Source organism: Fusarium musae, chromosome 7, assembly GCF_019915245.1.
Source record: "Fusarium musae strain F31 chromosome 7, whole genome shotgun sequence".
NCBI lineage: Eukaryota > Fungi > Ascomycota > Sordariomycetes > Hypocreales > Nectriaceae > Fusarium > Fusarium musae.
Window position 1 is genome coordinate 930,962 of NC_058393.1, and position 216,407 is coordinate 1,147,368.

At 49.5% G+C, this 216,407-nt stretch overlaps 64 protein-coding genes across 64 annotated transcripts; 30 read left to right on the top strand and 34 right to left on the bottom strand.

The window, feature by feature from the left end:
• Positions 1-2,994: 2,994 nt before the first annotated feature.
• On the bottom strand, positions 2,995-4,640 carry J7337_009489 (uncharacterized protein; the record flags this gene model as incomplete). Its single annotated transcript, XM_044827084.1, has 3 exons — positions 2,995-4,021; positions 4,099-4,472; positions 4,617-4,640. The coding sequence occupies 3 exons, from the start codon at positions 4,638-4,640 to the stop codon at positions 2,995-2,997; spliced, it is 1,425 nt and encodes a 474-aa protein (XP_044677678.1).
• Positions 4,641-6,050: 1,410 nt separating this feature from the next.
• Positions 6,051-13,437, top strand: J7337_009490 (uncharacterized protein; the record flags this gene model as incomplete). Its single annotated transcript, XM_044827085.1, has 3 exons — positions 6,051-10,754; positions 10,802-10,881; positions 10,929-13,437. The coding sequence occupies 3 exons, from the start codon at positions 6,051-6,053 to the stop codon at positions 13,435-13,437; spliced, it is 7,293 nt and encodes a 2,430-aa protein (XP_044677679.1).
• A 1,703-nt stretch (positions 13,438-15,140) lies between these two features.
• Positions 15,141-16,100, bottom strand: J7337_009491 (uncharacterized protein; the record flags this gene model as incomplete). Its single annotated transcript, XM_044827086.1, has 2 exons — positions 15,141-16,017; positions 16,057-16,100. The coding sequence occupies 2 exons, from the start codon at positions 16,098-16,100 to the stop codon at positions 15,141-15,143; spliced, it is 921 nt and encodes a 306-aa protein (XP_044677680.1).
• Positions 16,101-22,747: 6,647 nt separating this feature from the next.
• Positions 22,748-24,158, top strand: J7337_009492 (uncharacterized protein; the record flags this gene model as incomplete). Its single annotated transcript, XM_044827087.1, has 3 exons — positions 22,748-22,877; positions 22,930-23,189; positions 23,574-24,158. 3 exons carry the CDS (start codon positions 22,748-22,750, stop codon positions 24,156-24,158), a joined length of 975 nt encoding a protein of 324 aa, XP_044677681.1.
• Positions 24,159-25,845: 1,687 nt separating this feature from the next.
• J7337_009493 (uncharacterized protein) lies at positions 25,846-29,364 on the bottom strand (the record flags this gene model as incomplete). Its single annotated transcript, XM_044827088.1, has 1 exon — positions 25,846-29,364. The coding sequence occupies one exon, from the start codon at positions 29,362-29,364 to the stop codon at positions 25,846-25,848; it is 3,519 nt and encodes a 1,172-aa protein (XP_044677682.1).
• Positions 29,365-31,296: 1,932 nt separating this feature from the next.
• J7337_009494 (uncharacterized protein) lies at positions 31,297-34,130 on the bottom strand (the record flags this gene model as incomplete). The annotated part of the gene is made up of 4 exons (XM_044827089.1): positions 31,297-32,114; positions 32,163-33,799; positions 33,853-33,979; positions 34,034-34,130. 4 exons carry the CDS (start codon positions 34,128-34,130, stop codon positions 31,297-31,299), a joined length of 2,679 nt encoding a protein of 892 aa, XP_044677683.1.
• A 4,271-nt stretch (positions 34,131-38,401) lies between these two features.
• Positions 38,402-39,805, top strand: J7337_009495 (uncharacterized protein; the record flags this gene model as incomplete). Its single annotated transcript, XM_044827090.1, has 1 exon — positions 38,402-39,805. The coding sequence occupies one exon, from the start codon at positions 38,402-38,404 to the stop codon at positions 39,803-39,805; it is 1,404 nt and encodes a 467-aa protein (XP_044677684.1).
• A 467-nt stretch (positions 39,806-40,272) lies between these two features.
• On the bottom strand, positions 40,273-41,734 carry J7337_009496 (uncharacterized protein; the record flags this gene model as incomplete). The annotated part of the gene is made up of 6 exons (XM_044827091.1): positions 40,273-40,706; positions 40,986-41,072; positions 41,117-41,234; positions 41,307-41,330; positions 41,381-41,644; positions 41,687-41,734. The coding sequence occupies 6 exons, from the start codon at positions 41,732-41,734 to the stop codon at positions 40,273-40,275; spliced, it is 975 nt and encodes a 324-aa protein (XP_044677685.1).
• Positions 41,735-43,655: 1,921 nt separating this feature from the next.
• On the top strand, positions 43,656-44,635 carry J7337_009497 (uncharacterized protein; the record flags this gene model as incomplete). The annotated part of the gene is made up of 2 exons (XM_044827092.1): positions 43,656-43,713; positions 43,848-44,635. 2 exons carry the CDS (start codon positions 43,656-43,658, stop codon positions 44,633-44,635), a joined length of 846 nt encoding a protein of 281 aa, XP_044677686.1.
• A 624-nt stretch (positions 44,636-45,259) lies between these two features.
• J7337_009498 (uncharacterized protein) lies at positions 45,260-46,207 on the top strand (the record flags this gene model as incomplete). The annotated part of the gene is made up of 1 exon (XM_044827093.1): positions 45,260-46,207. The coding sequence occupies one exon, from the start codon at positions 45,260-45,262 to the stop codon at positions 46,205-46,207; it is 948 nt and encodes a 315-aa protein (XP_044677687.1).
• Positions 46,208-46,439: 232 nt separating this feature from the next.
• On the bottom strand, positions 46,440-47,207 carry J7337_009499 (uncharacterized protein; the record flags this gene model as incomplete). Its single annotated transcript, XM_044827094.1, has 1 exon — positions 46,440-47,207. The coding sequence occupies one exon, from the start codon at positions 47,205-47,207 to the stop codon at positions 46,440-46,442; it is 768 nt and encodes a 255-aa protein (XP_044677688.1).
• Positions 47,208-47,796: 589 nt separating this feature from the next.
• On the top strand, positions 47,797-48,947 carry J7337_009500 (uncharacterized protein; the record flags this gene model as incomplete). Its single annotated transcript, XM_044827095.1, has 4 exons — positions 47,797-47,818; positions 47,873-47,921; positions 47,970-48,792; positions 48,846-48,947. 4 exons carry the CDS (start codon positions 47,797-47,799, stop codon positions 48,945-48,947), a joined length of 996 nt encoding a protein of 331 aa, XP_044677689.1.
• A 496-nt stretch (positions 48,948-49,443) lies between these two features.
• EGT1 (Ergothioneine biosynthesis protein 1) lies at positions 49,444-52,717 on the bottom strand (the record flags this gene model as incomplete). The annotated part of the gene is made up of 11 exons (XM_044827096.1): positions 49,444-49,849; positions 49,897-50,288; positions 50,340-50,415; positions 50,469-51,162; positions 51,404-51,690; positions 51,739-51,760; positions 51,823-51,836; positions 51,885-51,999; positions 52,052-52,290; positions 52,343-52,461; positions 52,514-52,717. 11 exons carry the CDS (start codon positions 52,715-52,717, stop codon positions 49,444-49,446), a joined length of 2,568 nt encoding a protein of 855 aa, XP_044677690.1.
• Positions 52,718-54,643: 1,926 nt separating this feature from the next.
• J7337_009502 (uncharacterized protein) lies at positions 54,644-57,431 on the bottom strand (the record flags this gene model as incomplete). The annotated part of the gene is made up of 2 exons (XM_044827097.1): positions 54,644-57,124; positions 57,411-57,431. The coding sequence occupies 2 exons, from the start codon at positions 57,429-57,431 to the stop codon at positions 54,644-54,646; spliced, it is 2,502 nt and encodes an 833-aa protein (XP_044677691.1).
• Positions 57,432-59,686: 2,255 nt separating this feature from the next.
• On the top strand, positions 59,687-61,348 carry J7337_009503 (uncharacterized protein; the record flags this gene model as incomplete). Its single annotated transcript, XM_044827098.1, has 3 exons — positions 59,687-59,704; positions 59,797-60,445; positions 60,498-61,348. The coding sequence occupies 3 exons, from the start codon at positions 59,687-59,689 to the stop codon at positions 61,346-61,348; spliced, it is 1,518 nt and encodes a 505-aa protein (XP_044677692.1).
• Positions 61,349-62,016: 668 nt separating this feature from the next.
• J7337_009504 (uncharacterized protein) lies at positions 62,017-64,420 on the top strand (the record flags this gene model as incomplete). The annotated part of the gene is made up of 2 exons (XM_044827099.1): positions 62,017-62,652; positions 62,690-64,420. The coding sequence occupies 2 exons, from the start codon at positions 62,017-62,019 to the stop codon at positions 64,418-64,420; spliced, it is 2,367 nt and encodes a 788-aa protein (XP_044677693.1).
• A 960-nt stretch (positions 64,421-65,380) lies between these two features.
• J7337_009505 (uncharacterized protein) lies at positions 65,381-66,993 on the bottom strand (the record flags this gene model as incomplete). The annotated part of the gene is made up of 2 exons (XM_044827100.1): positions 65,381-65,606; positions 65,657-66,993. The coding sequence occupies 2 exons, from the start codon at positions 66,991-66,993 to the stop codon at positions 65,381-65,383; spliced, it is 1,563 nt and encodes a 520-aa protein (XP_044677694.1).
• A 5,841-nt stretch (positions 66,994-72,834) lies between these two features.
• Positions 72,835-76,615, bottom strand: J7337_009506 (uncharacterized protein; the record flags this gene model as incomplete). The annotated part of the gene is made up of 3 exons (XM_044827101.1): positions 72,835-74,645; positions 74,693-74,767; positions 74,824-76,615. The coding sequence occupies 3 exons, from the start codon at positions 76,613-76,615 to the stop codon at positions 72,835-72,837; spliced, it is 3,678 nt and encodes a 1,225-aa protein (XP_044677695.1).
• A 1,332-nt stretch (positions 76,616-77,947) lies between these two features.
• J7337_009507 (uncharacterized protein) lies at positions 77,948-78,751 on the top strand (the record flags this gene model as incomplete). Its single annotated transcript, XM_044827102.1, has 1 exon — positions 77,948-78,751. The coding sequence occupies one exon, from the start codon at positions 77,948-77,950 to the stop codon at positions 78,749-78,751; it is 804 nt and encodes a 267-aa protein (XP_044677696.1).
• A 390-nt stretch (positions 78,752-79,141) lies between these two features.
• Positions 79,142-79,703, bottom strand: RPS17 (40S ribosomal protein S17; the record flags this gene model as incomplete). Its single annotated transcript, XM_044827103.1, has 3 exons — positions 79,142-79,237; positions 79,294-79,494; positions 79,557-79,703. The coding sequence occupies 3 exons, from the start codon at positions 79,701-79,703 to the stop codon at positions 79,142-79,144; spliced, it is 444 nt and encodes a 147-aa protein (XP_044677697.1).
• A 408-nt stretch (positions 79,704-80,111) lies between these two features.
• Positions 80,112-81,419, bottom strand: J7337_009509 (uncharacterized protein; the record flags this gene model as incomplete). Its single annotated transcript, XM_044827104.1, has 1 exon — positions 80,112-81,419. The coding sequence occupies one exon, from the start codon at positions 81,417-81,419 to the stop codon at positions 80,112-80,114; it is 1,308 nt and encodes a 435-aa protein (XP_044677698.1).
• Positions 81,420-82,361: 942 nt separating this feature from the next.
• J7337_009510 (uncharacterized protein) lies at positions 82,362-83,270 on the top strand (the record flags this gene model as incomplete). The annotated part of the gene is made up of 1 exon (XM_044827105.1): positions 82,362-83,270. The coding sequence occupies one exon, from the start codon at positions 82,362-82,364 to the stop codon at positions 83,268-83,270; it is 909 nt and encodes a 302-aa protein (XP_044677699.1).
• Positions 83,271-83,522: 252 nt separating this feature from the next.
• J7337_009511 (uncharacterized protein) lies at positions 83,523-84,673 on the bottom strand (the record flags this gene model as incomplete). The annotated part of the gene is made up of 4 exons (XM_044827106.1): positions 83,523-83,824; positions 83,873-83,979; positions 84,027-84,288; positions 84,343-84,673. 4 exons carry the CDS (start codon positions 84,671-84,673, stop codon positions 83,523-83,525), a joined length of 1,002 nt encoding a protein of 333 aa, XP_044677700.1.
• A 2,959-nt stretch (positions 84,674-87,632) lies between these two features.
• J7337_009512 (uncharacterized protein) lies at positions 87,633-91,193 on the top strand (the record flags this gene model as incomplete). The annotated part of the gene is given in 2 exon segments (XM_044827107.1): positions 87,633-89,087; positions 89,106-91,193. 2 exon segments carry the CDS (start codon positions 87,633-87,635, stop codon positions 91,191-91,193), a joined length of 3,543 nt encoding a protein of 1,180 aa, XP_044677701.1.
• A 317-nt stretch (positions 91,194-91,510) lies between these two features.
• J7337_009513 (uncharacterized protein) lies at positions 91,511-92,555 on the bottom strand (the record flags this gene model as incomplete). The annotated part of the gene is made up of 3 exons (XM_044827108.1): positions 91,511-91,735; positions 91,800-92,342; positions 92,394-92,555. The coding sequence occupies 3 exons, from the start codon at positions 92,553-92,555 to the stop codon at positions 91,511-91,513; spliced, it is 930 nt and encodes a 309-aa protein (XP_044677702.1).
• A 528-nt stretch (positions 92,556-93,083) lies between these two features.
• On the bottom strand, positions 93,084-96,248 carry J7337_009514 (uncharacterized protein; the record flags this gene model as incomplete). Its single annotated transcript, XM_044827109.1, has 2 exons — positions 93,084-95,470; positions 95,543-96,248. The coding sequence occupies 2 exons, from the start codon at positions 96,246-96,248 to the stop codon at positions 93,084-93,086; spliced, it is 3,093 nt and encodes a 1,030-aa protein (XP_044677703.1).
• A 2,800-nt stretch (positions 96,249-99,048) lies between these two features.
• On the bottom strand, positions 99,049-102,252 carry J7337_009515 (uncharacterized protein; the record flags this gene model as incomplete). The annotated part of the gene is made up of 1 exon (XM_044827110.1): positions 99,049-102,252. The coding sequence occupies one exon, from the start codon at positions 102,250-102,252 to the stop codon at positions 99,049-99,051; it is 3,204 nt and encodes a 1,067-aa protein (XP_044677704.1).
• Positions 102,253-109,970: 7,718 nt separating this feature from the next.
• J7337_009516 (uncharacterized protein) lies at positions 109,971-110,650 on the top strand (the record flags this gene model as incomplete). Its single annotated transcript, XM_044827111.1, has 2 exons — positions 109,971-110,206; positions 110,263-110,650. 2 exons carry the CDS (start codon positions 109,971-109,973, stop codon positions 110,648-110,650), a joined length of 624 nt encoding a protein of 207 aa, XP_044677705.1.
• Positions 110,651-111,107: 457 nt separating this feature from the next.
• Positions 111,108-112,075, top strand: PRE3 (Proteasome subunit beta type-1; the record flags this gene model as incomplete). Its single annotated transcript, XM_044827112.1, has 5 exons — positions 111,108-111,141; positions 111,206-111,251; positions 111,371-111,405; positions 111,457-111,697; positions 111,757-112,075. 5 exons carry the CDS (start codon positions 111,108-111,110, stop codon positions 112,073-112,075), a joined length of 675 nt encoding a protein of 224 aa, XP_044677706.1.
• A 4,598-nt stretch (positions 112,076-116,673) lies between these two features.
• On the top strand, positions 116,674-118,249 carry J7337_009518 (uncharacterized protein; the record flags this gene model as incomplete). Its single annotated transcript, XM_044827113.1, has 2 exons — positions 116,674-118,017; positions 118,076-118,249. The coding sequence occupies 2 exons, from the start codon at positions 116,674-116,676 to the stop codon at positions 118,247-118,249; spliced, it is 1,518 nt and encodes a 505-aa protein (XP_044677707.1).
• A 699-nt stretch (positions 118,250-118,948) lies between these two features.
• On the bottom strand, positions 118,949-119,870 carry J7337_009519 (uncharacterized protein; the record flags this gene model as incomplete). Its single annotated transcript, XM_044827114.1, has 2 exons — positions 118,949-119,454; positions 119,510-119,870. 2 exons carry the CDS (start codon positions 119,868-119,870, stop codon positions 118,949-118,951), a joined length of 867 nt encoding a protein of 288 aa, XP_044677708.1.
• A 477-nt stretch (positions 119,871-120,347) lies between these two features.
• Positions 120,348-122,269, bottom strand: J7337_009520 (uncharacterized protein; the record flags this gene model as incomplete). Its single annotated transcript, XM_044827115.1, has 4 exons — positions 120,348-121,433; positions 121,482-121,757; positions 121,799-121,929; positions 121,993-122,269. 4 exons carry the CDS (start codon positions 122,267-122,269, stop codon positions 120,348-120,350), a joined length of 1,770 nt encoding a protein of 589 aa, XP_044677709.1.
• Positions 122,270-123,396: 1,127 nt separating this feature from the next.
• Positions 123,397-127,145, bottom strand: ACR2 (DNA-directed RNA polymerase I subunit RPA2; the record flags this gene model as incomplete). The annotated part of the gene is made up of 2 exons (XM_044827116.1): positions 123,397-126,624; positions 126,675-127,145. The coding sequence occupies 2 exons, from the start codon at positions 127,143-127,145 to the stop codon at positions 123,397-123,399; spliced, it is 3,699 nt and encodes a 1,232-aa protein (XP_044677710.1).
• A 3,320-nt stretch (positions 127,146-130,465) lies between these two features.
• On the top strand, positions 130,466-131,316 carry J7337_009522 (uncharacterized protein; the record flags this gene model as incomplete). Its single annotated transcript, XM_044827117.1, has 4 exons — positions 130,466-130,515; positions 130,641-130,665; positions 130,775-130,794; positions 130,905-131,316. 4 exons carry the CDS (start codon positions 130,466-130,468, stop codon positions 131,314-131,316), a joined length of 507 nt encoding a protein of 168 aa, XP_044677711.1.
• Positions 131,317-134,381: 3,065 nt separating this feature from the next.
• On the bottom strand, positions 134,382-135,512 carry J7337_009523 (uncharacterized protein; the record flags this gene model as incomplete). Its single annotated transcript, XM_044827118.1, has 1 exon — positions 134,382-135,512. One exon carries the CDS (start codon positions 135,510-135,512, stop codon positions 134,382-134,384), a length of 1,131 nt encoding a protein of 376 aa, XP_044677712.1.
• Positions 135,513-136,624: 1,112 nt separating this feature from the next.
• J7337_009524 (uncharacterized protein) lies at positions 136,625-137,886 on the top strand (the record flags this gene model as incomplete). Its single annotated transcript, XM_044827119.1, has 3 exons — positions 136,625-136,700; positions 136,755-137,013; positions 137,064-137,886. The coding sequence occupies 3 exons, from the start codon at positions 136,625-136,627 to the stop codon at positions 137,884-137,886; spliced, it is 1,158 nt and encodes a 385-aa protein (XP_044677713.1).
• A 1,368-nt stretch (positions 137,887-139,254) lies between these two features.
• J7337_009525 (uncharacterized protein) lies at positions 139,255-141,477 on the top strand (the record flags this gene model as incomplete). Its single annotated transcript, XM_044827120.1, has 4 exons — positions 139,255-139,433; positions 139,492-140,151; positions 140,201-140,388; positions 140,441-141,477. The coding sequence occupies 4 exons, from the start codon at positions 139,255-139,257 to the stop codon at positions 141,475-141,477; spliced, it is 2,064 nt and encodes a 687-aa protein (XP_044677714.1).
• Positions 141,478-142,285: 808 nt separating this feature from the next.
• J7337_009526 (uncharacterized protein) lies at positions 142,286-142,853 on the top strand (the record flags this gene model as incomplete). The annotated part of the gene is made up of 3 exons (XM_044827121.1): positions 142,286-142,372; positions 142,429-142,459; positions 142,513-142,853. The coding sequence occupies 3 exons, from the start codon at positions 142,286-142,288 to the stop codon at positions 142,851-142,853; spliced, it is 459 nt and encodes a 152-aa protein (XP_044677715.1).
• Positions 142,854-143,645: 792 nt separating this feature from the next.
• J7337_009527 (uncharacterized protein) lies at positions 143,646-146,430 on the top strand (the record flags this gene model as incomplete). The annotated part of the gene is made up of 2 exons (XM_044827122.1): positions 143,646-146,256; positions 146,309-146,430. 2 exons carry the CDS (start codon positions 143,646-143,648, stop codon positions 146,428-146,430), a joined length of 2,733 nt encoding a protein of 910 aa, XP_044677716.1.
• Positions 146,431-146,888: 458 nt separating this feature from the next.
• J7337_009528 (uncharacterized protein) lies at positions 146,889-152,113 on the bottom strand (the record flags this gene model as incomplete). Its single annotated transcript, XM_044827123.1, has 4 exons — positions 146,889-147,248; positions 147,298-151,530; positions 151,586-151,957; positions 152,027-152,113. 4 exons carry the CDS (start codon positions 152,111-152,113, stop codon positions 146,889-146,891), a joined length of 5,052 nt encoding a protein of 1,683 aa, XP_044677717.1.
• Positions 152,114-154,340: 2,227 nt separating this feature from the next.
• J7337_009529 (uncharacterized protein) lies at positions 154,341-157,817 on the bottom strand (the record flags this gene model as incomplete). The annotated part of the gene is made up of 7 exons (XM_044827124.1): positions 154,341-154,885; positions 154,936-155,436; positions 155,492-155,762; positions 156,049-156,290; positions 156,808-157,284; positions 157,333-157,607; positions 157,654-157,817. The coding sequence occupies 7 exons, from the start codon at positions 157,815-157,817 to the stop codon at positions 154,341-154,343; spliced, it is 2,475 nt and encodes an 824-aa protein (XP_044677718.1).
• Positions 157,818-159,643: 1,826 nt separating this feature from the next.
• Positions 159,644-160,475, top strand: J7337_009530 (uncharacterized protein; the record flags this gene model as incomplete). The annotated part of the gene is made up of 2 exons (XM_044827125.1): positions 159,644-159,993; positions 160,046-160,475. 2 exons carry the CDS (start codon positions 159,644-159,646, stop codon positions 160,473-160,475), a joined length of 780 nt encoding a protein of 259 aa, XP_044677719.1.
• A 502-nt stretch (positions 160,476-160,977) lies between these two features.
• Positions 160,978-162,147, top strand: J7337_009531 (uncharacterized protein; the record flags this gene model as incomplete). Its single annotated transcript, XM_044827126.1, has 4 exons — positions 160,978-161,021; positions 161,080-161,294; positions 161,348-161,751; positions 161,806-162,147. The coding sequence occupies 4 exons, from the start codon at positions 160,978-160,980 to the stop codon at positions 162,145-162,147; spliced, it is 1,005 nt and encodes a 334-aa protein (XP_044677720.1).
• Positions 162,148-163,044: 897 nt separating this feature from the next.
• SAH1 (S-adenosyl-L-homocysteine hydrolase) lies at positions 163,045-164,450 on the bottom strand (the record flags this gene model as incomplete). Its single annotated transcript, XM_044827127.1, has 2 exons — positions 163,045-163,493; positions 163,550-164,450. 2 exons carry the CDS (start codon positions 164,448-164,450, stop codon positions 163,045-163,047), a joined length of 1,350 nt encoding a protein of 449 aa, XP_044677721.1.
• A 1,399-nt stretch (positions 164,451-165,849) lies between these two features.
• EIF3H (Eukaryotic translation initiation factor 3 subunit H) lies at positions 165,850-167,088 on the bottom strand (the record flags this gene model as incomplete). The annotated part of the gene is made up of 3 exons (XM_044827128.1): positions 165,850-166,411; positions 166,464-166,930; positions 167,023-167,088. 3 exons carry the CDS (start codon positions 167,086-167,088, stop codon positions 165,850-165,852), a joined length of 1,095 nt encoding a protein of 364 aa, XP_044677722.1.
• Positions 167,089-167,716: 628 nt separating this feature from the next.
• Positions 167,717-168,427, bottom strand: J7337_009534 (uncharacterized protein; the record flags this gene model as incomplete). Its single annotated transcript, XM_044827129.1, has 2 exons — positions 167,717-167,930; positions 167,982-168,427. 2 exons carry the CDS (start codon positions 168,425-168,427, stop codon positions 167,717-167,719), a joined length of 660 nt encoding a protein of 219 aa, XP_044677723.1.
• Positions 168,428-169,790: 1,363 nt separating this feature from the next.
• J7337_009535 (uncharacterized protein) lies at positions 169,791-170,843 on the bottom strand (the record flags this gene model as incomplete). The annotated part of the gene is made up of 3 exons (XM_044827130.1): positions 169,791-170,539; positions 170,591-170,771; positions 170,826-170,843. The coding sequence occupies 3 exons, from the start codon at positions 170,841-170,843 to the stop codon at positions 169,791-169,793; spliced, it is 948 nt and encodes a 315-aa protein (XP_044677724.1).
• A 580-nt stretch (positions 170,844-171,423) lies between these two features.
• J7337_009536 (uncharacterized protein) lies at positions 171,424-172,506 on the bottom strand (the record flags this gene model as incomplete). Its single annotated transcript, XM_044827131.1, has 1 exon — positions 171,424-172,506. One exon carries the CDS (start codon positions 172,504-172,506, stop codon positions 171,424-171,426), a length of 1,083 nt encoding a protein of 360 aa, XP_044677725.1.
• A 1,155-nt stretch (positions 172,507-173,661) lies between these two features.
• SDH2 (succinate dehydrogenase complex, subunit B) lies at positions 173,662-174,620 on the top strand (the record flags this gene model as incomplete). The annotated part of the gene is made up of 3 exons (XM_044827132.1): positions 173,662-174,019; positions 174,089-174,240; positions 174,294-174,620. 3 exons carry the CDS (start codon positions 173,662-173,664, stop codon positions 174,618-174,620), a joined length of 837 nt encoding a protein of 278 aa, XP_044677726.1.
• Positions 174,621-176,627: 2,007 nt separating this feature from the next.
• On the bottom strand, positions 176,628-178,116 carry J7337_009538 (uncharacterized protein; the record flags this gene model as incomplete). The annotated part of the gene is made up of 2 exons (XM_044827133.1): positions 176,628-176,903; positions 176,953-178,116. 2 exons carry the CDS (start codon positions 178,114-178,116, stop codon positions 176,628-176,630), a joined length of 1,440 nt encoding a protein of 479 aa, XP_044677727.1.
• Positions 178,117-178,520: 404 nt separating this feature from the next.
• Positions 178,521-180,378, top strand: J7337_009539 (uncharacterized protein; the record flags this gene model as incomplete). The annotated part of the gene is made up of 2 exons (XM_044827134.1): positions 178,521-178,764; positions 178,832-180,378. 2 exons carry the CDS (start codon positions 178,521-178,523, stop codon positions 180,376-180,378), a joined length of 1,791 nt encoding a protein of 596 aa, XP_044677728.1.
• Positions 180,379-183,785: 3,407 nt separating this feature from the next.
• Positions 183,786-185,147, top strand: J7337_009540 (uncharacterized protein; the record flags this gene model as incomplete). Its single annotated transcript, XM_044827135.1, has 5 exons — positions 183,786-183,935; positions 183,989-184,180; positions 184,239-184,343; positions 184,400-184,905; positions 184,955-185,147. The coding sequence occupies 5 exons, from the start codon at positions 183,786-183,788 to the stop codon at positions 185,145-185,147; spliced, it is 1,146 nt and encodes a 381-aa protein (XP_044677729.1).
• Positions 185,148-186,392: 1,245 nt separating this feature from the next.
• 60S_1 (60s acidic ribosomal protein P2) lies at positions 186,393-186,779 on the bottom strand (the record flags this gene model as incomplete). The annotated part of the gene is made up of 2 exons (XM_044827136.1): positions 186,393-186,566; positions 186,621-186,779. 2 exons carry the CDS (start codon positions 186,777-186,779, stop codon positions 186,393-186,395), a joined length of 333 nt encoding a protein of 110 aa, XP_044677730.1.
• Positions 186,780-187,599: 820 nt separating this feature from the next.
• On the top strand, positions 187,600-188,847 carry J7337_009542 (uncharacterized protein; the record flags this gene model as incomplete). Its single annotated transcript, XM_044827137.1, has 2 exons — positions 187,600-187,605; positions 187,651-188,847. The coding sequence occupies 2 exons, from the start codon at positions 187,600-187,602 to the stop codon at positions 188,845-188,847; spliced, it is 1,203 nt and encodes a 400-aa protein (XP_044677731.1).
• Positions 188,848-190,076: 1,229 nt separating this feature from the next.
• J7337_009543 (uncharacterized protein) lies at positions 190,077-191,922 on the bottom strand (the record flags this gene model as incomplete). The annotated part of the gene is made up of 2 exons (XM_044827138.1): positions 190,077-190,890; positions 190,937-191,922. The coding sequence occupies 2 exons, from the start codon at positions 191,920-191,922 to the stop codon at positions 190,077-190,079; spliced, it is 1,800 nt and encodes a 599-aa protein (XP_044677732.1).
• Positions 191,923-193,071: 1,149 nt separating this feature from the next.
• J7337_009544 (uncharacterized protein) lies at positions 193,072-193,449 on the top strand (the record flags this gene model as incomplete). Its single annotated transcript, XM_044827139.1, has 2 exons — positions 193,072-193,178; positions 193,227-193,449. 2 exons carry the CDS (start codon positions 193,072-193,074, stop codon positions 193,447-193,449), a joined length of 330 nt encoding a protein of 109 aa, XP_044677733.1.
• Positions 193,450-193,549: 100 nt separating this feature from the next.
• J7337_009545 (uncharacterized protein) lies at positions 193,550-194,484 on the bottom strand (the record flags this gene model as incomplete). Its single annotated transcript, XM_044827140.1, has 4 exons — positions 193,550-193,728; positions 193,779-193,940; positions 193,986-194,380; positions 194,438-194,484. The coding sequence occupies 4 exons, from the start codon at positions 194,482-194,484 to the stop codon at positions 193,550-193,552; spliced, it is 783 nt and encodes a 260-aa protein (XP_044677734.1).
• Positions 194,485-194,861: 377 nt separating this feature from the next.
• Positions 194,862-195,656, top strand: J7337_009546 (uncharacterized protein; the record flags this gene model as incomplete). The annotated part of the gene is made up of 3 exons (XM_044827141.1): positions 194,862-194,904; positions 194,976-195,259; positions 195,312-195,656. The coding sequence occupies 3 exons, from the start codon at positions 194,862-194,864 to the stop codon at positions 195,654-195,656; spliced, it is 672 nt and encodes a 223-aa protein (XP_044677735.1).
• Positions 195,657-195,925: 269 nt separating this feature from the next.
• Positions 195,926-199,676, bottom strand: J7337_009547 (uncharacterized protein; the record flags this gene model as incomplete). Its single annotated transcript, XM_044827142.1, has 6 exons — positions 195,926-196,873; positions 196,926-198,608; positions 198,667-199,253; positions 199,304-199,366; positions 199,415-199,540; positions 199,589-199,676. The coding sequence occupies 6 exons, from the start codon at positions 199,674-199,676 to the stop codon at positions 195,926-195,928; spliced, it is 3,495 nt and encodes a 1,164-aa protein (XP_044677736.1).
• A 558-nt stretch (positions 199,677-200,234) lies between these two features.
• On the top strand, positions 200,235-201,242 carry J7337_009548 (uncharacterized protein; the record flags this gene model as incomplete). The annotated part of the gene is made up of 1 exon (XM_044827143.1): positions 200,235-201,242. One exon carries the CDS (start codon positions 200,235-200,237, stop codon positions 201,240-201,242), a length of 1,008 nt encoding a protein of 335 aa, XP_044677737.1.
• Positions 201,243-201,777: 535 nt separating this feature from the next.
• On the bottom strand, positions 201,778-203,949 carry J7337_009549 (uncharacterized protein; the record flags this gene model as incomplete). Its single annotated transcript, XM_044827144.1, has 1 exon — positions 201,778-203,949. The coding sequence occupies one exon, from the start codon at positions 203,947-203,949 to the stop codon at positions 201,778-201,780; it is 2,172 nt and encodes a 723-aa protein (XP_044677738.1).
• Positions 203,950-205,738: 1,789 nt separating this feature from the next.
• On the top strand, positions 205,739-210,012 carry PEX6 (peroxisomal assembly protein; the record flags this gene model as incomplete). The annotated part of the gene is made up of 3 exons (XM_044827145.1): positions 205,739-205,910; positions 205,962-209,355; positions 209,409-210,012. 3 exons carry the CDS (start codon positions 205,739-205,741, stop codon positions 210,010-210,012), a joined length of 4,170 nt encoding a protein of 1,389 aa, XP_044677739.1.
• A 198-nt stretch (positions 210,013-210,210) lies between these two features.
• J7337_009551 (uncharacterized protein) lies at positions 210,211-211,709 on the bottom strand (the record flags this gene model as incomplete). The annotated part of the gene is made up of 2 exons (XM_044827146.1): positions 210,211-211,398; positions 211,464-211,709. 2 exons carry the CDS (start codon positions 211,707-211,709, stop codon positions 210,211-210,213), a joined length of 1,434 nt encoding a protein of 477 aa, XP_044677740.1.
• A 2,736-nt stretch (positions 211,710-214,445) lies between these two features.
• Positions 214,446-215,033, top strand: J7337_009552 (uncharacterized protein; the record flags this gene model as incomplete). Its single annotated transcript, XM_044827147.1, has 1 exon — positions 214,446-215,033. One exon carries the CDS (start codon positions 214,446-214,448, stop codon positions 215,031-215,033), a length of 588 nt encoding a protein of 195 aa, XP_044677741.1.
• Between the last annotated feature and the right edge of the window lie 1,374 nt (positions 215,034-216,407).

Below are 216,407 nucleotides of genomic sequence, written 5' to 3' on the forward strand. Positions count from 1 at the left end.
GAAGGTATCATCACATCAATGACGATGGATTGAAAAAGATCGGCAATGTTATCTGTATCACACTCACACAAAAAACATCTTTATCGAGCTTCCCCTCATCTCGTGTCGAGGCCTATCAACACGTGCGGTCCTTCAACAACACTGATGACAGGAAAAAGCACCGAAACGGCGTGTTCTCTGCGTGCTTGTACGTAAATGCTACACATTGTGCAATCCGCCCAGACAAATACTGTGGGTTTATTCCCCTACACAATCGTAAAAGAACCTACGGACGGCTTCCGGCATACGACAAGATCACTCCCGACTGGGTCGTGCACGGCTGTTGTCGTCGCATGAAGAAACACGGATAGCAGTGTAACACGATAAACGTGACTCTGACTCTGACTTATCCATTACTCAACCATGTGAAACGAGACCGGGTTTCCTCTTTCTGATTCTCCAAGAGAAAACAATGACAAGGGCCCCATCTTTTTGCACGTTTACTTTTTGTCAGTCGCTCGGAAGAAACTCCACCATATCAGCTTCGAAAATGCTTCTAGCCGCATTCTCAAGTTTGCCACGGTATGCATGGATCTCAGAAAGAACAATGGCTCTCGCCTGATATTAACGAAAAGAGTAACGCATTACGGGTCTCGTTGCTCTGTGCCTGGATTTGCTTTGCTAATTCTATCAATCCGCGACGCTTGCCGCTTGAAACCGTTACCTAAAGAATACCTCTAGGCAATTTGCTACAAGATTTTTTCTGTAGCTATACACGATTTCTTGACTCGAGGCCAAGCAAGCCACTCCCTTCAACCCCATCGTTTTCAATTTCATCTCGGTCGAGAATGAATTCCGACCGAATCGGACCAACAAAGGTACAACGCCCGACGCTTATGGATTCTGACCTCGTCTCACCACGTCCAGATTCTCGCCTCGTTTGCCTTTTTAACTTCTCAGCTCTTGTTTCGCTTAGAATTTGACAGGGGCCAAGGTTTGGTTCCTCTATCTAACTCAACCAATCGGTGCTCCACGTGTGTTTACTTTCCACAAGGCCCTCCACTGCCTAGGTTGTCACGACTTTTGTATTCAGCAGTGCCTCACTTTAAATGTTTTACGAATCCTTTACCTCATAGGATTGTTGTAGACGATACCGTAGCGCTGAGTAATTCCTCTATCAGTGGGCCGGTGGGCTATCAGAGTGTTACACGTCGAGAAACATCTGCGCTGCAGGCCCAAGTAGCCTAAGCGCATGTCTCGGTATGTAATTGGAAGAGCAGAGACAGAGTGCATCATCATAAGACATTGGTGCTTCTACGATGTTCTCTTGTAGTTGCTACATGTGATATGGAGCTAGGACGTGTGCCAGAGATGCTTCAACATGATTCACATTCCAATCTCTCAGAATTGCCTGACAAGAGATGCCTGGCCAGCGTCTGGGCCTCATGTGAAGGGTTGAAAACCATTGCACCATGTTCGCATGTGCAGTGGCTCTAATGGTGTGTTAACGATGTCGTGTCGTCCTCTCAACCAACATCCAGTTCTTAAGGGTTCACAACAACACCCTACGCCGTCTGCCAAGACAAACAAGGTTCCCGTAAGCCCGGAGTAACATCTAAATCTTCAAGCCCGTGTTTATTGAAATGTATATCAAAGTTAATTGCGGCACCCGACAGAAATAGATCCCTCAACGGCCATGACCTTCGAATCTTGTAATCATAAACCTTCAACAGCCAGTAACACAGCTCCCGGGGAGAAATGTATTGAGCGCCAATAAGCGAAGTGACGATGTTATTGGTGTACCTGCTCGACTTTGTCCTGTTTTCATCAATCTGCATTCCAGGAATGTCACTCGGGACGGCCTCATGTTTTAGTCTAGCCGCCACCACGATCGTTTATCGTGGAACATAGAGCGCCATGTACTCGGTGGCTTCACGTCGTGAATGTGACAAGATCAAATATCGACAATTGTGAATACCATTGTTGAGAACATGGTGGTATCAGGGGGGAGAAGGTTGGCTAGTATGGCTAGCTAACAGACGGCACCACGAACAACGAGTCCAGTTATCAACGGACATTGACTATTGATTTCAGGCTTCGAAGCTTGAACGCTTCTCAGACCCTTCTAGATTCTTTCATGTAGGGTCTTGAGACAGTTGACCTCTCTCCCTCAATGTCTCGCACACATCCGTGGACTCGCGTATTCCTGTATCGCCTGGCAGTGGATGCCGTTAATAAGTGGTCGGGTAACATCGTGATGATCGACTCGGCACTTGTCATCGACTGCATCGTATGGTTCCATTGTCACCCTAGAACAACATGTGTGCGCGTTCTAGAATGCTCTGATGGATATACCCACATGTCTAAGTGCCGATACAGAGCTCATCTTTAGTGCCGAAGCCTAGTATTGTCTTAACTAGAACGTGAACTGGTAGAAGATGATCTTTTATGGCTTCTAGAACTTTGATTTTGTGGGTTAACTGCAATGAGGTCAAGTTTGCAACATCTTGCGATATTCATTGTGCACTTCAAACATCCCAGTTGCTGGCGTCAGTATGAGTCAGTGCTTCTCTCTCTCGTCCAGGGATATTGAGAACCTCAATCTCGATCCCACAGTAACAATAATATTAGACAAGCTTAGGACGTACTCGAGGTGAGCTTGGGAGACTTCCGATTAGTTATCTTGGACTCTCTGAGGTAACTGAAGGTCTCGATTGTTTTGCTTCTCAGTGCTCCTGAAGCTCTACAGTTTGAAATCAGGCCCCAATGTGAATTTCTGCTAGACTTGCGCTGCCTGCCTAATATAATCGGCGATGTTGCATGCCATTTGTGCCTAGAAATCGTCACAAGACAGCTTGATCTGACATAAGATTCGAAGAAACAACTACTCAGTTAGAAGACAACGCATTAACAACCCAAGCGTGCATATTCGGACTCGTCATCCTGATTTCCATTCTTGTCTAACCTTTTCTGCAGCACGACACCAGGCGCCATCCTAACATTACTCCAAGCAATCTACCACGCAGTAATATCCTCAACTTCAGCTTCTCCAAATGTGCTCGACTTTGTGATTTGCCCAACACTGGCCTCCTCGGGTGCTCCGCCATCCTTGGACATGATATCAGGCAAGACCTCCTTGAAAAATGAGAGAACGTAGTTGTTGACCTGCTCAAACTGCAACAAAAATGCATCGTGACCTTCAGGACTCTCGATTCGCTCGAGACGCGCATTAGGTACGTGCTGTGCAATCTCCTCCTGCTCAGCAAAAGTGAAGAGGCCATCGCTCTCAATGCCCAAAACAAGTGTGGGTTGTTGGATCATAGCTAGTGCATCTGCGATGGTGTCTGCTCGGTTGCGTGACACGTCATGCGTGTCCAATTTACGAGTCATGGCAATGTAGCAGTTGCTGTCGAATCGCGTAACAAACTTACGTCCCTGGTATCGTAAATACGACTGGGCGGAGAAATAGTGCGACTGAGGCAGCTCTCCTCCAGTGAGGCTACCATTGGTAGGTCCATGGAATTGAGGATCCGCTACATCGGGCACAGCAGGTGACTCAGCAGTTGAGGCTGCATCAGTTGTGCTGTTCTGGCGAGATATGGATGTACGCTTTACGACATGGCCATCGTTGTGAATATGGAAGTGTGCCTCTGAGGGAGTCGAGGGGCGAGGTCGACCTCCAATGGTTTGGACCTTGGATGGGTCGGGGATGTTGCGTCCGAATCTCGACTCGAAGGAGTTACGGCTTCGATATGTGAGCAAAGCAGACATACGAGCCGCACCTAGACCAGTTGAAGGGGGGTCGTCAAAGGCATAATATCCATCGTCGTACTTGGGGTCGGCGTAGATGCTCTGTCGTTGAGCCTCACCCCAGCTGATACCCCAAGCGCTATGTCTGCTTGAGGTCGCGATAGGGACGATGCATCGGATATAGTCCTTGCCAAAGTATGCCCACTCAAGCACAAACATACCACCCAGAGAACCTCCAACAACAGCAGCAAGTTGCTTCACGCCTAGATCATCAAGGATGAGCTTGTGGAGGCTGTCAATAGTTAGCCGCTGTTTCTTGTTCAAGCGAACATGAACGCAGGTGTCGAGATTCTACGAATCTGAACTTACTTGACGTCATCTCGAATTGTAGTGAGAGGGAACTCGGGTCCGTATCGACCCTTGCTTGGATCATTGTCCTTGGCAGTTACTGGGCTTGCGGTACCATAAGGGCTGCCAAGACTGTTCATACAAACAATGAAGAACCTCGAAGTGTCAAAAGCTCGGCCAGGACCTCCAAGTAGAGGACCCCACCAGTCGCTCACATCGGCACTTCCGGTGAGAGCATGGCAGATTACCATGGCATTGTTGCCCTCTTCATTGAGTTTGCCGCGAGTTGTATAAGCAACTGGTAGGTTGTAGAGTGTGACTCCGGACTCGAGAGTGAATTCTGGAACAATCGCTATCTGCTGCTCAGGAATGAGGGCAGAGAACGGGTTCTCAGGCTGTGATTGCGTTCTTTCTTACAGGTATTCAGTCACTTGTCTTCTATAATGATGAGGGTAGAAGGGCATGAAAGGGATGAAGGACGAGGGAAGAGAAGAAAGAGATGCTGAAGGAAGCATACAATGATAAAGGTAAATACTGACCATAATGTTGACGAGAACCGCCATTTGTGTTAGTGTTTTCAGCCATAGTCGCAGCTGGCATGATCGTCTGAGGTTGTCAAAGTTTCTCTCCACGATATCTGCACTGATGTACTTTGTGAGAGGTTATACAAAAAGATCGGACCGGGGTCGCTCCAGGGTCTTAAAGTTTAATATCGAGGTCGCTCAATCTCAGAGTGACTCAACCCGATTAAAATTGGGACTTTTCAGGTATAGATATGTTAGTCAATAGTGCTTTAGAACTCAATTGACCCAAAAGGAGTGATTCTATGAGTGTTTAGGTGAAAAAACCTGGGCCTTGCTATGGCGTAATTCTGGCTGGTCTCCATGGATGCTATGACTCAGCCAATTGAGATGCTCTCTTTGATGCAGGAATTGGCCGGCAACGGAGGATGTGGCAATCACGTGCCGACGTGAGTCTGGGGAACGGTTCGGTAATATCAAATTGATTGTTTCCGGATTCAAATCAGGTACAATATGAATGAATCTATTACATAACTCAATATAAATGTCTACAGTCGTCATTTCTATTGTCAACCCAAACCAACTGTTATTCAATAAGTATCAAGCTCTAAACTGAAGTGGCATTCAACCCTGAAACCGATGAGATAAATAAGGTACAGCCCCCAGGGGGATCAAATGTAAAATCAGTACTTCTAACTAAGGATTTTTTATAGCTAATCTTAACTGATCTGCTTGTAGATCAGTCTAGTATTATCTCTATAGATATACTGAATATATAATATCTTATTGGTGTTATTAATTCCGTTGTGGCAAGAAATACCTAAAAAATCGCGGAAATGCACATTTGATACCCCTGCGGACTGTACCTACCTAGAATCCCAATAGAGCGGTACGTACTGTCAAGTCCGCTGAAGGTGGTCCGTGCGGGCGCTTTGCCTGCCACTGGCCGAAGGGCCTCCAGTGGTTGGCAGCCTCGTTTCCCCAGTAAAAGGATAAGGCTGCCAAAACGTCGTGACATGTAATTCCATCCGTGCTTTTGCTTTGTTGGAGCTTCTTTGCTTTATTCCTTTCTTCTCAAACCCATCGCGACTGGGCTCACCCAACGCAAACAACCAATCGCACACGTATCTTGCTTCTTTCTGTCAGATCAGAAGATAATTGCGCACTCTTGTACTACTACCAACTTCTTTTCTTCCAGTCGTTCCCTTGTCAGCTTTGTCGCGACTATAACCTTCCCCACCCGGACTCCTTGTCGTCAAAAGTCAGTCTTTCCTCATCCGCGCCGCAGCCTTGATAGCAACAAATGCTGCTTCCTCCGCTATTTTCGGAACTCTCAACTCATATTTTCTCTTCCAGACCTTGACATCCATAATATTCGACATCGCACATCATCATCACGATCATCTAATGAGATAATCATCGCTTTCGGTTACGACTTCATTATCGCGAGTTATGCCTCCGGGTAAACGAAAGAGAAGTGATCGCCATTCCGTTGAAGGCGGCCGATCTTCTCCTCATCGACCCGGTGATACCGCGCTTGGACAACACGACCGCGACGATAACATGGCTCGTGGTCGTGGCAGAGGGCCTAGAGGTCCCAGCCGACGCGATTCATCTCAAGGTCAAAACCGAGGACCCCCAAATCATCAACAGAACCCTTCATCAACGCAACGACGGCCCAGCTCTTCTCATACACCACAGCCACCGGCACCTCCTCCTCCTCCTCCTTCTGCGCCAGTGATCAAGAGACCTGCTTATGCACCACCGCCGTTGTTGCGACCGCCCTCTCCGGTCCGTTCTAACTATCGCTATAATCATCTTACGAACGAGAAGATTAGCACTTGGGCTGAGAGTGGTCGGAATGCAATCATCCAGCATGGAAAGCAGTCGCGGGAAGATGTTGACATTACGGAGCTGTCAAGCTTGTTCCAAGAGTTCGTGCACGCAGTTGTCGAAGCTCGATTACCACCAGCCGATGCAGGTGCCTGCGTCAAGGAAATTCTTGGTGACGAAACGACGGAGATTATTAAGGATTCATACGCGTTCGCTCCCCACACCTTATTTCTTGACTCCTTGTCCATAGTCATGGATAACGAGCCCGCCATTTACAGGCCGACTCTTCGTGAATTCGTCCTGTCATCTGGCGTGTCGTCCAACCTAATGCGACAAGTGCTCGAAGCTGAAGTTTTGCAGCGGATAGGACTCATTCGAGATAACTTTGTCAAACTAGGTATCAAGCAAGCAACAAACCTTCTATACCGACAAGCCAACTATAACCTGCTCCGCGAGGAGACGGAAGGATATTCAAAGCTCATAACGGAACTTTTCACAACTAGCAGTGTGACTCCCCCTCCTCCCGAAATGGCAGAGCAGACCTTCGAACGAATCAAGGCTCTTATTGGCACATTCGATCTTGACGTCGGCAGAGTATTGGACGTAACCCTCGACGTTGCGGCTGCTGTTCTCATCAAGCAGTTCAAATTCTTTGTCAAATTTTTACGAGTTAGCTCCTGGTGGCCTCGATCTCATCTCAAATTCAGTGCCGCAGTCTATGTTGGTGGCTTACCCTTGTGGGCAACCCCAGACTACTCGCAGTGGACAACGACGGAAGATGATGAGAAGCTCCTGGAGGAGAAGAAGCGAGTTCGAGATATTGCTTTCTGGGATCGAGCTCGGGAAGTTCACATGGAGGCTTTCTTTGAGCTTGGTGGTCGACAAGTCGCCGATTCTGACTCGCAACAACTTACAATCACCAACGGCGCCGAGTGCGATGATGCTGCCGCTGATATTGAAAGGCAGTGGGTACAAGAAACCAAAACCCTCCCACCCCCTGGCAACAGAACGGCCGCACAACTACTCGGCTTCAAGTTGCGTTTCTACAACTCCAATGCTCGCGACCAGACAGATGTCCTCCCCGCCAATCTGCTATACTTAGCTGCTCTTCTTGTCAAGATTGGGTTTATTTCCTTGACCGATCTATACCCGCATCTTTCGCCAGCTGATGAAGACATGGAGGCAATCAAAGAAAAGGAGATGAAGAGGATCGAGGAGGAAGAACGATCTTCTCGTGGCGGTCCGATGAACGCCCTTCTCATGGCTGGTGTCCTGCCCCAAGGCGACGATGATAATCCCAATAGCTCGAATATGCCTAGGCGCGAACTTCCCAAGAAGGTTGAAGCAGAAACGAAGGAGGCTGCCACAGAAGCTGCAGACAACAAGCCAAAACTGCCAGAACCGTTGGAACAAAAAGTGGCATTGCTCACTCAATTATTGACCATCGGAGCTATCCCCGAATCACTATTCATTCTTGGTCGCTTCCCATGGATCCCAGATGTCTTCCCCGAGGTCCTCGAAAGGATTCATCGCATTCTTCATCATTGCGTTGACAAGGTCTTCCGCGACAGCCGACCTGTCGTTGTTGGTGAAACTGGATGCCCAACCAAATTTGTTCCGGATTTCGATCAGTCCGGACTTCCTAAAGGCAGTGTTCGATTGAGCAGATTAACAACCCGCAAGTCTTTGAGGTGGCCATTCCCTGATAAAGTCGACACCAACGAATCCCAAAATTATCGATACTACTGGGACGAGTGGGCCGACAACATCCCTGTTTGCCAGTCCGTGGATGATATCTTCACTCTCTGTGGGACACTTCTCAACATTTCCGGTGTCAATATTGGCAAGGATGAGGCTCTGTTGACCAAGTTGGCCAGAATCGGAGCGAAGAGTCTTGCTGAGGACAAATCAGAGCACAATCTTACCCGATGGCACGATCTACTTCGACGACTACTGATGCCAGCTTTGAGTCATACCAAGGCTAATGCTTCAGCTGTCAACGCTATCTGGGAGCTCTTAAGGCATTACCCCATGACCACTCGCTACTCCATGTACGCCGAATGGTTTGAGGGACAGATTTCTCGATTGCCCGCTATGAAGGCAGCTTTCGCAAAGGCCACATCGGAAACAAGGGGCACCATGAAGCGAGTTTCTCTCACGAACTTGAGCGAAATGGCTAAGCAACTCGCCAAAACCAGTTACTCATCTCCTGGTATCGTTTTCAGGGTTGCTTTCGAGCAATTGGAGTCCTATCCAAATCTGATCGATGCTTTTGTAGAGTGCGCCAAGTACTTTACAGATCTCTCCTACGATGTGCTTGTATGGTCCTTGATGAGCTCTCTTGGCAAATCAAGGAGTCGTACTCAAGCTGAACACGCTCTCACTACCAGCAAATGGTTACAGGCCTTGTCAAGATTCTCTGGCAGAGTCTTTCGACGATACACAGTTCTTAACGCCACACCCGTCCTACAATATGTTAATCATCAGCTCATTCAGGGCAACTCCACCGACCTTATCATTCTAAAGGAGCTCATCACCTCGATGGGCGGTATTGTTGACTCAGTTGATTTCACTGACCTTCAAATTTTATCCATGGCTGGAGGTGAATACCTGCGACGCCATACTCTAATTCGCGGCCAGGACAAGCGATTCGAGAACATCAAGAGTTCGAAACGTCTCATCCAAGCTTTGACGGAGTCCAAACTTGCCGCGCAGTTACTCATTAACCTGGCACAGTACCGACAAGCAGCTCTCTTTCAGGTGCCGGACGATGAAGCCCACATCAAATATCTATCCTCGATGATTGACGATTCGCATCGCATCTTGGTTCAATACCTCGACTTGCTCTGGAGTAACATGGACCCATCGACCTTCGACGACCTTGTTCCCTCGATTCCTGAACTCATCCATTCGTACGGCCTCGACCCTAGTCTGGCTTTTCTGATCGGCAGGGCCAGCCTTTCTCATCGCATGCATCCCTGGAAGCCAAAGAAGGTCGACGAGGCGAAGGAAAAGGCTCAGGTCACGCAACCTACAGACAAAGAAGGCGATGTTTCAATGTCTGATACGCCTGCTGCTTCCGGCGGCAACGAAACACCCAGCCAAGAAGCAGTACAGGCTGAAGAACAGGCTGGTGCCCAAAACTCACCAGCACCGAACACAGCAACTAATTCACAACCATCACAGAAGTCGGAAGATTCCTCTCTTATCAAGATAACATTACAGCCGATTGTGGATGCCATCCAAAATATTATCCGTCCTGAGATCTGGCAGACGATCACCCCAGAGCTTTATGCGAACTTTTGGGCTCTTCAGCTAGGTGACCTCTATTGTCCAGACAAAATCTACAGACAGGAGAAAGATCGCCTCAGAGCCGAAGAGGTCGCTATCTCACGAGATCGAAGCGACATGTCAAGGCGTGGACAAGAGCGCAAAGTGGAAAAACGAAAGGAGCTTATGCAGCTCCAGATCGGGCTTTCAGAAGAAAACAGTGAACATCTGATGCGCCAGGCGAAATGGAAAATTTACCTGAACAAGCAGTTCCAATCCTCTTTCCCAGAACCTCGAGCCAAGCCAGACACCATATCCGATATTCTACTCGAGCAATGTTTCATCCCTCGCATGCTTCTCTCCAAGGCCGATGCCGAGTATACATACAAGTTTATCAAGGCACTGCACGAAGGTAATGCCCCGGGCTTCCAGTTGATGTCACTCTACGACCGTCTATTCAACGCCAACCGCCTGAGGGCTCTTATTTTCACATCCACAGTCATGGAGGCTGAGTATCTTGGTCGCTTCTTGAAGCTCATTCTTGAGGATCTATCGCGTTGGCACAAGAACGCGACGGTTCCCAATAATGAAAAGGACAAGTCAAGAGATCAGCCAAGATTGGGTGTGTATGAGAAAGAGGCCAAGGGAACCCCCGATCAGCCCCGCCTTGGGTTCGCTCTGGCTTTTGACGACAATGACAAGCCACTGACCTTTGTTGAACACGAACAATTCCGTGACTTGCTCTTCCGCTGGCATAAGAACCTCAATAGCGCTCTGCGTTCTTGTTTGGAGGGTACGGAATGGATGCATATTCGAAATGCCATCACAGTTCTGAAGGCGGTCCTCGATTTCTTCCCGGCTATCGACTTTATGGCTACGAAATTTTCAAGCCTTCTCCAAACTATCACCAAGCAAGAGAGTGCTGCCAAACCTTCTCCTGATAGCGAGGTTGGCGGACGTGTCGATCTGTCAGTCGCTGCTCAGGGTGCCATGTCAGAACTTCAGAGGAGGAAATCCAAATGGGTTATGGTCCAGGCTTTCCGCCCTGGTGGTGTAAGTGCTACGATATCGGTTTCCCGGACATTACTGACCCTCAATAGGCTGGCGCTGCTCAGAACGAAGCAGACAAGACGACCAATTTGCGTGCAACTGCGCCAGAATTCAAGCCTGGTCCCAACAAGTACGTAGATATCTCTGACAAAGATGCATTAAGTCTAACAAAACCAGGCAATCAAGGGGGAAGCAAACGACTGCTGAGGAAGAAGATGGAGAGGTCAAGGATGGCAAAGACTCCAAGAATTCCGCGACAGATCTGACGAAATCCACAAGCCCGGCGAAGGATTTGCTGCCAGCCAAGCCAGGATCGTCTCGGGATTCAAAACGCGACCATACACCATCTGGTCCCCGCAACTCCAATAACAATTCTGGTGCTGGTGCTGGCGCTGGTGCGAAGCACGACTCTCGGCCTAACACGCTTCCGGAACGGCCACCTCATACCCTGCCTAGTCGCCCTGATGTGCCTATTCCTGCGCACTACGCTCCCGAAAGATTTAACCAGTCCCGCGGGCATGAGCGTCGTGATGGTAAAGAGCCCAGAGACGCACGCTCTAGGGATTCTCGTGAGCCTAGGGAACCTCGCGATGCTCGAGATCAACGTGAGCCTAGAGAACCTCGTGAGTCCCGGGATCAGCGCGATTCTCGAAATTTTGATCCTGCTCGTCCTGATCGTTCGCGCGACTTCTCTGAGCGACGAACACAAGATCACGGCCGGGAATCAACTCGAACTGACGGGTCAAGTCGTCGTGGCGAACATGAGCGAGACCGAACTAGAGATTCTAAGAGCAGCAGGGGTCACGACCATGGTCGCTTGAACGAAACACCTACCCCAGCCCCTACGGCTCCCGCTGCAGCTGTCGAGGCACCTGAGCCACATATCAACCCTGAGCGCGCTGCCCTGTTTGCTCAAGACAACGAACGGGCTCGTGCACCGGACTCCGATCGGTCTAGTAGAGGTCGTAAGAACGCTCCCGTAGAGCCAATGGATACAATCAATCCGGAGAGGGCAGCCCTGATGGGTAACAGAGACAACACACCTTCACGCGCCCCTCGGAACGAGCCACGAGATCACAACGCTCGCGGTCAATCTCCTCGACGAGGAGGTCGGTATGGGCATGAGAGTGGCCAGCCTGAAGGTGGACGTGAAGACCGACATGATCGCAACTATCCTGTGGAACACAGGCCTTCTTCCGGAAGAGACCCCCGGGAGCGATCACCGTACCGCGGTGATAGACCAATGGACCGTGAGGCTGAGCGAAGTTCTGGACCCAAGGGTCGCGATGCTTCTAGTTTCCATGGAACTCCTTCTCGAGTTCCCGAGCCTGAGCACAAGCCACCTCATCAAGATGATTCTTATGGACGTCTCAACTCGATACAGAATGTCACTGAGGTCCCTTACGGACCAAGCGGACCAAGAGCCCGTGGACGAGGCTCAAATAGAGGTCATGGTGTGCCTCAAGGCCTGCCAGGTCGACTTGATGGCAGGTTTGTTGGTGCGGAAGCAGAACGCCCTCCTACTCCAGATCGACCACCACCTACTGGTCCGGCGGCGTCAGGCAGAGGAAGACGTGGGTTCGATCAGAACAATGGCCCTGTCACGCCCTCAGGCACGCCAAGCGGCCCCCAAAACCGGATTAGAAACGCAAACCCCAGCCAGGGTCTGCCTTCTCCTGCATCCAGTAATGCTACACCTGCAGGGGTCCATCCAGAGCGTCTAGCACAAATCGGTGCTCAAGTTGGTGCCGTCCCTCCCCCTCCTCCTGGACCGCCGCCGTCTCATCCTCATGGCCATAACCATGGTCACAATCGTCAGTCAATGCCTGGAACCAACACTCCCGACCGAGGTCCTGGGCCTGGACAACGACAAACACCTAGCAGCTACGCAGGATCACCAGCTGGTGAGCCTAATGTGCCTACCGGTCCAGCTTCCTCGAACGAACGTGTTCGCAACGGTGGTGGGCGGAGGCAGCTTGCGGGCATCAACAGCACCCTGCAACAAGCCCAAGCCAATATGCCGGATGGAAGCCGGAGCAACAGCGGAAGAAGGGGCCATTCACGCCAAACCCTTGGCGGTTCTGATGCTCAGGTCTTGACTGGAGGTTCCCCCACCGCTACACCGGCTCAAGAACGACAAGATCCTATCAGGAACGAATCGTCAAGCCGGGTGCCCGCCAATGGAGATGAAAGCTCAGGTCGTAGCGAGCATGACCGAAGTCGCCGAGGTGACCGTGAGAGTCGGCCCAGCCGCCCTTCGCGTCGAGGAGCTAGTCGTGAACGAGAGCGAGATCGTAGTCCAGGTCGAGAACGCGAGGGCAAGGAACATCGCGAATATCGGGACCGTCGATCAGGAGCTGGCGAAGGTGGCAGAGAAGAGAGGGAATCTAGGAGATCTAACAGAGATCAAAGCGGTGCCCCACGAGAGCCTATGGGCCCTCCTCCAACAGGTAGTAGAGACCTGGTTCAAGGTCGGGAAGGACGACATAGAGGTGATGGTCAAAGCGGCCGAAGTGGTGAGGATTGGGGGGGCAGCGGTAGAGGAGGCGGTCGTGGAGGACAGCGTGATGGAGGGCTGCGACCGGAGGATCGCCGTGATGGACGAGAGGATCGTGGACGCAAGAGAAGAAGCGAAGAAGGAGTCGGAAACTTATCGAGTGAACGTGAGAAGCGGCCTCGGCGATGAAAGACATAAATTGAATGAAGCAAGGAAGTCGGCATGTTTTGAGTATGAGAGAAGGAGAAGAGACAGAAAGAGAAGAGACAAGAAAAGGGGAGAGAGAATACGAGTTTGATCATGGATATACAATAACGATACGACCCGCAGAAGAGGACTTCTGACACGACCAAGCAAGCAGTCTGATCAGGAACGAACGGATGGACAACAGACGAGTCGCATTTCCAGGGCGTTTATCAGGACTTTTGTCACATTATGCTCCTTTCCGACCTTTGCATTATCAATCAGTACACATCTCCTTTTACTACTACTACAATTATTACTGCTTTTCCACACATGCACACATGCTCGCTCCTTGGAGACTGCACTTGGTCTCAACAACATTATCATATTGAATCAGTCGGTCTCAGCAATGCCTCGAAACAAAAGAGTTGCATCAGACTCTTGTGTCTATTAGAATCGGCTTTTGGGGGGTTCAGGTGCTTTAGTTGCAAGGCGTTCAGGAAGTGCATTATACCCATTGGGCGGCGAATTTGCTTGCCTGTTTCTGTGATACAAATTAGAGTAAAAAAGACTTTGGGGTCAGGTTTCTAGAGAGAGGCCTTGTAAAGTATTGTAGGATTCTTGCATTAGGGGGGATGAGACGGTTCAGGCAGTTAAGCATACCGAATAGTATCAGGCTATAAGATCTTCAGATTTACGTACTCTTCCTACTCAGTGCCGTATACTTTACTGTAGATGACAAGTTGGGTGAAGATATAAACTCTACGTTCGAATGTCATCACTCAACATTGACAGTTCTAGGGCTGTGAGATTCAGTTACTTACTTGTCCTACAGTCACACGTATTGGCTAAGAACTTCAGCTTCTATCTCAGTCTGGCCTTGAAGACAGAGAGTAATAGCCCATAGTTCTCACCTCGTTTAGTTGATCCTTCAATACCGGGTAACCAACGTGTGTAATTTCAGATGCATTCAGATCATTTGTTCACTCGACCTATGACCATGAGAGCAATCTCATCTTGACCATGTTACTCCATCAACGTCCCAACTTCACAATCACATTATGTCGATCTCGGTCTCAACGTCGTAGCCAAATACGCACAGAACAATATATTCACACATCTCAAGGTGTGCCAGAAACGCGCACCGGGTTCGGAACAGTCAGCGATTGATTGACAGAAATCGAGACAGGGTGGACGCAGACCGAAAGCGTGTGCGTGTGCGTGTGCGTGTGCTTTACGTACTTTATGTACTGTACTTTTGTTTCGTTATACAGTCTCTGCCTTGATTTCTGGTGTTTCTGTCCCTGACGATCTTTTCTCTTTGACTCAGTCAACTCGCCCTGGTGAAACGCATCCGGACGCCACAGTATCCACGTTAGACGCAGGGGCATGATGAGGAATTGATCTACGGGGAGTAAAATTGGATAATCCTCATTTGAATATGCTTATTTTTTCATCTGGCATAATTTTTATTTGCCGTCAAGTGATATTTGTTCAGCCACGCTGACGATTGTAATTTAGAGAGCTAGCTAGGGTACACAATGCTGTGGGGTATCGATTCCATGAGTGAGAGAGAGGTGAGACGTCAGAGTCTCAGATGAGAAAGCTTGACAATAACCGACGACCGGGCTTTGGTGTGTCCAGTGTATCAAGACATGAGGCCTTAGTCCCAGGCGAGGGCTTGAGCACAACCAATGATCGGCCTGGGCCTATGCCTGCTTCTTTGTATATGACTTGTTCCATCGAAGAATGGCATCAATGAACTTCTTGCCGGGGAAATCGATGATGACGATTCCAGTTCGGGTAGTGTCTTCGTTATCTTCAAAATCCTTAATCCACTGGCCAGTCATGTCGTTCATACCAGTGACAGTTCGGTTCATGGGCCCAGCCGCAGCCTCGATAGGCAAGACACCAACAGAGGCTGAAATGTGAGCCAAATAGAGGACCTTGTTGTCGAGAGGTGCTGTTGCAGCGAGTTCGAGAGCATCACGGATCGCAGTCCACTTCTCCGACAGATGGTAGATATCAGGAATGATCCATATATCTTCTAAGATCATTTGATGGCCTTCCCACTTCAAGCCATATGGTCCTCCTCGCCAAGCTGGGAAGTTTTGAAGAACAAAGATCTTGGAGCGAAGACTACCAAGAGTTGGCAGAGGGTCAGAAGCGCTGTAGTTGTACAGTCGGTCCCCGAGTGGGTATTTGTTGAAGGCGGCTTCGAATGACAGAGTGTTGTTGTCTCCTATGCCGTTACCCTCCTGCTTGAGGCGCATGATGATCGTCTCAGAAGGGTTCCTGTCCAGGAAGTCGTTCATATAGCCAACCACATCTTCAAAGCTGAAGCCCGTGTAGCCATTGGCATGGTAAATATGCAACTCGTCATCACGTACACGAGCGCGGATGTCGAAGTAGCGAATACCTGCTTCCAGTTGGGTAGTCAGGTTCCAATTCTGACACTGCAGAACCTCGCTTCCTATCTCGTAGGTCATTGTGTCATGTGTACCCGGTATACTCAGGCTCGAGAGGAATACATCGTCGGGGATATCGGCCATCCAGGTCGGGTTGTGAGCCAAGTCAGCATCGAAGCTGTAAGCACTTGAATAACCACGGTAGCAATTCCCATACACCATACAAGGTGCAATGGAGAGAAGGAGGTATATGATGCACATGATGAAGAATGCACCGCCTCCGAGTATCATGGGAAGACGTCGAGTTCGATTCACAGGAGTCGAGAGACTCCGAAAGCCTGATACCGCGACCATATCGACAGGCTGAGTACGGTCGAAGCCGGAGGCGCCGGAAGGGACCTTTCGGTCAACTAGTCACATCGGCAGGTAAAATGAAGATATTATAGAGAGCACCAGGCTCATTTATTGAGTCGCGGGTATTGAAACAGCGTTGTGAGGCTCAGTGTGCATATATCGATGTTTGTTGTGAATGTTGATATTGTATTTGACAAGGCTGATGATGCGTATCTCTAGGATCAGAGACGCATCCGACTTAGGCGATGACATAGGAGCTAGGGAGCTTGGGCCATCCTGCGGTGCCACCTGCGACAGCTGAAGACCATGAGTGGTCAGCTCTGAAGCGCTATACCGATTTGCCTACCCTAGATCACCATCTCATCTGAAGATTGTACCCAGAATTTCATCTGTTTGCAAGAACCGCATCTCATCAAGTAATCAAAACAGAGATTTCGTGGCCAGTCGGACCTATGTAGTCAAAAGCCTCGATCGGGTTCGTCCGTAAAAGGTTCGTTTTGCGGCTCTGCCCCATTATCTCGACTAAGATCGCGACCGAGTGTTTCACGTCGATTAGCTCTGCATTCGCGAAAAACTCAAAGCCATAGTAGGAAGGCCGCTTAAATAGATGACGAACACGCATGTCAAAAGCAGAAGAAGGCCCAACAAGTAAGTTAGACTACTCAACCGAGCATATATGTTTAAAAACTGCTCCATTGTCGTCGTGGAAAGTTGAAGCATTTCTCCCACATGCCGTAGTTTTAGCTCTGAGATGTACGAATCAATGATATCTAGATAGTCATAGACCACAGAACGGTTACGTGTACTGCACAATGGAAGAAACTGGGAGTAGAGATACAACAGCAACATAGAATTGATTATCACATCAGTCAAAGCTCCACGATATTGCAGTTTGCAAAATGCTCCGGAACCTTCGAGAGCGGAAAACCTAAAAAAAAAAATTGAGCCTCTACACCCTCACGACGCAACTAACATCGACCGACTGCAGCTGGTGGCGGGCGGCTTGCAGCAGAGTGGGATTCTCCTGGCGAAGCGGCGCAGCCAAACACGCAATAGCGACAGTGGTTGAGCTTGTGATTTGCCTGTGACAGTCTTTTCCCTCAACATAGAGGAATCATATTCTCACTCGAGCATCATAGAGGGGAAAAGAACTACATGCAGAGGTGGTTGTACAGTACCTCAAGGCTCGTCGGCTAAAGTAAAAGACATACAGACAGACAGTGGTGCATCGTGGCACAGCGTAGAGCCGAGAAGTCACTGCGTTTGTTGACAGAAGAACCTGGCCATTGGCATGTGCGAATATGTCAGAGCTTAGTCAAGTTACCTTGGACAACGGAGCCTCAACTACACAAGACAACGTGACACAGCGACAGAGCAGTCAGAGGAACATGGCGGATGTGGCGGCCAAGATATTTATGGTGACAGCCTCGGTTTACGGCTCGATGATGCCGATATTTGGTATTCACGAGATATCACACAGGCAGAGAATCGTGACAACCCCCCCACGCATATCATTGCTTGCGTGACTCTCCCAAGCACACAGCCGAGAATTTGGTTGGGAATAGCGTCGCAGATTGAGACATTACAAAGCATCCTTGCCACGCCCGTGTTCAGTCGGTTCTGACAAGGACAAGCAAAAAGGGTTCTCGAGAAAATACGATACAGCATGTAAGAAATCGGAAGAGCTAGCTACGCCATTGGACAATTGGAACACAAGCGCGTCAAAGAGGGTGTACTCGTCTGCAGAGATGGGGTAGCAGTCACTGCACTTGGCGGCAGTTGGAGTTCGTGTTGGGCTTGATGGAGGGTGTTGAAGTCGGATACTGAGAAATGTGAGTGAGATTCACAGGTGGTGTAGGTACAAGACATCCATAGTATGGAGTACAGTACATACTTAATCATAAGCCTCTTGAGATAAAAGTGTGACGAGGTTATTGGACCGCCAGTGACATACAAAATTAAAGGCGATGGTTCCTGGATAATAACTGATCGAAATATTACCCAAGTGCCAAGTTTTTGATCATCATCATCATCATCATCGATAATAAGAGGCTGCTACTATAGATACAGTACAAATACTAAAGAAAAAGTCCCGGATTTTAGATCAAGAGGCTCACAAACTCCAGCCATTTCTAAGCTTCACCACCACTATCGTGCATATCGTGCCATTTTCCACACAGAAATAGACCGAACCGCCGTAGCAACGTCGACTCAAGATGGACTAGACAGACCTCTTGGGCTCTTAGCGTGTCAGCATACCAAGGCAATCTATCAATTGACTTTTGTTCCAACTTAAAAGATACGTATTCCCGAGCTGGTTTACGTGTTCAGCTGGACAAGGCAATGGATAGATTCTTTGTAAGTTTAACCCTCAAGCTAAATAACTTTGAATCAGCTAGACTAGACACATGGAGAGAGAGAAACTGGGGCTACTGAGTAGATTGTTGCCCAGTCAGAAAATTAAAGGTGAGTTTTAGATCTCCAGTCACACGACAGCGGCTGAGTCTCTCTCAGTGACGTTGAATTGTGAAAGGGAGGCTCATTCCCGCGTATTGCTGTATTGTCCAGTGACTCCAGTAAAATGGCAAAATATTTAAAATTGTCAAGGGTTATGATCTGATGGATTGATTATACAAGAGCGGGGAGGACGGGTCAATGCTCGTGTTATTGCAAGGGCAAGTTTCTGCATCAAAGATAAACGGCCATTCCTGACACACGATTGACTTGTATCCAACATGGAAACGACTCAGATAAGGATCAGAGAAGAAAGGGCTTGTTCTGTCTGCTTCTCTATGGAGTAAGTAAACCGATCGCGATCGCTCGCTCGCTCTCGCTATCATGCGGGAATCTCCAAGAACATGGCCGAACGGTTTCGCGCATGTTATTTCATGTTTCTCTCCAACCTTATCCCACTTACAACCTTGTCAAGTCCATCATAATCCATGCTCCCTCTCTCCCTTCCGCGGGCGGGCTCCAAAATGACTGAAACCACAAGTCCCACGGAGCAGGGATACTGAGATCTTGGCCATGGTCTGTGGACTGTGGAGCAAACCAAAGATATTGCGAGATATTCACTGTTTTTTGATGCCGATCAAACATCTTTAGGCCTTGAGGTCCTACAATTCTCACCCACAACCATCATCTTGGCCTCTACTTTGTCCGGCGACGGGATCGTCTGGTCAGAAAGGCAAAACTTACAGAAAGGGGCCGGAAATGGCCCGTTACGGTAGGTCACCGTTCCCTAAACTGGGCGATGCCATGTCTAACGGCGCGGCGCTGAACTCAGGCACTAGTTCATGTGAGTTGAGTTCTATGTTGGGGATAGTGAGAGACCATAAGGTCTAGTAGTGCTTGGAAGCGGGAGGAGAGTCAAGCTGAAATACAGAGCGGGATGCACGGCAACTTTGTTTGTTTGTGCCCGCAATTGCTTCATCCTGTCGTCTTCGATTGATGAGAATGGGATGTTTTTTGCACAATGAGGAATGGTTCGTTCCATAGCCAAGAAGCAACGAGAGCCGCTAGACTCATGATATCTATCGCGCGTTTAGAGGGTGGGAACAGTGGAGTCAAAACAAGATGATGGGCATGGGGGTTGACCAAAAACATGCACCAATTACCAGTCCATTAGGTGCTGTTATAATTCTGTCGAGCTATCTTGAACTGAGATCTTGGGCTGGAGCGCGAATTACCGTTCAACAGCTAAAAGCAAACGCCGAGATCTTAAGAGGAGTTTGTGTTTCAATAATCTCGTTCTAGCGTTGTACGTTGTAAGATTTGAAGAACCATCTGCGCGTCATAACAAGAGGAGACGGAAAAAAGAGTCCATAACTTTGTGCTTCCTTCAGTCCATCATCAATAGAGAAAGTATCGGAGGAGACCTGAGAACAGTGCCAAGGGCTGAGGTCAATCCGGATAAAGGGTTGCCGAGAAGAGAGTGAAGTGGTTGTCACTAATATCCAATTTCGATTTCTCAAGCCCATAAAGGTAGCGGCAAGCCAAAGCCAAAAGATAGAAGCCAGCTAGGCCAGCTGATTATATATTAGCATACTAGACTAGAGGAGAAAAGGAATTGTTTAATATTTAAAGAATAAAGAGCATTCAGCGAAAGATATAGACAGGATAGAATGATGGTTTACAAGGATCACCTTTCCCATACCACATCACCATACAATTCACATTTCAGACCACGAATTGCGATTGTCGGACGGGCTCTTGCAACACTCCGCAACAGTGTTAGTACTCCTCGCTTCTATCAAGATCGCCGCTCACACCCTTGTCCAGGGCCCATGCAGATCCCACTCCCTCTTCTCTGACTGCCCCTGCAACTTCCACACGATATGACACGACACGCCCCCCCCTCCACTCTCGACCTCCCGTAATAAAAGCCCAACCAACCCACAAAAGCACTGTCACTCCCCTAAAACAACAACAGCGCCCACTGAGTTCTCAGCGGTGACGACATCTGCTACAGGCATCATATGAGGCCCCGGGCGCCTCGTGTTTTAGTGTCTCGTTGGTAGGTGAGGGATAGCGGATAGGGGAGCTTGCGGAAACGAGGGTCCATCTTTTATCTTGTTTGATTTACTGAATTTTTCTTTATTTGTTTGTCGAGTTGTGATTGTGATTGTGACTGTAGAGGATCATATCAGATCTTGAGCCTGTGTGTATCTCGTAGTGTGAAAATCGTTTCGTCACTGTGATTCTGTGGACAGCTTCATACTGGACCTGCTGTTGACCAGCAACAACGCGAGGATTGCTTACCTCAGGTAATTTCAAGTCGATCAGTTCTACCTTTTCTGGCTCAACAATTTTACCAAGTTCCTTTCCTGCAATATCATGTTATCTTACTCTTCTTATCTTTCTACGCACAATTGACTTGTCCTTCATTCCTTTCAATTCGTTCCTTAATATTCTTTCATCCTAAGCTCAATCCTTTTGGCTACCACCTCATTTCACACTCACTCGAACCAAGAAAGAAAAAAAAATAAAATAACGGCCATTTTACGCCGAGATAATAGCACTACTACACCACCACCATCACACCTCTTTTCATCAATCATCAATCACGCTCAAAGGGAACTACTCTGCTAGGCCATCGGATCGGACTCTTCCCGCTTCATCATAAGTCCTCTCTCGGGCTCTCCTTGGTTCTTTTTCAGAGCGTGGAGCCTCCTTTGTCCGCCCAGCCTTGGCTTTGCAGCTGAGTATAGGGACCTTTCCATTTTTGGTCTCACGACCCCTGCGATACTTTGGACGGTACGTACTGCAACCTGCTGCACTGCTTGGGCTTTGTTGCCAGGTCGTATCGTGACCTCCAGTGCAACTCTATTCAAGAAGCTTTCCGTTCTTCGAGAGGGAGAGGGAGGAGTCGTTGACAAACTATCGACTGAGGACCACTCCAAGGAACAACAGAGATCCTTCTACAGGAATCGACAATCCAATTTATCGATTTATTACCTAGGTTACTCCCTAGAAGTTTCGTCGTCCGTCGCTATTCCCAGGCCCTCTTCTCTTTCTCAAGTCGGGCCAGATTTGGTTAGAGAGTTCATCGCTCGTCTTCGTTCTTCCTTCCTTGTTTCCCATCCCGGTCGCTGCTGCCGCCGCTCCTCCACTAGGGCCCGGGACTACCGTGCTAGGCACAGATACCTACCTAGCTCTTACCTGATTTGACCACTCTAGTCGCTACTTCCCTCACACCTTTTCCCTTCCAAATCTCCCCTTCTTGACCTCGACCTCTTCAGTTGTCACGTATTCCTACCTCTACTCTTAACCTCTACCTACCTATTATCTCTCAATCACACCCCAACCTCCCCCCTCCTAATCATCTCCACGATATCTATTTCGTTGGCTGGGAATCGTTCTCTTTCTCTTTTTTCTTTTACCCTCGTGGTGATTTTTGGATCTGGGTTTCTTTCGTCTTGGGATAATTGGCATTGTTCACGTTTTGGGATCGCATTGTATCGTACCGACCATTCGCTTGTGTTGGGCAGCTGGAAATCTACGAGGATTGCCAGAATTATTCATCGACAACCATTTGAGCCGCAGGAAGCTCTCGACTCATCACTGTTACCCACTGGTTATCAATAATCACCCCATCGACAATTCTTTCATCTCGAACCAAACACGATACCCGATCATCGCGATCTAAATCCCCATCTTCGACGAGCCACAGATCTCCCAGTGATTCACATACAGCCTGCTTGGTCACTTCATTGTGCTACCTTGCTCAACTCGGATCACGACTGACGATACCGGCTGTCTTGCTCCGCCGTCGGGACATCTACCCACGCGAAATCACACCTGCCGGTCGTACTACGCCTCTCGACGTCAGACGTGGTATGGCTTCGACCATTTGAGAGTTCTCCCGCAACCGTGTCATGTTATGAAAAGCCTGCTTCATCTCTGTTGCACCCGACCTCACATGCTCTCTTGCTCAGTCTCTTTGGTAAAGGTGTGTAACATCCTCCTTTGCCTGGGCTCTCCTCGCTTCTATTCAACTCGACACATTCTAACCTTAAACCCAACCTAGTTTTCTTGACCAAGTCATAATCATCATGTCCCCTCTTTCCAGACGTGCCAAACAGGCAGGCTTGCTCTTCTTAATAGCATCATCATGGGCGCCTCTAGCTGCTACTCTAAACATCGAATATTGTGCTAGCTACAATACTGGCGAGACCCCCAGGAGTATGTAACCCCTTCTCATGCAACAGCTTGCAGCCTCTGACCACATGAATAGATACGAGCATCTATCAGACAAATGGCCTCTGCCATGATTTCTGTATCGATGACTGGGCGTACGCTATCACTCAAGACAAGCTATGTTGGTGTTCGAATTACGCACCGGTCAAGTCAACCCAAGTGGACGACTCCAAGTGCGATATTCCTTGCCCAGCATGGCCTGACGAAGTCTGCGGTGGTGACGGAGTATACGGATATGTGTCTCTAGGCAACGTCGAGCCTTCCGGCTCAAGGGGCCCTTCCCCCTCATCAACCAAAGTAAGTCAAATCCTGTGACATGATCATGTTTCGCGTTGTGATCGCCGCATATGCCGTGATCGGACGAGTGTCTGCCTACCCAACTCTCCACCTGTACATCTCAGTCTATTTAAACCCTTTTGCGGTTGGTAAGATACCACGGCTTAACAGGCACCAATCAGGCAAAACCAACCACCGTGGCCGTATCCAGAGTGACTGAGACAATACAGAATACGGTGACTCTAAAGCCATCATCCACATCCATATCGACCTCCACGTCCACGTCCAGCTCAGAGCCTGAAACAACTTCAACTGTATGACTTGTCTCAACACGCATGTTATCTCGCCTCGGGAATCCGGTGATGTAATAAAGAGGTTTAGGACAGACACTGACTACATATTTAGACCGAGGACGAAACCTCAGCTACGAGCACAGCTGAGGATGAGTCAACTACATCTAGTTCGCGCACCTCTGTCGTCCAGACTGTCACTGCTGGGGGTACTATCAGGACCGTCACTGTGGCAGCCCCGACGGAGACTGGTGGAACGACCGCAAGCGAAAACACCAATGACTCAACTACCGAGAAGAGTGGACTAGGCACCGGCCAAGTTGTCGGTATCGTGGTAGGCGTGATTGCGGCCGTTATAGGTGCCGCTGCCCTTGTCCTCTTCCTGTGGTTCCGACGAAAGAAGCAACAGAACGAACAAGAAGCCTATCAGGACGATCCCAGTGTTCGAGATAGCTCCTCGGGCATTGCACGACCTGATATGAGCATGGCTGGATCACCTATTGCATCAGCCGCGGCAGGAAGCCGTAACAGCACCTTGCAAGTCGATCCTCGAATGGATCCATTTAAGCAAGGATTGTACGTTCGAAGCGCAAGTCATGAGAGCATCAACACATTGCGAGATGACCACGACTATTCGAGGAGGATTCAAGCACCCAAGGTCCTCCGTGCAACAAACCCCGATCCAACGCCCGAACCTTGACCGGCAGGAAATTCGGCAACTCTGGAAATTACGCCGGGCTCCAAAGGCCACCTTTTATAAGATGAGACTACGATAAGAGGCACTTGTCTATGATCAAGGGCACGGCATCATGCTGCCTTGAGGGTACTTTCTCAACATAAATCCCTCGGGTCTAGCGGAATTTTCTGGGATGGATAATGAAGGATGTTCCAGACGAGCAGATAAAAATGGTCGCAACGACCCATGAAGCACACGAATCTCACTTTCTCCCGGCTCACTTTTAAAACCCAAAGGGGTTTTGTTGCATTTCGAGATACCAGGAAGGCGTTGGCATTTTACAGGGGGGATTACATACACAACGGAACATGGGACGAACGCCCCCAGCAACTGGCGGGATCATGGTATGGTACATATACGAGCGAGCCAAGTGACTGCTGCTTTGCACAGCAAAGCACTATTGGAAAGGTCATGCATGACGGCAGAAACCAACGCTTAATTTTCGATTCGGATTTTATACTTCATGGCATCACGGCAACGGCGACCTCCACCAAGCAATTATGGCACCATGGATGAGGGACAGCGACCTGTGAAGGGCGTGGCAGAGTCGCCGAGTTTGAATGACTTGGGTGGGCGCTCAGTGTTGGCTTCAAAGTCTGGATATAATATGCAGGTCGTCGTTGTCAGTTTGGGGTCACTTTTACGTACATAGAGCCAGCATAACATGGCGACGAGGTTGAGATAGCAGCCAAAAGTATTCTCTTCATTTCTTGGGTCTGCAACTACAGCTTGTACTTTTCATCTCTGTGACACGAATATGATTGCTTTCATGAGTTTATGATGCTTCCTATGGCTTGACGGCGAAGTCATCCACCTCCTTCTCCATGTCTACATCCAACTCGTCCCCTGTTCATCATCTACATCCAGTCTTCGTCTCACGCGATCTATGGCTGGACTTGAAACGTGAAGCAACATGAATCGCACGTGGTGTCAAACTGTCCACGCCACAGATAGCAAGGCAACATGAGACTTTAGAAGAGGATACTAAAATGAACGCAGTAAAGGCTCATCTAAACTGAGACTAAATTGCCCAAGCCTTTTCATCACTTAGGATAAAGGTCCTAAGTTTTCTTGCCTCCCCCTGGCACGGCTTGAATAGAGCAGAACCGATCCTCTTGAGGCATAGAACGCCACCTTTGACGTGGCCCATGACTTTACAACTTAGTCATGAAGACGCACTATGGAGATATGTCGCGGAAAGTGGGAGTAGCGTCGAAACAAACTAGTTAGTCGACGACTGGAGACGATGGTAGTCTAACAAGTTTGGACATCGTCGTGGCTTCTAGTGATGAGCCTAGAAGGTCAACGTTGTGGAACACTTTGCAGACAGGAACATTACTCAAGGAGGTTAGAGACGGTGAAGCACTAGATCAGGACTTGGCATCAAGTGAAAAGCGAATTCCTGTCTTTTTAATCGTATCCCACTTGTAGGGTAGAATCTTGAGCACATAGATACATGATGATATATATACAGATCCAAGACTCATGGCAATCCAAATAAAATATGCCCTGAAGCTTCCAAAATGCTGAAGCGAATTCCAAATCAAGCAAGCAATCCCTATGTTCCGGTTATCCTGCACCCAAACACCCTGCAAACCAATATAACAAATCCACGCTCTGTGCAAAACCTTATGCATCTTTTCTCCTCCACTTACTGGAACCGTGTGGGACTCGGGCTGTTCTCGCGACTTAGACTCTCGAAACTATCGACCATAGCCAAGACGCGTGTTCGAGCTCGTTCTCGTGTGAGGGGAACTGCTTGAGCTTCGAGAAGTACACCCGAGGAACGATCTGTTTCGTGTGAGAAGCGTGGCTCTAGCGGAGCCAGATCTGGGTAGAGGAAGCCGCCGACTGAGTTATTTGAGTTGCCTCGTATGTGTCGTCTTGAGTGAGAGGGATGGCCAGGAGATGGTAGGGGAGAAGGAGAACGTGATGACGACGGTGAAGAATCCCGAGAGCTGCGCTGGAAGAGAGGTTGAGGTGGCTGAAGATGAGGGGGTTTCGATTGTTGTAGTGTTTCTGGAGGAGGTTGCTGTTGTTCTTGCGACGGAGGTTGTGGTTGCTCTCTCTTCGTAGACTCCTCGTTCTTCTGTTGTGCTTGTCGAGATTTCTCTTCAGCGAGACGTTGTTCCTCAGCACGCTTCTCATCCATCAGCCGTTGTCTCTCTTCCTCGACTTGTCGCTTCTCATTCAGCTGTTCTTGGTCATCCTGAACAAGCGGTTGCTTTTCATTGATCTCGTCGTGCCTCTTTGGTTCAGTCACTTTTCGAATGCCAGCATGCCCAAATCCACGTTCATCCCGCTTCTCACGAAGACTGACGCCTCCCGATGTCTGGCTCTCGTTATCTGGATCAATAAACTCAGCCTTATGGGGCTCCATCGGCACATCGTCCTCTCGGTCGCTTCCCTCCTCGTTGCCATTAACAACTCTTAAACGTTCTCGAGGGACAGTGAACATGACCTGTACCAATCGCTGCTCAACAGCCTTCTCAATATCCCAATCAGACTCAGCTCCAGGCTCAAGTCCGGATCCACCAGACATCATAGCGCCATGCGAATCACCTTCTACACCTTCCCAGTCTTGTCGACCCTTCTTCCTTCTAAGAAGATCGCCGCGTAGACCAACCAGACCGGGCTCGTAATCACCAGTCACGGGCTCTTGATCAAACGAACGGCGTATGCCAGACATATCTTCACGGGATGATGTTGGAGTACTAGCCCCTGAAAACACTCGCCGAAGAGAGCCCAGCCATCCCCTACGTGGCTTGGATTTGGACGGCGACGAGGGCTCATCATCATCGTAGCGAGGACCTCGGTCTCCCATGAGTAACGAAGGACCCTCTGCTTGAAGAACACCAAATGACGAGCGGGCTGTGTTGTAGCTACTAGACGACGAACTGCCTGGCTTAGGGTGCTCGGCACCAGCGGCTAGGAACGCTGGAGCGAGAGGGTTGAGTTGGCGTGCTTTAGCCTTGATACTTTCTGCTGCGCTCCGTGCTGACTCGGACAAGTTAGATCCGCTTCGTGATTCATCATCTCGCAGAGCAGCTGAGCGGGTCGAGTTATGCCGTGTAGGTGAAGAACGACCCTGGCTGTGACCCGCGCTTCCTTGGTTCTGGCTCCGTCGACTATTCATGCGCGCAAGTAAGCCTTCCGCAGCATCAACTTCAGTGACCCAATCTTGAACCTCAGGATCATGTCGCGGGGTCTCAGGGCTAGGCGTTGCCGATGCTCTGTTACCACCTCCAGGGGTCAGGCAAATGGGATGAGGAATATTATTCGGACCCATGCCTGCGACTGGAGTCTGGAAAGGATCGGCAGGAATCTCTGATGTAGGAGTCTGGACGTGATCATAAAGGCCTCGGTTGTGATAGGGTTCCTCTTCATCGTCCTCATAAATCGGATGAATTGGACCCGAGAAACTTGTAGGCCGTGGTCCCGTAGGTATATATCCTCCTCGTGACGGTCTTGCCACAGATTTGTGTGGGATGTGAAGTCCAGGATGACCACTTCGAGAGCCCCTCATAGACTCATAACCTAGAGATCGCTCGCCAGAAACATAAGGGCTTTCCCCATTACCATACCAAGGGGCACTATCGAGCCCCCAAGGATCATTTTCCACCATCTCGGGGTATTCGCTGTTATAGTAGTTGGGATCTTGAGACAGCGCCCGGACAGCCTCTTCTCGTTTGCTGATATGTCGCTTGCGTCTCTTGTACCAGCACAGGGCACCAATGATAAGACCGATCAAAGCAGCGATACCAAAGCCTAGACCCAGACCGAGGCCAAGGCGCTTCGAATTTGATCCTTTGTCATCATCCTTGGGTGCGTCGTTATCATCATCCGATGAGCTAGAGGCAGGATTAGTGTATTGGGATCCCCATGAACCTGACGTGATATTGTAGAAGCGAAGTGTTCCAGATGAGGCTTGACGCTTGACTTTCCGTGAGGAAGAGCCCGAAGACTCCCACCCACCGTAGATCATGAGCATATTTCCTGGCAACACTGCAGCGCCATGGCCGTAGATTCCATTGAAATCGGGTTGTTCGTCAGGGATCTTCCACTGCCACCCGCTGTAGATCTCGCTCATCTCGAGGATAGCAAGCTGTGGTTCAGCAGGAGTATTAACATCGCCAACCCATCCTCCTATAACAATGATAGAGCTTCCATCCTCGCTGAGCGTCGCAGTATGCCCAGAACGACTGTAGACATTATCAGCAGTGTTTGTGCTCCTGCGACGATTCTGAGAGCTTGTATCCTTCACAGCAAGATCCGACTTTGGCATATCAACGTTTGGAGCTTGAATGTTGACATAACTCCACGACTCTGCCGGAAGATTCCATACAGCGACTGTGCTCATGTTGATAAAGGCTGTCTTGGTATGTCCGCCAAGAAGTACATAACTCATCTGCTGCGTCACAATGCCAGACTTATTGGCCATCGAGGGTGTGAGACCAGTTAGCGTAAAGCCTGCAATGGGTGTTTTTGGTCCTCCACTGGAAGCGACGCTCATCTCATACGAGGTAAAAGCATCGCTATCATGAGGTGCGAGTCTCAGCATCGATTTGGTGTAGTTGGCAGTACTCTGCCAGTTCGTCGCATCACTTCCAGACTCGGGTGTCTCGCACATTCCTCCATAAGTATAAAGAGTTGGCTGATCCATATTAGGAGCGAGGCTGGAGGAAAAGGCAACAGTGCCTCCGAGGAAATACGGTGCACGACGGGTGTCGCCGCCGTTCTTGAGGCCTCGACGGGACCACTCGCCTTGGTCGTTGCTATAGTCGAAGCTCCAGACATCGCCGCTGCCAGATTCGCAGTCACCTGCATAAACGAGGACAGAACCATTCGCTGTTCTCGAAGCACCGAAGGCAGTGCTCTTGGAACTACCGTCGAGAAAAGGTAAGACAGTATCATTGCTTGCGCGCTCAAGGCTGTTCTCGTCCGCATTGATGGTCTTGGAAAAGTCGAGAGATCGAAATTCGACATTGCCTGAAGCTGTTTGTCGGAAGATGTATGCTAGATTCGAAGCACTGCATGGAACGCTACCGTCGACGCAAGTTGGATCAGGCATGAGAATCTCTGTGGGAACGTATGGGAAAGTTTGCGCGGCAGCGGGAGAGGCGAGAAGAAGTGTGCTCGCGCAGAGGAGGAGAGTAGTAGAGATTGTCATTTTGGGCATTGTTTGCGCAGGCCGACAGCTGCGGGTGATCGTTGGAGTCATTGCGGTTTCTGCGAAGTTGAGATGACTCGTTAATTCGAAGGGTGCAGGCGAAGCAATCGCAGTAGCTTTTCCAAGCGTAGATCTGTCGCCGACGATGATACTGAGCGCTCAGAGCATGGCCATCACCGTGTAGCTCGAAAGCTGGATGGTATCTCGGTTGCAGTTGATCACTTACCCCAACTTTGCCTATTCTGAGTATTTGTAGAGTCTGAGAATCTGTAGTGCAAAAGAGTCATACGTGTTCTGCTGATCGACACGAAGGAATGTCCAAGGGTCTCTGCGCAATGTCTCGGTCTATGCGCACCTTGTTCAAGACTCTCAATATTGACCAAACCTGCTAATAATGCTAATGCAAAGGCCTCGAGAACAGGCCACGAATGGGGTCGATGTCCAGGTTTAGATTGGATTGTAGGAGATCAGAGAGTCAAGAGAGAAACTGAGCGGGAAGAAAGAGAGCACAGGCACAGACAGAGAAGGGAAAGAGAAGGAGCAGGGATGAGGGGATCTCAGCAGCAAGGTAGGGAAGGTAAGGTAAGGTAAGGTAAGGTAAGGTAAGGGTAAGCGCATCCGGTATCTGCAGCCGTATCGCCCAATGTCAATAGCGTACTATCAATTAATCACACAAGGAAGGTTTGCGATTAGACCTATCTTGTCAAGAGTCGGGCTAAAAACCAAGATCCTATTCGCGAGAATGTGAATGACTTGCCGCTTTCTGCTTGAGTAGGTGATTGTTGACGGTCGTTGGCACGACAACAATGGGCTTGTGGGACCATCACTCACATCGAAAGCTGATGGAGGGGGAGCTCTTTAGATCCTTGTTGGCTATGGACGGGAACAAGGGCATGGATTTAGTCGAGGGAGACAATCACATGTGGAAGCGCCACAGCTAGAGACTGCAGTGCATACAGAATTCAACCGCTGAGCTACAATTGTTTATATCTGCAGTCATTGTTGGTTGCGGCACAATAGCGATAACAACATACTGCCTAGTCAGTGTCTCCAATGCACTCGATATCCACGGCTTTAACGACAATGGCGGTTGTGGCTTCAATTGTGGCTGCCGCTATCCACTTCCCAGTAAAGTTTGGTAGGTGCTCTAGGCCTACCTAATGCTAAGCCCATTCGATCAAGGAAATCCCTGTTTCGTCTATCAACTCACCCCAACAACCAAACCATCTGCACTCATAAGCCTCCCTCCCTCTCTCTCTCTCTGTATGTCAATATCAGTCCCTTTGTTCTCCATCTATCACATGTCTGGGCTTTCAGGCTTACATTGTACTCTTTGTTCTCATGTTTCAGTTGTAACCAATAGTTCAGTCGTAAAAGCCTTGTCCATCCTTTGGCGAGTTGTAACCCTACTGCGGGTTACAAGGTAAATACTAAAAGCCATCCGGTGTGGAGAGTTCTAGTTGCCCAATCAACTATCAAGGAACCTTAAATCAAAGATAGAGGATATGCCGGACTAGACATGCATACATATTTGGTCTGCACAGGGTCCGAGTGACCAATGTAGTCAACCTTGGGACTTGAATCATGAGGTCATATATTATACCCAGTGCTCTTCGCTAGAGATGAGTCGCAAGATATCTTCCTAGTCTCTCTTGTTCCTACTCACTGCTACCAATCACTGACTTGCAAGCAATTCTCATTAGCATTAGAATTCCTTGACTATATGACTATTTGATCCAACAACTGTGCAGGATACTGACAGTGACACAATCGATGAGATATCCATCTTGACTAAATCCAATACTGTCGTGTTTTTTCCGTTCCCCAATCCTCCAATATCTCATTCAACCACTCCCACGTCTTCAAAGCAACACAGCCTGATAGCTGGCATGTGTTTGGGTATCAATCACACTAACGAAATCATGTCCACCTTTAGTAGTAAATCTTCTCGGTCCAGATAGGAGGTCGCGCTCCCTCAGTGTCCCACTCGATGTGGTTCTTGTCGTTGAGAGTGCAGCCCTCGTCTGAGATGGGGATCACCTTGCTTGTGTTGAGCACCTCCTGCTTGGAAATACCAGCGGGGTCGGCAGGAATCCAGAGGATAGGTGTCTCGCTTGTGACTGAAGGTGGGAAGTAAGCGTCACGCTCGACCTCCTCAGGATACTCGAGTCCCATGCTGCTCTCATGAGGCACCAACTGGCGCATGGTGGCATAATCGGCGTAGACCCAGGGCTTGAGCCACTTGGAGAAGAAATTGCCCTTCTTCTGAACGCTGTCAGTACCGCCAGGCACGAACTTGCCAACACCGTGACTCTTGCCAGTGCCGTTGGAAGCAACGTTGGAAGCGGCACCCTCTCCATTCTGCACATGCCCATCCTCCAACTCTGAGCCTTGCAGACTTCGCTGAATTCGCTCCTCCTCAACCTCAAGTGAGCGAGGCAGACTGTAAAGGAGGGGGTTAAGAGCCTTGGCGAGGGAGATATGGAACAGAATGGTGAAGACAAGGAAAGCAGCCATCAAGACAGCAGGACCAGCAGCCTTGGAAATAATGAACATGCCGACAAGGCAGATCTCGGCGAGGTAAACACCGACGAAGAGCTGCTTGAGAGCACGAGGGTAGATGAGACCTCTAGTATCGATCTTTGTCTCGGTAACAAACAGAATGTTGTAGCGGTAGGCAAGGTAGAACAAGCCCATACCGATTGTAGACCAGAAGAGCATGACAGGTGCAATGACAGCGTAGACGATGCCTGAGAAAGGTTAGCGGTATTCAATACATGAGCTTAGGAATTACCTACTAATGACAGCGATGTTAGTGTAGACGGGCATCAGACTTCCCCAAGTGAGAGCGCTGAGAGTAGTCCACTTGTTGTACATGGATCGTGGAGTGCTGGTCAGGAACTTGTACAAAAGGTTGAAAATGATGCACCCAACAACTTGAGTCAGGACGCCGACGGCGATGGTCAGACCCTGAACAATGAAGTAAGAAATGTAGAAGTTGGAGGCGGTAGGGATGGAAGATGACAGCATGCTGAACACCTGACTAGGCTCCTTGACGATTGTCGCAATTGACGAAACGAAACTGTTTGCCAGAGTCTGAACCAGGAAAACCTGGATAACTTGGAAAACGAAGTATGCGTTCTGGGTGAAGAGCTCGGCTTGAGAGATGGAAACACAACCAGCCTGCCTGGCACAGAGTCGCATGAAAACAGGAACCAAGGACATGAGAATAGAGAGAGCAACGGAAGGCAGAAGGCCAGAGACAACACCAAGAATGACCGAAGGAATGTCCTGAATCCAAGTAAGACCAGGAAGAGTCTTGATAGTGTTGACCTGAGCAATAACACCAACGATGGCGACGGGAACAGCCCAGAAGATGATGAGAACAGCAATGATGGCGTAGACGACATATCGGCGAATGACAACCTGCCACCAGGGGAAGTTTAAGCTCTTCCAGACAATCTCATCAGGCTTGACACCGATGAAACGAGGAGCCATGTGGAGGGCATGATGGTGAGTGGTAGTCTGGAAAGCAGCCTGGGCATCAGATTGGGTGTAAAACTCGACAAACACTGCAGAGTGCTTCTCGTAGTTGCCAGCGAGCCAGTCAGCCTGGGCATTGTCGGCCTTGGGGATGAGGGTCTTGAGTTCCTCACGGCCCCATTCGATGGTATCAACCTTCTTGCCGATGAGTCCCAGAGGGCCAGTACGGTGAGTAGGTCGCTTCTTAGGGGGGATGAAGCGGGCAGCCATGTCTCCGGACTCGGGGTCAGATGGGCCAGAGGCAACCTTCTCAGCTTCGGTACCCGACTTCTTCATGGACTTGATGCGCTCCTTGTTGCAAAGCTTGAGGAGCTTGACCTCTCCCTTCTCGAGCTTCATGGCGGCATCGTCGCGCTCCTCAATGATCTTGTCGAGGTCCTTAGTGTCACCGGGGATCCAAACATTCTTGACCGAGTCGTTGAAAAGGGAGCGAATGCGGGCCTCATCGAGATACTCCTTGGGAACAGAAGTGAAGAGAACAGTGCGGGATGAGATGCGCTTGGCATACTGGGGAGTAAGAAGGAAAGCCTGTCGCACGCTGATGTAGAAGATGCACTCGCGCATGATGGTGTAGATGACAAAGCCATAAACGAGCCAGGCAATAAAGCAGTGGGCGTAGAGCCTGTTCCTTTGAGTCGAATTATCAATGTTGACATTGGCGTATGAGAGAATCTCAAGCTGCTTCTTTCCGTTTCCACCAGTGGCGTTGACTGGGAAGAGAACAGGCCATGTGAGGCAAAGACTCACGAAGCAGATGGTGCAGCAAATGCGAAGGAATCGAATGAAGAGGTATGCATCGAGACTCTGGTGCTGAAGAGCGTACGCATCGGGGAGCTTCCAAAAAGCTCCAACCCAGTTGAATAAACCACTAGGTAGCGCGGGACTCCGTTCACTGCGAAGACGTTAGAACTAGTATTCTGAGTTCAGTGGTGCATTGCAACTTACTGCTCGCGCAAGGAGCCCAGATACGTCCTAGGCGCATAGAAACGCCGGTTGGATTTACGAAAGACAAGGAAAACGGCGAGGTAGACCCCCGATACTACAAGGACGGGAACGAGAGTCGAAACCATGCCTGGGAATTGTCAGTTCGGCGTCGCATTGTGAAGTATTCGTTTATTTAACGTACCCGAAAGGGATTGAGGCTGCGTTCCTCTGGCACCACCCGAGTTGCTCGTGTCGGGGGCGGGGAGGTTGTCCTCCAACCAACTGATGAAGTTTCCCATGATTGCAGTCCAGTTGCAGTTATCTTGGACTACCTTACGTCAAGGGTGGATGTTGTAGTATGAGCCCTCGATTTCGGCGATTAGAATCGGTTTCTGGTTCTCGACTCGATTAATTCGACGCGCAACGTCGACAAGGTCGTGAAGTGAAGTTATTAGGAAGAAATTGAAGAAATTAAGTTGGCACTTGGGGCCGCGTCGTCAAGGGAGGACGGGAACCTCACTCAAGCTGCAAGGTAGTACTACAGTACCTTGACCCTTCCGTTGGCGGGGGGCGGGTGGCAGTTAGATTAGGTTGAGACGGGAGGCAGGCGCGTTCCAAAGGAATCTACGCTCTTGCAACCAAAATTAGGAACGAAGAACGAAAACTCGAAAAAGATAAAACAAAAGGTGGATGGTGATGGCGGGCTATATGTAATTAACGTATCCAGCCCAGTCAATAGATAGATACTTTAGTTAGATTGGACAGGGAAAAAAGTTGGTTTCCTCAGATGTTGGCTAAGGTACGGTAGCTCAGCTCAGGTTGTCAGGGGTGGGTTGGGTGTGTGCAAAACTGCAGAATGCGACCACAGGCGAAAAAGCTTAGCACTAAGAGGACCCCCTTAATCAAGGTGAAGTCATGTCTCAGCCCAGCAAAATACAGCAGAGAATCGCGAAAAAGAAGTAAAAAAAATAATATAAAAAAACGCGGCTGCTTGCAAATTTATGCTTCCCCTGGACTTGGAGGGATTGTGGCTGCTTTATACCGTCTCTCGAATTCCTCCATCTTGGCTTCTCCTATGGCTGCTGAGAATATTATCATAAGATATCCCGCGTACAGTAGAGGTGTGATGCCATGCATCAACGTCAGGGTGACTTGACAAGCTGGCATGGCACAAGGTGCTGATGTCGACGTCACAGTGTAGCGCCCAGCCTGCAGGCTCATCGCCAAGTGCCTGAAGGTCTGCTGGGAAACAAAGGCCAAATCCTGGTTTCGGGCTAGATCGACACTGGCCAATCGCTCTCTGGTGCACTCCATCATCAGCAAGCGGTAATTGAAGATGGCTGATGGATGGGTGGATGTAGTGGAGTGGATGGCCCCGGCACTCTCCCTCTCTATCTCTATCTGGAACCTGGGACAGCTGGCCTTGGAAGGCATTGCAAATCACTGCCCTTCTCTGAATGCAGACTGATAGTCTGCAGGTTATAGACGCTTTGATCCCGGATGATAGCACAGTGACAGTAAAACGAGAAACCGGTAAAACCTGTGCAATACGCATGCGATTTGTGGGATTGATATGAAACGAATGGCAATTAATGTCTGGGCAAATACGAAAAATGATACTCTAAAACAAGACCCTGTTTCTGAAGAGTAATTCATGATCCCATTGTCAACCCCCAAAACTTTGTTTCTGGAAATCTCCAAAAGGGTCAGGTCAGGGCCTGTCCTGTCCTGTGCTGTCCGCGTACGAAATCAATCCTCCTCCTCAATTTCGGCTGTTGAAGCTTGGCTACGGGACAAAAACCCACTATCCGCTGCGACGTGGACACCTCATCCCGCTGCCCTTGCGCTACTGTAAATAGTCACGCTCACTAATGTTCATTTTGGTGCTGCGTGATGTGATGCCTCAGTTCATGATGCACGGGCATACGGACGGACAAGGGCTGCTAGGGAGACAAGATAAAATGAAAAAAGAATTTGGGCTGTAACAGTTGTTGCCGATGTTTTACGGCATCTCAAGTCTAGACTTGGCTATTCTGTGCCTCATGAGGATCACGGCCTCGATCTAGATCATGCATCAACGTCTTTTTAACTGTCGGGTTCAGCTACTGTCGTCGATTCTACACTCGATCAAACAGAGGCACAGCCACGACGCTCTCCCGTATTGCCATGCATGCAGAGACGAGGCAGCTTGACAGGGATTGATTTTCTATCTGGATGTTGTGATGTCAGATGCATCCATCAACACCACATCCACAACCATAATCATTGAACCCGTCTAGCCCGTCCACCATCGAGTTAGTTAGTGGGAATGAGCACAAACACTCTTTCGCTGTCTCTGTCAAAAGTCAATGAATCAACCCCGGTGACGATCCGGATCGGAATGTTAATCGTCTCCTCTTTTAGGACTTGGGAGTGTCTGCCAAGCCTGGAAATCTCCGCTACCTTTTGAGATTCAGAGACTCAGAGGCTCTTTCATTCTCATTCTCATTCTCATTCTCATTCCCGTGGCGCTACCATTTCAATTCATCACAGCCCAACTGACTCCCTCACTTCGGAACATTCAGTCCCGTCCTCGACGACGCCAATGACATCAACTACATTAGCTTCCTTTTCTTCTTCCCCCGATCTCCAAGTGAAATCACGTCTCCCCATAACGGTAGCTTCATGACGATCTGACTTACAGTGCCGTCACTGTATCTGCGATCATAATTACCTGGTGAGCTCCATTGGTTTGTTTACTTGGCTATCACTCATGATCATTGCGCTACTGTTCATCTAACAAGAGTCGCTCCATTCAGTGCCCCTGTCTTGATCATTAGACCATCCTTTGTTCTTTTAGTCTGTCAAGGTTTGAAGCCCATCAGTGTCTTTGGATCCCTTCAACGACATCATGACTTTCTCTCTCTCACCGCTTGGCGATAGAGATACAACAGTCATTTCTTCAGAACTGGCCTCAAGATCTGAGAACGAAAATACTATGATCACGGCTTCATCTACGTACCCCAGTCAATCATACATTCCAAAGGGCTAGACTCTCCACAAATGCATGCGCCATTCTTCATCTGGCCCTAGCGCAATCAGGATGATGCTGGTTCAGCTGAAATGGTCTACTGTGGCGTCAAGCTCTCACTCTCAAACTGGCACTGACTGGGCCGAGGTACGTGCCTGTAATTTTATCTTGACGCATCAACCTTCAAGATGTCGCGTCTCGACCAATGACATCTCCTCTGACGTGAATTTATTGAATTCCCACATGTCTCCCTCAATTTTTGGCTTTGCTTTGCTTGCAGCGTGGCCGTGACCGTGACCGTTACCGCAAACGTCGCCTAACAAAGCATATTGCGGCTTCACAAACTGGGCCTCCCATGGATGGCTGCGTCACTATTACGGACTGCTCTAGAACGTTGTTCCCGTCTGTAACTTGTCGTGAGAGTCAAGACGAGGCCTCTTGATTGTACAGCCCTTTGTTCAACACAAGCACAGTCACGTGTGCATTGCCGTACAACCATCGGCTACAATCCCTTGGTTGTCTTTGGATCTGAGTGTCGGCATTTGTGTTTCACCCTTGTGGTTGTTTGCTTAAACATTCCTAATCTACTCGGCGTAATAGTTGCCTCAATTGTTGTCGTGTATACAGAGCATGTCAAGTCTCATCGTAGAGAACCTTGGGTAACGAACCGTTGTTGATTGAGGCTTGGAATCTGGGCTTGGAACACAAAGAATGGCTTCAATACAAGTTGCCCTTGATGAAGCCTACATTCCCTGGGCTATGCATTAGAAATGCAACACTCGACCCTGCATAAAGAGGCGAGCTCCTAGTGCACGCAAAGCTGTGATGCCTTGTTTGTACAACGGCGAACAGATGTTTGTATGAGAGGAGCAAACCCTTTCCTGTTGTACCAGCGTGGAACGTAAGCCGAGATGCTAGCTTGCTCTTTGGAGGAAACGAAATGGTAGATTCGTAAATCGATACCACTGGCTGGATATGGGAGCATGAGTTCGCACTTCATTCACATCGACTGTGGCTCGCCAACAAGAGCAGCGCGACAAGACAAACTTTTGTGCTAAGAGATATATCCTATCGATCTCTGTGATACTTGGATAGACGTTTAGTGCTCAACAAATGACCAAGGTTTGTGAACGATATGGTCGTTATATTTTCATGATACTAAAAGATTGAACCTCAGAGTACCTTGATTGTTAATGGCTCGATGCATCTGACACTCGGGGTTTCCGACAACTTTTAACCAAAAAGACAAAGAAACGAACAATTTGACTGTTTTCGAGTCTTTTGATTGCTCAAACAATGTCTATGCGCCCACCATAACCATAGAGAATGGCACTCTCAACAAAGAACTGGTTTCTTTGTTCTTTGAATAGCATCAAATCAGTCACCCGGCCTTGCAGGCACCAACATTGAGACAGAATACTAGAAAAAAATTCTTTATGTCTGTTTAAGAATAGATATACTTAGCATCCTCTCAAAGACAAGTCTTCCTGTTCAGCCCTCTGTGCCATCAATCTGTGACTCTCTTGCGACTCTGTGCCAACACCTGTATTCTAGTTCACGATGGTCTCTTTGCGAGCAGCGGGAAAGCAGAAGGAGGGCACTCAACCTCTCTGCGTTCCTTCTAACGATTACGCAACCTCCTACAGATCCAACTGGTTCACTCCAGACAATGGCATCTTAGACCTAGAGGATCTCGAACTTCTACAGCACATCAACTGCTCCTACTTCTCGTCCGGCCGTCCTCCCACCCTTCTTGCCCTCAAGCAGCATGCACAATCTCTCACCAACATCATCCGCAAGCTTGCTCCGTCTACTACCACTCGTCCTGTAGGCTTAGGGGATGTCGATTCTGGAAGACGGATCTTCCACAAGAACGAGGCTTTTGACTGGCTGAACGACCTCAATACTCCTTATGAGAACGATGACCCGTCTCACCATGATCCTCTTTTTGCTCTTCACAATGTTGTCAAGTCTGAGTCTGAAGTGCACGGTATCGAACATCGTTGTCCTTTGACACAAGTCGAGGATTTTGGTCCTTCGGCCAAGGAGGGGGATGTCCGTCGTCCTTATATGACACACCACGATCTGATCATGCATGCCAACGAGTGTCTTGAAATCATTGATCATGAGTACTCTTCTACTGGCGGTTTGATGTCGATTCTTCCAACTGGTTTCGAAGACCCTGATGACATGAAAAAAAACCATCCTTTGAGAATATCGCAACTCGAAGCTGCTCGTAACTGTCTTCTTGGTCAATGGATTCTTCATCATCAGCATCTCGTCGGTCGTATACACGAACTCGAAATCAACTACGCCAACGCTACCGATGTCCTCAAAGGAGAGGCCCTCGTCCCGCATCAGATGCTGAGCCGTACCGGTGCCGATGGCGTCTCAGGGGGTCGCGAGATTGTCTATCCACAGGATAAGTACATCCTCGTGAACTGCGGCGAAGATATCAGAAGCTACATCCACCGTCTTTTGGATGTCGCCGAAGCTCAGATAGAGCAGAAAGAGAAGATCTGGAAGGCAAGCGGTGTGATTGGCGAAAGAATCTGGAACGAAGAACGAGGCGGCAAGGTCTACGCCAAAGGTATTGTCCCTATAGATCTCCTTACTCGCTTCTATCGCATCAAGGGCAAGGGCCATCAGTCTCCCCTCTTTGTCATACCAGCAGCCGAGCAACATCCTGGCGTGGAGAGCACACGACTCATGGAGGAGAGACCAACCGTAGTGTCCATCGTGACTCCAACATGGCCTGAGCGGGTGTCTGCCATTGAGGCAAAGTACAAAGAGCGTCTGGAGAGGGCGGATAAGTTGGTATCCGAGAATCAGTTCCTGGTTCGTGAGATGGCTGAGTTGAAAGATAAAATGGCTGTTCAGAATTCAGAGATCAAGCGCATGACTGATCAGTTGGCTTGGTATGAAAAGCACACGGAAACTGTTGACAATGAACCACAGGATTAAGGATGGTTTTCGTTATTGTCAATTGACGTGCTGGATTTGTGTTGAAGTTTGACGGATGAGAAACTCGCCAGATGGAAAACTACAGTCCTATCTTAGTTAAGCACGTTTTATCAGTATGATATTATAGCCATACGTTTATTTTCAGTTGTTGGTTGGTTTGCTCTATCGAACGTACCGGGAATGGGCAGAATTGCTGTATTATCATTACCTGGTCTAATTCGCAATCTATGGCCATTTCACCCAGAAAACGTCAATACTAATGTTAATAATGCATCCCTGGTAACCAGAATACCAACCCTTTCTTTTGTTTGATCTATGTGCTATTCAAGGATGAGGATATTATCAGATGGTTGCTCGCTATCTGGGGGGGGGAAAGGAAGTCATTCTATAATACGACAATCCGGTTTGGCTGATTTTATCATGTCTTCTGCCTGTTTCAGTTGTCAATATTAGTTCGTCTCCATTAACTATTGGAATCCTACCTTCTCAGCAATGGTATAGACACTAGCTTGTAGGTTGGCTGATGGAATCAGGGGCATGATGCTGGCATCAGCAATACGCAAGTTACATGTGCCACACACCTTGAGCTCGGGGTCAACAACTCCTCCCAACTCAAGAGGCATCATGGCAGCTGTCCCTGAAGGATGTCTCTCTGTCGTAATCTTTTCCATGACATGCTTCATCAGCGTCTCATGATCTGTAGCATCAAACGCCGATTCCGCTTCAGGCATGAGTTCCTTCATTGCGTCGGTTTGGATCAGCTTTGCATTCATTTGGAGACCAAGAACGATAATCTCGCAATCGATGGGGTCGGAGCAGTATCGCGGGTCCAGCTTTGGCAGATCGAAGATTGAGGATGACGAGGGACGGACAGTGCCACGGGAGAAGGTCTTTTGAGCAGCTACAGTCAACTGCCCCTATGAGTTGGCCATGGTCTCAAAGATTCCGGTATCATTGCTAAGTATCTGGTCTTGGAAATCTTTTTCTGGACTTCGTAGCCCTTTTTCACAGAGTTGGAGGTATTTGAGGGAACGCCATCTCCCGAGCTCTTGTTCATGAATTGTTTCCAGTCATCTGTTGCACACCGAACACTCGGGGATGCAACTGTGTTTATGAGAGGTGCCGTCCAAGGACCCAAATCTGTCAGAAACGGGTACCTCTCTCGGCAATATGTGCTCACCTGTTCTGTTCCGTATGTACTCCTCGGCAACTTCATCATACACATCGTCAGTTATCTCACCACTCGTGAAATATGATTCATTGCGGTCTAGACCATCGATATCCGGTATCTAATAGAAGTAAGGTACTTACAGTAGTAGTTGGCATAAACCATGGGATGGTCCTGAAGATCACACCCAACGCCAGGAAGGTCAATCTTGACAGGAATGTCGAGCGACTTGAGAACATCCGATGGCCCAATCCCCGATACCTGAAGTAAAGTGGGAGTGAAGATCGCACCAACCTAAACAATTACCTCTCGGGTACAAAAAACTGATCTCACCTTAGACTTGTCATCTAAAGCAAACTAACATACGGATTAGTAACCTCCTCATCGTTTGTATCACCTAATCGTACCTCGACTCCCATGACTCTCTGACTCAAGCTGTATGCACTGTCACTATCCAAAACAAGTTGTGTGACAGTCTGGTTGGTTGCAATATGAAGATTGTACCTCGAAGATACCGAGTTAAAGTGAGCTTCTCTGGCATCAAATCTGGTCTGGTTATCAGGGTACATGCTCGAGGGGAGTATCATGGCCCCTGCGGCTGTCCCATTGTTCACATCACCAATGATGGGCAGGCCCAGCTCCGCAAAGCCGTCCAGAATGTTAGCTGTTCTCTAGTCAGAACACGCAAAGCTTTGACAGTTTGCATGACTCACAAGATTGGTCATAGAAGTACTGAGGGTAGGAGACGTGTACTGAGCCATTGTATCCATGCTCAGCTGATTGAGGACGTATGTGAAGTTTCTCAGTGTCATGAGGCTCAACATTAAAGGTAAACTTTTCAGACTACCACAAATCAGCCTCATTCTGAAAGGCCTGTTACACACCTACCTTTTTGAAGTAGGGAAGTAGGTCATTCCAAGACCAACCCTTGTTACCCAACTTTTGCCAATCATCATAATCAGATACTGAGCCTCGGGACCAACAGAGGCCATTGAGGATGGAACTGCCGCCAACAGCCTTTCCTTGAGGGACTTCCACATTCTGATTGTTGAGATAGGTCTGGGGCTCAGTGGTCAACTCCCATTGGTATTTTTGCCATCCACCTGGCCCGATTGTGCCCGGGACAGGAAGAAGGCCTCCAGGAATCGAAAGATTTCTCGCGTCATCCCTGAGATGCGATTTGTCAGTTGAGGTCTGGTGGATTGCGAGAGACGTACAGAGGACCAGATTCGAGAACTAGGACCGAAACTACAACACCATTAGCGAGGCTCGTCGAGTCTATCGGCATCAAGTACCTGCTGGGTTTTCGGAAAGGCGATTGGCGATGATCAGACCTGCGGTGCCACCTCCAACGATGATGTAGTCGTAGACATCGCGTAGCTGTTCATCTGCAATTTCTGGGGTTACATGAAGGCTTTCAGCCAAGGGAAGAAAGAACAGGGCCAGAAAGGCCAACCCGAAGTTTCCAAAAAGCATCTCAGGCGACCTGATGAAGAGAGGATGTTGAGTGATCCAAGACAATGCCCAAGATGATGTGAAGAGAGTTCTCTTCGGTAAACTCGCCACCTCGTCTAAATTATAGAGTAAATCAACAAGCCCAGCTTGTGAATGCAGGCATTTCCAGCACTCAATCATTATGGGGATATGCCACTGCCAGACAACCACCAGATAGAACTCATTCAGATCTTATCTCCAAGAACTACCTAGATGGAAGTTCTAACAGGGAAGAAGTCCTAAATTAGTCCAGGATTCTTCTGTCATCCCTCATATATACCTACAATAAAGTAGGATCGTAGTATCACGATCTCTGTATTTGGGTATAGAGCTAGTGTACCCATACTCTTGCTAAACTCGCCAGTATACCAAGGCATTCACATCACATTCCTCAATTTTCTTTGGCCTTAGGAATCCTAATCTCCGGTTGCACAACCTGTCATTTGGGTTTGGTGTTCTCAGGAATTATCATCTGATGACATCTCCATGCTCACATATCTGGCAAAGTCGAGACTCTAGCGTTTGAACAACGACAGACTTAGAGTCCTCGCCCAAATAGAAACTCGGTCATTTTTCATTTACAACCCCTGAGAGTGTTTCGCACTCCTTTGGGGTAGGTATCCTAGCGTTCCAGGTTTCTCGTGCCTATGTGCATTTGATTCTTTTCTCGTCTCTCGTTATAGGGTAGTCACGGGACTCAAGCTGCTTTATACAAATGGAGCATAACAAGTGCGAAACACTCTCTGATCTTGCCTAACTTACTTACTTAGGTTGGATAGAAGTGTTTAGAAGCACCTTCTCTTGGAACCGGTTCGGGAGATAACTGAAAGATTGCCCATTCGTGACTGCCCTCCATCATCTGTAGAAGCGATGACTAAGCTACCTATAAATACAACCTCCCTCAACACCAATCAAGATAAACCAATTGTCACCGCGGTATCAGCCATGATGTTGTCACTATCAAGACGATGCGTTGTCAATGTTTCCAAAACCACTTTCGTAGCTCCCAAGATACTCAGTCGCTCTCTTCATCTTGCTCCCCCGTTCCTCCTTGACGACTATGTTCCGCGATATATGACACTCAGTTCCCGCGACGCAGCCAAGAAGCGTTCATTGGCGTATGCTCACCTTCGCAATTGTAATCTATGTCCGAGAGAATGTGGCGTAAACAGGTACGAGAAGACAGGCATGTGCCTCATCGGAGAGAAGGCGAAAGTCAATACAATCGCTCCCCACTTTGGTGAAGGTCAGTCCATCTGCTGCCCATTGCGCTTTGCTCTCGGCTTGCTGTACCTGATACTCCCTTGCATCTCAGCTCATAAGCTCTTCGTTAGCTGTGTATCATGTTCTCCTATTCAACCTCTGACTAAACTCTTACAGAACCGTGCATTCAGGGGCACAATGGTAGTGGTTCCGTCTTCATGAGCGGGTGCAACATGCGTTGCATCTTTTGCCAGAATTACGATATCGCACATCAACGAAACGGGATGGACTTGACCCCTGAGGAATTAGGTGACTGGTACCTCAAGCTGCAAGAGGTTGGCAAAGTACACAATATCAACATTGTTACGCCTGAGCATGTTGTCCCGCAGGTGGCGTTGAGTATCCTCCATGCCAAGGACCATGGCCTGACAGTTCCCATCGTTTACAACACCTCAAGCTTTGACTCTCTTGCATCCCTGCAACTGATGGATGGATTGGTCGATATCTACCTTGCTGACTTTAAGGTGTGGAAGCCAAGCACCTCTAAAAGGCTACTGAAGGCCGATGATTACGCTGCAACAGCCAGAGAGAGCATTAAGGTGATGCACGCTCAGGTCGGTGACCTGTGCTTCACCGGAGACGGGATAGCAAAAAAGGGCTTGCTGATTCGCCATCTTGTTATGCCAGGCAGACAGGACGAAGGAGCCGAAATCATGAAGTTCCTCGCAGATGAAGTCTCTACAGATTGCTTCATCAATATCATGGAGCAGTATCATCCAGACGCTCATGTCGGCAAGCCAAAGCGAGCAAAGTCAGATGGTAAAGAAGAAAAGCAAGAGGTCCGATACGCAGACATCAACCGAGCTGTCGATGCCCAGGAAGTCTCCTTAGTCAGGAAAGCCGCAGAAGAGGCTGGGCTATGGCGGTTCAACGACCCACCAGGCCACGATGGGTTTGCAATCTGATGAGAAGCAAGTCGCCTCTCATTTGACTGTTGGGTTGCACTGGAAATGAATCAAACCTTGCTATGAGGCTGTCAATCCAAGCCAACAGCGGGGGCTAACAACGCCACCTCCTGGTTCGAACAAGCAATTGGCTTGACCACCTTATTCAACTACATGGAGCGAAGGCAAACCAGATGACCTGCTGTTCTAGACCCTACGACCTCTCTTTCATGTTCCTGACTGCCAACTGAACAGCCTCCAAAAGCCAAGACTGACCAGTCTTATTGACGGCTGAAGTTGGTGACTGTTTAAAGTGTGGCCACCAGGCACGGATCCATGAGAATAACCAACGACTCTCACTAGAAGAACCTTCTTCCAAAGAATCACTAGGTAAAGCGCCGGAACTCGCTGTTTCGCTTTGTCGAAGCGAACACAGCGACAAAGCGAACAGCCCCCTCATGTACAGTGTCGCCCTCTTCGCAGTGGTCTTTGTCCACGGTGGAGAGGCAATGGAGGATGAGAGATATGAATATCTAGTGATGATGGATACTATTTCTCTCAGAGAGAATGTTCCTTCTTTACTACTATCATTAACAAAAACTCAAAACTATCTAGATGAATAACACTTTTACAACAACTCATAGCATGGTGCAGCTACCACCAATGCATGCAAGAATCACTCCGCCTCCCGAGGAGCTAAACATTGCTATCCCCAAGCTACAAACATGCCCTATCCTCCCACCTTCACTTCAATCCCTTCCGGATACACCACACCCAGACACACCGTCAGTTTGCAGTCCTTCCTCACGAAGAAGACGCCGCCGATCTTCCAGCTCCAAAAGCCGCCCTACACCAGAGAGTGTTAAGCAACAGCCATATGCCAACTCTCATCTTATCTTTTCGCCCAGGCCTTTTGAAAATCTCTATATAGATCGAGCATATCTTATGTCTTGCCTCCAGCAGCAAGCTGCCAGAGCTGCAGATCTCATGGCACAGTATTGCGCCGTGGACGCCCAGCTTCACAACCTCGTTGGCGACAATGGTCGGCGAAAGCTGAGAAAACAGCTGGCTCTGCTGAAGTCTAAGGCCAACCAGGCCGCTGAACAGGAAAAGGCTATCTTCTCCCGTCTTGGCGAACTGTTTGTTGAAATCAGGAGCCGAGAGACCTGGGCAAAGACCCAGACTGTCGAAAGCCCTAGTGTCGCATCATCCGTCAGCTTCAGTCCCATTTCCTACGGCGTTACCACTCCTTTGACACCTCTGAGCGGCAATTCCGAGCACTTTGCCCCGATGGGGTACTTTGGCGACATGCACCAGGCCTATGAACCACCATATATTCAACAGGAGCCGACGCCATACGGTCTAGAAACCGTCGACGAGGCCGTAGAGGATATCTTTGGTCCTGAATCTAGCTGCGATAGCGCAGAGTCTGAGACCACGCCAGTAACTCCAACTGACGCTGTGACACCCTTCGTTCAGGAGAAGGACTATGGTTCTGAACTTGGAGAAGAGTTGAGTGAGGAGCGATTCGTTGCGCTTACGGAGAGGCGGCTCAGTCTTCCCTGTCTTCATAATGCTTGGCCTGAGGTTTAGGCTCATCGTTGCACATTTGAAAGGCGTTGCCGGATAGGGCGTTAATTTTTCAAGCATCATACAAAACCACGTAACGATTATACATGCTGGTCTATAATATCAAGTTATTATCATGTCACTTACCATTAGGAGCATCATTTTGGCGTTCAATATTTAGCATGTCTTAGTGTATATACTGTGTGTTTTCTTTTTCAAATCATATCGCTGATGCACCAATTTATCCGTGAAGTTCTTAAGCGAACTCTCCAAACTGTCCGTCGTCGAATCCAAGATCTTTAGCTGATTGCTTCTGCTGCTTCACAGCATTTGCACTTGGTGGAGGTGGTAATGAGAACCCGCCTGACGAGCTTGGCCCAGCAGGTGGTGGCGGTAGCGCAAATGACTGAAGATCACCTCCAGCTCCCGAACCAGATGAGCTATCTTGTTGTTTGCGTCTACCGAACTTTGATCCGCCAAAGCTCACAGTGATGGTCTCGCCATCTTTGAGACTGTAATCTCTATGCTCCTCCTTCTCCTTCGTCGCAGCCGGTTTGCTCTGTTCGCCCTCCCAGCCTAGCGCCTTTCGCGCCTCCTGAAGCGCAATGCTCAGATCAAACGCCTCGCTTCTCTCCTCGAAACCAATCCCCAGGATAGCCTTTCGACCCTGCGGATCGCGCACTGTCACTGCAAAGAAGCGACTGCTATCGAGGACCGGCTCTACAACACCTGGAGAGGTATAAGGGGCTGCGGCGAAGAGTTGACCTGACGAAGCATCCTCCAGCACGGCGTCGACTTTGAGCTTGTTGGTTGACGACTCGGATTCGTAGGCTGTTTCGACGACGCGCAGGCGAGCAGTGAAGATATGGCGCTGGGGTTCGGCGGTCCATGTGCTGGCAGAGTAGCCCTTTGTAGAAGTGAGAGGAGGGATGTTATAGACGTGGACGGCGTTGGCGACGAAGAGGATGCGCTGGATGGCGTCGTTGGGGAGGGCAGCGCCTGTCGCGGGATCGAGGAGCTCCATTCTAAGCTATGTTTTATCGTTTGTGACTTGTAGATGCTTTCAGTGAAGTGAATTGAGTTGTTGCAGTCGAAGTGTATAAGTGTCAAAGATCAAAAGCTATAGAGAGGTCTGGAGTGAAGACGGAGAGAGAGGGGTGTAGAGATCGGAAGCGGTGGAGGGGCAGCGCGGGGCACTTTTGCTCGGGGGTTCTGCTGCAGGGTAGTCAACTCAGTGGCGACCTCGCGATATCAACAGGTTGAAGCACGTTATTGAACGATGCAACGCAACTGGTTGACTTTATTTCCAGACGAAATTAGCACTGTACTTCGATCTGAGCCGCATGTGTTTGATCTGTTTCCATCGAGAAGGCTGCTTGTTACTGCACATCAGAGCTACTTGCGCTTCTCGATCACCTGGCGCAATTACAGGGGACCTCAACTGTAAACGGTCTGTAGTTAAGCAGTGCCGTCACTTTCGGCCCCGCTCCCCACTTCACCCCGCCAAACCAGCTCCGACAGATTGATTGACTCACCAAGCCCTTCAAAAATTCCAGAATAGTATCATCTCAACTCCAGATACCTGCCCCCCGATATCTCACACATCCTCTATTATGGCCACGGTCGATACAACAGGTCAGCTAGGTACTCTCTACTGCCAACACCTGTCTCTCTGCTAACTTACCCAAGCCGCTACTCCGGCTGAGCAACCTCAGGCTTCTTCAACCTCAGATTTCGAGTCCGTCTCTAAACCCATCCGCTTCTCACTCCTCTAACAACTTACCAGTATCGTCGAAACTTACCGCGGCCTTCTTGCATCAGACCCATACCTCACCAAGCCCGTCGCCGCCATCGAGTCCCTAATCGCTCTTCTCAACGCCCACCCTTCCACCACCGTTTTCGAGATCCTCGACACCGTCAAAGCGCACTCCGATCGCCTCAAAGCCTCCGTTGCGAATCCCGTACCCCTTTCCGCCGGAACCGATCTCTTTCTTCAGTACCTCGTCTCGTCGCTGCGTCAACAGGATGGCAGCTTCGAGGCCGTGAGGCAACATCTTCTCCGAAACGGACGCCTGTTTGCCCAGCGTGCTAATGCCGCGCGAGAAGGCATTGCAGACGCAGGATGGAGGCTGATTCACGAGGGTCAATGTATTCTCACACACGGTGCTTCGCGATCAGTTGTTGGAATTCTGGAGCGTGCGGTGCAGAACCTCGGTGCCGCCAAGTTCAAGGTTATTTATGTGCGAGAGGAAACCCGCGTTGAGGAGAGTGATCGCATAGTGCGCGAGCTCCGCTCAAAGGGTATTCCTGTCGCTGAGATCGCAGAGGCTTCAGTGGCTTATGTCATGGGCCTCCTGCGCCAGGTCGATATGGTGATTGTGGGTGCTGAAGCTGTCACTTCCAATGGCGGTATCATCTCCCGAATGGGTACCCTTCAGCTTTCTAAGCTGGCTGCTCAAGCTGGTCTACCGTTCTACGTTGCTGCCGAGACACACAAGTTTGCACGCAAGTTTGTCATGGATCAACGGGATATTGGCTTTAAGCAGGAAATCCTGGATTTCAGTGTTGATAACAAGAGTAAGGATATAGTCGATGCTGTCGATTTTACTGTACGTGGGCCCCAAATTATAACTCTCGATCAAGTTGCTAACAAGTTAAATAGCCCCCCGACCTCATTTCCAAGCTCATCACTGAGAATGGGATTAAGCTTCCTGGCTATGTGTTTGAGCAACTTCTCGATATCTATGGTAGTCTCAACGGTTGAGAGAAACGTACAAAGCACTGGCAGCGCCGCGCCTATTCTATTGTTAGAGCCAGAATGCTGTGTTTTCAGCCATACCTTATTCTTTGGAACGATTGTGCTATTCTCAAGAGCCATAACAAAATATGAGCCCATGACGGTTCTGGGACAGGATGAAAGACCCTTAACATGGCTGATTTCACGAGTGTCGCCCTGAAATTTGGAACGGATACACATAGCGGTTGGTATCCGAAAGTCATGACGTTGCAAGAGACAACATTTGCTATCATCACAGAGTAGCTGGTTTCGGTATGGAGTTCAAAAACACAGGAGTAAATAGAGATGGTCATGATAATACATTTGCTTTCTCAGGGAGTGACTGCCCTCCTTCAGATTCCTCTCGTGGCAATCTGGGCTCATATAAATGATCAAACTCCGGCAGTTCATAATCCATCCCAACGGCTCGTTTATAATATGAAACCAATCGTATATATAGGAACAACTGCTTTGGTCTAGATGTTTAAACATCTCGAACCAATCTGGCTCCCACCCATGCGTAGGGATAGTTCCTCTGGTACCAGTTGACGAAACTAGCTCGCCCTGCAATGCGTGGGTGTGTGGCCCACGAACCACCCAAGACGACGTTATGCTTGCCGTCAAAGAAGTCGGTCGTGTAGAGAGGATAGAGAGACATGGGCTCAAAACCCTCATGTCGCTCAAGTGGCGAGCTCGTCCATTCCCAGACGCCGCCCATCTCAGACTGGCCCGCAAGCTTATTGCCCCGGGAGGTGACTGGCATAGGATGCCAGTGACGGAAACCAACATTGGCTCCTGTAAGGTCAAAGAATAGCTCGGAAGAGCCATCCCCGACCAAAGCGGAGGAGCTGGATGGCGGGGTCTCTTCAACGCCGTCGTTGACAAGGTGACTGTCACGTATTAGTCTCGAAAGAGTATATGATTTCGATGGACTTACCCATTAACTGCAGGGACCGTCTTTGATAAGGTGCGCTCGGCCTCGGCTCTCTTCTGCTTGTTAACATGCGCATAGATGCTCTTAGCTTCTTCAAATGTTGGAATTCGGCCACCCATCCATGCTGCACAACCAGCGAGCTCGTCGTAAGAAGCAAAAACAGGCCAATCAAGAGCGTACTTGAGAGGAACTAGACCATACACCGTCCGGACAAACTTATCCTGGATGAATGAATCCGGGACCTGGCTTGCGTGGTGGCCATTTCCATTAGAGTAACCATTCGAATTTCCATTGGCATGACTGCCGTTAGTGGCGCCATTTGTGTGAGTGTTCGCAATGGAAGACCATGAGGCTGGGGTATGCTCGATCTTGGAGTTGTACAAATATTGGGCATACTGTGACTTTAATTAGGACCAGAAGACACCTCGACGAGGAAATATACATACCTCTTCATTTGTGATAGCTCTGCCCTGAGCTTGGAAGGCATGGACTTTTGTCTGTCGCGCGGGCTTCTCATTGTCCCTGTTCGATAAAGTTAGTCACGATTTACCCCTAAGCTTACTATTCAGACTTACCAGCCAAAATGGCGCGAATTATCAGTACCATCCTCGGGGTCGTCCATTCCCAGAGTGATGGCCTGCTCAGGTACATCAAACCATTGGTTAGGAACCCTGGCTTCATATGCTTGCTGAGCCAGTTTTGCAAAATCAGGCTGTACCGTATGTGGAGGTGGAAGCGTTCTGTCACTCTGGAGCATCATATAGAGCAGGGTCTCAATATGCATCAGCTCATGCTCAAAACCAACCCATATAGCTCGACCAATGTCCCGAGGAATCTTTTCTTGGCCATTTTTGTACAGTTTCTGAAGACGAGATCTGACCCTGTCTTGGTAGGTCATGATCTCCCGAACTGATGGCCATTCATCGGGGATTTCAGAGTGAGTATGGCAGTGCTCAGGATTGTCCACATCAGGGTCAATACCTCGCTCAAAGATTGAGTAATAGGCTGCAGGTTCAGTGGGGCCACTGCCGGTGGTTTTGGTCAACTGGATATCGAGGAAGGTCGGGATATGGCCAAGGTAGAAAATGCATGCATTTCGCAGCTTGATTGGCTTCTCCTGGAGCTCCTCATCCGGCATCATATCCTTGGTTACTACATCCCAGGCTTCCCAGAGTGCTTTCCAGTCCTGGACCGTTGGCAGTGGCTCTGCGACGTAGAGGGAAGGGATCAGGCTGAACGGCATACTGGACTTTTGCAGGAAATGGAGGCCTAAACAATTGTTAGTCTCGTGTCACCAGATTCCCTGTATTCTCGATATAACTTCAGCTCGGAGCATGTACCCCCACGTCATATGGGTCCGCTCCCGAGTTTGGACTCATGTTGCCGGCTCAGCTGGAAAGGGAAACCCTCCTTTGGTACGATTCGCGGGGTAATCCGGGGATGCATGACCCAAAGGACCTCTGATCGCGTGTTTTGGGTGGGACATGTATCATAAGAGAATGTGACCTACCATACTCATCTCCCCGGCTCCATTGACCCATCTCGGTCAAGCCTGCAAGTTTCCAAAGCCTGTCCTTCTCTGCCTCGGAATATTTGAGGCTTTGTTCGATTTCTATGCGCTCGTGAGGCAAAACTCTCGATCCCAGAGCATCCGTTGGCCGAGTGGGAGAAAGGAAGGCCTGGTGTCGTCCACCTTCAACGTCATAGACATACTCACCGATGACCCTCCACTCATCCGTGTCGAAGGCCTCTTCACCAAGGATCTCATTGGCGTTTTGAAGACCATTCAGAATGAATCTACATGATGTCAGTTTCCGGTCAACCAGACAGAGCCAATCAGCTTACTGATGGGTTACCCCCTTGGAGTCTGTATTAGAGAACTGCGGCATTAATATCGAATTGTGTGTTCAGCGTTGAATTGCAACGTACCGTTGTATGCGTGACTATACATATGTTAGTATTGCTTACAACAAGCAACATCGTTGACTTACTAGACCTGCGCCGGGTTGCTGCAAGAGTCTACAGCAACGATCATGGAATCAGATGGTGTGAGTACTTCTGCAAATCCTCCCAAGAAATCAGCTGCGCCGTCTCGGGTGAAGTTGCCTGTAATTCTCACGTTAGCACCTTGAAACTTGATCGACCGGTGTAAACGCACCAATACTGGAGCCGAGGTGGATAATGCACTTTGAACGGCTCATGAGAGAAGGATGCTTGAGCCATTCCCTCCCATCATCGTATGTACCATGAAGGCCGTGGCATGAGACATATTTGAAGTCAGGAACCTGAGCCAGAGTACGTTCAAGCTCTTTGAGAGATAAGTCGAGAGCAAAATACTGAATGGACTTTTTAAGCTCCTCGAATGCCTGTAGAAGGAGACAGACCTTGCGGAGGTTTCTTTCTCATAATCAGTGAATGATGTCTAAAATCATGGGGAAAATTGACAAACCCGCTTCCCAGCTCAATCACCATGGAACCCTCTGGGATCTGACTGGCGATCTCCGTAGAGGACTTCTTCAGGATCTCAATCTCATAGTTTGTCAAGTAATACTCATCCAGATACGTGATCTGGAGTAGTATGAGTAACAGCAAAGGGGATCTCTCAACAGAATCAACATACGTCCTCGAATATCTGTAGCCCCTTCTCGTTGTACAGAAGAAGGGTTGGAAGCTTCCTTGGGCCCTCGTCAGGGTTGAACATTGAAGCAATTTCTTCTTTCAGGTTGATTTCGACATGTTCACCACGGATATCAATAATACTGGGCAAAGCTGACGATGGCTTGGCTGGCGTCGGCTTCACCCTTTGAGGGGTAGCTGAAGCCATTGTGATGGAAGGCATTGCAAAGCAAACACAGATTTAACAAACAAAATATGGCTTCAGGTGGGAATATGATGCTTGATAGAAGCGGACGGTCGGGGTATATATGGTTTATAAGCTGCAACAAGAATCGTCTCAAAGGGCGTGGCTCTTGTTAATAGTCCTCCCACCATCTCAATAGCTCCAAGGTACCTGAGCACTTTGGCCTCCTCAGTGGAGAATAGCTCGGAAGACTCCTCATGGCTTGATCGAACCGCCCGGTCAGGATATCCAAGCAACGCGGGGGATGGTACACTATTCTTAGTTCAGCGAATCGTCATAACATCGAACGGTCTAACGATGAGACTTTGCGCCAGGAACCACGGTCCACTTGGATCGCAAGGGGAAGCCGGCTGTGCCTCAAAGAGAGCAAATGGCCGTCCTAATACAAGCTTCGGCGCGGCGGATGTAAGCTACGTATGTACTGACGACCTGCTGCCTTCTCCATATGAACGATTCTGAAATAAGTTTGTCATGGCATGCATTCTCAAACTGGGAGACATCAGCACTTGTGGAGCGAGAGTGGGAGAGAGATGAGGAACTGGCAAATCAATCACGAGAGTCAAGCCCCACGCCCCACGCGCGTGGGAGCGTGATGTCGATGTGGAAGCTCACCAGGGCAAATCTGAGCTTGAGCTTTGATGGGCCGAGAGGCGATCGCTCTGTAAAAGAAAGTGTTCGTACCAGACGTTCTAGTCGATATTGAGGCTTTAAGTATCTATCAATGTTGCTCATCGCCTTGCATGGTGTTTCGGAACTTCAGCCTTATGTTGCGTGATCTGAGAGCTTACCCCAGATGTTTTGAAGCAACGGAGATCCGTACCTTAGCTGTCTCTGCTCAGCCAAGGTACCTTTACCTGCCCCAACTCGACTCCCTGCAGAGCCTCGGTACAGGTTTGCTTTTGAGCCGCAGGGAGCAAAGTACTGTACATACGCGAGCTCTGCCTCGTAAACCGGTTTGCACGGGTCATCGACTTGTCCGTTGTCGATTGTACATGGAACGGGATTCGCTCATATCTCGATAAGATGGGACTTATTGAAGCTGGTTTGTGAGGGACCCCGCGAAGCTGCCGCAGATGCCAGCTCTGGGCCCCTCTTGGTAGCTGGGCTGCCCACTAGGACACCTGGATTTGGAAGCAGCAGACAAGGGGTGAGCACTAGGCGCAGCGACTTGCATTTACCAGTCATGGCGATCCATTTGGTGACTTGATCCGGACGTCATGCTATAAGTAAGCGGGCTCATCAAAGCTTTGCTGTCGTGTAACATTGAAGCGTCGGAAATGATGAGTGATCAGTATTGCCGAATTGAAAACCGCACGACCGCCATATTTCTCAGCAGTAACGTCAGTTGCGTACTGAGCCTATGCGATTCGGGCCGGTATGTCAACATCTGTTTGTGACAAGATTCCACATCATAACGATCCAAGCATGCATGCAAGTCTGTCAATGGTGTTGAGAGTGGAGAGAAGAAAAGAAAAGGGTTCCATTGATTATTAAGAATCGGCTGACTGAGGCGTAGGTAGATTCGTTCTTGGAAAGTCTGAGGTAGCCAACCTGGAAGGAACAGGGAAGGAACATGTTGGCAGACTTAGGTTACGCTTGCCTGATGTCGAGATGCTTCCTGCCTCTGCCTCTGCCTCTGCCTCACTCTCAACGCTCCAGAACCTTGATCCCAAGCTTCACTGCGAAAAACTCGCTTTCTCGTTGCGCAAGGGTATATACATAACATGCCAGATGGTAAAAGATCAATGCGACTCCTGCTAGGCAGTCTAGGTGAAATGCTACCAAATGTCCATGCCATAACCTCTACCCTATTCCGGCCGTCAGTTCATTATACATGGATGTATTCGCCGTATAGAAACACCAAACAGAACTCCAAGACCGAGCTTCTGTCTATTGCGAAAAGGCAACTCTCAAAGAACCTGCACCCGAGAAGCCTTCCAAATCATTCAGTATCCGACTCATCCTTCCCGACTCCAAGGTCTCAATATTGCCCAATACGAGCTTCGGTGTGTCCACTGCTAAAAGTCCTTCATCAATCCCAGGCAGCGAGAGTTGGCTCTTTGACGTTGATGAGTTGGGCTTGGAGCGTTCTTCCAGCGTGGGCCAGGGCGAGTTTCTCATCTTCGGAGACACTGACCTAGGACTTGAACTTTTGCGATGCATATCGAATCCTCCTCCTCGCTGTTTATCTTGCGATCCTGTCTGGTTGAACTCACTCCCGTGGCCAACTCCGCCAAACCTAAGACTCAGCGATCCCTGCATCGAGTTCTTTGCTTGTGTAAAACATCGGTCTACCGCCTCAAAGTTATCCAGGCATCTTTGCGCGCTGGGTAAGTAAGTTGCAGCTCTTCGTAATGCCTGACATGCTGTCCCAGCCTGCCCCTGTTCGAGTATACTCAAATTCTCTCCCATATGAGGACTCTCAGCCTGTTCACTCCCCAATCGATGGCTCGCATCCATCTGTGGGAAGTGGTGAACGTATATAGACATGAACCCAGCGAGCCAGATGGAGAATATCGACAGCGAGGACAAAGGAAGCTTTTCTTTGCTGAGGCCAACCAAATCGATGATGTTGCGAGATGACTGAAAGACGTCTTGTGCGCTATCTTCCCAGAATCGATCTGGCGCAAAGTTGAGTATAGTTTGGTTGACTATGGGGGATCCATGAGGCCCGGGGCATCGCAGGGGTAGAAACGGAAGATATTCTCGGTTGAGAACAATATGACAAACTGAGGCCAGCATATGCAGCGACACATAGGTGTTGGTAGCCTGGTGATTATCATGTCGGTAGTAATTCTGTCGAGATAGTGTGAAGGTGTCTGGGAGATCTCTGTCGAACGCAATTATCTTCTCTCGTAACTTGTAGAAAGTCGATTTAGGGTCCCATGGAGGATGTGCTTCTTGTGATCGGCCACCCATCGAGCTGTATTTCGAAATCTCGCCCCATATCTCAATCAGCTTGACAAATCGGCTTAACGTGCTATCATCGTTGATCTTTTGCTGATTTGATCCTTCGTGTGGTTGCAATAGTCCAGTGTAGACTTGTAGAGACAGATCAAAGGCCATTTCAGAACATGGCAACTGGATCGACATGCTCTCAACTGCAATGCTTAGCGGTCGCTCGCCCCCACAGCTCATCAAACGATCTAGAATGAAGCAGCTGTACATCGTCCGTCTCCGCGTCTCTCTTATTATCGCAATCTCTGGCGATTTCCTCTCGAATCGGTTTGTGTCGGGTGCTTGGTTTTCCAGTATAGCCATTCGTCGGTCATCTTGCTCTAGCCTCATCAGCTTAGCCATGCGAATGGCTATTCCAAGACACATCCAAGCACTGGAGTTATTCTCTTGGCTCCACTCGAATAACCCAAGCATCAGGAAAGATTGTACTCTTTCGACCGTGAGAGTATCCATGACTGTCCTGAGGGGGCCCAGAGCTGTTGTGAGTGCAGTAGCGAAGAAATTCGAGGCGTGTAACGGTCCAGGCTTGGGTTTTGAGGCGGACGATCGGTTATTTGCGCCATGTTGATTTGGTAAATGCGTCACATACCGTACCAGATCGGGATGAAAACGTACTGTAAGCATCAGGATACCAAGCAAGACCAAGTTCAGCTCTGATGAGTCCTCTTTCCCTTGACCTGATCCACTGCTCATCTTCTCCTTGAGAGATGGCAAGTGAAGGAAGGGTAACTCTGTGGCATAGTGTAGTTTGTAAATGTTGAGCAACTGATCCCATAGTTCCGTCGTTAAAAAGGGGTATGCGAGAACTTCGGCTGCGTATACGGCTGATCTTTCACTGCCCCATTTTGATATATCATCTGCTTTCCTCGTTCTTTTCTTCTCCTGTTGTGGTTCCTTCTCGAGCTTCCCTGTTGTAGGGGAGTTATTTCGTTTTGGTGGTGGTGGAACTGCTTCTGGATATTGGCACTGATGTCCTCCTTTAACACACATGTCGCACGGGCTATTGCCTCCATCATTATCACACTTGATCTTCGATCTTCGGCATCTCAGACAAGCAATGCTAGATCGAATAGGTTGTTTTATTCGTGATCCCCTCCTTCCAGCTTTCTCATCAGAGGTGGCTGGTGTGAGCCGACCAGCAGAGTTATCCTCACCGGCATCAGGTCTAGAATGCTCGTCGTATTGAGCATGCCAGATTGATGCCGGTGACGTGCCCTCTTGGGCCGAGGATAATTCTTCGAGTTTCCTTTTTGAGGTTGTTGAAGCCTTTGGAGATGCGTTGGATCCTTTGTCACCTTCTGGGTCTGTAGGCGAGAGTATAGACTGAATGCGGAGCTGAGAAGCTATTTTGCCGATTTTGGTGCTCTTACAGAGCTGTCTTTGTGGTGAAGATTTGATCAGAGACTTGAAGACCTCTTTTTAGAAGTCAATGAAGATGGTTATTTGAGCAAAAGTTCCGAGAAGAAATAATATTTCAAGAAAGCGTCAACTTCCCTGGAGATTCCACATACCAAAGCAAGAACTGGTAAGTCGACATTTGAATAGGCTACAATAGTACTTATGTAAAACTAAGCCTAGGGAACTACTGATCTAACAAGGATCACAAGCTACATATAGAAAAGGAAGACGAAATGAGATCCCCGGGCCGACTTTCATATTGTCAAGCCGACTTATGAGATCCCATCATCGGTCCACGCACCCGGCTAACTAGTCCTAGCATGGTAATATCGAGACCGGAAGTGCATAAATCTGGGCAAAGTGACAGCCGAGAAGCTACTAGACAAGGTATCATGGATCCATTCCTGCTCTCACTGTTGCTGGAGATGTAGTCTGAGGGCGCCGAAACAGGACTTTTGACGGAAATATGTCCATCCAAAGGCGCTGGTCACGCTAGGAAAGCAGGGAAAATTAAATTAGTGTGTCAATTTCGAGTGTCTGTCTGTAGCCGTAAATTCGAGTTTGGCATTTCTGTGGCAGAGCCTCAAGGATCGCGCAACTTTAAACGACGCTCAAGACGAGCTTATAAGTAACGAAAGACACATTGACAGTCTAAGTCACTCTGTATCGTCAGTCTGTTAGCAGTTGAGTTCCTCATTGTGTTCCTGATAGCTGACTTGTGCGTTTCTGCGCAACTCTTCCGACATATCTCGTTGGAATTGCTTGGGAACAAGATTTATCCAATGGGTAACTGCTTTTTGAGTCAAATCGCCGTCGGGGTCCTTGGAGGTTTAGGACTCTAGGTACGCCGAAGTGGGAACTATATGGGGTTGAAGATATGGAGAATATATCGCTACGTAATGATGGGGTAAAACAACATGATAAAAGAGGCGAAAGTGCGTTGTGGGTTTGTTTTTCAAGACGCCGCCGGCCGTCGTCTTAGGCTGAGTGGGGGTCTCTTCACGATGTTGAATTGAAGTGGATGAGCCTCAATTCTCAGTTGACAGTTCCTAGATGCTGCTACAATACTTTACAAGTTGATGGATATTTGAGATCAACAATCACTTCTATTGCTATATAGATATCTACCAGATCATGCGTCTAGTCAATAAGTTGGAAATATAAAATGAATGTAGAAGGGCAAATGAATTTACATCCAATATGAATGAGTGCTGGATCGGATTAGCCCCCGTAGCTTCGGCCGAGTCATAGCGTGATGACCGTAACTGGCAACTGAAATGAGAGCAGCAATTTATTACCAATTTATATCCAACTACAAGACGCTCCAGACATTTAAACGCGATCTTGGGAATCCATAAGGAACACCATTATCAAAAGACATCGACAGCTGAAAAAGTCGGGAATAAGTTTATGGGGGTTAGATGGGGACGCGAGACAGACTCGAGTTGTGGGCACAGAGACGGAGACGGGTCGAAGTAGGTCAAAGGAGAACAGGATTCCGATTCTAGTGAGAACAAAAATAAAGAGACAAGCTTATCATAATTTAGGAACAATTTAGCACGTCTTTGACCTAGTATTTTTTGTAAGGGCAGGACTGGTTGGTTAGGTACCTAGCAAATACTGTACGTACATACACAAGATGGACGTTGCCTCTCAAAGTCAAACACTCGGTTCATCATAATCCCGAAAATACGCCTCAATATTTGCGTGGCCATTTTTTAATTGTTGAACGGCAAAAGAGCTGAGCTGCCTCCCAAAGAACTCCTGAATGAATGTCACTGCCAATTGCCGACTGCCATCAAGATCCATGCCCCGTTACAACGCCAAGGTGGACTGACCTCCAGGGGAGCCTGGACCCTCTGAAGCCAAAAGCCAGGGACTTTAAGCTTAAGTGCTTCGCCCATGTGCACACGCAATCGAACCTCCAAGTTGTCTTTTGATCCCATCATGAGACGACAGTTTCTTACCCCAACAAAGAAAATAACCTCTTTCATGTGTCTGCTAGGCTCAAAATTAACTCAGAATGGCCCTGACCTAGAACAATGTCACTCCCCTTGAGTGGCGACGCCGCAATACCAGGATCATTTGCTCCCCCAACCAATGAATGACGTCGATCGCCTCAAGAGGCCTCACAGCTTGTGAGTAGATAGAGCTTCTCAGTTCTCACCGCACGAATTTAAGCGCCGACAGACGCCCACCCTCTTTGATGAGGATGCGCTAGATCACACAGCTCTTCAAATCAAGCTCCTGCAACAGCCGCCCAAGTCATAGCTCTGTTGCATTGCATTGCATTGCATTGACGCGCATCGCGCTTGTCTTGAGTCGTCTGTCTGTCTGTGTTTCTTGCTGGTGGATCGAATGATACTGGTGCTGCTGCTGTTGTCATAAACCTGAACCAACCTGAACCCGACCCCTCCATCACGTCTTGCGACTTTCTAGGTTCCAGGATTTCAACAACTCTCCCCTTTTCTCATCTTCTACTCGTTATCCTAAACCTATTCCTCTTTTTGTATTGCATAATACCAAGATTGAATCTTTTTTCCCCTCCATACATACCAAGACCAGATAATCGCAAACATGTCTTCCGGGCATAATGTAAGTCCAAAAATACACCTCAGGCGCATCATGGCACGCCCATGACGTTCTCCCTTTGCCGCCACTTATGATACTGACAAAATCTCGAATAGGATCCGAAGCTCCTCTACGCTGTAGAGGGCATCAACGCCTATCACATTTCCAATGGCAAAGAGCAGTCCCTCACTCCCTCAGGACCCCAGACCCTGTCCCTCCTCATGGTTCCGACCTCATCTGGCTTTGTCGAACCTTCAGGCAGTGGCTCTGATGGCGAGGAGGACTTCTACCTGCACCTTCACCTGCCTCCTGAGCTCGACCTCCCTCTTCCCGCTACGACCCAGATCTACCACCAACCACCTACGAGCTATTTGATTCCTCGCTGGGATCTCGGCCCCGATAGCGGCGCTTTCACCAGGATCGAATTCCCTCCCACAAACTCCAGGTCGGGTGTTCAGGAAGATGTCGATACTTTCGAGACCATTCTTGCCCAATGCACCGCTTTCCTTGAAAGAGCAGCCCCTCCTCAGCCCCCAAGACCCTCCGAGAAGGCCCAAGCCAAGGCGCGCGAAGCAGCTGGCGAGCAACTCCCGGCTTACAACCCGGCTGACTATAACCCCGGAGAAGGATATGTACAGGGGAGCCATAGCTCACATACTGGGGGCAGGATTGTTCTCATCGATGAGGAAGACGGCAGTGTCCTTGGAGAGTTGACCGATAGCTACCAAGTGGTGGAAGACAGCAAAATCAAACCCGGTTCCAAAGGTATGTACTGCAAAATTGATGGCCATGCTTTGGGTTGCTAACATTAGTGCAGAACCTGTCGAGATTGCTCTTCCTACAGATGGCGGCCAGAACATTTCTGTGCAGCCTGTGTCGCAGCCATGGGCTGAGATGGACATGCACCCTGCCTATAAAAAGTCAACAATTGTGAACAGTGCAAGTAAGGCATCTCGCCTTATTGTTACAACTTCCGATGTTGTCTCTAGAACCCTTCAGAGCCAAGCCGACAACTTCACAAAGAACACAAAGCCCCTCGCCAAGCCTGTGACTTTTGCGCCTACAACACATGCGCATATTCGCCGAATCAACAACTTCTCTAACAAAGCAGCCACATTTTCGGCTAGCACAGTGGGCACTATCGGCAACATGGCACAGAACCTGGGTGCAACCGTCACGCGTCGCAAAGATGGTAGAGCCAGAGGTTATGACAAGGACGGTAATGCGATCGATACCTATAAGCCAGGTGTTCTGAACAAGAGCTTGATGGCCTTCAATACTGTCGTTGATGGAATTGAGCAAGCCGGTCGCAATCTCCTCACTGGCACATCATCCAGCGTGACAACCGTTGTCGGCCACCGATGGGGTGAGGAGGCTGGCGAGTTGTCCCGCAACCTTGGCGGCGGTGTTAAGAATGTGGGACTTGTCTACATTGATGTGACGGGTGTATCGCGACGTGCCATCCTCAAGAGTGTTGCTAAGGGCATGGTGGTTGGCAAGGTCAAGGGAGGTGGTGAGATCATCGTGGGAGGCACCGATAACAACAACCCTAACTTCGAGACAAGAGAGGGCAATGGTCAGGGCTCACACAACACATATGGCGATAATGTGAGCATCGCCAGTGGATATGATCCCAATGGTAAGAAGCCTGCTAAGGGACATTACTGAGGGGTGTCGATATCGGAATAGCGAAGACTTGTGACGTGATATGGCGTGGTCTATTTGAACATTTGGCTAGGCGGTAATGCGAATCGATCATTCATTAGGTAGTTCTTAAAAGATGCGATATTTGAGCAGAACCCTTTCAATTGAGCGACAAACAGTGTTAGAAATGAGGCTTGAATTCTGGTGTCAGTGATATAGTGTTAGCACAGTATGAACTATCAAGTTCACGGTAGATCGCGGGGCAGCTACGACCTTCGCGTCGCGCTCTCATGAGCTTCACCTCGAAGTCAATAAAGGACAAATTTCTTCTCGTTGATGTCGCGCTATGTTCAAGCCTCAAGAGCTCAATATTCACAGTAAACGAGAAGCCTTTCCCTCTGAGCTTGAATTTGGCTGAACCCCCGCGATTGGTTGTCGAGGCCCAAAGTTGGAGCTTTGGATTAAATCTTCAAGATCAACATCATCAACAATACACGACAGACGCACGACTGCTTGTTTCATGTGCCGCTTTGAGCTTCTGGGTGTTATCATAATTATATTGCGTGATATTGGGGATTCTATGAGGTCAAGAAAGGCGCAAGATCGGTACGTTTGCTAACGTTATCGTCCTATAAAGCATCACCGCTAATTATACCAAGCTCCGAACCAGAACCAGAACCAGAACCACGATCATGCTCCACGAAATCCTACTCTCCCTTTCGGGACATCCCTCCCCGCTCCTACGAACCGATGCAACTCAGCCGCATGCCCTCTCCGGCGTAGCACCAGCCGAGCGCCAACTACTCGCCACAGCCGCCCACCTCAGCGACGTCCACATCAAACTGATCAGCTACACGGCCCAAGTAGCCAGCTCGCACCCATCAACCATCTGCCGAGCCGTCGCAACAGCCATAGACTCCATCCATCTAGCAGCCTTCCAGCGCAAAGTTCTCGATGTCGAGGCGAGCATATTACAAGATGACCCGGATCTGGTGGGAGCTTATAATATTGTGCCGTTGACGGCGGTGATAGGCGAGTTTAAGGACTGGACTAGGAGGATGGAGTGGCTTTGGGAGATGGTGCAGTTTATGCTGGCGAAGAATAAGAAGGGGGAGACATGCCATGGCGCTCAGCTCATGGATCGCCTACGAGTTGAGCTGCAGAGCGGGTATAGGGATGTTCAAGAGACGGCTATGAGCCTTGTTACGGTGGCAGAAACAGCATGGCTGAAACAGGTTTCTGCTTGGATATTATACGGGAGACTTCCGAGCTTTGGAGGTGACGATTTCTTCGTCCAGAAGGTCGAAGAGTCCGAAGAGGCAGGTCTTGTTTGGCGCCTTTGCAAAATATTGCTAACAACCGCAGGAGTATATATCACGGTCCAGTCTGTTACCAGCATTCGTAACACCAGCTACAGCTTCATCCATGCTCTTCATTGGAAAATCTCTAAATCACATTCGAGTCAAGAGCAGCGTTGACTCAGGCCTTCGTGGCCTAGATCACCTATCATCGAAGCTCCAAGAATTATCCAGCCTCTCCTTTCCACTGAAAAGCACCAGCTTTTCAAGAGCCATCATTGCGGTCCGGATATCTCTATCCGAAAACACGCTTCAGAAACTCCTCCCGCTAGCCAAGGTGACGGAAATGCTACAATTATTGCGAGATTTCTTCCTCCTCGGTCGTGGTGAGTTTGCAATGCAGTTGACCCACGAGGCAGACGAAAAAATACGCAGTCGTTGGAGGCGAGCAGACAATTTGGCCTACGAAAAGGGTGACGGTCTGAAGAATGTGACGGTCAAAGAGGGTGAAGTTGCCGCGGTTCTCGCAAGGACGTGGGCTGTTCTAGCATCTATGCAGGGCCAACATGCAGAGGAAGATGAACAACTTGAGCTTGCTCGAGACCTTTTACGGCTAAATCTCACCAAGAGTAAGGCGACTCCGAATTTTGGCTCAGGTTCGGGTCTCAGCCGTGATGCTGCAAGCCTCTTATCCGAGTCGCCTTTTCGCAACCTCCTTTTCTCTGTCCCGTCTTTGCTGTCCATCCAGATTCCTCCACCACTGGATATGGTACTGTCACCATCAGACATACAGATATACTCTTGCATCAACGCCTATCTACTATCAATGCGCAGAGCGCACATTCGACTTACGGATCTCTGGAAGATTACGTCCTTAAGACGTCAATATCCAACCGCAAAAGGTGACCGAGAACATATTATCCTTCTCCGAAAGCGATGGACGTCTCGGTCGTCTTCAATGCGTAGCTCTTGGACAACTGCAAGTGCTGCTATATTCTTTCTAGCGGAAACAGAAGCATATCTCCAGACTGAGATTGTTGCTGGGCTATGGGAGGGCTTCCATGAGTGGCTGACAGCCAATGATCCCAAGCATGGGCAGTCTAGAGCACCAACACCAACCAAATTACAAGGTGAATCAGGGGGTGCTGATGATGGTGAGGGAGAGGAAGAGGATGATGACTTATGGCTAGGCAATGAAAATGACAAGCCTACAGCTCAAGATGATACCCCCAAAGCACGAGATTCAACGCCTCCCCAGGATCCTCAAACTCTTTCAACAGCTCATCGCCTATATCTTCGTACTCTCATCCATCGGCTGCTTCTCACCCAGCCAACATTCACCCAACCTCTATATAACCTCCTCATCCACATTGATCACCTCGTCGCCCATCTACATCGTCTTCACGCTATCTATACATCAATAGACCTCGAGACAGATGCCGGCGTAGTCGATGCCTTTGTCGACCTCGAGTCTGAGGAGCGTGACGTTAAGCGCCGTCTTCACGACATCGAGTCCCGTGTCCGCTCTGGCATCGAAGATGTCGTCGCCGCCCTTCGCGCTCTCGAGTCTGACCCCATCTTCACAGCCGAATGGGAGGGCGACACAGCTCCCGCCACTGCAACTGAGGAAGACGAAGATGATCAGCGAGACGGCAGAGCCCGGGACACAGACGATGCAGAGGAACGAGGTGGCTTCACAGCTGCACGGGTTGGTGGTATCAATCGTCTGCTCATGAAGCTCGACTTTGGCACATGGTTCGGCAGACCAGACGGCCACGGTGATGTCGAGCAACTGTAACTCGACCGCTTCTGGCGTCTCGACGATTATCGCGTGGGATAGGATAACGAGCTGGTCAGACTTACATGGACGTCAATGGCAGACTGTCTCATGCCAAGGCACGTCTGCAGAAATGAAAAAGAGACAGGCGTTTCCCCCGCATCTGTGGCGTTACAGATGGCACGATTCCCACGTCCCCGATGCATCTCGAGCTGGCTTGACAGGGGTTACAGATGGGGGTGGATGAGGGCTTTTTCTTCCCGCTATCAAACCCAATTGAGTGGGATGGAGGGGACAGACAACCTTGAGCATTTAAGTTATACCAATGGGCCAAGTAGACATGTAGCTGCAAGAAAATTTTGCGTAATATCACCAAGAACTCTGTCAATTTCGCCTTCGTGTCAGGTCAATATTGTATCTATTCCAAATCATGCAGCTTCTGTCTGATCATAGCATAAACTGGTTTTGTATGTGTCTCATACAATCCAATAGTTCTGTAGTGATTCAATTCTCTCCAAGTCATGCCCATTTTCATATCTGGGGTTAAGAGGCGTAGTCCAATCCGGGGTACACAAAGACACCGGTTAATACCAAGCCAGGCCAGATCATCAATCCTAAGTTGGGCTTTCCCATTTCTCATAGCCCTATCCAAAAACTCCCAAGCGCCTCGCATGCTGTAATCGTGGGGGATGATATTTTGTATCCCGCAAATGTCCGTCCAAAAACCTCACAGCCCAACCATACTGTGGTGGGTGAGTACAGTAGATAACAAAACAAGAAAAGGTCCAAATATGTACATGCCCGTCTGTTCGTGACGGGATAAAAGATCTGTTAAAACAAGAAAAGTAGAAGTGCGAAAATCGTGATCTTGAACCAACATGTAGTATCCTTTTTGAAATAGAAGTAATCAAGATTCCATAGAGGTTCGTACAGGAAATATCAAGTATAAAGGTCGATATTTTGTCCGATGTTGCTTAGACTCTAATACGCAGCGACAGGCTTGCGTCCGAATCTTAATGCGCCACGGCTTGAAGAGTGTTCTTCAGAGTGGCGTCGCTGGAAGAAGCTGTGCATAAACGAGCGAGGGTTTGCATGGTTGACGTCGCCAGTGTCCCTGCGGATAGCTCGGTGTGACGGTTTCTTAGCTTGCCATCGCTCCTTGATGCAGTCGTCGACCAGGGAAATAAGACCGGTGGCGATGATGACACTAAAAGCTGTTAGTTTAAATTACGATCGAGGAGTTTCATCATGACTTACTCAGCCACGTCGGTAATGGCATCGATGATGCTACTGTCACTAATCCAGATGTAGCAAGGGGTAACCCAAGCTCCAGCCATCTCATCGTCTAGAATCTGGTTGGGACTTCGCATCTCAGGAACGATATGAGCGACGGGGGCGCCATGTCCATCTCGGACGAGGTGAAATGAGACAACATTGAGGTTCTTGTCAATTACACGCTTCCAGGCGTATGTGTGACCCCACCACTCAAACTCGTATCGCTTGTTGGTGCGTCCACCTCGTCGTGCAATATCCACGCGAGCATAGTTGCTGAACTCAAGCTTGATTTTGTTTGTAGGTACCATTCGTGCCTTGGGCTTAGGAGTTGGCGAGTCTGATTTCTCTGTGTGATGCGAACCGGACCATACGGAGGCGTTGTCAGAAGTTGTAGAAGCGATGGTACCATTGCCGAACTTGAAGATTGAAGAGTTGCTGGAGGTAGGTCGGTGAAATGGAGTAGCCATTGTCCGCATAGCAGAGCTCATTGACCTTTGGAGGGCAGGTCGTGCTGCAGCGACAGTACTGGTGGGCGCTGGAGCATATGCACGCTTAGAGTTGCAAACCTCTCGACCAGAGTCGCGGCAGTAACGGCGAAGAGAAAACTCTCGGCGAGCCAGATCGTGCATGCGCAGGTGGAATAGCTGAACTGCAAGCGTGCGCCGTGTATGTCCAAAAGGAACAACGGTATCAACACGGAGATTCATGTTGCCGTCCGACGTACAATCGTCATGACGTACAGCAAGTCGGTCCAGTGAGGGGAATAGACGGCCAAAGTCTTGAGGTGTAGATGGTCGACAGGGGCGTTCGTTAGAGGTTCCGCGATAAGGAGGCAACACTGGAGGGATATGAAGTGACTCAGGGTCGGATAGAATGTAGTCCTTGTCGGCGTCTTCCTGGTCATCCTCTCGGTCATCATCGTCATCGTCTTCATCGCCGCTTTCCTCTTCTTCTTCTTCCTCTTCTTCCTCTTCTTCCTCCTCATCCTCAGTCTCAAATTCTACCTCATCGCCGCCGACTGGCAAATCTCGACACAAGGGTGCCATCTCAGACAGGACCGAGTCGTATGTGGCGATAGAAGAAGAGGTAGTATCGAATCTGCGCTCAATGGTTGTTGGCTTTATAGCTGTGGTAGGTCTGTTCCCTTGAGCATCAAGGCATTTATTGTTTGACCCGGAAGCCGAGTGGAAAGAGGTAGGGGCCGTTGATTGAGAAACTTCTGAGAAGTAGGAGTCGCGGCGTGAATCAGAATCGGATGGGGCTGGAGATGTAGTGATGACAACTTTCCGCTGTCGCCGTAATGATGGTTCAGCTGTCATTGTGCGATAGTTGTCAATTGAGTAAGGTAGAGTGTTGTGGTATCCAGAGTGGTTGATGTTGAGGGCGTAGTAGAGCTTATGAGTGCGTGTAAGTGGTGTAAATAATACTGAACTTCAAGTAAAAATGCCTAAAGGGTGTGGCGAAGCGATACTTGAGTCAACTTGTGTAGTCTGTGTTATATGACACAGCCAGCTTCAATCAGGTTAAGTCAGAGTCGAGAGTCGTGAATTTGATAATAGTGTAGATGAGGAGACAATCGAAAGGGATATATCTTCACCTTAAGTCGGTTCTGCCTTGATATGGATATGGATGGTAGACTAACGGCGGACGTTGCTCGTAGGTGGGGAGGGGGGCTTATTTGGTACCGAGCCTGACCTTAATACGCAACCAGTGGAGCTGTCGAGAAGCCAGGGGTAAGAAGTGTGTTCAGGCATGGACTTGGACTCGAGGCCACATCAGGAACCTGGCGGGACGGACCACTTTTGGACCACCTGTCAACTCGGGCCACGGCGGGGGAGAAAGTGAGAAGTGGAAGACACGCCTCGCCTCGCCCCGGCCTCAGACCTCATCTCGCAGACTCGTGCTTAACCTTCGATAGACACCCCCTAGTGTCTCTTGTATGCAGCCAGCAGTGACACTGTTGCAGCCCTAGTATCTCTGGGCTGCACTTTATTATTGTTGGCTGGAAGAGACAAGTAAGGTGCCGGCAAAGACTGAGCAATACGTTGCGTTGCCATTAATTAAAGCATTGCTACCGTAAAGTCAACGGTGGGCGGACAATCGGGTCACAGACAGCGCCAGAAAAAGTTGGTCACTCTTAGGGAGGCGACTTCAACGGTAGGTGGCTGAAAACCCCAGGCGATGCATTCCAGATTTTGACACACAACCGACTGCCTGTATCGGGGACTGGCGCCTGAGGTATGGCGCTCTACAGTAGGAAGTAGATGACTCTAGTCCTATCCGCGGACCGTACAACACGTCTCTCGTGGGGGAGCAGAGCCAAAGACTGCCCCGGATGAGATCCCTAGTGTGCATCGGCCAGTGCTCGGCCACTAGAGTGAGCAAGAGGGTGCGCGTGTGAAGACGTTGTGACGGTATACCACACGGGGGACAGGCCACAGCTAGGGTGCAATGGCTATTTGGAAGCTCATGTCGAGCTCATAGTCACACCATGGGTGGGCTGTTTCCTCCGTCCCGTCCATTCGGTCTTCCTGGGGTGATTGGCGACAATCGTTTCTCAGTCAGGATGGCGGATTCTGATGCCCGCCGATCGATGGGATCTCACTGAAATGGTGGTCGATCAAGGGTAGCGTCAGTAGAGGTCTGTAAGCTTGATTACTAGAGTTGTCTCGACTGCGGCGATGAAGTGGTCGTCAACAGAACAGAGAAGTTTTTTTTTCAGGGTTGTCTCGGACCAAGACCGAATAATTAACGCACTTGCGTGCTTCGTTAGAGGTCATTGCCTGCTGTACGGAGTAAGTACAGAGTAGAGGAGCACAGATCCGTTTCTCTCCATGCCTGGAGGACCCCTAACGTTACCACCCACCAATCTTTCATCACCACGCAGAGCCAGCTGTGTTCTCCTTCAGGTTCCCCCACGAAGCCCTTGTCCTCTGTATCTCAGTACAGTGTTTGGTGGAGCGAGGCGTGCGAGGCTGTTGAAACTCGGCTCGTCGTGTGTTGGCTTACGACCCATTTATTCTTAATCGCTGATGAATCCGAATAAGTAGGTAACGTGCCCTGGCACTGAACGTCTCAGGATCATGACCCGAAGGAGGAATGGCGGATTTCTGGGACACGTCCCGGCTGGTTGAGTGCGTGCATCTGCACTGTATAGCCTAACATTGGTACTGTACTGCACGGCATACAGGCTCTGTACTCCGTAAAGTCCAGTCAGTTGCCTAGCAAGGGTTCGTTTGTTGGATGTTTGTCCTGATTTTGGAGGGAGTTCCTGACTTTGCAATTGAGATGAGGAGATGTTTATCGATGATGCCTCGCTTAAGTCACGAGATGATTTGAGTCATCTCCTTCCTCCATTTGCTAGATTATCTTCCCGTGCCTTCCTCCATCTGCTGGTCTGATTTACATCACGGAAGGTGCCAGCTGCCCCCAGGTCGCGATAATAGGTGTCTCAGGCTTCAAGACATGCCACCTGAGGCATCACAGATGCACATGCACAGTAAATATTTCCTTTTCATATTCTATCCGAGTCAGTCAAACGTCAAATATATACTGTATCAACTTCAATTTCGGGTTAATAGCCATCTGAGTTTACGAGAAGTTACCTACCTATTCCTGGCTCTGTGTATCATTACGCCAGATCCTTGCATTTCTGGGGTTTCCTTCACCATCCATCAAGTTACTGGTAGACCACCATTTTCAGCTTCCACCAACCAAGCCTGATCTCAACCATCCAAGTCAATTCTTCACTCAGCATTCATGGATCTCTTTGGCTTCTCTCATTGATCCAGAATGTCTGAGACTACCCCGGTGACCCCGGGATCTCATATGCAAGGCCGATTGGATCCCACGGCATCTCACCTCTTCGTCTTTTCTCGCTCAGAGTTGCACATATCCTTGGACAGGTAGTTTGGGTCTACCGCTAACACTAGAAGCTCATGATCGAACGCGTCAGCCTTCTCTGTCTACCGTGTCTGCCTTGTTAATGAGGTTGAAATTATCTACCTATTCGCTGGCAATGTCGGTGACGAGGCTGTAATGATGATTCAACTCAACAGAGCCACATCCTTTGACATGGCCTGCGGTGAATGGGAATGCCAGGCTGCGGTGTCCTCTACTCCGCCATTGACTAGTTTTAAGTGCTGCTATTTAGGGAGATGTCATGGCAGGGGTACGCTAGGTAAGAGCCTAAAACGATCACTGATGGTCCATTATCAAATTCACTATCCACAGTTTACAGAAGCAGCTCGGCGAAATGTCTGCTGCGCCAGATGGATTTGCTAAGCTACCAATAGGTTTAATTGACTCACTCAAGTTACTGCAACTACTGGCCCGTCCCGCTCCATACATATCCCGGCGTCAGTATTCACGCGGCGGGTCGGCCAACTCATTCATGACTGAGCTGGCCCGTGATACTTGCACAAGATGTCATGGGGCGGCTCGTTGAAGGCAGCAATCACGTAGCACGACAGTTATGTCTTCTTCTTGCTGTCGTCACAACTGGATCGTCAGTATGGGGTTTGGCGGATGGAACTCGGTATTTCTCAGAATTCGATCTTGACACCCAGGGAATGCCTTGCCTTGGAACCCAACACCTCCATCATCATGCGTCCTAGCGTGTAGGACTGGAGACGCCATCGACACCTTGAAGCATTCGGGTTTCATACACGCTACCATTCGTCGCTACACTATCAATTTGAGAGTGAATCGTACAACATTCTGTACACGCTGCCAGACTTTATCAGTTACACGACCGACATGATCTTCAGCCCAGGCCCCGACACTGTTTGTTGTACCCTGCCTGGGGGAAGCAAGAAAACTTGAGGAACTTGACCCTAAGTGATAAAAAGATGTAGGCAAGTCAGTCCAAACTTAGGGGGGCTCTTTGGCGAGTTCATTCTGGCATCCTCCATTAACCTCTGGGTTTTCTTGCCCCCAACGCCCTGCAGCTTCATCCCACCTCTTGGTTCGCATCGCATGCGCTGAACATGCAAGCCAAAGGTGATTTATGACCACCAAGTCGACCCATCGAGATGCAGTCCTTGCTCATGTGTTGACAGCCCATTCGTTGTCGGGGCTCTGGCCCCTGTTTAATGAAACGATTTAGCGAATCGCAAGATCAGTCTTCTCCTCTAAGCCAAACGAGCACGCAAACTAAGATCGTGTTCATAGCCTGGGACTCATTTCAATCGTCAAGTCATCGTATTTGGAGGTCCCTTGGCATTGCGTCGTTCCTGTGCCTGACCATCATGAGGCCGCAATTTTGTAACGAAGGAAGCGTCTGCTAGAATCTTGAAGAAGCGGCATTTGCTTAAAGCATCCGTTTAACTACCTGGCTGTCCCAATCAGAGCAGAAACATACACATTTCCTTTTTCGTTCACCTACACGAAGCTGTCGTTGCGGATACACCACTCATCAGAACCTTATGTCGTCATGTCACAAGCACCGCAGCTTCTTTGGCAAGCTTCAAGTCTCGAGGTCACCGAGCTGACCTCACTTTGTCTCGGGGGCCAGACCTAATCTTCTCCATCATCTCAACCTAAGCCGCTTATTAGCGCAGTTGATCTGTTTCCTCGTCCATCTTTCACTACTGCACCTAGCCGAGACCAGCAGGTCGGCTTGACGCAATGCTACGGGAACTAAGCTAGCGATGTACTGTAACTTTCGAGATGCAGTTACTCAATCCAGAAGTTGAAAACATCATGGCCCTGATATGATTGGGCTCATAGCGAAGACTTCAAGTGAAGCTTAGAGGCATACAGAGTCTGGCCTCAGAATCGATAGCCGCCAACAACACCTCAATCATGATAACCGAGCGTAGCCACATACCCCAATTTCAGGCTGAGAAATATCTGACGTCTCACTTTCCGCCTGAACAGACGGCTGTTTTCCCCGCGCTTTTCTCGATATTCACGTGTTGAAGGTGGAGGTACCGGCCCGTCGGTGGAATATGCCATTCTCAGTCTCTTGCACAAGGAACAAAAAGTACCCTCGAGGCGAGAGCAGTCGATGCATGGATGATTTGGCTGAGTTCCGAATGGACAACAGCCGGACCTTCGGACCCTGCACCTTTTCTGCCGCCTCTTCCCATGCATCTGCACATTGTGCCTAACAACTTGATGGGAATCAGCTATTTGTTGAATCATGAGTGTAGGTCTCTGATACGCGAGATGTTGTGTACAAGTTGTCCTGTGCGTTTCAACGTTGGCCATGGCCATCCTTTGCCTGCCGCCGTGACCACGCGATCCAAATTGAGCATTATTCATCAGGCATTAAGTTTAGCTATCCCATCCCGTGTGTAAGGTATCTTGCTAGTTGCTATGAAATCTTTTCCCCTACACTTCCCGATGCTATGAAGGGGTGACCTGACTAACAAATCCTATCACCCTACCCATGGTCACGGAATCCACTGAGTTCACTCATATCTTTACTGCTTACACAAACTTCAATCCTCAAAGGTCCAAGACCTCGTGCCCACCATCTTGTTTTTCCTGATACTGTCCCATGCAAGTTAGGTTCCCATTTAGGTAGCATACTATGTGCTTTTGCAATACCATCCACCTGTCAAACTGTCATCCAAGATATGATTTGATGCTCAATTCTCCGCCATATGAAGATCTTGTGTATCGAAGTAACGGAAAACACCGTGCTTCCTTGCGATTATACAATGTAACTATCCAAGGCCTCAGCTGTAGCCGGTCAGAGATAGAAACGTGGCCGTGGAACCGCTGCATCGACGGCCGGGCCGTGCCTGAAATAGATGATGTCTCGGATTCATGCGAGACTTTGTTTAACAGAAACGATCATGGGATTCTCAATGTGTGAGGTGCTGAAAGTGAATCTGAGAGGTGACACAGGATAAGACGCTTTGGTCGATACCTAACATAGCCTACTGAATCGAACTGCTTTACAACTAACTAAATCTCTCATGTTCCACTCATGTCCTACAGTTTCTTATCTGAGCACACACCTTGCTGAGCATCGGTTTCCTTCTCCTCCTGTAACGCTCTCGAATCCTGAAGCCACCACTCAACGCCTGAGGGTACAGCCACGGCCCAACTACCAGTCTTGAACTCATCCTATTATTCGTCGTCATCATCATCATGGGCATCTTTTCCTAGAGATCGCCATCGCTCTTGCTACGCCATCCACAGCTGTACTAGGACTGGCTGTTCCAGCCAACCCAGCTTCGCGGCATGACACGCCAGATCTTGACCTCTCCGCTGCGAAGGTCGTCAAGCTTGAAGCTCTCTACCTTGACCTTCTTGCTCTCGCGGCCCTGCTCCCATGCACGCACCTTCTTCTTGGTGCCATCCCACTCAGATACTACAGCGACGTGGTCTGGTTTGCCCACCTCGGCAGAGTACTTTGCGTGCATAGGACCATGCTTGCCTTGGAACTTGGCGTTGCGGATGGTAATGATGTCGCCAGCACGAATCACGTCGTTCTGTTGAGTTGATGCATTGGCCATGTTTGAGTAGACGAGGGCACCGTAGGCACGAGTGCCAACAGGAGGAAGAGCATCCTTATAGGGCTTGAGAAGTTCAAGAACAAGACCCTGGGGAGTGCCGTCCGCGACAACAGAGTCTTTCTTGGTAGCTACAGCCGTCGAGATGTGGCGACCAAATCGCTCATAGAACTCTTCCATCTGATCCTGGCGGAGGGGACGCGGCGGGGGCTCGTGACGTTGCTCAAGTTGAACATCTGATGCATCGTAAGGGTCGTATCGAATTGTCAAGAAGGTTTGTGAGTAGTCTTGATATAAGATAAAGATTTCGCGAGTTATCGTCGTTTGTTGGCCGCCGTTGGTAGATGTCGACTCTTCGGCCTCAAAGTAAATATCTTTACGTCCCTGGAGAACGGGAGGTACTTGGTTAGATTGCTTCCACCAGCCACTCTGGATAGCCAAGTCCAAGTCATTCGCAATAAAACCGGACTCCATCGACATTGATGGTCGGTGGACGTCCATAGATCGTCTGTTTCCAGCAGCAGCCCTCGAAATATCTAAAGATTGTCGCCCTGAAGTACGACCTGCTGGCACACCTGGGGGAGGCGGGGGTCTTCGATCTATCGGAGAGGTAACAGATGGCGACTGGGGAAAGATACCCTCCTCTTCGATCTTGGGCGTTCTGGGGGCATAGCCATGTCCTCCAGGAGGTGCTGAATAATTGTAAGGATCATAGTCTTCTTCCAGGCGCGGCGACTGAGGCGGTTGAGGGGGAAGTAAGCCTGTAGGAGGGGGAGGGGGAGGTGCCGCGCGTGGCACGTCGATAGACTGTCGCTTGTTATCCCCAGAGGGAGGTGGTGGAGGAGCAGCGCGAGGTGTATCAATTGACTGCCGCATATTCTCAGGAGGCGGCTGCGAAGGAACAGGCGGCGGAACAGCTCTGGGGGCCGTGCCTGTGGGAATAGGGGGTGGTAGTTTAGGAGGAACATCGGAGACTGGCGACAGAATAGCGTTGTCTTCAAGGCTTGATTCATGGGCGTGTGACTTTAGAGCGTCCTTATGGGGCACTGAAGAAGCAATATCCGTATCGTAATCACCTTCGTACTCGGTAAGTTCCTCGGCTTCTTCTTCGCCAGCTTGAGGAGGTCCCCTGGTATGTTGTGCCTGAGAATCTTGGGTGGACTGTCGACGAAGACCACCTGGTGGAGGCGGGGGAGGCGGCCGACTCTGCGCTGGTAGAGCTGGTGCAGATCCAGGAATAGGTGGCGGCAGTCGACTTAATCTATTGCTGGCATTGGATTTAGGAGATGTAGGGCTGAACTCCTCACGGGTAGGGGACAGTGGTGGCGATCTCGCAGGCAAGTGAGGGGGCTGAACTGGCGGCGGTGCCATAGGATGAGACCTTACAGCAGCTGCAGGGCCTTCTCGATCGCTGTCACGGCCACCAGAGAGCTCATCGCCCGACTGGGATCCTTCGGACTGAGACTTCACATCGGCAGGAGGTGCGGGAGGAGGAGGCCGAGCTGAAAGTAATGAGAATCATGTCTTCTTTGGGCGGGTGTTCACTTACATTCGGATGGCACAGGGGGAGGTGCTCCTCGACTGCCGGGAACAGGAGGAGGGCCTACTGGATCTCGAGGAGGAACTGTGTGGCGGTTAATATCCAAACTATCGAAGATCTTGATATCTGATGGTACATACTCGTAGGTGCAGCATGAGGAGCAGGAGTAACGTCACTCTCTGCTTCGTCCTCTGCCATCTCTGCGTGCTCTGGAACTCGGGGCGGCTGAGACCGCACAGGAGGTGGTGGCGCTCGGGCAGCTGGTTCATGTTCCGACGGCTCCTCAGGTTTGCTTGAACCGCCAAATCCAGGTAAGGCCATCATAGTGGGAACGGGTGGTGCAGCATGGCTTGTTGGCAATGCCTCCTCGACAGTTTCGTCGATCGATGTTCGCTCTGGCTTTGGGGCCTTCTTCTTTTTGGGAGGCGGCGCTGGCGCTGGCATAGGGGCACCAAACATGCCATGGAAACCCATACCACCGCTCATCTTGGCCATTCTCGCCCGTAACTCCTCCTTACGCCTGACTTCAGGATCCATCTCCTCCTCCTCCTCCTCCTCTTCCGCTTCCTCATCGGCTTCCTCGCTATCCTCCTTTCTTGACGTTGGTGCTTCAGGAGGAGGACCCGCATGTATAGGTAATGCAGGTGCTCGCGGTGCATTCCTAGCCACACCATCACTATCATCCCGCTCCGTTAAGTCATCATTACCTTCGGTTGTGTCACCCGCGCCAGACATATCCGCCTCATTACCATCGTGGACAGGTTCCACGGCAGGTCCCTTGGAAGACCTACGGCGTGGAGGTGGTGGCATGCGATTCTGTCGTGGCTCGTCCATAGATGTTCTGGCATCGGTATCCTGGGTGTCTCTGCGCTCAAGAGGAGCATGAGGCTCTTGAGGTGAAGCCTCCGCCTCAATCGGGGTATCAATATGCCCGACACTCTCACGCTTCTTCTGAGGCTTTTTCGGTTTCTCCTTCTTGGCAGCAGCATCGGCATGTCGTGCTGCTTGCTCCTGCTGCTGTTTTTGAAGCAGTGCAATGCGCTCCTTTAAACTTGTGGGTTTGGGTTGATCTTCATCTTCGCCACCCTGACCTTCACTTGGTACAAGTCCGGCCCTCTCGGCCTGTCCCTGGGTTTCTGCCTCGCGTTCCTTGATTTCAGGATCCTCGTCGCGCCGGTACACCTTAGCAGTTGGGGTCTGCTGTGGTGGAGGTATGAAAGCATTGCGACTGGGGGGAGGAGCCACAAACGGCTTCTTTATAAAACCTGTACCTGAGCCAGCCAGACCACTTGGCTTAAAGGGCGCAACAGGAGGCGCTGCAGGCTTGTTAAACGCCGCAATGCGATCCTTGAACGAGCTAGCAGAAGGTTTCTCTGCCTTGGGGGGAGGCCCGGAGGGCTTTGGCTTTGGCGAAGCGGCAGCCGGAGCTTGAGGAGCGGGGGCTGGAGGCTCGGGTTTAGGAACTGCAACGGGCGGGGGAGCTGTAGCCTGGGCGGGTTCGGCGGGCTTTGAAGTAACAGGCTCCGGGAGCGCCGGGGCAGCCGTTTGGGGAATCGGATGCTTATGTACGGGTTCACGGGCATCTTCGATCTCGGGCTCAGGTTCGGGCGCGGGGATTGAAGGAGTCTCTTGTTGAACAGCAGGTGGCGGTGGGGGAGAAGCGATATCTTCGGCGGGTTGAGCATGTTCGGGCTCTTTCTTAGTACGGGTTCGAGCTGGACGAGGAGGTGCAGTAGGCTCAAACTTCTCGACAAAGTTTCGAGGGAAAATACCCTCTTGCTTCACGCCGTTGTCGTCGACATATTCCCCGCCATACCAGTCGGCGTCCTCCTCATCAGTAACAGTGATGACCTGGCCGATACTAAAGTTGAGGTCGTCCTCATGAGGCGATGAGTACTCGTAAATGGCCTTGACTCTGAATGGCGCGGCCATTTTTGCTGGTGATTGATCCTCTTCTGGAAGCTCTCTTGCAGGACAAACGCTGCCCGAGGCTGGGATCAAAGCTTCTCTGGGCGTGTGGCTGTATGGAGCAGCAACAAGGTTATAGTACGTGGATTAGGTATTCGTAGGCTAGCAGGTCAACAGCTTTGCTTGCTTGCTTGCTTTGGTTGCTCGCTTGAATGAGTGTGGGGCACGACAGGGGGGCGTCGTCAGCCTGTGGGATCAAGTGAGGCGGGGGAGGCTATAGCGATGAGTTGTTTGAAGGCGCAGTCTATGTAGGAAGGCGATTGCTCGGTTTTTAATATGCGATAGGAAGTATTAGGTGGGAATGGATGCTCGGATCCTCAAGAGGAAAAGCATGAGAGAGAGATGAGATGCAGGTTGCAAGGAGGGCGGGTGGTGTTTAGCGGAGCATAGGCCTGAGCTGGGGCGTTTGTCGACGTCAGCGCTATGAGCCCGTCACTCCGTCCATCTCATGGCTAAAAGTGCTAGGCGCGTGGACGATGGTACTTACAGTTTAGCTGGTAGTTAGGTAGGGAAGTTTCCAGTTCAGTTATAGTCGGTTGATGCCTAGTTCCGATGATGGTCGGTCATGACTATCACGATAAGACTTACGTTTCTTTACGGATATGGATTGAATGACAGTGATGTGAGACAGGCAACAGAGCCTACAGAAATTGGGGAAGCAATCACGAGTCGATTTTGGGTGCATTGGCTTCGCATTGTGCTTTATCTTTAATTCGCGGCGTCGTACGTTAGTTATCTCTTACTATGGCCGACCAGTCCGAAACGAAGGCTTAAGGCATGACAACATGGGGTAGCTAGCAGAAACACTGGCTGGGCTTCGAAAACAAACTAAGTAACCAATTGTCCATGCGTTGTATCAACTATCAAGCATGATGATGAACAAACACTGGCCTGTCATACTTTGAAACCCTTGCTTATGCCGTTTCTGTCATATAAATGTAACCAGATGAAAAAGTGACTGATGACTGTTCTTTGTTTGTGCTACAGTGCATCATCATAGGGATCCATGATGGAGAGACTTGAACCTTGTTTGATTGGCTGACTGGACTTTCAAGTCCCGAAGCCGTCACTTTAAACATTCACTACCAGGCTATTCTTCAGCACTAACCTACATTCGTTATTTTGTCATCAGCCGATAGGGTCCAGTCGTTCTTCTGGCAGTCAGCCAGTCTCCCCTCCTTCAGTGGATTGCCACTTGTAAAACAGAAGCTAGCAGAGGTAGCGGGGCCATTTCTGGTTCTTTCTGAGCTCCAAATTCGAGTTATCCTTTTCTCAAGACCATAATACTCATTCATCATGGCCTCAACGTCTAAACAGCCCCCAAAGGGTATTCTGAAGAAGCCCAAGTCTATCAAAGAACGAAATGCCGACCCCAGAGAAATCGCCATAGAGCATGCCAAGATCATCCAACATCGTAAAGACCTTGAAGCAGAAATCCTCGACAGCTTGGTCCTCCTCTCCGAATACCCTCTCGTCCGCGAACACCCTTACAACGCCTCCAACCCTTCTCCATCTGATATCGCCGACTTCAAGGCTCATGTGCGACTCTTTCAACCTTCCGACTACGACGACCTCGTGATCGAGCGCAATGTGAACGAGCTTTGTGGTTACACCCTCTGCTCGCGACCACGAAGGAATACGGGCCCTGGCGGTCAATGGAAGATTTCCAACGGGAATATCATGAAGCGCGAGGACCTAGAAAAATGGTGCTCCAACCAGTGCGCCCGCCGCGCTCTTTATGTCAAGGTGCAGCTTAACGAGACAGCTGCCTGGGAGCGGGCAGGTATCCCAGATATTGAGATCGATTTACTCGACGAGGACAAATCGAAGGAACCAGAAGTCGACCGAGCTGCCCGAGAGCTTGGTCAGCTTAAGCTCGAGGAGCAAAGGCAAGCAGCTCGAGATGAAGCCGCTCTTGCTCTTGAACGAGGCGAACCAGATGCATCACAAAGCAAGAGCAAGAAGATGAATATCACACTGAAGGAAAATGATCCTAAAGCGCCATCCGCCTCATCTGACAAACCAGAAGTCTACGATGAACATTTACTCGTTGAGGGCTACAGAACAAAACTCAACCTGGAGGATAAGACGAAAGATTGATGAAATCAGGTTTTAGGTGTTCGTAGCATTTATTCGTAAGATAGGCGTTGGCGATTCGTGTATCATAGGCAGGGCCATAATAAGGATAGTAAGATACCCCATCATGACACTACTCAACACTCGTCGCATCGATGTAGACAATAACATCACAGTCCCTCGGCTCAGTTCCTGGAACGTGCGAACTGGCCTTGGGACAAGGTCATATTCACAGAAGTGAGGAGAGTAATTGGCGATCAAGCGTCATCTCTGGAGACATCCAGAGAATCGGCGACACCTTGGGGGGTCGAAAGATCTTTCTTTGAGACCTATGCACTCACTGTCCTAGGACGCCAAGTAGTAAAACCCTGTAAATGCCAGACACCCATCACAATAATCCCAAATACAAGTTTTTTAGTCGCGGCGAGGGCGGTCGCCGTATCGTCGTCCACCACGCTCGGGAACCTGCTGCTGAGTGACGGGGATGACGTTGACGGGGATAGACTCGAACTGCATTTATTGTTAGCACCTTGTCCAGTTTGTTCAAATCTCGGATGAGCACATACGCCAAGGTGCTTGAGGAGATCCTTGGTCTCGCCATCGACGTCGAGCTGGCCGCTCTCGGAGTTCTGGGTGAAGTCCAGAGCAGAGACCTCAGGAACGTACTGATCCTTGCGCTCACGCTCCTCCTCCTGAAGCTTGAAGGAGATACCGCGGACGGGTCCACGCTGAATTCGCTTCATCAAGTGGGTAGTGTAGCCGGCAATCTATAATTTTCCTGAATTAGTCGCTGCCCTCGGTCGTATCTCGTCGAGCCGGTATTTCTAACCTTGTTGCGGAGGCGCTTGGAAGCAATGATAGCGATCTCATCACAGATACGCTTGTTGGTCTCGAAGTCCAGGGTGAGCTTGGGGTAGTAACGCTCAATGATGACCTTGGCGGACTTCTTGACAGTCTTGGTGCGAACGCGACCCATTTTGGCGGTATTGGACTGTTGGACGTTGGGCGATAGGTTTGAAGAAAGTCGCTGGTGTGAAATTTCCCGCTACAGCTAGAATTTTGGTGTTGAGTGGGTGGATCGCTCCTTCCTCAAAATTAACCCTAAGAAAAGTCACGTGTGCGATTTTCGCTTAGCTAATATGATTTAGTGGATCATTCTACTGCACGATTGGCTCGAAACATTACGCATTTATTATGCAAGCTTGCATTCATTTTCATAACATATTTGTAGTGTAAGTCCTGGCAACAGACCAGCAGATGTAACCTGGGTAATTGCTTCAATTCTATTTGTACAGTTGTTTGGTACATATCTTCTCCCAATATCAGAGAAAGTAAATGACATTGATATACATCGCCTCAGCCCCTCATCCATAACTCATGCACTTTATTGCTTGTTGTCGTTATCAAGGCCGTAGTTCTTGGAGCTGCTCACAGCATCATCTTGGGGAGTAGGAGCAGTCTCATCACCAATGAGCTCATTAGCGACACGCTCGGCTCGCCAAGGATCAGCTCCTTCACTCGTTTTCTTGACTGTTTGCTTTGTCGCATTGTACACTTTAGCACGGCCCTGAGCTTCTCTAGCAACAAGTTGGGCCTCAGTGTTGGCCTCTCGGAGTTGCAGCACGACCTTTCCACTAGGGTCGATTGTTGCAGTCTCGGGGCTTACATATGCCTTGGCACCACCGAAGGTCGTTGTGTCAAGGTGTGTAATACCAGTAAGCATCTTCTTGTTCTGCGAAACCCTTTGGCGGGAGTCTCTGGTATTGAACTCGTTGTCTCCAGGGGGAGAGTCGGCCACGAAACCACCAACACCAAGTTTGGCAGGTGAGGGGCCTTGTCTGGGGTAAACTACTCGAGAGAGTACAGGAGTGCGCTGTTTTTGAGGTCCATAGACAGGGTGGTTCTCCATGAAGGAGTTCGTCCTCAAATAACTAATGCCAGCAGAGGGATGGCTAGGAGGAGGTCCAGACTTTCCGTAAGGACTCTCAGCAGCGGCATTGTCTCCAGCGGCGAGGAAGGTCTGGATAATGCCAACAGGCTGGCCAAGAGGAGCAAGGTCAAGGAACTTGGAGACCAGGCCATACAGTGTAGCACGATCACTTCGCAAAGACCGCACATAGTCTGTGAACTGATCCTCGGTGATGTCTTTAGGCCGGATTTTTTCTGGCGCGGCGTTGCCCCGTTCCATGGCAGCCGTGGCTCGTTTCGAGTTTAGAGATTCAGCAAGTCTCGTTTTGAGTAGCTCTCTGAACTGAGCTCGCTGAGGTCGTACCTTTTTGTTGAGATATGCCATAAAATCGCCCTCAGTCATCCTGGCCAGCCACGGTCCTCTAAACTTCCATCGCTTATCATCAACTCGTCCTTGGCGATACTCGGTAAAATCGAGGTCCTCCTCGAATACGGATTTTCGCCAAGCATCATTCTTCACAGCTATGCCGCTTCTCTCGTTTCCTTTGGGGATCGAAAGGGGAATTCGCATTTCCTGAAACTTCTCAAGAGAAAGAGTATGGTCGGCAGCAGAGGCGAAATCAGTAACGCTCTCGATAGAATCGACCTGATTGACTCGGATCAAGGGTGTTGAGCTCGTTAAGGTGGACTTGAGAGGAAATGGTCGCTTGAAACCCCAGTCGCCCTTTTCACGGGACGAGAGGGGAGATGTGATGGACTGGTGCTGCGGGTATTGTCGTGTCATCGTGGGAGACTTGTGATCGCCAATATGCAAGTTTGTCGATTGAGGCTCGGGTAGTGGCTTTGGGAGGGAGAATAGTCGAGAAGATCTCAACAATGCCCCTCCGGGCGAAACAGCGCGAGACCTCATTTCGACTTAGAGACCGTTTGGCGACCTCAATTGGCTTGCCGTTCTGGTATCTTCCTGTCGAGCAGTATCCGGGCGTATAGCTGAAGTCGACGAAAATTCGCTGGAGGTTGAAGCTTGGGCGTGATCTACCGATAATGGCCCGGAGCGTGCCTCATTGACCAATCAGCTCAGCACTTGGATCTTCTTCTGACAGCACTGAGCCCCACTGAAACCCTGTCTCTCATTGATACAACTTCCATTTTATTCAAAAACCCAGTCAAGCGACTAACACGACGAAGAGGAGAAGAGCGTTTTCTTATTTTTCTTCTTCGATTGTGGCATATTTGGGCTAAAGCAGATGCAAGCGATCAAGAAGATGGCGTCATCATCAAACATTTACAAGTCACCTGCCTTGACGCACGAGCTTGTCGCAAAATGCTCCGTGAGTCTTACAGTGGTGATGGCTTCACTCAGCCGATGAAGCAAGGGTCGAAGGGTCTAAGACTAATACATATATTTATACGTAGACAACAAGAGCCCGAGCATCAATATTGACTCTTCCTCATGGCGTCGTGCAACTTCCTATGTTCATGCCTGTTGCAACTCAAGCGTCTCTAAAGGGCATCACCCCTGAACAGCTTGAAGAGACTGGTTGCCGTTTATGTCTAAACAACACCTATCACCTCGGCTTAAAACCAGGACAAGAGGTCTTGGATGCGATAGGCGGAGCGCATAAACTTCAAGGATGGAACCACAATATTCTGACTGACAGTGGAGGGCAAGTTTTTCTCTATGTTGGTGAGAAATCCCGGACTAACTTTGGCTTCTAGATTCCAGATGGTCAGTTTGCTAAAGCTTGCAACTATTACTGAGAAAGGTGTCGAATTTCTGAGCCCGCATGATGGAACACCCATGTTACTTACACCTGAGCATTCCATGTCACTGCAAAACAGCATCGGCAGTGACATTATGATGCAGCTGGACGACGTCCTTGTCACAACCTCTCCCGACAAAGCACGTATGCGTGAAGCCATGGAGCGAAGTGTGCGCTGGTTAGATCGATGCATTGCTGCTCATAAGAAACCTGAGACCCAAAATCTCTTCTGCATTATCCAGGGAGGTCTTGATCTCGATATGCGACGAGAATGCTGTCGCGAGATGTTGGCCCGTGATACACCAGGTATCGCCATTGGTGGACTGAGTGGTGGCGAGGCGAAGGCTGATTACTGCAGAGTTGTAGCAGCTTGCACAGAACTGCTCCCCGACCTGAAGCCGCGGTACGTCATGGGCATTGGCTACCCTGAAGATCTGGTCGTGAGCGTTGCGCTGGGAGCCGACATGTTCGATTGTGTGTGGCCAACAAGAACAGCCCGATTTGGCAATGCAGTCACAAAACATGGCGTCTTGAACATCCGTAACAAGAAATATGCTACTGATTTCGGACCTGTCGAGGAGGGTTGCAACTGCATGGTCTGCAAGCCAACCGCTGATGGTGGGATGGGCGTCACTCGAGCATTTGTCCACCACAACGCCTCAAAAGAGACGGTAGCGGCGCATTTGCTGACCATTCACAATGTCTACTATCAATTGAACCTTATGCGGCAAATCAGGGAGGCCATTATGGAGAATCGATTCCCTACATTTGTGCGACAGTTTTTTGCTTGGCTTTATGCGGATAAAACAGAGTATCCCGAATGGGCAGTTGGAGCATTGAAGGGGGTCAACATCGATTTGACAACGGAATAGAAGGCATATACAGCAATCAAGAGGCGCTGGTAGATAAAAAAAAAAGTGAATTATGAATCACGAATATGATTCTATATACGAAAGCGCTTCAAATGCCAAGGATATCCTGATAAGACTGCGCATTGTTCATGAGTTTCCCTACAGCACTTCATTAAATAACCCGGATAAGTCGTTAGATCCACTACATCTTCTCGGAAATTGAACCTCATGAATAAGTTTGGTCGCTTCTCGGTTCAATCATCACAAGCCATCTTACAGAGCAATAGCCAGAGCAGCAACGGCAGCGAGGACAGAGCCGAGGCCGACACGGGCGGAAGAAGCGCTGTTGCCGCTGTCGCCACTGTTGGAAGGCTGAGCAGGAACTGTGACTGTGATGGCACCCAAGTTCTCGCTGGTGGAGGCATCATTGTCAGAGGCTCCAGTCTGGCGAGAACCGGAGTCCTCAGTGGTGTTGGCCTCGTCGGACTCGCTGGATCCGGAGTCTTGGGTGCGGGTGACAGAGGGAGAGCAGACGTCGTCGAAGCGGTCGCAGAAAGTAGCAAGGTTCTTGGCGACTATTGTCGGGTTAGTCTACGCTCAGATCGTTTCAGTGAGGCACATACCAGAGTAGGCGGTCTTGGGCTCGCCAGTACGGGCCCAGTCAGCGCAAGTGGAAGCATACTTGTCGAGCTCATCAGTCCAGGTGCGGCGGGAACCAGAGCCACGGCAGCTTATAAATTGTCAGTCTGTCAGTTTTCGTGTAAGTGAATAACTTACCAGTAGCACTCGGCCTGCTCTCTGGGAGGAAGCTCAGTGAATTGGCGATCCTCAGCTGTGCAAGAAGTGAAGATATCGAGCATGTACAAACAGGCTGCAGCGTATGTCTGCTCAGCAGGGCTGGTGGCGGAAGTAATGGTAGAGAGATCTTCATCGTCTGAAGTTGCTGTAGGACGGCTATCGCTGACAGAACCACCACTGCCACCAGAACCACCAGTACATCTGGCGTTCAATCTGCAAGCACTGTACAGAGTACCATAAGCTAAAACAGCTTGTTAGCACATCTCCTGTCGTCATGGCCAGAAGCAAAACTCACCTTCGTATTGAGAGGTGTTCTCAGGAGCCTCATCCTCTAGGTAGTTGGAGCAGACTGAGTAAAGAGGAGCAGCGTTGCTGCGTCCATCACAGCATGCGCAAGCCATGAGAGCTGAAGGATCAGCAGTGGCAGCAGCGTCGAGACCACCAACAGAAGAAACACAGTCCTGGACAATCCCAACAGCTTGCTGGCAGGTCGAGTATTCGGGGTCGGTAGGGTTGATGGCGTTGTTCTGGAAGACATGAGGACCCAGACCGAGGGCAGCAAAAGGCATTGATGTGATCTGAGCAGCGGCACCACTGGCCAGGACGGAAAGAACAGCACCCTTCATTGTGAGGATTGTGTATTCGAGATAATGAAACTGGTGAGAGTCGGATATCTTGAGACAATGTTAGGGGTCGATGTCAAGTCCAAAGCAAGACAGCCACTTCTACAGATGAATATGAGCGAAAAGCAGCATTTCCTTCAAAAAGCAATCCTCGGGCATGAAGGGCCGACAGTCGGGAATTTATTTACGACACTAACCGGGCCTGAGCTGAACAGAGCTTCCCTTTTCTTTCCAGGGTCGGCTCATCGCCTCGCTCCATTGACAAACACAGACTCCAGGCACACAGGACGCTAGGAAGCTTGCGGACAGGGTGATGAGCTAGCTCCGGGCTTCACGCAGCCACGAGGCAGAATCTCCAGGTGTTCTGGGGCCAAGATGGCCAATTAGCATGGGCGCCATGGTGCGGCTGAGATGTGATTAGCAGGATCTTTCTGAACTGCACGTAGAAATTTGGTGGCCAACGTTCCCGTCGCCTCTTAGATGCAGAGTCGCAACGGGGACGGACGCTGGAGATAGACCAGGGGTGCCCTGCAACTGGGGACGATTCACGAAAGAGGAGTGGAGGAAAAAGCCACTCGGGTTGAGATGTTTAACACTCTGAGCTAACTAGCTAGCCCAGATAAAGTCGACAAGGCTTTGCAAGGGCTTCAGGTGGCCCCAGCAAAAGGACCCCAGCTCGTCCACCCAAGGACGTTGAACGTCAGGACGATGAGAGTCTGGGAGAGATTGCAATGCCGTTTTCCGCTCGCATTGTCTGGGCAGACGTAAACAATGTGTTAAATCTATTGGCTTGGCAAAATCCAGGGTATCAATTTGCTGATGCTGTGTCTCCTACATAGAGCGAGAGAAGTCTAAGGGGCCCGCATCGCACACTTGCACAGCATCTTTTGGCGTTTTTGTGAGCACATCGTTGGATGTAGAGCCTGGAGGATGTACGCCCCTGCCGATGGGCAGATTATGGCTGCATCATTAGCATCAAATATCGCTGAGTAGGTACGTACTATTACTCAGTGGCTTGATCCGAGGAGTATATTCCAAGATCAGCCTTGATCCATATTCAGAGCTTCAGCTTTCATACCAGCATAGGTCATAAATACAGTGAAGGAAATTCCTCGACCTGAAGCTCTGGTATGGATGGACATGACCTCGTAAATCGCTCAGCCCTGTTAGTGATGCAAGGCACTACGAATTTAACCATTTAGTCATAACGGGAAGTTTATTTTAAAGCTCATTTTGTTGCTGACCACTAACAAGGAGGTAGTACGGATACTCGGAGCTCATTTTGAGATCAGAGGCGCCTACCGACTTGCAGCATGCCACTCACTCTCAATTCAATCTATTGAAGCCTAATCGGAGTTGTCGGCATCTCAGGCAGTTTAGTTTAGTTCTGCCCTCCATATCGGTTGGATGTCTGCCGAGTTGGGATGAGAAGAGACAACAAACAGTGGCTTTCATCCGCATCCGCATCCGCATCCGCATCCCAGCGTACTTGTACAGTTTGTAGTAGCGCATCCTTCAAAACGCCCGACCAAGCGGAAACAAAGTCAGCCTAGCGAAAGAGTCAGGACCGTCGATAGTGGACCAGAAATGTCTCGGCAACATGGGGCGATTGGGACTGGGGTCATTTTAAATGTGAGGGGTCCAGTTGTCGAGGGCCACGAGGGACCTTGATTGAAGAAGAAATGAATTTCCGCGACTGGAGAAAACTCGCTGTCTTTGTTAGCGGTGAGTCCACCGTTTCGTTTCTTGCTCGCCCAGGTTACTCAGTTGAGCTTGGGTCAACACATCCATGTCACTCTTGGCTTGGGCTTGAGTGCATACATAACTTCTACAGCTGTGATCTAGACTTGGCCGACATAACGGCAAAGTGCTGTCTGTCTAATGGTGTCTGTGAGGCTGTGTCATTGGCAACCATTTAATCTCGTATTCTTAGACTGTTAGCTCTAAATACTGGGGATGAAGTTATCGACGGCTGTGACTAGCTCTTTGTTTGTTGGCCACTCAGCTGATAATCAGGCAAATTGATTAGGCAGCTTCGATCAAGATCTGGTAGGTACATAATTTATCGCCGACTTTAATTTATCTGATCTTCCAGAGCTTCCGAACCAACAGCTAAAAACATGCAGCCTACAAACAGAGACCAACAATCTACGGATACACACGGATATAAGTCCTGGGTATACCACTGCCACTATGAAACTTTGACATCTGCAATATGTGAATCACTATATATTATTTAGACCGTATTATTATTCTAGACGAGATGAATCTTATCCCTCAAGATAGTCTTATATTTAGAGAGCACTCAGCAATCGGAAGTCGATATGTTTGCTGCCGTTCTGTGCGACAAATATTCAGGGGTTGATGAGTTGTTACCGTAACTACGGATACCTGCCTGTCTCTTTCAATCTTGTCATTTTGTATTCCGCTCATGATAGACTTTGCTGTGGGTTTAAAGGCCTGAGAAATTTCTCCTTAATGTCGCTATAGCAAAACACAATCTCGCTCAGTTCTCTGCTCTATTTCTTATAAACGTCGTGAACCCCTCCAATTGAAAGCGTACAGTAACTCACTGTTGTTTACTAGCACGCCTAATGCGGTAATGTCCAAAACACAACAGCGTCATAAACTCCAACCACGTGATCCCAACGCGTTACTACAGACGCGATCTGGTCCCTGAACAAGGGGCCAAAGACGTCACCCACCGACATCCACATCCACATCCACATCTCCATCGCAAAAAGGTTCAGGCCCAAGCACAAGCTTCAAGGACTTAGATTTAGAGGACCTGCAGCTGGAGCTATTCCAAAGGCGACCAAAGGGGCCAGTTGGCTCTGACTTTTACCTCGTCTTCGCCCCATACCGTAACTTACTTTACCTCCACAGCCTTGGTCAACCCCGCTACTCTTTGTTTCATACCATTTCGTCTTATCGGTATTCCTCATCCGTCGACTTCAGCCTCATGGCTTCGCCAAACCGCCCATCGCTGTCGGTTAGGCGGCAGTCTTCCGCACGGAACCTCAGACAGCCCGAACATGACGACTTAACTCAGTCCTTGAACCAACTCTCCATCTCCACTTCGCCCGGCAGAGCTCCGTCCCGCCTCTCCTCCGAACCAGCTTCTCCATTCCGCTCATCGGGTCGTCGCACGTCGCAGTCGCCTGCGCCAAATGCTCGGGCTTTGTCCCGTAGCCCGTCCCGGACTCGTGAAGCTTCTCGGGACACACCTACACTACTACGAAAGGCGTCTATGAACTCGCTGCGCTCCTCTAACGGTATCGGGCCAGGTTCGACCCCTTCGAGACGTTCCAGCGTGGTGCATCACATATCACCAACTCAGGCCAAGTCGCCTCTGTCATCTACTCCTCCTGTGCTGGAGAAACCCCGACCAACTGCGATTTCCATTGCACATGACAATCTCAGTGACGAGTTGCAGGCGCATCATGGCGCAACATCCACTCGCCCAACCCAGATGATCGTAGTGCTAAACGATGCCGTCTATGGACATCGCTTCTCCCGACCCCGAACTTCTCGTGCCGCTCTCAGTACTATCGTCGAACGCCCGGAACGAATAAAGGCAGCTGTGTTGGGTATATCTGCAGCGTATGTCCGCTTGGGTGGAAGACATTCTGAGGGTGAATATCCGCTTCATCCTAAAAGAGAGGCTGAGGATATTCATGGCATCCCATTCCGGATACAAAAGACAGAACGTAGACTTTCTCTTTTGTCACCAGCTGTAGTAAATGTGCATGGGACAAAATGGATGGAAGAACTCAAAATGATGTGCGATGCAGCCGAATCGAAGCTTGCAATGGGGGGCAAGGAGTTGCAGAGACCACAGATGAACAGAGGGGCTGAGAAAGCTGACAAGTTCCACGAAGGTGATCTCTACCTTTGCTCAGAGTCTTTGGACGCCATGGAGGGTGCTCTGGGGGCTGTCTGCGAAGCCATTGACACTGTTTTTGGTCCCGGACCTCAGCGGGCCTTTGTTGGCGTGCGACCTCCCGGCCACCATTGTTCCGCCTCCTATCCTTCAGGCTTCTGTTGGGTCAACAATGTTCATGTTGGTATCATGCATGCAGCTCTCAACCATGGGCTCACGCATGCTGCGATCATTGACTTTGATCTTCATCATGGTGATGGTTCTCAAGCCATTACATGGCAGCACAATTCTCGAGGAAACAATGCTGCTAAGAATGCGGCAGCATGGAAGAAGTCTTCGATTGGCTACTTCAGCTTGCACGACATCAACTCGTATCCGTGTGAAATGGGCGATGAAGAAAAGGTTAGAAGCGCCAGTATCTGTATCGACAACGCACACGGACAAACTGTTTGGAATGTCCATCTGGAGCCTTGGAAATCTGAGGAGGAGTTCTGGAAACTCTACGAGACCAGGTATATTGTGCTCTTGGACAAGGTAAGAAACTATCTCAAGAACCAGGCGGAGCGATTGAGAGAATTCAACTTGCCTCCGAAGGCTGCCATCTTCTTCTCTGCTGGCTTTGATGCCAGTGAATGGGAGAGCGCAGGAATGCAGCGTCACAAGGTCAACGTGCCAACAGAATTCTATGCCCGTATTGCCCAGGATGTCGTCAAATTGGCCGCTGAAGAAGGGCTTCACGTTGATGGTCGAGTTATCAGCGTGCTAGAAGGCGGCTATAGCGATCGAGCTTTGTGCTCTGGTATTCTAAGCCATCTCAGTGGGCTCGCTGGAGATCAAACCTACGCTCAAGAGCCAGACAATGTTGGCCGTCTTGGTGTCGAAATGGGACAGAAGATTGGATCCCTTTCAGGGGAAATGTCATACAGTTTCGAGCAAAAGCCGTCATTGGACTCTGTTCATGCTTACGACCCATCATGGTGGTCGCCATCCCATTTGGATGAGCTCGAGGCTTTGATGGAGGTTCCAAATGGTCCAGCCAAGAAGCCGCAGAGCGCTACTCTCCCAACCTACTTCTCACCAACACAGGCATCCACGGCTAAGGTCTCAGATCCCATCAAGATGCGACGTAGTTTGTCCAACTTGGGTGCATCTATGACCAGGCCTCCGTCACCACCTCCGCCAGAAGTTCCTTGGGCCATTGCAGTCCATGAGCTCAGCAAGCTCCTGATCCCCTCTAGTCGTCAAACCGATAGCTGCAAGCCTGAGGAACTGAACGCAGAGGCAAGCAAGGCGAGACGAGATCGCCAATCAATAATCATGGGCATTGACCCAAACCCTCCTGCTACTTCTTCTTCGCGCCCAACCTCGCGCATGTCTCTGCGTGAGAGGAGAGCCAAGGCAGCACCTACTCCCGAGTCAACCTCTGAAAAGGCAACCACAAGCCGCAGAAGAACAATGGGCGCTGCCCCCATCTCTTCGGACAAGGTTAGTCATAACTTATCATGTGATGAAGCAAAGCTAACTCCTGCGAAGGCGGTTGCGCGCGGTGTCCCCTCGAGGACAAACAGTGGTGAGCCGGCAGTGAGGAGGACCAGTCGTCGTCTTAGTGAGATCCCGGCATCCCTCACAACAAGAGATGTATCACCAGGTGAAGCAGATCGGCCTGAGGTAGCAGAACACGCTCGTACAGTCCCCAACTCGCCCATGGCTACGAAATCAGTTGCCAACACCAATCCTCCGGTCAAGAAGGCAAGAACTTCTACTGCCCCTCGCAAGGAGCCTGCGCCAAGAGCGCCTCGGGGTACCAAGAAAGCTACTACTACCGCTGGCCCTTCGCGACCTGCCACAGCTACACAGAAAGCCAAGTCGCCAGTCAAGGCTTCGAAGAAGGACGGTGCATCTAGCGCGGGTGGCGATGATATTGACAGCCTCACCTCTGGTATGAAGAAGATTCGTATCAACCTGATCACTCAGTCTCAGAAGGAAGCCAAAGAGCGAGCTCGCCTTGAAGCTGAGAAAGCCAAGGGCAAAGAATCTTCTATCACATACAAGCCTGCCACGACATCTTCCAGTACTGAGCATCCATCATCAGTCACTGACCATAGCCAGACCCCTGTCAGTGCTTCCGTCGAGGCGCATGATATCTCTCCTACTCAACCTGCACCGGGTAATGCCCGCATCCCTTCACCACCTACCACTGCCTCTTCGAGAAGAATCATGTCTCCCTCACAAGAACAATACGCTTTCGAATCCACTGCGCAAGTCACTCAGCTGATGTCTCCTCCTCTGAGTTCTCCTGCCATCCCCTCTGTTTCCGTACACCCTAGCACGGATGCAGATGATATCTTTGTTCCCTACCAACCCGAAGGCCCTGCGCCTGAGTCCGTTGCTCAGAGCGAGCCTTTGAAGTGGCTTCCACCTAATGTACCAACTCCATCTGAGCAAACGCCTGCCGCGACACCTAGCCCGGCCAAGAAGAGCAATCTTTTCCAATACACTTCCGGTGGTATTCCATTTGCCCCTCGCCCGGGACAGGGACCAAGTGAGCTCAAGCACGCGGAGCAGGGTGTTAAGCCAGAGCCGAAGTCGCCGAAGTCGCCGAATTCTATCGAGGAGATTCCCGAGACGCCTCAGCATTAAAGACGTTTGCTAGTTCTCTTGGACATTTGCTCTTCTGATGTATGGCGAATGGCTGTCAGATCTTTCATATCGCTGCTTTGGAGAGTAGGATGCAGGTGGGAGATGATACCCCAAATTTTGTTGCCATGGTGTTTCTTTTTCTATCAGAGCTTTGCAACACATCCTTGTCATGTATGGATGTAGTCTTCTTCGCGATACCCTATTCCTCTTCCTTCTGGATCAGACCTCTTGTTGTCTTGCTCTATAGTTCTAGTCCTGTTTAATCTATGACGTTATGGGTTTCTATTCTAAACCAATAGCCCTACCATATGTATTTTTTATGGGAAATTCTCACGGAACACGCTCAGAGGAACACTGACTTCCTCTACAGTAGCTCTTTTCGTCCCATCCACGCCAGAGTTAGGTGTTCTCTTGAGACACCAAACCTCCTTGATGCCCAGACTCTCGAGATAAGTGACTGTTCGGGCATAGTTGGTGGCAACCTGTGCAATACCATGACTGTCATCGCAAAAAGTGAACTTGCCTCCCAATTTAATCCATTCCTATGAATAGTCAGCATTTACTCGGGTATATCCCACATGAATGAGATAGATGGTCTCAACTGACCTCGGCAATTATCCTACCAGGATAAGGTTCAGCAAGTCCCTTTCTCAATCCCGCGCTGTTAACCTCAAGCCATCCATCCTGTTCCCTCACAAGAGCCAGATTTCGCAGGATGCGTTCCCAAACGCCCTTCCACTGCCGAACATCCCGGGCTGGATCCTCGCTCATCAACCGCACGAGATCAAAGTGTCCTACGACGCGCGGTCGCAGCTCCTTGAGCATGTCGTACTGAAGATCGTAGTAATCTTCATAGAGCGACTCTTCAGTCTTGCGACTGCTTGCTTCACGAGCTGTGGCAAACATCTCCTTGTTGTAGTCAATGGGAGTGCTGTGAACGTAATGCACTGAGCCGATGAAGTAATCAATGATGGGATGCTCAGCGAGTTTGCGAACGTGAGCTGCGCAGTTTGGACGGATAAACTCAGCCTCGAAGCCAATGAGGATATGAATCTGTGAGGCATACTCGCGCTGAAGACGCTGAGCTTCTGCAAGGTATGCTTCATGACGAGGAGGGAGAGCTTCTAGAGCAGCTTGAGGGTTATCGAGCTGTGGTATGTTAGACAGTGTATGACTGATAAGCTAGATGATGACACGAACCTCTTCGGGGTAGAGATCACGTAGATCGTAGCGAGGCATGTGCTCTGTGAATCCAATGGTCTTGTAGCCAACAGAAATAGCATGTTTGACGATATCTTCGAGTTGGTCTTTGGCATGGCCAGGGCAGAACTCGCCAGAATGTGAATGTAATGTAAACGCCATGATATGTCGAGTTACGTATTAGACTGCGATGTGAAGATGGATAGAAAGATAGATGGGAGAAAAGATAAGAATAACCACGAATCTCAGGAGACCAATTCTTTTTAAACTGAGATTAGCATCGTCTAGGAGTTACCATGTAAAACGAGTGGGTGGTTTGGCTGAGTTTTTAAAGACTCATCAATTTCAAGACTCTTCAAACTTGCTTTGATAATTAAATTCATGGCTGAGAAGCTGGGCAGGGCAGAGTCTCCACAATCCAGTTTCTGGTTACTCAAATAGGCTTATTTTTCAACCACATGCACGAATACTCCATCACTACTTGCCAAGATGTTTCCGAGCCTTGCAAGACCTCGTATATTCACAGCATGACAAGTTCATGTACAGTTGTACCATAATAGATATACCGACAAGTTCGCAATTACCAACCAATCGCTTCCTTCCAACGCCATGCATTCCCAAATCCACTAACAAAACCCAACTTCCAACTTTGTATAATATAATTCAAGATCCATGCCGAGGCTATCACTTTCACGACTTTTCATATGTCGCAACATCCCCGTAAGAGTATATCCCAGGCGCCATACTAATGTATCGCCCAGGAACCATTCCCCCGCTCTTATCAGCACTTGTTTGCGAGACCATTGGTGGTCTCGCTGCTTTTCCTTCGTCCTGCACGATCCCGATACCGTAGCTTCGGGTTCCCGCGGCCCCCTTACTCCATCCAAGATGAAACGTCCTTCGACGAAGGCATCGCGCTAAATCGTCATCTTCCATCCATTCTGCTCCGTCTGGTAAGCGCCACCACAATGTTGAGTCTGCAAGAAGACTTGCTTGAGCGGCAATACTACCGGGGCTCTTGCTCAGAGTCCCCCGAGATGCCGTCCGTAGCGAAAGGAGTCCGAATGCGAGCGTAAAGCCTAGTAACCCGATGAGGACAAAGCTTTGCACGCTACTTTGCATCAGACGCGGCAGAACATAGTCAACCGAGGCTGGAATATCGGTTGGAGAACCATCACGAGCACGGAGCTTAGATGACGAGGGCCGTCGTATCAAGTCACTATTGATTGCCTGCGCAGCAAGGATTCCATGCAGTTGACGAATCGCTTGAGAAACTGAATTCTGTCTCTCGGGCATCGCAATACGCTCCAAAGTTGTCTGCAACCTCGAGAGCACCAAGGTACGAAAGAATGCATCGAGTCCGTTCAAGGTTCTGTTATCAGCACCAACGTTATCGAGTGCTTCATAAACACTCGTGATATCCGCCGTCACATCCGAAGGCGTCTCACTCGATGCATTCACAATGGGAATAGCATTCGTGTTGATTGACAGGTCCTCAGTGCGGAATGTTGTCAAGACATCAACGTCGACAACCGATGAATTGCACATCATGACGGAAATCATACCGTCATCTGAACAGCTACCCCAAATATACTTGAGGGAGTATTTGGAAGAGAGTTGCGAGCATGAAGACGCAACAAGTGCAGTTCGAGATTGATCAGATCCGCAGATGGGCTGCTTCGTGGATCCTCCCAATGGTACACATTGCCAATCCACACCCTCACCTCCATAAAGAGATATCGTCTCGCAGGTGAGCTTGCCCCTTAGGCTCGGGACTGTGGCCACAAGTTCTGTGTTTGGAAGTGGCCACTCGCTTGGATGATCGACAAGCGAAACCTCTGGGAGAGCGACATCCTCCCAAGTCCATCTCGGGTACTTGGGAGTTTCCCTTAGGACCACATTTTCGATTGTATCGCTATCGATGGCGGTGCTCAGCGATTTAGTTGTCGACACAAACTGCGACTCTGGTCGAAGTTCAAGATTGGCCCTTTGTGGCATCTGAGAAACAGCAAACAGCCCCGCAGTAAAGATTGGCATCAACCAGCCAAGCATCGAGGTGCACTTGGCAAGGAAAACCGCCCAATCCTGGTTCTTCATGGCCTTTCCCGCTGTATGCAGACCAAACTCGTTCATGTATGTGAGTCCCAAAGACTCCTGAAATCGGCATTTCGAGTTGGTGAGCTTCAAGAACGGGGCAAGGCGTCGGTTGTCGATATCGATTCGGGTCCAGAAGACGGCAAGAGCGGCAAAGATTATGGTTGGTAGACAGGTCCAAACAATGAATATGCTATCATCGACTTCTAGGCCATTCTCGTTTCCTTTCAAGTTATAAATGACAGAGATTCCAACAATCAACGCAACAGAAATAGCAATACTGGTGAGCTTGGTACGGGTGACTTGTGTCCATGGCTGGTATGTCCCCGTGGCCTCCTCAGGTCGGTTGGAAGGGTTCATGCCTAGGGCACCACTTCCTCCACCATGTTGTCTAAGCTGAAACATTTCCTCAGGTCGGCGTCCGGGTTGTTTGAGTTCCGTGGTATACCATGAGCCTGCCAACCTACCAGCAACAGCATTCATATCTGCATGTCCAGTTCCGGATAGTCGCGAGAGAAATTGCTGGCTACTTGTTAGAAGCGCCGCAGTTCCGGCGGGAGAAGTAGGGTCTCGAGGCGCAATACCTCGAGGCGATGGTGCATGGTACAACATGGGAAGAAGTACACCAGAAATGATGAGGAATACGCCAACCATAGCATGAAGGACACCAAGCCTGGCTCGGAGTCTGGTAGTGCTATCGACATAGATTTCGGCGTGAAAGACGGCAGTAGAAAGAACGATCTGAGCACGCAGGAGAAGCTTGATAATAATGGATGCAACGACAAGATGGTGGCGGTTTCGAAATGCTTTAGTTAATACTTGAAAGCTCCCAAGGCTGGGATAGTCGAGTAGAATAGTCCGGTGAGCTTGCTTGCGGCGAGTTTCGTCAACAGTCGTTGGTCGGCGATCAAGAACAATCCATGGCATATAAAGCAATGCTTGAGCTTCGACTCTTGCCCATAGAATGGCCATAATAGAAACAACTTGGTATATGTGAGCACTTAGACGGAAGAAGATCCCAACCACACAGAGTAAGGACCCTGACGATCACTCACCAACAACGGGTCCAAAAGTCCACAGACCCTTGAGGCTGCTGTCAACTTCATTATTGGAAAGCCACCACATCACTACCTCACCAATTACAGCCAGCATTATGGACACACCAATGAATATGCTGGTCACTCTTCGGCGCAACCACCAAGGCCTCCAGCCATTGTTGAGGGGGACCTCTGTAGTATCTAGGTTATCGGTTCCACGGCTTGCATCGCCCCACGATCCAGGTGTATGAGGCGGCGTGTCAAAGTAAGGCGTCTCGAGAACTGTTTCCATCATATTGGATGCCTTCATCGATATTCGAGGGTCTGTGGCGGCTGTTGCGCCAGACATACGTGGTGAGCTGAAGCCATCGCTGGTAGGAGAATTAGGGAATTGCCCCCTCTGTAATGGACCTGGACTCGGTGGGTAGAATGGACTGAGAGGAAAGCCAGGACTCGAGGGACTGTTGAGAGATTGGAAACTGGCTGGACTGAGCGGACTTGAAGGGCTTCTTGGGCCAGGTGATACCCTTGCGATGGGCGGCGAGAGAAGAGGTTGAGGAATTAGACGGGCTGTAGAGTTGGTGGGCTGTGAGGAAGGATGTCGGATATAACTAAGGCCGGATGATGATGCTGTATATCTGGAGTCGTCGTAGGGACCAACAACGATCTTGTCGTGATCGGCGTCAGATGGTGGCATACCCATGGAATTCCATGGTACAGCCATGTTTTGTCACTGCAGCGACTGAAGACCTATTAAGAGAAAAGAGGGGAGAGAGAGTCTAAGTTAGGCGATAAGCCTCGAGACATGACCCATAAGGTGAACCTCGAGAAGTGAGGTTATTCAGTGATTAGTAGTTGGTGATGATCAACTATAGAAACGAACGACAGTATGAAACGAGCGTGAGTAATCGAGAGAATCTAAGGTAAGGTAAGATAATGGACAAGGCAAGGAAGGAAGGAAGAAGTGGATTAGGAATACATCAAGATATCGGACAGAGGAAAGGAAAGAGCAAACGTCAAATCGGCTCGTTGTTGCCGCGCCACGCCACTCTAGATCCTTTAGACCTACGGATACAAATACTACTCTCCCCTCACTCATAAAAGTCACAGTCACAGTCACAACCTTCACGCCAGCAAATAATGCATTTACATACATACAAACTCAACCTAAGCGCCGCATTATGGTGCTATATTGGGTCGATAGTCTCTAAATCCTCGTCCATAAACTGCTCTCAACCCCTGAAGAGGGCCCCTCACCTCCACCATCCGCGTGCAAGAGCTTACATGCCATGCCCAAGAGGAGCAGAGCAATGCGACTCTAGCAGGATAGAACCAGACTAGTATTAGACAAGCTGACGCTCACTAAACAGCCTGATCTGATCCTTCTCTCCTCTTCAGCTCGGCATCTCCATCTTCAACTGAATCAACCGTCCAAGGCTTACGCCATCAAACTTTTGGTCCACCGTTATAACCGCGTCGTTACCTGATCTAACTACGGTGCGGTACCTGCAGACTCGCTGAGCTAGCATCGTGAAAGCAAATCATCCATCGAAGCCTATCCGTAGACTGGTCTGATTTCCCCTCTTCTTATTTTAGCTCACTGGCCCCCAGGCTCATAGAGGAGAAGCCGGAGTAGCCAAGCTTCGCTTCTTTGTCTAGAACTCTTAGATGCAACTGTCTCCGGCGCTTGGCTGTTTCTTAACTCCAACAAGAGTCCAATATAACGGCGTTATCTTTTCCTCCCACTTTCTTTTCTCTTACCATTGATGTCTTCTTCGATAGTTTGCGACGCCACGCGTCAAAATCTTCAAAACGGCCCCTGAACTCTCCGGATGAACGTACTGGGTTGCTAGTATTTATCACGTTAGTAAACAAGAGACGAGAGGAACAAAACAGAGCAAAAATTTCCGTAGTCTGCCCACGCAAGGTCAAGAAGCAGCTAAAAGGCCTCGACAGACAAGACAGGGAATATGATATATCATGCGAGATGCAGGGTTTGCACATGATGAGTCTGGACTCATGTTGATAATCAACCTGGCCTGTCTTGACAAAGCCTGAATCCAAGAAGAGACAAGCAATGCTCCCAAGTCCCAAGACTGAGAATCGAGTCTAATCAACCCCTGTCCCTGACCCCCAGTCCCCGAGCGCCGCACCGTTGGCGCCGTCGCCGTAGCGTGGCCGACCGTCAGGGTTTAATGCAAGGGGAAATTACTCTTTCGACAAGTCAATCGCCACATGCGGGAAGTCCGCTGCAAATGTCTTAGAAGCTCCGTCCAAAGACGCTCATTTACACCTGAAAAGTCTATTAGCGATAAAGTTTGTACGTCACCAGGTATAGCTCAGCCAAGGATCATTCCCTTAGACAGAGATCACGTAAAAATGGCCGTGGTGAGCATGCAGAGTATCTCGTCCGAGCAATCCGCGCCCAATAGACTCGGCATATCAGCCTTATCTAGACAACGATGTAACCTCTCAACACACCAAACCTGGCAAGCTGCACGGCAAAGGGGGATCACGAGCATCGCGGGTAGTGACATGGCCTAAATATGCACGCAAGATCATACCGCAGATGATTGTCAGGTTTAATCGAGAGAACCGAAGCTACTGTACAGAGTAAAACGGGGCATACTGAAAGATTGGCTAGTCAATGTTTGGAGATATCAATACGAACATTTGCATGAGACAGGCAAGACATAGAGCATTCACGAGTATCCATTTCTTTCTTTAATTGGATTTCTTTGGCTTCTAACGTTTTCAAAAGTCTGAACACCACCGCTTCCCATCGCTCTCCTCAGAAGTGATAAAAAGGCATACAAGTCATGGACCAAACACACCGAAAATAGTCCTGTTATATACAAGTTGACATGTATTCTATCATCCAGAACCTGCTCTCATTGTCTGCTGCCCGGTCCCGAAACGCCTGTCTAGGTAGATAGCCAAGCTTTTCACCTTCTCCCCGTTGTCCCTTGCCTCGCCATCCCTCCTCTTACACATCGACAACTCAATTCCTCCACGACAAGATACAATAAACAATGACAAGAGAAAAGAAAGGTCAAAAGCATTAAAAAAAAAAAAAAAAAAAAAAAAAAAAAAAAAAAAAAAAAAAAAAAAAAAAAAAAAAAAGGTTGGCCAGGTCGCCAGGATGGAGCCGAACGAATAAGTAAAAGGGACGTGGGGGCTCTACCCCTTTGGAGGCGTCAGGCGTGAAGGGGAAATGATGTAGGGCCGGGGCAGCCGACCTGTAAGTCTATAATGAAGAGCAAGGCTCATGCCGCATCGTCGTCTCAACATGATGATGAAGAAAGAGCATGGTGAAAGGAAACATTTCGAGTTGGGGTTGCTCATGTCGAGCGATTTTCGTAGTGACTAGCTGATCACCGCGTCGTAGTGGTAGGGTAGTCATCACAATCCACCTGAAGGGTATCGAAGTGTTGTTTAAAAAAGAAAATGGTGCACTGGTGAAAAGGTATAGATTTTTTTGGTGTATGGTTTGAGGGCGATCAGCCGTCTGGGTGTGATTTGGATCAGTTCCATCCAAGAGAGTTCTCAGCAGCAACAGGCGCAGAGATGTACGCTGTTCGTGCAGAGTTACCCATGCCACTGCGTCCACTGCCATGGCTGTCACGGCCTCCAGGACGAACCTGGCCTTGCTCAGCATGTGTTGCGCCATATGCCGAGAAGTCACGGCTCATCAAAGCACCTCCCATGAGAGCAGGGCTGCCGTTACCGGTGTACTGCATCTCAGAAGAACGCTGGCTGCTGCCAATGGAACTAGCACGGCGGTGGCCCTGTTGCTTCTTGCGCTTGTATCGTCGGGCGACCAAGAACATAGCAGCACCATACATGACACTGAGACCAACAGCGCCAACAGCAATACCAGCAGTGGTGGCCTTCTGCTTGGCAGACTTGTCACCTTCGCCACTGTTACCGAAGACATCGCCGTTGCCACTATTGGCATCATCCGAGTTACCATTATCTGTGTTATTGTCGGTGTCCGAGTCACCAAAGATGTCAATCTTGGTGTTGATGACGGAGGTCAGGTTACGGACGATCTCAAGATCATTGTTGTACAATGGCGAGTTGGGGGTGATGAGGTCAGCCTGGAGACTGTCGATCATGTTCTCGGGATAATGGATCTTGGCGAGAGCAGTGATATATCCCCACTGGGACTGTGTGTCGAGAGGAACAATCTTGCTAACGAGAATGCGGTCCTTGGAGAAGCCACCAGCATCAGCAAGACCCTTGGGGAGGTACTTGAAAAGCTGAGCAGCTGCGACAGTGTTGCGAGCCAGGAACTTGTAGTTAAAAGGGAACAAGAAACCCAGCTGGATGGGAACAGAGCCTTCAGGGATAGGCTTGTTGGGATCGTTAGGAAGGATAACACGGGGAATGTTAGCAGGAAGGCCGGTGGAGGTTGAAGTCTCAGTCGGCTGCGAAGGCTGTGCGGGGATAGATGTAGGCTCGAAGACAATGGTGGTGGGCAGCCAGTTGTTGGTGTTGGTGAGGGTGGCAGTAGGTCGGATGCTGGTAACAGGAACAGCAGCTGTGGGAACCAGAGTAGTAGGCTCAGGCTCAGGCCTGGTCTCGGTCTCAACAGGAGGTTGCGAAGTGGGCGCAACTGAAGGCTGCTCATCTGTGGGGGCAACAGCAGAGGTCTGCTCGCCTTCGGTCGCAGGAGCGCTTTGAGTCTCAACGTCAGTAGCAGGCTTGGTAGGCTCAACGGTAGCAGTGCCATTGGTTTCCGCATCAGTCTCAGTGGCAGGGCTGCCAGTAGGAACAGAGCCAGAAGCTGTGTCAACAGGCTTGGTGGCAGGTTCAGTAGCAGGCTCAGTAGCAGGCTCAGTAGCAGGCTCAGTAGCAGGCTCAGTAGCAGGCGCTGTGGTGTTTCCTGAGGGCTCATTGGTGGGAGCTCCAGTAGGAATAGCACTTTGAGTGATGTTTGTTGGCTCCTCAGTGGCGACGCTGGTAGGCTCGGGGGCACCAGTAGTCTGAGGCTCACCCGTAACATTAGGGATGGTCTCCGTTCCGTTGATAGGCTCGCTGGTAGGCTCAGGCGTAACATCGATACCAGATGTCACTTCAGGCACAGTTGTGTTGGGAGCATCAGTAGGTGCAACACTGCCAGTTTGGGGAAACTTGGTGTTGGGGTCCAGGAATGAAGTAACGTCCGGGGAACCGCTTTCAGACTTTTCAGGGAGAGAAGCAGTTGTAGGTACCACAGGTGAAACAGTGACCGGGCTTGAGGCCTCAGGAACAGCAGATGTGACATCGGTAGGAACAGGAAGGATGTTGGTAGGATCGGGCAGAATGCTGGTAGGGATGATCTCAGCAGGGCCAGTGGTCTCAGGCTCGGTTGAAGGAGCAGCGGAAACAGTCTGCTCAGAACCATTGGGGGAAGCAGAGGTAGGCTGGCTGTCAACAGGAGCTGAAGATTCCTCAGGAGACGTGGTCTTGACATCAGGCTGGTTGGGCAAGACGGAGCTCAGAAGAGTCTCAACGGGGTCAAGCAGACCATCCTTGGAAGTCTCACCAGTCTTAGGGGCGGCGGTGGTCTCGTCAGCCGGAGGGCTGAAGGTTGGAAGAGTCTGACCATCAGTTTGGGGCTTAGAGGCATCACGCTGAGGATCCTTGGTGGGTGTTCCAGTCTCCTCGGGTTGAGAGATGGACTCAGTCTGGTCAGCCGTAGGGTCCTTGGTCTTGGAGTCGGCGGGCTCAGCAAGAACCGAAGACAACAGAGTCTCGACGGGATCAAGAAGGCCCTTGCTAGTGGGAGCAGGCTTCTCCACAGCTGGGCTTGTGGTCTCCGGCTCAGCGGGCTTAGCAGTCTCGGTCTCGACGGGAGCTGACTGAGTCTCCTTCTCGCTGTCGGTCTTGGGCTTCTCGGTGGTTTCAACTGCTGGCTCCTCGGTCTTAGTCTCCTTCTTAGAGTCGGAAGCAACGGGGAGCACAGATGTCAAGATGCTCTCGACCGGATCGAGAAGGCCCTTAGTAGCACTGGGCTTCTCAGTCTTGGACTCGACTGGTTTCTCGGTCTTGGTTTCAACGACAGCGGGCTCGGTCACGGTCTCGACGGGGACAGGCGCCTCGGTCTTAGTCTCGACGACAGGCTTCTTTTCAGGAGTCTTGGCAGATGAAGATTCCTCAACAGCAGGTGCTGTGGTAGCTGCGGGCTTGGTCTCCTCCTTAGGCTTCTCAGTGGTAGCAGGTTTGGCAACGACATCGGAAGTGGTGGCAGGCTTCGTCTCCTCCTTCTTCGGTGCCTCGGTCGAAGGCTCCTTGACCGCATCTGCTGTCGTCTTGGCGGGTTCAGCTGCTGTCTTTGATGTGACGATACCACTGGGTGCTAGGAGAATGCCAGTATCGGCTTCTGTGGGAGCGTCGGTCGAGGCAGCAAGTTCGGTGGTCAGGGCCTCGCTTGTTGTTGGCTGAATGATGAGAGCTGGTGCGCTGGCACTAGGTCCAGACTTCTTGAAGCCCAGAGGTAGTGTTGGGTCGAAGTTGACGCCATCCTCCTGGCTCGCTTGTTTTCGGCTGTTCTTGTCAATCAGGCTCTTGATGAACGAATCAGCAGGCTCCCGCTTCTCTATCACAGGAGCTGGTTGGTTTTCTGGTGCATTGTTCCCGACTTCTCGCTTGACTTGTCGAGGGATGTACATGCGTGGTCGGTTTGCTTCGACAACAGAGGAAGAGGCCAGAGCCAAGGCAACAATCAAGTTCTTTGCGTGCATTGTTGATACTGTTTGGTGGTTGAGACTGAGTATTTACAGTGTTGAGGATCGGATTGGGTGGATGATGAGTATGCTGGACCTATTGTCAGATTGAACCCTTTGGTCTCTATGTCGCCAGACTCACTGTCAGGAATAAGTTTCAGCGAATGTACTTGACTATTAGGTCAACGAGTGTAATCTGTTTAGTCGTATTAGTTGTCGTCCTGTGCCATGATCCGTTGTGTAGTCCGGTATCCGCCCTCTCCTTCACCACATTATTCCTTTCCAGATGTCGAAACTCGGGACACCACAGCCATACAACACGGAACTAAAGTCCAACTCACATATAGTTTGCGTAGAGCGTATGTATATGCGATTCCAAAAATCAATTCAAAAGAGTGACTGACGAAATATCGTCAAATGTGATTCAAAACCGACGCGTGTCGTTCAGATTAGGATCCGTTACGGGATTGTTCCTTCAGGTGTCGTAGTCTAGGCAGATTGTCGGTTTGGCGAGGGATGTTATTAAATCAATCGTTACGTCGACATTTGCTGATTAGATTGCTAGAACCTCCAGAGGTCCTACTGGCAGCCAGACTCCGTTCGTGGTAGGTGAAAGGAGCGTGAGGGAGTCAGAGTCGTAAACGGGTCTCGCGAGGGATCGGCTTGCAGACGCAGAAGCGCTGTCGAGAATCGAGAGTGACGGTCGACGACGCCTTGGATGCTTGTCGATTGGAGGTGAGGTCGGGTGTGGAGAGAAAACGAGGGAAGGGGAAGGAGAGTAAAGGTAGGTATGTAAGTACTAGATGTAAGAAAAGGCTGGAGAAAAGAAGGGACAGCGACAGGGCCAACGAGCGAGTGAGCAAGCAAGTACAGTCCGTAACCAAGCAGGCAATGGAAGGAAAGGAAGGAATGAAGGCGAATGGGGAGATGGGAAGGGCATGGAAACACGACAGGGACAAGGGGACGAGGATCAAGGGGGTGTGACCCAGGACCACCAACATCAACACCAAGCACCCAGTATGGGTCCACCGTCCATGTGGATGAGAGAGGGATCATTCAGGCAGTGAGCCACTGAGTGCAGATGCAGATGGCCTCTGATGGAACTGAACTGGGACTGAGATGCACCTAACTCAACATGGATAGTGAGCGGGCACTCGTCCCTTCGTGCAATGCCTAAAACCTCCACTGCCAGTCTTTTTTTTAGCACCCGGATCATTGACTGAGCGTTTAGAATGAACCTGAACCAGAGCCAGGGCGACCAGCACGGCTTCGTGCTCCGCACTGCCATTTCAGGTGGACCTGGACCTGGGCCTGAAGAGACGAACAAACTACAAAGGAGAGGACACCATCCACACCAACCCCCTTGACATTGAGCAAATGGTACAAGAGATCCTGCTGCACAAGGGATGTACCAGGCAGTTGAGTACGAGGTATTCTCCTACCACCAAGACGCAGAATGGCTCAGTTGAGAAAATGCAGCGTCACCTCTGGGAATGCTTCAGCGCCTCCGTCTGCTGTTGTTGGAATTTCTCGGGAACTACCGTAAAGCCAACCAACCGTATTCCTCAAGGAGGCTGCATTCGCAAACGCCTTCCACCGTTGATCGCACCCGTTGAAAGTTCCTGACGGCTTCGGTCAGAGGCGCCAAAGACTGCTTGAACCCCTTCAAGCCTCGGACTGCCAATGCACAACGAGCCACGCTACTTGCGATAGCGGTTTGGCTAGCGGCAAGTAAAGCCAGCACAACCGCCAACTTGAAATTGCGCACCTAACAGAACGGGCCTTGGTGGGTGTGCAGCTTGTGCCTGTAGGGGGTTTTGAGTCCGTGATCGACGAGCCAGGGTGTGGCTGAGATTGCTTTGTTGCAGCGACACACCATCGAAAAGAGAATGATATCAATACTTGGACACGGCACAGTTGACTCAATTCATTCTGTCTGCTGCTGCTGCTGTCAACAATAACAAGATAAGCTACCTATAGTCTGCGAGTCCGTGGTACTCCTCTCCTCAGCAATGTGCCCCATATGTTGAACGTTGGAGAACCGGTATGCTGAAGGGCAATGGTGAGGCAGAAAGTAAACACTCAGTGACATGATTTGCCCAGCGTAGGCCATGCTACAGCGGTGTCGTTGGTGGAAATCGACGGACCATACCATGTCGTAGCGTTGAGTCCCAAACACTGGCTCTGTCTCTCATCTGCCGGGGAGTCAGCCAGCTCAAAGCTTGTGGAATGCTAATCATTATGCAGTAATGGAGTTGATGAGTTGTGCAGGTTATGCAGAGCTGTGTGAGTTTGGAGACAAGCAGTGCAAAGCTTGATGGAGCCCTGGACTGCAAGGGGTAGCAACGCTTTTGAGAGTTCTCATTGGACAAGTTCGAGTTTTCTAGACAACTATGGCCTAGCTCAGTACAAATATTGACGACCCCAGAAGCTGGCACGTACGACATGCTCATCGTATTCATTTGCATTACGAGCATTACGAAAGCTTGCGTATGCACGTTTTACATCTCCAGTCTTTTTGCTTCTCTCCTTCGTTCACACGGGAGACGTTCCGAGTTGAACGAAGAATCTGACAGGACATGTTCCCCGTGTACAAACTCCAGAGACAAATCGCAATTCACAACTCAATTCCGCAATCCACATGTGGCCCTCGTGCCGAAAGTCTTCAAAGGAGGCGATGTGACGGTAGTGATAGATTCAATGCCTTCAACGATGATCTCGCTTATGACTTAACCTACACGCCTTGTCGTTATCATCGGCAGTTCATAACTGCTTAAATCACGAACAGGGCCATTCTTGTCCAACCCAAATCATGAGTCTTATTCGTGGCTGGTGTTGTACAATATTTAACCGTGGCTTCTGTTGACCAGCAAAAAACTCTGGAGGGTGAACGACAGCGCGTGGAAGAGGTGATGCAACCACCCAGAGAGGTTTCACACACGAGTGGAAGCATGAGACGATACAAGCTTGTGTCTCCTACAATACCCTCTCAGCATGTGTAGACATCATCAAGAACAAGGTACCGATCCATGGATGATCGTGTATCGACTGCTAACCGCAATCAGTAGCCTCCCGGCCAGAGACACCTGGATGCGTTCCCTGTTCCCCTACTGATAGTCAGGGCCCAAAAAGAGGGCCACCCCGTGGCATGGATAGCGCCGCGATCCAGGAACCGACTTGTGATGGAGCCGACTTGATTTTGACGACAGGGGGAAAAGCCCAATTGTAACTTGAAGATCAGACAGAGAAACCCGCCCGAGCAAAGCCTTAGCAGCGGCAAGCTTCATCTCGGCAGCGCCACTTGCACCTGGACCTCGGGGGCCAAGAAAACAGCGAACCTTAATATACGGTAGCAAAATAAACTCGTTAAAAGTTATCCTAATCTTAGGCTATACTACCTAAGTATTTTTTGTCACCTAGGATCAAGGTCCTGTGTTTTCTTTCCTCCCCTAGCTGGGGGGCTTAAGCCTTTAATCATCACGACCCTGTTCCCTACCGTTCCGTGGCATGCGAGACTGGAGACTCATTGTCGGTACCTGGCAGGCCTGGTCGACATCCAGGCTCCGTCATAACGTGCTAAGACTCTCCCTTGTATCGATATGAGCGATTTCATACGAAAAAGAAAGTATTATTTGGGTTTGACTTGGTCCAGATGAATGATGATAATATATCGGACACAACCAACCGGTCTGTACAAGCCATGTCTTTGACTCGAGATTCTCCGTGTCCAAGCGAAATAATTTTACGATACGTAGATTGTGACTGTGGCTTGACCGGGGGCCGTATGAGTAAGGGTCAGACAACGTCCGCCATCACCTCGATTGAGTTGATGATGCCGATGAGCTTGTGCTGGTTGGTTCGCAGCGTGTTGTTCTGTGCTGCAGCGAATTCCACAACTCCACGTGGGCGCTGGAAAATGCAATGAATCTACGGACAGACAAAATGCTGTGGTTCGGTTGGTTGAGTGCCCGAGATTGCGCGTCGGTTTACTAATTAATTCTTGGTATTAAATGTCTCACACGCAAATCTCTACTGAACTGATTCTTAGTGTGCTTCCACACATGGTTTTATCGTGTCGTGGTTGTGATATGCAGAGATCAGCTCAATTTAGGGTTGGCCTGGTCGGGCTGACAATAAACTCCCTTCTCATTTCGGGGCTGTCAACTTCAAATGATCCTTGGTCACGGGCTTCTTCGAGGATCTTCAGATGACTCCGAGATGCTTCCTTGATGCTTATTGCCATCCTTGATAAGCTTGGCTGAGGATGTTGACAACTTGACATTCGTCTTTGAAAGAGGCAATCATCATCTTGTTTATCTCTATGTATGGCATCTCTCTCGCCTGAGAGTCCTGGTCATCCACCCCGTTAACAACTGGCATTTATGCATAAGAACGCCCTCTTCAATTTAACTTGGTGCCCATTTGACTCTGATCTATCCGTATCTAACATTTAGTTATCTTACTTCTGTCTTTCAATGTTACCGTCGTATTTCCCACTTCGTCCCATGTCGGCCTACTTTTCGGCTGTTGGTCTTGCTCTATCCCCACAAACCTTCGGCGCGTGGTGTTCTCTTCTCCCTATGCCTATACATAGAATAACTAGGCGCCAACAAAGTTATCTAGAGTTGCATCTATACATTCATTCCTGCCCATATCCGTATTCTGCTATTGCATGATGGACGGAGATTGGTTCCGTGAACCTTCTTTCCGCCCTGTTGTGAAATGCTCAGCCACTTTGCATTGCAGTTCTCTTCAACTCCGTCCACCGTCTGCGGATAGAATCGATAGTCTGACTGATATTCTCCTAGCATTCACCTGAAGCAGCCAGCATCGTTAGTTTCTTCTGGCTTCATCAAAGCAGAGGTCGATCATGGGCTATTTCCAGCTCCAGAAATACGAAGTAGTGGCCCAGGGTCTCACCAGATTGGGATGTCCGTGGCCTAATCTGGCCGTAATTTAACAGGCCCTCCCCTGCATCTCAAATGAACAGCTGCCATTTTGGTGGTCGTGTTGCTTGACGCGATCTCATCTCCAGTCTCCCAGTGATTCGATTCTTTCTCCCGAGCATCCGCTCCGTTTGTTTCTACCGCTTCTTCTTGGCTAGCTTAGGCAAGGTTTGGCTTGGTTCATCGTGATGGTTTCGTTGCCAAGAGTCTCTACGAGTTCATTTAATCTCTATCCATCACCTTATGGACCCGGATGACCAAAACTGATTCAGACGTTTCCCAGGTTATGGAAACTGCATCGTCTCATTACAATTTCTCCTATCAGATCGCCCGTGTAAGCGGCCTTCACCTACATGCCTCCACCGTCACCACCACCGTCCAGGTTGCTTTCGCCCTACCGCTCTTGAATATGTACGGGTCCAGGCAAGCGTTGTCTTGTTGGTATTGGCGGATGTCTCCCTGCCTGACCTGATGTTTATGGCCCAGTTCAGTCGGTAGCTGACTCTGCCTGAAACGAAACGGGTGTCCCTTCGAGAAACATTTGAGAGACAGCCGAGTAGGTAGCGTAATTTGCATTTCACAGCAAAGATTCATCCGGCTCTACGGATACCGTCTCTCCTTAAGCAAAGGCTAATGATAGGAGTGCCTCCTGAGACGAGGCCGCCAGCGGCTCGCCTCGCTAGATTCGGTGAACGATCACTTCTTGAAACAGCTGAGTCAATTCCCCAGGCTCGGTTGTTTCCTTTCAGTTCCAGCAAGGCGGAGAGCATCAGCTCCTCGGCCTATCCTGGTTTCTTCAGCTTGTGACATGAACGTGATCCATACTAACGTGTCAGGGATGACGCTGGATGTCACTTCACGGTGGACATATACATACCAAAAGCAAGATGGGACATCCACTGTCATCATATTAGGATTCGTCTTTATACTATCTGCTGTGGCCCTTTGTTTGTCTTTCGTCTTAGTGGGTTGGTCTGCAAGCCTGATGACATCCAATCACGAGGTCAAGGTCTAGCCTCTTCCTCCGGCCTCAACGTGGCTCGCGTTTGGTAAGCCGCAGACATTACTATGAGTATCTCCTCGAGCTAGTCGCTGTGTGCATTCATACAGACGGCTGATACTTTTTGCATGCCGATAACTGCCCCTGCCGTGATGGTCTCGCGTTAATCGGGCTAAGGATGCGAGTGGCTTTTATATTGGCAGTCCCTCCAATCTGCTAGAGACATCCAATAACCCGCGAACTAAGACATGCATAAGTCTATCCTTTGTTCTCCATCTGGGCTGGAATGGTATGTCGATTGAGCCTCCAGGCCATCCATTTCGAGTATCTCTGTCATATTCGCAAACAGGGCGATGCGTTTATGAGGAAGTGATCGAAAGCAAAACAAGCCACGAGGCAACTCTGGAATGTGACTTGGATCTTGGTTTCATATATTGCCAACCTCATAGGAGTAGTAATGACTCTGATTATGCTATTCATAGGTCTGTCTCTTGTCTGATCAGTCATATCGCATGGCAGGTTATTTAGCTCGTGGGCTGATGATAATACCAATTTTAGTGTATGTCTTTCTAGTGAAGTTTCTTTTTATGACTTCCTTGATTCAGTCATCTGGTGAATGGTCATTTTCTGTGTCTTCCCCTGAGTTGTTGTTCACGAACTTGATGTTGAAAGGTCTACCGAATTGGATGGAGGACTCATAGACATGATGCTACCTGACAGAACTCGCTTAGCACTCTCGGACTGTTAATAGCAATATAACTAGTCAACTTGATTGTCATCTCTCCCATGTCATACCATAATTGTCCCTGGTCTTGTATGGAGGATGTCCTCAAGCCGCCTCTTACATTTTGCTGTTTGTTGTTTGTACATCTATGTTCCTGAATGTATGGGCTCCCACGATATGGTCTTTTCCCTCGTGTCCATGTGCTGCATCATGGTACGCAATTGCGTTATGGTTGAATTGTTTCAGCCCTTATAGTTTTCAAGAGGTTGATGCATATTCAGGCAGGATTACACGTACGGGATGAAATATAAATACCATATTCTGCTTATGAATATGATTCACTAGTACTATGAAGCGGTAAAGAATACTCGCTCATATCTAATGTTGTAGTTAAACCGATGCCATCGATCCGGATTCTACCATGCATATAGGGTAGGTGAAGCAAGAATGGGCTTCGGTGTTCAAAACCCGGTACCAGGCAGTGTAAGAATGTCTGCTGGTAGATCATATATGTTCTTATATGTTTGGCCTTGTATTTTATCGGGAAGCAGGTGAGTATATGATGTCTTTATACTGGCCTCCACGGTCTACCACGTCCATTCTTTCAATCTTCATAGCTCGATTTTGTATGACATGATGAATATTGTATGGAGAGATAGACAACTATGAACTCGTGCCCTTTGTTTCTGTATCGTGTCTAAAGCAATAATTCAACAACACGCTCTTATGCTTTCATCGTGATGCAACTTCACGCATGTAGTTGAACGTTGATACTCGTGATCGTATGCTCTCCGCATCCACCGATCTCAACGGGTCCATCCCGGCGACGGCCCCACCAACCACTCATGCCACTTTATTCTGGGTGATCTGGCGCCTCATTTGTGCAATTAGACCCCCCGCTGCTTCAGGACTCCCAGGGTCTATTGCTGTAACTGGCTAGTTGTCCCCAGGAGCTCGTTCGATAGAGGTCCCTGCTGGAATTTATCTACTACCTTATCATGAGCCATCAACTTAGGCCTTTGGAGGATTAACCTCTATCTCACTCTTTTAACTTCACAACTTAATCATGGCTCGTCGACAGCATTTAACGCTGACCTTTATTCTGGTCCTTGGAGTCTTCTTCACCCTATCCTATTTCTTCTCCGGACCCTCGCGCAGTATTCTTCCTAAATACCAGAATGATGTTGAACTGCCCCTGAAAGACGCCCCTCGATCTGAGTTCGCTGCTGACCTCGGCGCTCTGCCCGCTGGTCTCCTCGATGGCAACTCTATTGCGCCTAAGCTCGAGAACGCGACGTTGAAGTATGTTGATAGACTTCCCTTTCACGAGCAAAAGCACCACTAACACGGCTTCACAGGGCTGAACTTGGCCACGCGACGTGGAAGTTTCTTCATACGATGATGGCACGGTTCCCTGATAAGCCGACCAAGGACGATCGCATGGCCCTCGAGACCTTCATGCACCTATTCGCCCGACTTTATCCTTGCGGTCAGTGTGCGGCGCATTTCCAAAAGCTTCTTGCCCAGTACCCGCCACAGACCAGCAGCCGCAACGCAGCGGCTGGATGGCTGTGCTTCGCCCACAACATTGTCAACGAGAGGGTGCACAAGCCTCTCTTTGACTGCGAAAATATCGGCGACTTCTACGACTGTGGCTGTGGTGATAAGGACAAGAAGGAGGGTGGTGCAGAAACCACAGCAGCTGCCCAGGCCCAGGGGCCGGATCAAGAGCTGCACAAGCATTGAAGAGCTAGAACATAAAAATCCAGATTAATGTACAAGTATTTCAGAGGGAGGACCACGTATGTGCTGGCTTTGGCTGGTCCAGCTTGTTCATGCTTGATATACCACAATTCCTCCAAACTCCTGCACGCGTAACTATCATAAGCGACGAAAAGACAAAATAAACACATAAAAAACAATAACAAGTTCCGCAAGACCATACTAATTAATAACTTTGTTCGAAGTGTTGTTAGAGTCAACACCGCCTTAATACAAATGAGAGAATCACGTGAACTATCACATGATCTGATAGCTGGCTGTTCGGCGCGGCTGCGCGTTCAGAGCTGCCTTGAGCTTCACTTGAGCTCCAGCCTTTCCCGAGCAGCGAGCAACGACCACGAACCATTACGAAGCAAGACACCGAAACGATCGATCAACTAATACCTTTTAAAAATCCAGAAAACACCACTAAATTGTCATAATGGAGTTCGGCAACGCTGGAGTATTGAACGAGGGTGCGTTGGAACTCTTTCGTCATAGCTTGGCCTTGTCGATATGGAAGCTTACAGATATCACCAGATGGTATCCATGTTGATATGGATCGCCTGAAGAAGGGAGAGGTCAAGTAAGTATTGGATGGTACCTCCTGTCATTAAGCGCAGCTTGCTAACATGTTCAAAGCCTGGGAACCTCGATGTACGTGCTTCCCTAGTGATGCAAACGACATAACCTAACATATCATAGTATGGCGGTTACCTTCAAGGACGGTGTTATTCTTGGTAGGTATCTCATGGCCCGATGGAAGTGCATATAGTAACAATTATTCTTAGGTGCGGATTCGCGAACAACGACCGGTGCCTACATCGCAAACCGAGTGACAGACAAGTTGACGAGAGTACACGACACTATCTGGTGCTGCCGATCTGGTTCAGCTGCCGACACACAGGCTGTTGCCGACATTGTTCAATACCAGCTCGGGCTCTTTGCCATGACCAATGGCAAGCCCCCCATGACACAGACTGCTGCGTCAATCTTCCAGGAGATCTGCTATGCCAACAAGGACCGACTGTCGTACGTTCCGCTAACCCCACTTCAAGTCAAATCGAAACTGATGCTAATATAATCTACAGGGCTGGTCTCATCATTGCTGGTTGGGATGAGCGATTCGGTGGCCAAGTTTACTCTATTCCTCTGGGCGGCTCTCTTCACAAGCAATCTTATGCTATCGGCGGTTCAGGATCAACTTACATCTACGGTTACTGTGATGCCAACTGGCGAGAGGGCATGGAGAAGGATGATGCAGTCAACTTCGTCAAGGGAGCCTTGAGGGAGGCCATTAAGTGGGACGGTAGCTCTGGTGGTGTCATTCGTATGGTCGTCCTCACCAAGGACGGTGCGGACCGACACTTGTATCTCCCTGACACCGACTACGCTGTGCGGCACGAGTAATCGTTCTTAGTGAACAGGACAAAGTGAGGAAAGGGGAAACGACTTAGCATGAGCAGCGCTACTATGAAACCCGTCATGACAAAGGGTGTGCGAAAGGGGGAGAGGCCTTCCATGGTCACCCCTAGCTGATGCTTAGGTAAAGAACGAAGAGCATATGGTCAAACTCTTCAGAGAACAGCCAACGATAGATGCTGGAAGCGCTGTACACTAGATAATGGGAACAAGAAAACCAATACATCTACCGACCTCATTAGGAAACAAATCAGGATCCAATATGGGAGCGGAACGGGATATGCATCGGGCCGCGATCCAAGTCCAATCCCCGCAACATGTGAAGCTGCGATTAGGTTGATAACGTGGGGTAACATTGCTTGGTTACAAGCTACTGGAATACGAGTCGCCATGACGGTGCAAATCAATTCGAAACAGCCCAAATGAATCGTTGTCCAGAGCAAGGCGGACATAGATAAGTGGTGGCGGCTATCTACCTTAGATTGTTCACCGCTCTTCTAGAATGAGGCTTCCAGTGATGATCGAAATTGCTGTATCATGACTTGCAGAAGAGTGGACTCAGGGCGACAAATGAGAGACTCACGAGACTTGTGTGGTAAGTACCTGGTGATGCGGGAGTCGCTAGGTATTTCAGCTGAACACTTGCCATGTGCTTGAATGGCAAATGCTCTTTGGTTCAAGGTGACTGCATAAGATGCCCGTGCTTTACTCTACTGACTCTGCCTTGAATCTTATTGTATACCTGAGCGGTGAACTTTGAATTATCTTATGATTTATAGAAGCCAGCAATAATAGGCAGAGATGTTAATTGTCAAAGATAGGGCACGTGTACATCCATGAAAGTGAGAGAAGATCGCTACTACAAGGAGCCTTTCCCAAGTGATCAGGGGTTGTAAATTCGCTGTCCTGCATAAGACTCAATCGTGAGACTGAAGCCTCAAAAAGGTTGCACCCGATGTCGGTGGCCCTTTGTATATATCCGGTGTGGACCCTTGCCAACGGAAAAAGACGCAGGAGAACCCTATATCAAGTTTTGTTGTCGTGAAAGTTCCAGGATGGTAGAGGAATGCTGCATGATGAAGGTGGTGAGTTCTCGTGTTGATGACGGATTGGTATAGTTGAAACGGTCAACCTGCAGATAACCGGTGTTCAGCATTTTGGTTGTCCACTCAGTTTGAGAGGGCTTATCAACTCACAGCTACGTACCTTTGGTCAATAACTTACCGAACGCTGAGTTGGAGGTTGAGTCAAGCTGATGACTTGGATGCTGAACATTTCCTGATACTTTGGTACCTAGTCAAGGGGAGGCAAGAAACCTATAAGTCTATGACTTCTTTTAGGTGAAAAAAAAAAAAAAAGCTCATATAACCTTAGGATAAGCTTTGTAGGCTTCTGGATTACTTGTCTTTGACTTGAGCTTAAAAATATAAGATTTGGTTACATGCTGAGTAGGACATCTACTGTATAAAGAAACATGGTCATTCCTCTTCTTATCATACGCCTATTAAATCGAGTTGAAACTGGCAATACTCGGTTGAAGACTGGAGATCACACTCATGTATTGCCTTTTTAAGTTATCGTGTTTAAGCCTTTATGCATGACAACTCTACCCAGCCACACGAATTTTTAGAATTTCCGGAGTTGACTTATGAGAGCCGGTTTTCGAAGAGCTTGGCTCTTGTTGGGAATATCACATCACTTGTTTGTTGTTTCTCAAAGAGGAGAGTGATAACACCCACGTGCGTCGATCCTTGGCTCTGGGCTGTTTCTGGAAATGTGGAGGATCACTCTAGACTGTCACTGACAATATACAATGGCAGTTCTTGAATCTGGCATGGAAAAGAGAAATGATGAAATATAGAGCACGATGTCATTGTTTTGTACATATCTGAATCTTGGCTAACAAAGCCTGTCATGTCGTTGTCAAAACCCCTGATCTACAATCACTAGGTAGTATTTGTTTAGGAAGGTATGGCCCTAACGAGTGGAAGACTCCTTCTTTCGGATCTTTGGTTGGGACAGATAAGTAGAAGCGAGGCATCAGGATCAAGGAGGAAGGAAGCGCCTTGATGGACTCTTTCCCTGATTCAGAGTCGACTCAACAACTTTCTGATCGTTTCACTGCTCGCCAAGAGATAATAAAAATAACTTCTCTCCTTTTCTCTTCTCCACCGACTACCTTACGCATATCGTTGTCCCCACGTTATTGTCGATTTTCCTTTTCCTTCTTTTTTTTTATTAACATAGCTGTTCACTAAGCTTTATGTACCTCGAGACGTGAATATCGCATATCGAGTTGTTGGTCAACTCGTCTCCATCTCAACTCCACTATACAGCGAGCTCGAGCCATTTCAACAGGTCCATCGCCTGACCTGGAGAGAGACCCGTGAGACCCCTACGCTAGATTCAGATCCAGACCAGCCCCAGCGAACGGACCGCAGCAGTACCAAAGCCTCCAGGCCAAGCTATTTTGGTCGACCGAGCCAAATCATACCCCAAAGCCGTGTCATTCGATTCGCTGTCGTCCTTCCCCCTGCAGTGGATGGGGCTTGAACCAAGAATTTTATAGCTGTCCTTGTCGAAACTCCAGTGCTCGCTTGCGTGTTGTCTGTGCTGGACTCGAAGCTTACAGCGATTTATTGCCCGCTATATCCTAGCGGTATCTGTCTATCGGCCTGGTTATCATAACGAAACCTAACGTGGTGAGATGAACTGCTTCTAGTATTCTACATCCGAACACCTAGAAGACGCACTCACACGTTCGAGCTTGATAACCCTTAAGCGGCAGCCGATCTCGCATCATTTCTTTTAGGGAGTGTCGATCGACCAAAGCTCTGGACTTATCCTCAGCTAATGCGCTCCGCTCCGGTGGCCGCTCCTCGCCGTGTCCGTCGCCTCCTCCGGAAGACGCTCCAGTCTTGGAATCACGCTTCAACATTACCTAAGACAACCAATCGCTTTCTATCCTTTGGTGCTTGTCACTCTTAACTTGACTCAACTTCAACTTACTCCGAATCCAAAGAGGCTCTTCGAGTATCACCCTGAATCAATTCGCACGGTAGCTCCTTTTATATCATTACACCCATATACGTTTGCGACTGGCTTTATCTGGTCCAAACGAAATCTGCTTTTATCTGCATAGCCTTCGGTAAGTGCGCCATATGTTTGCTTCATTTTGATGTGTTTCATGTGCCCAGTTTCATGTTTGCCTTGCACCTATTATTTCCTTGTGTACCACACATCGTCACCCTTCATAAATACATGAGCGTCGAATTCAGTTTGCCAAACCTGAGTGAAACCCGACCACGGAGGAAAATTGTCGCAAACACGAGGGCCTGGTGAACAGTCTCAGGGACCGAGTCAGCCACCCACCCTCGACTTCTGGATGGCTGCATGCTGCACAATATGGTGGCAGGGGGTGGTGACGTCGTCGGCCTGTGCTTTCAAGACGGATGCGAATTCACAAACGCCACTACACTTGCCATGGCCGACATATCGGACATATCGTTGGACCTCCACTGGTTTCAACGACACTGCAGGTGGCAACGCGATGGTCATCCCGCCGTTCTCGTCATTTGAACAATTGCCAATGGAATATCAGGCTATGCCATGCAAATCCGCACATTTCTTGTCTCGAATGACGAAAAGCCATGGGCATATCCTTTGCGCATCCTATTGACAGGATATGATCGACGACGAATGACACCTCAACTCCCACCCAACAAAAATACATTCTCTGGATGGGATCTAGAGACAGTTAAAATAGCCGTGGATTGTACTGGGACACCCTCGAATTATCCGGAAAAGAAAAGATGGCAAGCAAAGGGGAAAGGTGAACCAAAAAACACTCAGAACCCTGAATTGTTGCAACAAGATGCACCAATCAGACCAGGGAGATGCACCACTGAGCTGGTTCCGAGATTTTGTCGGGGAGAATGAATCGGCCTTCGCCCCACCATCCGGTCGACCAGCCGCCTCGACCACCACTCGGTACCCGCTGGCTCACCCACGAGGGGCGGGTGCTATGCTCTGGTGCGCTGTGAGGACCACTCATTAGCAGGCTGTTGAACGCCTAGGCACCCACTGGACGACGCCAGTTGCTAGTCAGCCAGGCTGACCAGGAGTCCCTCACTATGGCTCCATTGACTGCTCACTCAGCCTCCAAAAAGCCTCCAGCATCCACTGTCGGGCTTGTCCTTGTCTTGGTTCTGGTTCTGGTTCTTAGGAGTCTCCACCGGCCCGATCCTCTCCCCTCCTCTACTGCATGTTGTCCCCTCCATTTGCTTGATTCTTTTCGATTTCCTCAACTTGTCTTGGCTTCTGACATCGTCATCGCCTCCATTCTGCATTGCCTTGACCTTTTTCCACAGCTTGAAATCCCTAAGAAGCGATATTCATCATATACGATATTTCTTTGTGCGAGATTGACGACTAATAGTTTGTTTTTATTTTGTGCCGCAGTTTAACTCGTCGTTTACGATTTCACTTTCCTCTGCGAGACCAGCGACAACAACGATACCCCTCCGTTTCTCTTAATAATAACCTTCGCTTCATTCACCCACGAAAGTCTGCTCGATAGCGATGTTATGGCCGCTGTGATCGGCGACCTTATCTCAGACACCTCATATCCTCATACCATGATTGCCAACCCCTCCCTTCAACATCATCACTCACACGACTCTTCCTCTTCCTATCGATCCGCCAGCCGATCACGACGCTCCACTACCCCGCGAGCGCAGCGTACAGCAGAACTCGCCGACTTCAGCAGCAACCACAGCTCTGCGCCGTGGTCACACGCACCTGCATCTGCAACTACGCCTGCATCTGCATCGGCTTCAGAGTCAACTTCTACTCCAGTGCCTGCGGGTCACGAAACCGCCCACGTGTCGGCCACTGACGGAGCCTCGCGCTTCCCCTCCCCGCCTCCGTCCTCATCGCCCGCTGCTGCCACCGGCCCTGCTTATGCCGATGATGCAAAGAGCCCGTCTATGGCATCTGACGCGAGGGACTCTGGTCCCCTAGGTCACGCTTCCCAGCCCGGCCCAGCTTCTCACAACTCTTCTGCTCAACAGCCATCTCCTGCATCCGACGACTTCCAAATACCCAACCCTTCTTTTCCTCTCTCCAGCGCATCGTCGCAAACGCCAACACAGACTGTCATACACATTCGTGACCTAGCGCATATTCAGAGTCTGGCCAGTGCCGACCAGCTATCTGGCAATGGCGGATCCGGCATACTCAATGACCCGCCTCTTCAGCAGATGAAGTATGAGATTAGTGGTATGCCCATAGGGGATATCATCGAGATGGTTGCTGCGTTACTAACAAAGATCACGACCACCAACGATTTGCAGCACGATGCATTGCAGCGCAATGTTGCTCATCAACAACAGGCCAACCAGTCTGGGGACACTAGTGGCAACTCGATCTCATCGTTGAACCATTCAGTTCTCGCGTTTCACGGCAAGAATGTCCCTGCTATCACCATTCTCAGCTACCTCTCAAGAATACACAAGTACTGCCCCACTACCTACGAGGTTTTCCTCAGTTTGCTGGTATACTTCGATCGTATGACCGAACGTGTCAATGATATGGTCACGAGGAATGAAGAGAACCGGCGGCAAACGCGGTCCCAGCAACCAAACGCAACTTCTCCTCAAGACACCCCTATGCGCGGTGAGGGCATGGATGTGGACGAGAGTGACTCGGACCTGGCAGATGACGACGATGAGGAAATGACCGACTCAACTCGACCAAGCCGGACAAGCAGCCATAGGGGAGCTGCCACCCCTACTGAATACAGTGGTATTGCAGCGGCGACATACTTTGTTGTCGACAGTTTCAATATACACCGGCTCATCATCTCTGGTGTGACGTGTGCAAGCAAGTTCTTCTCAGATGTTTTCTACACTAACTCAAGATATGCCAAGGTATGTAGCTATGCTCAACTGCCCCTTTCTTGCTGAGATGAAACTAACGACACGATAGGTTGGTGGCCTGCCGTTGGTTGAACTAAACCACCTCGAGCTCCAATTCTTGCTCCTCAACGATTTTCGATTAGCCGTTCCAGTGGAAGATCTGGAAGCGTATGCGACTATGCTTGTCGAATTTTATGCACGAGAAGTAGTTGCCAAGCAGGGGGCAACTGGAAACACTGAGTGAATAAAGTCACCAAGTGAATGTCAGACAATATGCTACCCTTACAGAGCTACCCGCATCTACGGTGGACAAACGTTGATCGTCTGCCTTGACCGATGAATATGGGACCAACTCCGATTGCCCTGGCAACCCAATACTTCAACCGATGCGAGACACAGGGGCGATTCCCGAAAAGCAAGCAGCCATTGATCAGCCTCCTCACTGGTGTTTGTTCCGATTATAGCTATTGACAAAGACCTTTGGCCCTGCTGTTAGCCTGTATGGATAGCTTATGACGATTGAGGGGATATTGAGGATACCGAATAGCTTTTACAGGGCTGATCCTGACGGTGGAGTAGTGTATGCCTTTGTTGGACATGTGCGATGTTTGAAGGACGGATCGGAAGAGCGAGCAGTGGGCTGCTCAAGAAAGCTGTATTTCTTGCGTAGACTGGGGTACTTATACAGACATGGGCCACGGATATGGGTACGGAGAGCCAACAGAGGCAACCTGTTGGTTTGGAGACGGGGTTGAGGTTGTTATTTTTGTGTGACACGCAAAGACTAGGAGTTGACGGTGTTTTGGTAAAGAGGCATTTGCTTACTTACGTATATAGTAACCTGCATGACTCTCCCTAGCGCATAGGTCTCGAACAGGGATTTCTTGACGGCCAAGTTGACTTTCAGATCCAAATAAGCAAAATGTGAAACTCTTCATGATGCTTATAGCCTCGTTCTCGGCGGCTCCCATGTCTCTGGGTGATCAAACTCGATAACAGAATTCTCCATCTTGATCCCAATCTGCCATTTGGACCAACCAGGCCAGAAGTTCTCAAACTCACCCGTCAACTTGCCCTCCTCATCCCGATGCTGCTCAACGTCAAACCAGCCCAACATACACTTGGACGTAGACTGTTGCGGGACGACAGAGCACCACTGGTCAGTACCAGACAGCTCGCCCTGACTCCCAGAGCCTTCAGGGAGAGGAGGGAAAACCAAGGTGGTGTCGAAGCCCAAATAGTTGATCCATGAAGTTCGGAAGGGAAACGAGGGCGCATAGCGAATAGGCTTGAAGGTGGCTTGGAAGAATGGTGTGGGGTCCGGTGAGGTTGACTCAGAGCTAGCTGAGTCTGTGGGCAACGTATCGTGAGGATATACCTTGACAGTTGTAGAGCCGCTTGAGTTGTCAGTCCAGTCGAACTTGGCGAGGTGTTTGGGGACGTTCCAGTCTAGATATACTTTGTTAGAATGCGAAGGGGGAAGATATCGAGAGAGTAGGCGTACTCTTTCTACCATTGTAGCACGTGTGTTTATGAGAAACATAAATCCGCGTAATCTTGACACCTTTTCCTTTAACTCTCCTCCCATTCTCATCCTCCTTCTCATACCCAAAAGTCCCCGGCGCGAGAATGAGTTCATCGTAGGGTCCAACTGGAGAGTCCGTGTAGCGAATGAGCTGCAACATACTCAGACCTCCAAGAGCTTTCTGATCTTTAGCAAAGCCAGACTGTCCTTCAAGAGGAGAGTAAGCCATGGCCGGAAGGCCTTCTTTGGCTTGTGAGGGAGACGTCCAGAATATGAAGGCGTAGATGTCGCCCTTGAGGGTCCATGGTGGAGGAACGGATGGGATGTGTGAGTCTGCCATGTTGTGATATTTGAGGATCTGGATATCAAAGACGATCGTGGGAGAAGTAGAGAGATGCTATATACTGCTTAACAAGGGCGAAATGATGCTTGTGGCGTTTTCTTATGACATAGCAGCTGAGATGAGGTTGCATCAGAGACAATACCAAGCCTTTGGGGGTCAGAAGACTTGTGACCTCCGTCCTAAGGGACAAAAATGCTTGAGTTGAGTTTAGCATATCTCAGAAGGCCTATATTCCAGTTAATTTTAGCACCTTGGTTTGTGTCTGAGGACTAGACTATGTGGTTGGTGCTGAGCTGTAAAAGCCAGCAACTCCAAGTCTCCAACTTCCAAAAACATCAAGCAACCTCGGCACTGACGAACAGGTTTCCTAGACAAGACTAGCTCAGTAAATTCAATTCAGCAAAGACTTGTCAATACCTCTTCTAAACATGTCCCGTCCTACCTGTTCTTCAGCCTAAAACCCAACGGACTCATCTAAGAAGTGTCTATCTTGAACGAATCTCGACCATCCTTGTAACTTGAACGGACAATTTCAACACGTAGTCCACTGACCTCAGCTGGATCCACAACCCTCCTGAAGTCGGCCATCACACAGAGCTGGAGCTTCTGTCGTTCCAGCAGATAATACTCGACGTCTTTGAAACTGAGACTGGGAAGGTCTCCATATACGATTCTTTCTCTGAGCCGAGATTCGATGGGCAGTGCTGCTGTAATCACCGAGTCTGATGGGGTTGCCATGAGATTGCCAGCAAATGGGATACCGCCGACATAATGAGATGTTTGCTCACCACAGTCAGTGGGCGGCTGTCCCAGGTAGAAGTAGATGGTGTAGGAACCGGGAAATGCCCCCATATTTACCAAGACAGCGATGGTCCATTTGGTCGTGTAGTCTTTCGAAGAGATTCCGCCTGCCATCTTAACGTCCGTGCTTGCCTGAAGACCGACCGCAGCTGAACCTCCCCACCATTCGCTGACCTTCTTCTGTAACTCTTGTCGGACATCTTCCTTCTGTCTCCCTGTGACATCAGTATCAGCATACGTGTACCCGAAAGCTTCTGTTGTCCTGGCTGTGTCCGAGTTCCAGAAGGTGCCGTCAACAGACGCAAAGAACGGAGTCAACGGAGACTGAGAGTCTTGCATCTCCCCCTTGAGAGTGGTGAAACTGTTTTCTCCCGCCGGCATTGGAGTGACCCATGAGTACGGGTTGAGAGCTTGCCATATGGCAACTACTCGATCTGTCATGGCGTGGTGAAGTAGGAACAGAGGATCAAACGAAGACAAAGGGACATATGTCATGTGTCCTCCGAGACCGCCGTCGGTATGAATAATGTCGTGGACAGATTCGATCGAGTCTGCCGTCGACAAATTCTGCGTAGCACCCCATGCCTTGGTCCCGAAGCTGTTGAAGTCCTTGTAACTAGTCAAGAGCTCATAGAGGCGCCGTTGTATCTCTGGAAGTCTCGATAGTAGCGCAGCGTTGACCTTTGGGTTGTCAGATGTTGGGTCGGTTTCACTCTCAGATACGTTGGGGGCTCTCTTGGTCTCGTCCCAGTCTCTCAGCTATTTGACAGTCAACGACGAGTTCTCTTGCAACGTTGGGGCACTCACTGGACTCCAAATCATAGCAGTTGCGTTTTTAGGATGAAACCTGTACGAATAGAGAGGGTTGCGTATCTCCTGAACACCTCGAGGGCCCCACTGGGAGATGGTCGCATTCCAGAATACATCAGGAAAATGCGATTCTCCTTCAGGGGGAGGCATTGCCCAGTCCCAATATGGCATTCGGAAGTCTCGTGCAGCATCTATATATGTTTGCCGATCGGTCCCGTTAGGAAACATTCCGGCAATGACATTGGCCATTCGATATAGCTCTTGCTGTTCCATCTAGTTAGCAGAAGCATGAGGAATAACAGGTCTCCTCATACCTCAAAGAGAGCTAGATACGGCCGGTGCCACACTGGGAAAAGAACGGAACTGTGAGCGCAATAGCCAGACTGATTTGCTCCTGGAGCGGCCTCAACACCATTCCATGCCTCGAAGGGAACTCCGTGAATCCCTGAACAGGCAAGGTATCAGCGAGGCCTCCTCACAAAGTTTTGTCTGAGACAGTGTCACGTACCAGCGATCTTGTACCACGAAGCAGGGTCGTCCTGAGTGACATCCTGGAACATGCTCATGGAGAGTATGAACAAGTCCCATTTGTATCGGTCGGCCTTCATCTGTCGTATCTCGAGCCTCAGTGGCGTAGTGCCATTGCGAGTCTGAGGCAGGGCCTTGACGACGATCGGTGCATCAGGGTCTTGTCTGCGTGTGAGGGAGTCGATATCAACGCCGCCGTAGTTGTAGCTCTGTGCTGTGACGGCAGCGAAGAGCAGCCAAGCGAGGATGACACGCATGGCGTAGGTTGATGAGGATGTGAAGAAGAGAATGGCCCAAGTTTGGGTATGCCTAAGTTGAGTAGAGAAATTAGGTAAGTAAGTCGAAGCTACCTTAGGCTTTATCTTCCTAGGGGGAGTTGCAATCCAATCTGTGTCGGCTGCTGCACCTGTTGGGCAGGTCCAGTTATAGATGGGCCTACTCGATATATAAATTATGGATGTCTTACCTAAGGCATCGAAGAGTGATAAAATAGGAAGATTCAAGGTTACTGAGGACTCGAAACGACCTCGAGAAAAGAGGAAACTAAGCAAACAAACACCAAGCTCAGTCCAGTCAAGTCATGGTTATATAAACAACCCAATACTGTGGTGACTGTGTGCTATTGCTGCTTGTTGCACCACTTCAAGCTTCTAACCTTGCTCTAGATATACCAAAGAAACACTACCCTCATCCATATCCCACACTGAAATCTCTCTTTCTTTCTCTCTCTCTCTCTATCAGTCTGTGCAATGCTATTGTCATATCCTACAAAGGATCCACGTTGTTGTGTGCCCCTGTTCTGCTCTCAGCCAAAGAGACAGACAGTAGCAGATGGACGGAATCACAGAACGGCTTGTTACATTCCCCCCTTTTGGATCACAAACACTCCTTTCATCTTCCAGCAGCAGCTGTCCCCTCAGTTGCCATTCACCCATAGTCTCGGCTACTCGCAGCCGCCTTATTCTTTTTGTATCACTTGGTTTCCTGGCCAAGGTACACGGCAACCGATTGTCCACGTTCCCATGCTCCGTTTGCTCGGCGCTGTCCAATGCCGAGATGCCGTGGATATGTACCAATGTGCGTTGCTGCCGTCATTGGTGTCATCTGCTTATCAAGCAGAAATACCTGGTGTTGATGGCTGGGTGCAAGTATGATGTCTAGTAAAGTCGGTGAAGACATCCCAATAATTGTCTGTGAGTCGGATATCAAAAGGCATGGATGATGAATTCGTCTGTTGGGAGAGAAAAGCACTTGCAAGTTCTAAAAGGCATTGTCAAGTCATACTCGTATTAACATGATGCACTATTGTGAATGTACAGGGCCGCCACCATATAAACAGCTCAAAGGAAAAACCAACAAATCATCATCAGCACAATATATCCCTCTATTTTGCAACCCGAACGCCATCTAATGCCATAGGTCTCATCGGACCCTTCCGAGGCTCATCGCCACGGTCCACACGGTACTTGAGCTTGACACCCATTGCTGCAAGCTCAACATCAAGGAACTTGAGCGCACCAGGGACAACAACCTGCGTAGTGTGGTCACCTCCGACCCATGAGTTACCGTGACCGTCCTCCCAAATCTCACCCTGGATCTCGGTAAGGTCGATGCCCTCCGCGTCGTCCAGCTTGACCGCACAGGCACGGCATCGTACGATGCTCGCGGCCTTCTTCTTGCCCGGCGCAAACTGTGACACTGTTGGCTGCACAGAGAGGAACGAACCACATCGGCGGCAGATCCACGATTTCGAGTAGTCAGAGCAGTTGAGCAAACGATCTTGAAGCAGGAAAGCAGTTCCGTGTGCCAGCAGAGCATCACGCTCCATTTCTCCGACACGAATACCACCACCCCTCTTTCGGCCCTTAATAGGCTGACCGGTCGTAGGCACGACTGGACCCGTGGTTCGCACCTGGTACTTGTCGTTCACCATGTGTCGCAGTCGCTGGTAGTAGACGACTCCGATGTAAATGTCAGCTGCGAGCTCCTCTCCAGTGATGCCTGAGTACATGGGCTCATTGCCGTGGTAGTTGTACCCAGCCTTCATCAGCTGATGGCCAAAGTAATCTCCTGCCGTGTTCTCTTCGTCAAACTTGAACGGCGTCGAGTCTTGCGCAAGGCCATGAAGCGCGCCAGCCTTGCCTGCCAGCGACTCCACAAACATGCCTATCGTCATACGAGAAGGGAAAGCGTGGGGGTTAATAATAATATCGGGGGAAATGCCGGTCTCAGAAAAGGGGAGGTCCATCGTCGGCCACTTTTGCGAGGCAACACCCTTCTGTCCGTGTCGAGAAGAGAACTTGTCACCAACGATGGGCGATCGGGGAATACGGAGCTTGACAGAGATTGTTTGCAGAGGCTCGTTACCTGAATCGGCTCCGATCAGGCGGACTTCTTCGACAAACCCTTCCTCCGAATCCTTGTACTTCTCATAGTGAGTGATGCCATCGAGGTTCACCAGTTTGCCATTGTAGTCGGGAGTCACTGTGTGCCAGGCACAGATGACGTCTCCCTCTTGAATCAGACGACCAACGTGAGGCAGACCATCGTCATCCAGCATGCCCTGGTACTGAGCGCTCACGTAACTGTGTGGGGCAAAGCCAAAGGCCTTAGTGACACTCTTAGTGGCCTTGGTTCGAGAGTCGTCCTTGAGTGAGATCTTCTTCGTCTTGTAGATTGTACCATGGCCAAAGCCTCGCTCGTGGGCACTCTTGTTGAGAATCATAGCGTCATCCATGTCGTATCCGGTATAAGAAATGACAGCAACGACTGCGTTCATACCGTTGGGAAAGTTGTCGAAGCCATATGTATTGTGAAGAGGCGCTCGCACAATGGGTGTTTGGCCAGTTTGGATGCGATAAGACTTGTTATCGGTTCGGTAGCGGATAGCAGCGCCAGGAGTTCCCATGGTTTGCTTACCCATCTGACACTGGTACATGTTTCGGGGAGACTGGTTGAAATCGGAAAAGGGCGTCATGTTGGCGAGAATCGAGAGAATGTTTGTGGGATCGAACTCGACATGTGTTGACTTGCCAGACTCGACCTCCTGAGGCACCACAGCAATAGACATATAAGGCTGCTCATAAGGACCAACCCAATCCTCCTTCTGAAGAGGAAGGTATTTGACAGGGCGCACCATTCTTGCGGGTGTTGATGTCATGTAAATACCGGGATAAGATCCACCCCTGGATGGAGGAACGTAACCAATCTCAAGTTGAAGAGGAACTCCATGAGTACCCTCAACCTTCCAGTATCGGAAGCAGTCCGCAATTCTGACAGACTCTTTGGGGGTACAGAAACCAAGAATCTTGCCATCAAGCATGACAACGACATTCTCTTCAGTTGACGCTGAGGAAACGTCAACGATTCCTAACTCCTGAGCGAGAGAAGCAATATGAGACACATCGACGTACTCAGTCATGATCTTACACTTGTGCGCAAGATGGTTGAGAAGACCACAAGGAGCACCATCAGGAGTGTGGACAGGACACATAAAACCCCACGACTCTGGGAGCAGCTTTCGGACGGCCGTAGTCTTCAGTTGGGCGAAGAAGGCACCACGATGCACCATGCGGAAATGGCTGATGAAACGCAAGAAGTTGAGCTTCTCAGCCACGACTGTGAAACCTGCTGTTTGTTGCAAATCAAGACCTGAGGCGCTCTGCAAGTTACCCGTTGACAGGAAGTATTCTAGAGCATTTCCTAGGTTCTCGTTGGCCTTGCGGAAAATGTTATTGGGGAATTCCTTGCGGAAATCCTCGGAGGTGAAGGCAACGCCGGGGTTCCTTCGAAGGTAATCGCGCAAAGATGCTCGAACGTTGACGCTGAGGAACTCATCGAGTCTTTCCTTGAGGATCTGTCCATACAAGAAACCACCAAGCAAGATCTCCTGGTTCTGGACAGCATCGGGGTTGTCGACTGCACAGTCACCAGCGACAAGCGCGTAAAGCTTTCGGATCATGAAGAGAAGCAGCTTAAACTTCTCCTTATCCTGCTCTTCAGTAACATCAACATTTCCAAGGTGGACCAAGACAATTCTTCGCAAGAACTCAGTTCCAACTTCGAGGTTGGTCATGGTGTCCGGCACTCCCAGAACAACTCGGAACTTCTCGCCCAGGTATGCTCTCGTATCCGACTTGCTGTAGAGATTGTATGACTTGTACGTCCGTAGAAGCAGCTCGATTCGGTGTGTCAAGAAGGTGTTCTCGGTGGACTTGGAGCCAGCAGGACCGACCAGTCCCTCGAAGATTTCGCGATCATTGGTCTCAACCAATGCCTTGAGGATCATCATGACGGGAACAAGGTATTCGTTCTTGCGCCATGAGAAGCGGAAGGTCATGTTTCCGTCGCTGAGGTAGTGGAGGACATTGGTCTGAGAGGTTTCGTCGGGGCGAACTGCACGAAGAATGATACCGTAGGGAGTGTAACCAGGACCACGGTTCTGGAAACTAGGTCGGTTGATGGCCATGGGAAAGTTTCGCTTGTTCAACTGCAGCATTCGAATAATCTTCTCGATACCGTTCACGATGAAATATCCTCCAAGCTCCTCTGATTCTTCCTTTCTCTCAACAAGGAGCGCGGGCGAGTTGTTCTCAAGGTGACATCGGTTCGACTAGTATTCGTGAGTTAAGAAAACCCAAAAGCAGAAATTGGTATGCAAACCTTGATCATGACAGGTACTTGACCAAACTCTCGAGTAAATTCAACTGGATCTCCGCCGTTGATGCGGTACTCGAGAGTAGCTGAGAGCCTTCCTCGATATGTTACATGGCGTTCTCTGCACTCGGCAGGAAAAACCTGACGGTTCCGGGCCATCTTATTGGAAGGGGGCACCTGAGGCTTCTGAAGGAAGACGTCTTTGTATCTGATAGTGAGGCGATTCTTGCCATCTGGCGAGGCGCGGTCGTCGCCATCGAGGTATGTTCTGGCGCCAATGTCGGCTATACCATGCGCCAGCAGGCCTGGCTTGCCATCGTCGCGAAACAAGCCATTGAAGGACTCGAGATGAGGGTCGACGGCTAATTGGAGGGCAGGATATGCAGTGTGATCCTTGGGAGGGTTTCGGAAGAGGTCCTCTCGGCGCAGGGTGTGGAATTGGTGATCCCACTCGGTTTCTGTGGCCGAGGGTGCCATGGTGACTGGTACTCTAGAGAATGGCCTAGAGCTTCAAGAATGGCGAGACTCGGTGTGAAGTTTTTTGAGCGATGGCAGCAATTCCAAAGTAAACAGTAGTAGAGCCAATCGCAATAGAAGAAGACATTCGAAGAATCTTGCCTGTCGCTGTAAACAATGAGGAGCGGCAAATCTGTTGTGTGAGACCGCTCGCAATCGCAAAGATTGAGGCTATCGCAGCGCAGAAAAAAAAAGTTCCCAGCCTGAAAAAAAAGTCAAAGCTAAGCTTAGTCATTGTCATTATCTTATCAGAGGTGGGGTGGTCAGCTAGCGAATGAGGAGCAAGCATCATCGAATGCGGGAACTGGTTCTATCAATCAGTCAAGCGATTTAGGAGTAACATTTGAATTCGGCCGCATGAGCGGTTAAAACGGGTGAACGGTTCATTGCATTCATAATTTAACAAGAAGGCATGAATGTCAAGGCCAGTCAAATTGAAAAACACCCGCAGTAGATCAACATAGCGATAGCCCGGCTATCTTATCCCTGCGGAAACCAAGTTCTCACAGAGGCAGCATCGCGAACGAGAAGATTACGTCGTTCCAGGATCTTCAGCTAGAGGCGATAATAAACGAGAATGATGACGAATTATCTACCGTTTCCCAAGTCACAAGGCATGCTTAGCAAAGAAAGTTGGCCTCTTTGTGTTGCCAATCACCGCTTCTAGAGCATGAAGGCCTAAGGCTGGTGCCTGGGAAATAATTTAGGTACGACGCTGACTGTGTAAGTCAAAGATGGGGGCCAGGACGAGGTTTGCCAACTGCAAAAGGTGGTCACGGTTCGGCTTTTTTGTTAGTACGGATAACAAGTGCGGTAATGGAAAGTTTGGAGGCACTGAAGGCCACTGAAAGTGCACTGTCAGCTACCAATGTAAGGTAGTTATCTCCGGTGGCGCAGAGACAAGAGGTAATTAGGTAGACAGATGAACTTGGAGCACGCCAGACACCCCGGAGTAATACTGGGCTGCCACCTTCACGAGGAATAGTCCAAGGATGACGAGACGCACTTGTCTTGCAGCCCAAAAGCGAAAGGCTTCCTGATTACTACACGAATAAGAACTGGGGTTACAAGCCTCGAATGCGATGCCTGCAACAACTGCAGCCCAACCTGCATTGCAGTACATATATACAGGTACCATGTCCAAGAATTGATTGATCGATTGATGGTCCTAGAGATAAACGCTTTGGTGAGACCTCGGTTGGGTTTAACCAACTTCACTTGATTTGTAGGCAAGAGCCCAACTCGCTGCACTTGGTCTTGGTCCATCAACTCTCTGTACACCTTCTGCAGAAGAGAGTACTTCCACACTGTGGTCTTCTGCACATCTTGCTATCTTGCCATATTCACAGCTACAGCTCCTCCTTGAATCATCTCGATGTCAAGGTAACCCTAGGGTCATCAGATATCACGACTCCGCTACCCAAGTGCCGCTGCACAGGGCAGCGATTTATGTGTGGCTCACCTCATACCCTGCAACAACTTTCCTCCTGCAACCTTCAAAAACATATAATCGAGCTGGGCTATAATACTACTCTCAACAAAGCACTGTAGTTCGAGGCAGCATATATCCTTGATCTGCAGGCCGTTCGTCCAACAACTTGATTCATCGTTCCGTTATCAACCAACGCCTTAACTTGTGGCTGTCCGTGGCTGGCGATCAAGGCCCACACTTTGCATGTGTGTGTTATTGCAACACAACATTGAAGCACCTCAAACCGCCCGTTTTTGAAACTACTAACATTGCACGATCCGGAGGGAGCTGCATTGCCCAGGAGATCTCTTACCCGCTTTCAAGACCTATAACCACAAGTTGAGCTCGACCAGGTCAGTTGATCAGATCCAGTATTGATCGTCAACGCTGTCACCGTCTACAAGTCTTAACCCATCGGGTGGGTTTGTTTGCCGGCTTCCGTTCTCTCAAGACCCTGCAGCTAACCGTGAAGCACTCTGATTTTAGAAGGCAATCTCAAGATAGTAGCATTCAACTCAAACGCCTATTTACCAGCCAGCCCATCATTCGCCAACCGCTCTGTCTTGTAGCGAAGAGGAACCTACGAACAAATACAAAGACGCAGTATCGCTCGTTAGGCGCCCTCACAGGAGGGAGCCCTTGACTTTTGAGCACTGACGTCGACCTCCTGGAGCCCTGTGTGCCCTGGTCGATCATCGCTCCACTCAAGCAAGCTCTTCTCTGCTCAAGCGAATGAAACGCCGCAGCGCCTAGCCCACACTGCTGCCACCTCTGGCTGGGCCAGGTGATTGAAGATTGGAATGTCACAACACCCCGCGACGACTTGCAGTCCCCAATCACTACCTTTTGGCGCTCCCGCTCACTGCTCATCCCTGCACGAGCTCTACCTTGCCTTAGGCCTCCCTACCTGGCCTGACCTGACCTGGAGCTTGAGCTCTCCTGCTGCCATCGATACATACCATACCCTGGGTTAGTTAGTAGCTTACCTGGGGAGCTAGCAGTGGGATAGCTGCTGGTCTCCCGACTGCTGCCAAGTACCTCGACCTGCGTTGCCTCTACAGCACCAAATCTGTCTCGGTAACCTCTCTGGGCTCCTTTGGCGCTGCATCTGCGCTAAAAGCTACGCTACTTGCGCCGCCAGGCACGGGTCGTTCCCACCACTTCCCCATTCCTTGCCCCCTCAAAGGCCCCAAAGGCTCGTGCCCGTTGGTGGTCTCTGCTGGGTGTCTTTTGGGTGCCCTTTCTGGCGCCTCTGTTGACTGTCTCGGCCGTCATCTCGTCCCAGGTGGGGCCCTTTTTTTGTGCCTCCGCCTAGGCGTCACCTGTACCAATCTAGGTACTGCTCCTCCGTCGTTGCACCACGAGCCTCTCCTCCTTCACTATTTCCATCGCCGCTCGAACCCGCCTCCGACGCCGACGCCGACCTTATTCCAAACGCCTAGACGCTGGCGCGCACAACTTTGCAGGTGCAGATGTTACTTGTCGCCTGCCACCGTTATACAACTCGCTTTTCCTGAACCGCCATCCTGCCGCTCCTCTCGCTTCTGTCACCAAGAACCACGACCCTGCATCTGAGCACCAACAAGAATTGTCCGCCCATAAAACACCCCGCCCACCACATCTTCTACCGTCTTTCGCGAAACCGAGACATTTTGTGTTCTTCTGTCAAAGAGGAGAAGCTTTCAAAAGAAACGGCATTTCTCTCGTTCGTCTTTGCGACAAGCTGCAGCGTTCTTCCAATCAGCACCCCCGCCTTCACCCGACCGCCTACCTCAGCCCGACCAACGTTTTTCGTGACCCGATAGCAAATATGGCAGGGTTATTCCAAAGGGTCTACAATTGGCTCATGCGCATGTTCTGGTAAGTAGCCATAATCATGAGGTTGCTTCCACGGAAACCCAACAGAACCCTCTGGTTCATTCGTGACTGGCTGTTCTGCGCAGCTGCGACAGCTTTTGAACCCACATGCTGATAATGACTCCCAGGGCGATGGAAATGGAAGTGACGATGGTTGGTTTGCAAAATGCTGGAAAGACCTCGTTATTACGAGTTCTCGCTGTAGGTTTCGGCATGTCGTTTCTTTTGCTTGACCGCTTGTAGCTGACTGTCGCGTTTGTAGGGCGGTGAATTCACTCTCGAGTAAGCGCTTCCCAATACCGGCTCTTGCCATGAATTTCCTCGATCTCGCTGCAGCCTGTCTGGATATTTCAACTGTGTCATGAGGTCCCAATGCTAACTCCAGATGATAGCTCCATCCCCACCGTTGGTTTCAACATGAAAAAGGTACAGCGCGGACATGTTACCTTGAAGTGTTGGGATATTGGTGGCCAGCCCCGGTTCCGAACCATGTGGGAAAGATACTGTCGAGGCGTGAGCGCCATCGTCTTTATCGTGGATATTGCCGATACACCATTGATTCCCCAAGCGAAGGAGGAGCTCCATGATCTCATGAGCCGCAAGTCGCTTGAGGGTATACCACTTCTCATCCTGGGGAATAAGTCCGATCTTCCGGACAAGCTTTCGGTGGATGAGTTGATTGACGAGCTAGACCTGAAGAGCATACGTGGTCGTGAGGTGTGCTGCTATGGTATCAGCGCGAAAGAAGAGACAAACCTTGACGCAGTAGTCGAGTTTCTAATGAAGTATGCCACGCGACCATAATCAGCGCCATAACTCGCTGGTGTGGTTGCTGTAACACTCGCTTGGGCATGTTTCCACAACCTCTGACTCAAGAGGTAACAAGCGTCCAAGTCTGTGCCAGCTGTTCCAATATCTGGCAGACAAAGGCTTCTTTGCTTGCGCCTTGGGCCAACAACAGAGCACAAGACCGGCGTATGACAAGCGAGTGAAAAGACCAAGGGTAAACATATATAAATTCCTCTCTCACGAGCTCATGATTTTTCCAGATATCTGTTGGCCCATACGCAGCTTTTACTGGGGTTTCGAAGACTTCTTCGCTGCTCTTATGTCGCCATTACCTAGGCCCTGGAAAACCATGACACTTTTCTTTGTTAATGGACGGAGCATAATCTTGCATGATGGGAAGAAATCCAGCACTGGCTAGAAAGGAGAAAAGGTCTTTTCCCAAGGGACGCCGCTTTTGTATATGGAATTGGCGCTTGCCACTCCTCACTGTTTCCTTTTGTTATTTACTGGAGGCCTAGGCGCTGTTGCCATTGTTGATGGCGCTATTGTTTCTGCTGCTGTTGACGATGATGATGATATGATTCTTGGATGTTGTTTTTCTGCTTGGAACATACTATGATCGAGTAAAGCATGGGCAGTTGTCGGCCACAGCTTGTGTAAGTAACCTGCAAGCGGCTGACTAGAAACGGCTGATGACTGAATGATTATGTCGTTATGAAAATGTTCGTTCAGTTTTTAAGCCTGGTAGTTGATGGGAAGACGCGTGTGTTTATAGACAAGGGAACCAGAACCAGAACCAGATTCGAGTTTGAATGTATGGCTGAGTTGTGTTTTGTTAGTCAAGAATAGTGGCAAGAAATGGACTCTTTCTGAGCTGTATCGCCGAAACCCGTGTTGGTTGATGGGATAATGAGCGACTTTAATAGGCATTGAATGGATTTTCAAGATTTGACTGTTTGTTGGAAAGAATCGAATGTCCCAGATGACATGGGTCGAGTTGTCAATGTGAGGCGGAGAAAGTCCAGGTGATGCTTGGGTGTGGATACTTATCAACACCCATTTTCACAGCCAAGAGACTTTTTTTCAATAGAAAAAAGCCCAACAAGTAAACCAGAAGCTGTAGAGTATCGCCAAATAGTAGAAAAAACAGAGAGAATAAAATCTGCAGTCCAAGAAAGTACGAAAGAAAACAAGTGAGGGAGGGGGTTGTTGATGAGGGAAACTCTAGGAGGCTACACACGGACCACTTGATGCGTTGGCCAACTCATCGCTGCAGTTGACAAGCGCCGCACGCCAGTTTTGCAGTGGCTCATCGCCCTGTCAATCCCGCCTCGCATCACGCAGCGCATCGCGTTCCCGCCCGCACCCACACCCCGGCCGAGCGAACGAACTGGTGAGGATCTGAGGTGCAGCAGGGAAGGATATCGTGGGTGCCTCTGACTGGGTGTTGTCGTTTTCTTGAACGGCCAGGTGCTTCCGATGAACGGGTCCCTTTCCTAGATGGTCGCTTCCATGTTTCCAAGCCTTGTAGGTGTGAGTTATTTCCGAGGCCAGGGCAGGAAAGAAAACTTAGGACCTTGATCCTAGATGACAAAAGGACTTAGGTAAATTAGCATAAGCTTAGGATACCTTTTGTTGAGTTTAATGTGTTATCCTATATCAATGTCTGATGTTTTCTTGTTCCCCGAGGCGAGGGGGCGTCTATTCCTTGAAAGTGTTCTGTTTCTAAGTCGGGGTAATCCATCGTGCTACAGCTCGCTGCTCGAGAGATCGTCGTTGATAGGTGAGGAGGCAAGGACAGCCTATAATTACGAATAGAACAAATAGCAGAAAATCCTGGCCAGGAGTAAGTCTGGGCGATATTCAGCTTTGATACTTTCAAGGGGATGAGCGATTGCGATGAGGTCATGTTGCGCACTCGGACAGCCCTCGGGAGCTCCGATCAGACGGGGACGGCGGTGAACGGAGGCGGAGCGGAGGGCTCTATCGGTACGGGGGTGGAGACGGAGTGGTGAGATAATTCGACAAACAGCGCAACTGAGCGTCCTGTGAAATATCTGTGAGATTCAATAGACAGAAGTGCGAAGTGTATTGACATATGGTACGAATGAAGTTGGAATAGAAATAAGAAAAAGAAAAAAAAAAAGATCGTGTGGGAAAGGGTCGAAATTATTACTTCCTCGTACGGAAATGAAATGGAATTCGAGATCTGGAAAAGGTGGACTCGGGCTCCTAATTGGAGCGCCGTCAACGACTGTGAGCGAATCGAACATCTTGCGCTAGACAATGGCTTTTCTGCAAATGGACATCCCTCACACGGCTCAAGTTCCGAATGACTTTTGAACCCCTGATATGACCGACTCTAGGATGCTTATTGGGAGCTGACACTGAGGCTATCGTGACTGGACCACCTGGTAGTCCAAGAGCTGAGGAGCTGCGGAGAAAGCGACGCTACGTGACGAGGATCCGCTAGCGATTGGATCGCGATGTGACTCGATCATCGCTTAGACGAGAGCTGACCTCAGAGACTGAAGGTTGATGACTTGATGTTGCTGATCGAGAGTTGTGATGGTGGAGAGAAGTTGCCTAAGGGTGGATTCTCGATAATGAATGGATGCCTGACTTGGGTTACCGTTAGCTGGCCAAGTCCAGTAAAATGGGCTACCTTAGGTCTAGGGAGGAAGAAGGTTGTTGCCGTCACAGGTCCGCCGTTTTCGGCACATTCCTTCCTTCCTCCCCCTTGAATAGTATGAATGTGATTCCTTCCCCTCAGAGGCGGATCTTAAATTGATCAAGACACACTCCAAATCGAACTCATGATGATAAAGAACAATATCTAACAGTGCCTTGTCAACAGTAAAGGATTCATGTGCACGAATGCCAAAGACAATTGCGAGGATTCCGTACCGAGGCGCAGTTACTCCAAAGTTGAGGCTTGGGAGTTGTTGGAGGCTGAAACACTTCTTTATTGAAGGGATATCTCGATTCTCATAACTAATAAATCCAGAAATCATGAACCAAACCGGACCAAACCACGCCTAAAACACATTTCTCATAATCATCCGCTACAAATGATAAGTTCATGGGTAGTCGCTAAACCCCGCTGTCTTGCCACTTCGATCCAGCATATATCGAAACCTCTCCCGATCCTGAAGCAGACATGTTGGAAGGTCGGCATTATTGTCTATTCGAGTGAATGTATTCTCCTTACGTCCCCATAGGTCAACACCTTCACGTATCGCACTTGCGATACGATCTCGATCGCGGAAGGATTCGTGGTTCATCCACGCATGCGAGAAACTGGCCATCTTGTTCAGAAATTGGCCTATTGTCGAAAAGCACGAGCTGCAGTGCCAACCGGCATTGGCCAATGTTCCCTTTTCCAAGTCCCTGAGAAGAGGAATTCCTGCATCTCCAGTTCTCAAATTTCCAGGAAGGATGGTATTACGCATGCCTTGGTAATAGGTTGCCTGTGGGAATGGCCACTCGGGCCCATCATGCAGAAACTGGAAGGAATAATAATAAAACTTGGACGAAAGGGTCAGGCGACGAGGGAAGTTGCATGTTCGAAGTACCAGCATCGTTGCAGGGCGCAGAATCTCGTCAACATCGGCAACCAGAATGACATCGCCTTGAGTTGGGGTTAGCTCGCCAGTGAGCTTTGGGAACACTTGGTCGAACATGGCGTTGCGCTGTAAGTCTTCTCGATCCCAGTGGCGCAAGGGCTTGAAGTCTTTCGGATACTCGAGCTGATGGTATATCATCTTGTCATGGTAAGGCTCAAAACGTTTCCAGTTGTCACGGATGACAAGGTCCTTGGGGCCACCCTGGAAGGTGAGTGGCGCCTCAACGACAACAAAATAATCGACATAATTATAAAGGGTCTTTAATCGAATCTCGAGAAAGTCCAGTTCTGTATTGACCATGAAGAGATCGTAAATCTTGCGGCGACCGTTTGGCGCATCGGGATGAGGGTTGAAGACTGTGTAACCATGTGAGGCGCATAACGAGCGAGCGGCATCTGAGGCGTAATATTCGTGATGCGACCTTGAAAAGTTAAGTCGGGGAAGCGAGAGAGAAACGCTGATGTCTGTATCAGTGATGCGATGAATACGTGAACGATCAAAGAACGGTTGCTTAGATAGAAGCACGACCACGCAGACGAGGGGTATCAACGAGAGGAACACACGATAAGGCACGCGAGAAGCCATAATGAGAAATATCGCACATCAAGAGAAATGAGAGAATAAGAAAGTCAGAAGAACGTTAGTGCAACAGGGCTGCTATTACATGGCAGCAGTGACATGTGTCTAATAACACAAGGTCGCATGAGGGAGCAATAAATCGGTAATCACGGCATCTTGTCCCTAGAAGGATTCGAGAATTAGCCCGCTAATACGTTGATCTTGGACTAACTAAGGCACGCCCTGAGCCTCAGGATTAAAGGGATGGTCAGGCCGTTTTACAGAGTACACGAGTTTGTTCCAATACGATGTACGCAGGGCGTTGCTTCATTGGCCAAAATGTCTGTTCCTGTCAGACTATGAAGCCAGCAATTTAACAAGCGTCGGCAGCTGAAGACACTGATAAGCACTGACATGTAATATTAAACAAGTGTTTGATAATGATATTCTCGAAATCTCTCAGGGCTGATAACGGGCTGACGCAATTCCATACGTAGGCACTTTTCGATGTCCCACGTGAAGATAATCGTAGCTCGTATCCATAGCATAGCATTGAGACCCGCCCGCTATTACTCTCATCCCAATGACGATCAAACAATGCAAAAGACACTAATAACTAATTGCCGATGGCCTCATTACAAAGCACCTATAAGCAGAGCTAGAGGCTTTGTAAAGAAGATTCTGTTTATTGTATACACGTGGAACGGAAATAAGCACCGTTTGATAATGGTAGACCCCTGAAGTTGGTTAGTTTTGTGAGTGAGAGTGGGAGGGAAGACTCCATTAATAGATGTCGATATCGATATCGCTTCCGGAGCCGAGACGGGAGCGGCATCGGCTCTTTCAAGTTTCAACGGGGCCAAGACTCGCTCCGTGTTCCCCTCATTATTATCGACACGTTTTTTGTGGAGGTTGTACCCCGTTCTACGCCCTATAACGACTTGACTCTATTGTTCCGTTCTGCGGAGATTGAGAGCCTCTCGAGTCTAATTCGCTCTTCTATCATGATGATGAGTCGTTCTTCTCGACTTATCGTATCCTCGGCAGTTCGCAACTTGTCAAAAAATCCTCTCCGGCCTCTATCTATATCACGCCCAATTGTTTCTTCGCAAAGGACTTTTACCTCTTCGTCTGTCAAAATGGGAGACGCTATCTCCGAGAAACCTCATAATGCCTGGCTCGGTGCCAAAGGACCTGCAGCTCTTGACCTCCGCAGTATGTAGTTTACACACAATTCGAGATGTCAAAGTCTAACATTGGTTGGTACAGGCGATGTGGTGACAACCCCAACGCCAGCTATGTTGGAAGCTGTCAAGTCATGCTCCCTGCTTGACGATGTTTTCCAGGAGGACCCTGCTACAAATGGCCTTGAGGCCTATGTTGCGGAACGCACCGGAAAGGAAGCCGGCCTTTTCGTCCTCTCAGGAACAATGGGAAACCAGCTCGCTCTTCGCTCTCTTCTCACCCAACCTCCTTATTCAGTTCTGTGCGATTACCGAGCTCACATTTTCACCGCTGAAGCAGGCGGGTAAGTACTAGCAAGTTAGTACTAAGTTCGGTGGATTGACGATTTGGTAGCACTTCAAACCTCACAGGGGCTCAGATTCAGACTGTCATTCCTAAAAATGGCAGATACATGACGCTTGAAGAGATCCAGGAGAACGTGACTCTGGATGATGATGTTCACGGCTGCCCTACACGTGTCATCAGTTTGGAGAACACTCTTCACGGCATGGTCATGCCTCTCAGCGAAGTCAAGCGAATTTCTGAGTTCGCTAGAGAGCACGGCATCAAGTTACACTTGGACGGCGCCCGACTATGGGAGGCAGTTGTCTCTGGAGCAGGTTCTCTGACCGAATACTGCTCTTACTTTGACACCATCAGTCTATGCCTGTCCAAGGGTCTTGGTGCCCCAGCAGGAAGTGTCATTGTTGGGCCTAAAGCCACCCTGAAGCACGCCCGCTGGGTCCGCAAGTCCATCGGTGGCGGTCTACGACAATCTGGTGTTCTCACATCTGCAGGACGCATCGCCATCGAGCAGACTTTTGGACAATCGCCCAACGGCCAAGATGGGCCTCTCAAGGCGTCTCACGAGATGGCACGCAAGGTCGACGATCTCTGGACGAGCATGGGTGGCACAATTGACGAGCCGACGGAGACCAACATGGTGTGGTTGAACCTCAAGGCGACAGGATGCAGTACGAAGCGGTTCATTGAGATTGGCGCAGAAGCTGGGCTCAAGTTCATGTCTAGCCGGTTGGTGACGCACTACCAGGTCGCGCAGAATGAGGAGGAGGTTCTGAGACGGTTGAAGATTGTGTTTGAAAAGGTTCTAGGTGAGGGAGGAGATTCCAGTGCCCAACAAAATATTGGAAAGGGCAGTGTATATGTGCCTCAATAGATGAAAGGATAGAGTAGCATTCAATCTAGAGCTTGCTCTTTCGGTCCTACTCGTTACACATGTTAATGAACTACTGTGAGACGTTTCAGCTATCGAAAGATTTTTATAGTAGACTTGTCCATATAAGGCTGCTCTTTAGAGATATCTTCACAGTTAAGGTTAGATGTTGAACCGGCAGTTCTTGGTGTTAGTCACTAACGGTATTGTCTCGGTCAATCTCATATGATCAGAGCCAGGGCCAGGATGATGATCGACGACCTTGCACAAACTATACTGACATCTCAGAACTATTCAGGCAGGTGTCAAGATATTTGACGGAATTGCCGAGACTGAAGCTGACGATTCACTGCATCACCAGCCTCAACAAGCATGGGGGAATTAGTCATGAAAATGAGCATCTGTCGGTCCTATTACACCGAGAATCAGTACTCGAGTTTTACCGTTTGCTAGATCTTCTTCTCAACGGGCGAGCCAAGAACGCCGCTGACACTTCTCTTAGGCTATGCACCTGGTCAAGTCTGTTCAATTCCGCGCCCTGCGGGAACGTTTATTCTCAACGCTTCAGACTTGGAGACTTGGGACTTGGGACTTGAGACTTGGGATTTCTTGACGTCACTGGCCAATCGGTCAAATAAAGCTGCAAGCAGCGTGTAAATGATGCCGAAGCTAAGAGGGGAGAGTGCGGGGAATAAGAGCAGAAACAAGGATTAGATGCAGACGTTTCTCCACGTTTGGTTTGTTTATTTTCTGTGGCGTCTGGGGGTGTTGAAGACATCACGTCACATAGAACATGACTGATTTGTATTCAATTACTAGAGACTCATAATAGAAGCAATAGTTTATTAGAAAACAGTTCAATTGAACAGAATATTAGTGAGTAGAGGCTCTGGTTAGGTCATTCATCTCGGTATCATGATGTAAACTTGGATTTAAGCCCCTTGGCAAAACAAACGCTAACTTTACCTTACCATGAACCTTGAACTGCACAAGCTCGTAGTGGAGGGTGTCAAGTAGAAGGAAAAATGTGGAAAATTGGATAATGATCGTCAAGCTGAGCTTCTTTCTTTGCTTTAGCAACCCCCGGCTCCCATCTTCCATTCCCTTCTTGGCTGACAGCCTAAATGTTCCTGTTGGCAACTAAACAAACCCATGACAGGTTCAAATCCTGTTCATGTTCACTAAATATCATGTCATGATTCTTCTTGGCTTTGCCGAGTCACAAGTTTTGTGACTTTATGCAACTCTAACTGTATATATAAATATGCTCTCTCTCATCCCCTCTCCTCCTTTTTGAATACCGCCCTGCTTCTTCACTACTCAATTGGCACTTCTCAGTAGCTTTCATTATCTTGGAGGAAGTAATACGTGATGCCGTCTCCACGACATATCGCTGCGGCTTTGGCTGCGTCAGCGACAACCGTTTCTGCTCTATACGTGAACGGCACAGTCGTTGCACCTTGCGACTCACCAATTTACTGCCATGGAGAGATTCTCGAGCAAGTTGAGCTTGCCCAACCCTTCAGTGACTCCAAGACCTTTGTTGATATGTAAGTAATCACCCAATCATCACTATCAGACCCATCACATATACTGATTCATCTCAAGGCCAGCTATTCGTCCTCTGAGTGAGATCCAGGATGCTTTCGACAAGTTGGATAAGCCGCTACGTAACAATTCGGCTCTCACGGAGTTTCTCAGTGAATACTTTGACGATGCTGGTGGTGAGCTCGAGGAAGTCCCCGAAGATGAGCTCGAGACAGATCCCAAGTTCCTCGACAAGATCAACAACACTGCCATCAAGGAATTCACACAAAAGGTCATCGATATTTGGCCTGATCTGACTCGTCGCTACGACCAAGACTCCAAGAACTGCAGCGATTGCCCCAACAGTTTCATCCCTGTCAACCGATCCTTTGTCGTTGCTGGTGGTCGTTTCCGCGAGCCTTATTACTGGGACTCGTACTGGATCATCGAGGGTCTTCTCCGAACTGGCGGCTCTTTCATCAACATTGCAAAGAACACCATCGAGAACTTCCTTGATTTTATCGAGGAGTACGGCTTCGTCCCCAATGGCGCTCGTATCTACTACCTCAACCGATCTCAGCCTCCTCTGCTGTCTCAGATGATCAAGGCTTATATCGAGCACACCAACGACACTGATATTCTTGAGCGTGCTCTGCCTTTGCTTGTGCAGGAGCACGAGTTCTTCATGACCAACCGTTCGGTTCCGGTCTACATTAACAATGAGACTTACTACCTCAACACGTATGACTATCGTCCCTATTGCATTGGTTTCCACTAACATGCTCAATAGATATAATGTTTCCAACACTCGACCACGACCCGAGTCGTACCGCGAAGATTATGTCACTGCAAACAACGAGTCTTACTACTCGCCATCTGGTGAGGTTTACAGCGGCGGCGAAGAACTCAACTTCAAGACAAAGGAGGCTCTATACGGAAATCTCGCTAGTGGTGCAGAGAGTGGTCTCGACTATTCAGGTACGTTCACAAACTCATTCAAAATCGAATCTCATGTCTAAAAATCGCACAGTTAAGTGGGTGGCCAGACCCGATGATGCTATTCGCGACAACTACTTCCCTCTCCGATATCTCAACACCAGAAACATCATCCCCGTCGATCTCAACTCGATCTTGTACGGAAACGAGATGGCCATTGCCGAGTTCTATGAGCAGACAGGCAACAGTAGTGCCAGCCGTCAATGGCGTGAAGTTGCTGCCAACCGCAGCTTTGCCATGCACGCTTTCATGTGGAACGAGACTCACTGGAGTTACTTCGACTACAACTTGACTTCCAAGGCACAGTCGATCTTTTACCCAACCGACAACAGTACTGCTGAAATTGACAAGGAGAACGCTCCCAAGGGCAAGCAGGTCTTCTTCAGCCCTACCCAGTTCTACCCCTTCTGGCTGGGTGCTGCCCCCGACTATCTCAAGAACAACCCATATGCTGTCCTCAATGCTTACAAGCGTGTCTCGTACTACCTTGATACCCGTCAGGGTGGTATTCCTGCCAGTAATGTCGAGTCGGGACAGCAGTGGGATCAGCCCAATGTCTGGCCTCCGCTGATGCACATCCTCATGTCAGGACTTGAAAAGGTCCCTGCGACATTCGGCATCATGGATCCTTCTTTCATCGAGGTCCGTAGACTGGCTCTCCGTCTCGCACAGCGATACCTGGACTCAACATTCTGCACTTGGCGTGCAACCGGAGGAACAACTTCAGACTTGCCCCGAATCCAGTCAGCGGCAGAGGGGGCTGATGGCATCATGTTTGAGAAGTACGCTGATAACGCTACCAACGTTGCAGGAGGCGGTGGTGAGTACGAGGTCGTTGAGGGCTTCGGCTGGACCAACGGTGTTCTGATCTGGGCTGTTGATGAGTTTGGCAACAGACTGAAGCAGCCTCAGTGTAACTTCACCGGGGATTCTTCTAATGAGCGCCGCGATACCGACAGTGCTGTCATGCTGCATGCCCGCGATGCTGCTCGTGTTAAGAAGTTTGGCAACAGAAAGAGGGCCGCTGAGAAGGCTGCCCACAAGAGGTCGAGCCGTCTGTTTCGCTTCTAAGATCTGATGGTTATTAATGATTGCATGAATGAGTAGTATATATTATTTTAGTGTTACTATACTTGATAGCGTCTATAATTGTATAGCATATCCAGAAGTTTGTGTATTTGACATATAATTGTGACGGGCTCCTCCGAAGTCACGGCCCCACTCCCGGCATACCGCCAGCACCGCCATCGTATTGACTGTAAACTCAATATGGCATTATCAAGCCGAAAAAGCAAGTATGAAAGCCTTATGAGGCAGGACGCCATCACGTGTCCATAAGCTGAACAGCACAGCCACCAAGCGTGGATTGAACGAGGCGATGAGGCCGACCACTAAGAACTCGATGCAAGCTGTAGGGCCAGCGAATGAGATACCGAGAACTACAGCCCAAGTCATTAACTGGATAGATACGATGAATACGAGAATTGAGTGTGGGGTGATTGGCGTTTAGATCGGCATCACCACATCGGCTGGGCGTTATTTGGCTTTGAGCCTTGGACGTACTTAGCTGGGGATTGAGGTGATTATCCCTCAGGATCCGAGAAGGCACGTCTGCCCGGGGGCGGGCTAATTGGATAAGTGAGGTACCTACCTAGCCAGTATTGATATCAGACGTGTCTCCTCGGATTCCAAGAGATGGCACTACCTAAGGTATAAAGATGGAGCTGGTTCCTTGATCGTGTGTGAAGGATTCTTACATGACAACCTACATCAAAAAAGATCGTATCCCCAATTGCCTACCCTACCTTATCTTCTACTGAACTGCACTTTTCCAACTTACTATTATCTACACTTACACGATTTGGAACACAACGTCAAGATGGTTGGTTTTGGATCAGCAAAGGACCAGAAGAAGAATCATGAGGAGGTCGCAGATATCCCCGCGCACTTGTCCGACTTGCACTGCGTGAGTATTCATTCTCTCATATCTCTGCTGAAGGTAGTCTTGCTTACACACTTTAGTTCACCGAGACAGACAACTGTATAACCACAAGTCAGTCATTTTCCCCAATTCCAATCCTGCCAACTCCGACTAACACATCCCAGCAATGATGGACCTCCCCGGCTACCGCATCACCAAAGTCCTCGGCGCAGTCTACGGCATCACAGTGCGCTCACGCAACATCGCCGCAGGAATCGGCATGGTTATTAAGAGCATGGCAGGCGGCGAACTGACCTGGTTCACTTCGATGCTGTACTCTTGCCGCAACGACTCCATCAGCCGGGTTGTGCAAGAAACGAAGAGGAGAGGCGGAAATGCCATCATTTGTCTGCGCTTCGAGACTGGGGATTTGGGAGGCTTTGCACAGGCGAGTGCGTATGGGACTGCTTGTGTGGTTGAGAAGATTGAGGGCGCCAACGTTGAGGCGCCTCAGTTGACGCATTAACTCAAAGAGATTGCGAGGATACCCTTTATAATTTGCTTCAGTAGCCGCATCACTGTTCTTCTCCTACCCCTCCTTCTTGTCCTTCGATAGCATTTCTTTTTATTAATCAATTTGAATCATCTTTTTACTAAATGAATGCTTGCTTGCCCATGAGCCCAATTGCGATTATAATACCCCAGATTTATTGCCCAGCCGCATGAGGAGTGGGTCGCATCCGGGGTTCGGAGGCCGGGGATGGATGATGCTGCATGCGTCGGACCTCACATCCTATCGAAGCAGTTGAGACATGATGCAGAGTGGCATTCAATATCATATAATTTGGAGAGTAAATGTATGAGGACAGATTGATCCAGACAAACCCTCGATCTGAAACGAAACTAACTGATCGCCAGCTTATGTCATCAGAAGCTTTGCCCGATGCGACAAGTCGGCACGAGCACGAGCGCGAGCTTAGACGGAGCATTAGTATCGGCATTAGCATCTTAGCATAGCCCATCATCCATCCATCTCCTCGCTCGCTCGCTCGCGTTAGTTAGTCTCTATTGACAACCGAATACAGATCCAATTGACGCCTCGTTTCTTTCTTTTCTTTCATCCGCTTCCATTTGCCGACTCATTTGTTTGCCTCATACTAGCCTATCGTTCGTTATTCATTTCAATCTCCGACGCTCGCTTCCGCGCGCACCGCAACATGCGCCAGCACCAATAAACTTGACTCACGTACCACAGACACCACCAACAACCAACTCGATATACATCGGAGGACACCCTCCTCTAATAATAGCTTCAAATATGGCCCCGTTAAGCCCTGCCAGCGACCGTCGATACTCGGACGACTCCATCTCCTCGGCTTCGACGACAAGTCTTGTGTTCGATAGGATACAAGAGAAGACAATGATGGACGCTTCCAGAGATAACACCGATCCTCAAGCCCTCGAGGACGATGATCCCCTCAAGGAAGAGGACGACCTAGAGACGGGTCCTTTCCTCGGTCCTGGGGCTTCCCTTCATCGTGAGCCCATGGATAGAGGATTGCGACGCATTCTCATAATTGTCGGCTCTGTCTTTGTCGCAGCTTGGCTCATTGGTCTCGGCACGTTCCTCTACTTCGGTTCATATCATCACGAGAGCGATACCGAGCACGATCCTGATGCTGCGACTCGGGGCTCAGGAAAGGCCGTCACAATGGATCAGCTCTTTAGTGGCTTCTGGCAGGCCAAGTCACACAGCATCAGCTGGATTGGCGGTCCTGATGGAGAGGATGGTTTACTGCTTGAGGTTGGAGCGAGCGAGAAGCCATACATCGTTGTCGAGGATATTCGCAGCGATAAGGAGGCTAGATCGCCCATTGATACAGAAGTTAAAGCCTCCAAGTCACGAACATTGATGAAGGATAACTTCTTTGTTTACGAAGGAAACCAATACTCTCCCGAATGGAACGAGCCCAGCCCCGATCTGAAAAAGGTCCTCCTCGGTGTCGAAAAGAAGAAGAACTGGCGTCACTCTTTCAGCGCAATCTACTTCATTCTCGATGTCGAGACTCAAGAAGCTGAACCGCTCGTCCCTGGCAACCCTGATGCTCGAATCCAGCTCGCTACATGGAGTCCCAAGAGCGACGCAGTGTCATACACTCAAGACAACAACTTGTATATCCGAAAGTTGGACGATAAGAAGAACGTTGTCAAGATCACCAGGGATGGCGGTCCAGAGTACTTCTACGGTATTCCCGACTGGGTCTACGAGGAAGAAGTCTTTGGTGGCCGCAGCGCTACATGGTGGTCTGACGATGGCGAGTACTTGGCCTTCCTTCGCACAAACGAGACGGGTGTTCCCGAGTTTCCAGTCCAGTTCTTCATCAAGCGACCCAGTGGCACAGATCCTGAAGAGGGCGAAGAGGCGTATCCCGAGGTTGAGCAGATCAAGTATCCCAAGGCTGGCGCGCACAACCCAGTTGTTGACCTGCTCTTCTACGACGTGTCGAAGAAGGATGTCTTCTCTGTTGATATCGATGGGCAATTTGCCGACGATGACCGCATCATCAACAATCTTCTATGGGCCGGTGGCAAGGCTCTCGTCAAGGAGACTAACCGTGTCAGCGATATTCTCAAGGTCGTCCTGATCGACGTTGGTTCTCGCAAGGGCAAGACTGTCAACACTATTGACGTCGATAAGATTGACGGTGGCTGGTTCGAGATCTCCCACAAGACAGCTTATATCCCTGCCGATCCTGAGAATGGTCGTGATCACGATGGATATGTTGACTCTTATCTGCACGAGGGCTATGATCATCTAGCTTACTTCACTCCTCTCGATAACCCTGAGCCCATCATGCTTACCAGGGGAAAATGGGAAATCGATGATGCCCCCTCGGCAATCGATCTGGCAAATAATCTGGTCTACTTCATCGCCGCCAAGGAGTCATCTATCCAGCGCCATGTCTACTCTGTCAAACTTGACGGTACCTCTCTTGAAGCTCTAACTGACCCTGAGACTGAGGCTTACTACGATGCTTCCTTTTCAAAGGGTGCTGGCTTCGTCCTCCTGTCATACCGCGGACCCAAGGTTCCCAGCCAAAAGGTCATTTCCACACCTTCGAGTGTCTTTACCTACGAGCGTATCGTCGAGGATAACTCCGAGCTAGCCGAGCGTGCCCGTCGCCACGAGCTTCCTGTTATGCAATATGGCACCCTCGATCTTGGTGATGGCGTTGAGGTCAACTACGTTGAAAGGCGTCCCCCTCACTTCGATCCTAAGAAGGAATACCCTGTTCTCTTCCAGCAATACTCTGGCCCAGGCTCTCAGTCTGTTACCAAGAGATTCTCAGTCGACTTTCAATCCTACGTTGCCTCGGCCCTTGGCTACCTAGTTGTCACTGTTGACCCTCGAGGCACAGGTTTCCTTGGCCGCAAGCACCGTGTAGTAGTCCGCTCTCAACTCGGTGTTCTGGAGTCACAAGATCACATCGCCGCTGCAAAGTCATTCGCTTCCCGTCCCTACGTCGATGCGGATCGCCTGGCCATCTGGGGCTGGTCCTATGGCGGCTTCACCACCCTCAAGACTCTTGAGCAAGACGCCGGACGCACTTTCAGCTATGGCATGGCTGTCGCCCCTGTCACTGACTGGCGCTTCTACGACAGTATCTACACCGAACGTTACATGCGTACACCACAAGAGAACGCTGACGGTTACGACTTGTCCATGATCGCCAATGCCACGGCTCTCGGCAGCAACAAGCGTTTCCTTCTTATGCACGGTGTTGCCGATGACAATGTCCACTTCCAGAACTCGCTCACGCTTCTTGATGAGCTTGATCTTGCGGGTGTAGAGAACTATGATGTTCACGTTTTCCCGGATAGCGACCACAGTATTTTCTTCCATAACGGAAACCGCATCGTATACGACAGTAAGTTACACTTTTTTTGATGTAGTAAACTTGGTCTGACAATGGGTTCTAGAACTTCGTAACTGGCTCATCAACGCCTTTAATGGCGAATGGCTCAAGATCTCCGACCCAAAGCCTCACAAGGATAGCGTCGAGAAGGAGAAGCGTGAGAGTGACGCAGTGTCTTTGGTTTAGAATGGCATTTTGTAACAGTGTCTTGATTGCATTATGGCAGATTCATAGTATCATCATGGCGTGTCACAGCGTTGCATTAAAGAGACAGCATAACAAAAACAAATCAATGTACTATCATACAACATACAGCAGTCCGACAGAATACATGCGTCTGACTGCGAAATTTACTATCAGAACTTCGTCCTCCAGTCTACCACAAAAGCCCGTAAGAGGTCAATCGCTCAAAATCCTCCTTCCAACGCCCCCACGCGCAACTCGCGGGAGAAGCAAAATATGATTACAGGATCTGTATCCTCGCCAATAAACTATCCTTTTCTGGTATCCGTAGGCGGGTACGGCGGGTATGAATCCATTTTAAATTTATTCTCCTGCCCATGAACGAGATACTGATTATGCGCTACCGGTCCTCGGATATAATAGGGGGGGAGGCAGCGCCACATCGGTACCGGTACCTGCATCTAGAAACCGTAGCCGGTGGGCTGAGGCGCGAAGCCGTTTGCCTGGCCATATGGTGCAGGCGAGGGTGAAGAGCCCATGCCACCAGGTCCAGCTGTGATCATGAGTCTAGAAGCGCCGAGAATTGGTGTGTTATCATCGGTCTTCTCCTTCTCTTGCTCCTTAGCCTTGCGTGCCTCGTTGTCTGCCTTCAGAAGGGCCAGGTCTTTTGTTTGCTGGGCGAGCATGTTGATCATGTAAGGCATAGAGAAGTCCATGAGGCCATGGCGCCATGAGAGCTCCAAAACAAGGTCAGGGCGGATGAGCTCGTAGCAAGCGTACAACATGCCAGTGTAGCATTCGCGGTGGCCAATGTCGACGAACTACAGACGTTAGTATATTAGGGATTTCCAGGTGCCAACTGCTACTTACATATTGAAGAAGGTCGCTGACAATCTCGGTCTTGGCAGATAGGGCAGCGGTCTCGATGGCGTCCTTGTACAGCTTGTCCTGCTTAGACAGGGCAATAGACTTCTCCCATCGCTTGTTCTTGCGGTAGATGGAAGCAGCAATCTGGCGGAAGAAGATGAGGTCATGCTTCTCCAGACGGCTGGCAAGCTCAGTAGCATCGTAGTTGTCATAATTCTGAACTGAGTCACGTAGAGTCTTGTAATCCTCCTCCTCGATGAGCAGGTCGTTGACAGCCTCATTCACAACACGCTTGTTCTGGGTTTGCACGTTGAGCAAGAAAGGCTTGATGAGAGGGAGGTCATCGTTCTTCTGGAAGATCTTGACGACGCGGTTAACGTCAATACGAGGGGTAAGGGTAGCAAGGAGATCAGTGATGAGCGAGGGGTGCTGCTCAACATAGAACTTAATAGCACGGTAGTAGATCTCCAGGTTGGCAACCTTGACCACGATCTCCTTGAACTGCTGGTGGTCCCAGGAGTTCTCGGGTCGCTCGATGACGGCAAGAGCAGCGTTGTCAAACTCGTCATAATGGTAGTAGCAGAAGACCAGCTCAGGCCAGAGGTTTGCTTCCTCGCAGGCCTTGATCATCTTGGGGAGATTCATGCGAGACCAGAAGATCTTGATGTGCTCCATGAGGCGGTCGGGGTGGTACTTGGAGAGGGCGATACCGAGCTCAGTGAACATTCCCATATGGGCACGCTCAAGGCCAAGACCTTGCTCGAGAAGGCTGATAAGCTCGTCAAAGTAACCGTTGCGCTCGTACTCCTTGACTAGGGTCTGAAGTTGCTCAGCATCGACAATCAAGTTGAGACCACAAATCTGGGCAAGCCGGAATTCCTTCTTCTGGACACAGGCCTCGTGAACCTGCTTCCACACCTTGATGTTGTTGGCCTTGCGGGCACACTCAACGGCAGCTTGGTAATCACCGAGGTGAACAAGAGTGGTTGCCAACTTAGCCCAGTTGGAAATGCTAGTGTAGAAGATCTTGGAAGCCTCGAACAAGCCCTCCTCGTAAGCCTTGTCACCCGACTCCTCAATGTTAGCAACGTTGGTAGCTCGGAGGAAGTCCTCAAGCTCAGAGAGCTGGTCAAGGCGAGCATATGAGAAAGCCAGAGCAGTGTCGATAGCAGGCTCACGGAGGGTCTTGCGGCACATGCGCAAGTACTTGACAAGGTCCTCGTTCTTGCCGGCGTGGGTAGCAACTTCAATGACCTCCAGGTAGTTACGGGGGTCCTCAGCCTTAATGTAGGACTCGATAGCATCAGAAACACGAAGACCATCAAGCTGAGCCTTGGCAACCTTGCTCCAGACCTCGGGCAGGTCAACTTCTTCGGCATAACCCTGGGCACGGTCGATGCTGACCACGTTCTCGATCAGGACGTCAACAGCAGCAGACTTGTTATCGGCCTTCTTGTAAATCTCGAAAGCTTCCTCAAAGAGGCCAACCTCAATACAGGCGGTGGCGATCTCATCGGCGTTGTAGTTGTCGAGCTTGTGAATGTAATCCATGACACGTCCCTTATCAGCCTTGGCAGCAGTGAACATAAGCAAGTTCTGAAGATTCTGGTTATCGCTGAAAGGTGAAGGCTCGAGAACAATCTTCTCAAGAAGTTCAATAAGCTCGAGAGGTAGATCATTCTCAAGGAAAGCAGCAACGGCCACGGAGACCTTCGAAGGGTCATTAGCCTCAGGAACCGCGGTCGCGGTGACTTGGTCAACAACAGATCGTCTGTGAATGTTGTTCTCGCTCAGCACGAAGCCCCACAGCTCATTATCAGATCGCTCCAACAGATATCGCGCCTGGGCTCGGTACATGGAGTTCTCATTTGTGATGTTGACGAGCTCCAAGTCATTTTGTCCCTTGGAGTAGGCAATGTAGGCCAGGTTGGGGTCACGCTTCTCACAGTACTTTCCGACTGTCAGAGTATCATATTGATCGTTTTCTTTCAGGAATTTCTCCGGGTTGTTGTTGGAATCGATATAGATCTTGGCAAGAGCATTGAAAACAGCTTGCTGCTGGTTACCCTCGTTAAGGGTCTTCTCGAGGAAGGGCAAGAGAAGCTTGAGTCGGTTTCGAGACTCGACCTCAGAAACAAGCGAATCAATGCTGATAGCCTGAGCGTTAACGGTCTGCAACAACTGCCTAATGACATTCTCGTCGCAGTCGACATCCAAGAGGCCTCCGATGACTTCAGGAGCTCGTGTAGGGTTCACAGACTGGACGTAGGTCTCAATAGCAGCAAATTGCTGGTTCTGGTACAGGTACAGAATCAGGTCGTGAACAAAGTTGAAACGATCGCAGACGATGATCAGAGGAAGCTGCTCGGGCAGCTTGGCTTCCTTAAGGAAGTTCTTGACCTTCTCTGGGTTGTACACGTTACTATCGCGGCACAATCGCTCAACCTCGTTAAACTGGCCCATCTTGGTAGCAGCCTCAATGTACTTGAAGTGCACGTCGGGGTCCTCAGACAGGTTCACAATGCTACCGAGGTAGTAGAACAGACCCTCAGCAGTCTTGTACTTTTCGAAGAGATCAATCAGGCGAACAGCTCCCAGGAGGTCGGAGTACTTGGTGGCGATGGTAACCACTGACTGCAAGTTTTGTCGAATGTTCGTCTTCATCATAGCATCTAGACAATCAAGGGATTGCTCAACAGAAAGCTTACCGAAGAAGGTGGTGAGCCAGTCGGGGTTGAAGTTGGGGGAGCCAGGAATGTTGACAATGACGCGCTTAATGGCTTCGGGGTCCTCATAGAGCTCCAAAGCCTTCTGAGGAAGGTTGGCCTGCTCGCAAAGTTGGGCAATGCGAGACTTGTCGAAGTGAGTGAACATCTCATTGCCCAGAATAGCCTCGGCAACTTGAGGAGCATGCATGAGGTTCATCTCCAGCAGTCGGGTCTGAAGACGGGCATGTTCAGGCTTGTTCTCCTTCAGCGCATCGAGGAGGAAGGCAGTGGCTTGTTGGATCATACCCTGTCCTTGGAAGATGTCGCAAACACGCTCCAAATCAACCAAGGAGCCCTGCTCGTTATTAGCCAGAGCACTAGCAAACTCGGCACCCTTCTCAGGGTTGATACGAATGATGTGCTGAAGAAGTTGGATATAATCAGGTTGATAGCCGGTTTGAGCCGAGTACGGGAGAATCTTATCAAACTGGCCCGTCTCAGCAAAACCAGCAACAACCTTTGCGGGGACCTCCGCCTTAAGGTAAATGGTAAGGGCCATGTTCATATCGTAAGGACGGACCAAGTCTCCGAGCGCCTCAGAGCAGTCCAACTTGCCCTCCTTCAACCACTTCTCAAGCAGATGCTTGCGGTTCTGCTGGAGAACAGGCTGTGCAAGCTCGAGGGTTTCCTCACGGTTCAAGGCGCCCTTGTCCAAAAGCATACCGAAGTATTGAAGTGTAAAAGCCATCTGACCAGGTTGAACAGGAAGGCGCTTGAACTTCTCAATAGTCTCGGCGCTTCGCAGGAATCCTCGTGGGGAGTTGGCGGCAACCTTAGCAGCCTCCAGATAACTTCCCGCGTTGAATAGCTGCTCGAATTGGCGGGCATAAAGGTTGTCAGCACCGGGAAGTCCAGCTCTTGAGGCCATCTTGATAGCCATTTCCGAGTTGGCGGGGTTCTGAAGAAGGTACGGGATGATGTTGTTGTCGTCGATGGTCACGAAAAGAACTTGACCCTTTCGGTTGATGCCAACGATACCAGAGGAGCCGTCATCTGTGCATGTTGTGAAAATAGTCTCGCTCGAAATTCGGTTCATGTAGATGCACGAGGCAGTCTCGAGATCATAGAGGTGGATAAAGCCGTACTTGGTCACCATGTAGATGACGCCGTACTTCTGAGAAACCTGGAGAGCGACGGGGAAATCGTTGGTGGCTTCGGGGGGGAAGAACATGTCGACCGCCTTCTTCTGGAAAACTGGATTCGACTCTGGGTGGTCGACCTCGACAATGTGAAGCTTTGCGCCGGTTGCCGTTCGTACAGCGAAACTGAAGAACTTGGTATCTTGGGGAGCACCTTCTAGACGAAGGGTACCGAAGGCGGCGGCATGACCTTCTATGGCCTGGCTGATTCCACGATCTTTGGAGTAGAGCTGCATGGCACCAACCACACGGCCCTGCTGGGATGAAATACCAACGACTACCATCCACTTGCCATCGCTGTTGACTCGGTAGTTGATGATCTGGCAGCCCTGAAACTTTATTAGCACTAGAATGCCATATTAGTGGCGGATGAAAGCGGCTCACGTTGAGGTTATCATTGCGCTGGAAGACCTTGACGGGGGCATCTTGACCCGCATCGTAGACATTCCAGTGGAAGACACTGGTTGTTGTGACAAGACCAAGCTCGTTCTCACTGATCCACTTCCAGAATTGGACATCCTCGTTCATGGTACAGGACTTGAGCTTCTTCTTTTGCTCGAGGTCGAAGATCTGCAGTGTTCTAGACTGAGCCTTGAGAGCAATAACCTGTCGGTTCCAGTGCATGATGGCACTGTCGGCCTTGATCGGCCGACGAGTCACGTTGTTACCATTCTTGAGCTCAATGATAACAACCTCAGGTTGGGCAGCTTCGTTCTTCTTCTCTCGCACACACACGTAGGAGTCTGACTCGAGTGTCTAGCTTCTGGTTAGCTCATGGCCTTGCTTATCGCGACCAAGTAGCTGGCGGCAGTTTGTGGGACATACGCAGGAGTTGAAGCCAATGCTCTGTGTGTCCACGCCAACATTGGCGAGCTGGACAAGCTCCTGAAACTTGATGGGCAGGGTCGGCATGGCGCCGGTGTGGCCTATGATGAGGTAAAAGGGACCTTTCTCAAATCGACGCTCCTAAGCCCGAGTTCGGTCGAAAGACTGGGAAGAAGAATTGGTATCGATCTCGGATCGATCGTCAGTAATTATGCCGGGGTTGCCTAAGGTTGGCGCAGTGTGAGCTTCCATATGCCGCGTGGCAGGAGACAAGATTTCGAAGTAAACAAGCGCGAGGAATCGAAGGGAAAGAAAACAAAAGCGACGACGTGGAGATGCGAATTCCACTGATGGGCACAGGCGAATTAGTCGTCGAGAGGGAGGATGAGCAATGGGGGTTGAGGGTGTGTTTTGGTTAAAGGAGAGATCAAGAAGAAGGTTAGGTTAGGTCCAGGTCACTTTGGGTTACGTTACCTGTTCTGTTTGGAAGGAGCCACAGGTACAGCTGCATTGAAGTGGAGAGTGGAGGTGCAGCACTGAGCCAGAGCAGAAGGTACGTACCTGTACTCCGTACTGCTGGATCTGGACCTTATTATTAGGTACGATACTGGAATACGGCGTGCCTTGAGCTAGCGTCACACTGGCTCGCACTGGCCCGGCGTGCCAATGCTGACAGCCTAGGAGCCAATAATTAGCAGCATGGCGCCTTGATTTTCCGAGCCGGCCGAGATTGAGTCAAGCATGCTTTCGTCATCAACAAACAGGCGCCAATCGATCAAGGAAAAGGGGGAGCTTGAATCACTGTCGAGATTACCCTGGACCCATCAATTGGAATTGAAATGATTTAGCAGCTTCATCGCATGAAGCTTTAACTTGAGGTAATGGATGATATCTTGCTCTGATGCTGGTTGCTGGCTTAAAGCGAAGCTCATCTTGGTTTTTGTTAAAATTTGTGGTCAAACTTATTCTGATCGAGAGATTGGCTATAGCTTGTAACACAACAGTTTGAGCTCAATTATAGCACGCTGCATGTGCAAACAGGTCTGACAGGGACGCCTGTAAGGTTCGTGGAAATAAACGAGGAAGAACAAACCTGAGAAAACATTTACCCTCATCTATAATCGGAATCATACTCAGTAAATCATAACCCTTGTTATGGACTCTCGAGAAACTATTCCAAATACACAACAACTTATACAGGCCACCCATATCCTCATCCATTTGATATGTGCCAATCCACATCCAAACACCCTTTAAGAACTTGTTCGCCCAAGCTCAAGCATATAAACAAACTCAGCTTCAACATCCAATTACGATAAATGCTCCCGATCAATATGATGTGTAACAGCCGCCTCATCTCCCTCAAACCCTTCACAAAACGGACACTTGACCGTTCCAACGCCAGCACTCGGAGCACTCCCCAAACCCTCATCAAAATCCGGTATGAAATCCGCCAAACTCCTTGGTGGAGGCCCAGTAGCAAACTCATCGTCTCGCCTCACATCCGTGTATCGCATAGTAAATCTCGTTGACTGCGTCTGACTTCCCGTCTCTCCCGTCGCTGCAGCTGTGTTGCCCATTCTCTGTACTCGGCCCACCTGACCATCCTGCAGTCGTACTTTGATACCTCGTGGATGATTGCCCCGCGTGAGGATATCCTGCACTATTCCTTTTGTCTCTTCTCCTGTGGGCTGGTCTTCTTTCAGAATGATGAATACTGAAGCTCCAGGAATGACTTGCTGTACTGTTGGGACTGTGCCTGATGCTTGCTGTGGTGTTGCAGGTGCGCGAGATGGCCGTGATGAGCCTCCTCGTTGGTTATTCTGCTGTTGACGTGGGGGGCGAGGTTGCCGATTTCGAGGCCGATTTGGCCGGTTCATCGTTGCAAAAAATGATGCTGAGCCGTTGGATAATACAGAGGTGACTTGTCTTGCTGCCCAAAAATGAGATGGCAAACAAACCAAGGGCTTAGGGGACGCAATCTTGGCGAGGTTAAAGCTGATTTGATGATGTAGGAGTAACAAGTAAGGTATTGAGTCTCTCACTTATGAAAAAAAATTACCCTACAGCAAACCGTGACACAGCAAAAGGATATATCACTTACAAACACAAACACACAATCGACATTTCGAAATCAGACAAGAGTGAGAATAGAAGACTGATTTTATTATAATGATGTAATTAAGCTGGGATTGTCATACTAACTATTGCCTCCAATCAAATGGCCTATGCCTTTCACTGCCTCAAACCGCCATTCTATGCATGATTGAACTCCACATCGTGCTTGAACCTCAAAGCTTTTGCTATTTTCTCTTCAAGCTTCATCGGAGACAGGGGAAGGGGCGGGCTTCTTCCTGATGTCCTTCCATCCCATTCCAAAAGATGTAAGAACCATGGCACAAGACGTGCCTACAGCAAGCAGAAACGTCGCACGTACACCTCTGGAGTATGACCACAAGACCTGTGGTAAGTCCGCTCCGGATACAACTTCACTGACTGCTCCAGCACCGGCATCGATGATCATGTCAGCATTGATATCGGGAAGTCTTCGGACAAGCTCATTGCGAAGCTCATGAGTGAAAATGACATTAGCAGCCGTGATGAAGATTGCACTGCCGAAAGTCTGCGAGAAAGTCAAGATTGCCATAGCTATAGGTGTAACATCGGCACTTGTGTTCGCCTGGATGGCGATAATGGGCATCTGTAGACCGAGACCACGGCCAAGACCTAACAAGATCTGATAACCGGCCCATGTAGCTGTGGAAGCGTAGGGACCCATGGAAGAGGCCAGACCAAAGCCGATAGAAGAGAGGACGCCGCTGGCTGTGGCGAATGGAAGATAGTAGCCAACCCTTTGAGCTGCTGTCTGTTAGCTGAAGGACTTCAAGTTCCATATCAAGAGAAATTACCAAGAGCGCCACTCGCGACAGCTGCGAAGATAACGCTGAGAATACTGGGTAGAAGATTGACACCACTAGTGAAAGGTGAAGCATTCTTAGCCGATTGGAAATAGACAGGAAAATAGTATGATGCCACCATCACCGTAGAAAAGAGAAATAACTGTGACAGACACGAAGCCCAGACCTCTCTGGTGCGTACAATTGGGAGAGGAATCATGGCCTCTGAGCCAACGCGATGCTCCCAGTATACAAAAATGATGAAAAGAACACCGCCGCCACAGAATAGTCCAATGACAGTTGCAGAGTCCCAGGGATACTCAAGACCACCCCATTGAAGGGCCAGCAGCAACATCACTATGCTAGGACAGAACAAGACGAAGCCGGTCCAGTCGAGTTTCGTTTTCAGAATCTGCATAGCGCTTTCATCTCTATTGGCTCGGTGATCAGGCATATGGACGAACAGAATCAGAACCGCACAGATGGCGCCGATGGGAAGGTTGATGTAAAAGCCTAGATGCATTGTCAGTATTTGTAAGAGTCTTGACCAAGGATGAACATGACTTACACCATCGCCAAGTAGAATACTCAGTGAAAGCGCCTCCTACCAAAGGGCCACTGATGATTCCCAGCTGAGCAAACCCCATGATGATACCAACGAGGGATGGACGCCTATGAATAGGAACCGCCTTCGCAATCATAGTAAGAGCACCATTTTGGATACCAGAAGAGCCTATTCCAGCAACGGCTCGGCCGATAATCAACATAGTAGACGACTGAGCTACGCCGCAAACAAGACTGCCAACCTCGAACACGAAGAACAGCGCTAAGAACGTCCACTGAAGTGTGTCAGACCCTGTACTAGAGGCTGGACTGGAGCTTACTCACTCTTGTGTTGAAGTACATGTATATTTTGCCGGTAAGTGGTTGTAGGGCAGCACTGTGACATATCGTGGTCAGCAAATGTTGGAGGATTTCACCTAGCGCTGACCCTACCTAGCAAGATTGTATGCACTGGCATACCATCCTATGTCCGGTAAAGAATGAAAGTCCGAAGTTATGCGCGGAACAGCCTAAATATCCTTAGTATTGAGTGAAACTTGAAGGACTGAACATGGAAATTACCGTTGAGATGATGGACATATCCAGCAGCATCAGGAATGCAGCAAGCGTAAGGGATATCATCATGCTTGCAAGCTTCCATCCCGATATCCATTCAGTTTCTTCCTCCTCTGTTGTGACTTCGCCATCGCCATCTTCTGACTTCTCCGGCTTCTCGTCTTGCGTGGGTTCGTTCAAGGTTGGTGTATCTGAACGCGATCCGGTCTTTTCATCGTCGCCGCTGATGAGATTAGGCTCGCTGCGCTCTGTCTTTGATATCGGCGTAGTCATATTATCACATTCAAAGATAGACCTTCAAATAAGAATGCAGAGTTGGTTGAGCCTTGAGGCTTTCAAAAAGTTGCCAGGCATCTTGGGGATACCGCATTTTTAAACAATTTGATAAAACAGCCATATAAGACATAAGCACAGTCTCTCCTAAGGAATTCGTAGTGTCCTTTCTAGTCCGGGGTTCATTTGTTGTGGTGTTAAGGCTGAATGTGGTGTCAACGGAGTTGGTTATCACTTCTGGAACGGAATTCCGCCCAGCCACTGAGCTCGCAGAACTGGTTGGACCATGCGCTTTTCTTGGTGCTTTTTTCCCATGGATTCGGTGCAATATTATTTCCCGGTGTCCATTCGTTAATATACTGTACTAAAACTCCCATGGGCCAAAAACGTCGCCCATCCAAGTTACATCACCAAAATCAATCATATTAATGTTCGCCATGTCCATGGTTGCCTGAGCCGTTGATGGTGGAGGAGGCGTTGGCACCGGCGGACCTGCTCCTGGATTTGTCTGTATCGAAGATGCGTTTCTTAGGTGTCGTGATAGTGTAGGTTCCCATGAAACTCGGATGTTGTTCATAATCTTAGCCCCCATAGCAAACACCGTTTCTTCACCTTCATTTGTTTTCATCTTATAGACAGAATCCAGCCGTGTGAAGAATTCAACGACTTGGTCCAGTAGTACAAGCAAGTCTGCCGTATTTCGGACAAACTCCTTGTCCCAAGCAGGATCTTCTGACGTGGTAAGTCGATAGAGGGCAATCTGAACTTGCGACAGCTGGATATAAATTGCAAAGGGTGCTCCCGGAACAGTTTCTGGAGGTATGTCAAAGAAAACATCGTACCATGATCTAATTGCTTGAAGGCAAGAATACATGCTTTCAATTCGCTGATTGACTGGTATGTTTTGCATAAAGAGCCCGACGGAGTTGATTTGAATCTCTGTCGCGAGCGAATGTGCTCGCAAAACCGCTGGTATCTGTCAGTATGCTTTTAGCCATGAATGCATGTTAGACATACGGTTTATAGGCATATTCGCTGGCAATCCGTCTCTGACTGCTTGGAGTTTGGCAAGCAAACTCTTTCTGAAAACGTACGTGGGCGCCGAAGATGACTCGCCCATGACATCTCGAACGAGCAGTTTCTGTGCCTCGTCTGCAACAAGCTGATACCTGACAAATGTAGCCAGAAGCTCGTCAGATGGCCATAGTTTGTCTCTTTCGAGAGCTTCTAGACAATCACTCATATGTGGTGTCCATTGAAGAGGGTCCATCTTGCCAACAAATGACGACATGCTATTACGGGTCAATAAGGTTCATAATCTGAGGGAATGATACTTACACTGAAGTCAAAAACCACAGTGACACAACAGCTCGCCTTTCTTCTTGAGTGCGTAACCGAGGTGGAGGGGGTCGTCCTCCCCACATCTTGAAACATATTGTGAAGTACTGTTCTTCAACAGGGGCTTTGGTAAGACCAAGATCATATGCAAGTAGCACAGCCATTTGGCAAAATGTGATGATAAACGGCCGGCCTGGACTTGAAGTGGTGGCAGCCCTAGATAGCCAGTGTCAGAACATGCTACGATGAGAAGGTTGGTGATTAACTAACCAAGAAATGTAACATATCAGTCCTTGAAGGCAGTCCATAGATCTCTCATGGTTTATGATAATTCTCGTGGCGATTTCTTGGCGTACTTGATCTTTCATCTTCATCTGCTGCTCAACACACATGGAGGTGATGTTCATAATACATAACCACAAAAAAGGCTTCTCTTTCCGGAGAGTCGCGGCTGTTATATCTTGTGGTAGAATCATGCAAGGAAAGTTCTTGAGCCATTGTTGGAATTTTGCCAGATACATTTCAGCCTCTTCTGGGGTGGGATCAAACGAGGTGGAGGCATCTTCACCAATGCTGGATGGGGAGGTATTGGGGTTGGTATTGGCTGTGCTTCTTGAATCATAACTATGAGACACAGGATACGGACGAGGATAAGTTTCTGAGGAGGAAGAGGAAGCTGCAGCAGTTGCTAGTGATTCTAACCGGCTAGTGAGGTGACCCATGTTGGAGGAATTCATCAAGGGGCTTGAGTCACCGGGACCTGCGGAGTGCAAATGTCCATTTGACGGCTGAGAAGCGCGCAGAATGGTGACGAGGTCTTCAAGTTTCTCTTCAAGCTGAGCGGTTCTAGAAGACGTTGACTTTTTGGCAACCCGTTTGCGCGAGGTCGCCATTGGCTGACATGGCTTGCCGAGACGATGGCACCTTTCACAATCCTGGCCAGAAGCTCTCAAGATACACTTGCACTTAGCCCTTTGACATGCAGTGCAAGCTCTTCCATAGCCAGCGGGAGTCCCTGTCGTACTAGAGGCTGCAGAGCCTGACAGTTCGGGTGGTGCCATAGGTTTAAGGTTGTGTGACTGCTACGCCAAGGGATCTCGCGTACGTAACAAACAAACAAAGGAAGAAGTGATGAACAAATTCCGGTTGCGCAGTAGGGCTGATAGGAATTCGAGAAACAGTTTTGAAGGGGTTTGGTATGGGAATTGGAGGAAACCGGAGTTTAGGAATGCCGGGGATTAATATGACGGAGTTCGGAATTCGATTAAATCCGTATTACTATATCCAAGCAGTCGCAATTCTATGATGACCCGAAGTGCAGTCGATGAAGCCATTGATTGATTCGGAGAGATTTAGCCAGATCATCATGTATTATCAATCAGAATGGCCTTAGGATGTTTTCACAATATGCGACGTGCATGATTCCGTTGTCAATCCAACCCCTACGGAGTCGGGCCAGCCCTGTAGAGGCTACGCCGGAGAATTCACTAGCAGTATCCGTAGGTTGGTCTCTGTAATGCTACTTCTACCAGCCCAGCCCCCGCCGTTATACACAAGCATGGTCAGCCTTGCAAACTCTAGGATGTTCAAAGAAGGCGAATAAGCGACATGACTAGAAGGAGGAATATTTATCTTAGATTGAATTCAAGACGATCGATTCAAGCAGCATTGATCTTATCCAAAGAATAAGGGATTGCAATATCTTTCATTGTTTGCTTTCCTGGTATCAGATCTCAGGGTTACATTACAAGCCAAATCCGCCTTCCCTTAATTGGTCGTAAAATGAACCAGCACGCCCCTTAATTGGCTGGACACATCTTAGCTTCAGGGGCCAATCAAAGCCGGTGTTTCCCTCTCTTCTCAATCAACTAACGTCACAAGCGTACCTAGGTACCTAGGTATCCTTTACCTTGTAGATTTCTTCTCAACTCCATCTTCATCGCCGACATCGCAGTTCCCGATAATCAACACCAACCCGACAAATATCAAAATGGCAGTTCCGTCTGTCGCAGCAGCTGAGATGCTGCCTCGATTCCTTCTTCCTCGGCTCAGCTGGGGCGCTCCGCTCTCCCTATCACGGGCAACCCGGCCATTTGCCTCTCTCCCTTCTAGCGATCAAAGGAGGTCATTCGCATCAATCCAGGCTGGTCCTGTTCCTCGGCGTCGCTCCCCTCCAGCCGAAAGCCCTATTGTAAAGCGAGCATTCCATGCGACAACCATCAGACAACGAGATCACCACTTCGATACGCTCAAGTTTGTTAAGCGATTACAGGGTGAAGGGTTTACCGAGGAGCAGTCGGCTGCAATGATGAAGGTGCTGAACGATGTCATTGAAGAGAGGTGCGCTCTATTGCTTGAACATATACTATGTCTATCCTAACCGACCATACAGTATCCAAAATCTCACCCGAACAATGGTACTCCGCGAAGATGCAGCAAAAGCAACGTATACTCAAAAGGTCGACTTTGCCAAGCTGCGCTCCGAGCTTCTATCCGCCGATTCCACCGAATCCAACACGACGCGCACAGCTCATGAACGATTGACAAACGATATTGCCAAGCTCAGCAACCGATTGCGCGATGAAATCAGCCGTACACAAGCCAGCGTGCGCCTCGACCTTAACTTAGAGAAGGGCCGTATTAGGGAGGAGGCTGTGGGCCAGGAGCTCAAGATCAAGGAGACGGAGACAAAGATCGAGCAGGAGGTTGCTGCGCTGAGGGAGAAGCTTGAGCAGGTCAAGTTCCAGACACTCCAGTGGCTTATGGGTGTGTGCACCGGTTTCGCGGCGCTGTTACTTGGTGCTTGGAGATTGCTCATGTAGAATACGGGTGCATTGGATGGTTGTTGGCTGGAGTCAGGCGGATCGGAGTTGTATAAACAGTGTCATGGTTCACCTTAATCGATAGATTTTCTAGTGTCTGAAATCAAATTTGTGCATCACACACCACTTTTGCCAGCTTGAGCTGATGCGAATCAGATCAATTCGACTTTCTTCTAACAACTCCTCATACCTGAGTACTCTATAGCGCTGTCCTTGTTCCGGGTTTCATGGAAAAGAGCTTTCAGGGCGCCTTTTAACAACAACTCAAGGACTCAACAGAACACACCCCGCCCCCACCCCCACGTCACCCCGCCATAGACGGACCTTGTATGTCCTTGGTTCGGTATGCATCATCTATCGGCCTGAAAGCCGAAGGTCCTTTGATAGTCCGACCGGATAAGAGAGATCTGACTCGATCTTGTGATAGATATAAACCCATTTCAAGGATCTCCAAAGCCTCAATCCCTTCCCTCATTTTTGATATCCTTCAAAATTGTTCAATATGGCAGATAAACCCAAAGTCCTCTTCCTAGGCAGCACCAAGCAGTAAGTTCTGTTCATACCTCAAGGATATGAATACTCTATAGTTAACATGCTGTTCCAGAGCTCATGAAGAGTTTGCCTCGCTCTGTGAGATTATAGAACCTGTCTACCCACAGTCAAATGAGCGATCTGCTTTTATAGAAGAGACCAAGTCTGGTGCTTTCGATGGAGTCAAGGCTATCTACCGTACAAACGAGTCAGTTGGCATTACTGGACTCTTTGATGCCGAGTTACTGGATGTCTTGCCCAAGTCTCTCAAGTTCATTTGCCATAATGGTGAGTGCTTCTAGTATGCCGTGACCAGGTTTACTAAGAAGAACCTACTCCAGGCGCCGGATATGACCAAATTCATGTCTCTGAATGCACTTCCCGTGGCATTCGTGTTTCAAACACACCCACTGCTGTAGACGATGCCACGGCTGACATCACTATCTTTCTTCTTATCGGCGCCTTGAGAAATATCTCGTCCTCCATCTTCACTCTACGAGAAGGAACTTGGCGGGGTTCCCCTCCAGCATCGCTTGGCCATGATCCTCAAGGCAAAGTGCTAGGCATTCTGGGTATGGGAGGCATTGGCCGCAATGTTGCACGCAAAGCCCGAGCTTTCGGCATGACTGTGAGATATCACAACCGAAGCCGTTTATCACCTGATCTAGAGGACGGTGCTGAATATGTTGACTTCGAGAGACTGCTTAAAGAAAGTGATGTGTTGAGTCTCAACTTACCCCTGAACGTGAGTCTGGTCATAATTAGAGTATTCTCGGGATTCTGAACTGATCGTTTACAGCCCAAAACCCGACACACTATTGCAAAACCTCAATTCGACATTATGAAGCGTGGCATTGTAATCGTCAACACCGCTCGTGGTGCAGTGATGGACGAAGCGGCTCTCGTCGAAGCTCTTGAATCTGGACAAGTTGCCAGTGCTGGTCTTGATGTATTTGAGAACGAGCCAGAGATCCATCCAGGGCTCTTGAAGAACAAGAACGTCTTGCTTGTTCCACACATGGGAACGTGGACTGTAGAGACCGAGAGACTGATGGAGGCTTGGGCTATGGACAATGTTCGCCTAGCAGTGACAGAAGGAAAGTTGAAGAGTATCGTTTCCGAGCAGAAGGACCTGCAATAGACGGTAACTCTGTCTGCACGTCATAGCCTTCGCGGTTTCAAGAGTCTCGAGATATATAGAATGGGCGAACCAAAAATAGATAGCCCAAATGAAACTCCGGTATGTTACACTAAAATTCCAAGCTGACCTAAGGCTTTGAGTACTTTGGATGAAAGTCTTTCATCTCATCTTACACTAGATCGGATGATAGATTGCAAATAACGTTATATCTGCTTAATTGACTTTTAGCTGGCTACATTAGATTGAAAAAACTCAACGGTTGAAACAAGCCTGGCAAAACAATAAACCCAAAGCAACCCAGAGCACAAGCAATACGTGACAACTTCGCATCCGAGGCTACGTGGAAGTAACCCAATTTTTGTACAATAAATAGGTAATCAGAGAAGTCATAATGAAAAATCACATGAGAAGCAATAATGTTAGAGTCAGAATATCTCTTTTTGAAGTTCTACTCTATCCTGGCCACGGTTGACGGGCCTGCCTGTATCGAGGTACCATCTCATCCATCCCTATGGGGGAGGTCTCGTCTTGGTCATATCCGTCCATATCATTCCATTCATCATCCATTTTTATAATCTCGAAGGGGGGAATCATGATTAGCAAAAAAGCCAACGCCATTTTGTTGAAAAAGCAAGATCTTTTTGCCCCTCCCTGCACCCTGCGAGGAGTCTTCTCTTTGATGATTTAGAGAAGTAACCCAAATAAGCAGAAACAAAGAAGAGAAGAGAAAAAAAATCAGAAAACCGCAGATGTCCTTGTAACTCTCCCAACCCATATGCCACGCAAGTTCATACTGTTGAAACTAGAATTTTGCCGATTGTCATGTCGACAGAAGAGGGAAAAGTTCGTTACACGTAGGAATCCAGTTGAAGGATCCTGGGTATTGATTACACACACTTAGTAGCGGTAGATATCGGCCTTGAAGGGACCCTCAACGGTGAGGCCGAGGTACTCAGCCTGGACCTTGCTGAGGGTGCTGAGCTCAGCCTGGCAGTGGTCGAGGTGGAGACGGGCGACTTCCTCGTCGAGGATCTTGGGGAGGACGTAGACACCAACATCGAGCTTGTCGGTCTTGGCGAACTCGACGTACTTCTCACCCCATGCCTTGTCGGCGGCCTTGTACAGCATGATCTGGGCAAGAACCTGGTTGGTGAAAGAGCAAGACATGACGAAAGAAGAGTGGCCAGTAGCACAGCCAAGGTTGACGAGACGACCCTCAGCAAGGAGGATGATGTGACGGCCGTTGGGCATGAGGAAACGGTCAACCTGGGGCTTGATGTTCTGGACAGAGCTGGCGTTGGCCTTGAGCCAAGCAACGTCAATCTCGATATCGAAGTGACCAATATCTGTTTAACAATGTCAGTGATGAATAATTATCGAGTGAAAGAGTGATAAAACTTACTGCAGACGATGGCGTCGTTGGGCATAGCCTCGAAGTGCTCGCCAGTGAGGATATCACGGCAACCGGTGGTGGTGACGAAGATTTGACCGACCTTGGCGGCCTTCTCCATGGTGGTGACTTGGTAACCGGCCATAGCAGCCTGGAGAGCGTTGATGGGGTCAATCTCGGTAACGAGGACACGGGCACCCATGCCGTGGAGGGCCATGGCGCAACCCTTACCGACATCACCGAAACCGGCAACAACGGCGACCTTGCCAGCAATCATGACATCGGTAGCACGCTTGATACCGTCGACAAGGGACTCACGGCAGCCGTAAAGGTTGTCGAACTTGGACTTGGTAACGGAGTCGTTGACGTTGATGGCGGGGACAAGGAGCTTGCCATCCTTGAGCATGCGGTAGAGGTGGTGGACACCAGTGGTGGTCTCCTCAGAGACACCGAAGCAGTCCTTGAGCATCTCAGGGTACTTCTGGTGGACAAGGGTGGTCAGGTCACCACCGTCGTCGAGGATGAGGTTGAGCTTCTTGTTGTCCTTGAAGGCAGTGAGCTGCTGCTCGAGGCACCAGTTGTACTCCTCCTCGGTCTCACCCTTCCAGGCGAAGACGGGGACACCGGCGGCGGCAATGGCAGCAGCAGCGTGGTCCTGGGTGCTGAAGATGTTGCAGCTGGTCCAGGTAACCTCAGCACCGAGAGCAGTGAGGGTCTCGATGAGGACGGCGGTCTGGATGGTCATGTGAAGGCAGCCAGCGATGCGGGCACCGGCGAGAGGCTGGTCGGCAGCATACTTGGCTCGGGTCTGCATGAGACCGGGCATCTCATTCTCAGCGAGCTCAATCTCCTTGCGGCCAAAGGCGGCCAGAGAAAGGTCAGCGACCTTGAACTTGTGGGCGGGAGCAGACATGATGAATGGATGTGGAGGGAGGAAGGGATGAAAGGATGGATAGGAAGAGGAGAGAATAGAAAGAGAAGAAGAAGGGATTGGAAAAGTTGAACGGGAAGAGGAAGAATATGTAGGTTGTAGAATCAACAACGAGATAACATTGGGCGGGGCAGAGAGAACTGCTTCTATGGGCTGAGAGCCTCTGGAGGGGCCTGGAGAGGAGGGGTTGACCAGGGCCCAGCAGTGTCAGTGGGGTTTTTTTTCGCGGGCGGTGAAGTCAATGGACGGCAAAATGAGGGGCAGAATTTTCTTCTGCCATTGAGGCCCAGCAATTTTGAGGCGGGGCAGAGCAGAAATGCACTCCGAGTCCAGTCGATCTCTAGGCTAGGTACTTGTAAGCGGGTGGTTGGCTGGGTGCTGAACCTGGTACCCTCGAACAAACAGCGCCAAAAGGTACCTCCGAGTGAGGGTGGATCTCAGGGACTCGGAGAATCCACCAGAGAAAAATTAAAGAGGAGCTTTCTCATGATGGGAGGCTCCTCCAGGTCTTGGTACGAATACGGGAGTAGCGAGAAGGAGACCACGTTGATTTTTCTCATTCAGTGAGTGGGCAAGTTACTAGACTTCTTTTTGACTGTCTATAGTGACTAAGGTATCTACTCATCAATTGATCGTTCCGACTGTGCATATGTAACTTGCTTCGTACAGATGCAGCATTGGCTGACTTTGACTTGACCCTTGATATTCCCCGCTCGGAAGCCGAGCACCGCTTCACGCGAACACTACGGGTCATTGATCGTCTACAAGCTACGAACAGACCGACTAATCTGTATATCCGAATACTCTGAGGGGGGAGTCAGTTCGGAGGCACCTCTTTGGTCTCGTTATAAGACTCAGGATGGCATCAGACCCATCACTTCATCTCATATATATTTTCGGTGTATAAGTGAGATGAGATATTTAGACCATGAAACCCTGGTCTTGGGTTAACCATGAACCACTTCAAATCCCGAGATTATATGCCGAGTTCACTGAAAGACAAAGCAACAAATGGACAGTACCAATGAACTTCTAAACGTAAAATTGTTTCAATGCTCTCAGATTATGAGAACTTGTTTGTAGGCGCTATCTACGAAGCCAGCTTTTTATGACCAAGGCACTACAGTCGTGTCCGTCTCTTCGTGACTCTTCAACATCAACATCAACACATCAACGTCAGGCTGGCCCATCATGTGCTCATCAAGTGCTCCTCTCTTTCTTTCTTTCTCTCTCTCTCTCTTTCAGCGCTTTAAAATCTAGACCAGCACTCGATATTATTCGACATTGTCCGGAACGCCGCCAATGCAAACCATCACTGAGCGTCTCGTATTCCTGAAATCCCTCGAGACTTTTTGAAATCCCCGTCTCGCCCGTCCTCCATCTATTTTGGCATCAAGTTCTCCCGCACGGCAAACATCTTGGCACTGACGTTGGCTGTGAATCCATCCACCTGCTTGCTGTATTGCTCCACCTGCTTCGCGTTCAGCATACCCTCCAGTCTGCTGGGCTCCTGGGGAAGCTTGAACAGTCGCTGCCACTCATCCTCAGGAAGAGGAGCCTGCTTGGCAGCAGCACGTTGGGCGTTCTCGGCCTTGCGCTTGGTCTGCCATTGTGTGATCTTGGTCTGCTCACGACCGAGTTGTCGCTGGTAGAATTGGAAGTTGTTGAGGTCGGTGTAGTGAGACTCGATGCTCTCGAGCAGAAGATCGCAGGTCTTCTCGAGGAAGGGGTCGATCGCAAGGTCGAGATTGTCGATAGAGGGGTACAGAGGAGGCTCGAGAGCGCTGCGGTTGAGGTCATCCAGCGATGAGGGCTGCTCAATATCGCCCTTCACGGGAGCGGAAGGAATCTGGTGGAGGAAGGTTGTGAGGAGGTGAGAGTTGTGGACGTTGACAGGGACCTCTGTGAGGATATCCTTGAAGGTGAGCTTAGACTTTTGTAAGCTGTTACTGGTTAGTATCTCTGTCTCCAGTCGTGGCGATAGGATCACTGTACCTCTCGGTTGTGAACTTGCCCTCCTTGTAGGCGCTCATGAAAGCAGGGGACAGGCGGAAAGCCCGGAAGGTCAGGTTGCCCTGAGAGCTCTTGCTAGCATCGTGGACGAGGGCGACAGTGTTCTCGTTGGCGCTTTGGTAGTGGAACTGGTTCTCGATGAAGTTCAAGTTGACAAAGTTGCCCATGGTGGCACTTGTGTACCAACCAACGTTGTTGGCGTCGACGTTGACCTCCTTGAGGTGTCGGATCATCTCATTTTGGTAGTGAATGTTGTTCTTCTGTCGGGGAGCAGCAGCGGCGATCTGCGAAGCATCGTTCTGGTGGCTGTCCGTCGTAGCGGGGTCGACGGTAGGGAAAGGGAATGTGTTGGTGACCTCGAGGAGACCCTCGTTCTCCATACCAACAATAGCTCCAGTCGCAACAGAAGGGAAAGCCGAAGAGCAGTGCTTGGCAATCTTCATGATAACCTACACCACCGACTGAGGTCAGTCCCATTACTCTTTACTCACACTTCAAGAGGGGGTCTCAAAGACCAAAAGGTGGGGCATATTCAACTCACCAGAGCCTCGACTTGAACGGCCTGGAAAGGGGCAGCAACAGCCGCATCGTTGGGAGCGTCCGCCATATTGACAAAAATTCGGGACGAGATATTCACGGTGCCGCGAGAGAAGGAGAGAGGTTCGGCGCTACGATCGCGAAAGAGGCGGGTGGTGTTGCAAGGCTTCGGGGCTCTGAAGGTGGGAATATCGAAACTTTTCGTTCGTGTACTCATTTGTGGGCTGTGGGATTGTCTAGGCGGTGAGGTGCGGCAGATTATATATCCCGCGATTGACGGTACGAGCCGACCTACGATCTTCATTTATCACCACCAGGTCAAGCATACGGCGGCCAGAAAAGATGCCTCATTCACGCAAATATACCGTATCTACGCTCGACGCGGAATATACATGTACTTTATCTCTTCTATACGTCTCTTCGCGGTCCGTTCTGAGCTGTGGCACTTTGCCCTCGTTCTCAACGTTCTACAGATCTTGAATGCCATCAGCTAGAATATCACGAGCAATCTCAAATCTAATTATTGTTTTATATGGTTTATGATTCTACCATCTAGTCCGTTTTCCGAGAAAATCATCATTTATCCGAGCAAACGCCATTCTTTTCTCTGTTCCATGTTTTTCTAACCCTCAAGACCGACACCAAACGCCTCATAAGCTTCTTGGACAAAAGGTTTCAGAAGCCTCAAACCTTGTCATCTAATCCTGCCAGGGGATAATCTCCCAGCTCTCGGCATTGTCCCGAATGTTAAGTCGATGTTGATCAATTCTCCAGAATGCGTACAAGGAGCGAGTTGCTCCAGCAGCCTTGCGATGGGCTGGGCCTGTACCACCATTCTTAGCATCTTCCCGCGAACGCCAGACACAAGTCGCCAAGTTGGCCAACTCTGAGTCAGGTTCACCAAACCAGTATCTGTTCGTGTCAATACGATCGACCCACACAGAAGATGTACTTCCAACTTACTTCAAGAATCCACCACTCGCCACGGCCTCAGCATGTGCTCCCTTGTCGAGAACGCCCAGGTCAGCATACTCGGTCTCCTTCTTGATTCGTGATCGGAATGCCACGATATAGAACGATGTGTCTTTGAAGGGTTTTCCAGATTCGACCGCAAGACGTTTCACTTCTTCGATCACCTCTGGCCAGTTGAAGGATTCTGTGTATGGGGCTGTCGCATAGTCGTCGCGAAGAACTCGAAATTGACTCAGGGCTCGAGCGAGGAGCTTATTTTCGTTATCAAGAGTGTCGAGGTCGAGCAAATGCTCACGTTCCGTGTAAGGTGACTGGATAAGATACCGGTGGTTGGCTGTGAGTTCTGGGCTAATTTCTCTCACTTCGACTTCAGCAGCTGTTTTGGAAAATACGTCAAGTGATGACCCAGGAGCTGTTTGCACATCTGCAGTTGCCATTGTGGGTTATTTGAGTTTCGCTGTGTAGTTGAAGAGGTACCGAGTGCGAAGTCAAGACAGAGTGAAATGCTTTGGGTATCTCGACACACAATAGCAGAAGATGGAAGGGAAATATAAGGAACTACGAGTCAGGGCGCGGCAACGGCGACAGCGAGTCATCAACAATTTATAGTACTCGATACGTCTTTACAATCTCTTAGGCAATCAAGCCTTGAATAACGTGCTCAAATGACACCATCCGAGCCGGACGACGACGGTTACACATGTGGGTCGGTGAAGACTGTCAAAGGGTCTTTCTGTCGGTAGTTCTCGAAGTTACTTACTTGTTAGTGCGGATGGTCGGGCGTCTCAAAAATGGCACTCCTCGAACTAGACCGGTCAAGACTTGTTGTCCGAGTCAGCCAGGCGTGTTATCTGAAAATCGGAGAACTCTGCAACTCATCTTTACTGGAATACCTTAGACGGTTTCGCAAGATAACAAAGTACGCCGGAATTCTCGTTGTCTCTGAAAGATCCGGAATCTCGCATATCAGAGACATGGATTTATGGCGACTTCTCACCAAACCATGATGAAATACCGGGATCGGCTACAAGTAATGAGCGAGATCCTTCCTTCACCGCCAGAAGAACGCTTCATTGACCATTTCACCGGTTTCGGGCATCCATGGAAGGACAAGGCGAAGAGTCGGAACAAAGAAGGAATTATACTTCGGTGTAACCAGGGGTCCTTGATAACACGGATGTGAGACTAACGCAGGCCAAAATGCAATGACATGTGGCTGCGGTTGGCGCTAAAAGAAAAATGGCCGACGGTACGACCCAACCGACCATCTTGACTTACTACTACACCACACAGATACACTACTACATATTCGAGGTCAGCCGGACCCTCGACGAGAATGACTCTTTGTTGACAGTTGCTTGTCAGTAACCCATTTACACACTGCGTTCTAAGGACCATGCCTTAATCTCCCAATCAAAGTGAACTCTTAAAAGTCTGAGAAGCTTCGTTTATATGCATTTTCTGAAGCAGCATAATTAGAAGGCATGATCTTCGTTCTCATCGTTCCCCTCTGATTATAGTCTAGCCATATAGAAGACGTAACCTGGCATTGTCGAATGAATTCTCTCGATTACGAGGCTCCCTCCGGTTGTCGCACATAACTTTCTGAAGACGCCAGAAGCCACGGGGATGTCGACATCTGATCTACGATCGTGCTCGTTGATCATTGTATAATTTCATAATTATTATAATTTTGTGATACAATCCTTTGGGGTCTTTATATCAGTCAATTGATATGGAAATCGGTAGAAAATATGATCGAATATCTAATTGGTCTATCACAGCTTATATCGCACGCCCTCACAACGGACCATCCTCCTCCACATCTGTCTTTCCCCTTCTCAACCAAACTTTGGCCATCTCATACGACCCCAGATAGAGTCCACTCCCTAGCATCGTCCACCCGGATCGCAGAGCCGCACCCCGGAAGAATCCCCGCACTCCCCTCTCTTGGTAAACCTCCTTCGAGACAGTCCACGCCCCCTTCTTTGGTTGCTTTCCCTCCATCTTGGCTGCGACTTCGCTCTGACCTTTTGTTGGATTCTCGCTCTGGTTTCCGGCGCTCAACATCATTCTCGTCTTGACGACATCACTCGGTGTCGTTATGAAGGCAGCTATTGATCCCGCACTTCCAGCACTTAAACCTGTAGCGAGTCCTGTCTCAATCAGCCCCGGCTCCGAAGTTCCGGAACCTCGTGATTTCCAGTATGTTGCTCGCACATGCTCGAATATGGGAAATTGAAGAGCTGTGAAGGGTAAATTTCGTGCGACGAGTGCTGTGTAGCCTGTAAAAAGGCGACGTGATACTCCATCACCGGCCAGCTGACGGAATGCTTGTATGGAGGTGGAAGATCCAGATCGTCCAGCCCCATGGCTATCATTTTGCAACATCTGAGCATTTTGCTTGATGACCTCTGCTGGTGCGAGAACTAAGCAGGATGCCATCTCTGCCACCCCCGAGGCTGCTGAGTGAACCACTGGTTGTGGTAATGGCGTCGCATTACCGATGATGCGTTTGGCGCTCTCATATGTCGAGAAGAATAAGCCCGCTGTGAGTTGTGTAAGTTCACAATTCCTCATAACCATCCTCTAATACACACCTGCTGGAAGAGTGGCTAGGACTACACTTCCAATGCCCTGGTAGAGTCCTCGTACAGCCCATATGTTCTTTTTCGAACTTTCAGAATATGCCTTGAGGTAATCTTGGCTTTGCAAACGAGTCTTGATAGTATCGAGAGGGTAGACCAAGACATCTACTGTAAATGCTGCAATAGCACCAGCCTATAGGTGTATTAGTAGGTGTATCATGACCAGGAACTTGCTTTTCTGTCTTACAATATATATGTCCGACATGTTTTTCCTCAGACGTATGCTGCATGCATCGTGATAATGAATTTCTTCCAGGTTGCTAGTGAAATATGGGCTCTCACACACCATGAGCTGGTGATGTCATGGTTGTGTGCTTATATCCACTCTAGGATTACCCTGCACTTCTACTCATCATGGAAATATCTCGAGCTCACAGCATGTAAAAGGACGTAATATAAATTTGAATAAAGACATCACGATTGTTTCAGTGGAATGCTCAATGGGACCCCTTGTCATGAGCCATAGGTATTTCAATTTATCATAAGAATAACTCCATATTGAGTTCGATATCTCACTCAGCTTCTCCTGACAACCCAATTCAGATAATACAAATCAGAACTACTTTTAGAATTAAGAATGTATATGATCCCATCTCTTGACGCCAGCCCATATACAGCCCCATGATTCGATTCAAGCAAGCCGGCGCTTCCCCTGCTGTCTATGTGACTTAATGACTCCAAAACGTCCCAAGATAATAAATCACCAAAATGCTTGCGTTCCCGTCTTTATAAGATATCCTCTGCTCTATCATAAAATCGCGCCATAAATCGAATGACAAAGGAAATCATAGCTTGCTCTTTACAGCGGGGGTTGTCTCGTTAACTACTGCCACCACGACACAGATATCGTCGACTTTGCCGCCGTGCCAGTTTTCTTGGGGGTAGTATTTGTGGACCTCCTTGGCGAATGGTCCATCGAGTTTTGTGTTGACGCTGGCTCGCTTGGCGGCTGTCACGATTTCCGTAGCGAGTGCGCTCTGGAGTGTAGCTGTTCGTTTGCCCTCGGAGGCATCAGGGAACTCAACCAGAGGCTCTAGCGAATCCGCAACGCGCACACCACCAGCATCAGTCATTACCCAGGCGCCTGTGGATACCAGAACTCGACTGGCGATTCGCAGAATATCTTGGTTAAAGAGATTGTCTAGAACACCGTCGGTCGCAAGAATAAGAATATCGCCGTGACGGAGCGCGTGCTGGGTAACGTCAGCATCCCTGGGAAGGTCGCTAAGTTGAGCACCACCAAACGCTGCCATGCGAGCAGCAACGCTGGGAGGTACGAGGGATAGTTGGAAAGGAGTATTAAAGGCATGTGTTTGGGGTTCGGAATATGTATGAACTCCATTGAGTCGAAGTTGCAAGAAGCCGGAATCACCAAGGTTCGCAACGTCCAGGTTTCCATCTGCTCCAGCAATGGCCACACACGCTGTGCTTCCGCCAGCACGGAGACTCTTGTCGTTGCAGATTGCCTCATATCCCTTCTGCATCAATTGTCTTGCTGTCAAGGGAGGCTCTGAGCTAGTCTGGTGTTCGTGGGCAGCCAATGCCATATAATCGCAAAATCCGTGTGAGAAATCAGCGGGGTCAACACCGGAATCTACCCAGCCCCCAACACCATCAGCAACGCCAAAGGCTACTGACCCGGAGTCGTTGATCCGGCTGACGAAGAAGGCATCGTGTCCAGATTCGGGTCGAGCGGAAGGTCGACGGTTTCGAGGGGGTTGAATGCGATTGTATGGGCTGAAGTGGAAGACGTGAGTGGAGGGATCGTATGGCCTGTCCTTGGCAATGAAGGAGGAGGCGACATGGTAAGAGAATCGAGGAGCATCGGTGGAGGTGGAGTAGAGTCTGGAGGGAGGGCACGAACTCATTGCGACATGAGGATGAGCACGGAGTCGGGAGCAGGATTGCGTCGGAGCTGGCACAGTTAGAATTGAGGGTTGTCGATTATTTTACGGGCAATGCGACCAACCCTTAGCAAGCGTTCGCAATGAAGCCGTAGCAAGCCGATTGTAGGACGCAGCCATGGAGGGCTAGGAAGTGGATCGTCTAGAGACAAGAATCGATGGGAATAGTGACGAGTCGGAGCGAGGATCGGAGGAGGATTTAAATATTGGTGACGATAAGACTTTGATAGAAATTACAGAGAAATCATCTTTGCCAAGGAGATCGTAAGAGAAAAAAATTGGTGTCATGAGAGAAGTGGGATCGTGAACGGAGAAACAAAGTTGTTGAGTGCCGATTTACCAACTTGTTATCTAATCTTCCATGACTAGCCAAGCAAGCCCCTCCAATGGATATCCTTTCACAAGAACCAATTCCTCGGAACAAAGAGGCAAGCCACATACGGATGTGCAAGCCTCGTGGGGCAAGAAAACACCGAACCTTAACACAGGATGTCGAAATAAACTTAGTAAAGAGCCCCCTCAATTTAGGGTAGAATTACCTAAATAATTTTATCACTTGGGCCCGGACACTTGCCTTGTGGAACGATGCCCAGGCATGGCAGCTCACGCAATTGGCGGGTAAGGTCCTGAGTTTTCTTTCCTCCCCTAGTCAAGATAAAATAAAAGGAGGCGGTGCATGGGTTCACAGCCACTGCATACTTCTCCAAGATTTTCCCGGATTCTCATCTCCGCAATTATTGATACCCGCTGTTGATCCGCGATCTATATCCGCGAGCAAGGCAGGTCACGTGGTTTCACGAGCGCTGTTCCTGCCGATTCCGAGAGCAGCGAAGCCGAAGTTGACAATCGCAAATTTGTGATTGGCCAGAGGTCATCCGTAGGTCCCAGTGTAAACTGCAATAACCGAGGAAGGTTTGCCAACCCAATACATGACGACGAGAATCCTCAAAACGCCACCCTTTGCGAATAGACAATTCAACTCTATCGGAGGAGATTGCACGGCTTTTCTTTCCTGTCAATTGTCTGACCACAGCTCCAACTAAACATTGCGAAGTTTGACTGTCCTTCTCCTCCGGTCCCAATCGCAATTGTACTTCCTCGATTCGATTCTTCGTCAAGATGGCTGCTCTTCGATCTTCTTCCCGACTCGTCGGAGCCTTCTCAAGGACGGCTGCTATCCGACCTGGCGCTGTCTTCACTCGTTCCATGGCCTCGGTCAGCGAGCCTCCCAAGGACTCTAATGCCAACCTCAAGTCTTTCCAAATCTACCGATGGAACCCCGATACCCCCAGCGAGAAGCCTCGTCTTCAGACCTACACTCTGGACCTTAACAAGACTGGACCTATGATTCTCGATGCCCTCATCCGAATCAAGAACGAGCTCGACCCTACTCTGACCTTCCGACGAAGTTGCCGTGAGGGTATCTGCGGTAGCTGCGCCATGAACATTAACGGACAGAACACTCTTGCTTGCTTGTGTATGTACCCCTTCATCGGGTCGCATGCGGCAAATCATGTCGGAAATTGAAGTGCTAACGTTAAGTCAGGCCGAATTCCCACTGAGGCTGCTTCCGACGTCAAGATCTACCCTCTCCCTCACACCTATGTCGTCAAGGACCTTGTCCCTGATTTGACACATTTCTACAAGCAGTACAAGAGCATCAAGCCCTACCTTCAGCGCGATACCCCTGCCGAAGACGTACGACCCCTTTCTCACTTACGGAATCTTACATTCACTAACCCAATTCTCAGGGCAAGGAGTACCGACAGACTAAGGAGGACCGCCGCAAGCTCGACGGTCTCTACGAGTGCATTCTCTGCGCCTGCTGCTCTACCTCATGCCCATCTTACTGGTGGAACTCTGAGGAGTACCTTGGCCCCGCCATCCTTCTCCAGTCTTACCGATGGCTCGCCGATTCTCGTGACCAGCGCACCGCCGAGCGAAAGACCAACCTCGAGAACTCGATGAGCCTGTACCGTTGCCACACTATTCTTAACTGCACACGAGCCTGCCCCAAGGGCCTCAACCCTGGCAAGGCCATTGCCGAGATCAAGAAGCAGATGGCTTTCGGCAACTAGATTAACAAAAACCACGAATATGTCGCGAAAACGATGTGACGATTGGAGGGAGAAGCGAAGCATTTGAAGGGTTGTCGCAGAGCAAAAATCTGCGTATGAGATTATTAGGACTTTAACCCTGTGTATAGGCTATGGATGGGAGTTCCACGCTGTGTTCTGTAGCAAACTTGGCAATATTATTTTCTTGATCGTTCACCCCTGGTTCCTGTACCGTTGCCGTCTTGTGTTTGTTCGGGTATGATTCTATAAACTGACTTTAGCTACGCTCGCTCCCCCCGACCTTGCGATTTCGCACTCTCGAGCGCCTCAAAAAGCCGGTCGGTGTTTGAGAAAGAGCACCATATACAGACCAATTGAGACCTAAGAACTCGGAGAATTGCTCGACAGCTGTGATTCTGAGCCTCCGCCCTGGCTGCCTCAGTTACAATCGCCGATCGAGCCCCCGTCTAACGTCGATACTTTTCAATTTGCCCTTAAGCTCAAGCTTCGAGTCGGAGCTATCACTTTTTCTGAACTGGATTTCCCCCCTCACACGAGCTCTTGACCTTCTCATCACTTCTACAACACGAGTCCTGCATGAAGGCAGCGAGTGCTGATCCCCAATGATCGGCATACCTAACATGATCAACAAATAATGCTACGTGACACATTCCGTTATCTCATAAGGATGAGAAAGACCGGCAGTTTTCACATGAATTGGGGCAGGGGTTGAAGCAGCGTAAAGTACCTGCAGGGTGGCTTCAGGGCGGTTTATAGTGGCTTATGATGACGGAACACTTTCATACAAAATGTGTTTTTATTAGCAAGTGGATCGAGTTATGTACCGGGATGCTTAATATGTGGCTTCGGAGAATTTACAGACCTGAACTGTATCTATAATACCCAGAAGCTTGTCTGAACCTAAATTTGTTTCCGTTACCTGGACATTCGTACAACAATGGCCATGGGTTTTGAGGTGTTATTAAGATTCCTTACAACAGGGATCAACCTCCCTACATCAAAAGATCGTTTCATCGAGCAGGGAATCACAGTCATTATCGTCAAGACCATCTGACATGACAGTCGGCAGCTGAGTGCATGAGCTCGTTGGTATGGATGTTTGCTGTTCATTTCTTGGGAGCCAAGACATTATGTTTCGAAAACTGCCAAAAACGTGGTGTTTGGTACTTGATTCAAAGAGAAGGAAGCCTTAAATTCTTTCACGGCTATATCAACTGCCGGTCTGCGGAATGCTGAACCATGTGTACTGCTAAGTAGTTAGGGTGATCAGTTTGAAACAAACGGTAAAGTTAACAATGTTGATATGATTTGGAGTGTTTGGTTCTATCGTCGAAAGATCTTAATTTATTGGTAGGGTCTGACGAAGTATAAAATCTGGTAACTCCTACCCACAGCAGAAGACAAACCTTGATATCACCATCCACAACTTCACAACTCACACCTTACACTTAACATCTACACAAACTACCCACCTAAAACCTTATCATGTTCTTCAAAACCATCATCACCGCTTCAGCTATCGTTGGCCTTGCTGCCGCGGTGCCCTTCAGCACCAACACCACCACAAGTGCCTGTCCCACCCTTTGCGTGGATGCTATTAACGACTGTGGTGTCATGTACGGAGCGTAAGTTATTCCAACTCCAAATATATACAAACTTAGAACGTTCAAGTTGCTAATTTATCAGATGCTATCCTATTTGCTCTCCTCAGCTGTGTCCTACACCACCGCCATGCACTCCTAGCACCCCAATTAGTACACCTACCACCACCCCAACCACTTTCACCACACCAGCCCCTGAGTCCGCCACTACCTCGACTCTGTAAACGGGTGGCTAGTCATCCTGATTTGGCTTGAGATGGAAAGAGTTTGGCGATGGAACGATGGAAGTGTTCGACATCGGAAACTGTATCTTTCAGGATGATATTCTTTCCTAGGCATTCGAGATTGTCATTAATCTAGTTATACGACACGTTCTACTCTGAAACTACCTAAAGATTTCCCAGTATTAGTAGTATGCATTGCCTGGCGTGCTTGGACTTCGTGAATAATCATCTACCGTTCCTGGGAACGCACCAACTGGTGCTGAGGGTCCACCCTTGACATCGTCATCTGAGCTTAGGTCATCGACATATGTATCGTCATCCTCAGGTGGTGCGCGCATGGCTTCGAGGATGTCCCTGTCCAGCGAGGGCACTTCATAGGGTTTGAGTGTGTGAATCTCTCGCCCTGACGGCATCTTGCTGAGAAGTGTGTTGATGGGCGGTATTGCTTGTGTGTTCATCTGGCACAGAGGTTAGCGAATACCATGGTATTCTTGATATAGTTCTCACCGTATCGTTAACTTTGTTCCACTTGGCATCGAGCATCTCCAGTACTCGAATCTCCTCCATCTTACCAGCATCACTTCCCCAAGCAGACTCCTTATCCACACGTCGATCCTCGCGCTTTTCTGTGAAATCTTTCTTGAATCGACTGAAGCTTAGTCCCTTCTTGTTGTTGTCTTTGATCTCAACACCTAGCTCTGATAAGCCTGCACGAACCCATCCAATGCCGTCTGCAACCTGGCCACCTATCTCGGCATCGATTCCAAAGAAACGACAAGCGCGAGCTCGACATGTTCGGCGAAGATCTTCTAGATACTTCAGAAGGGCACTATTGATCTTATGCGAACCAGAACCTGCTGTGCTGCATAGCGATGATGCTTTGGCTGCATGTTCTGAGGCTGCTAAACACAGTCGGGCATAAAGATGGGCGCGAACCTTTGGAATTTCAGGAGCCTTGAACATCCATTCCTTGTCGTTCTTATTACGGTCCTGGGCGACTATTGCTGGATACGGATCGTCTTTAAGAACTGCTAGTAATGTAGCTTCGGCCAATGCTAGAGAGCACAAGGCTCGAGCTGTCCCAGGAGCAACATCAGGACATGGAGGGGTAGCTGTAACATGCTCAATTCGACCTGCGAGATAATCATACACGGAAGCAGCTTCGAGGAGACATTTGGTTGCGGCTGTGACTGCATTGTTTCGCTCCTGGGCCCCGAGAAACTCGCTACTAGTTGAATAAAGCGGTTGTAAGGCAGATCGAGCCGTTAGAACATGAGAGAAGCCCAGAGTTGAAAGTACAAAGGCAATTTCATGTTCCAAAGACGAAATCCTGACTCTGGCTCTCTCCCGTCCTGGGACGACTTCGCCAGATAAAGTTGGTCTCCATTCGATAGCCGGGGGCGTCTTTTGCGTGACGATAGTCAGACCCTTGTTACTTAGACCGTCGTCCACTGCTAGTAGGTATGGGATGTAGCCATTGACGCTGGAAACAACCGTGTTTAGATTCGAGACCTGAGAGCTTGGAGGAAGTCTCTTGTGCTTTTTCAGGGCATCTCTAACTACCCCGCGATATGTGCTGGCGTTGAGGGGCAGTGAAGGATGAGACTCGGAGCTGAAGCTTGATGAGAATGAGAAAGCCGAAGTCGTTGGGAGAATGAAGGGGAACGGCATTTTTAACCAGTCTCACTACTATGAGGTTGAGTATAGAGAGATTTTCAGTAACAAAAAGAAAAGAAAAGAGTCAAGATCAAGTTTTGAGTTCAATTGTTTTGCCAAGCTCTTGGTCCAGACCCAGGCCTGACGATATCACCATAATAGTCCTGTACTGTGCGCATATCAGCCGTTTACGCACTGCTCAAAGTGACGTCTCTGCCCTGGCTTTGGCTCCGGGGTTCGGAAGCTCCTTTTCGGCCGATGCTCTACCTACCTTACACCACAATTGAAGCTCCACCAAAATTTCCGGGGTCGCATTGGATGTCATTTAGTTAGAGCTTCGCTCCACGCACGCTCTCTCCTCCTCCTTCATCAACCGAACCACTCTTGTTAATGACGACTTTCGCTATCTCGAGGTGACAATGGCTGGTCCTTCTCCGTCACCGCACAAGCCTCGTCGCAAGGCTAATACCAAGAAACCTGGCAATGGCAATGGCGGCAGCGAAAAGGCCCCTCGCACAGAAGCCCTAGTACGAGCGCCCGCGTTCCCTCTCGCAGCGTTTCTGTGGCCTGCGCGAACTTCTTTGTCGCAATGGGAGGTTCTGCCCGTGATTCTCATGGTGGTCGGTCTTTTTCGATGGGCTGCTGGCCTGTGGGGATATTCTGGTAAGGATGGCCGCCGCTCGACTTGACCATCATGACACCTTTCGCTAACGAGGAGCTTAATTTGCAGGGTTCGGCAAACCGCCCATGTTTGGAGACTACGAAGCGCAGCGGCATTGGATGGAGGTCACGACACAACTTCCCATATCGCAATGGTATTTCCACGATCTTCAGTGGTGGGGTCTCGACTATCCTCCCCTGACGGCCTACCACAGCTGGCTTCTCGGCAAGATTGGCTCTCTCATCGATCCCTCGTGGTTCGCGCTCTTCACCTCCCGAGGAAGCCAGGACCCCAACCTCAAGATCTTCATGAGGGCAACAGTCATTATCTCGGAGTATCTCATCTACGTCCCAGCCGCCATAGTCTTCGTGCGACGATATAGTAGACTTCAAGGGGTCACTAACTGGACAGCATGGCTTGCGCTCGTCGCAATCCTGATGCAGCCTGCCACCATTCTTATCGACCATGTTCACTTCCAGTACAACACCGTTATGCTCGGATTTGTCATGGCGAGCATGTCGAGTATGCTGGCTGAGCGCTACAAGTGGGCTGCTGTCTTCTTCGTCGGCGCGCTGGGATTCAAGCAGATGGCTCTGTATTATGCCTTCAGCGTCTTCTCCTATCTTCTCGGCCGCTGCTTTTACCCGCGACTTAACTTTACCAGACTCTTTGGAATCGCCCTTGTAACGGCTGTTTCCTTTGCTATCCTAATTCTGCCTCTGGTTCTTGGTACACTCTACGACAAGAGCCAGGGCATCGATGCTCATGGAGATTCCAAGGATTCTCCTTCACTTCCTCTATTTCCTCAGCTAGTTGAGATTCTAGACACCAAAGCCTTTTACTGGCCTATCGTGGAACAGATGGTCCAGATGGTTCACCGTGTCTTCCCATTCGCGCGTGGCTTGTTTGAGGACAAGGTAGCCAATTTTTGGTGCGCCGCCAATGTTGTTATAAAGCTCCGACAGTGGCCAACAGCTCTTCTCCAAAAGGCAGCTCTTGGTGCTACTCTTGGTTCGATTATCCCACCTAACATTATCCTCTTCCTGCGACCACGAAAGTCCACACTTCCTTTGGCTTTTGCTGCCACAGCTTGGGGCTTCTTCTTGTTCAGCTACCAAGTGCATGAGAAGAGTGTCTTGCTTCCATTGATGCCCATGACCTTACTTCTGGCTGGAAAGCACGGGTTGAACAAGGACACACGAGCTTGGGTGGGCTTCGCCAACCTTTTGGGAGTCTGGACTATGTTCCCTTTGCTCAAACGGGTCGACCTGAGAGTTCCATATGCGGTTTTGACCCTCCTCTGGTCCTACCTGCTCGGCCTCCCACCGACCTCTTTGAGCGCCTACTTCCAAGAAGGTCAAGCTGCCTGGCTGCAATGGTGCACGGCATTACTGCATCTGCTGTTCTATGTCGCCATGGGCGCGTGGCATGTTCTTGACACATTTGTAACACCACCTGTTGATAAGCCCGACCTCTGGGTCGTGGCAAATGTTGGAATTGGTGCTGCAGGCTTCATAATCTGCTATCTTTGGTGCTTCTTCAAGCTTATCCAAGAGAGCGACCTATTGCCTGGAGGCTCATCAAGTAAGAAGGATAAAAAGAGCAAGACCTTGTAGAGAGGCATTTTTTTTTGTCGATAATAGATTTCAATACGATTTTGATTTGGCGTTATCTCTCCATAGTTGTCCAAACTGCCACGACGGGCTTGTTCAACTTGTGTCCTACTCTGTACCAGGCTATTCGTTAAAGGGTGTAACTCTTTCGACATCCCATCTCGTCTACCGGATGAGCATTCGTTTATGCTTGGGCAGCTTCCTTCAGAGAACCATGGCAATAGCGGGTGACCAAGGTCGAGGAGCAACGCTTGGTTGTCGACTGATAGGCTGTTTACACGACTCAGCTCGTTGGGCACGGGCGATGACAGCAATGAAGATTCCCACTCTGTCATTAACTTGGCAGCTTATAGGCAGACACAGCCGACACTATTTCTAGTTAGACAGCACAACCACCCTTGGGGTAATAAATCTTGGTCTTTCCAAGTATCGAGGAGAATGGCGAACTGCACTTATTTGCAGAAAAGACCTTGGCTAGATGACTGGATAAGAGCGTTGTATGTTTTGGTCAGACTTCTAAGATAGACATAAGCTGAGATATTACCCAAAATCTATTGTCCTCTCGTTCAGTGACGACAAGATCTGTGGATAATTATGAGATCAGAGATCATGGAAAGAGAGCAAAAATAATCTATTTTGTGACGTCGAATACAGAGTATCTTGGGCTGATTACGAGCTATCAAGCTCTGCTGATATTTTCTTGCTAACATACGCTGCAGGAACCGTTCCAACGTGACATTCTAGGCAAAAGAAGGATTCAAGAAGGGGCTTGAACCTCGAGTACGGCAGATGGAGGAGTTGTTGGGATGAATGCGACTCCCGTTCAAGGCGCAGTCATGGGCTATTATGCTTTCGATACCGAGATACTGAACTGGGCTTGGAAGATGGCACTTTGATGCCTGAGAACACGGCTTCATCCTTCTTCGTATTGGAGATGATTAATGACAAGATAAGCTCCAGGCCATGATGAAGGATGACAATGAGCTTAGATCTTGCTGTTGCATCGCCACTGAGAGCCTATCATTGCCACAGCCGAGATTCTTCACAATGAGCCCCGGAGGATGGATAGTTTCATGGCATCAACAAAAATCAGAAGGCCTGGAGCTGACTTGGCCAAGTGTCCAAGCAGCCAAGGCCTGAAAGATGCATGTGCTTCTTGAATGGGGTCGGATCCGATTTGAGAGCCTGGCCTGGTCGAGATGATTGCAGATCTTTGCTGACACTAGGCCTCTTGGGGAAGCTGGGTGTCGTTCATTTGGAATTTCACATTCTACTTTACTTCATCATCAGTGTCAGTCTTGGTAGCCAGTGTTCGAGAGCCAAGGGTCGATCATGGCGGAATACGATGAACGCATGCACTCTCCAATGTGCAAGGTCGGGAATAAGATGCTGATTCTGGAAACGTGTGAGAAGGGACAAAATTCAAGACTCTTGGTTATCCATCCCATGAGGCAAAACGACTTTGGGGTGAGGTTGGGTTGGATGCTTCGGGGAGGAGAAGAGCCATTGGGGGCCAAATGGATTAGGTGAGGAGATTGTTGATCTGCACCATATGCCAACGACTGAGGATCTATCCGATGCTTATTGGTGGAGAAGAGTCTTGTCGAGTAAGATTTTATGCAGGATAACTTTATCATGGAGTTGTTCTCGTTCACAAGCGAACCATGAGATACCAGGGTTTGGCCGATATGACGAGATATGAAATTGACAAGTAAGACAGAGCTGAAAGCGAGGATGGGTCTTGGAGGGACGGACTCGTGGAAAAGACCCGAGAAACGAGAGATGAATTTGCAGGGCAAGGATATATAATCCTTGCCCTGGATCAACCGATCTTACATACCTATTTAGAGAGGCCCTGGCTATGGTTATCAACATGGTGATGCGAGGATAGACCCCAAAGTTCCAGTTTGGTCAACCAAAGCCAAGAGAAACGCAACGTGTCACTGCTCGGTGAATAAATGTTTCATTTATTATCCCGCAGCCTGTACAATACAGTGCAATATAGTAACAGGTAATATTAGATGGTGAGCCAGGTGTATAAGGCTGAGATGATTTTCATAGCAAATTGCGGAGTGGCCAGGAATAGCTAAACTTGGGTTAACCCACAACGGGCCAACAGCTCCGAGAGAAAGAAACAAACCAACTTCGGCCGTGTTGCTCAGCCTTTGTTATGGAGTCGCAGTGCAGCTGCAGCTGCAAGAGAGAGCAAAAGAGAAGAGATGAGAGGTGAGGTTGAAATCTTGGGCCCCAAAATAACTAGTGTCCGTTGCTGCAGCGCTTGGCATGGACACTAAGCCTACAAGCCCCAGCAAAAATGCAACCTCAAAGTGATGCTTATTAGTTGAGGCTGGTGCTGACCGGTCGGATATAGAACCTCCCTGCATATAATCCTTGGATAGTGCTGACTGTGTCGGTACGGTACCTGGTTCGACATCCTGAGTCCAGCACAGTAAAGCAGAAGTCGAATTTGGCTAATAAGCTGACAGTGGAGATTAGGAAGATCCTTTGAGGGAGAAAGACTTTTCTACTGTGCTGCAGTGTGCAGTACGTAGACTAACTAGTTGAGTGTAGTGGTTGGTGGTGGTGGGAGAATCTAAGTCTAGACTCAAGCATAGTGGCCAACTCTATCTTGAAACTAACAAAGCCCGAGATCACGACTTACACATATACAGTATGATTTACAGCAACGTCACTCGAGCAAAAGAACCAAAAGACAGCAAAAGATCAATGCTTCGTGATACTCATCTCAATTTGAACAGGGCTGAGTTGCCTAGTGGGATCGCCGACAGAGACAGAGACAGAGACAGAGACGAAAAAAGTGAGCGGGCTTTGGCCATCTTGGCTCCTTTGTTCACCTTCCAACCCATGCATCCTCCACCAACAAGACAGGCCCATATACGTACAGTAGGCACGGGAACTCGTAGAGCAGATCCACAGATAGAAACAGATGGTGTGCTGAACCGAAGCAGCGAAGCAGAGCTGTGCATTCCCTCAGCCCCCAGAAACTCACCCTCAACGCCACCCATCCCCTAGTCTCTTGACCCAAAGCCAAGAGATGCTCAAGCTGTCTGCTGTCAGCCCTCCTTATCCCGTCTTTGTCTAGCCCTGCCTCCTCCAATATCATCCATCCCATCCCATCCCATCCCCTGTCATGCCATGTCATGTACTGCCCTATGGGTTCGCCGTGGTACAACGGCAAGGTAAAAGGGACGAGGGTTACCGATCCCGTCTGTTGTGGACTGTGACACTTCTCTCTTCATTACTCAGCTCCTCCTGCCTCGTTTCTCCTCCTACTCCTACTCCTCCTCTTTCTCTCGTTTTGTTTCTGTCTTGTTTCGTCACTTTCAGTCTTGACCCTAGAAACCTGGCTTGCTATACCCAAGCTGTTCCTCAGTTTCAACCAATTCACAATGGTTTCAAAATCATTGCTAGTCCTCACGGCGGCTCTCGCTACGGCCTGGGCTCAGACAACAACAGATGAACCTACAGCAACAGCTGAGGAGTCTTCCACAGGAACTTCATCTGGGGAGGCTGTAACACACACTGTCAATGTTGGAGCAGTAAGTTGACATTATGGGCACATAAAGACACATCAATGCTAATTAGCATACAGTCCGGCCACAAGTTTACACCAAACGAGGTCAAGGCCGATGTTGGTGACATTATTGAATGGCGCTTCTACCCCACAGACCACTGGATTATTCGAGGCGATTATGACAACCCATGTATTCCCTATGAGTATATCGGAGTGAACCGCCAGGGTTTCTCAAGCGGCACACAAAAGGTTCAGGCCATCACCGACGATGTAAGTTGATCAAGTCTCCCAGCTCAAGTCTAGACAAGATATTAACACTCAAACAAAGGGACCTCGGTACAGAGTTCGTGTAAACAACACCGAGCCTATCTTCTTCTACTGCGGAGCTCCAGAGTCATGCTCCACGTATAAGATGATGGGTGTTGTCAACCCTGTAAGATATGCACTCTTACATACGTGGTACTCATGAACTAACATAACATCCAACAGTCCAAAAATGAGACAATTGAAGGATGGCTTAAGAAGGCAAAGGATGTCGATATGCAACTACGACCCGGAGACCCTTGGCCAAAGGAGGGAGAGTCAACTTCCACTGGCGCAACATCTGAACCGACCGCCGATAACAGTGATGAAGATGACGAGAGCAGCGGAAGCGGTAAAAAATCTCTCTCTACTGGGGCCATCGCTGGTATTGCCGTTGGTGGTGCTGCTGTTCTTCTCCTCGCTGGTGCTCTTCTCTACCTTTGTGGACGACGGGGTGGCTTCGACAAGGCCTATCGCAAGAGTTTTCGCAACAGCGTTCCTCCTGCTCCTCCAGTTGTCGAGAACCCTTACTCGCCTCACCCAAGTATCGCTGATCCCTGGGCTGCTCAGAAGAGCCCTGGTCTTGTGGCTGCTCCTTACGGCCAGAGCCCTCCTCTCAGCCCTCACCACTCGATTCCCTATGGGACACATCCCGGCATGGTCGCTCAAGATGGAACCCCCATCTCATACCAGTAAGTTTCTCTGTTCTGACTCTCATCAACTTGTTCTAACCCTTCACAGCGAGGGTTATCATCACCCACCCATGGCCGCTTCTCCCGCTACAACTCCCAAGCCTCACGAGCAAGTCGCCCCCGTGGAACTCCCTGGCTCTCCAGACCCCAACCATCCTCCTCTCCCCGCGTACAACAACAACAATGACGGAAGGGGATTTTCATGGAACGGGGATGAGCAGGGATACCATCCCACGAAATAGTTGTCACGTATACGAAATCCAACAAGGCAGGTCGTACATGTTACGGTGTATGCGAATCACTATAAAGCGGCGTTCAACGGGAGTATCATGTTACACGGGAGTTCTGTAAGGGAAAGCATTTTGTGATGATGCGGTTTTTGTGCTTTGTGAAAACTCAGTTATACTTTACGATATCAGAGATGTTTAATCTTGTGGATGGCTTAGGGATATCTCAAACCTCATACCCTTGACTTAGATTCAGTCATTCACAATTATAGCTTGTTACTACTATAAAAACAATAAGTTATTTTGCTATATGAGTTTATTAAAGTGTACCAAATTCAAGATGTAAAGGCACCAACCATAGATGCAAAACTCATCGAAACCTGCTGGAAAACAAAGACTTGGAAAAGATGAAATTGAATCGTGCACTGGGAGATTGACTCGAAACAATAAAGAATTCGCAGTTGGTACTGAAATTGCTGAGGTTAATGCCTAGTTTCAGATCCTCAACCTCAATTTGATCATCAGATGAAGAGAGACTTGAGCCGCCGAGGTCATATGAGAACAAAGAAAACGCTTGACGACTTGTAACAAGTCGTGATTGACTGACGAGACTCGTGATGTTTGCACACTACGGACATCGCCTAATACCACATGGTCGAGCAATGATCAGTGCAGTTTGACCAAGCAAGCCAATGTTATGCACAAAAAGCCAACTGCTTAGAAAATGCCAATAAATTTGAGGGTCATTGAGGTGATGAAACACGGCACTGTACTGACGACTTCACAATGAACTCAGGAGGTTGGTTCACTCACCGTCGTTGGGCCCCTGAACCAAGGCCTCGAGGTTTTACGCCCAGAGGAACTGGCCAAAGAAATGAGAATCATTTCTATATCATCATCAGTCATAGGGTAAGTTGTGTGATGCCACACGCCGCCAGACCGAACAGTCATACTTGACAAAGTATGGTATGCCAGAAACCCTAATTAGAACCAGTTGGTGTGGCTTCACCAAGCATGACAATACACCAAGACATGCTTTCACACAAGATCATTCACAGTGTAACCAAATATTCGAAGAGCCGAACCGCCTTTTTAATTTTCATAGACCGTATTTATCCCATTTTTACAGAGACCCAATCCAGCCATGAGTGGCCAATCCATCCACGCCAGAGACACGTAAGAACTGGTAAACAACCCGTGCGTAGCATCTTCGAAATTCGTGAGGGGGCGTAACCGTGCAGATCTTTAGATGGAGATCGCTTAGTCGAAGAGACCGAAGCCCATATCCTCGTCGGACTCCTCCTTCTCCTCCTCCTTCTCCTCCTCCTTGGCCTCCTCAGCGGCACCGCCAGCGGCAGCAGCACCACCAGCGGCGGCACCACCAGCACCGCCGGAGGGAACGGAAGCGAGCTTCTCAGAGCCCTCGGCAATGAGCTGAATGATATGTTAGTACACTGCAGTCTCGTAGCGATCATCCTTGAATCTTACCTCCTGGATGTCCTTGCCCTCGAGCTCGGAGATCAGGGTGTTGAGGCGCTCGTCGTCGGCCTCAATGCCAACGGACTCGAGAACGGCCTTGACATCGGCGGCAGAGGGGGAGGTGTTGCCTCCGAGGCCGAGAAGAAGGTAAGCTGCGAGGTGCTTCATTTTGATAGTGGTTTCTGATTCCAAAGATATTAGAAAAAAGTTCTTGTTGAAAAGATGTTGCAACTCGTCGAGTCCAACCAGGGGGGGTAAGGCACAGTTATATACTTACATCTGAAGTTGGAAGAGAACACGAGAAATCAATCACTTTAACCGCAAATTGGGCGGAGACTGAAACCTTCGAGTTCGGTGGTGAGGTTGTTCGGTGTGCCAAAAAGTAAAAGTTCGCGATCGATTTTTGATCGTGTGGGAACCAATACTTTTGGCGACCGTGTGGTCACGTGTGGCGGGGTTTTTTGGGCAAGACTCACGCCGAATGCACCTGAACCTCGAGACTTGAGACGTAAGGGGGTCATGGCGGGGAGAAATCGGAAGAAGACAAACGCCGGATCCGTTAGCCGCACCGCCACAGACACCACATTCCCCACGTGACTGCGTTCGGCCTGTGGCGCTTTCCTGATTTCATGGCCTCGCCCATAAAGTTGGCTGTTGACTGATTCTTTGCTCTTCACTAACTGTGTGTTTTCCTCTTCTTTTGTTTCGTGATCGCCTGTATTTCAGGCGTATTTGATGAGATTTTCGAGCGAATACGACCACGAATAGCCCTTCTATCGACTCTGCGCCTCTTATCACCAGAAAGTCTTAAACTCGAGAGTTTAACGACGTCAAAAAAGTGCCTGACGACAGACCGAGTGAACAAGCTTTTGCCAGCCGCTCAATGACTCACAAGCCACGCCTGAGGCTACTTGTTCCTCTCTGTCTTTGAGGGCTCGAGTCAACTGATATTTTTTCAAAGTTTTTTTTAAACTACATTAACGACGCGATGCCGGTGAGTAACTCCCCGGAGGCAAACTTCGTGAGTATCAGGAAAAAGTTGACCATGGCTTTCAAGATTGGAGACCTCCTGGCCCAGATCAGCGGTGGTGATGAGGGATCTTCCGTACCCCCCAAACAGGGCCTGGTCCGGTCCAACACGTTACCCAAAAGGAAGGCCGACGATGATCCTCGATCGAGTATTTCAAAGGCGCCTCGAGTGACCACATTATCCAGTACTGTGGCACCACGAACGACACAATCCCCTACTGCTGTCTCAAGACCCAACCTTCCATCACGGCCCGCCGAAAGATCGATACCCTCACAACGACCCTCGAACCCCTCGAATGGTAGTAGTAAACCTTCCGTCTTGTCGTCCAAACCCATGAATGGGGGTAACAGGGTCTCCAAGCCTGTTGCCCCCAGCAGACCGTCACCTGGTCCTGCCAGCGCACCTTCAGCACCACCGAAGAAGGGGTCTTTCGCTGAGATTCTTGCTCGGGCTCAGAAGGCCCAGCAATCAATGGGACAAGTTGGCAAAATCCAACACAAGAAGGTTGAAGGTGGTGCGTTGAAGAAGGTCAAAGATGAACCGCCTGTAAAGGTCGATCCTCGAGCAGCCAAAAACATGAAGCAACGTCCAGCATCTACTCACTCAGGCTACTCCGGTACAGCGAAACCAGGCCAAAGGCCAACTCAACGGAATGGTGTACCTGTGTCTGGAAACGGAAGGGATCCGCGCAATGGAAAACCCCTACCTCCGTCAAAGGCAGAACGTGGCAAGATGGCCGGCAGCAAGTCATCAGGTAGAGCCGCACCCCCTGAGGAAGAGACCAAGAAGGTGAAGAAGGCTGCCATGGCTACGACTGGTTATACTGGCACAGCCAGACCCAGACCAGGAGGTGACGCCGGCAAGAAGAAGAAGGAAACCCCTCGTGGTGGTGCATTACTCAGTGCCCCGCGAGCTCCTCGTCCATCACGTTCAAAGTCACGATTTGATGACGATTATGACGAGGATCTGGATGATTTTATTGACTATGACGATGAAGAAGACGACGGTGGTCCACGATATGATTATGCTTCCGATGGTTCTTCAGATATGGAGGCTGGCATGGATGATATCGACGACGAAGAGCGGCAAGCAGAGCGACTTGCCAAGCTCGAGGATCTCAAAGAAGAGCGGCTCGAGAAGCAACTCAAAGCCGAGAAAGAGGCTCGTAAGCGACAGGCCTTGGAAGCCTCGCGTGGTCGGCGCTGATGATGGAAACATCTCAACGTCTCCTTGTGCCATCTGTCTGGTCACTCACCTCAGCTGGGTCTATGGTGCTTGGAGCTTGCTCCCATAGCATCGGACATTACCAACCTTTACTCACCTTTGGATACCTGCACCATTCTTCTTTACTCGAGATTTCTTCATACGCAAGCAACGGTCAAGGAGTTTGTTAGCAAGGGGCGTTTCACGAGCTGGACTTTTTCACCACATCTTCACAACTACACCCTTTTGCACTTTGCTTCCGATTGTTTTAGGTTCAGGGGCTACATTAGCGACGGAGTTGTCATCTTTGCTCCCCAATTTTATTTTTCTTTTGTTACGTCTTCATTTTCAGGGGTGGTTTGCATGGTTTTGGCAAAGGACACTGGCGATGCGGATGGATTAAAGACAAGAAGGGGATGAAATCATTGGAGCTTTTTTGGCCAGGGATGGTGAAGTGGATGTACTGTAGACAGAGATGGATATATGTAGACAACGTTTCACAATGATACCGTTGTCTAGAAGTAATTGTTAAACCTCACGATTCCTACGACATCCTTTCCTACACGCATGACTTTCTATCTCAAGGTGATCTGGTTTTATGACTCTGGTGTTGTTACCTCAGTTCCTCATTCTATCGCTAGGCCATTAGCACAAACTTGGAGAGTACAGCGCACTCGCGCGATCATGGATATCTTCTAGGTTGTTACTTTACTACAAACCAGTTGATACACTAGACGTGTAACCACGAAAACCACAACTTTGCGGCGTCTATGGGTAGATCAATTATTCATGCTGAGAAAGACTGGCTGGGCAATACGCAAAACAGAAGCATGAAATATATTTTTTCCGATCCCAACAAGTCTAAAATTTAGACGCCATTAATGCCCTTGACTGATTAAATAACGCCTCATTTTCCAGCCCAATCCAAAAGCAATGCACCCCATGAATGTCGCAACAAATGTGGTAAATAATCTTCAGTGAAGCTCGCCACTGATATAGCCATGGTCTTGAACAATGTTTAGACAACCTGACATCGTTTGAGTGCGTGAAAAAGGTGCAGACAATCCATAGTAAGCTCGACGTTAAGAATCGGCTGTTATACTTATACACAGTATATAGTGAAATGGGATTCCAGGCCAGGACAACTATCCTTTTAAGGGGTACCAAGCCACAATCTGACGGCTCAGATATCGGTCAAAACAATATCAGGCCAGCACCGTGACATAAGTTGATCAAGGAAGATTGTCACTCTTGGACGACTTCCCACCAGTGCTTCCATAAGGCCTCAAGTTCCATCCTTGATATGGTTTGACTCCCTGAGTGCTGCTACCGTTGGCACTAGGGATGATGGACGGAGGTTGGTTATGACGAGGTAAATTAGGCTCTCGCTTGATAGGTGGAGGGGGAAGTGACGCCGATGCAGCAGGAAGAAGGCTTGAAGGAGGCGGATGGGCCGGTAGGTCAGCCTTGACTGGCTGTGTCTCCTGTTTGACCTCAGGCTCCTTAGGCTGCATGAGCCCCTTTTTGCGAAGATACTGGATTGACTGAAGGACAGTAAGATCTTCTTGCTCCTTGTCGTTGAGAATCAAACGTTGCTGAATAGTGAGCCGTCCATTGTTGGCCTCACGATCCTTCATGGCTGCTTCGCGGACTTCAGGGTCATGGACGAAGCGGCACTTGCCCTTCTTGCCACATGTTCCACCAGTGGAATAATATTTGCAGTGCTTGGATACGTCGGCTTTCTTGGCCGGCGGAGGAGGCGGAGGAGCAACATGGGCACGAGTAGACATAACTTCTGGCTCGTCATCTGATGACTCCTCTGATGGGTCTCGCATCTCGTCACCTTCGTCACCCTGTTCTCGCTTTCGCTTGATCGACGACTCAACTTTGCGCAACTGTCGTCTGAGTTTGTCGGCTTGTTTTTCTAGCGAGGAGGCCTTGTCTTCGCCATTCTGTGCCAACTCGGCATTCTTCTTGGCTTCTACGCGAGCCTTGGTGGGGAAATGCTTCTTTCTCTCCGCTAGGAAAGAGGCAACATCTTTCACACTATAACTGTTAGCAATATTATAGCGGAAGGGCCACTAGTACTTACTTGAGTGTTTCTTGTCCGATCAAGTCCGTCAAAACCTTCTCCTCACCTTCGTCATCTTCAGACTCCGAATCCACACCAGGGGTGAGGCCAAGAGTGTTGGTCTTGCGCTTCTTCTTCTTTCCCAAAGTTGGGGTTTCGGATTTATGATGAGCAGATTCGTTGTTTCCATGTTTCTGGTGACGTGACTTGTCATTTCCATGGTGACCTCCACGACCTCGTGTGTTCCCGTCACGGAATCCTCCTCTACCGCGGCGGCTGTTGTGGCCGTAGTAGCCGTCCTGATGATGACCAGGGGGCAGAGGGGGGCCAGGGTATGCCGGGTACTGAGGAGGGGGATAGTGAACTGCTCGTGGGTCATGAGGATAGGGCTGACCATAGCCATTAGCTGGTGGCATGGCTTCATGCTCATACCCAGGTCGCACGGGACCATTTAACGGGGGCTTTGGGCCATTGCGGTCATTGTAACCGCCGCGCCCTCTCCCGTTGCTATAAGGGCCCCCAGGGGGCTGTCCAGCACCACTCCACTGAGCCTGGTTTGGGGGAGGTGGCCCTTGGTAAGGGTAGGCCTGTGGAGCGCCGTAAGGTGGTTGTTGGGGGTATTGGGAGGGAGGGTATGGCTGGGCAGGATAGTTGGGATGGTAATTGCCTGGAGGCATAGAACCTTGCGGATGCCCATGGGGAGGATGCCCGTGCTCTGGTCCCCATTGAGGCTGCGGAGGGTAGCTTCCTGCAGGGGGATGCGCGGCACCGTAGGGGGGCGGGTTGTGATGGGGAGGATATGGCTGGCCATTGTATTCATAATGGTCTTGAGGGGAGCCGTGGTAGTCTCCACGACCGCCATTGTAATGGCCACCGCGTCCTCGTCCGTGATGCCCTCCTCGACCCTGGCCATGTTGAGGGTATGATGGAGTTTGTGGCCCATAACTTGAAGTTCCACCAGAAGAAGGCGGCGGTGGCGGAGGTGGACCGTAACCGTAACCTGACATAGTGAAGATAAGTGTTGGTGGCAGTAGACGGAGGGGGTTCGATGCTGAGATGTCAGGATTTGAAGATCGCGAAGGGCAAAGTCGGATTTTCAGCTGGGGATCGAAGCTTGAAAGCGTGCGTTTGTAATTGGATCGAATGTTTGTTCGCAAAGTTACTCGATGAAGTGTCGGGATTCAGTGAGACGAAAGTCGGGAGTGGTAAAAAATCTAGGAAGTTGCTATGACCGAGTAGAAGTTTACGTAGGATAAGATAAAATGAGAAATGATTCGAGTAAAAGAGAGTAGGAATCAGAGTTAAAATATCTTGTTGGAACTCTCAGGCCGGTAATTGGGGCAATGGCACCTGGATTGCAGTTGCCCGTTTGTGATGCCCTTTCCAAAAAAAAGATGGCACGACAATGATTGAAAGACGGAAGGAGCTTCCTCTGGAGCGCCAGACGGTGACGAACTTCCCTGTACACCGCAGTCGCGGTTGGTGTATCAGTCTTCTTCTGGAAGGCGGTGAGCTGCTCGAAGCTCCAGTTCAACCAAAAGAGGCTTAGCGGTACTGACATTCTTTTCTGCCGCTTTCAAGGTTCTTTGGACGCTGAGAAACACCCTGAGGCTGGTACGCAAGAACTTCATAGAGCTGAATCTCTTTTCATAAGCCTTGAGCGATCTTTTATATCTCCTTTTTATCCTTGACTTACCAAAAGACTCACATAGCTCATTTAACCCTCGCTCCGTGTTCCAATGTTCATCCTGGTTTGTTTCGCCCTGCTATGGATGCAAGAATGAAGAACTCATAAGTTGTTTAGACGAAGATCGCCGACTTGGTGCAAATTGCGCCGGAGGATTTCTCCAAGCGCAGCATAGACGCAATCGAAGACAATATCAATGCCAAATACTCTAATAAAGTGAGATTTATTTTACGCATCGCATATTGATTCCGTGACTAACAGGGCGTTGCAGGTTATTCAAAAGATTGGACTTTGTATCTGCTTGTACGATTTGCAGTGGGCTTCGGAAGGTCTTATTGGCCATGGCACAGGCTTGGTGAACGTGAACAGTGAGTTGAAGTAAATGCATTTTGAACTTGTGGTGAAACTAACGGAGCATCGCGCAGCTGAGTTTCGAATGGTCGTATTCCGTCCCTTCAAAGGTGAAGTCATGATTGGCAGAATAAGAAGCTCTACACCCGCAGGCATCAATCTGAGAACAGACTTTTTCGACGATATCTTTGTGCCATTTGAGGAGTTACCAGAGGGTGCTGAATAGTGAGAAGCCCGTGATGATTTGCATATGCATGTGCTAACACCGTGTAGCAACCACAGCGAACAACTCTGGATCTGGAATCTCGACGAGGATCGACTCTTCTATGATAACCATGAGATGGTTCGCTTTCAAGTGATCGATGAGGAGTGGCATGACCAAGCCCCTGCTGGACCAACACAAGCCGAAGACTCACCTTTGAAAACTCCGTACCGCATCAAGGCCAGTATGGCAGCTGAAGGATTAGGCGTATGCCTCTGGTGGGATGGAGCATAGTGTTGGATAATGGACTGAGGAATTATGGAAGAACATGGGCCCAGGAAAAATATGTCACCGCGTTTTATTTGGCGTATGTACATTTGCTCGTTCTATGAATCTACGATTTGATACCCGCCAACAGACGTTCCTCAACGTTGTCGAGCACAGAGTAGTGCTCCACAACGTTCAAGTTCTCAATCTCGGCCACGAACTGCTTGTGGGGGTCTTGTCCAGGACCACCCATCATGGGGTTGGGCATCTGCTGCGCTTGCATTTGCTGGGCAACCTGGCTGGCGGCTACATTGTGTCAGTAGACGGTCAAAAATTTGCCAGATCAGGATGCTTACCATTGTCACTGCCAAGAAGGAACACATAAACAAACTGAAGGCCGAAGATGCAAAGGAAGTACCAGCTGATACTGGACATCCATCGAGGATCCATTTCCCTGGTCTGAACACCAGCCTGGAGCATGCTCTTGAACTTGATCGTAATGGGAAAGGGTAATTTCACTGCGATGGTTAGCATTGTCCAGATTCAATGATGAATGAACGTACTGATGACGTATCCACTGAAGAAGGCGTTGATCCAGCTCATGATGAGCGTATTGGGGATAATCATAGCCATATTGTTCTTCATCATACCCATCATGCCGTCCATAGCGCTGGGATCGGACAGAGGGTTAGCAGGAGGTTGGCCCTTGCGATCGGGCTCCTTAAGGTATGTTCCAGCCTCGTAATTGGTTGTCAGAACGTCACGTCGAGATTCGAAAGCCTTCTGTGAGAGGACATGGTGGTTGGTTCGAAGAGCTACACCCCGAGCAAGGTAGCGTTGCTCACGCATGGCCTTTTCGTCCTGCTTCTTAGGTGCGGTCGCCATAAGGACAGATGCGTAATGACGGAGAACACCAGTCAAGACCATGACAATGGTGATCGGGATAAGGATCCAGTAGCTACAAGTTCCAGTTAGTGGCTTCGTCCATTAGCGGACCATTCGGGAGGCGACGAACAATAACTGAGGATCCCTATGAAGGGTCTGAACCGGAGCTTGCGCCATGATGCCGATAGTTGCAAACGTGGAATAGCAGCGTTGGGAAAGGCGAAGCTGATGTCGCGTTGCAATGGAGTTGTTGGAGATGTGAGGTTCAACGTCGTCAAATAGCCACGAATCAAGGCAACCGACGCCACATGTAAGCGGAGCTGCTTGATTGGTGGCGATACACTATCGACCCTGGAGCAGCCACACTTTACAGAGTCTTTAGCTTTCGATGAAGGGACAGCTATCCACATGCTTCGCTTCGGCCCCACGACAGCCCAGACTTCCCATGACAGCGAGTCTCAATACTTGTACATATAGAAAACGACCACTTTCTTTAGCAACATACCACAGCATTCAATCTCCTCAACACAAGCCATTGCGCGCCTATATATATCATGGCCAACGCCGCTGAAAAAATCTCGGTCTATAATCTTGCTGGTAAGCTCTCCAGCTCCTTATAAGCTCTTATACGAGACCATCTTCTGACACGGTGGCTCTTCGCGACACAGACCTCAAGAACACATCCGACGATGCTATCCCCAACTACCTAAACTCTCTCAAGTTCCGCCAGTCTCATACCCTCACCGATGTTCGCCTTGCGCTCGGATACACTGCTTTCAGTGTTGCAGCTGCTTGTTTCCTCTGGGACTACAAGCTAGGTTTTGAGAGCACGAAATACTACACAGCTGCTGCCGTTACGCTCTACACCTTGATCAATGGCGCCTTGACACTATGGATTATGTTCCGTGAAAAGGGTGTTGTGTACGAGGGAACTTCACCATCTGGAGAAAAGGTCGGACGAATTTAATCGCATCTTCTTTACAATCTACTAACATCTTTGTTAGATCTCCATCAGCAGTTCTACAAAGAAGAACGTCCCCATCTACAACCTCACCATTACCGTCACTGATGATAACTCGAAATCCACCGTTCACAAAATCTCCAAGCCTTTCAGCGGCTGGTTCGACCAAACTGGCCAATTTGTTGCTGTTCCCTTCCAGGAGCTCCTCGCCAACTCAGTACCTTTGATCGGCAAGCGAGACCCCAAGCGTGTTACCGTCTCTAAGGAGTTGTTGGATGCCAGCCCCGATGTTCTCGATGCTATTCTGGCTGCGAACGCCACTGGTGCCGAGGCCGCATCCACACCAGAGGTAACTGAGAAGAAGGGTGGCAAGCGACGCAAGGCGTAAAAAGGAGCATTGGAGAATATGAAGTGGTTATATATAGTATGGCGTTTGTAGGGAATCATATTGATGCCATGCACTGACAGGGTATTGTCAGAACTCCGGCAGAGCATCTGATTATGTCTCTTGTGCTTAAATATTGTCCAATTCTGAATGATCTCTGTTATATGAACCTTTTCCGACTACCTATCTAGCGCCAACCACTAAAAGGAGATCAAGTCCGATAATGCCATGATGCTATGGCATTGCCTCTATGTAAAACACAGCTCGTCATCTTACTTGAGATCTGCCCAAGCGGCCCTAGCCAGTCGTGCTGTCTTTCTCACCTCTCGTACACGATGTCCACAAACCAATGTCAACTGTCGTTGTACTTGAGGCGCATGTGGTATCAAGTGCTGGGAGTCGTATGTCTGTGGTAGGCTCCCTACGATCTCCAGCGCAAGCTTGCCACAAGCACCCTCCGTCTCTATATCAGCAGACACGGGAGAAGATTTATGTGAGAAGACACTGCTGCAGATCTTGATGATGCTTCGAATATGCCCCTTACCCTTCTCAGGGGCCTCTGCGAGTGTATTCTTAATCACGTCCAGGGCCGCCTTGGTTTCGGGGCCGATGCCACTGTTTTGCGCAACGGCGATCGAGATTCGGAGGATGCTGTCTGCATCGGCTTCATAAATTGGGAAATTCATGTGCTTGACCATGAGTAACACGGCTGTGCTGTAGTTCGCCTTGCCCTGTTGGTTCTGGACCTCTGCTTCCGTTCCAGTAGCGGCTTGTAGCATTGGGCTGACAAGCTGGAAGTAGACCTTCTGGGTCCAGAGAGGCTTGACGATGGCATAACACTCTTTGGTAAGCGGTTGCTGAGGGGCCACAATCATTTCAAGTCGTCGAGCAAGTTCAGTGCCAAGCTTGGGATCCTTGGGCGATTCCTTGACCACATCTAATAGTGTCTTTGCCTCCTTGCCGCTATAACGTCTGACCATGCCCGCAACAAGAGCATAAATAGAGGTGATTTGCTCCAAGCGAAAGGCGTCATTTTCTGATGTAGATGCGGGTAACAAACTAGAGGATCGTTGCTCTAGAGCTGTTATGAGACTCGGAATAGTCTCAATTTTGAACTTGTTTGCTAGAATAGTCAAGATGGAAAGAGCCACTGGTCTGCTGAAGTTTGTGTCTGCTGCGAAACCGCTGAGAATCAACTCTTGGGCAACTCCAATGTCAAACTACAATTGAGTTAGCAATAAAGAATACGAGTTGTGATGGAAGGGTCCTTACCAGGCGAGATACTGCTGATGTCTGCAAAGCTTGCAGTATACCAAAAGCTAGAACATTGGGCGCTTCGGAAGTTAACCAACTCCAAGATGAGCCATTCTCTAGGCTCAACTGAGCTTCCGGCGCCGTCTTCGGAACCGTAATCGACTCATCACGGAAGAGGTTAATGGCAAAACTCTCAGCCTTGAGTGATGTTTGTTGAGTTTCACTGAACTCGTGGATGATAAAGCCTGCAAGAGTGGAAATAAGATGAAGGTACTGGTGTCCAGAGACTTCGTCGACATTGGCAAAATCATCACTCAAACTTAGAGCTTGTTTGCCTGTCTGAGGACGTGTTTCAATTACCTTGGTCGCTCTGCGATAGAGTTGCCTAGCAATGAAAAGGGTAACGACTAAGAACTCGCTCCTTATCTCGGTCACAGAGGCTGACTGAGAAACTCGGCTATGATATTCAGGAGAAGACCCAGCTGCTGTCTCCCCACCAAGCAGACTCAGGGCAGGGTACGCAGAGCTGATCTTTTGTAAGGGCTCGTCTTCGATGGATAATTCTTTGTCAGGATTCTTTGCCAAGCAGGCGTCGTTGAAGTATCGAATAGTGGATTGGATTGTAGCAACCAGGGCACACCAAATTTCAGGATCCGACTTGGATTCCAGCGAGTCAAAGAGTTCTGATAGCAATGCGCGAATAGAGTAAATGAAGTGATCGAAACCGTCTCGTGGTGTGAAGGGTAGTTCTGAGGAGCCCAGGTATGCAACCAAACCTCCAAGAGTCTTGATCGTCTCAACCGTATCAGGAACATTACCATTTTGTCGACTGGAGCGAATGATGCTCAAACTCTCATCCACGAGGCCTTTGAAACCGCGAGGGAAGTATCGAATAGCCCGTTGGAGAGCCTGGGCAGCATCGTTAATGAGTTCATCGCCCCCAGAAGATCGAGGGTACCCGGGACCCGACTTCTTGAGAATGGCAAACAGAGATGAGCAGATTTCTGAGCAAGTTGACTCGGGAAGTAATCGCTGAGAAATGTCGCTTGCATCATTGTTTGAGAGATCCAATGACTTGGAAGGCCGTTGGCAAACCAAAACTCCAGCTCCCGGGACAGCCTGCGTAGCGACCTTGATGTCATCATAAGAGGCATCCGGTTTAGAGCCAAGGTTCACGGGGTTCTTGAAGACATCTTCATAAAGGGACTTGAAGAAACCGTCTATGGCAGCAAAATCCTCACGGTCCTCAGCGGCCATATTTGTGTCAACTAATAGGAAACGAGTTTCCAAGATGACGTGCAAGACTTTTAGAAGATCCTGGGTGTGGACAGGTGCCTTTGGATGTCGCAAGTTCTCTTTGATATGTGTAATGACGGGAGCAGCCATTAGGACAAAAGCACTAGGCTTGGAGCTCAGGACACTGACCATGAGTCGGCCAGCGGGTGAAGCATACATAGTTGTCGCAAGATCTGGTACGCAGTCTCGGGTAACTGATAATGTGTAGTCGCGAAGGCTATCCCCAGTGAGTCGTCTAGTGAGAGACTTGAGAACTTCCAATGTGCCCCAGATGGTATCTTCAATTTCTCCGTTTCGAACCTCATACTTCAAGCTGCCCCATATTTGGTTGGCATAGGGCGCAATTGCTTTCTGAGGATGGCTGTACTCATCAAGACAGGCTTGCATGGTCTTGAGGATATCGAGCTAGTTTCGGTCAGCTTAACTTCTCCCTTTCAAGAATCAAAGAATGGGTTCCACCAACCTTGACATTGACCGTCACAGCATCACCCTGGTCCAGTTTGCCCAAGAGGAATGGGAAGACCTTATCAGCTAATAAGTGGTTTGCCGAAAAGCACTTTCGTAGTGCTAGCTTCAGCTCTTCAGGGGTGATTGCAACTTGAGATGCTCGAGGGAGTGAAATGGGAAAGTATGGCTTGAAAACGCCATACACCTCTTCCAGCACGTCTTGAGAGACTGTGTACTCAGACATGAACAATCTCAAGACGTCAAACCACACCATCAAACACTCGGGGTCTCGTTCACTTCTGCACAGTTGAATTAAGTCGAGCATAAAGCCAGCTGACGAGCCGTGTGTGTTCTGCAAATCACTGGCGACACCAGGAGTTATCATGAGTAGCCGTATGAGCTCATAGATTTCGAGTCTGGTCTTGGATACTTGGCGTGGGAAGTCATCCTTGAGAGAGCACACTTTCTGGATGATGTCATGCCCCATGTGCCGTTGGAAGGACTTCATGGCGACTATCCTAGATAGCGCACTCGCGGAGGGCATGATTCCAGCTTTATGATCGACCTCGAACATGGCTCCGAAGAAGCTGACCAATAGTTTCACTGGCCAATTGTTAGACAAAATCGTAGTCATGTCTTGTACAAAAGCTTACCTTGGCTGGGTTTCAGAATATCATTGCTTAGAAAGTCCAACGTCCGTGATAGAAACTCGAGCGCTATGATAGTTAGACACGACCGATGCCACGATATGAACCGAGACTTACCCTTTGCCCTCGCCGTCCAATCTGGTGTCTCATTCTCGGCCTCATTACCACTACCTGGCATCCAAGGCTGCACAGCTTCGACCCATCGTGCTACAGGATTTGTATTGGCCGCTGAAGTTTGAATCTCTGGTCAAAGTCAGAACATCTTCATTTAGCGGGGATGGACTGAAGTACCGTTGGCAGCCTTCTTGGCTATCGCTGTCTGTTGCCCCTCATTGTCGGCTAGAACAAATTCAAGAGCCCATTGCCTAAAGTCTGCCATGATGAGACAGTTTGAGACCGCACAAGCCGTTCGACTGTCTTCTTGGGTGCACAAATCCAACCGTTCGCCCTATCCCAAACAACTTATAAAGAAACCTGCAACTTTGCCCGTCGAGTTTGCGATAGTGAAGTGGCAGAAAGTTGAAGCCCACCAAAAGCGGTGAAATTGTATGGCGGGGTAGTTGAGCACTGTATTTGGTTTTCTGCAGCGTGATGTCAAAAGTGAAAAGATAATATGAGAGACGTTGTGAAATAAGATCCAGATTCTCTAGTATATTGTATTTCGAGGTTTTTGATATAAGTCTTATCAGATTGGTCCAATTGCTGAAGCCCTCTTTGTCATCATGTCAAACTCCGAAGCCGGCCATCGACCTCTACGGAGATGTCCCGTCATTCCGCAGCCACGGCCCCACTGCAGTATTTCTTGGGTTGAGTGACAACAGCAATTTTGGTGGTCGGCCCCTGTATTTCTTTCTCCGTCATCGACCTCCAAAAACACATCCACACAACTGAGCCCGACACTTTCAGAGGTGGCTTGTCGACTCAATTGCCCTCCAGCATGGCCTCACTACGAATTCCTGCCCTTCGCCGGCTTGTAGCCGCTCCCATACGCACCACCCGAGCTATCAACCAGCGACGATGGGCTCAAGTTCACGATATTCGCTTCCTCGCAACAACCCAACCTTCGCAAGCCGTCGTCGAGAAATACAAAGAGAAACTGAACCAGAAGGCTCAGAAAGAGGGCCTCCAGAGCATTGACCAGCTCAAGGCAGCTTACGCTGACAAAATCGATGCTGAGCGTCGAAAGAGTGGTATTGAGATTCCAGTTGGAACAATTCCTCAAGCACCCGAAACACCAGTTGTTCAACCCAACGCCGACGACCCCCCTGGACAAGACGAGCCCACCAAAGACCCTCGCGATCCTCCTACCACTCCTCCCCAATATCCTCCAGCCGGCTCAGATAAGCCTGCTATCAAGACTCTAAATGACATCATTGACCTCCCCAAGGCACGGGAGCTTCCAGAAAAGGAGCTTACAGCTATCTGGCGTCTACGACATGCCTCATCTGAGCAGAACCTCTGTGCTGTAATCCCGATGTCTACATACAAGGCTATGGAGGACGCTGCACGAGCAGCCCCTCAATTCGTCCTTCCGGTGCCTCATCCCGCCCAAGGCGCAGAGATTCACTTCCTGCAGTGGACCTTTGATGCCGCGTCCAAAACTAGCACTGTTCTGTTCACCCAGCTTGCTGAATACAAGAACCGAGGCGAGTTTGCACAGCCTCACACTACCATCACACACCACCTCGACCTTGCCGATGAGCGAGGTCTGGTTTTGATGCAGGGCCAGGTCCTGCCTGACCGAGGTGTTACACCAGAGAACGCCAAGTGGCTTCTCATGTCTCTACAGCGATTCTATGGTGGTTGGGATGGTGAGGAAGTCGAGCTGACTGGTGAGCGTAAGGATAGGGCTGAGGAGCGAAAGAAGCTGCTGAACTGGTTCGCAGCTGGCGACTCGAGATTCAGCGTTGATAAGCTGCTGGAGGAGGCTGAGCGCATGGGTTAAGTATAGAGGCATTCTGTTTCAACCATGAGCTCCGCACCATGGTTTTGTGTTATTAAAGGCAAAGAGCGTGACATCCACCTAAGAAAGGTGATGAATTGTAGAATATATGACTAGTGTACAAGATTATTTAAACATCCACCACGTCCTACGATGCTCTCTCGTTTGCCGTGATCTCAACTCTTGGTTAATGCAGACTTGCAGCAAAGCAGTGCAGTTAGTGCAGGTAGTACGAAGTTCAAGATATCATGTTAACTTAATGATTAAAATAATATGTCTAAATTCGTTCCTTCGGTATTCAACATAACATGACCAACCTCAACGCCATCCAAACAACACCATTGTCCCATAGTGAAATTCAACTCGAGGTATCTGACAATGTTGATGTTCACAAAGCCAAGTAGAGGTATCCGTAACATGATATCAATCCATATATGCTCCAATCCGTATGTCCTTTTTGCGCTCCATGTATATTCAAATCCGTCTTTCATCTCCGTGTATTGGTTCGTGTATATCGTTATGCCTCTTCGAACACTTTCTAAGTCTCGCCACTACTACTCGATTGGCACTCCTCCACCATATCTTCTTTGACAGACAGCTTCGCCTTTTCTGGTAGCACCGCCTCACAGCCTTCAGGGACGCGGCAAATATTGCGTGCATTGCATGTTTTCCATAGAACCTCACGTACTTCTTTGAAGACCTGATCGACCGCATCCATCGCCCAGATGACATCTAGATGTTCGTATTCAGGGATCACCTTGCTGTGGACCAGGTTGACATGAGGCTCACGGCCCTTTTCGAACCGCCGGAGCAGTTTCCTTCCGTCAACAAGATCGTCGTTACCACAAACCCACATAGCCATAGGTGGCGCTTGTTTGTTATACCACGCGGTAGAGCCTTTGGGGTGTTTCCGATGAGCTTCGAGCGCTGACGAGGTCCTTGGTGTCACAGGTCGTCCATCTCCCTTGGAATCCATGTGCTCCTCAGCTCTAACAATCTCTTTCGTAGACAAGATACATTTGTGCTTGGCAAAGCACTCTCGGCCAAGCCACCATCGCATAGACTCGGCGCTGACGTAAACAGGCGCAAACTGGAACATGCGATTGCGAAGGCCACGATCCCAACGGGCGTCAGTCCAGTCAAACAGAAACGAGAAGACTTTGTAACCAAGCCAGCCATATAGACGGGGATCCAACAGTTTGTGCATCTGCATCATGAAAGGGATAAATGCATGGATGCCAAACATGAGACGAAATAGACCTGGCGAAATGATTCGCATGAACTTGAAGTACATCTTACCGATTAACGGCCCAGCATATGCGGCTGGGGCGAGGGCACAGAATACGGTCAGCTTCTCGCCCAGCTCAGGTCGCTGTTCTTTGGCCAAGGCGACAAAGGTTTGAGTTGTACCTTGGGAGTGGCAGATAAGTCCAATCTTTTCGAAACCCGTCTCTGTGATGACTCGCGACGTCAACGCGGGAAGATCGAAAACACCCATCTGCCTAATATTCCAGCACCACATCCTCGGGTCGTTGTACTCAAGCAGTGCATGCTTGGGCTCGAATCCACAACGGTTGTTGCCAAGCCACACGTCATAGCCGGACTTGCACAGCCAGAAAGCGAGAGAGTCGTCATCATTACAGCAATAAGCACCCGAGCTTTGTAGTAGGCCATGCATGAGCAGCACGGGGAACTTTGGCTTCTGCGATGGGTCTTTGAGCTTCTTCCTCTGGGGTTGGAAAACCTCTGGCCCCTGATCAGACCTCAGGCTTTCTTCGAGTTCGGTATACTCCTTGGGGTCGTAAACATGCCATAAGTCGATTATAAAACCATCTTCGGTCTGAACCTCAAATGTCTCAACGTCTAGACCAACTCTGCGCGCATAATATGCGACGTCACAGATGATTGGGTCTGGTCCGCCTTCTGTTGGTGGGAATCCCTCAGCATTTTCCATCCTGTCTAGCGTTCGTCCGTTTGAAGACTTTTGCTTCCAAGCCTTTTCTTGCTCGCGTCTTGCTTGAGCTCTGCGCTTTTCCTCTTCATAGAACGGCCTGTCAGAATCAGGATCGCAAAAAGTCAGCCTGTACCAGATGTTCTTCCAGATCACGGGTATCGTCGTAAACAATGAGCCCAAGACGATGACTCCGAGAAATGCCAGGCTGAGAAAGAATGCGCTGATTCGAAAGAACATGCATTGAAGATTGCGTAGCATATTTGGTGGCCCGTATAGCGGCAGTGGAGGGAAGAGAGGATTGGTATGAGAAGGGGGTGTCTGTTTTCGCAATGTGCTGTTGCTATTAGACTTTTGTAGAGATGCGCCATTCTGTTCTGAGGGCAACTGAACGACCTTTTTTTGCTCAGGGTTTGCGTTCTCGACATTGGATATCTTCTCTTTGGTTTCGTCTCCTGCTTTGATTTCGACACTCTCAGGCTCGCCTTGAAGCTCTTCCCTCAGGACATTGAGCTTATGCGCCTCCTGCAATGGCACCCCCGGGAGTCGTTTCCCATCTGAAGTGATGATAACAGGGTCATGAGGCGTGACAAATTGTGCTTCGATGGCTACTCCGGGGTCGTGGCCCGTTGGGTGTTGATGTGAGAGCTTCTCAGCTTGTTGTGTGAATTGGACGGCTGTCTCGGCTAGTTTCTTGCCAACAACTTTGGGACGATGCTCCTGTGTCGTAGTTGACGAGCCATGCTGCTGTTGTGTCATGGTTTCTAGGCAATTCTCAATTATGAGGGCCGACTCGGCCAATAAAGAGTGTGTAGATACCAGATGATAATATGGCTATGGCTGTGCGAGACAAGTACCTAGTCGAGCGATTGAACGACTGCTGGCCTTGAGATGCGCCGTGGAAGAGAGATCTACTGCTCAAGGAACAATTCGCATGTCGGACGGGGATTGTAAAGGATTACGGAGATACAACTCCAGGACGGAGATGGCCAATGCAAGAACAAGTCAAGGATCGATAAAAAGAGGGTGGGATCATAAGGAGAGTAGATCAGATGGTGTACGTCCAATATTCCACTTAACGGACAGACCGATTGTTGACTTGAGTCTCGGTTGTTATGCGGTGTATAAGAGACTGGCGTGATGATAAGAAAGAAATCGTCAAGTGTGTCTAGGCCGAATCTTTTCTTTTGTAACGGTTAGAAAGAAGGGGAAAATCTGTTTCAAATTCATCAAATAGACCGGCAACGTTTAATCATGGGAAGTGACAGAGCAATCAACTGTGAATGGCCGCTAATAAGATAATGGATGGATAGTTGCGTCATGGGAAGTCGTTATAAGCAGAAATTTGGCCAGACAGCCGGATTTGTGGCGGGAACTGCGACTTTAATGAGCGATGATCCTTGCTGAAAAGCATGTGAAGGCTGTCAAAAGGGGTCTAAGAGATCATCTAATTTGCGTTCTTAGCTGTGGTTCACTGTATGTTTTGGATGATCATGCTGCAATAGACACTGCCAACGGCCAAGAATTTATGATGCGTACGACATTCTGCATCTAAGTACTGTTTACTCACAATTAAGGAAATGATAAGAGCGTATTCGTGTCGTAAACAACAACTAGACATTCAATCCATGATGTATGATTTCGTTTTCGTTCATATGATGCTGATAACGAAAATACTTGGATAAGTTAGACCTGAACAAGTAGGACCATGTATCCAATGCCGCTTGTGTCATTCTTCATGCAAGATAAGCTATTTTCAGCTCCTGTTGATCTTGCGCTGTGCTTTGTTACTCCAACTAAAGCGTTGCAGGGTCTCGCCACGAATCGACCAACCCTAGACTTGGCTTTTTACCCCAGGTTGGAGACGCTGGAGACGCTGGGCTCTGGAGTTGTTGATTGATACCCGCCTGTAGAGTAGAGAGTAGGCCTAGTCTTCACTCAAGATGACGAGAAGACTTGAATGAACTATCCTAATATCAGTGGAATATTTTATGAGTTTACTTTGATATCTTTTGTTCAAGGCCTTATATTTTCTGTTCTCTGAAGGCAGATTTAGTCCCTGTTGTACACGCTTCTCCGCGTTCGGGCCACCTCACGGGCTTCTCGGTCTCGGTACGTACCTCGGAGCGGTACCTTAGAGACCCCGTCGGGTGTGCTAAGGAACCTAGGTAGGTACCTGGTGTATGTAGCACCTACCAACCTTACCTAGCCAAAGCTGGGAGAAGCCGAGGCAGGCCACTGTTGCTGCTTCGGTCGCCATGAGCCGCTGCCGAGCTCCAATGGAAGCCACCTTCAATTTCTTAATCTCAACCTCACAGTCAATCCCTTAGCTTCATCCTCATCCCCTTGGGGTTTCTTTTTTTGTCTGCGCGCAATTATATACTCGAGACTGCTGTTTCTTGTTTGCTTGTCCAGATCTTGCGATTTTACCAATTGAAGGAGTCCCCGAGCGATGCAGTGATCCCCGCGTTTGCGCTTCGAGCTTCCTGTAACGATTTCGTCCTCCGCAAACTTTACCACATTCCCTCAAGCTTGACTTCTTCTCAAGATGGCGTCCTCTTCAAAGCCAGCTTTGAGTTCAAACAGGCGGAGGAACCGCAGACGTCGCCAGGACAAGCCTGCCATTACGGCAAAACTGGTGCTTGACGATCATATTAAGAGCGATGTCGGCATAGTATCCGAAGACATCTTTCGAGATCTCTTCCCCCATCTAGGTAACGGTAAGTGAAGCACATGTTTCATTGCAAGTCAATGCCTGAACGAAATCATAGCTCAACTCTACCAAGGCGCTACCGAAGACATTCACCACATTGCGATCGCTCCGTGGATACCCAATGCCAACCCTATCGATAGTCCGTGGTCAATTGTACCCATTATTGAGTCTTCTGCACTCGCGCCCTCGACCGTCCGATTCTCACCATCTTCTGCTTCCTTACAAAGCTTTGCCGTGGCGTTACAACAGGTCGCGCCATCCAAACTGTCAAGTCACAGCCGCGGCGGAATCGAGATTCTCGTGCTTGACGTGGCGCCCGTTCCTCTCGAGACCGTGTTTGTGAGCCTGGAGAGTGAATTGACGAAAAGGTTGGAGAATGGGGAGGGTACCTTCTTCCGAGACCATCCTGCCAGCTCCAAGGCGAAAGGTGCGGATTCAACACCGGATGGGCGTCTCGTGACTTCTCTCAGAGCTGCTCTGGGCAGTCTGAAGGTTGTACATGCTGGCGATTTATTTCCGCTTCCTCTTCCGCCGCACCCTCTTACACATGTGCCCCCAAATCCTGGAAAGATCATGCTGTGCGAGCCTGTTGCCCAAGGTGTTTTAACAGAGTCAACTAAGATTATTCTCATGCGCGGTCGTGTCCATACCAAGCAGATACGTCGCGTTGCTTCCATGAGCGCTAGCCAACAGCTTAATGGCGTTCCCGAGGATGAGGATGATACCAGCAACGACCAGTTCTATTCTGCAGCTGAGGATCGCGATAAGTCAGGAATGACGACCGAGGATATGGAGTCTGCGACCGAAACCGAGCCAGATATATCTGATTTCGACAACGAGGACGAATTATCAGACGATTCTATGGACGATATGATTTCTTTGCAAGCACCAACCTTGCCAACAACCAATGCCAGTGGTATATCAACGCTCCAGCCAGGCACGCCTATGACAGTTGGAACGCTACGTGGCAGGAAAACAAATGGAATTGCAACGCCTGGCTCCGTTTTCTCCAATTTCACTGCGACCACTGCTCGACCAGACCGACCCCGAGGTCGTCTCTTCAAGGCACAGGGTCTGATGGAACAAATTCCGACAGACCTTTTACATCCGAAGCCATCCTTAGAAGACGACGAGGAAGCGCGAATCTACGTCGATGTGACATCGCTGAGCCGTATTGGATGTTTTTCTGGAGATTGGGTACGAATAGAAGCTTCAGAAGAACCCCCTGCAAATGGATTCGGTGCATTTGGCCTTGGAAGTTTTGGACAAGTTGAGTCAGAGCCTGCCAAATGGCGACCCGTCCGAGTCTACGGTCTACCCGAAGGGTATTCGCAACGGCCAATGACTAGAATACCCAGTGCTAAACACGGTGAGAGAAGATTATCATTCTTCGAATCCCAGATTCAGCGGCCCGCCAGTCCCACGGCCTATGCATCACCTATCCTCCTAGCCAATCTGGACGATGCACCCTATCTACGTCTTGCGCCCTTGAAAAAGGCATCATATCAAGGCAAGGGGACAATCCCTCGGTTTACAAGTGCAGCTCGTCCGCCTTACGCTCGAGATATCACTATTCACCACATTCGAACTCCTATCTCTGCAGAGCGAGCTTTCCAAACCGCCGTTCTGGGTGGCCTCAAACGGTATTTTGCCCAGAAAATCCGCCTTGTTCGAAGCGGCGATCTTATCGCTGTCCCAGTCGACGCTGAGCTTGGCCGTACGCTTCAGGAGATGCCTGGCGCAGGAGGATCCGAAGTGGACGACGTGATGGCACTCACTGCTGGTGGACAGGAGGGAGGAAAGCAACCCTCCAAGTTCGACAGCGTAGCATGGTTCAAGGTTGGACATATCCAAATCCAGAAAGCGGATGAGGACGAAGACGGAACTGCCGAGGCTTTCTGGGGATCAGTTGCGTGCATCGATAGTTCATCTGTTGCAATGCATGGTTCAGGCTTCGAAACAAGTCGTATACCAGGTGTCAAGCAGAGCACATGGCAATATTACCTTGGTCTCAAGAAGACACCCAAGAAGGCATCGGAGTCGACTCCAGCTCCAATTCAGGAACCCGAGTTGCCTTATGTGTCACCTCTCAGACGCCAGCTGAGGGAGTTGATTGCAGCAGCCACGAGCGCTAGAGCAATTCATCTGAAGATGCCCCCTGTCGCAATTCTGTTAACGTCTACACATCGAAATATTGGAAAGTTGACTCTGGCGTCAGGGGCTTGTTCCGATATGGGTCTTCATACATATAAAATCGACGCGTATGATATTCTCAGTGAGGGTAGCGGCAGTGGAAGCGATGTGAAAACTGAGGGCTTTCTTAGGACAAGAGCCGAGCGTGCCATGAGTTGTGGTCCCGATTGCTGTGCTTTACTTGTTCAGCACGTCGAGGCCCTCACTGCCGATCGCATTGAGTCAACGATCAAGGAGATTCTAGAGGACACACGAGTTTTGATTGCCACAACGAATGAGGTTGACAAAGTGCCTGATGGTGTTCGAGCCTTGTTTACACACGAGTTGGAAATGACAGCCCCTGACGAGGCGGAGCGTGAGTCTATTCTGAAATCCATCATCAGCGATAGAGGTGTTAGTCTTGAGCCTTCGATCGACCTCAACTCAATCGCTCTTAAGACCGCTGCGCTCGTGGCTGGCGACTTGGTAGATGTTGTTGAGCGTGCCTCTATCGCTCAACAGTCACGACTGGAGCAGCTCTCAGCCAAGAATACACATGATGGCACGATTATCACGGTACGAGATGTGCAGGTTGCTGGTGGTCCCCTTGCCCGCTGCCTCACCAAGGGAGATTTTGAAATTGCTGTTGAGGCTGCTCGCAAGAACTTCTCTGACTCTATTGGTGCCCCGAAGATCCCCAATGTTACCTGGGATGATGTTGGTGGTCTCAATAACGTCAAGGAAGCCGTTACTGAGACCATTCAACTACCTCTTGAGCGTCCTGAGCTGTTTGCGAAGGGTATGAAGAAGCGATCAGGTATTCTCTTCTACGGTCCTCCCGGAACTGGAAAGACATTATTGGCCAAGGCGATCGCTACTGAATATAGTCTCAACTTCTTTAGTGTCAAGGGACCAGAGCTTCTCAACATGTATATCGGAGAGTCCGAAGCCAACGTTCGACGCGTGTTCCAACGTGCTCGCGATGCTAGACCTTGCGTTGTCTTCTTCGATGAGTTGGATTCAGTGGCACCCAAGCGTGGCAACCAAGGTGACAGTGGTGGTGTTATGGACCGCATTGTGTCCCAGCTTCTGGCAGAACTGGATGGTATGTCTGGAGGTGATGATGGCGGCGGTGGTGTTTTCGTTATTGGAGCAACCAACAGACCAGATCTTCTGGACCCTGCCCTTTTGCGACCTGGTCGATTTGATAAAATGCTTTACCTTGGTGTCTCTGACACCAATGACAAGCAGCAAACCATTCTGGAAGCTCTGACCAGAAAGTGAGTTGTACCATCTTCCTCTAATCCAACAACAGTGGCTAACCTATTTGCAGATTCACACTTCATCCATCAGTATCCCTCGCTTCAGTGGCAGAGAAACTACCCTTCACATACACCGGTGCCGATTTCTATGCCCTGTGCAGTGATGCAATGCTGAAAGCTGTTACACGGCAAGCCACAGCTGTGGACAACAAGATTCGCGCCATCAATTCCGACCCAGCAACCCAACATCCAATTTCTACGGCATATTACTTTGACCACTACGCTACCCCTGAAGACATTGCTGTTATGGTTCAGGAAGAAGACTTCCTGGCGGCTAACGATGAGCTTGTGCCCAGTGTCAGTGCTGGCGAACTGGCTCACTATGAACACGTCCGGGCAACTTTTGAGGGAGTCCGAGAGAAGGAGCCGGAAAACAAACCACCTCCAGTCCAACGTGTTGTCTCAGGGGCGTCGACATCATCAAAGGGCAAGGGCAAGGCGGTTGCTTCAGGATCGAGTAAGGGCAAAGGCAAGGCGATAGCATTGACAAGCGGCGACGAATTTGATGAAGAGGACGAGGTGGATGATATGAATGGCAGCAGATCCAAGGGCAAAGGCAAGGCACCTATGGGTTTCCAAGATGGAACAGCCAGCGATGACGATGGATTGTATTAGTCGGGGATGGAATTGAATATCCCGGCATTATATAGCATTTTTGTATATTGAGTGTTTGAGGGGAGATTGGGTATTTCTTGTTATTAATGTCATGGTGGTATATCGGTTGAGTTTGACTAGACTCTGTACACTATTATTTCCCCATCTGACTAGAACATTCAAGCGAAATTCTTTGATTCGTCCTGCTCCAAATCGCTCTTATTTCTTGGCATCCTTCTTGACTTCTTTCTTCGAGTCTTTGTGGGAGTCTTTCTTGGTATCTTTCTTGGTATCTTTCTTAGTGTCCTTCTTAGTATCCTTCTTGGAATCCTTCTTGGGGTCTTTCTTCACGTCTTTCTTGGTCTCCTTAGGATCCTTCTTGACTGGCTTCTTGGTGTCTTTCTTGACATCTTTCTTGTGGTCCTTTTTCGAGTCTTTCTTCGAGTCTTTGTGGGAGTCTTTCTTGATCTCTTTCTTGGTGCTCTCCGACTCTTCTTTAGGCTTGTCATCTTTAGCAGCTTCTGCCGTTTCTACAGGTGCTGCTGCTGCTGCCGCCTCGGGTTCTGGCGCTACCCCAGGCTTCTTGGTTTCTTCTTCCTCATCTTCTTCGCTGTCCTCGTCACTATCCTCATCAGTGTCCTCTTCCTCCTCCTCTTCGGTCTCATCCTCATCGTCGTCCGAATCATCATCGTCCGACTTTATCTCAGCCTTCTTTTCCAATTCGGGCTCTTCCGTTATGGCCGTCTTAGCTTCCACAGCTTTAGCCTCGTCCGGGCTCACTTCCACACTGGCTCGTTTCAAGGAGGAGATTGAACCTGGACCGCTTTCCTTCCAAGTGCCGCTTGTTGGACTCTGAATAGCGTTTCGTCCTGCATCCGTCTCGGCCCACGAACCGGATGTTGGCGACTGAATGCCATCGGTCTTTGCGACAGGAGTTCCTGATTCCTTAGATTTTCCAGTCTCCTTTGCGCTTGTGTCGTCCTTCTTAGCCTTCGCACCATCCTTACCATGGACCTTTTCTCGCAGAGTCTTCAGGCGAAGTTCCTTAGCCTTTTGCGCAGCTTCGTCGGCGACGGATCGGACAGGCAGGGCCTTCTCTTCCTTCTTAGGTTCTGTAGAAGCCTTCGGTGCCGCAGAGGATGCAGCGGCCTTGGCTCCCGGTAGCGGGGGCGCAGCAGGAGCAGGCTTTGGAGCAGCGGCGGCGCTGGCGGCTGCAGCTGCTACAGCCTTGGCGACAGGCGAAGGGGTCATGGAAGCAAGAAGGCCGCCGGTAAGGTCGATGGGCCGTTTTAAGGGAGGCTCGGGAAGCTTATCGTTGATGGAGGGGATGGTGAATTCGTCGAAGTAAATCGTGACGTGCTCCTTGAGCTCGCCATATTCGTTCCATTCTTCGATTTCAACAATATCCTACAGAAAGCCACATGCATCAGCTATACGACCCAAGGTAGTACTAAGGGGGATGTCTGTCGTACACCCAGAACCCAGCCCTCCTGAACGAGGGCAGGAAGTTTCCTTGGGCGACCGCTCTTGTCTTTACCGGCTCTTCGACCCCATAGCAAGCGAGCCTTGGTGTCGACGGCAATATCGACGGCTTTGAAGGGAACCCGGTTGGCGCGTAGGATGGTCTCGAGACGTGAGGTGGCCGTGACGATGTGGGATGAGCCAGCTGTCAAAGAGGTGAAGATAAAGAGGGCGGGGTCGGTCAAAAGGTTTGTCATGTTGGATTAAATATTAAATAAGAGTTTTGATATGATTCGACTTGATAGAGAGAGTGTGAGTTGTTCGTCAGGGTATTCGCATTATCTGGTGGAGTTATGGAAAGCGGTTGGGATTCTATGGACAACTGTCAAAGCAATGGAACGGTAGTAGGGATAATGGAGCTATCCTGATCAGCTACGTAAGCACAAGGTGTTCGAAGTACTGTGTCTCATAAAATAGCAAGCGGAGTACTCGGACGCCCAGAAATAGGGGGAACCGAACTCCTTAATTATAGCGCTCCAACTTGGAGCCCTAGAGCGTCAGTTGATATGATGCGGGGGCGGGGCATTTGGAACTGTTCCATGCAGCAAGAAGATCCCCTGAATGCATGAGAGTGCTTTAGTGGAAATAAAATGCATGAGAAGGGTTTCGAAATACTTTCGATGTCAGATAACTGTTTTCTGGGAGTTGCCAACTGAAGATGCAATACTCTCACAGAAACAGAAACAAACAATACAGTAACTGAACTGTGCATGTATCCAATCGTTTGTAGCTGATACAAATCTCGTGTTAGTGATATGATGATAAGGTAAGGTACCTGAGGTAGAGTGAGGCTGTTGAACTGCATTACGAAAGAAGAGAAAGAGATTCTCCACCATGTCGTCAGCTCTTCCTTCCCTTTGTTTTCGTTCTTCTTCTCATCTTTCTTTGCCTCTCTGATTCCTCAGAATGTCCTTCACTCCTTTATCATCAATAATTGATATCAACCCCCTGAGAAGAGCCCCTAGGCCTGAGGCCTGTCCGTCCTTTGTTGGCCGCTACTGACGGATGCCCACGGACACTATGGACGCCATCTTGATTCGGAATCGTCCACTATCGACGCATGGACAACGAAGGACAGTGTCCAACTGCCCGTGATATATCCTGAAACTCCTTTATCTTTCACTTGATACCAAGCGATCCTCAATTCGATCAAGCCATCGAGCTAAAGATAGCCGCGTACCCGTCTGCACCAGCAACTACCCGCGTCTGCCGGCGTCCAACAACAACTAGTATTAGCAAAGGAAGCCATATCCTTCGCCTCAGAGGACGACAATTTCGTGTCAACCCCACTCTCAATCTATTTATCGACACTGCAGATGATAGTCGCATCTTGGCATGACTTTGAGTGGCAGTCGAGATCCAACATCAGAGTACCATCGGCTAGTCGCCGCTCTTTTGCATGATATTTATTTCTCTTATCGATGCGGTGTATCAAGTCACTGCGCCAGGACTATTCCATTGGCAACTGGAGCCGCCGCAGATCCAGTAGTTTTTGTGCTGTACCAGTCTGGCTCAAGCCGTGCCGCTCACAATAACCAAGGGCCCGCCCCTTATGGCCACTTAGACATTCTCCCTTCATCTAGACTAGGCCATGGCCCTCGGTGTGACTGTCATTATCCGTGGGCGGCGCCAGTTCAAAATCTGGAGGCGTCTTTAAGTGTTTCAAGCCTTGTGCACGCACTTTAACTGAGGCATCTGTGACTGTCTCTGAAGTCACTCACAGCCAAGTCATCACGAGGATTTTGTCTGAGATTGGTTTGCAGTTACTCTCCTCTCACCATTCGCCTATCTTTGCGTGGCGGAATAATCCCCTCGTCGGAAGCGCTGTACGGAGTAGCAAGCCGTTTCATAACCTTGCCCACGACGCCGCGTCGTGGGACGTTGAATGAGACGCTCTGGTCCTCGCCATGGGTCCGGGAAATTGTGTGTCAAGCAATGCAACCGAATTTTGCAGTTAACTCCGTTAGCGAGTCGCATTACAGAGGACAGTCCGAGTTGCACAATGATATTGGGTCTGGAAAAAATTCTCTTCTTCTTTGTCTCTCTTGACTCATTTCGACTGACGACAGCTTTGTCGACACACAAAAAGTCAAAGGTCGCATGGCAACGAACCCACACCGACATCTAGTCTACAACAATGACAGTTGGTCAAGACACAACAAACCACGCAAAAGGGAGATGCTAAAATAGAAGTTCTTTGCTGGCTCCAGCAAAACACGTCCCTGCAAGCCTGGCAAGCCTTGATTGGCCCAAGATATGCAGCCGAAGACAGTTTGCCAGTGGCCGATGCTTCCTTTGCAGGGAGCAGACTGGGGCCAGAAAAGAGCTAGACCGGGGTGAGCCCTCTAGCTCAGGAACAGGCCAGTCAAAAGCGCAGTAGCCAAGGTTCTGCCCGATCCTCAACTGGGTTCTAGGCTGCCTTTGGATCCAATCACCGTCCACATTCATGACTGCAATGCAAGGTACCGTTGTGTGGTGGTACTGACGAAAACCATTTGGACCCAATGCCGGGGCTAACTCATTAACTTCCAGGTACGGGGAACAATGCCAATCAAGTTGGGGGCTAATGAGGTGACAACGCAACGCACCAGGGCTCTGACTGCTAGACAGGCAAGGGTATCTATGGACAGGTCTAATGGATGGATGGGAGATTAAGTCCCGCAGTGTGTGCGAAAACTACAAGTTGCGCTCGGTATCCGCCCAGGCGCCTTGTTTGGTTTCCTCTTGTTTACCTCTTCAAGTGCGCTTGTTTTCACGATATCAATCTTCCAGCCTTGTGCTATACACTCATTAAACGATTCTTGATAACATTCTTTGTGCTTTGCACCCTTCAGTCTTTTTTTTTTTTTGCTCAACGCAACAAGAATCTCTTACGATATCTTAAGAAGAAACCACCACAGTTCTTTTCCAAACCACCAACAGTCGCCATCACAATGCAGTTGTCCAGCATCATGATTGCCGCCGCTGGCGCCTCGGTCGCCGCTGCTCAGGACTACGCCGCTCCTCCTGCTGCTGGTCTGGATACCACAACACTCACCTCGACCACTACCCGGGTTATCACTCTTACTCAGTGCAACCCTACTGTGACCGACTGCCCCCTTCGTACCACAACCTCGACTGAGGTTGTCATTACTACTTCGACTGCTGCGCCCGAGGTTCCTACCACCTCTGTCTACGTGCCCCCTACCACCAGCGTCTACGAGCCTGTTGTCAACACCACCAGTCACGAGCTGCCCACTATCATCAGCACCCCTACCATCAGCACCACCAAGAAGGCTCCCTCTGCCAAGACCACCTTCTACCCTGCTGGCAACACTACCACCAAGGCTGGCCCTACTGCCCCTGGTTCTTACACCACCACCAAGCTGCCCGTTCCTGGCAGCAGCACTGATGTTCCCGGAAACCCTGGCTATGAGGCACCCAGCCCTTCCACCGTGCCTACCGCCGGTGCCAGCGGCCTCATCGCGTCTTCAGGATTCGTCGGTGCTGCCATGGTCGCTGCCCTGATTGCTCTTTTCTAGATGCATTAAACCACTCGGTTACACGACCCAGCCTGTGCCTTGACAGACATGAATTATTCTTCACTTCACTTATGATACCTTGTTTTTCTTCTTTGGGGATGGCCGTTTGGAGATTTTTATAAAGGCGAGATTCTTGCTGCGAGGCAATGTCTTTGTTCGAGATTAGCTACTGTGTAGCCAATTAGCTATTTGATTCCTTGCAGGTCATCGATGAGGCGCATGGAATACCCAGCGCGGAGTTTTCTAAATGCATCATATGTCGATCACGTAAACGTACATCTTGAGTTGTCTGCGTGCGTACGCATATGATGTCTGGTTCTGGGCTTGGAGGCGGAAGCCTCGGAATGTTGAGGAGTTTAGAAAATTATGTTCACATCACATTGATAGTCATTGAAATCCAATTCGACACGAAACGACACATGACAAGTCTATCTATGCGTGATTGATGATTGTGCATATAACTACGTGGTTACGTGATCAGCTGCTGTTGTAGAAGCGTTGTCTGCTCGAAGAAGCTGATTCCTTGCTTACATGTGCAGACTGACTCAGCGGCGACATCTTAGTAGAGTGTCATTATTCTCTTGGCCCTCACTGACTCGATGGTGTATGTATGGTGCATGCGATGGACGTCAGCTATTTCCATCATGTTCCTTGCAAAGATTCATGCAAATGTCATCAACTCCAATGAGGTTGAGGCTTTAATACAGTATAATAGGCATGTACTATACTGTAGTATGTCATCTGTAGATGTCTGCATATGTAACTAGCAGTATATGTAGACACACTCTAGAGTACATTATGTCTCTCAGTCTCTGCATTACATTGCATGGCATGTCACCACCTTTTGGTGTGAGGCATGACTCTCGTACCTTGGACATTAGATGCGTGTAACCGCACCACACCTCACTCACTAGTTGTGAAGATGAAATTCTCATCCTCTTTTTCGCCTCTTTATGACGTTTTGCTCCAACGGCGACTAATAATTGATTGACTCAAGCAGTCAAGCTAAGGTAGAGTTGGAAAAAACTGGACATATCCACAGCTGCAAGACCGTTACTCACGTGGTAAGAAAGTCAAAGATTAAACTAAAAAACACAAAAAGTTCGCCGAAGTTTACTCCGTAGTTGCTTGGTTCCTTGGCTTTTAGAGGCAGTTATATCCACAAATGGATAAAATATTGGGCCCTTTTTTTCTCTCTCTCTCTCTTCACACCCTCTTTACTAGCCTCTATTGCTCATCGCCTCCAAAGCTTCGGGACCGAGCCGTTGGGGTGCATTAAAGACTCGATGCCTGTAGTGAGGGTGTAGTGATGGTACCAAATCGATGAGCCTGCCAAGCTTCTTCTAGAGTTCCAAGTATTTCGGTCACTTGAGA